Source organism: Calonectris borealis, chromosome 3, assembly GCF_964195595.1.
Source record: "Calonectris borealis chromosome 3, bCalBor7.hap1.2, whole genome shotgun sequence".
Lineage (NCBI taxonomy): Eukaryota > Metazoa > Chordata > Aves > Procellariiformes > Procellariidae > Calonectris > Calonectris borealis.
In genome coordinates this window covers 115,631,600-115,875,392 of record NC_134314.1, presented here as the reverse complement: position 1 = coordinate 115,875,392, position 243,793 = coordinate 115,631,600, and the positions used below count along the sequence as shown (strand labels likewise).

The window sequence follows — 243,793 nt, the reverse complement described above, 5'->3', positions numbered from 1 at the left end:
CCCTTCGCTTCTTACTTGTCTTTCAGGCTGGAGAGCAGCATGTGGAAAGCAAAGCTGTCCTGGCTATATGGACAGATTTGAAACAAGCCTGCCCTAGCACAACGCTCCCCTCCTTCCCACATGCCATTACCCTGTCCTCTTTATTTTTAGCTCTTCCAGCTGCATCCCAGCATGCATTCTTGTACCAAAAATGCTCAACCAGAATAAAACCCAATATCCCTTAGCTCCTGTTGCCTGTAATTCAGCAATGGCCCAACAGCCCCAAACAGCAAGACACTTGGCCACAGCTGCTGCAGAAACCCCACAGGAGGAAGCATGTTTATAGCACATCAGCTATAGTGTACTTAGAATCATAGAATCATTAAGGTTGGAAAAGACCTCTAAGATCATCGTGTCCAACCGTCAACCCAACACACGATGCCCACTACACTATGTCCCTAAGCACCTCATCTACACGTCATTTAAATACTTCCAGGGTCGGTGACTCAACCACTTCCCTGGGCAGCCTGTTCCAAGGCCTGACCACTCTTTCAGTAAAGAAATTTTTCCTAGTGTCCAACCTAAACCTCCCTTGATGCAACTTGAGGCCATTTCGTCATTGGTACTTGGTTAAAATTTAGCTACTTTTTGCACATCAAAGTGAGGAATAGTCCATGGGAGGCAGGATGGAAATCCCCCCTTAGGCAGCAGCACAAGCATGCTGTGAAACACACACAAGTTCTCGCCTTTTCTGAGAATTCAGCTTCTCAGCAGAGAGAGCTTGCATTACCACCTCTCCCACATGGTGCATCTGAGGTTCAGTGCAAGGGAACAGAAGACATGGGGCCAGCGTAGACAACAAACTTGAGTCCTATAGGCAGAAAAAAAAGCCCTGCTGGAAAAAAAAAACACAACAGTTTTGCAATCAACAGAGGTGGAAAAGCAGGTGATGGAGGGAAGAAATCAAACAAGCTGGAATTTGGAAAGACTTATCTCAAATACATGCATCCATTGCCTAAAAGGCCAAAAGGGTAATAAATGCCTACCCTCAAGCACTAGCCTAAATTGAGTTGAGCTCCAGTGGTCTGACCATTCATACATTGAGAAATGCCCAGCTTCTGTGTTTGGCACAAACATTTAATAGCAGAATTCAAAACTCAGTATGTTCCATTTTAGTCTTATGTGGAAAATTAGCGCAGGTGGTAATCTAATTGTACAACAACATGTTAAAAAAAGTTTATTTTACATTATATACATTAGGGAACATTACAAAGCATTACCAATCACAACAATAATGCAGGCCATATATCACTTTAAATTTAGTTTGGTTTTAGTGTATATTATCACAATAAAATATAAAGAACATATACAAAAAAAGGAGTCAAATGTGTGCATTTTGCTAAAACTTGGCATTTACATACTCCATTGGAAAATAGCAATCAAAAATACTTCTGATCAAAACTAAGTTCCTGTGATACTTAGTAACCATTGTATTGTTTGAATGAGGTAGTAATTAAATTATTTTGGCCATGTGTTAACATCCTAAATCAAGAAAAGTGTGAAAATGGTTATAAGGCCAAAAAAAGTCAAAATGGCAATATCTTTGAGCCATTTCCACAATGTGGAATGTTGTTCCTTTTCATTGTGATGTGAAACTATTTAGTAAGATGAACAGTAATACTAATTTTTATCATTGTATACAGCTAATAATTCAAACATCTATTGCAGTGTTACAGCCAGGTACTACTAGTCTGGGACTGACACCCATCCAGAAAGTATTTTCAAGCATAGAGAAGTAATTGTAAGGAGAGTTTGAAGCCCAGGTCATATCCACAAAGTCACAGCTTACCTTTGTGACTAAATACATCACATCTCAATACGTTGTGCAAACATGAACACCAGTGTGTTGCATCAAAATTAAAACAAGATTGTAATCTGATTACAGCCTTGGTTATAATTTCTAAAAGTTAAGATTTATTTGTATTAGTAAATTACATAAAATACAATAGTGTTGTTAAATGTACTGTATTTGTTGCTAGCATCCCACTTTATAATAAACACATGAGAAGTCCTTAAAATAGTACCCCGATTTCATTTTTGCATCCTCAGTGACTTTTACATCTGTACAGGTAAGACAATTGTACTTAACAGGAGGACCACTATCTACAGAAAGTCAGTGTAGGTCTTCAGCAAGAAGTTTCACTGAAAAATACTGCATATGTACAAAGATTACATAACAGTAAATTAAGCACTTCTGTGGTATCATAATGCTTATGTGTCCATACCACGAGCAATTCTTGTCTTCCTCTCATGCCACAATAAATTATAAAGTAACTGAAGTCTGGTTACTGCAGCATTTGTGCAATTTCAGCCAGCCATGAATGCTGCTGCAGCAGGAGTGTTCTCTTGTCACGGTGAGCTGCCTACCATCTGCTGTTCTCAGTAACTGTTCTCATGCCCTGCCAGGATATATAAATTGCTGTTGGCTGTTGGGTTATCTGTTGGCCTACTCTCCAGCACCACGACCCTAAAATGAAAATAAAAAAGCCACAACGTCAAATAAGCCTTCATTTAAAAACATCCCTGGATATAACAGTAAATATTCTTTCCCAGGATCCATCTGACCAGTGGTCATTTCTCTCTCCCTGGACACCTCTAGTCCAAAAGCTGCTCAAAGCAAGGCCAACCTCAAAGCTAGCTCAGGGTCTTGTCCAGGCAAGGTCTCCAAGGATCTCCCACAGCCTCTCTGGGCTCCTACTGCAGTGTTCAACCACCCTCACCATGATGTTTTCCCCTCTTTTATCCAGCTGGAACTTCCCTTGCTGCAATATATGCCTGTTGCCTCTTGTCTTTTCAGTGGGGGCTTCTGAAGAGGGTCCATCACTCCCCTACTGCCTGGGCTTGTGCCTCCCTGGAGCTTTGCAAAGCTAAGCCATTAATCAAGCACCAGTTCTGGAAGTCGTTAGTCTGCTCTTTGCCATTGGACATGACAGATGACCAAAGCTGATTCTTCTGTGAGCATTTCTAGTCTTTCCCTGAGCCCATGTAACCTAAATCCACAGAAACTTCCTCCAGCTCTGAAAGTCCCAGAGACAAAGACTTACAGGCTAAGAGAGTCCGCAAGGAAAGGATTGCTATGTGCAGAATCTTCTTTCTTACTCTTTTCTTGCCACCCAGTTTTGGCCACACTGGAGACAGGAGACTGGGTTAGCTGGACCTACACTACAACTGCAAAGACCATAAGGGATGTTCTAGATTAGACCTTTCTCTTCAAAGGAGAGAAATTAGCAGTCACAATTCTGTTTCACAATTGTTTCACAATCTATTTGAGATTTTTTAATCAGGCAAGAACTGCTAAAACTGCTAAATGGACCAGGATGTTCATGTTTGAGTTCTCCTCCACAAACACCCTGAAATGAAGGTAGATTGTGGGAAATTCAAATCTATCTATTGTGCATTCACCCAAGGAGAGGTTGCTTGCTTCAAAACTATCACTCAGAAAACCTACCCTCTGCTCCACAAAGGGAATTACGCCTCATGACATGAGGCATTCCCTGCTCACCAAGAGAAAGCAACACGCAAGCTCTTATCAGACTGATGTCAGTTTTTTGGCTTCTCAGAACCCCAGTTCCTATGAACTGCCTAGGAAATGACATGTGTTACTGGAAAAAGGTTTCACAGCTCAAGCACTGTGACAGAGCTGCAAGCAAAATGTTATCTGAAGAAATTGGAATTAAAGTTTATTGTAGTGCAAAGTCTTTAAACATTGTCTCAGGCTTTGGAGACTACTAGTGCAAGCCAGAAATAGATGGAACTGTATTTAGGGTAGAGGATATTATTTTTCCAAGGCAATGATTTGCAATGTCATGCTCTATTGTGAAGTCAGGCTCATTTTTAAATTGAGCTGTGCTGTCTCTCAACAACTAAGAGAAATGACACAATAAAGCTGAGGTCCACGCACACCGCACTGGAACAGAGAGAATAAACCCTTCAGGTCAGAGATGAGTATTTTTTACAACTACCCATTACCAAAAAGCTATCAGGTATTGCATGTAAGGCAGAGTCCTGAACCCCCAGCCAGCAAAAATTGCTGGTAGCTAGCCAATAAAGCCACAGCACCGTTCACTGCTGTTGATGTTATGGGCAATTACAGGGCTGTGCATCAAGCTTGGAGAAGCAGAATATGGGGAAAGCTTTTGGTTGATGTGAAGCTTTTTTGGTAGTTCTAAGACAGAGGCAATTCTCAAAAGAAAAATTAAAGCCTATCTTTGCACTTCATATGAATACATCACTGGTGAAACCGTCACGTCAGCATGCACTCCCCAGAAGACAAAACATCTGCTGTTTTCGTGGCTGTTACAGAAGTACAAAGCTCGACAGCAGGGCAGAGAAAGTTGAGGAAGTCAGTGACACTCCTGAAATAGCAGTTACTGACTCAGCAAGCTGGTATCTGATGGATCAGACAGACACAGTGTTAGTGTCCTGCAAAGCAGACTCCAAAGAACAGCTACGCTGGGAATTATCAAGAGCTCTTACAAGACCTGAGCTGTCACGTTGCAAGAACAACTGGTAGAGTTCCTTTCTGGGGGTGAAAGTGAGATATTTAAATTTTAAAGTATTTTTTGCATTTGTCTCAAGAAGTAGATCTTGATGAGCAGAGCATGTGAAAGTAAAGATTTCATCAAGTTAAACAAAAGAATTACAGCACAAAAAGGAAGACGCTCCTGGAGACTGTGACTGCAGCCATATAGGAGCTTGCTAGCATGGCTGAGTACTTCTGGAAGCCCACAAACACTTTTAGAATAATTTTTTTTTTTTTTTTTTGAAGAAAGAGAATTAAACTTGAAGGGCTGAAAAGTAGACATGTACACCAAGAAATGAGTAAGATGGCTAAAAAAGGAATGACAAGAAACAAGCAAAAAACTTTTACAAGGTAGGAGGAACACACATTATTCTTCTATTTTAGCATGCCATGTTCACTTCTCTTCATACCTGTCAGATCCCAGAAGCCTGAATATCCTCGTATTATCAGAAATTTCTTGTGTGATCTAGACAATAAAAATAAGAATAGCACAAGTGGTTTTATTTTGTTTTTAAAATCAACCTAAAGAATTTACTATGACTGATGTTACCAATTTACTGCTGATTTAAATCAGCTAAAGAATTTAATGCAACTCTCACTTTTAAATGAGATCTAAAAGTTTTCTGTAATTCCTGCCACGTTATGTGAATTCCTCTGGTAGCAGCTGCAAGCACAACAGCAGGGCTCAGCACTGCACAGCATCTGAGCTACTGGTGCAATTCTCTTTACAGCCATGACTGAAATAGGTAGCTGTAGGGTGCAATTTGTCTCACTCTAGAGTAGATACCCAAAATGGGTCAGGTAAATCACACATAAAATGCATTTTGTTGAAATCCTGAATCATAGTAATGATGCAGTAAGTTCATATTTTGAAAACCTTAACAGAGAAACATAATCTAATTTGCGGTACTTATGCCCTCTGTGAAAACAAAACATAGTATTTTGACATTTCAGACTACTGCAATAAAGCTTTGTTTACTGTGGGTGAATTGTACTTGTGTGATACATCTTTATGATCACATGAATACCAAAGCACCAAAGAAAACATCATGTTAATCAATAAAGTCAACCGAAGCCCACTGCATACTCCAAAGGATATCAAGTCACACTGTGAACAGGCAGCACTGTTTACAAAGCTCCTTTTCTACGCAGCCATATTTCACATTCTTTAGGAAAGAAGAGATTCTTCCCTCCTTCCCAGATCCTAGTAGTGTTAGCTGACTTAGTGAATTCACTTCTGGCACAGAGAACTTGCAAGAGAATTTTAATTCACAACAATGAAGTTCCCCACTTTGTTAAGAAAATTACTTCCTGCTTGTTGTGGGTCTGAGTCTGCACAACCTTGGCCCAAATTTTGAGCATCTTGTCTCAGAATCCACACAGTTCCCTGTTTCATTCTTCCCACTCAATCAAACCACTGTGGAAGGCCACAGTTGTGGAAGGAAATAACTTTGCAAGCAGCTCAAATCATCCCCAATTAGACCAACTGATATTAGATTAGGGAATCTGAACTAATACTGTCTTCAAAGACAAATGTGCTGCACAGTTAGGTTGATCAGGTTTTTGTCCTGAGTAACCACTTCTTACATACTACATAGTATAAAATTCCCCAAAAGTAACTAATATGGTCAAGATCTAAGCCTGGTAATGCAGGCTTTTCATATTACAGATGAAAATGAGTTTATTTTTTTTTTCATAATAGCTGTGGCTAGTAGGACAGCCACGAGAGATAAGGAATTTAAAAAGGCCTGAGAGCTTACCCTAGATATGTTCTACAGAGAAAAAGTTTTAGGTGGCTTGCTTTCTGACAACAGCTCAGTTCTGCCTTCTGTTCTTCATTTAGGTGCTGGCTTTGGCTTGACAGTAACAAAGCAAGACGACAGTGTTCCTCATGCTTTACATAAACAATATAAAGCATCCACTTGCGCTGCAGCACTCTGGGGCATGTCCTCTAACAACTGCATCAGAGTGCCATTGGGTGGAGTAATCCACTGAGCCTTGCAGAATGCTGCTAGCAGGAGCCTGAAGTTGGAGAAGTGCCTAGCGGCATCATCTCCTCCTTGTGATCCATGCTAACAGCTGGGTTGCTGCAGTTCACCATTATGAGTTCTTGGGAGAAGGACAATCATGCCTGGGGATCAAACATGCACAAATGCCAACAGAACCATTTGCAGACTTGGAAATAAGAAGTAGTCTGACTGTAGTCTTTGGTCCAACTTCCCACAGAGAGCAGGCTTACTGTCAACACAGATGAGGTCAGCTGTGGCTTTGTGCAAATAAATGTAGTTGTATATCAATGTGGAATATCTAAGCTTGGCATGGTGTGACTGTACATGTATCTTAAAATACAATTAGTCATAATAAGCTCAATTTCTCAGCCAATGCGACACTGATGAAACAACTGGTGAAGTTTGTAAACATTCTTTAATAACCAAATTAAAAGACTCATTAAAATCCTATAAAGCACAGCATTTCCACTAACACATAGATGCACAAGGTTTGCAGCAAGAAAAAAAAGGAGTTGGAAAGGTACTTATAATGGTTTAACAATATCTAAAAATCACATCAAACTGGCTGAAAAAAGGGATTACGCAGAAATTTTAGAAAAAATCTTTAGGTCAATCTGACATTTTTCTCCTGAGAATAGAAAATACTTCTTGTGAAAGTTGGTCACTAAAATCTTCAAAGTACTTGTAAGCCAAGGGAACATGGAAGAGACTGAAAAAAACCAGGCAACTCATTTGACGTTGTGACAAAAAGCTAAAGCTCAGCAGTGGAGTGTGCAACGACTGGCAAAGCCCAACCTTTGGTATCTATGTGTGAGAGGCTAAGGGACTGACGCTGGTCTTCAAAGCAATTTAAGGTGAAGATTAATGTTACCAAGAATTAGGCTTGGATATTTTCTATGGCATCATGGCCCAGTCTCTTGTTGCTTTCTGCTTTGTATGTTAGACTTCACAGTGACTCTTGTATAGCTTCACTAATTAGTTTGTAGCTTATGAAACATGCTTAGAAAGAGACTCCAGCTTCCAGGTCTAACCTAAAAAGTTACTGAAATGTTTTACTCTTTTTCAGACCACAGCATTATGCATTTATCCTCTACCTGGCTAGAATTTGAAGCAAAATGCAGTACTCACCTCATTTGATCTAAAACTCCTTCCTTGCATGCCGTGTTTCCAGAACGCTAACACGCTGTCTTGTAGACAGACTGGTAACAAAGAACACTAGAATCAGTTTTGAGGCATAATGTTAACTCATGCTTTTAAGGCCAAAAGCATATGACTGCAATTTTGAAATTTGTGCATGTATGTTTTACTGTATCATGTTCACCCACACAGACTGCAAAATGTCTCACAGGAATCGCTGAATCTGCCTCAAAAGTAGCTGCATTTACATATTTATTTGTTTGTTTAATGAGCAGGGTTTAAAAATATTCCCACCCAACCAGGAAAAGTTCTAAAACTGTCCTTCTGTCTAGTTCTAAACATGTCCTTTCCTGTGAATGGGAAAGCCCCTTCTCATTCTAATACTGTTGAATTTTAGCAGAAAAGTTACAGGGATACTACAGTGACATTCTTCTTTCCCAGCAACTATTGGCTAATACGGTCCTTTGGCAATAGCAATGCAAAGCTTTACAGAGCCCTCTACTTCCCAGCCCTTCCCCTTGTCACAAATATGGTGACAGACACCTGCATTTGAACCCTGTGAAAGGAAATGGGTCTAGGGCCTTCCTCAAAGAGAGGGCAAGTATGTAGGTTCCCAGGAAGAATCTGTTCCACCTGCATTCAGCATCCTGCCTCTGAGCAGGTATGCAGGAAAGAGAGCAGAGCTCTTTGAAGACACTATCAGGCCAGAGCAGGACACTGGTAGCTCATTTGTGACGAGCAGAGAGAGGGCTACAGCACATGCAAGAGGTCCCACAGTGAGCAGCTTCAAGTACATGTACTCCTTCCTTCCCCCTACTCCTAACCAACAGGAGCCATAAAAGTAATGTTTTCCATGACAATGTTTTTTTGTCCTCTTCTCTGTGGGACATTATGTTGGAAGTGCCCGAAACTTTAAAGCTTCTCCTCAGAAGTAAATTCCCTCCAACTCCTTATTTTTTTTGTTCCCACTGTTCCTCCTCTTCTGATGCTACCCTCCATTTGTGCACACATCCTTCCTCATCCCTCTTTCAAAAGCATGTGATGCAATCTGGGTATGTAAGTAACCATTGGAGAATTGTAAAAATAAATGTATTCTGACTTTCTGTTTCACAAATCTAGTTCATTCAGATTTTTCACAAGAAAAGAAAATTTACGTAAAGTGCACGTATCATATAATTTAGTCTTTGAGTTGCTTTATAAAAATGGACTGGGTGAACACACATGCAGAATGAGTTAGCCATGAGTGATTCAGAGTTTATGTAGATTGTGTTAAGGTATTCCTTTAGAGGCTAAAGTTCTCCATCATATTCCCAAGACATTTGGCCTAATCAGGGAAGACTCCAGGGTTATTACTCCATTCCAATTGCTCCTAGGGAAGCACGTTACACAGTGTGCTGAACCTTTCACTGAGTCTTCTCACACACAGTGAAATGCATGAGATAGTGTTTCAAATGCCAAAGACCTGACAGTTACCATCTCTAATTCTGTACTGTAACAGTAAGCTTAATCATCGAATATCTTAAGTTGGAAGGGACCCATAAGGATCATCAAGTCCAACTCTCTGCTCCTCACAGGACTACCTAAAACTAAACCATATGACTAAGAGCGTTGTCCAGATACTCCTTGAACTCTGACAGGCTTGGTGCCGTGACCACTTCCCTGAGGAGCCTGTTCCAGTGACTAAGCACCCTCTGAATGAAGAACCTTTTCGTAATGTCCAATCTGAACTTCCTCTGATGCAGCTTCATACCATTTCCTTGTGTCCTATCGCTGGTCACGAAAGAGACGAGATCATCACCTCCCCATCTGCTGCCCACCTTGTGATGAGGTCACCTTCAGCCTTCTCTTCTCTAAGATGAACAAACCAAGTGACCTCAGCTGCTCCTTGTAAGTCTTGCCCTCGAGACCTTTCACCATCTTGCTTGACCTCCTCTGGACATATAATAGTCTGATGTCCTTCTTACATTGAGGCAGCCAAAACTGCACACAGTACTCGAGGTGGGGCCGCACCAGTGCCGTGAAGAATGGGACAATCACCTCCCTCAACCGGGTAGCTATGCTGTGCTTGATGCATCCAGGACATGGTTGGCCCTTTTGGCTGCCAGGGCACACTGACTCATATTCAGCTTGCCATCAACCCAAACCCCCAGATCACTTTCCACAGGGCTGCTCTCCAGCCTCTCGTCCCCCAATTTATATGTATAACCAGGACTATCTCATCCCAGGTGCAGAATCCGGCACTTGCTCTTGTTAAATTTCATACGGTTGGTGATTGCCCAGCTCTCTAGTCTATCCAGATGGTCAATATTGATAATGAAATCCAACTTACCTATTGATTCAATCTGAAAGTCAAACGTGAGCTCCGATGACAGTTTGCGGCTGGATTTTAACCTGCCCTGCAGATTCACTATTTTTATGCAGCCTAGACAATAAATAGGATATGTCAACCAAGAATTAATCTTCAATGTATGACCTAATTTGAAGGCAGACAGTATGCATGCACATGCATACGTATATATTTAGTTGATACTAAAACTTACAATCCAAACACACCAAAATGGTATCTCTCTCCAGCTGTGTTACATGTACAACACTTGTCTCCGTAGTGTCTATAAAAAAATGACAGTGTTAGTTCATAACACAAATTACCATGAAATTTGAAATGGAAGTTCTAGAGATTGAGACAATTTAATGGGTTTATGTGTTTTTATCTACTTAAAATAATCATCTTACCAGTGACATTTCTCTAAGAGAAGAGAGACATGTCCACTTATCCAACATGTTGACTGTGATAGGAAAACTGAAGCTGTAATATTGAAGTATGGGCTTAATCCAGCCTTTTCTGAGCCATGTCACAAAAGCAGACTCACGTGTACATTGTTCTCCCTTTATTCTCTGTTGGTGTCATTTAATATTGCTGTTGCAAAAAAAAGGCAGATATATGAGACTGTCCACACTAAACCTGAATGCTGTTTCATTCCATTTTTCTTCTGCCTTTGTTTCTAAATCTTGCTAGGGACTTTTATATTAGTACTTAATTCTTGCTGCTGTTTTCAGACTTTCCATCCCCAGATCTTCCAAAAATAGGGGATTATTTCCTTCTCCAAACTATTAAAAGAAGAGTTACCTTCCTCTCTTCTGGATTACAGCTGCAGCAGTCTCTATCACAGCAAACGGGGGGTCTGACCCACAAGTGATTAGTGGACACATCAATTCAAAAGAGAAGTGTAGTTTTGGTCCATTTGTTTGTTAACATTAAAATTACACAAAAAGCAGCTCTTACTAATTCAGCATTACTGCCAGTGATTCTGTAGGCATTCTTTCATACAGAAAAGAGAAACTCATTAAATCTATTAGAGATGAGAAATTAGTGCATGTCACCTAAAATACAAAAGCAGCTTTCAGTTAAATAATAAAATCCATGGTCCCGTTGAGAAGCAAAAAACTCCTCAAGGATGATGACAGAAATGTGTTCCTTGAGATGGTCCCTCCATCTCTTTTTTGCTGTTTGTCTTGGAGGGTATACATTTATGATCTTAACCAATTTCTAATGCATGATCTTAACCAAAGGTGGATATAGCCATGATGAAAGCATGCAATGGAAGGACTGGAGGATATACATCTGTGCAATCACATTATGTGATGTGGAAACATGCACTACACTGGCTGAAGCTAACAGGAGAAGGATGGCAAGGGGAGAAACACCCTGCAGTAAGTCTCTGCCAGCTAATTTTTTAAAAAACATCTTTATCAGACATTTACAAAAAATGTCAAAAAATGAAAACTACTATTTGACGGAAGCTATTTGTGGCCATATGGTACATACTCTCCTCATTTTAAAAACACTGATAAATCTGTTTCATTGCATTATCTCTCTCCTGCCAGCAGGGGACAGGAATAAACCAACACAAGGGTTTAAATCAGAGTCAAACAAAGAGGAGAAAATAACAACATAGACACAACACTAGAACACACAATGATTCAAGGAAGCTAAAGTAGTATTTTTGGAAGGCACAATGCAATGTTAAACTTCCACCAAAAAATAAAAAAAAAAGGAACCGTGAAGGGATTACTATTCTTGTATTTACACACCGATGCAGACAATACTGAGAGAAGAATGACAACAGGATATTATGGGTCAAAGAATTTCTCTTCAGTTAGTGCTACTAGTGGACTCTACTGTGTCATAAAAGTGCTACTTTTATGGACTCTACTGAAGTCACACAGTTACATAAATAGATGTATGAGTTTGAAAATAAAATGCACTAACTCTGAAGTGCAGTGCACTAACTGGCCATCCACTGATCACTTTCTCTTTTGTAACTGTGCTTTAAACTGTGTCAAAATCTGACACACTTTTCAGCAGCAAGAAAGTCAGCAGGCATCTTCCTAGTGGAAACTGTACTACTAAATGAATTCCACAGTACACAATCAGCTGGACTCATACACATGTATATGCCAGCACAGGGCTATGTATAAATTCATCATGGATCAACAAGGGCTCTATGCCTCGTAATAACAAAGCTATTTACTGCTTCTAAACCTGCAAGCTATGACTGGGGTCAGCTCACTACTGTATCTAGGTTAGGGGGGGAACCTTGCAAGTCTAGAAAAGTAATTCTTAGCACACTTCCTTCTTAAGAGAATTTTTACTGTTGCTCAGATGGTGGCCTCCTCATTCATAGAGTTCAGACAGTGACGGACAGGTACTTGGTTTCCTGCTACCAGTAGTCCTAATCCCTTTCGCTTTCCATAAACATTGGAAGACTAGAAATACGCTCTCTCTCAGCAGGGGCTGATAACACCATTTCTAACCACACTGGCTTATCGCCGGAGAGCCAAACCACACCTACAGTGGTGTTGAAAGAAATTCCTCAGAGTGCAATTCTATTAAAGTCTATTTAATAAACAGAAGCCATGGTGCCAGGGTAGAGCACAGAACAGCACGGTGGTACAGCCTGATTTATGGAAATGCAAGAAGCCGTAACTCCATCCTCTGCTATACTCAAAATCTCAAGAAATCCAATCAGTTCAACAAGTAGAAACATCCAAAAAAAAGTGCATGTGCAAGCAGGTACAACCAGATACCCCTTTAAACGGAGAACTTAAAATGATCACTTAGCCTTAATGATTTAATCGTTAGTTTCCTTAGAGGAAACTACCTTTCTAGTGCTTCAGCTATAATAGAAGAGCAAGGAACATTTCTGAATGCAATTACAACAGCACACAAACCTGTTTCTGTAAACCACGAAGAGGTAGAATTTGGGTTGACAGTCTCAAACTTCACCACCTGGTTGAAGTCTCTTCCTCTACTGACACCGACACAAACTAAAGGGAATTCCTGCTCAGGGACTACCAGCATTTCAAACAATCTCAGAGGACAAGGTACAGGAAAATCTATGTGCTAGATTAAGAAATAAAAATCGATATTAGAAGGGAAACAAGTTTAGTCTGAGTTGCTATTAGCTCTTTAAACTGTATGGTAAATTTTATGTCATACATTTTGTAACGTTAAGTTTACTTCTTCAGATAACAGTAACTGATAGATACAAAAAGCCCGAGTTAAGTTTAGAGAGTCTTCATGCCAATTCAGTTAAAATAAGATAGGATGTCTTTCATCAGATGTGTCCTGTGCAGCTGCCCAGAGACGACAAGAGTGCTATACCCATCATTGCTCTCCCCGGCTATGGAGCCTCTAAGCCTTGTTTCCCAGGCTGATCAAGTTATAGCAGCTGCCTCTCTATAAACATGAGTCCACCCTGGCTCGATCTCTTCAGGCAGTGTCAGATGGGGAGATAACAAGCATTTCTGGGCACCTCCAGTGTCACAAAGCATAGAATAAATGGCCACCTTCTCTCTGGTATGGGAGCAAGTCCGCTGTTAACCCCTGTTATCACTCCACTCCGCCATGTCTCAGTCTGTGAGCCAGAATTTTTTTTACTCTGCAACTAAAAGCCCTTCATGGAGAGAAGGGCTTTGCTCTTTAACTGAAGGGCACAACAAAACCAAGAACATTCCTATAAATATTTTGAGTCAGTTAATACATATTACACATTTAAACAGCTATTTTCAATGTAATTTAACAGAAACCAAGAGAAAAGTCTAATAACTCAAGAAATGGCTAATACTTATTTCTTAACAAGTCATTACAAGATAAATAGAACTGAACATGACAGTATTTCACCTTATCATAATATTACCTTGATTAACATAAATTTTTGCATTGGTTCAACCCATTCTAACAAAACAATGCTAGACTGTAGTGCTCCACAAAGGTATTTGTGGCCTGTGTAGGGATTCCTCACTGCCAAAAAAGAAGAGATAGAGTACATTAGTGTACTAAGCATATACAAATTATAAACATTTTCCAACTAAATAACAGTCCATACGCTTTTGGAAAATACCCACCACCACCACTCTAATCTTTTATATATGGAAGCTGCTGAAAAGTCAACACCCACACTATGAAAATGGTGACAGTGAGCAAGCTGGAGCAGGGGCTGCCCTTCCACTGGGCATGAACAGCTAGTAGCTGGTGCCAAATAAACCATAATAAACACAACTCTCACAAGAGCACTGTGGTATGTTTCACCTCTTTAACTCAAAATAAAGTTTATTGTTGTTTTTTTAGACTGGTAGGTGGGATTTACTATTTTAGATAGTCTTAAAAAAAATAGTTGACTTCATACACATTTGAAGTATCTTGGTGCACCATGTTCATTTGCCTAAGGTATCTCCAAATCATCATGAGAAGCTGCTAAAGAATGGCTTTTTCTATGACAAACAGACAGTTAATCCAGCAGGCACTGAACAATCACTGTCACTTGAGAACTGCGCACCTGCCTTCCAAGTACTGTCACAGCGAGCCTGAAACCCAGGAGCTCTGTATCTCCAATGAACACTTCTACATCAGCAGGAAATTCTTTTTTTTTTTTAAAGTGACATCATGTATTTCCACTCAACTGCTCTTCTTCTATTCTTTGTCAGAACTCAATTAAAAATTGGAAGAGAACAATAAAGTTGCAAAATTGGGCACTGTGAAATCTGAAGTTTCACAACTTTAATTCTACAGTATTGACAAAATTTCACTTCTTAAGCACTGCCAGCATATCCATTGAGAGAGACAAGTGTTACTGTGCACTTCGTACAATTACGTCTAAAGACCAGATTTTAAAGTGCCGTAAAGTGACTGTAGGCCATCAGGCAATTAACAACACAGTTCAGATAACGACCTTCTACAATCCAGTACTATCTACGTAAGTGAAATACGCTCATGCTACCTTACTGCCAAGGAAATCCACTAGCAATCGCTTGGCACCTTAAACATCAAAGCTTAATTTCATTAACCCAAGTTGTCACTCAACATCAGTCAAACCGACTGCAAACTGCAGCAAATAATGCTTGGTGTGACCCTCACTAAGGCTGAACTCAGCAGCAGAAACCACAAAACGTGCAATTACCAATACCTGTAAGGTGGAGAAACAAGACCAGAAGTTCTCGTCTTTTTCTGCCTCCTGTGGCACTGCTGCTTCCCCAGGACAAAGGGATACTTATGCTGCCAGCAGGAATGGAGGCTCACGCTGCACGTAATAAGTAGGGCAGGAGAGGGGAATCTATCATTTCTCCCCTTGGACCTGCCTTTTGCAGCTGCCCTTGTTGCCATCACAAATTATCACTTATGCCTATCATGCAAGAAGGACTCCAGGCTTACTAGGCTAAGCTATCTCTGAATGCCAGGACAGCAAACTCCCCCCCATAATGCCAAGCACTCTTGTTAAATTAATTCTGTGCCTGTTAGTACAGAAACCGTAAGATTACAGAGGAGCACACCACTAGGTTTCTCACTTCATAAACAGAGACCTGAAAACATACAGACTTCCAAATTAATTTTCATGTCAGAAAGCCAGCATTCGTACCTAGTCTGATCCCTGTCACTCCACCCCTTTGGGTGTTTCCTTCAGCAGCCATTAACATTCACAGCTTGACTAGGTGCGTCAATTAGGGCAAGGCCTGGACATACACAATACATATCATTAACACCCTACCACACCCTAGAGGATTTGTATGCCAGAAAAAGTCAAGTTTTAGCAGGTGAGCTGGACAACGTGATAACAAACATCAGATGTTTTACCAGTATCAGGGAGATTTTTGTCAGGATAAATGACAGATGCTTGCTTACCACTAACCCTCTGAAAATCTCCTGTATAATACAACTGTATAATACAACTCCTCACATCAAACATTTGATTATGGAACACCAGGTGAAACATTTCCAGGGACAAGAGCTCGACCCCAAGAGATCACCTTTAGTTACCTTTCCTGTTTTGTGGTTTGCCTTTTTTTTTTTTTAAAAAAAAAAAAAACAACTGGCAACTTTGCACACACTATAAAGGCTTCAGAGACAACACTGTCCTTAAATAATTGAAAATACTCCTTGTTTTTTATCATCCAATATTGATAACTGGAACTTGTGCTAGGAAGTCAGGCTACTTAAGCCTGATGGTAACTTCTTTAAGTCACTCCATCCATGGAGATTAGGTTCTTCTTGAGGCCTAGTTTAAATTTGACATGCATTCTGTTTCTCTGCATTTCTTGAGAATTGTCTTTAAATACAAAGAGCAAAATGGGAAAATTTTCACTGCTTAAATGCAAGGACTAACCTAAATGAGCTCACTGTCTGCAAATGCACAGTTTCATAATAATGACAAAAGTCTCTTCTCCCTTTACCTTCTCTCTTAAACCTGACTCAGTAATCTTAATACTGCCACCATTTGTACTGCTTCTTGGCGTTTATTCTGTAGATCTGTACTTACCAACACAACATTTCTGACACCATTTAGTGTCAGGAATTTTTGTAGACACTGCAAACTTCCTACAAGATATAAATACAGAATTATTGATCAACTAAAGCAATTGAATGAATTTGCTTTTTAGAGAGTTGTTGGTGGGAAAATTATATTTGCACCCCAGAAAAACTAAAAATATATTTATTTATATATTTCTTCTCAAAATGACATGCCTAGAACATATACGGTGATCTCTGTTAGCACTGAGATGCTGCTCAGTTATGCAGCATTTATGAATGCAGTTAAAAGTCAGGAATGGAGAAGAATAGGTACCTCGGTACCTTCAAGTGTCATTTACCACTGTTTCTTGCTATTTAATTATATGTATTTATACACGTGCCTGGATAGTCTATTGGTACTTCCATGATCATTCTTCTTTGTAATGCTGTAACTTACTGCATCTTGTGCTGGATACTACACAGACAAGAAAGTCCACTCTTGTCTCAAGGACATTATAGTGAGACACAAAGGCCAACAAGAGAATCCATCTCTGACCACCCTTCCCGTCCTCCACAAAAACCCTCAGTGTCACTCTGAGAACCACCAAATCTGACTTTTACATTGGGTCTCAGAATTTACATTCCTGCCCTGCTGGGTTTCTTTATTTTTACTTTTTTTTTTTTTTTTTTTTTTAAAAAACACAGTTTAAAAGACACATGGACCCAGGGGGTGTGGGAAATGATGCCATACTGGATAGCTTGCTGGGCCACAGTATTTGCAAACTAACAGCTTAAATTTTTGCAAACATAAGCAGCACAGTCTGTGTTTCAAGAGGAGGTCTAAAGGAGGACTGGAAAGCAGCTTTGCAAGATCTTTTCTCATGTGCAGAGGACACTCCCTGGGAAATCATGAAAACAATTACTTGAAAATTTATCGGATAAACCAGAGAAGATGTTTTTATTTGCAGGTAGTGGGAATCGGTGTTTCTGTACAGACTAGAAGACGACAGACAGTATGGAGATTGGCCACAGTAGCCTTTATAGTAAAATAACTAATTTGATGCTGTAGAAAAGTTGGGGATAAGTGGAGTGGTAGATAGATGCTGCAGTCAAAGCTATGAATTGGGAAAATACTTGCACAGTATTTCAAATTAAGCTGGCCAGAAGTGGCCGATAATACAGCAGGACTAAGCAGCATGAAAACTGAGTACTGGCCACAAATTTTGGTTGGAAGAAGTCATGGAAGGTTTGAAAGGAACTGCTCAAGGACATTCAAGGGAAAGAAGCTGGAAAGAAGACTTATCACACTCTGCTGTAATCTTATCATATCTTCTGCTACTGAATGTTTGCTTACCAAGTATCATAAATTGCGCTTAGACCGTTTTGCAGATGAATATACGAATCTCACAAATTACTTTGAATTCTATTTTGCTTTGCATTTTCTTTACCAAAAACTTTGTTTTTAACATATCTACATTTTTCATGTAGCAGTCGTCATGGTATCCAGGAACTTGCTGAAGATCACACTTTGTGGTCTGGTAGGAAAAAAAATTATGCTCTTCTACATACTTCAGATGTACTACTTCTGCCTGGCTGAATGTTACTACCCTGATGCCTTACAGCAAGGGATAAAACAGCAAAATGTATTATCTAAATGAATCTCTCCTGCCTTTGAATGGCTGCCTTGGTACTCGCACATTCAGGTTGTGCTGCATTTTTCTTGGGAAGTGACATGACTGGACAAGAAATTTTCTGAGCCCTCTGCAACTTAGGTGAGGTGTCATTCCAGGCTGATCGTAGTCTGAAGGTTTTCTCACACGATCCTTATGATAATTATGGTTATTAGTCCACTGCTGATGCAGTCCTCAAGACAAAGTAACCCAGCCAAAATTAGTTTGGAAGAGAGAGGAGTAGAACAGTGGTGCAGGCACACAAAAGACAATTCAAAGCACAAATTATCTCTTAGGTAATTACAATTTAGCCTCTAGGAAGAACACAATTTTCAGACAAGTGTTGCACCATTATGTTTGCAGATGACTGAACAAGAAGCCTTTCCTGAATCCAAGAATTAAACGTTAATACGCTGTTAAAGGTAGCAGAGAATCAGGTCTTCTATAATAAACTTTCCTAACAGAAAGCCTATTATATGAGAAGAGCCAGTGATTCACTATGCACTGTAAGAATCAAACGTTTCTCTGCAAACTAGATTAGTGTTACTACCTCCTCCTCTTGGATTTGAATGGGCTCCTAAGGCTTGTTTGGCAGCCAGCACTGTACCCAGTCTCCAGGATTTTGTATGCACTTGTTAGTAAATAAAGTTGTAGGGACTGCATGCACAATATGCTGTAGGCATCTGGGGACAAAAGTACCTTCTATACTGGCCTGCGAAAAATGACTAGCCAATGATGAATCTGTACTCCAGTTCTACTCTTCCCAGCTTTCAAAATAACCCATGAGCCCATTCCCTCTGCAGTAAGAGACTACACAGCCCCACTTTTTTTTTTTTAAAATAGAATGGAAAGACAGTGCCCAGAGTAACTAATGTAAGATCACCATTTCTACTTGCCTGAAATATCACAGGTACGATACTGACCCTAGATTTTGTTTAGCACCAAGTACAACCAGGATTTACCATACTAAAGTATACCTGAAAAGAGCTATGCCCAGAAACAAGAGGCTTCATGACAAGACGGTAAGATGTACCAAAACCCACTTCTCTAGTAAGAGTATATTCACATCTTGATTCGTGTAAATTTAGGGGTCTACCTTCTGATTAATGCCCATATGAGTAATTCATGGCAATGAGTGAACAGAGCTCCACATTATTTGGTATTCCCAGAGTTTTACAAGCATATCCTGGACTTCCAGAATTAAGATATTCTGATGTATCTGATGATGTGTATTTACCTGGGAAGTATTCGGTCAGGGAGTTTATGTGCTGGAATAGCAACGGGTAACTTTTGCATTTGCCTTGCATAATCAAAGAGTCCTGGTAGATTATGGGAATAAAGCTGAGAAGCTTTACCTGGAAATTAGAAAACAAAACCACACTTCAAATATGAAACCAAATGTTTACCAGCCCTACTACTCAAAAATAGCACAGTAACTTACCAGATATTGATAACAAGCAATTGTTCATGACATATAACCACGTACATCTTCGAGGAAATAGCTGATAAAGGGAAGAAAAAACAAAGAAAGAAAAGCATTCAATTTGGTATACACAAAATGTGAGCACATTAAGTTGATCAATTAATATCTGCATAGACAACAGGACAAAACTAATATTGACTTGCTTTTTGTAGCAGAAATTAGCTTAAGCCAAGTAATGTTTACCTGGATTCCAGAGTTAATTCAGAGTAAATCTTAGGTACGCACACTATATTTAACATACACATTAACATTTAGACAATTAGCACATTTTATATTCACATCTTCAAGTATACTATAATTAGCCCACAAGACATCATTATAAAGATCAATCCATCCATTTTCAAAAATTTTAAAAACCACCAAACTTTCTCCTTCAAAAGAGAAAAGCTTAACAACATAAACTTCAGTAAACAAAGCACGGCCAACAAACCATAGCCATTCTAAAGCCTGTGACAGACCAAATCTCTTGAAACAATTAAAACTGGCACTTGAAGGGACTCTCCATCTGCATATGATTACACATTTCACTTAAGTGATCAAGGAATGCAACAAACAGTCAAGGCAGAATTGTTATTTGTCAAATCCTACAATTACTAGAAAGATGGGACTGAAGCAACAAGACATCCTTTAAAAAACAAAGATTAAAAAAAAAAAGATGGTACTTTTTTTCCCCTCTCGCATAACTTCTGGAGCTTGTTGCCACAAGAGGACATGGAATTGGAAAGTATCAACAGTGTAAACGAGGGATTAGAGGTAGTCATGTCCAACAGGTCCATAAATCCACACAAAAAGCAAATAGGCAGGGATCCTCCAACATCCCTGATTCAATGACTGTAGTGGAGTCTGAGGAGAATGAACAGCAGACAGTGGCCAAGCTCATGGGCATTTCCTATTGCCACTTCAGGAAACAGACTGTTGGGCTAGACAGGCCACTCAGGAGGACATTTCTTTGGCTTTTAAAAAAACCAACCAAACAAAACCAATCCCCAGACAACCCCCCCATCCCCCACTGCTGGTTTATTAGAAAGATCTGAAGAGATTTGTAAATTAATTGAAAGTTTTTTTCTGCCAAAGAGCAAGAGATTCATCTTGAAGCTGTGCTAACTCCTGGAAACGTATATTATTTCTGTGCTGTCCATAAGTGAAGTGGAATGTAGTGAAAAATAACCAAGGATGCTACTTTTGCTTTTACACTGAATTGTATTAGACCTAGAGAGTAAACCATGAAGTGAAACACAGAACTTAAAAACGCTATTAAAGCCCTATTGCCTGTTATCCTAAATAACAATGTAATAAATGGTTAGTACAGAGGGTGCAATTCTATTCCTGAAGTCTTCTCATAACCTAAATACACTGTAAGAAAAATCTATGGTAATAATCTACCAGCCTGGCTATATCCAAATTTAATGTGCAAGTTTGATTGAACTTCTGTAGCTGCATAAGCATATTGTGACTTAGTAGGTTTGGATCTGAGGATTAGAGAACAGCAATACTTCACATTTGCAGGTTGATTGAACTGTCACTCTTTCCTCCTGTTCCACACATGACTGGCTGTTTTTACAAGCACCTCTTCTCGTCTCTGTGTGCTTATTAAAACATTTCCCTAAAAGCTCACTAGGCAATGCACTACAGAACACAGTGCTTAGAGAATACAAGGATGGATGTGACAGCATGCGTTTCATTACACCTATTCTTGTTGGCAATTTAAAAAAACCCAAACAAAAAAAACCCCAAAACAACAAACCAAAAGAAAAAAAACCAACCAAACAAAACTTTCCTTGGTCTACCTGGCCTACAAGAATTATTAGTATTAGTGATATTTCTCAGGGTAAGTTTTACAACTGCAGTGTAGCAGCAGAGAGGTACCTGAGCGAAGTTTCAACTAGCTAACTCAAGCACCAATATGATTATGGGTTACATGGAGCTCAATGCAAGCTAGCTAGGCCTTCTTCTCAACACAACAGACATATCTACAACGTCTGGACCCTGGAAGATGAACAAACACCAATGCCTCCAGCTTACAGTGTGAAGGCTGTCCTTGCAAATTCCTCCATCTTGATGGCAGACACATAGCTCCCTAAGTTAGGGAGAAGGCAGGAAAGAAAACAAGTCTCTTGGAGATTAACAAAAGAGCTGGAGAAGACACCATACAGAAAAGCCTGCAACTGGCCTTTCCCACTCCCCACTATCCCCTCAAAAAAATTACTATTTATAAGATTCTGCAAAGACAGAGTTTTAATTGGGATTCAGTAAGCTGAGTCTCATCAGTAAAGCTGCTTTTAAGACCAAAAGAATGGAATCTAGTGTATAAAGGATCTCCTTGGTTCCCTGTAGCTAAAACACAACGTTTGTTGCAAATATTCTATCTTGTAACAAAGCTTTAAAGAAAATAGAAACTTTCATCCAAAATATATCAGGGAAATTCCATACTATTTAACAAATCGTTTAACTGCAGGACAATGCATTATGATGAAGTTCAACACATGGGTATATGCAGATCTCCTACTTAAACATGGTTCAGCCTACAAAAAACTTAAACATGACTGAAAGGTATCCTCAATAGTAAACATTTAAGGTAATTCTCAGTGTAGCTAGTGCCTACGTAACTGTAGTAAAGACAATATTTACAAGGATTATTTAACATTAATCTGAGTGGCTAAAACAAGTGACGAAGATATTTTTTTCCAAAATATCAAAACAGAAATATACCTGCTCCATTGATGTTTCATGAAGTTCATTGAGGTTCAGTGTGTAAATACCTTCTTCTGCACCAAATATCAAGTACTGATCTGCAAACACAAACAAAAAAATCTAGAAATCCTGATTTAAGGAAGGTGTGTTTTATAAGAGTAGGCAGCTCTTTACCAAAAGAAGTCTTAAAACAATTACACACATTGAAACAGACCAACCTATAATAGTTATGGTGTTTGAAAGCATGGAAAAATCAACCTTGCTAAGGAAGCTTAAATTTGTGGATGGGGCTGTTTTAAGACATTAGGAAAGATCAGTCTTTTATTTTGTGACTAACAATTGGAATTGTCAGTCAGCAGTATACAACCATAAGCAAGAATTCACGTGAATAATTTCCTCATATATAGGTTATCGTACTTAGACATTCCCATGTATTTTGTGACATATTCATAGCCTTCTTTTGGAGTACTTCAACAGCAGTGTCAACTGGAACGTTTTCTCATTACTTTGGGGGTGCCTCACTCCTTGAACATAATTAATACCCTGGATTGCATTTAGGCATGCAAATAAGACAGACATCTCGTATTGAGAAGATGTCAACTGCAAAAGATTGACTTCCACAATTTCAGTTTCTAAAAAACCTAAGTATTTTCTTGTTTACTGGCTCAGTAGCATGTCTATACAGCCTATAATCAAAAGGTGAAATTGCAGGCAATGTGAGTACAATGGTACCAATTATCCCTTTCATCAGGCTATTTAATAGAGCACTAACATGTACGCAAAAATAAAGAGTTGCAGAAACCTGTAGGACCAGAAAGATTTAGGGGGGAAAAAAAGAAGAAGAAAAAAAAAAATCAAGTGAATGATGAAATCAATCTCAACTAGAACCTCCAGAAGTTAGATTTTTTTAAAAATAAATTAGGATTGACATTTTTTGGACTAAAATGTTGAGAAGAGTCTTGAATCAGGAAAAAAAAAAGGTTTTTTATTTTTGATATATAATTTATTCTTTTTAATCAAAGCTGAAAACTGCGTCCCATATATCTTAACATAATTAAAAAAAAACAATATTGGACTTCAGATAGCAGTGGCATAATTAAAGAAGAACTTCTGCTTATATAAATAAACCTATTTTACAATATCTCTATTTTAAAAGAAATAGTCTTGCTCATCTAAGCACTCTTGAAATCCATGGAGAGGGAAAATGCGTAAAATATATGTAATATACTACCTCTTGTATCTGGATTTATCCATGATGTTGCACAATGAATTTTTAATGGACAGCCATTGAAAACCTTTGAAAAGCAAGCACCCATCTGTAGAAGTAAAAACAATTAAAAATATACATATGAAAAATAAAAATGTGACATTTCCAATAGGATTATTTTTACTTAAAGTAGTAACAAAAGGTTAAGAGTAGTTTCATTTGCCATGCAGAAAATAACCTCATCCAGACAACAAGTTGACAAAGGGATTTTTTTTTTTTTAAAGTGATTTTTCCTTTGTGCGTAAGATCTTTCTGAACAAACATACCAGAATTAGCATTTCGGAAGTAGCTCTTAAATTAACGGTCTAAGCACATACTTACTTGTCCTAGTTCCACCTGGGACAGAGTTAACTTTCCTCCCAGTACCTTGGAGGGGTGTGTGTGTGCTGTGTTTTGGTTTTGGTATGAGAGGAGCTTTGATGGCCCATTGATGTTTTGGTTGTTGCTGGTGGTGCTTGCACCAGGGAATTTTCAGCCTCCCATGCTCTGCCAAGTGCAGGGGAAGCTGGGTGGGGGGGAGCATAGCCGGGGCAATTGATCCAACTGGCCAATGGGATATTCCATACCATGGGACATGATGCTCAGTATAAAAATGGGGGGGAGGGGGGGCTCGCCCCACCGTTCACGACACGCGGTCAGCGGTCGGTAAGCAGTTGCATTGTGCATCGCCTGCTTTGTATATTCTGTTATTGTTGTTATCATTGTTATTATTACTGTTCTACTTTGTTTTATTTCCATTATTAAACTGTTCTTATCTCAACCCATGAGTTTTCCTAGTTGTGCCTCCCGATTCTCTTCCCCATCCTAATGGAGCGGGAGGGTGAGCGAGCAGCTGCATGGTGGTTAGTTGCTGGCTGGGGTTAAACTACGACATTACTACAAAGGTGACAAATTGAAAAAGGTTCCTGAGTTTTATGACTTTAGAAAGTCTCAACAGAGAAACTTCATTCTTGTCATATTTCACACATTTAAAATAAAACTCTAGGTCATGCAACAATCAGAATCTTAGTCTCAAATTCTCTATCAGTTGTTTTGAATTAACTTATTTTCAAAATTGATTGCTTCCCAAAGGGAAACCTCTGGTAGAAGATCCCACTCCTTGTTCAGCATAACCCTAATAAACTCAGTTTGCCTATTAAGTAAGTGTCTTGCATAGTGTATCAACCTCTCCATCTTCCCCCTAGTGAAGCGCAAGCATTTGTAGGCATTTATAATACTACTTAGTAAATTTGCTTCAAGATGACAGAAAAGCAAAAGCCAGGGCTTCTTCCTTTCCCCTCACACATCAACATAACAATTATCCATCCTATTTTGTTAGGAAACAGAGCTGATCAATAGTACTGTAGATGAAAAGGAATGATGCAGTAGTAAAACGACAATTAGTAAAGTGAAATGCTATCATTTATCAAATGACAGTCAAACATAAGAACTGAACATAAGCAGGTATCACCTTTATGCAAAGCTACATACTCTGTAATACAGCTACAGAATGGCAATATTTTCATATTATATTAATCTTTGTGAATTATTATCTATCTATAAACCGAATTAACTGAATAGCTCTTGTGTTAACATTTCGACAATTTTTTTTGTTAACCTGTTGCTGAATAAGAAAGTCTGCATACATTTCAGTCACTTCTGAACATAGTTTAGTTTAATAAGAAAAGAAAAAGAACTTCATAATTAACCCTTTAAAATGAAAAGCAGAAATTAGACCCTCCTTTGTGCTTCAGACACCTCTCACTCTTGCATCACTATAATGAAGTCCATGAATTTGTCCATATATATTTAATGTGAGGAAAGAATCAAATTCATTAAGGTCATCAGCAAAACATGAAAGACCTCATTGCACAAAGACAAGGGGAAAGACTTCAGCATTGCTAGTACCACTGCAGAAGGCAGGGAGCTGGCTGCTTGCTAGGCAATGAGATGATTCTTTTGCAGGCATAATAACCGAAGTAAGACAAAAGATATACGTGAGGCAGGAATATGAGAAGATACTAACACAGAGCGACCTCAAGGTACTGACAGCTTCTATGTTGTCAAATCCATTGGCAGCAAGGAGTTTGAATGAGGGATGATATCAAGAAAAACAATAAAGGGATTTTTGGGGCAGTTTTATGGAAGCCCCTTCCCAAGTGCGCAGGGCACTGAAAGGCACTCAACACAAAATACACCAGATGACACTCTAAGCACTGATCTCCTAGAATACTGGTAAGTGTTTCTGCTGCTCCTGTAACCAGCTACACAATTCTCCTTGATCCCTTCCAAGCACTGAAGAGAGATGCTGTGCAGTGGAGAGAAGCTATGCTTACTGCTAAGACCTAGTTGAGCTCTGCAGTGATAAATTGGATAAGAAAGAAAGAGGAGATGGAAATCAGAAGAGACTAATCGTTTTCCTCTGGCCTTTCTCAGCCCTGATCTCCAGAAAGCCTGCCGAGCCAAGATGCTGCTGCAAATGCCTCAGAAGGGTAAACAGAGCCTGAGGGTATAATCTCTAAATACCAAACAAATCTCAGAGAGATGAGATTTCAGACAAATCAGACAAATTATTAAAGTAAGTTGCTAGTGGGGAAAAAACCCCACAAATATGAAATAAAAGGTTGATGCAAAGCTGCTTGATCTGACTGCTGCCATGGAGGCATTTAAGTCTCGGGGGAATTTCAGCAGGCAGGGCTCATTGGTAGGATCTAACAGGTCTCCCTCTGCTGCAAGCCACCTAAAATAGCAGGGAAAAACACACTACCGGACTGGGTTATTAAGAAAGTTGAACAAAATCTCTAGAGTCACAGGCAACCATGCATAGATACCGTTTTAAACAGAGCGCAGAACATCTAACTATTTTAGAGAACAGTGAGAACGCAAAACACTTCTTACCACTCGGCAACATACTTAAGAACCACAAATCAAAAAACCCCAAACAAACAAGAATCAGAACAATGATGTACCACAGAAAAGAACAGAAGAGATTGAAATATTGTTGAAGTTTTACTTGCAGTAGCAGGGTATTTGTTAAATAAGACTCCCAGGTGATGTTAGGATGCAAAACATGCTCCACAATAGAGAAAAGTAAAAAGTCCAGTAATCCCAGTGACCTGGGAGAAAAACCCCTTCCTCATCCAAATGGTCATTATTTGGCAACTGATGGAGAGAGCAGGCAGAGAGGAACATGTAAGTGTCAAATCAGTCTTCAACACTTGTGGGATTTTCTGCAATTAAGTAAAATGACTGAACGATGTTACAACGTGGTAGGTAAGGATTTGGCAAAGTCTAGTAATTAAGCTGAATTATGACTTATGGAAAAGTTACGGTTTGGCAAAATCCAGTAATTAAGCTGAGTTATGACTTTCGGAAAAGTTGTGTACAAAGAATAAGGAGCTTGGCGATAAGTAGGAAACAATAAATAAGGAATAGAATATCATTAAAGAAGGTGGAACGTAATTTGGAGGAACATTTTGCTAATTATAGAGCTTGTAATATATTTAGAATATAATCTGGCTTTATCTTGTATCCTGTTTTAAGATCCTGTTTATCTGTAATTGTGCTTTGGACAAAGACCAAAAATGTACTCGAAGGTCGCGAGTTGATTATAAATACTTTGCTAACAAGCAAATAAAGACAGACATGATTCCTGCTTCATATTGAAGAAGTCTCTGTCTCGCGTCGTTATGCAACAATTGGTGACCCCGACGTGATTCGACGTTGGAGAATGAAAACTGTACTATGAATATTTTGAGTCAGCCTTAGTCATAAGACGGCTGGGATAACGACGGGCGCCGCTGGAAACTGACTGGTACCAGGTGAGCGGCTTGCTTCATAATGGGATCTACTGTATCAGTAGAAGTGAAAGCTGTTTTAGCTATATTGTTATCTCTGGCAGAGAAGCATGAAATAGCTCTGAAGGAAAAGGGAGCTTTGGACTTGTTGCAATGGGGACAGAGAAGGAACATTTTAACAACGATGGATGAGGTTTTTAAGGAAGACTGCTGGCAGGCTTTAGGAAAGGATCTATGGGAATCCGTGCAAGTTGGAAATAAGGAAGCAGTAACCCTTAGTCATGTATGGTATTTAATAAATCAGTTGATGAAAAAGACTCGCGTTGAGTCTGAAATTATGGAGGCTGCAGAACGAGCATTAGGATATTCATTCCGAGAAAAAGCCAAAAAGAGTGAGCAGGCTTCTATTTCTTCACCTGATCCTGTGGTTCTGCCAGCAAATGTAAGAGATGCTAAGTCTATTTTTGAAATCCCATTGCCGCCTGATTATTTTTCCCCTAAAGAAACTGGTGCAGAGGCGGGTATGGAGTCTGCAGCCCTTACTGCACCTCCAATCAGTGAAAATGAAATAATGGAGCAAGAAAATTCGCCGTTAGAGGAACTCCAGCAGATAAAGCGTGAGGAGGAGGAATTAAAAAGGCAAGCTTCTGCATTACAGTTAGAAGGTGATAGGCAAAAAATTGCTCTTGGGCAGTTGGGTACGAGGCTGCAGGAGGTGATGAGACAACAATCAGGACTGTTACAGAATCTATATCAACAACTGCAACGACAATCAGTAACAGGTTTTAAGAGTACAAGTATGCAAGACGAAAAAACACAGACTGTGGACGCTGGTCAGAAATGGCATGGAATAATACGGGATGCAGCTATTGAAGGCGAATTCTTAGGTCCATTAAAGGCTTTTCCTGTGCACCTTCATCATAACGCTGCAGGAGCGGAGGTGCGAGAATGGCAGCAGTTCGATTGGCAGTTATTAGATCGACTGCAAAAAGCAATAATGCAATATGGTTTGGATAATACATATGTAAGAAACTTGATTGATGTGGTATTTTCGCAAAATATTCTCACTCCTTTTGATATAGAAACGTTGGTATCGTTAATTTTGTCACCCATGCAAAAATTAGTTTTTAAAGATGATTGGAGAAAACGTTGTGAACTTGCAGTAATGAAAAATTTGGACTTGCAAGATGGGGACCCATTGAAATTTGCGACAATCGATATGTTGATGGGACAAGGAGCTTTTGTGCATCCTAGGGCACAAGCTCGGTTAGATCGACGAATATTACAGCAATCTCAATCTCTTGCTGCCGTCGCATTAAAAGCACTACAGGTTTCTGCGACCGCATCCCCACCTTATGTTAAAATACTGCAACTGCCATCGGAATCTTTTTCTACATTTTTGGATAGGTTGAGAACTGCAATAGAGAAATCACCAAACTTATCGACCGAAGCAAAGTCAGCTGTAATGCTTGATCTGGCTGTACAAAATGCTAATGATGTGTGTAAGCGAATACTTTCAACGTTACCAAAAACGGCTGGGCTAGTACAAATGATGGAAGCCTGTGCTAGGGCAGATCTAGTAGCAGAACAAGATAGGGCTGTAGTATATGCCCAGGCACAAGCTAAAGCTTTGGCTGCTGCCCTTCAACCTGTTTTACAACCTAGAAATACTCGGCAACGCTTGGGAATTTGTTTTTTATGTGGACAAAAAGGACATTTTAAAAAGACTTGTCCCAAGAAATCTCAAAATAATTCAGGAAGCAAATATTGTACGCGGTGTCAGCGACAAGGACATGTTGTAGAGGAATGCCGTGCGCGATTTACTAAACAGGGGCAGCTTTTGCAGTCGGGAAACATGATAATGAGCGCCAACCAGAGGGGCGCTATGACACTAGATACCTCGAAGAAAAACCAGCGGATTCCCTATGCTTGGGTACCCAGTTCAATGGATGCTTGGACCGTCTCCGGGGGAAAACTGCCGGAAGCGCCGGAGTAGATATTAGGGTTGCTAATACTGTTCAATTATTAAATGATATGGTACAGGTGGTAGATTCTACGGAAAAGGGACCGCTGGGATATGGGCTCAGTGCTTTGATAATCGGACGATCATCTGCTTCTCGTTTGGGAATTTTTGTTCTCCCAGGTCTTATTGATTCAGATTATACCGGGACAATTAAGATTATGATTAAAGCATTGTATCCACCCATAACGATAGAAAAAGGAACAGAAATAGCACAGTTAATTCCATTCCAGGCAATGGTGCCCAATAAGGAAGAAAGAATAAGAGGGGCAAGTGGATTTGGATCAACTAATGATCCTTCTGTATATTTTTCTATACCTATCCTGAAAAACAGACCTACAATTGAAGTAGAACTTAAGCAAAATGATGGTTTTACTTTTACATTGTTGATGTTATTAGATACAGGTGCTGATATTACAATTGTTCCAAAAAAGGTATGGCCAACTACTTGGCCTCTACAAGAAATTAGTGCCATGATTCAAGGAATAGGAGAAAAACAATCTACAATGCTTAGTACTCAGTATGTGACTATGTGTAAGACAAATGAACCCCACCTATCTGCAAAAGTCCGACCTTATGTTATGCAAACAGAAATCGCATTGCTAGGCAGGGACTGTTTAACGCAATGGGGAGTTGTGTTACAGACATCGCCTTTTACTTAGCGGTCACTGCACAGCGACAGTTGACGGACCCAATACCTTTAAAATGGAAGCAAACTGCTCCTGTTTGGGTAGAGCAGTGGCCGCTAACACTTGAGAAACTGTCGCATTTGCAGACCTTGGTAGAGGAACAGTTGAAATTAGGTCATTTAGAGGAATCATTTAGTCCATGGAATACTCCTGTTTTTGTTATAAAAAAGAAATCAGGAAAATGGCGACTTTTACAGGATTTAAGAGCTGTTAATGCTGTCATGGAAACAATGGGGCCTTTGCAGCCTGGTCTACCAACTCCAACTATGCTTCCTGCTCAATGGGAAATTTTAGTAATTGATTTAAAAGATTGTTTTTTCACGATACCATTGGCTGAACAAGATAAAGAAAAATTTGCCTTTTCGGTGCCAACTATAAATAAACAAGCACCTTATAAACGATATCAGTGGCGAGTATTGCCGCAAGGAATGAAAAACTCTCCTACCATTTGTCAGTATTACGTAGCTGCCGCTTTACAACCTATTCGTTTTACTTTTCCGAATTGTATTATTTATCATTATATGGATGATATTCTTTGTGCAGCGGAAAACCTTGATTCTAATTTTATCGATTTCCTTCATCAGGCATTAAATGCCGCTGGTTTAATAGTGGCGCCTGATAAAATTCAAAAACATTCACCTTATTCTTATTTAGGATTTAAAGTTACACAATTACAGGTTAAGCCTCAAAAACTTGTGATTAATCTCAATATTTCTACATTACAAGATGTTCAAAAGGTATTAGGAGATATTCAATGGCTTCGCTCCTATTGTGGAATTTCCAATGAGGATATTGCTCCATTGGTGCACCTGCTGAAAGGAGGAGGGGGGGCGAATGCCCCTCGAAAACTTGACAAATTGCAGCAGAACGCTCTTAAAACTATTGCTAATAAAATTACGCGAGGATATGCGAATCGCATTGTTCAAAATATACCCCTTTTTGTAGCAATACTCAACACTGAAAAATATTTAGCTGCCTTAATTTTTCAATGGCTTCCACACCAGTTGGACCCTATGAATGTTATCGAATGGAAATATCCGTCTATAACACAAAAACAAACAATTATTCCACGGATTGTAGCGATATCTAACTTAATTTATTCTACTCGTCAAAGGGTCATAGACATAAGTGGGATTGACCCTCAAGTCATTTATTTACCGTACACAGATATGCAGATACAACAAATGTTTCAAACCATAACTGAATTCGCACTAGCTACTTACGACTTTAAGGGAATTTTGTCTAATCATTATCCGAAACACCGGTTGTTTTCCACAACACTTTGCTTGGAGCCAGACGTAATGTTATCTGTTACCCCTGTAGCTGGTCTTACTGTTTATACAGACGCTAGTTCCAGAACAGGAAAATATGGTTTTACATGGTACTATAACCAGCAATGGCATGATCAGCTTTTTTATGGTAATGGTTCCGCACAATTGTTAGAACTGCAAGCAGTGGTACAAGTATTTCTTACCTTTTCTAACATAGCTATCAACCTAGTTAGTGACTCTCTTTATGTTGTAGGAATTGTACAACGTTTAGAAAGATCATTTGTTAAAGAGGTACAGAATATTCAATTAAAGGAATTATTGTATAAACTTCTTTATTTATTAAATGCACGTGTATATCCATATTATGTATCACATATTCGAAGTCATACCCCGTTTAGAGAAGGCCTGTTTGAAGGCAACCATAGGATTGATACCCTTGTTTCTCCTGCTACTGTAGTAGTGCCTCATGTTCATCAACAAGCACGATTATCACATTCATTTTATCATCAGTCCGCAAAAGCATTAGCCAAACAATTTAAAATAACCCTTAATCAGGCCCGCAATATTATTGCGGCATGTCCTCATTGTGCTCCTTTGCCAGCAAGTTTACCACATGGGGTTAATCCTCGTGGTCTTAAGGCATTAGAGCTCTGGCAAACTGATATTACATTTTTTAAGAGTTTTAAAAATTTGCAACACATACATGTAACTGTGGATACCTTTTCGCACATGATTTGGGCAACTGCTCAAAGAAAAGCTAATGCTGTTGCCGCTCGTCGCCATTGGTTGCAATGTTTTGCCGTAATGGGTGTTCCTCGATGTATAAAAACAGATAATGGCTCTGCTTATATTGCCGCTAGTACCCAACAATTTTTAAAAGAATGGGGAATTGAGCATGTTACAGGAGTACCAGGAAACTCTACTGGTCAAGCTATTGTGGAACGGGCGCATCATTATTTAAAACAGCAAATTCAAAAACATTATTCTGAATTTATGTCTCCGGAATTAGTACTTTTAAAGGCGTTGTACGTTATAAATTGGTTGAATTTTTCAGATAAATATCCCCCTGTTTACATCCACATCATGTCACAACAGGAAAAACAGGAACTTCGAATCAGGCCTCCAGTATTGTGGTATGACGCCCGAACTAATCAATGGCGGGGACCTGCTGAACTATTAACCTGGGGAAGAGGGTATGCTTGTGTTTTAACAGATATTGGACCTAAATGGTTGCCTGCAAAATGGATTCGACCTACAGTTGCTGCCTTATCCTCTTTGCAAGCTTCTTGACCCTTGGAAGAGCTCATGCAGTACCAGTGGAATTGGCTGAAATGCAGAATCAGGACAATGTTTGGATAAGATGGGCTCAAGCGACAGATACGAATGACTTCTGTCTTTCATTAAAGCAAGTAGGAAATCCATTCCGGACCTGCTTGATCGGGTTTGCTTATGTGAATATATCAGATTTTACTGACTGGATCCAGGGGTCTGTAAATATGTCAATTATACAGCAAATGTCTAATGTTATGAGCTGGGCAATTAATACTACAGTTAATGCATTCTTAATTAAGAATTTGAAGAAGGCAATGTTGCCTCCTCAAGAGTTAGATTTGCTTGGAACATTTCCCAACAATGGATGTGTCAAATTTAGTTCCCTGAGTAGTAATGATCTGCCCACCAATGTTTCACCTCAACAATTACAATATCTAAATGAGAGTTTTTGCAATCATACGATGCAAGATATACCTTATAACCGAACCAAAGCATACGCTTTGCCTCCTGGGTATTTTTTGATCTGTGGAGATAGAGCTTGGCCCGGGGTTCCCCCATTGTCATTTGGAGGGCCATGTATGATCGGAAAATTGACGTTATTGTTGCCAAAAAAACAACATTTGCAGCAATTGCAGATGTTATACCAAGCACAGGGACAGAGTGGTCATAGACAAAAGCGATCTACCACACCGTTATTGGAGAATTGTACAGATGATGTCCTAATTTGGGGACAGTCTACTCTGACGACAATGTCCTTATTCTTGCCTCCCTTGGCCTTAATGCATTTGGGAAAGGTAGCAAGGAACTTAATGTGTTGGTCAGGAAAACAATTCAATCGCACTTCTTTAATTCTTTATGATATGGCCACAGAATTCGACAGTATTCGAAAGGCAACCTTGCAAAATAGGGCGGCAATTGACTTTTTGCTTTTAGCCCATGGTCATGGTTGTGAAGAGTTTGCTGGGATGTGTTGTTTTAATTTGACAGACAAATCTCAATCTATACAGAGTAAATTAAGAGAACTCCAGGATGGATTGGGGAAGTTAATGGAAGAAAGAAATCCTTTTGATAATTGGCTAGTTTCCCTTAATGTCGGATCGTGGTGGAGAATGATTTTGAAGTGGGTATTGATAATAATTTTAATTGTCGTAATTGTACTCATTATTTTTCCATGTTTGATTCAGTGTGCTATAGGAATATTACAGAATATAGCAAATAGAGCCTTTATAAAACAAAAAAGGGGAGTTGTGGGATTTTCTGCAATTAAGTAAAATGACTGAACGATGTTACAACGTGGTAGGTAAGGATTTGGCAAAGTCTAGTAATTAAGCTGAATTATGACTTATGGAAAAGTTACGGTTTGGCAAAATCCAGTAATTAAGCTGAGTTATGACTTTCGGAAAAGTTGTGTACAAAGAATAAGGAGCTTGGCGATAAGTAGGAAACAATAAATAAGGAATAGAATATCATTAAAGAAGGTGGAACGTAATTTGGAGGAACATTTTGCTAATTATAGAGCTTGTAATATATTTAGAATATAATCTGGCTTTATCTTGTATCCTGTTTTAAGATCCTGTTTATCTGTAATTGTGCTTTGGACAAAGACCAAAAATGTACTCGAAGGTCGCGAGTTGATTATAAATACTTTGCTAACAAGCAAATAAAGACAGACATGATTCCTGCTTCATATTGAAGAAGTCTCTGTCTCGCGTCGTTATGCAACAATCACTTAACAGGGAGGTTAGAAAGTTTGTTAGACGTAAAAGGTTGGGTGGGCTGAGGGAAGAGAAGGGAAAGAGTTTTAACCTGAGGACCAGCAGAACCAGAGAATAAGTGCACTACAAAGATGCATGAACATGCAGAGAGCAGTCCAATACCCAAAGACTCATCTGACCAGCTTCAGAAGTTTTCCTATTTTAATCAGTCTCTTTTTACAGCTTCATTATATTAGCAAATCACAGTTGTTCTCTGATGGCCTGTCCCCGAAAGTTTGTGGCAAAAGTTCAACACGTATGACTTCATTTTGATCTATTCTATTTTCTACCCTTTTTCTCATTCCAGTCATGAATCTATCTTATTTCCCCTTCCCCATGATGATTCGTTTCTTTTCAATGCTAGGAGTACTTCCAAATATCTGTCATCCACTAGTTTAAAGTACACACTCCTAGGCCATGCATTTTGTTTAGTATTAAAACAGGATTGACCTCAATAAATGATGCTAAACATATTGAAAATTCAGAGCTCTGGAACAATCCTGTGCACTTATGCAAGAGATTGCAGTTCTAAGGAATGGAAGCATGACATCTACCTTAACCCGTCCTGCTTCTCTAAAACAGGTAGGAAGCAAAAAATATTATCATTTGCACTTATACATCCTTGTAGCAATTTTATTTTCTTATCTAAAGATGAGAAACTGATCTGGCTTAGGAGTAATGTAGCAAAAAGGTTAGTTTAAAATCAGATGAATCCCCCATTTGGTGCGCAGCACATCTACATGAATGCATGCTCCAGCACAGAAGGAGGAGAGTGGTGAGGGCAGAAACAAATGGTCAAAAAGAAGGGAAGACTGCCTTTTCTAATCACAGTGCTGGCTAAAAGCACAATGACAAGTGCGTGCAGATATTACAATGAAATTCTAGTTTGCTTTATGTTATGAAGGTGCACATAGATGTTATTTCTGTTAATCTATGGCACCTAGAATCCTACCTTAAGACGTTTTGAATCCTAGAGTTGCATAGTATAAACTTTGAGCTACTTACGATTCCTGAGAGGCATCAGCTCCTCAGATCAGTAAGTACCTTCAGTACACTGAAAGTACTTCTGTGACATTAGTCACAGAACTCTCATTCACTTTTAAATGAAGCAAGCAAAAAAAAAAACTTTCCAAAATTTACCTCAAGAGCACAAAACGAAAGGTGATTTCTGAAATACCATACCTGTGTATTTCTAAGAGATACTGGCTTTTATAATTTAAAAAAAAAAACCTACAAACATTCAAAAAATGTACTCTCTCAGCTTTAGTAAGAAAACATCTCCTGCTTCCAACATGCATTTGTATGACTCAGTAATACTCACGTGTACTTTAGGTGTGGGAGGAAGGCCATTACTAATTGGTTTCTAGAAAATAAAAGTTTAAAAGTATGTTTACATGTTTTTTCATGCACATATATGCATGAACATGCATATTCTCTCCCCACACTACAGCATAACCAAAATACAAGTCTAAGAAAATTTTTTTAGAATGCTGTTAAAAGCACTTGATAAATAATTGAGGATAATTATATTAGGAGAAAAATAGAGTTGTTTTGTATATTGCTACACTATGCTAAATGGAAGGCACTAGAAACCTACTGGGACACTCTGCTGTGTCCAATTGCATATGTACTAGATCTGAAAGCCACGGCTGAGCTTCGGCCTCAGTCCCATTTTTAAGCATGAGGTTAGGCTAGAGACCTCCCTTCCAACCAACACTGCCATAATTCTGTATGAGTTTGCTAACCACGTGTCTCTAGGGACCACACACCAGAAACAATCAGTATAATTTTCTTTCATTAAAACCTCTACTATGATTCCCTAATATCTCCTCATTGAATGTCTGCATAGTCTATTGTGCAACGTCTTCACATTATGATGATGCCTGAAAGAATGTCATATCTAGCAATACAAAGCTTAAGCAATATTGCAGCAATTGTTCAATTGTTCAATATTACAAGCAGCGTTAAACTCTATCAATCAGTACCAGACCCACTTTCCTGTATCAGTATCAATTTCTCCTAATAAAAACATGCTTCCGAAGAAATGTATTTCACAGGTAACACAGGAAACTTCAAACACTATTTCAAATGCCAAGTTCAAAGCTGTTCAGGAAATTGTACTTTCCAAAGTACTGCCAGTATCACTTCCTTAAAACAAAACTAAAGCGCACACAATGTTTCTGCTCTATTTGCTCTTCACTTCTCTCAAAAGAGTGACATTTCCAACCTCATCCTTAGAAGAAGCCCCTAAAGAGTGCAGTTTCATATTACATTTAATGTAACTACAGATGTCCCACTCTCTCCTATCTCACATCCCACTTTTGCTTTTGCATCATAATAATAGAGTGACCACTCTGGAAGCCATTTGCTGCTTTGATAGAAAAACTCACTTGGAAGAGGAGAAAGGGATGCAGCAATATTCCCTTTCCTCAGCTCACAGCTGGATCAGATTACACGTGGCATAAAATTGCATTCTCTCCACAAGTGCAACTTCACATGAGTATATGTAGCTCGTCTGACACTAAACCCAAGCTGCTAAACCCTGAAACCCAGAGCTCCAGAGGCCAGCAGGCAAACAGCTAGCATAGCTGGATCCTCAATCTATATTTCTCCATCTTTTTTCCCCTGAACACCAAAAAGCCTGTATGCCTATATCTGATATAGGAGAAGGACTCATTTGGCAACAGCCCTGATTCAGCTCCTTTCACAGGGCCAGCCAAATCCTCCAGCAAGCCATCAGGTGGCAGCATATTCCTTAATTTCCTCATTTGCTTAAATAGTCATTGCTCAGTACAACACACTGCATCTCTCTGACAGGATGTCGCTCTCACTACAAGTCTCTCAAGTATGTGAATACAAGCAAGTAAATCTTGTATATCCATTATTATGTTAGTTTCTAATGAAAATTAAATACCGACTCAAACTTCAGCTTAAGACTGTATCATAACTAGACGATCTAGCAAAACTGTGCTTTGATTCAAAGTAAGTAAGATGCCATCCAGCATAATTTCTATACTAAAGAGTATGCCTGCTTCTTTTCATTGCACATGTAAAACAGTTGAGACAACTTTAAAATAACACCGAGAAGCTTAAATACGTACCAATATTTCCTTCTTTTCCTTCCTTGAAAAATTAGTGTCTCTAGCTTCATTCTGTTGATGTGATCCCTCTCTTTCACCATTTAATTGTACAGTAGTGACTCCGTTACCTAGAAAGATTCATATTTAAAAACGTATTCTTCTACCTTCAACTCAGAGAGTAGTCTAGCCTAAAAACAATTTTGAAGGGCCAAAATTTCCACTTATGTCAGAACATGTTCAAACACCCTGATTTATTTCTAAAGCATACATGTTCCTACATGTGCACATATAACTATCTATAGAACCACATTCAATCTCAGTTCATGGCTTTTGGTAATCAATATAACAAATCTATTGTGGGCATAGAAAGGGATGCAGTCACAGTTATGAGGAAAAATGTATTTACCATATCCAAAGAAAAACTTGGCTATACCTAACACTTCAATTATTGATTCTTTATAAATAACCTTGAGGCATTTCTTAGCACTGGATGCTTAAGCGTTACAGTAAAATCTGTTACACATCAACTGCAGTACTAAATATGTAGCAAGGAAGAGCTAGCAAGATATCAATTAATAGTCAGACATTAAGCTTGCTTAAAACAAGCCAGTCCAGGACAACTCTCAGAGCATCAGACTTTAACAAAAGCATAAAAGGAACAGCCTAAGCAAACAGTAAACAAACACAATTACCTGCTATACTACCCAACCCAGTTCATTACATATAAAAGCAAACTTTGAAAACAAAACTCTATTCTTGACATGTCAAATGACAACAACAGTTGACACACAGGGCCAGAATCTGAAACTTACATACAGGAAAACTTCTTTATTCCCTGTGACAATCCCGATGCACTAGATTATAAGCCTGTTGCTTAGAAAAGCAATTGTGTCATGTCACCAATGGCATCAGCAGGAATCATGCCAGTGACTTTACTAGAAGGTACATTTGACCCTCTTAAGAGTTTAAGCATGCTTTCTTCATGCATTTTGGCTTTCATGCACTTTGTGTTACTTGCCCACCACAGAAAAATTACCTCAGTATGTTTTAATGTGTACATAGGTGAGGATGCAGAAATAAAAATCACATTAGGTTATTTAAGAAATATTTGTGTACTACTTATTACCTAAAGCATTAGATTTCTGTGGAGGTAACCGAGGAGGTGGTGGTCTGGGTGGAACCTGAGATGCAGATTTTGCTGGACTCTCTGATGTTGGGCATCTCTTGATTGTCCCTTGATTATCATTTTCAGAAGAATGAGTTTCTTGGGGCATAAAGATGGATTTAGGCTGAAAAACACATAGTAATAATAAAAACATAATGAAAAAAGATTCAAAGCATCCATGCTACTTCTCAATGAGAAAAAAAAACCTGTGCAATATTTGGATCCTTGAATTTTCACAAGTAATTTGATAATGCAACATGTACTGCCCTGCAAATTTCTTTCAAAACACAAACTAGAAGGAAAGGCATAGCAATAAGGAAAACCTTGTTATCAACAAAGGATGAATTCAAAATCATTATATTCAAGTCATACATTAAACAATTATTTGGCATGTGGAAATGTCACTCTTTATGACTACAGATAACCAAACCAGACATTTAAGTAGAAACTAGGGAACATTCAATGATATGGCCAGACCTTTGGGTAAAGAATCCCAAACAGGGGATGTAACCACAAAGGGCAACGTTGTTTAGACACTGACTGCACTACTGCTACTTGTAAAAATCCTTCTCAGTTATGCAAAGATAGTTAGTGTAGGAGGGTAAGTAATCAAATCTGCAGTTTTTGCCTGGGGAACTGATAGTCAGACAAAAAAAGTAAGTTTTTTTTCTTTTTATTTTTGCTTGTATTAAGATAACTTCAGTGTGAAAAGATTCACTTACTCTTCAAGTGGCAGCACGCAAAACCTAATCTGATCCAGGCATGCCTCTGAAGATCACCACTCAGACACCAAAAGTTAGCAAGCAGATGCTTTATTTGGCAGCTCTTTATTAAAAATTACGTGTGGCACTACATTTTTTTAACTACCCAATTTATTAATTCTGAAGTATCAGAAGTACAATTAGTCAAAAACAGCACTTTCACACTGACAAATACCTTACAGTGCAAGACTTCATGCAGATTTGCAATTAAAGGCCATGAACATATAGGTCAACCACCTGAATATACCCTTGACTTAAAACTTGAATCAAGTCTTCAAGTCATGGCTCAAGTGTCAGAGCCATCAGTATAGTAATTTAAATGCTTCTGCATTTGTTTGTTTATTTAAAGCGCCCTTTTGTTCTGTGCAACAAAACCCCCCTCACTTACCTTTGGTGGTAAAGGAGGTGGCACTTTAGGTTTCATAGTAGCACTATGAAAAGGAACAAAACAGATTGTTATCCAGTGTAGCTCTTTGAATCTCTCATTGCAGTGTTCAAGAAGATACAGGATTTCATAAATGCCATACAAATAAACGTCATTAACTTGCCAACAGCACTATTACATCCAAATAACTGCATCATGAATACTTTCAAACATTTTACTATTGCTGTACATACCACAGATACTATCCGAAAACTCAAGTATCACAGATCCTCCCTAGAGAGCACAAAATGACATGAACTGATTTGTTGAAGATGCACGTACTTGTGCAGAAAAAAAGTATGGAGATGCAGAGCAGGCCTGATATTTACTCTGTTGGGAGGAGAAAGATTTACGGTATCAGTGAGCTTTTCTAAAGTGCCATCTGTAGGTATATAGGGCAAAGAGGAGTTACACTAGTGAATACCATTAAACTGATGAATACTATTCCTTGAAAAATTTACCACTGACTTCTTCAGAACAGCCTTACACATGAAAGCAAAATTCATCTGCAATGGACAGCGAGCCTACTGTCTGGGTTGTTTTGGGTTTTTTTTTCTTCCATGAGTTTATTTTTTCACAGAAATCTTGGGAAAGACAACTTTTTAACACAAGAACAATTCAACAGCTTGGCTCAACAGTACAAGATATCAGCATGAAACAAGAAAGCTGAAGCATCAGGAGCATTCTTCCTCTGCTGGTTCTGTGTTTTAAAGAATATGCTGCATTTTTAAAAAAAATTCTAAATTCCTGATTTTTTTATGTTTTTAAAAACTTTTATGCTGTCCTGTTTCCTAATCTTTTGGAACAGAAAATTATTTCCATTAAATAAATGAGGAATACAGCTGTGAAAACTTGACATTCTTGCACAATATTTTCCTTATTTTTAAACTATGTTCCAAAGTTTTGGGAAAATATCCAAGTAGTAAGATATAGTAAGATATCTGTTTGCTTGTTTACAGATCAACAACTTGTTTGCCTTGCTTCATTCTTTTCAGGAGCTTCTGTCCTGGCATCTTATCAGTTGCTTTTATTTCAGAGAAGCTGGAAGGGGACTTCTGAGAATGGGTCACCCTGTGTCATGCACTTCAGCTGCTATGGTGGTGGAAATTATCTTATCTTCATAACATGGGACCAAGCTTAAGTTCTCAGTCATGTGTGTCCAAGCTCCATATGTATTTTCTTTCATATTCTTCCCTGCATCTCAGACAGCTATCAGAATGTTATTAGGCAGCTAAATGTAAAAAACAAAAAAGCCAACGATTTGGCATAAATGTGACAGATGTTTGTACAAAGAACTGTGTGCCCTGGTTTCAACAACAAGGTTTATGTGCAGTTTGTCACCACTGATCTCGCAGGGCAGTGGTCCAACAATTTCTGCTTTCCCAGCTTCCATAACCAGGAATTTCAAGCATCATCAGCTTTGCTGCACAAGAGAGAAAAAGAAATATCAAAAAACAATCAAAATTATTAAATAAAGAGAGATAATTTTATATCGTTCCCTGAAGTGTGTGGATTCTCTGCCGTGATGAATCACCTAGCTTCAGAGTCATGCAGTGGCACCAGTTTGGACTGGAAGGCGTATAGCTGCTTCATTGTTTTTGTTCTGGATCTGAAGGGAGAAGTGACTAATATCACATGTGCTCTTCAATTGCAGCTCCATCTCACAAACAAACAAAAAATCAAATAAAAGCCTTGAATCTTCAGTGGTCTCCAGAGAAAGATATCGGAGACCGAGCTGATGAACCAACATATTGCAGCAGAGCTTTGGGCTCAAACAGATACCAAGAGGAAAGGCTCAGATGCAGAATCTGTCTGATCCAAGGTTGAGGCATTCAAGGCTTATCCCTGCGCTTACAGAAAATTGTCAGGCCCTCTCTGTAGGGCAAGAGTACCTAGGATGAAAAATGGTAAGAAGCAAAAAACACCCGGAATTTTTTGGAAGAACATTGGTGACTGCCCTTAGAGTCAGACAAATGGGAACCTCTCCGGAAGCTATCAGGTTCTTTTTTGCTTAACCTGAAAAAGAAAATCCACAGAAACACGACAGCGACAGAAGCAGCTAAAGTCAATACTGTTTGAAACTTCTGATGGAGTTTGTGCAAGGAACAAGGATCTCAAAGCATTGGACAAAGAAATCAGTGCAAGCACTTCAAGACAGCAGTGATCAAGAGGTTCCAATCCCTGGAACATTACTGAAGTTGATGATACTGGCTACAAACAGAGCAAGAAATGGAGGGAAGAAAAAAAAACAAAAGAAACATTAAGCAAAAATGAACAGACACAGAACTGTACACAAAAAACATCCAGAGATTAGTATGGATGGAGGAACCAAGCTGAGCTGGCTTGCAGCAGTGCAGATATCCAGAGCATCTTCATTGAAGGCCATCAGAGTGGAGCTGGCAGTATGGAGCGATAGGGGACTGTTACATCCTACAGTGCAGGAAACCTGAGTTATCATTACCAAAGTGAGTTCTCAGCTTGGTCCAAATGCAGAGGAGCAAACCAATGAGTAGCATTATCAACCTCTTTCTCTCAAAGACAAGACACAGGAGCTTCATGTTATTGATGAATGGCATAATCAATCATACCTTTAAACAACCACTTAATAATGAAATATGAAGAATTTCTTAAGGAATTAGCAAGGGAATAAAGCCTGCTGAAAACCGACTAAAAATAATTTTTCTTCTATAAATATCACTTGTGTCAAACAGCAAACAAACTTATGTTTTGAGAAGTTGATCATTAAACAATGCAAGTTTGATGTACTTGTCACCTAGCTGACATCAGACACTATCAGTAACTTTACCCTTCTTGAAGGGCGCTGTCCCTCATGCTCAGTACTGTGATAAAAAACACTGCCTTTGTTATAAAAGAACAGCAGTAAAATAACTCAAGAGGAGAGAGAGAGGTTTGGTTCTCTGCAAGAGATAGATGCCAGCAGTAGATAACGCACGTTTTACAGATTTCTGTTATGAAGTAACAGCTTTCAAAATTATCTGTTAACAGAAAGCAAGCAAGAATTCTGTCTCAATGGCATCTTTGTTTTTGGTCTTTACATCAGATTTATTTAGGAATGTAAATTTCCACATACTAGCTGTGCATTTTAAATTGTTTCAGCTCTCATCTGTCAATCAAAAAGAGGCCAGGAATACTTTTACCAGTGGAATTTATGAGCATAATTAATTTAACACATGCCTATTGATACTACCTTTGCAGTCACATAACCTTGCTCTCTCTGTGGTAAGGAAGCCAGCTCTATTCCAAAATCAAGCACCCATACAAGCACTCTCCTAGCTGAGAATGTAGACAGAACAAACTCAATCATCTAGAGAAGACAGTTATGTATATATTTTACGTATTTTTAATGAGCTTTATTTTAATATACAGTCATCAGTTCTAAAGAAGACATCAGGAGCAGGGTCAGACGAATTACAGGCTCAGTAACTACAACAAGATTTTGTTCAATAATAGAAAATAAAAGGACAACTGTATCAAGCAAGGAACAAGAGTTTTTCCCCCTAATTTATCACAAGTTTATCAGCAGAATAAGAAAACTTATGGTGATGTAATCTAGGAACAACATTAAATGCCTATATTTAAAAATGCTATAGAAGAAAAATAATCCTGAGCTATTAGGGATAGAACATGATTCAACTTTTTAAAAAAAATTTCATCTATTCAAGAATCAGGTTTTATATATATTTATTTATTTTTACAAAAAGAAAGGACTTACTGTTTAGCATCGTCGTCTGCATCATCATCATCTTCTAAATGTGCCACATGTCCCCTAGGAAAATGAACAAGGTACTATGGCTGAGTGAGTTGTATTAAAATTACCTTGGCTACTGTCTCTTTTACAGAATTTTAGTGTCTTTTAGCTTTTTATCATTATTATTATTATTCTTTAAAGCACAGCTGCAATCCAGACAACTAAGCCTCTCCCATATCCTCTCAGCAAGTACAGAGACAACAAGAACAAGTTGTGACAGACATAAGAAATCAACACACAAATGACTTTGAAACACACAAATGGGAAAAAAAAAAAAGGAATAGAATTACCGCTGATGCAGTTCTTCTTCAACTGATTTTAAGAGACTCCTTCAGCATTAAATAAGAATAAGAACACAGTTTAATTGTGGCACAAAAAATTAATTATCAAAAGCCAGGGCAAATGTTCCTATTATTCTACCAGTAAATAGTCCAAAGCATGTTATTTCAGAACATACATCGAACATCCACATACAAATGAGCACAGCTGCATTTTTTTTTATTTTTATTTTTTACACAACACATTTTTATATTAATGTATTGCTATCAAGTGCAGTGGTCCTTGTTCCTTATATTGTAAAACAAGGACTGTCTTAGCTTGATCCATTTTAAAACAAATCCACACTATCCAAGAAAATTGTACTCAAAAAAAAAAAAACCAGACTGACAAGAGGATTAAACTACTATTGGAATAAAGTCCTTCTTCCCTAGTTATTTTTTGTAACATTCTGAATGTTTTCATTTTTGTGTCTTTTTCTGAAAACACAGACAGGAAGGAATAGCAGGCAAAAAACAGGGATGATAAACAACAGGATTTCAGAAGAGATCAGTATTCCTATTTCCCCCAACTAAAAGATTGCATAAAAATATCATGTTCTATGCTTAGATTTTCTGCATTTCTTTTAATATAATTTAATTTAGCAAAGCAAAGCTAGGCATCCTAATTCTGATATGCATAAATGTAAATGAAGAAATTGGGTGAAAAGGAAGAATTACACGGAAAACTATTTCATATGATGAATACAACAAAGTTATTAAATGTATGAACATGAAGTTAAAAGGACTTTGCTCAGACAGGTAAGTTTTATTTTTTAAAGCATCTGTAATTGAATGTTCCTAGTGCCCTACAACATGAAGAAGGGCATAAAGCAATGTCAAAGAGCAGCACTGGTAGTTCCTAGATGGGGTAAAATTGTGCTCTGTGGAACCTATCATGCAGAACATTTTGTTAACAAGCAGAACAAGATAACGGCTCTTAAAAAGAAGTTTAAAGCACCATAGAGACAATATGGTCAACACTGCCTCAAATACTGAAAAGTGCTGTAATTTTGTGTCATTGGAATTATTGTTATTTTAGAAATAAATATTGATTTTGAAATTGTAACTGATATAAACAAGCTTGACATATTTTACTACATCCGTTTCAGCTAATGTGTTTAACACACATTTGTGATTTTTATATTAAAACAGTCTTGAGTGAATTAAAGACAAAAAATGTCATTGCTTACTCACTTATTTGCACCCAGGAAGTAGCCACACTGAGTACCATGACCATATTCTAGCTGTAGATCCTACAAATATAAGAGAACAAATCTTTAAGATGAACAGGTGAGCATCAAACACATGCCCTGTGTCATGCTGCTGTTATCCCCCCTGCCACACCTGAGCTAGCAAACGAGCTCATTCGTCTGCCCTTGCTGGGCCCTAACACCACTCTCAGGCCCATTGCACCCAAAATCTCCTCTCTGCCAGTTTGCTGCATCTGTAATTCCTTTTAAAACTCTGACCTTAGCCCCTTCCTTGGACACATAGATCCTTTGCTCAAATAAAGTCGGCTGCAGAAAAGGAAACAAAACAACAATAAAAATAATACAATAATTTTTTGTTTTTTTAAAAAAAAAAGGACTTTGTGATCTACCAGACCCCTTAGGGAATCCAGCCATCCCTCACTGGCACATAATAGTATTCGTTTCAGATGGAGAGTAGTTCTGGCAGGGAGCCCGAAATGCCTTTAGCACATGGGGACGTCAAAGAAAAGCAGAGAAGACAGCAAAAGTGTTAGCTCTGGTCATAGCAATACATATTTTAAGGATAACTATATATGTTCTCACGTATACTTTAAGATCACCTTTTGTATCAAAAAGAAAAATACAGTATTAACAGCAAAGTCAAGCACTCAAGCAATCACGGAGCATGGGCTACTTAGAAAAAGAAGTGGCAATAGGCCTCCAACACTATTATTCAATAGATGCCGTGTGGCATACAAATTTAATGCCTGAATGGGAATACAGGGACCATATTGAAGCACCATCAAATCTGCACCTGCCAGGAGGATACTGCTATAATTACAGGGTATTTTTTTCTTCAGGTGGATCACAACAGGAAAAAAATCTGAGCATAAATTTGCTCCCAAAATACTGAGTGTATTCAACAGGAGAAAGAAGTTATTGATCACCTACATTAGTGATAAATGGAGCTACACTGCTCCTTTCCAGGAAACATTTTAAAGGTCTCCCAACACCTTCTGTCAAACAGGCCTCTTTCTGCTGCAGCCCTTATCAAAAGCATACCATCTTTCAGAAAGATGCCCGGATATCCAAGCTATAAAAGCAATAAGCTTGAATTAGATGACGACAACTCATGGGGCTGATCTCTCAAAAGGGCACTTTTAAAAATCAGAGGAAAAGTCTCGCACTAGATTTGCCAGTGCTCCAAGATGATGAAGCAGAAGCCACTGCAGCTTTCAGTTCCAGACTGAAGGGTAATCACTTTAATACAAAGCTATGTATATTGTTTTCTGCTCGGGGAGGAGTTCCAGGTTGTTTACTGCACCCTCAATTCTGCTCTGTAAAGCTAAGTAGTAGTTTCCACATAGGTATTTCTACCACAGCTGTCAGTAGCATTTGATTGCTTCAGTGACTTTCCATATTTTCCCAAGACAAGTGAGATATAGTGAAAAAAGATGTCACTGATAATTACTTGATGTAAAAGAATGCATAGATCAGAGGGTTGAATAAAAATTGCAAAGGCAAGCCTGATGCTGGCATTTCCTGAACCATAGAGAGACTGACTTTTCAATCTTTGTACTAACTTTACTATGCATCTTTTTTCTAGAATTAAACGAAGAAACCCCAAAACCACCAAACCCCATCCACTTCTATGGACTCACACCAGACTTTCCTCCTAGGCATCTGTCCGTGGAGCTAGAAAGTTAGGTGACAGGAAAGAAGGGCTCTCAAGTGGCCATGCCAGCAGGGAGGAAGGCTCACTCCTCTCCAGGAACGTTTCCTGGGCTCTGCGAGGCAGCAGGTGGAAGGGGTCAGGCCTCAGTTGTGGGTATCTTTGATCCCTTCTGCTATCCTTATCTTCCTTCTTCAGTTTCATCCTCCTCCTATGCCCCAATCTCGACTCCTCCTGCTCCTTGCTCCGAAAAACCTCAGCAAGTCTCCTTCCCTCAAGAAAGGCCATTCTAGGCCCTCCGCAATTTCAGTCTCTTCATCACTCTCAATATCTGTCACCTTATCCAATTCCTTTCTGCTGGTCCTCACCACCAGTGGATGTTCTCCAATCCACCACAAAGAAACACTAATTTAACTTTCTTTACTGCAAGTACTTACATTACTTCTATGCAATCTCAAAAACTTGCACATGTAAGCATGGGTATTTTAAGGATTCAGGCTCCAGAGCAGAAAAATAAAAAGACTGGAAACATAAGATGTCACCAGACTCACAAACAAGGAGGTTAAACAGGTTGTGTGAGTCTATGTAAGAGGATACCAGAACAAAGACTGGAAGGCTGTTGAGAAAAATAACCCCAGATCAGTATGAAATCTGAGATTTTCACCTTGAAGTGACAAGTGTTTTGTCTACATGTTGCAAAATCACATTAATCAAAAGTAGGAAACAAAGATCTTATGCTGGGCAGAGCCAAAATGTCTATCCATCTTAATTTACACACTGTGCAATGTATGGCTATATATATTGTACAGCAATGACAGGAAAATTAATAACAGAAAATAAGCAAATCCCCATAAAACATAAGGAACCTTAATCTGTCACCAGACTTTCTAAGCCTTACTGGAACTTTCTTTATGAAAAATGACATCTGCCAGAATTACTTACATTTAAATGCTTTAAAAGAGCAAAAGCTTTGTTTTGATTCAGTTTACGATTGTGCTGCCTATTAGCATTTATTTGACTACGATTCTAATTGGGTATGTATATTTTTTGCCTTAACTAGCTTGTTAGTGTTCTTTTAAGCCCTTTAAATATTGCTGGTTTTCACTCTAAGTGTGGGGTGAAGTAATCCATTGCTAGGGAAATTCCTTCTTTTGCACTCTTGACAGATAAATACTGAAGAGCTAGAGCTTTTAAGAAGTGCAACACATTTTTTCTTGTACCCTGTGTTCCAAATATATCCAGAAGTTATAATTTTATAAAACTTCTAGCTACATATTTGATACAAAAACATCAGTAAATACTGCATGTATCCTGCAAAGCCTCCAGTGAGCTGTTACACTTTATCAGAACAACCAGTATAACTAGATTTTTTTTTAAAGCCGAACATAAAGGTATTTTTCAAAAAAACAAAAATCTTATCAGTTATGGATTCCCTCTGGGAAGAACATTACTAAATGATGCAACAATTGGCTTAATAAAAGCTGTTACCTCTCCTGCTTCCCTAAAGTAACCCAACAACTTTATGAATCTACATTAATATTTTAATTTAATATACATACAATGCCTATTAGTTAATTAAAATCTTTTTAGATCAGACAACATTCACATGTAATAAATCTAAGTGACTAGACAGATATTTTCCAAGAGAATCTTGAGATCTACAGCCAGTAGGAACGAGAAGAGGTCAATAACCTTGGTGTTAAATCAAAGACGCAACCCCAGATTATTCTGCATTCAGCCTCAAGTTACCAATGACCCGTTCCTGAACCAACACAACTGTGTACCAGACAGAGTGCTTTTTGCGGGCAATGATCATTTCGGAAAAAAGATAATACAGGGAATAATTACCAGTTCTTCTCAACAGCCTGGGTAATATTAAATGAAGAAGTCATGTACCTTCACACATTCAGATAAATCACATGTGCAAAGTAATCAATGACTAAAAACAGTATAAAGATTTCCTCAAAGCAAAGTCTGATTAGTATGTCCTGGTCCACAACAGAAGAATGAACCAACTACTAAATATTTCTTCTAATTTCCAGAAGAATTAGGTCTTACTGAAAAAAATCTCACAAATGGGTGAAGCATTACCACCAAATCGGAATTCTCCTCTTTAATTCACGATGAACACAGGAAGTTGTGAAGAAAGCAGTGAAACACAGAAAGTGCTGTCGATTAACTTTAAAAACCCTCTCAAGATTGTGACAACTTTAAAAGCTTTATCATAGTAATAATTTTTGAAGAGTGTACTGAACAGGACGGGGCAAAAGAAGGATGGGAAAGGACAGTCCAGTTAGGAGACATGTTCTCATTCGTCTCTTAGACCTACAGATACTAGGCTAGCAAGATATGCGATAACACTGAAAGTAACCTGAAAAAGACAGATTTTAAAAGTGTTAAACTGAAAAGACAAAACCAAAAGCAAACGAAACTAAAAAACCAAAACCACACTCCCAAACCAGAGCAACTGCACAGAACAGAGGTGTTCCCAAAACAATTTGTGAAACATTTTTATAATCAAGCAATATAAGAAGTTCCTTCCAAGAATGGGGAAGACAGTCTAAGCTCTCAGTAACTATGGTATTGGCAGATTCACATCACACCAAGCCATCTGATGCCAAAACAAACAAAAAAATCCAAACCAAAAAACATCACATAAAAAACAAAACAAGACATTCCCAAACACCCCAGTTTTCCATTTTCCCCTCAGTGCACTTACATTAAACATCTCACAAATCAAAGAAAGTTAGCAGAATAACGCTCTTCATCTAGTACAGAATGTTTCTTCATTTTTTTTCAACAGTATATGAAGATGTCTAAGATTTAAAAGCATTACTTTTCTAACTATATAGTGCCTAAAAAGCAGAGAAATAAGAAAACTCACTTTCTAGAGTAATTTCTACACTGCAATGCTAATAATCAAATTTTTTAGCAGCGCAGCAAGAGAAAATTTGGAAAATGTATCAGACTATAAATGATACCACTTTCTGTTATTTGTATTAAGTGTATATTCATTCTGTAACATAATTATCATCTGGAGAATTCAAAGACTTGCATTTATATAATTTTATAGTCTTTCATGGGACTATTTAAAGGAATTACCAGACAAAAATATGAAAAGAATGTCTCTTCTATTTTTAATCACCCTCTAAAAAATTAACAAGTTATGCATTGTAAGGCAATTAAATAAAGAAATTAGAATGAGTGCATAATACTGAGCCCCTTCTAGAAAAGTGACTCAACACGAATATAGGTTAAATACTTTCAATACTGCACATACTAAGAATTCCTTCCTACATTACAGAAATACACATATAGACTAATCCTTACATTGAATGGCTTTTACACAGATGAAAACACCAACAACAGGACAAAACATGAGCTTTGAAAAAGGGAAAACAAAGACAAAACTAACACTGACAAAGAAAGGCATAAGATGAAAAATACCAGGTTAGATCTTGCAGTGTAGTATATTTCTTCTGAATTGTCCAAAAAATCACTACTGTCAGGCTGTTCATTAGATAGAGATCAAGAAACTCAAGTTATTTACATTGTGACTGAAAGCCAGGTATACATAAAGGGAAATTTTCTTGCTAAAAAGTTTAGTTGAAACTCAAACCATGTTAAAACAGTTCTGGGAATGGGGGTAAAACACAGCTAAGGGTATGGTCACATTACCAAAAGCTACCGAATCACACCAAAATAATGAATTATTGTTCATCACCTGAGCTGTGGTAATGAGCAACAAACTGCCTCAGTAAAAGGCAAGTATGTCCTAGTTCAACATCTCAGTGCACCACCACCACCACCTCATCATGCTGCAGTGGTCCAGTCCTTTGGCTTGTGCACTCATACCCGTAAGTAAATAAGTATAAAGTTTAAGCATGCTTTAGTGAGACAGAAGCAAAAGGGTCAGAAGAACTGCTTTAATGAAAAAGGATCCACACTGTTATTGCTGGAGGAAGAGACAGGCATCTTGCTCCCACTTCCATTTAAAAGACTTTCTCTCCCAGAGCGTGTAGATTGTTACAAACTTGTCCCTCGGCCTGCTTTGTGCTAAGGCTCTTTGCTAGAGCATCCATTCTTTGAATAGATCTCTTGTTTGCATTTGACATGCCAATTTAAATTGTCCATTGGTTCTGCATTTAATGACAAAATATGGTTTTTCTTTCGTCTCTAGACTCAACGTCATCATTTTCAAAATCATAGTTCAGTTAATTTCCCTCTTCAGAAAGATCCAAACAAACAGTTATAGACCTTCCTTATAGACAGAGAGATGAGGCAAGTTCTTTGGACAGGTTTCAAATATGCAAACTCTAACGGGAGTAGACAATACTAAGAGATTTCTTTATCAGCAAAATTAATCTGGATCGTTCAAGTCACTTCTTGGAGCAGCAAGAGCTTCTGAGATTCCAAAGTGCAAAGATCCTGACTGCTAACATACAACACAGGAAAAGGCTCGATTCCTCCCTTCCGACAACACCTGCCAAAGAAGTCCTCTCAAAAGTTGTGCTTTAATTCCTGCAGAAAATCTCTCTCCCCAGTTTAGCAACTCTGATTCCTAAGGTGCAATGAAAACACCTCTCTGCCCCATGAAGTTGTCCACTAACTGGTTTGTATAGTCAGTGACTGATAAAACAAGACAGAAATGGAAAAAGTATTTTTAAAACTTCAGCTTCTCCATTAACATATTTTTGCAATTATGATTTTGTGTGTGTATAAATAAATAAAATTCTTAAGGAGCAAAAGCATTATAAATTTAAATATACGATGCTACCAATTGTATTTTCTTTATAATCCAGACAATGCAACATGGAAGCAAAGCCAGGATAACTTGGAATCAGTTAAAAAATAATTTTGAGTTAACTGATGAGTTTATGGTAGAAACACTGACTTCATTACCATATATAATAAACACTCGTATAACCAGGGTTCTTAAATGATGCTGTTATGCAGTTCTGTCAAGGTCTAAATAACATACCTGAAATAATTGCCTAAGTCCTACGTGTGATTTGGTAAGCTATTCTCCTCTGTCTTGAACAGGCACCAGAAACTGCAGATTACCTGTCCAGCCAGTTGCTGACAAAGAGCAAAATTATATACCACCTCATACACCCAGAGCCAGCTGACCTACTACCAAAGGACAAGGCACCAGGAAGGAGATTTTAGTACAACTACAGAGCAATACAAGGAAAACTGCGTCAGAAATCCCATTCACATGTGGTTTGTAGACTATAGAAAGGAAGTACATTCCTAGGTACACACCCTTCTCAAAACCAACTCAGAGCAAAGCCAATGTCCCTCCCACCTATGTACTAAGCCAACTTTTTCACCTTAATACCTGCCTTAGAAAAACAAAGGGAACACAGAAGTCTGCAGTAAGGAAGCAAAGTGTCTTTTTTATCCAGGAACGTGAAGAAACTGCCCAAGTGCACAAATGTGAAAAGCAACAATTTCCATAGAAGACAGGAAGCTACTGCAACAGCGTGAGACAGCACAGATGCCTTTTCCCTCACTGCTAGAGTTCTCATATCCCTTGTACTGATCGGTCCACAGGAAGAAAACATTGGCAATACACCTTTACAGAATACATCAACTGCCAGACTCGGCGTGGCTCAGGTGTGATGCAGGGCCACAGAAAGATTGTTTGCGTGGGAAAATAACAACCCCACAAAAATCCAATCTTTTAAAATGCATCATACCTCTTTCCCAGGCTCTCAATTTTATTATTTCCATTATCAATCATTGTCAATACAAGCACAAGGGAGAGAAACATTTGAGTACGCACGGTAATTCTACAATTAAAAAAAAAACTCTGTAAATAAAGGGAATTATATACTTGGCAATGAGGTATAAAGGATAGAAGAAACCCAAAAGACAAAGGACTGTTGCTTAGCACATACATCACAACTGGCAGAGCCCACAAATAAGGGGTCTTGCTGCATATAGTGTAATGGCACCAAAAAATTTAGGACCAGTATGTTATGACTTGTCAGAAAAATCGCTACCAAGTTTAGTATGCTAAGGAAGTATGCTACACATCTTGGATTTCTCTTCCTCCACAGATATTTGCAGGGAATAATGTGCAGAGCATAGCCCATGCTGCTTTTTACTCACAAATTCATGATGTGGCTCTGTCTCTTTCCTCAAGGGTGGATCAAATTTTACTTGACCAACTAAAGAGGAGAAAATGAAAACAATTTAAGTTAGACTGTAATTAGACAAAATTTAGCTCCAAAGGCTAACAAAAAAGAAAAATCCAGTTTAATGTGTGTATCATATCCCCACTGATGGAAACTTCTGACACATGCACATACCGAACTTGTGCCTGCTAGAAACTAATGGGCACAGAAAGTATTCTCCTATCACAAAGGCAGCACAATCACCATTTGCCCCATCTACCCATTAGAAGGATCAGGTAAACCATTCAGCAAATAGGGCAGTGAAGTGCCCTCTTTAGAGGAGCAATACAGCTGTAATTTATAGAAAAAACACATCCATTGTGTGAATTCACTCTTGGATCTGTTCTTCTGGGAGATTCCCTAGCACTAAAGAGCCTTGAATGAAGTTTGGAGAGAGCTAATCACATCTTCTAGGACAGCTCTTTGGCAGATGCCCTTTAACACTCCTCCCCTCAATTTTAGCTTAAGACAAGACAACTAAAGCTCTAAGTATTGCTCTGATTTAATTCAAGCAAAAGAATGACTACTATTTGGAGGATGGAGTCTCCTTTTAATGGCTAGTGATCAACCTCCTCCTTTCCTGATTTCTACATGACTTTCAATTCAAAAGCAAGAACTACAACAAGACACTAAATTAAGGAAGAAAAATCCTCCTCTGTGATTCTGTTACCCAGCAGAATCTGGCATCACTCCGAATATCCTTGCCAGAGTGGCATATGAAGCTATACCAATCAGCTCTCAGAAGAGCTCAGGTTGCATCCTATTCAATTAAGATGAAGCAATAGTGAGATTTACTGAAGTGCTGACAAAGGGTGTATTCAAATATTTTACACCAATATTTCTTTTGCATAGTCATCTAGAACCTACATCCATAACTGAAACAGCATAAGTTTTTATTTTCCTACATATCACTAAAAATGTTTCCATATGTCAGATACCCAGAATACCAGTTGAAACAAGTGAATATCAATGATTATTTTAAGAGTATTTCATGTTGTCATATTACACATGCTTACAGTTTATTTCAGAGCGTGTCTTTTCTTCTCTCACATTTCTACTTGTCGAATGAATTCTATGAGGCACTACAAGCGGCTAGAAGAGAAAAATAAAATACTTCAATACCAAAACACTTGAAACCCAGTATTGTGTACCTAGTTTTTAGCAGGTTTCTTTAGCATAATATCAAAAAAGAAAGAAAGAAATCAAGTGGAAGCTAAAAATAAAGATTGAATGTATGTTTTTGTGCATTAAAGTTAGTATTATTTGGAGACATTTTATCTGTAGAGTGTCTTCAACTTCAAGATAAGGGTTTTTAAAACACTGGATTTGAGCAAATAAAGACAATGATGGCCAGCATTTGTCATTGCTCAGATAACATTTTCTTTTTTTGCCTTTCAGATTAAAGGTATTGGTCATTTCCAAAATAAGCAGTAAGACTAAATCAGACTTACAGGCAGTATTTCCTTCGTTTAGGTAACCCAGTCATTTTTCCAGCTTCTAACCTAAACCGATTCCTAAAAAGTTATCAGTTAGTTTCTTTAAGTAGATGAAAAGTTCCCCTAAGGTTTTCAGAGCTGAATAGAAGGAAGTGTTCCTGGTCCTCTAGTGCTGTGTGGCAAGAGTGATGCCATCATTTCTACAAATTCATCTTCATAATTATGTTCCACTTCTATCTTTTCCCTGGATTTCCATTTACTTCTCTACAGGATGAGGTGACATGAACTTTAAGACTTGGCTTTCTTTTCATTGCCTCGGTTGGATTTTCTCTCTTTCTATATCCACTACTGCAGGTTCTCTTAGAAACTATAATTTAAGGTTTTTTAACAAGAGTACAAGACCAGCTGACTGCTGATACAATCAGGCCCCAAAATTAGCAACATAAATCCTAACCGTGTGCTCTCAGTATGTCCTCTGTAATGAAATCTTACTCTTTAGAAAAAACAAGTTAATTCTCCATGATGTTAGCCAAGTAATCTCTGAAAAGCGCATGTTCGCTATGTTTCTGTGTTGAATATGTGGCAGCAAAACAATTTTTGATTAAAGCAATCTGACAAAATAGCGTCAGAAATTTGATGTGTTGGTATGTTAGCTTTGCTTTTATATATAGTAATTATATATAAATTAATTATAATCTTCACTTGGTAACTTTTGACTACGATGCGATGACAGAGTTAGAGAACTTCAACTGCTGTACTATCACAAAGAGCCACAAATAGCTCAGCAACTCTGTTTATCCCTGAAATATTATCTGAAAGCGTTTTTTCCCTTCTCCCCTTTTCATCGCACACCACTTCCCTGCTTTATGTTAGGATCCACCACATATGTACATAGTGTTTCACCTCCCATTTATGTTCACTTTAGTCTTTTTTGAAACTGGAGAGACTTACAGATTGTGGATCTGTATTTTCTCCCATATATGTCACAGGCACTTTTTAGTTTCTTGTAACTTACGCCAATCCTCCCCTTCCTCAGTTCTGGTTTGTCTATTGTGCATTCTTTTGACCTTTAAAAACAGTTTGCTACAGCTCAGGATGTGTTAACAAGGTGTGATCTTCTACTTGATTTTCTACTTCAGTATTTCAAACACTCTAAGTGCTAAAAGGTTGCTTATTTATAGTCTTTTGTTAAGAGGCATTGCCCACTTGCACGTGATGCATGCGCATCTGTAACACCAGCACCAGGAGCCTAACTGTAGTGGGGGTGGGAGGTATGTTTGCCTTTGCAGGGATATTGTGTGAGTTCCTTGCATCCTGCCACAGATGTTTGTACTGCGCAACAGGCAGAGCCTGCCCTCACACCTCCTTCTCCATGAATTACTGGAAGGAGTCAAATCCTCATCTCTTGGTCACGAGGACAAAGTCCTCAAGTCAGTCCTTGAAAGACCTACGCTGACAACAAAACACTACAAACAGCCGACATCTGAGCTGTGCAACAGGACAAAGGAATGTAGGTTAACTTCCCAACACAAATGCCATTTGGGCACAATTTTAATCACGGTATAGATATCAAGAGCAATCTTATCCCCAAAACTTACAATGTGCTAAGGATAAAACACGAGCACTTTCCTCTTTGCAACCTTTTCAGCTAATACAACAACTATCATGAGAGTCACTGTCACAGAAATGTGGTGAACAGGCAGTTGCCAACACCTCCAAAGGTTTACTCTTAAGGGAGCAAAAGCAGAGTCCCAAATGGAAATCCTGTCTTTGACTGAATGGGAAACCAATTAGGTCCTCCACGAGTTGTGGTAGAGAAAAATATTCAAAATGTCAGTTACAGATATTGCTGCCAAACGATTAACAACTGTATCAAGGGGAGACCTTTCTGATTATACCCAAATAACCTGATTGCGTGCTTTTAGTTTTGTTTTTTCACATTAAACATTTCACCTTTGTCTGAGTTTAGAATGATTTAAAGATGTAGCACGGCACTCCTCAAAGAGGTGGCAAATTCACATCTGAATCTCTACCTCACCCACAGAACTCTACAGACTATCCAAGCAGTAACAGAGAGCATCCCCATAAAAGTAGCATAGGCCAGGTGAAGAGCTGTCATCACACTGGGCAATAGACTGGTCTTCAAAGACCACCAATAGTCAGAAAAGCTCTCTAGCCCCCAAAAAACCCAAAACCCACCACCAAAACCCCCCAAAACACAAACACCCCCCCAAACAACCAAAACTCCAAACAAACTGGGGAGCAGGTCTGAAGCTCAAGATTCTCACCAGTGTTGTTTGTACCATGTTATGTTGCTTCTTTCAATTTTTGATGGATGCATTCAGGTGATTGCCACAAGTATAGGAGTGGTCATGTAGTATGGTTACATGGGAAAGCCACTGAATCTTGTAAATAATTAATAAAAATAATATGGGAATTGTTATAACATAACATATTGATAAATTGATTTTTAGAACAAGAAAGGAACAGATGGTCATGAACCAGTAGGCATGAACTTGAGATAAATGAAGTGTCTTTCAAACTGTAAAAATTGTGCCAAGTTCCTCAAAGATCATGTCCTAAGTTAACCTATCCTAATTATAATATGAAAACCACACCTCCACTGCTGAAATCTCCCCCTACCACATTAATTCCCTTACCCACTGAACATGCATAGTTAATATTGAGAATGACAAAGCAAAATGGTAACGAGAAAATTATAATAACCAATCTGTTTGCAGAATGGGCGGTAGTTAGCTGATTTTAAGATATAAATAAGGACTTGTTTTATATTTTGTTGTGTTAGCTTTGTGGAGTTACCACCTAGCACCCATCTCTGCACAGACACGAAATAAACAAATATCTCAGCTCTGTGTGTGAGACTGGCTTATTGCACACCGGGTAATGAATCCTGTTTGAGGGACAACAGTCAACCCCCAAGTTCAGATTAACACCTCCAGCTGCCTCTGTGAGCAGGCAGGTATTGGAGCAAGTTCAACCGCATATAAAAGGAGCATGTACACTTATTCCCTTTGGTTTATTATAGGAAAGACCACAATGCCAACAACTGCTTTGCCTGTGGCAGGATTCTTCATCTGAAATACAGACCTTGCTCAAGATACATCGGATAATTCATTATCACCTGCTTTATTCACAGAGGTGGTTCTAGGCTTGCTTATTACAAAATAAAATGTTTTCCCAACTGTCACTATCAATCTTATTTTGCAGGTGGATTAAATGCCTCAGTGGAAAATTATCTGGCAACATGGTTAGGGGAGAAATGAGAAGAGACATCTAAATTGTCTATCCAATGAAAATGATCCAGCACCACAGGTAATGGTATTTGAAGCTCACTGGAGAGCTCAAGACCATGTGATGAACAATGATGGAGAAGTATCATTATGCCTAGCACAGAAGCCCACAAATGCAGCAGGAAACCCTCAGCAACATAAGATAAACCACAAATGAATTAATATCTGAAAAAATGCGTATCAAAAGACATGCAAGCAGCTTGCTTGTCCTCCATACTGTCAGCCAGTCTAGCTCCTTTATAAATGATGAGAATATGCATTTTCTCTGATGACTGCTGAGAGGTTCTTTTCTCTTCATCTTCTCCCCAGACAAGGCATAGCTTTCTCCCCCGATACTACACTTCATGATGGGATAACTGATAAGTAATATACTAGACAACAGAAGAGCCTTCTTAAAGCTAAGTCAGAAGGGACATAAAAGCGAACACTATTTTGAAAGCTACAATTAACTATCAATAAAGTGTGTACTGAAGTGACTCCACACAGGAAGAGAAAAGATATTCTCCACCTGAGTGGCCCAAAATGAAGGTCTAGATTCTTACTGAAAAGATATACCAGTGACATGGGGGAATGGCACATCAGGGTTTCAGTACAATTTCCAGGAAAGCAGGGAAGACTTGCAGGGCAAGCTACTCTGATCTGAGCAGCTCACTCACAGGAAACACACTGAAAACAGCTACCTTTCTTCTTATGACAGCTCACGAAAGCTTCGATTTTCTGGTTTCTACAGAAGTATCGCTTTAATGGGCCTCAGAGCTCTCTATCATCACTGAACAGGCAGAGAACTAAAGGACACCTGATCCTTAGAGCTTATGGTGAGTAGAAGATCCGAGTTCCTCAGTGCTGTTCTCACAGTGCTCTCAGGAATCAGACACACTTCTCCTAATACTGACGTGAAAGACAACCGCACTAAGGGTTTTCTTGTGTGTTTAACTTCCCTAAATATTTTTTTTAACAGAAAAATTTATTAAGTGTGCTCCACTATTTGCAATTGTTTTTAAAAGTACTGACTATTCAATCCTTATGACTTCCTCTCCTTCCCTCCCATTTAGGAAATGGGTAAACATTGCACTCTACAATACAAAAGAGATCTATTTCACTTTGGCTTCTTTCCACATTTATTTATTTCAACTTCTCAGGAAGATAGACTTGGTGCATGTCAACTTGTCTTTGCTGTTCCAGAAGGTAAAAGCTGATTTGAACTTGTAAAATCTGAAAATTAGTACCTTAAAGTAGTTGCTTCTTTTAAGCTTATTTTCCTTTGAAGGCATTTTTAGAATAGTTTATCCATAAAAAAAGTAAAACACAAGTATGCAATTAATGAATCAATGGCATTTGTGTCGAAAGGATTAATTTTTTTTCCCCCAGAAGAGGTCATCAGTTAGGGAACTGTAAACATTTGCAAAGTCTTCACCAACATACAGTTAAGTACGAAGACAGGATGCAGTAACAGAGTATCTGTTTTCTCTTATTTATGAAACACTTCAGTCCTGCGCTGTTTATCATCTTACATAAGCATCCTATTTTTTCCCAGCTGTTAAAGCAGAAAATCAGAAACTTTGCCTTTGACAAAACCGTAAGTGAAATCAAGTTTCAGAGCATTCCAAGATAGAAAATATAATCTGCAAGAAACACATCGCAAACCGTTTGACAAAAACAATCACAGGATCATTCTCTTCTTCTCAGAAGTAAGTAAATTAGGAACAAAAGAACAAGTTCTACAGAGGTATAAAATGATTTTCATGAATGCTTTCTTTGCAGATGAATGGAAACATAATTTCACAAAGAAACAGAAAGCAGAACACATGACAGAACTCAGGACTGGAGAAGTAGTCCACACTTACTGTTGCAAAATTGTTGAAGGACAACAATAAACAAAATTTTAAAGTGTTTACATCTCTTCCTCTTTGAGCTTCTCTCCTCCAAATATAATGAATTTTGGTAAGTGCCTGTACATGTGTCAGAGCAGCACAATCAAAAGTAAAAGCAATCCTTGAGACTATTCCCAGATCACAAAACATTCTGTGGCTCAATAAATCACAATCATTTAGTTTTGTCGGCAAACGAAAACTTGATCTGATTCTATGATTAAAACACATTCCTACCTCAGGATCATCATCATCAAAATCATGGTAAGTGGAATGATCAGGATTATTCATTTTATCCAAAAGTTCAATAGCAAGACTTCGATTTAATGGCTGGGTAACAAAAGGATGCTGAAAGACAAAAGGAAAAACACCTATTAAAATTCCAACCACTCATATTAAGCATATTTTAATTTTATAACTTAAAAAAAATCCCATACATAAATTTATACCTGTAGTAACTTTTCAGCTGTAGGTCTTTTCTTAGGGTTTTTTGTAAGTGCCATTTTCACAAAATGATGGAAACTATTGGACCTGTAAAATGAAGCAGTAAACATTAGAATCAGTTGCCCAGTGAAATACATGATCATTGTCTACTGAAACAGAAAAGTACTTACCATTTCATTTTGTCCTTTAATTTAGGAGGCTGGAAGTTGCTTTTTGTCATTAGAAAAAGTGCTCTGGAAAAAAACAACATAAATACAACAACGTATTTCTGTGGCTTACATTGCAATACATATATGAGATGAATTATTAAATACATTATTTAGTAGGCAGGAAGAAGTCCATCAGTTTAAGAGACACTACCAGGACAACATTACACATTCATGCACCAAAGAAAGTTGTTACAATTTCTATCATGTACATTCAGAACACTTACAACCCCACTTACAACTTACACTTGCAGTACCCCCAAACACCACAAGCAGACATAACCACTACTCCAAATGGATTATTTAGGAAGCTGTATTTACACACCAAGCTTTAACCACTTACTAACCTCATTGGATGTAGGTCAAACATTGGAGGCTGAAGTTCAGCAAGCTCTATAGCAGTTATTCCAACTGCCCACAGATCACAGAGTTGATTATAGCCACCTTTTCTTTCTACTGCAGCAACTTCTGGTGCCATCCTAAGGGTTAAAAGACATTTTTAGATAAACTTCTTGCCACAAATCAAACATTCTTCTGCACACAGCAGTTTACTACTCTTTTCCCTAAAGTTCTCAATCTATAAACTCACAGCATATATATTTATACGTGTGGATATATACACACGTGTGCGTGTGTAAAAAGTTATATAATGTATACATGAAGTTTTCCTCAATCATCTTCTAGTAACTAATACGCAGTTTCCAGAACCGCTATTTAGCACTAAGTGAATGAAACCGATCTGTCCCACTTTTTTGCAGGCACACAGCGAACTACCACTCAACAACAGTGATACAGGCCAGGACTAAAGTCACCCAGACATCTTAGGAAAGAGAGGCACAAACCAATTATACAAGCACAACTGATGGGTGTTTGTGTTATTCTGAAAGGGAAGTGAATCTATGCCTTGGCGTAACTTACACTGCAGAAGAATGCTAAAAATGCTGTGCTTGACTATTTCAGGACTGAATACTTGAATATAGGTTTTTTTCATTATATATATTTTTATCTTGTATGTACTATGCTGTCAGAAAACAGAATTTTGAATATCCTTCTGGGAAATGTATAACAAAAGTGCTATTTTATAGTGAAGAATGTGTCATTTACTTCAAGGCGAAAGGGAACAACCATTTCCAGTACGAAGAGGAGAAAATAAAATGCTGAACTTTAGAAAAGATAAATTATGCAAACTAGTTTACTGAGGGAAGAATAAAGATGCACTATAGAGAGAATAGAAATGTACGTTTGAATTCAATCAATTTAGGCAAATAAGGGGGAAAAAAGAGAAAAGAAAATGTCTTAGAGGAAACATTTCACAAGTGGCGAAAGAACCTATGGAGACAAACAAATGAAACTCATTATCAACTGAAGAGTTGCAGAAAAGACATATCTAGGGTGGAGGGGAAGAAACATAAAACACCAAAATGAAAAATTAGGGAAGAAAAAAAATAATTTAACATCAGAGTTAAAAACAAGCAAAATTGTTGATAGTTTTAAAGTTTTACTAAATTGAGATACATTAGTTAATACGGATAGTAGCACACAGTCTTTCAATTTTTTTGAGCATTAGAGCATTTCCTCTGATACTCGGTTAATTCAGGATTTAGCGTAAGTAATACAGGTATGATCACTAGAAAGTCTGACATAGCCTTTAGTGACTAGTCTACCCAGAAAGTGACATAGCATGTTTTTAGCACAATTTTTCAACAGTATTGTATATGTTACTATTATATTAATGGCCAAGTAAAACGCAGTTACCAATACGGGGTGCCAATGAATGATTTCCTTTTGGCAATTGTAGCTGTTATCTGTGCAGATACTCCAAAATCAGCTGTTAAAAAAAGCAAAAACAAAACAACAGTTAATAACTGATTTGATGTAATTAATTATTAATGAACACAAGTTCGGTATCCCCACTGTAAGAGTTTCTTAAACATACTGGAAATATTTAACAAAAAATAAATAACAAAAGCAAATAATGGAAACTTGGTGTATCTCAGATACTGTCGGTCAGCTCCTCTCAGTCGCCTGCCAAATATGCAGGCTGCATGCAAACATGCCCCTCATCAACACAAGAAAGAACAGGTTAGCGCAGAAGTCCTAACAGCTACATGCAGTGTTTTAATATAGTAAAATACATACTTTAGTGTTATCCAAGAGATTCTTTCAGATAACTTTTCAAGGTACATTTCACACTTAAGCACTCTGGATGGTACATTTTATTAAAAGTTTATAAAAACCTGTGATTTGATTTTTATCTCCCCCTTACACCATCAGAAAGTCTTTTACCTCAGTGTTCCAAAATTACTCCAATTACTCCTCAAACACTAATTGGATGTTAGACGTTACCAGCAAGAGAAAAAAATTTCTGATATTCACTAATTCCTTACATGAACCATTACATCATTAAACAAAATACAGAAGACTGCTTCTTAGAGCACATAAAAATCTGTTAATAATACTAAATTGTATTAACTCACCTAATTTTACATGCCCATTATCCGTTAAAAGAATGTTTGCGCCCTTAAAAAAAAGTAAGTATAGTTGAATTAAAACATGCAGATTCCTCCGATATTATATTAAAAAAAATTATGTGAGATCTTATGGCAAACTAGGGGCCAAAGACAAACAAAGGATTGAGTGGTCAAGAAATCTGCAGCCTTACCAAGGAAATGTCTATGAAACTAGCAAGTTGTTATTCTGTTATAGAAAGAAACTTGGATATACAGGGTTTCTCATTAATTTTTAATTTAGTACTCTTTAGCCTATGGTACTACAGAGTTTCCATTGTACACAAAACCCTCTCAAAAAGCAGAATATGATGATTTGCCTATGCTGATGAATTCTTACTTTACACTGACTGAAAGGAAATAGGAACTCTAAAGGTCAAAGCGGAAGTAATTTGATTTTCTTTTCATATGTAGGAGCTGGTTTTGTCTTGTTTGAAAGCCATGATAATTATAATTATAGCCTTAAGGACCTGCCTTGATATTCAAGTGTTTAGCAAAACTATTTCTCTCCTTATGCAACAGAGATTCTGCTAGTGCTAGATTTGAAGAGTTCGCTGTTCCGTAGCTATATGTAACACTCACTTCAGTTCAATAATCAAAACTAACCTGAAGCGGTAGTTGGTACCATAACAACATAAAAGGACTGAGAACAAACCTGATCTGAAGACTGAAACCAGGTACAGGTTGAGTTGAGCAAAGACTGGAGCTGGCTAAACACAGCTCCAAATGTCAGCGCTGCCCATAAACTAGATGGAAAAGCAGCACAGATGGGCCTCCAAAAAATTATGTTTTTACAGACCATGGCTTTTCACAGAGAAGGAAAAGTCACGCCTGCAGTAAAATGCAGCTTACTTTGGCAAATATTGCACAAGTATAGTTAATGAGCCTTATAAATGGAGCTTGGTAAATAGTGTGACAGTCCAGTTAACATGCTCTTGACCTTGTTCACCTTTCAAAACTAACAGGACAGATACTCTAAATACATAACTTAGCTACTGAGGGAAGCAAACATAATTCAACAGTCAGGAGATCTGCAGATGAAGATAGTATTTTTCCACGCTCATGAAAACAGCTTTTTTAAAAAAAAAAAATTCTCAACATAAGCACTGTAAGCATTTTTATCAGCACAGTTCTGTTTCGAAACAACTATCTATGCACTGTATCCTTAAAAGCATCATTTTGCATTCTATAAAGTACAATGAAAAATGCTTAATTTTGTGTCCAAAGTAATCTTTCGTTCAGAAATTATTTTCATGATCGCTCAAAACCCAAATATCCTTCTGCAGTCAATGAGAACAAATTGGAATCAGGTTGCACTAAGGCATCTACAGTTGAAGATACTATGTACACTGCAAGCCTAGTCTGAAAAAAACCAAACCAAACAAACAAAACCAACCCCCCACACAACACAAAGGAATATGATAATTTACTGTCAGATTTCCAGAAGGAAGCCTGCCAAGTTTAAGCTGCAGTCTGAGCAAGGAAGAATTTGGAAAGGCAAAGAGTAGGTAGTAAAAATCCAGGGACAAAAAGTCAACAGGAAGCACCAGAACGAAACTATAACAGAGTGTAAAAGTCTGAACAAGCCACGTTTGATATAGCTTTGTTGAGATGAAGGTTTAAATAAGTCAGTGTTAATAGCCTGAAATGCGGTACCCTCTCTAATTTTAGCATGTGAGGGAGGGGACAGAAGTAGTCTCCAAGAACCACGCAGAACAGCAGCCACTGCCCTGCAATCTGCTCACCAAGAAAAGAAGCAAGAAGCCAAAGCAACAGCTCTGCTAACTAGCTGGTTCAAAGAGAAGGGTACATCGAGCTTCTTAGATGTGGGAAAGACCAAACCTTTCCTTTTGCACAGAGCACATCCTTACAGCCACCTGAACACACATTGCGCTGGACACTAGCAGATGCCTACATTTTACAGCACTGGTCTAAATAAATAGTATGTTTGGCTCCAATTAAAAGAACAAACTACTTCCATGCATGCATTTTAAAGAAAGATTGTTTTTCTTCCCTTGGGCAGAAAATTTTATTTTATTCTAAAAGATAGAAAAACCCTGCATATTTAAAAATATCCCCCAAATTGATACATAACAGTAAAGACCCATCAGAGGTGATGTAGCCTAATTTAGAAACATGAAAACTCCCTTCAGTTTTTACTTACCTTTATATCTCTGTGCATTTTTCCTTTGCTGTGAAGATAATATAGTCCCTGCATAAAATATTTAGATAATTTAGTCCAATATTTTTCATTTTATATACATTTCTTATTTAATTACCAGACATATTTAGGATCCAATTCAATCATCTAAATGACTCACTGACTGAAGAACATTCTTCTATTTCAGCGTATCCAAACTGCATTTGCAAATTCAATATATGTAGTAGCATTAATATCTAAAACACAGGATAGATGCAAAGAATACCAGTCACCACATCTAAGCATTCCCCGGCCAAGTATTCCTCTGGACATGGTAACTGTCACCTTTTTAGACCAAGTTAATTACTTTCAAATTAACTGCCTAACAGTCTTCTACTCAGCAGTCAGATCACTGGACACCTAGTGCAGTTATCTCCTGTATCATTACACACTTCAATTAAGTTTAGAAGCATGTTAGCAGGCAGCGCTTTGGGTCTAACATAGGAGTTCAACTCTAATTCATGGATTTCTGTGGAAACATTAGGCTGTCTTTCTGGGTCTCGATGACAGTACCAAAACATTTTAGGACTCAACATGGGTCAGAAAATTTATGTTTAAATTCTGAAAGAATTCTATGAAACCAAATCCCTGCATGACAAATCACAGAGCAGATCACTTTTGACACTCCAGGCTTATCTCTCAAATTCTCTTCCAGGGGTAAAATGACATGTAAACATCTTCCTCACTCTGCGTTCATGAACCTCCATAAAGACTACATTTTCATGGGAGATACCCATGTCAACACAGAAATTTTTTTTTTTTTGCCACCTCATGCAAGACATCACAGAGTTGATTGCAAAAATAAATTAGGATTGTTTTCAAACATCAGCATTTTCATGGATGGGCCTAAATATACCAACAGGAAAAATGAGGAAACAGCTACTTACATGACTTGGTACTCGAGATTTTCAAGTGAACAACATTGTACATATAGACCACAGTACCACCGAAGATACAGTTTTGGGGTATTTTTTTGTCAGTTCATGAAAACCTGAATGCGATGTAGCTGAAGTGCTAATCAGTTATGACATTCAACTCCTTAAATAAACTGAAAAAAAACCCTCATCCCACTTTCAGATGTTTTAACCTGTTTCTCTGGGGGAAATGACTAACAATACCCAGTTGGTCCAATGGTTTTTTAGAGTCCTCACTGCAGGCATGCATGCAGACCCAAAAACTTGGACTTGATTTGCTTTTGGTAGAGTGTAATTAATCAAAGCATCTACCTGACCGTTGCAACAACTGGCATAGGTAGAAGAGTCCCATGTACACTCCTCGCATTTAAATCTCTGGATGCTACAGGCACAGAAAGCCCAACAACTCACTCATTTTTGTCACTGCCCTGGAAGAATTTGAGGTCACCACTTTCAAAACTGAATGCCTGGAGGCAGGTACTTCAAAGGCCATATTTAAAGGACCTATATTTTCAGAATCAGTCTCACTGATTCCAGCTAGAACTGATAGCGAGGTTTTTTTGAAAACAGACCATTTAATGAGCTTCTAAATATGGAGACTGAATACTAAACTTCAGGCATTCAAGTGAAACTCTGGATTCATGGAAACTGATGGCAAAATTAACATCGGACAAATTACTTTCATGGATGGACAGATGGCCTATATTCTCAGACTGTTTACTAGGAAAAGTGACTGCTGCATTATAAGCTACAACAAGATATCAGAAACTATATACATTATATTTGGTCAGAGTGTTATAAACATGTATTTACAGACAACTTAAAATATACAAAAATGGGTCCATGGATGACACTTAGAAAATACATACAAAGTAGTAAGTTTCCTTCTCACAAGCAATTTACATATATTAACCAAGAAATCTTCCCACACAATAAATAATGATTTCATAAATTTCATTCTAGACTATTGCAACACTCCTCCATACTCTGAGAAGATTATGGATTTGATGGATGGACTATTCGGTGGATAAAGAATTGGCTGCATGGTCGTATCCAGAGCGTAGTGGCCAACGGCTCAATGTCCAGATGAAGATCAGTGACAAGTGGTGTCCCTCAGGGGTCCATATTGGGATGTTTATTTAACACCTTTGTTGGGGATCAAGTGCACCCTCAGCAAATTTGCAGATGACACCAAGCTGAGTGGTGCGGTCAACATGCCTGAGGGATGGGATGCCATTCAGAGGGACCTGGACAAGCTCGAGAAGTGGCCCATGTAAACCTCATGAGGTTCAACAAGGCCAAGTGCAAGGTCCTGCACCTGGATTGGGGCAACCCCTGGTATCAATACAGGTTGGGTGATGAAGTGATTGAGAGCAGCCCTGCGGAGGAGGACTTGGGGGTATTGGTGGATGAAAAGCTGGACGTGATGTGCGCTCGCAGCCAGCAATGTCCGTTCGCAGCCCAGAAAGCCAACCGTATCCTGGGCTGCATCAAAATAAGCATGGCCAGAAAGTTGAGGAAGGTGATTCACGAAAGCGATCAGAGGGATGGAACACCTCTCCTATGAAGAAAGGCTGAGAGAATTGGAGTTGTTTAGCCTGAAGAGAAGGCTCCGGTGAGACCTTATTGTGGCCTTTCAGCACTTAAAGGGGGCTTATAAGAAAGATGGGAACAGACTTTTTAGTAGGGCCTGTTGCGATAGGACAAGGGGTAATGGTTTTAAACTGAAAGAGGGTAGATTCAGACTAGATATAAGAAAGAAATTTTTTACAATGAGGGTGGTGAAACACTAGAACAGGTTGCCCAGAGAGGTTGTAGATGCCCTGTCCCTGGAAAAAAGGTCAGGCTGGATGAGGCTCTGAGCAACCTGATCTAGTTGAAGATGCACATTGCAGGCAGGCTTGGACTAGATGACCTTTAAAGGTCCCTTCCAACCCAAACCATTCTATGATTCTATAAGAACAAAATGGTTTAAAGGTTCAAAAACCAAAACACTCCCAGATGTCACATAAGACTTAATTGTAAGGAAAAAAAAAAAAGCCATGTCCTGTAAGTCAGAAGTCAGCAGCCTTTGGCATAGCACAGGGAGATGGTAAGCTGAATGCAAGGGAGCTGGCTCAGGGACAGAGCTATCTTGAGAGAGTGTTTGAGAGAGGCAGCAGGTCTCAACTGATGGCATTCAACAGATTTGCATCCACTAGAAGCCAAGAACTGCCCTCTCACATGGAAGCAAGACATCCACCAAAAAAGCCATTTCTGATTAAGTTTTACTGGTGAACTGAACCTTTAATTTAGGAAAGAAAAATGAAAGCTAGCATACTCATGAAGAGAGGCTGGTGACCTTAACTTGAACATCTCAAGTACAAAGACAATATTTTTTTCTTATTGGCACAGATCAACTATCAGATATGCAAAACTGAGTCTTTAAATTTTCCTTCAAACTTGAAATAACTAATTTGTACCACAAATATGGATCAATAAATATGCTACTGCCCCCCTTTAAAAAAAAAAAAAAAGAAAAATTAACAGCACAAAGATGGCAACAGTTTTCTTCAAATGATCCAGGATAATTTGAGGTTATGCAAATATACAAATCAGTTCTAGGCTATAATACAGGACCTCCTCAAAAGTCTGAGAAAAAAGCTAAGCCATCCAAACACTGTACTTCCATAGCATCACACATATTTGTAGCTTTTATTTTTAGCTTTTAATACTTTTACATTAAAAGTCAACCACAAGAACCTGAGAACACACTACCTGTAGTGTTTCTCTGCTAACATAGGCAATCTGCTGTTCTGAAAGTGGTCCAGTCACTGAAATGGAAGGGAAAAAAAAGTAATTCTCAAAATCAGATAAGATACTGCCCATTCCAAACCCACACCTCAACGACATACATTCACACTGATAGGATCTTACACTAGAAGTCTCAAAGTAAATGTGATTAGACTTTCCTCCAGATTGAGCATCCCAAAGACCACCAAACATTTTTTAAAGTCAAAAATGTCTAGTCCCATTGGAATAGAAACTAACTCCCTCCATATATAAATCTCAAAGTAAATAAGAGAAAAAAGAAACAGAAGCAGCGATTTAAGCACAACTCTTTCCCCTGCACAAACCCATTGTGTCCTCCTATGCAGGGCTGGACTTCCAACCCAGTGACTCAGAGCTGCAGCAAACTCCACTCAGTCTCCTTTGAGCCCTAGGAAGTTCCTTCTACCCTTTGCGACCTGCTCTCTCCTTCCGTCCTTTGCACTGCCATGCGATCTGCTCTCTCTTCCCTGCAGCCATGCGACTTGCTCTCTGCAGCTTCTCAACCCTCTTCTGCATGAGCTACTAGCACTGTTGCTCCTGAGCCTGCCACACCATGCACCTTCTCAAACTCTCCCTCTGAGCAGGGTCAGCAGCTTCCCAAGAGAAAGAGTCATTTTCCTCTCCCTCCAGGGTCCCACTTCGCTCAAGTCTCTTAAAGGAGAACAATTAAATTCTGAACAAATATGTAAACCAAACACTGAACAGCAAGCAAGGCATGGCCTGTGACTTGTGCCCAGTCACTGGACTTCGATCCTGAAATTAAAGGGTTTTAAGACCAGGAAATGCAGTCCTCACTGCAAGATTCTCAAGTTTTGCAGAGAAAACAAACAGAAAAGTTGGATGGGGTTTCTCAAAGGAAACGGAAGGAGGAGTAGGGAGTTAAAAATGAAACAAATTTAAGCATCTAACTGCTTAGTTTCTACAAAACCCACAACCATAGTATAAATAAATATCATGCAATATATATCTTCAAAACAGGCTCTTTTTCTGAAAGAAAAGCTCCAAACCCACATAAAACTAAATATATTAGCACCCAAAGTACCTATTTCTAGGCATATATGTTTGTTTTGAGAAATTTAGTTCTGATTAACTTAAATGACTTAAGATTACAGAGGCCTATGGTTCAATTGGAATAAGACCCTTTGGAACGTAATTAAGAACAGAAAAGAAACTTCCACTCTAACTACCAGCAGAGAAGCCAAAAATCAGCTGCAAACTGCTCCTGTACAACATCTGTTCAGGCATTTATGTGGCATGAGCTCATTTCCTACTCTACAGGTGTTCCACATAACAAAGCCTATTAGACACAATGCTTTTATCAACACAAGCAAAGTGTGAAGGATCAACAAGACCATGCTCAAATGACTATGCCATGAGCATGGTGCGAACTTGTGAATTAGTGCCTTGTTTTAATTGCACCCAAGTTAAACATAAAAAGGTATACAAGCTGTTTATACGCAAGAGAAGGATGTGAAGATTCTAACATGTAAAATCTTCACAATTTAGAATATGGACGGACTTCCCGTCTGAAAAACATCAACCGAGAACCACAGAGCCATTACTCACTTACATCATACTCTTTTCCTAAGCAAGTTTAATTCCAGGGCAATAAAATCCCTCAAATTTTTGTCTCTTAAAAACTAGCAATCAATTGACTGATCCTCTCTTTATGCAATAGATTCACACACGCCCCTTGTTTCTTTGACCGCTCATTGCACCTAAGCCTAAAGTAAATATATAGGCCACCTTTGCTTTTCACACGTCATACATCCAGCAAAAAAAAAAAAAAAAAACCAAAACCAAAGAAAAAAAAAAAGACCCTCATGGCACTACTGCTATACAAACATACAAAAGATCACTGTTTACAAAGGACAAGAGCATCCATACTAATCAATCCACTTACCTAGGTATCTGTAGGCAGTGGTATAGATTATACTAAAGCAAAGTTCAAAAGCTCAGAAACAAAATGGCTATGAAGTAAGACAGCATATCAGGATATAAATTTTTTATTTTTACAATACAACATTGTCTAATTTTACAGCCTTTGAAAAATAGTGATGGGTATATGAGCTATTGAAGGAAGGAAATAACTTCTGCTGCTCAAAAAACCCCACTATAGCGAATATTGTTTAAAAAAACCAAATCCAAACAATTATGTAAATACATAAGCTAAAATTAACCTTCAATGGATTATTATGGATACTAAATTTAGGATTCCTCCTCTCAGTGTTTAGGATTCCAAAACACTGTAATCATCTCCATTTTTGAAAATAAGCTTTACTTAGATTTTAAGGAATTACAGTCTTGACATACCATGATAAATATCCTGTAGAGAGCCACCTCCACAAAACTCCATGCAAATCCATAGCTTGTCTCGTCTAAAAAGTGAACAAAACCATTCATTAGCTGTTAGATTTGAAAACAGCACCTATAAAAGATAAGTCAGAGGACTCAAACATTATAAAGCACAACATAACAAGCTCTCTATTATGAAAAGTACAAGTCAAATAATGGATATGATTTAATCTCTATGTGATACTTCACTGTCAAAATAGTAACTAATGAAATACCCAAAATATTCCAGAGTTTATTGGAGTAATAGAAACAGTATTAGTGAAATGTGCATGCTGATTTTTGTTCAAGATCTACTATGAAAATGAAATATATTTTTACTGAGAGTAGAGAGAAAGCAGATGTGATTTCTTATTTCTTCCTCATTTTCACTTCTCCTCCACTTTTTTCAGAGCAGATGAATTAACACAAACAAACAAACAAAAGAAGAAACAAACCCAAACCAAAAAGCCCTAGGGATATCTCTTAACTCAATTTCTTTCACAACAAATGGAGTGAACCTCTAGTGCTTTAGTCAAAGCTAGGCAGAGTAGAACCCATGCTGTGGGTAAGTGCCTTCTCAAATGAAGCCTTCTCCCTCAAAAATACCTATAGATATTTTTGGTGGCAGGGGTCAGAGGGCATTTCTTCAGATTCTTTTTACTAAGGGAATCAATTCAGTTTGACTCACTTTACCTCCATAAAAGGGGCTTTCCAAGAACAGACAACAAGCTGAAGGATTCAAAGCTATCTTTTATTATGGACACTAAATTCTATTTTCACTTAGTAGTTTTCATTGGTAAAACAGATGTACCATATGCGGCTGCAGAAAGGCATTTTGGAGAGCAGAAAATCTGGGTCTTGCCTAGTCATTCAAAACACGCAGGAAAGAAAAATCGCATACAACCACCTTAGGCAGATTGAGACACAGAACAACCAAAGGAAAGACTGATGATTGTTCAGCTTTCCCATGATCCCTGGTCTTGGGTTTCTTGCATTCATAAGGCTCTGTTAAAATAGCCGAGACACTCCTGTGGGCAACATTCGTGGAAGTGTTTTGCAAGGCAACGGTGTAAGTGCTGAGCTTATCCCCTGAGCTACAAATCACAAATATTTCTCACCAGCAGGTAACAGCTAGAAGAGCTGCTGTTCCAAGGAAGAACTGACTGTCTTGGATCTCCTCCCCTTTTATGTCCATAGTCAAAATGGTCATCAAAGCTATGCCCCAGCTGCTTCCTCTAGTGGTGGGAAAGGTATTGTTCAGGCATTATAGAGGTTTTAAGCAACGGAAGTCCCTGGCTGTTAACTCCATACATTTCTAGGGATTAATTAAAGCATTGCTTGAAATAATATGAAGGCTTTCCACTGAAATAACTGATCAAAGCCAGACACAGAAGCAATGTGACTACCTGTGAAAGAAAACAGAATTAGCAATGGCAGCAGGGGAACATAGAATCATAGAATAGTTTGGGTTGGAAGGGATCTTTGAAGGTCATTTAGTCCAATCCCCCTGCCATGGGCAGGGACATCTTTAACTAGATCAGGTCGCTCAGAGCCTCATCCAATCTGACCTTGAATGCTTCCAGGGATAGGGCATTTACCACCTCTCTGGACAACTTGTTCCAGCGTTCCACCATCCCCACTGTAAAAAATTTCTTCCTTATATCTAGTCTAAACCTACCCTTTTTTAGTTTAAGACCATTAACCTTTGTCCTGTCGCAAGAGGCCCTGCTAAAAAGTTTGTCCCCATCTTTCTTATGAGCCACCTTTAAGTACTGAAAGGCCACAAGTCTTCTCTTCTCCAGGCTGAATAATCCCAACTCTCTCAGTCTTTTTTCATAGGAGAGGTGTTCCATCCCCCTTATCATTTTTGTGGCGCTCCTCTGAACCCACTCCAACAGGTCCATGTCTTTCTTGTGCTGAGGGCTCCAGAGATGGACGCAGTACTCCAGGTGGGGTCTCACCAGAATGGAGTAGAGGGCCAGAATCACCTCCCTCGACCTGCTGGACATGCTTTTTTTGATGCAGCCCAGGATAGTGTTGGCTTTCTGGGCTGCGAACGGACATTGCTGGCTCATGTCCAGCTTTTCATCCACCAATACCCCCAAGTCCTTCTCCGCAGGGCTGCTCTCAATCCCTTCATCCCTCAGCCTGTATTGATACCGGGGTTGCCCCAATCCAGGTGCAGGACCTTGCACTTGGCCTTGTTGAACCTCATGAGGTTTACATGGGCCACTTCTCGAGCTTGTCCAGGTCCCTCTGAATGGCATCCCATCCCTCAGGCATGTTGACCGCACCACTCAGCTTGGTGTCATCTGCAAATTTGCTAAGAGTGCACTCGATCCCACTGTCTATGTCACTGATGAAGATATTAAACAGTACCGGTCCCAATACGGACCCCTGAGGGACACCACTCATCACTGATCTCCATCTGGACATGGAGCCATTGACCACTACCCTCTGGGTGCATCCATCCAACCAATTCCTCACCCACCGGACAGTCCACCCATCAAATCCATACCTCTCCAGTTTAGAAAGAAGGATGTTGTGAGGGACTGTGTCAAAGGCCTTACAGAAGTCCAAACAGACAACATCTGTAGCCCTTCCCATCAGTCCACTGATGTAGTCACTCCATCATAGAAGGCCACTAGGTTGGTCAAGCAGGACTTGCCTTTGGTGAAGCCATACTGGCTGTCTCGAATCACCTCCCTGTCCTCCATATGCCTTAGCATAGCTTCCAGGAGGATCTGTTCCATGATCTTCCCAGGCACAGAGGTGAGATTTACTGGCCCGTAGTTCCCCGGGTCTTCCTTTTTTCTCTTTTTAAAAATGAGGATTATGTTTCCCGTTTTCCAGTCAGCGGGAACTTCACCGGACTGCCACGACTTCTCAAATACAATGGATAGTGGCTTAGTAACTTCATCTGCCAGTTCCTTCAGGACCCGCAGATGGATCTCATCGGGTCCCATGGACTTGTGTACCTTCAGGTTCCTTAGATGGTCTCGAACTTGATCTTCTCCTACAGTGGGTGACTCTTGATTCTCCCAGTCCCTGCCTTTGCCTTCTGCAGCTTGGGCGGTGAGGCTCAAGCACCTGCCGGTGAAGACCGAGGCAAAAAAGTCATTGAGTACCTCCGCCTTCTCTGTATCCCGGGTAACGAGGTCTCCCATTTTGTTCCAGACAGGGCCCACATTTTCCCTAGTCTTCCTTTTATCCCCGACGTACCTATAGAAGTTTTTCTTGTTGCCCTTGACGTCCCTAACCTGATCCCTGGCGGCTCGGACAATTTCTCTGTATTCCTCTCAGGCTACCTGTCCTTGCTTCCACCCTCTGTAGGCTTCCTTTTTGTGTTTGAGTGTGTCCAGGAGCTCCTTGTTCATCCATGCAGGCCTCTTGGTGTTTTTGCCCGATTTCCTCTTTGTTGGGATGCATTGCTCCTGAGCTTGGAGGAGGTGATCCTTGAATATTAACCAGCTTTCTTGGGCCCCTCTTCCCTCCAGGGCTGTGTCCCATGACACTCTACCAAGCAGATCCCTGAAGAGGCCAAAGTCCGCTCTCCTGAAGTCCAGGGTAGTGAGCTTGCTACACACCCTCCTCGGTGCCCTAAGGATCTTGAACGCCACTATTTCATGGTCACTGTAGCCAAGGCTGCCCTCAAGCTTCACATTCCCCATCAGCCCCTCCTTGTTGGTGAGAACAAGGTCCAGCATAGCACCTCTCCTCATCGGCTCCTCTACCACTTGGAGAAGGAAGTTATCATCAACGCATTCCAGGAACCTCTCGGATTGCTTACGCCCTGCCGTGTTGTCCCTCCAACAGATATCATGGTGGTTGAAGTCCCCCATATGGGCCAGGGTTTGTCAACGTGAGGCTGCTCCTATCTGTCTATAGAGGGCCTCATCTGCTCGGTCTTCCTGGTCAGGTGGCCTGTAGCAGACCCCCACCGTAATGTCACCTGTCCCTGACCTCCCTTTAATCCTGACCCATAAGCTCTCAGTCAGCTCCTCATCCATCTCCAGGCAGAGCTCCATGCACTCCAGCTGGTCACTGACATAGAGGGCAACACCCCCGTCTCACGTCCCCTGCCTGTCCTTCCTAAAGAGTCTGTATCCCTCCATCCCAACACTCCAGTCATAGGAGCCATCCCACCACATCTCCGTGATGCCAGTAAGATCGTAGCCCTGCAGGCGCATGCACGTCTCTAACTCCTCTTGTTTATTCCCCATGCTACATGCGTTTGCAGAGAGGCATTTAAGTTGGGCCCCCGATGAAGCTGTCTTACTGGCTGGTGTTCCTTTGTGCCACTCTTCAGGCGCTCTCCTGCTGACCTGTAATCCTTCTCCAGGCTCTGGGCATCTATTGCTGGCCCTGGCATCAAACTGGTAGGAGTGGGATAGATTGAGGTTCCCCTCTCCTGGCAACTTCAGTTTAAAGCCCTCTTCACCAGCTTGGCAAGCCTATGCCCAAAGATGCTCTTCCCCTTCTCTGAGAGATGGGCCCCATCAGCCCCCAGTAGACCAGGTTTCTCAAAGCGAGTCCCATGGTCTCAGTAGCTGAACTCCCGGCTATGGCACCAGTCCCATAACCATTCGTTGACTTGCCAGATTCGACTGGCCCTTTCAAACCCTTTCCCTTTGACTGGCAGGACTGATGAAAAAACTACCTGCACTCCAGTCCCTCACTGCTGCTCCCAGGGCTCTGTAATCCTTCTTGATAGTCCTCAGACTGCTCCTGGCTATATCACTGGTGCCCACATGAAACAGCAGCAGCGGATAATAGTCCATGGACTGTACGAGGCTTGGTAGTCGCTTGGTAACATCCGTGATACGAGCCCCCTAGAGAGTCGCCTCAGAAGAGAGTTGCCTACTACTACCACCCGTCACCTTTTCTTAATTGTGCTGGTTGTTATACAGGGGGCAGATCAGGCTGCCTTACTCGGCTCCAGCACCTCTCCTGGTGTTACGGGACTATCCTCTTCAGCCTGCAGAGCGGTGAAGCAGTTCTGCAAGGGCACCTCAGGCTTTGGGGGAACTCTCTCCCTCCTGCTGGTCCTTGCCATTGCAACCATCCATTCTTCTGCATTATTGGCCCCCCTCCCTTCTGCGTGTGCCGGTGGGGGAGTTTTTGGTTGTTTGGCTGTGGGCTGCGGGTCCACTGCAGACTGTGCTTGGAACCGGCTACCTAATTCATCCTCCGCCTCCCCAATGTTGCGCAGCCTTCTCACTGTTCCCTGCAGCTCAGCCACCTGCTGCAGGAGGTCTGCCACCTGTCCCTGCCCCAGCGAGAGAGGTCTAGGCACTTCCTGCAGTCTAAGGTCTGCACTGCAGCCTCTCCCTTCAGCAGCTCCATCTGCATGGAGGCATCGGCCACCGCTGGGGTAGATGGTGCAGACCCCAAAGCCGGAGCTGCAGCCTTTGCTCTCAGACAAGTGCCCACCATTCTGCCTTGAGGTAGGATGAGTACCCTTGCCCTGTGCAGATGGTCACAGAACAGCGCCCAGTTGCTGAGTTATGTGTACGCCGAGTCCCCCACTCGGCCCACAGAATGCCCCTCCTTTGAAGAGGCGCCCTCCCGCGCAAACTGCCACGCCATGCCCTGTTTGTCTGTCCTATTCCCAGCGCTCCTGGTCACTAGCACTCCCTGGGGCTGCCTTTAGTGGGAGTGGGGGGTGGCTGCCATTACTCCTGGCCCTGCTCACGCCTCGTCAGCCACCCTCGTGACAGCTGCCGGCTCCCGGCAGGTCACTGCGCTCCCCTGTGGGTTCCCCGGCTCAGGAAACCCCCCCTGCACGCCATGACCCACCGCTCCACTGTGGGACGTGCCTGCACCGGAGCTAATCGCCTCTGCGAGTGACGAGAAAGTGAGTGAGAAAGAAGCACTGAAGAGACAGGTATCTGCAAGTCCCTTGTTTATTCCCTACAGCGATGCAGGACTCAGACAGAGACACTTTTGGGGGCACTGGGCTCATGAAAGCCACTTTTTCCCCATGTGGCTGCATCCTGTTTGATCCCAACAGCAGCAGCAGTGTGGAAGTGGGAAAAACCTAGGAGAACCCCAGCAGCCTTGGGACAGCAGCAGAGCACCCGCAAAGTAAGAGACATGAAGTAGGTAAGTGCTGTAAATTCACACCTTCACTTACTGGACATTAACTTCCCAGTGTGGGAAAGCCCTACAGAAAAGGAAAGAAAGGAGGATCAAAAGAGGAGATCGCATTTGTAATTCACTACCTAGCCTTTTATCACTGTGCCTAAGTGCTTTCAGACAGGTGAAGATCCATGTAATCAACAGTAAGAGAGTACACAGTTGTCTCTGTCTGCAGAGCATATGGCAAGCATAGCAAACAAAACAGACAGGATCAACAGTACCATTTAGTGTCTGCAACTTAACACCTAAGCTACAGCAAGGCAGAAATTTGACTGTCTGAAAAATCCATACATAAACGGAAGAAAAGCATGGGGAACAATATGCTGATAAGTGGCAAGTATAGGATGATGGTATTTGTCTTACTGTTCTTAGCATTGAAAGATACTCGGAAAACAAAAGGTCAGACAATGAGAGGCCTCAAAGACAGCCATTTGATTGCCCAGACAAGAGAAGCACTGCACCAAAGAAAGGGGAGGGAACCAACCAAGAGCACAAGAGAGTGCCAAAATATATACTATATTTGCCAAATTTTAATTCTGGGCCTCTAAAGGTATATTTTAATACCCTCAGACAAGAGGAAAACTGTTTTTTAAAGAAAAAGCATCCCCAGCCTTAATACAGCATCATGAGAAGAGGCACCATTTCAATCTAAAAATTTTAAAGAAAGTTGAATGCAACAATAATATTTGTTCACAGTCTATTTTAACATGAAATCTTGAAAAGTCATCAGAAAGCTTTTTATTAGTTATACTAAGCAATATATTCCCACTATGACTGGTTAAAAGAAGCAGCTGGTTAGACAACTGGATATATTTGACAGTGCTTCTACAACACAAATAATCTCACCTCCAGAAACAAACACAAATAGAACCGTCACATTCTGGTCAGAAGTTCGTATGTTAGAAAAACAGCTCAGGGTAACTTCAACAGCACTGCAGAGGCCCAGCCCGCCCCTCTACCATTCCTCACTTACTTCTTTCTTCTAAATTTGTCTTCTGAAAAGATTTATAACAATGACTTTCAGGTTAGTGGAGCACACCCGGCTTAATGTCACACATCAAGAACAATGTCGACACAACTTCTTTCCCAGTACTCCAGACTGGTACAAATAATCACATGCAGTGGAGGACATCCTAACATACAAAAAGGTGCTCTCTTCCCAAACAAAGGCAGGCTTTGAGATTGGGGGGAAGTTAAGGAGGTGTGACAGGAGGGTGGGACACTCTGTGGTCCCAGCCACACAACTTTCAGAATATGCAACATCCATTTAAGAAGCTTAGTCACCATAACATGGAGCTTCCAAATACTGCCTTTAGGAGATCACAAGGTCCCTTGCCAACTTTACCACCTGACAATCTGTAAGCTGCTGTCAAACAGACTAGTAACTCCACAATTTCTCAAAAAAATTTTAAAATTACTTTGAGGTATGTAGCAGTATTAAGAATTGACTGTTCATGCACAATAAAAAGCCTGCCAGTACTGCACAGAATGGAAGTAACGCACAATTTAGGTTAACATTGAAATTAACCTTAAACATTCAAAACTGAACTGCAGACACTCCTAGTTTGGAATACCAAGTCCCTACATGTACACACACTCTATCTGTATGCACACCCACACAAACTTGTGCATAATGCAGCTCACAGACCAGCTTGTGTCGTGATTTAACCCCAGCCAGCAAGTAACCACCATGCAGCCACTTGCTTACCCCCCCGCTCCGGTAGGATGGGGGAGAGAATTGGGAGGGCACAACCAGGAAAACTCGCGGGTTGAGATAAGAACAGTTTAATAATTGAAATAAAACAAAGTAGAACAGTAATAACAACGATAACAACAACAATAACAGAATATACAAAGCAGGCAATGCACAATGCAACTGCTCACCACCCGCAGGCCGATGCCCGTGTCTCCCGAAGTGTGAGAGCCCTCCCTCCCCCTCCAGTTTTTATACTGAGCATGATGTCACATGGTATGGAATACCCTATTGGCCAGCTGAGTCAACCACCCTGGCTATGCTCCTCCCCCCCCCAGCTTCCCCTGCACTTGGCACAGCATGAAAGGGCGAAAATTTCCCGGTGCAAACACCACCAGCAACAACCAAAACATCAATGGGCTCCTCTCATACCAAACCCAAAACACAGCACCCGCACCTCAGCCACCAGAAATAAAGTTAACTCTATCCCAGCCGAAACGAGGACAGCTTGGCATTAGAAAAAGCATTCAGGCTGCCAAGACAAGCAGCCTTCAAGATATGGGATGCCAGAACAGCATGGCTTTTGATTTTATGTTCAGACTTTGATCCCTTCCTGCAGGTGTATACACGATAATGCAAGCAGTACACAATCACACACCCCCGGCCTCGCTCAGTGTAGCGTGCCGATAGTGTTCATCTAACGGGCTAGTCAACGGCTTGCCTTCCTCTTCGTTCTCATACTTTCAATGCATTTCCCCTTAATCTTATTCTGAAAATACATTTGGTCTTGGAAACTTCCTTCATGCTGCACACTAAACTATGCCTGTAAAGTACTAATATGACCAGCTTTTCCACTACAGACCTTTGAAAAACGAACTATAAAGCAAACATAATTCAAAACACAGATTCTATTGACCTGAATTGCATCTGTCAGCATGCAATACTTTCACTCACCAGACAAAAGCTAACAAGATAATCATACTGAGAAAGATGCAATGAACCCCACCAGTGATAAAATATGGTTTCAGTGAGCATCCAAGGCTATTCAGGACACTGAATGCAAGAGGCAAGGAGAAGAAACTCCTCAGGACAGCAGCATTAATCAGCTGAGCTCCTGCATGAGATCTCTCCTTCTCCTCTGGCATTTATTGCCAGGACTTTTCTCTCTTCCCCAAAACTGCCTACAAGTTCTGGCACACTCAACTTGCCCAATTTCAGTTTGCTCCAACTACGCAGATGTTCAGCATTACTAAGAGCACCACAAAGCACTCCACACTTGCCATTTCAACATCCTGTTCCAGCTCACCCCAGAGCAAAATAAGGAACACTCAACAATAGCCAAGTAAGGCAGGCAACACGTTAGCTCTTCTGTAGCACTGCAAACATGCACCAAACCAGACTCTGCTGACTAGAATAGAAACAGTAACTGGGATTTCCCAAGCTCTAGCTGATCCAGAATAAAAGTAAAAGAAATGCAGTATTTCAGAAGATAACTTGGCCAAATTTGAAAGGATTTTTAAAAGGAAAAGATGCACCTCAAATACAAGAGCCAAATTCTGTCATCGATTCCTGCTTCAAAGATGGTAATTTTTTGTTGAAAGGCTTTCATGTACCAAGATTTTTCATGTGAAAATACCACCTATATCTTCCCACCCCCATCCAAAGGCCTATATTGTTGAAAAGCTTTTGGCTGCAGCAGATAGCCATCATGGATAATTTCAGCTGGAGTTGCTGAAGTCTAGTACATGTATGAGTAACTCAACTTGGCATCTTCCCATCATGAATAGGGTCTAGAAACCTCCACAACACGCAGAACTACAATGTCCCACCTCTATTGTCCCCAAGCAGACAGAAGATATGTGAATACCTGAAAGGAAGAAGAAGCTTCTGCTGTAAAGAGCATCATGACTTTTCAGAGCCTTTTAAAAGCTTTTTATTACATGGCATGTTATGCCTAAAACTATGACAACATTAGGCTCACAAAATCCAGCATTAATAGGTCTAGTCCTTGAATATCAAGCAATTGCTATATCTAGCGTAAAACATTTGTCAGGATGTATTAAAAAGAATTATAATAGTAAATGTTCTTAGGAACTAGCCATCAATTTTCTCTTACTGAGACTTTGTATGGAGTACGAGTTTACTTGTAACAAGTAAGCATAATACCTTACAAAAGGAATTACACAAAAGAATAATCAGACAGAACAATTTACATATACTACATTAAGTGTCTTAAACAACTCTGCAGCTCAAGAGAGAAAAGCAAAGATAAAAGACAAAACACAAATCACCAGTGGACTTTTTAAAGGCTGCACGGTTTACACTCTTAGGTACTTCAGTATAAAATTGTCCTTAAAGTTTAACATAGCACTACTACCCTTAAGCAAGAAAAAAACCAATTTTTTTCCTCCTTATTTCCCCATAACATTCAATTTTGAGTTCTCAGATAACTGGTGTTGGCATGTAAAATTAAATCAGAACATTTCTGAGAACTCTATCTGTATTATGCAATGTTTATACTTCCCAGAGTTTTGTAAATTTAAGAAACATTTTACTGAAACAGATTTAAAAGATACTATACACACAGACTCTTTCTTCATACTTGTCATACTTCTCCATAATTTTCCATTTACGTATTAAATTCAAAGCTTTCAAATGACAACTCATTTCCAAGGAAACATGCTACATGGTACTGAAAGATTTTGCTAAGAGAAATATTATTTATAGAGAGACACTGCAGTAAACAGAACAGATTTTAAGATAAATGAAAAAAAAAAATACAAGTGGATAATAATTATTTGCTAAATTATGTTTTGCCTAAGTCACCTTATAGACCTGTCCTTTACAAGGAGACAGAGAGGCATTTTTAAGTGAGCAAAAGAAACAAACTGTACCTGAGATAGCTGCCAAAATAGGCAACAATGTTTGGATGTTTACAGTCTTTCATCATAATGATTTCCTGCTGCACAACAGCAAAATCTTCTCCTGAAAAGCAGAAGAATGAATATTTTCATCGGCCTGGTTCATACTCACATCTCAACTAGACTTTCAGTACATGTTTATAAAATAAACATTTTGAGTAATTAAAACTAATTATCTGCCAGTTTCACAGACATATAAAGCAGCTGTAAATCAATATTTATTAGCAAGGGCTTAGCAATAAGTAACTATATTCTTAAGAAGTTTCATTCTGGTACAGATGGACCTCACATCTGCTATCTGATATCTTTTATGATATTGGCCATAGCTCTTTCTGAAGTCTTTATTTTCCCCAAGACCTTGCTGTGTCCATCTGCATATGCCCTGCCAAGAGCCCAGGTTCTTAAAAACATGACAAAACTGTGCTATTTTTGGCCACATGTCCGACACCCATTAGATCATCTTCCTGAGCAAAAAACATTCAATAGTACGCTGCTGCTACAACTTTTCAGCAAACTTGGTAAGCACATGAATTTATGGACTGTGCGTAACGTATGTCCAGATAAAACACTGACATAGACATGGCACTTATCTGAGCCTTAATATTCAGTACCTCCGTTGTCCGTGTCTTTCTCTAAAAGGTTCTTACCAGATGTGTACACTGAGAAAACCATGTATGAAATTGAAAATCCAACACAGACATTCTTGTTTTGGGGGTGTTGTGCAGAGGTTTTGTAGGTAAGTTAAAGAGGGAAGGCAAGAAAAACATCAAGATGTAAGAGAATGTTGCTAACAGGTATTTGACAGCCTTTTTAATTAATTTCTTTTTGAAGACATACATGTCAAATGCTCTTTTGCAATTCAGTATCTTACACTGGGGCTCCTCTGAAATTTCTTAAGTCATAAGGGCAAATTATAGCTAGTCTGATATGTTATTTCTAAAGAAGTTCTTCTGAAGTTTGTTTAGTTACTACACATACACAGTTCACAAAAAACAACTCATTCTTACTAACCTGAAGGACTTCATAGGTGAAACAAGCCTGAAGGCCTAAAAGAACCATATAACTTCATGAATATCTTGAGAGACTCTTTAAGCAAGTTGAAAAAACAGGAAAATTCAAAGAATGTCAAAATTCTCCTTTTAGTGTACTGCTGTAGCACACTTCAGCATAACTCAAAAGAGCTTTTAAACCAGAAGCCAAAGCTATTGTCTAAAAAGCTGAATATAGACACTAAACTCAAATTTATCGATTGTTGCAACCCAAAATCACTTCTCAAATATGGCTGTTAATAAATTTCAAATGTAACAACAAATTCCAAGAGAACTGGCCAAGCTATTACCCAAGAAAATATGTTTTAAGTTTCTCCCAATGCATCAACATACTGGTGACCTATCCATTTGGTACTTTTTAACAAGGAATCTGATATTCACGTGTATTTTATTTAACTGAAAGCAAATTTCAAACCACAAGCTGCAAGTTAACACCATAACTGACTGTCTACTGTCCATGGTGTATTGTTGATGGCTTGCTGTATGCTGGCTAGACCTTTAAACATGCAAATGCGGAAGAGCAAACAAGAAATTATTTTCACATACAGACAGGTGTGTCTGTGAAAGGACATGATTTCTCCAGTATTTGACCAGTGTTTTCATTGCATAAAAAATATTACAGTAGCATAAGCTTTAGAGTAAGTGCCTAAACATTATTAACCCTTAGTCTTCACACTCTCCCCCAGTCTGCAAAACTTGCAAAGAAAGCCAATGCCATGCTTCTGGAATGTGGACGCTGCCGTCTGAGGCTCTGAGCCAAGCCTCTACCACAACTGAAAGCGATAACTACAGAGGGAAATGGAGCTCGCTGAGCAAACAGAGGGTAGCTAAAGCGCATTCACTGAGCACCACTCAGGTATCCAAAGGCTGCCAAAAATATCTGATTTAACTGCAAGATGCCAGTTGTTATCCCCATCAGCACAGCATGAGGGCAAGTTATCCCAGCTGCAGTGCATCCCCAGGTTCTGTCCACAACTCAGATAACGCGTACAGCACAATTCTCTGAGTCCTGCTCAGCTGAGTCCTATGGTTCTTTCCCCACTACACAAGTCTCCTTCCCTGTTTCATCTTTACAGTTCCATAGGGAGACACAGCACGGCTGCTCATCTTAGCTGGACTGGTAACCCACGTCATGCACAGCCAGCAATGGGAACTGACATCAAAAGCCAAAGCAGCAGAACTAGAGAAGATAATCCGAGACCACAACTTTCAGTGTGAATGAAAGAAGTGTGATGAACATACACTTTTGGAACTACATAGTAACACACTGTCCTGTCTTCAATTTTTAAATGTCCATGCATTATATAAACACAACATTTCTAATCACTTGCAGAATTGTAAGAGAAAAAAATGGAAGAAACTAGTAACTTCTTTCCCTTCTTACCTGCACAGACCTTAAGGACCAAATCAGGTAGTAGTTAAAATATTACCTCCCTCCCCTCCCCCAACATTAAATCTTGAAACAGAATACCAACAGTTACAAGTTAAACAAAAAGTCTGGACATTTTACTTCCCAGATTACTGTACTCTTGTTCAACAAGTCTAGCCATATTAATAGAACAGCACTTGCAGGCTGGTAACTGATCTATAGGGCATATGTACTTCATGAAATCACAACATAAGCACAGTTCAAGCATAAATCTCACATACAATGATGTCTTAATCAGGGTCTCTAAGAGAATTTCAGGAAATGTACTCAATCCCCAAATATTAATGCTCACCTATTATTACACCCTTCCTTCTTTTTATTTCTCCCTCTACGCTCTCTCCAGGTGAGTTCTTTTCTGCCTTGCTGGCTTCCTCATTTCTTTTGTTCTGTACAGGTTTTTGTATCACATGGGTTGAAAACATAGTACTTAAGACAAAAAACCCCACAATTCTCACGCCAATTTTAGTCAGCTTTCCTTTACCTGTTCTCCAGTTACATTTTTTCCTCTCACATCTTGCTTGTCATGCTTGTTATTTTTTAGAACAGTGTGTTTTGTCCTACACTAAAAGGCAACAATTATCGTTTCTTTCAGTAAGTGGACTCAATTGATTTTGTACAATTGTATCTTAAGCAGGAAAATATTTAGTTTCCGTGGCCTATTTCAGATAAGAAACACTTACCTGGTTCTAATTTTATTACTTTAATTGCTGCTAGCTCACCCGTGTTGACATTTCGAGCCTACAAAAAAAGAAAAAAAAATATTTAGAGAGCAGAACACAGCAATCAGCTCTACATTCTCAACTCGACATTCTCTGACAATATGGAGTCAAAGAGCAACTGAGACACACAAGGGTCTAAAACAGTGAAACCACTTGTTGTTTGGTTGGTTGGGTTTTTTTAAGCAAAAACAACCTCAGGAGGAGCCAATAAATTAAAACATCTTGTATATTTATGTTTCATGCAAGGTTAGAATTTTTTTTGCCTAAATACACCATGCATTTGTGTTTTATTGGGCTTACAGCATGTATTTTCATTTGATAAGCATCATTATTGAGTTCTGTTATATCCAAAACAGTTGTTTAAAATAATCCACGTCTGTGCTTAATGACAGTGAATCAAACAGTAAGAATCCTGTAGCTAGCATGCTCTTCTCCAGTACACATTTGTAGAAAGCATTCTTCCAACAGAACTTCTCATCCTAGATTTACTTTCTAACAACAAAGCAAGCTATCTCAAAAAAAAACCCACTAGGCAGCTAATTTGTACCGAGATCTGAAGCTTTAAGTATGCTCAAGAAACCTTGCGCTGCCGCACAACAGTCCTAAATTATGCAAGTCCTCCACCATGCTGTACTTCCGTATTAAAATCCATAACAAGCCGACCACTGAGACACTGACTGCAAAGCAGTTAGAGTACATACAGATCTCACCGCAGATGAGCAGGGCCCACGGAGCATCAAGTGCTGTACCCTGCAGCATATGTAAGACTCCCACGAGAGCAATGCAACGCTTCCTGCTCATTTCACTACATGCCCCTTGGTCCTTACTCTCCACCAGCAACAGCATCCTCCTCTTGCTGTAAGGGTGCAAAGCAACAAGCCAGCAAACAAAGGCGTTTGAAACCATTCCCCTTGTATACACAGCAGCTGCGTGGCCCACTTCAGCAACAATTACTCAGCAGCTTAACTGCATTTTGTACAGGAGTCTGTCATACTAAAGCCTACGTTCTACTGAGCAACCAAGGAAGCTAAATTTTTTAAAAGCCATTAAGAAGCAACATAAGTTATGATAATGATTTCTCTTCTAGAATTGTTGCATTTGACTACTAACTGAAAACCAGGGAGCCATTTGCCCAGTGCTTTCAGGATACTTCCGTGCCCCCACACCCAGCTATGGGGAGAGGGCGGCAAAGCTGCACGCCAGCACCAAAGCAGCAGCTCCTGAAGGATGCTCAGCTACAGCCTCTCCTCTCCCCAGGAGAGTCTTGGTACCTGGAGCTGCATTGTGCTGGACCACCCCTGCACTGAATGCTGTGCCCGCTCTACTCCCTACACAGGGCATAGAAGGTGAGACCACTCCTGCTTTTGCTTTTTCCCCTCATCCACTTTCAAATCAGAAAAGGCCAGAATTTAATAATGCAGATAGGTGCCCACCTTTTAAGCTGCTGGTCTCATTTAAGTCACTTTAGGAGCTCAAGACCTCACACCTTTTATTGATTGGCCATCAATTGGCAATCAATACTGTAAGGTATTGATTCTTAACATAGCAGCTTGAGAGCTGGTTATGGAACCACAAGTGGAAGGAAAAAAAACCCTAAGACTATGAAAAACAGCCAGCAATAAAGTCTGGAAATAAATGCAGTGTGTATTCCTGTGTCTAGAGATCTACCCAGGTCTTTCCTAGCACAGCCAATCTCAAACCTCTCACTGTTCCTTGGTGTGGCAATGCTCTTCTGCAATGATGGGATTTGCAAATAATTTGCAGGCAGACGGTTATGGTTAAATCCCGAGGATCCAGTGGGAATCCTATAAAAATCAAAGAATAAACCAAAATTGAGAGAGATTGTGGAAAGAACAGTTAAAAAAGGAATTTTCTCTGGCAGCCTTCCCTGTAAGTTATTATTTGCCCACCCCTCCGATGGCAGCAGCATCTCCACTCCTCACTGCATGGTGGAACAAAGACGCAAAGACATTAAGAACAGCAAAAATAGGAGTTCCTTTTATCTATACCATAGAATGAAGGCAACACTTCAGTGGCACCACTGAAGCATGCGCTAAGATCTTTATTCCCTATTTCTTTTCCCAACACATTCTTTTCATAGGGAGAAACAAACACAGAGGCAAGATGGTCATGAATCAAAGGTCAGCACATTTTAACCTCCAAGATTAACAAGAAAAATTACTGAAGCTTTAACGAAGAGCTGAGCTCATCAGGGAGTCCTGTTAATACTTAAAGATCTGTTTTGGGGAAACTTGTACTAGTAAGGTAATCAATGAGACACAACTGTAGTGAATACAAGTGAGGTGATCCTGAAGTTATGCATCCTGCACACAGCTGGGATGTGCAAGCCAAGCTGGAAAAATTTCACAGGCTTCAGGGACATTGCTAGTCTAGCAAAAAATGTTTGATAATTTTTTTATTTTATTTATTTTTAACAATACTGTGTTCAGCTGTCAGGAATTTGTTTCTCTATGGCTCCATAGGTCACTATACTCTGCAGAGTGCTATGGCAACTAAAGCAAGATAAAAGGTGGGTAGGAGCTTGTAACAATTTCAGAACAAATCTGATTAAAACGTATGAGGATACTTGTCACGAAGTATTATGTGTTTCTGATGCCAAAAAGCTATCAATAGTAGACAGACAAATCCAGATACATCTGGAGCAGGATATGCAAAATCCCAGCCAAAGCAATAGAGTCCGAGCAGCAGGCAGCCTTGCCAAATCTACGCTCTCCACACCTCGTGTCTGATTTGGCCCCCTCCCATCACAAAGGGATTTCTTCTTCAATGTCATGTTCTCAACAGAACTGTTCAAAATCATGGGCAGCAAAGAACAAACGTTGTGTCTTTTCACCTTCAGCATAGGCATTGCTTCCTTTCTTCAACACCAGCAGTAGTGGGACTCTTTGGCCAGCTGGCCGTTCTCTGGACCAGCATCAGCCAGGGCTCATGAAAGCCAGAAAGGAGGAACAAAACCTGATTTAATGCAGGTCACCAATACCTTCAGGAACAGCAGGTTACCAACTGCTTAAGGGCATAAATTGTTACTTAAGAAAACATGGCTTGAAGTCAACAATCTGAGTAACTTATCACTTTGCATCCTATTCCATTTGGGTTATTGGCATTGAAGGTGGTGTCACAAGCAAGACTATGAATTGCGTTTGTTAATCTGAGTATATAAAAAAAAGAGATTATCCTGATTGTAGTGACACAAGGGTTCCTTGCAAAGGATAAGGATGAGGATTAGGTACCCCTGACAGGTTTTACTAGATCTCATCAAATACCTTTGAAATTATCAGTTGTGAAACAATTCCTTAACTAAGCTCACATGAATGAGAGACTGAGAAAGACTGAAGTACCATATGCTTTTCAACACATGTTGGAGCTGGCTCTGATTCTTACTTTGAGGGTACTTTCGTATGTACCATACAATAGCCCAGTATGTTGAGGACACCGCCTTATGCTTTCATTTAGCATAATCACACTAAAATTGCCAATTACTTACTGGAGCATCAACAAGGAATACCTGGGTGAACAACAATTTCAAAAAAGTATTTTTGAGTTGGCAAATGCAACCAAAAAATTTCCAAAAGGCTCATGTAAGTAAACACACGTTCATTTTTTGTTTCCACTTGAACCCTAAATGCTCTAACTTCCAGCCTTTGTGATGATGAGGTTAGTAGCCAAGCAATAGCCAAGAGTTTCTCCTCCCAACCCTGTTTCCATGAGCAGGAACCTGCATTACACAGGTTTTCCAGCAGCAAAGACTGGCCTACAATGCCTGCATCTACACGCAATCACTTTATTAAATGAGTACAGCATTTATACAATGTCTGCTCTGGAAAACCATGTAAAGATCCTCATTCTACCAGCAGCTAAAAGAACGATGCTCTTCCAGAGATCTAGATTGCCATATCTGGTGAGGAGTTTAAAAAAATCCACCAACTGCTAAGTCAAGCTGCACAAGCACTACCTAATTAAAGGAAATAATTACTAGTGTCTCTGTGACAACAATAGGTTATCAGATCAAAATGCTATATAAAAAACTGCCACCCACTAGAAATAAAAGCTAGAAAAATCCAGGTTTTGTTGTTACTGCATTATACAAAAATTCATTAACCAAAATGCATCACAACTGGAAAGACCTTATTACTCTGAGAAGCAATGGAGTGGGGCAGTACCCAGATGGGCTCTATTTGGGAAACATCAGACAAGCAAAAGATGTGCATGGTGTGTGTCTGAAAAGAAAAGGAGGGGAAAGAAGAAAAGGAGTAGGAAGGCTAGTATTTAGTGCTAATATATGCCACAACAGTAGATTCATAAGAAGGAGAGGTCTGTGCAGCTGAACCACTATAGACATAAAATCCAAGGTCCAAGGAGGTAAATCTCTTGCCAAGTTTATATTTGTCCTTCAAATGGAAGCTGGTAATATAAAGCATATAATGCTGCAACAAAAACTAGGCCAAAAAGCAAACTCTAAGACAGTAACAACAGGGCACTTCTGGTTTTGACTACTTCCTATGTGAATTGTTGAACAAAATGCAGACGAGCAATTTCTAAACACAAGGATACTTCACAGGATAACTGGTCCCAGGGCACAGGCAGGCTTCCTGACCCGGATTAGCTGTGTTCTTCAGGAAAACACACCTGAATGGCTTCCCAACCCCCTTGCTTCCAGCCCTACAGTCCTCCCCTTCAGCGTCTCTCAAACCCACACGACTCCCCCAGGAGCTGATTCCTCTCTCCAAGCCAGCAGAAAGGCAGCCACCTGCCTCCCTTTTTTTGGTTAGTTTTCTGCCAGGTTAGCTAACTGCATCGGCCCAGGCATCATGCTGAGCACCAGAGCTAACGCAAGGTAAGCAGCAAGACAGCCAGAAGCAGGGTAGGGAATCACCCCTCTCGGGCAACAATGAGCTGTTACATCAGTTCAGCTCATCCTACGAAGTCACAGCTGTAATTAACAGGAATTGAACTACTAAGAATTACGCTAAAAATAATTAGGTTCCACATTCTGGTAGGAGGTGTGATACCAAAATGTGACAGCTACAATTTTTAGAAAGCAACACTTTGATAAAGGTGATGTTAAACAAAAAGATCTGAAACTAATGCAAGCAAAAATCCCTACGCAAGGCATGGATTCTTGGTTAAGGAGACCACAGTCACAGAAACTAAACCAGGTAGTACTTACTCAGTGCAGTAAAAACTGGATGACAAAACATCCACCCCTCTCTGCCTGCCTGACAAGCTTCAAAAGACAATTAAAGCTGAAATAGAGAGCCTTCAAAACATAGAAATTTATTCCCAGCAAAGTCAAAAGGAGCTTCAACAGCTGTAAGGTCAATCAAGAAGAAAGGAAGACTAAAATGCCTATCAAAAAGCACACAACTAAATGGCACAGTTTCAATATTTCAGAAGCAGCAAAGCTGTAGAAGAATTGACACCTTACTAGGTCACCCCAGGAAAGCGAAGCAAGGGCATACACGCAGAGAGAAGAGATTTCTGCGTTGGACTCGGCGAAATGGGAGACTCCTCGGGTTCATCTGTTCTGAACACATTCTCTTACAGCAACGCACAGGAGCGCTACCAGAAACCAGAGACTCCGAAACACAGGTGACGACAGAAAGCAGTAAGGCACCAGGTGCTTCCCAGAGATACCCACAGAATCTGAGAGTTTCAGCGTGAAGCAGTTGAGCTGGTAGATACATGACTTCCCTCACCAGAACCAACACCCACACCAAAGGGCTGGGGAGCAGAAAGTCAGGCTTTTTCTTTTTTAAAATGAGACCTCAAGCAAAGCACACACTACCAAGCTCTGTGTTTTCATTTGTTAACTGGATGAAGCCATAACTGACAAAAAGAACTGAAATAAGGCAGACGTGGTGTAACAGATACCTTTGCAGGAACGATAATCTCACTAATTAACACAACTATTTGAATTTCAGTAAAAGAAGGGCCTTTCTTTTAGTAAGATGCTGAAAACCTTTGGAAGGGTCCACCCACAATAGATGAATGACCTATGAGATGGCAAATGAAGTTCAACCTTTATTAAACCAAAGCAATTTTTTTTTTTCTTCAAGATATGCTAGGGTATAAATTAATCATATGAACAAAAGAAATGGACCTACAATCGCCTCAGAATATACTTCAAATCTATGCGCAGTTACTACCAAAACCAAAGATATTAGGATGGGGGCAAACAGGAAAATGATAGCATTATTATTAATACAGTCTCTGTCAGAATACCGTGTGCAGCACTTGTAACCCAAACCCCAAAAGAATAGCATAAATTACAAAGGGTCTGGGACTAGGGATGATTAAAATGGCAATTTCATACCAAAAGACAGAAAAGTCTTTCTAAATGATAGATGGAATAAACACAGAGCAAATTCAATTAAGCAACCACCTCATTTAACTCTAGGAATATTTCCTGAAATGGAGCAAAATAGAACAGTGCCTCTCTTTCACAACCAAAAAAAACATAACTCCTCTTTTACACTTTGCTGACCACCCTACACAAATTATTTGCAACAGTGAAATACAGAAACGACTTGTACATCAGCAGAACTAGTTTTCACCCTTTCTAGCGGGTGTCATTTTGGAGAATATTTGACAGAAACAGAAGGCGAAATCCAAGAATTTTTGTGACATGTAACTGCAATCAGAAATGCAATTTTGCTACCAGTCTCTAAACTAGAGTTTAGATGAAGCTAAATTACTTGACAAAGTAAGTTTACTGAGACATGGGAAACAAAACCATACAAACGAAAATGTAATATGCAGCACTCAAAAATATTCAAGTCCAAAAAAAACACTATTAGCAGATCGTCTATCTGTCATCTATCTGATGACAGATACATCAACTGTCTGACAAAGTAGTAACTCAATTTCATCACTAACATTAGCAGTCTTGAGAGGAGACATCTCTGGACAAGGGAACAGATTTTAAGTCCTGTGTTTTACTTAACCTTCTAATGAGAATTTTGTAATATTAAACTTTTATCTACCTATCCTGGCAACATAGCTTCACTGAAAAAGATTTTTAAAACCCAAACATCATCTCTCTTTCAGACACTCACTGAAAACAGTGTTATGTCCAGTGTTTATATCCCTGGGATACATCAAAAACTAAGCAATCCAGATGAAGCTTCATCTCCTACAACAAACTTGTACTGCTGCTAGTTAGAAGAGACACATTATTGTTGACCGTGCATATTTGATAGCGAGCTAATGGCAGGAACAAGTTACCCATGACCATTCTTGTGACGAATTCATTGTCTCCTTGAAAGCTGAACTTCAGTGGGACGGCAGATAATTATAAAATATTGATTCAAGTCAAAAATCCGTACTTGCGGTGCACTAGCACGTTTCCAGGTACCAGCTAAACAGCAGGACTCATAGCAGTAGGATCATATCAATCTGACCCACATCTTCGTTCCTTTTGAGTCTCCGTAGTTCAGTCCACACCATGGGCTCTTACTTCAAATTCAAAAATCTTCAGAGTAGAGACTCTGCCGCTTTTTTTTTTTTTAAATATAATTTTTTTAAAAAAAAAAACAAATCAAACATTTAACCCACACCCTGTTGCAGATCAATTCAACTAAAACAGAGCGAGTAGATGCCAGTCTGCTCTGCTTTCAGCTTCTCAACACTTTGCCAGGAAAGCAGGTTACCGAAAGGTCAGCAAGAATGTCAACATAACAAGACTGTCATCTTATTAAGGCAATAATCCCTACCTGCTAACAGCAGAAACACCTCCCTACCTGGTTCTCCCTGCTAAGGGGGGAAAACCACAATTTACAAAGAATAGTTTGAAGCTGCCTGAGTATATCCAGTGCTTGGATCCACTCCGCTGAAATCCCACCACTGATGAGCACCATTGTCACACAGCTAATCTCAACTTCACACTATTATTTTATGAACCACAAAGTTCACCTACAGATGACGGATGAAGCAAATGAAAGAAGCTTTCTGAAATCCCCCACAAATTTCAGATAAAGGCCTAGTAAGCTCACGTGTGGATGACACATAGGACTATATTACTTCCTCTTTGTGACATTAAAAGTAACCAGCTTTCATTATTATTTCTGGGCTACTTTCATGCTCCACTTTGAAGGCGCCTTGGGCAAGATCTTGTCTCAAAATGAAACAGGCAATAATCCATCCAGGAGAAAAGCACGTCTCATTTTCCCTACGCTGTCCACAACCTAATCAGAAAGCACTTACCTCTCTCTCATCTGGAAGAAATAAATAATTATAATACCAGCCTAGTGTATCCTGGTCCTGATATATCACCTTCTATCTCAGCTGTCACAGGCAGACTGTAAACATAAACAAATCCACTCTGAGGGAGGAGGGAACTTCTGTGCCTCAAACTAAAAAAGTCACAAGCAGTGCCAAACACTGGCTACTCACAGAGCACCAAACTGAAGGCTACTGCAATGTAAGTATGATGACAAATCCAATGAAACTTAACAGGTTTCAGATGCATAGCGGTATTGCAAATGTAAATATTCACTCTATGGTTGGAGGTAACATCCTTAAAATTAAACCGTAAACACAGATGACTTGGCTAATTCACATCCATCAAAATCATGAACAGAGCACTGAAAAAAACTGATTGATAGGATATCACAGAGTCAATATATCAGTCAAAAACAGAAACAGAGCTGAGCACATTAAGATAACAGTTTGCAGAAAAACAAAAAAACAGAGCATAAGGCAAGTAGACTTGAATAATGTACACAAATACTCAAAGAAAGCTGGCAAGGTAGGGAAAACAACACAAAAACCCCTTTCAATTAAACAATTAATAAAGCAGGGAGTTAGCACACTAAGAGTGCAGTAACAAGAGGATTTAGTTCCTGAAACTTTCATAACATTTAAGCGAGTGAGATTAAACCAAAATCGCCCTAACCCAAACCCTTCATTCTAGACGCATTCACTTAAGAGACAAAGGCAGCATCAACGCCAGTTTTGTGCACCTCAAATTGTGGAATGGCTCTAAATGTTTCCCTACAGTCCTGTCTACCAATGCAAGTTTTCTTAAACACATAAGCCCACTCTGTGATGACAAAAACAGACCAGAAGACACGTGGAAAGCACACGGTTAAAGTGATGCTTCTAACAGGCTGCACACGACAAACTTCAATTCTCCTGTCTGCTCTGCCACCAAACAGGAGCGAGTAACAACCAGTGTCACCCTACTTGAGCGACAGGCTACTGCATCCCACCAGGCAAGAGTTCAACTGCATACACACATAACAACATACACTGCAGAGCAGAGAAAAAAGTCAAAGTACACCATAAAGCCCAAAAAGCCAAACTTATGTTCGCTTGCTGTTGCTTTAGCTTTGCTTTTCCTACGTTTCTGAAGTTAGGACAAGATCATGAAAGATCCTAACGACTCCTTCCTTTCCTGACTCCTCAGTTTGCCCTCCGACTGGTCAGCCTCACGTTTTACAGAGACATAAGCAGAAAACACTGGTATTTCAACCCAAGACAGCGATGGGAGCAGTAGTCGGATGAACAGCCCTGCTCGCTTTCAGGCACACAATTTAAAGCGACATTTGGACTGGAAACGAGCGAGTAAGAATATGCTTCCCGCACCCCCAGACCCCCGACTCGGCCTGGAGAGGAGCCGACTCTCAGGCTCCAACCGTGAAACAGACGCCCGAGCCAGCACCCAGCAGCGGCAAGAACCGACTCCCGGGGCGGCTCCGCGGCCGCAGGAAGCCGGGAGAGCGCCGCGGTCCTGCACCGCCAACCCCGCGCCACCAGCAGGGCCCAGCCGCCCCCAAGCGCCGAGGCGGCCCCCGGGGGTCGCCCCCTCACATCGGCCGCCCAAGCCGGAAACGCGGCCGGGCCGGCGGCAGGGAGAGGCGCGGGGGATAGGGCCCCTCCGGAGAGGAGCCAGGGGCGCCCAGGCCGGGCGCCCACCCGCCCTCACCAGGACTGGGGCCGGTGCGACGGGGCAGGCCCCGCTAGAGGTAGGCGACAAAGGACGACCTCGCTGCCCGCAACGGGAGCCCCCTCAGGGTCGGGGGGCGGGGGCGAGGGGGGCGTCGCTTGGCAACAGAAACCCCCCTCAGATTTCGGTTGCTCGGCAACGGAACCCACCACCGTAGGAGGAGGGGAAAGACGATACCCCCCCCCCTCCCCGGACCGCGGTGCTGCGTCTACCTTATAGACGTCGCCGTAGGTGCCGCTGCCGATGCGCTGGATGAGCTCGAAGTCCTCCTGGGGGTTGCGCCGGGACAGGTCGCACACCCTCCCGCCGCCTCCGCCGCTCATGGTGCCGCAGCCCCCCGAGCCAGGGGAGGAGAGGGGGAGGGAACCCGACACCGGAGCACTCACCGCCGCCCCCCAGCCCGCTCCGGCAACATGGCGCCGCGCCTCCGCACCGCGCAGGCGCAAGGGATGCCGCCCCGCCCCGCTCCCCCGCGGCGACCCTTGCGCCTGCGCGGGCCGGCACCAGGCGGGGCGGCCTTTCCTGCGCATGCGTCCGCCGCGCTGCACCGCCCCGCTCCGTTCCACGCGCGGTCCAGCGGGCGGGGGCAGTGGGTACCGCCTGGTTCCCCCGTCCTCCGGTACCTCCCTCCGCCTCCGCCGTGTGAGGCGATGCCGGGCAGCGGGCAGTGCCCCGGGGCTGTGCCTGAGTCTGTGCGCGCTGGGGCTGCTGGCGGCGGGGCTCGGCACCGACCACTGGTACGAGACCCACCCGCGGCGGCACCGGCAGCGCTTGCGAGGGCGCCCGGCAGCCGCCCGTGCCATTCCGTCCTTTCCCCCCCGTCACCGCTTCCGTGCTGCGCCCGGCCGGTCTTCGCCACGCACGCCGGGCTGTGGCGGACCAGCTGCTACCTGGGCATCGACTCCCGCCTCGACAGCCTCGTCCGCAGGGGTGAGGAGCGCTACCGGCTCGGGGACCCCCCGGGTTCAGCCCCTGTGCGTGCAGCCGGGGACTTAAACAGCCAGCCCCGTGCACGTTCACTGGGATCCCCCGCCAAAAGACAGCACCGGCACCCCTCAAAGCCAGCCCCTTGGAACGGGAACCGCGATCCAGCCTCGGAGCCCGTTTGCAGCTGAGGACCCGCAAATTTACCAGCCCCTGTGCGTGCAGCTAGGGACCCCTCCTCAGAGCCAGCCCCTCTGTGCATGCAGCTGGGGGCCCCTGCAGCACACGGAGCCGAAGGACCGCCCCCCCCCTGCTGTGCCCGTGCACCGGGGACCACCTCCCTTCTGCCCTAGTGACCAGCCCCTGGTCTCAAGCTTGGGACAGGGCACTTCCCGGCACGTCGGTGCGTGGGAACTCGGTGCTCCCTGCTCCAGTACACAAAACTGGGAACCTACCGGGATCCCAGCATTGCCCGGTTGCCCGCAGCCTCCGGTGCCAGCTCCCGCGGGAGCTCCGGGCGCTCTTGCCCGGCTCCTGTCGGGTACCCCCTGCAGGGCATGGGAACCACACGTTATGGATGTCCCCACATCTGCACCATGCTGTGCACCTGCCGGTCCCCTGCACCACTGGCGCAGCATCTGTGTGCACGCATCCAACTCACCCTGGCTGGTCAACATTTTCCCCTCACCCTTAGGACCGCTTCCTCTTATTTTGTGACTTTTTGGAGTGTTGTGCATGCCCCCACGGAATAAAGTGTGCACCCTCTTCTCCTTTTACACCAGCGCTGCCAGTCCTGCTTCCACTCCCATCTTGCACATGGGTTTCCAGCATGGAGGAGGCATATGGGTGCTTGCCTCTATCCCCAGCTGTGCCCCCCACCCTCTCTGTGCAGGGAACAAGTGCCAGGTGGCTGTGGGAACCCCAGATGTGCAATCCCTGGAGCGTGGCTCTGCGGCATGTGGGTCCTAGGGCACCTCTTGGGCTCTGTGCCAGTGAACCAGGCACGGCTTTTCCCACCACGCTCACGCTGCTAGTGACTGATGGATGAAATAAAAAGAGTGGAATGAGGGGGGACTTTGGGCACAAAGATGCACTGTCTGCTCGCCGCCCCTGCCTGCCTTGCGAAGGATGTTGACATGGGGGACCCTGCTCTCTGCTGAGAAGGTGAGTGGGGATGTGGAGCTGGGTATGGCCTCATTTCAATGTAATTATCAGAGCAGAGAAGGAGCTGAGGGGGGTTGAACTCTGGCAGGTGTAGCAGTGATGGCTGTGAAACTGCATAGTGTCTGTCAGTGCATTTGTCCCTCGAGCCGCCCTGGGCTGTGCAACCCTGTCCTTGGCTTCATTTTTATTACTTTTGCTCTCACAAGTAAAATGGTCTCAAACCTGCCAGAATCACATTCAGGCCACTGTGATTTTTCCTGGCGCATGACTGAGGTTTTTGGGGTGCTATGCTGCTTTCTGCTGCGGAAGAGCCGGGACAGGCGGCAGGCGTAGTTTAGCTGGACAGGGCTGCCACAGGTGCTCTGAGGGACGATCCAAGGGGACTGGGCTCTGTGACAAGTTCAGGAGTAGCAGCAGCTCTAAATGAATTACAGAACGAAATACCAGGGAGTTTGAACTCTGTCCAGAAAGGCTAATGGACATCCTGCTGAGGAGCACCAATAACCTTGTCACCCACCTGCTCTTACCTCTCAGTCTTCATTTTTATCTCATTGAAAGGGGAAATGGGTTACAGTTGTTCCCATGTTATGTCCTTGCCAAGTTCTGCTTGGGTAGAAATGGTCATGAATGAAGCAAGCAGGGTTATTTTTCCCCTGAAATCCTGCTTTCTATCCATCGCAGCTGCCTGCACTTCCTCTGTTCTTGTAAAAACACCCACAGGTTTCTCTGGGAGCGTGTGTGTCCCTTTCTCCTTGGTAGGAGACAGATGGAGCTGAGAGACTGTGCCCTCCACTGCCTTCAGAAACAGGTCAGACCAAATGGGTATTGGGCATCATTTGCTTCCCTAAGCTTTAGGGTGACTTCTCCTGCTTTCTTTTTTTCCTCCTATTCTTTAGACGTGGCTACGGTAGGAGAGTTGAGCCGTATGCTGCAGGAAGGCAGGCTGGGCTCCTCTTCGGCACCGCTCAGAAATGTCAAATTAATTCAATAAAACTGCATTTGGGTGTTAAACATTTTTGTGACAGTTCAGCCAACGCTCTTGCTTTAAGAGTTCTTCTGGCAATGGTGGGGGATTCGTTGTGACATTTGACTGCTGTGCCTCCAAGGATCATGAGCCCCAGCTGTAGTCAGTGGCACTCCACAGCCACAGGAAATACCTTGCTTGTTATTTCCAGCTGTGCTCACAACCCATCCATTCTGTTGCTGCTGCTTAGATCCGAAATGCCACTTTGTGCTCTACAGCCCTAAATCCTGGCCACTGCTTGAAGCAGGAGCGCTGGTCCTTGGCCAGCGTGTGTTGGCACGCTCCAGCTGAGTGACGCCAATGCAATTTGCCGTGGTTGGAAACCTCTTCCCACACTTCCAGCATCTTTCCATGCCAGATGAACGGACAAGGCGCTGCATCTGTCAGTGCTGTGGAGGGAAGGTGTGGCCTGGAGCCAGCCTGTCCCTTTCGCTTACGGGACTGGAGCCACTGTGAGAGCGAAGGTGTCCTTACAGGGGACACAGAGTACCTGCCTGAGCCCAGTGGGATCAGACACGGTGGCAGGCAAGTGTTTCCTGGAATGCTGAAGACTGCCTTGGTCAGGGGAAGAGCTGTGATTTGTGTCATTCTCAGGGCAGGCTGGTTGTAGTCGTAAGCTGTGCCCCAAAGAAAGCGTATGAAGGAAAGTTTAAATTTAGAGAGCCAGTTGGCTTCAGATGTGGGAGGCCCATGGACACAAGTTCCATACTGTGTTGCACTCACTCCTGCTGTCCAGGGAGAAGAGCTAAGCCTCAAACTTTTAGGGATGACTCTCAAAGTGTAAAAAAGCAGCAGTGCAACCTGGACATTTTTCCCCTCTCCTCAAACATGAAGCTTTTACATTGTGCTTCACAGAAAAAAGAAAATAAATCTTTCCAGCGTGATGTCAACAGTCTGAAGACTTGGCTTCCTCCATGCTCTCTTCCTCTTTAATACCTCCCCAGAGTCTGTTCCCTGCCCCCTCCTGACCGCAGCCAGCATCTTCTGGGTACCACTTCCTTGCGGCATCCCACATTGACTCCTGTCTGTTCTGGGATACCTTTTGCTGGTTGCTCCCCATTCAGCTGAGCAAGCCCAGCTCCACCCTCCCAAGCACCCAGCACCCTGGCTCAAGGAGGGGCACCCATGCAGGATGAGACCCTTTGCACTGCATGCCTAGTTTATCTGTAAGTGGCTGCACAGCCTGAGACTGCCTTTTAAAGCAGCCACCTCCGTGATGTCACACCGCGGAGCAAGGTGCCAGTGACAGCTCATGCTGGCATTTGCTTTGCAAAGAACGTGGGAGGCCTTTTTTTGTTTTTAGGGAAATGGTGCCCCAGGGCAGCAATGGCTGCAGGGGCGAGGTAGGGCACGTCTCCATGGCATTTGCCAGATGATGGCCGTTTGGGGATACCGATCGGTGGTGCAGCGTGTGGCAACTGGAATCCAGCCAGACCCCTGCACTGCTTTTTTCTCTCCCCTCCGCCCCCACCTTGCAAAAAATAAAGCCTATGTAAGATCCAGCCTGTCTCCCCCTTCCTTCCCTCTCCCCTGCAAGTTCCATGGCTCAGCCAGCACTGCCACCAGCCAGCACGGGCTGCTTGGGAGAAGTTAGCAATAGCCAGTTCCAAGCAAGCAGGGTTCTTGCCCGTGATTTTGCATTAGTCAGAGCATTGTTTCTCCTGCTGCAGCACAGGCCTTTTCTGGGAAGGTTTTGTCTTTGCCAGGAGAGGCACAAGTATAGGGTGAGAGGAAAAACACTGATAGCCTTTGCTCAGCAGCCCAGTAGTAAGCATTTCCCCATGTTTCTACGTATCTGTGTGGAAATACTCATCTGTCTTTCAGAGAGAAGCAGTACTCTTTTGGAAGGGACAAGGGGGAGGGAAGAAGTCAGGCTCCCATGTAATAGATAATGTTTTACGAGTGCTGCTGGCCATCAGTGGTCTCTGGAGGATCCAGGACATGGGTGCTGGTACTGGGAGAAGCTGGGCAGAGCTGATTACTTAGAGGAGAAAGGGTGTGCAGGAGTTGAGCAGATGGTAAAAGGATGGGGAGGAGGGCAGGTGACAAGGACTAGCTGTGGGAAAGGGAGTTAATTCCCAGCGCGAGGGAGGGGAGACCGGTGGTGTTTTTGGTTACCTGGTGTGGGAACGCCTCATCTTCCTCTCCAGCAGGCATCACTCAGAGATGCACTGCTATCAAGTACCAGTTTTCCCCAGCCAGTACACTTGTGCAACGTCCCCTTCAACCCAACGAAGATGATCCTCCAGGATGAATAGCATCTGCTCCATAAGTGTTCAGCACAGCCCACTCCTCCCTGATGAGGCCCACGGCTCATGCTCTCCCTTTCACGTGAAAAACACAACAATGAGACACTGGTTTGCAGAGGAGGGGCCTGAGGAGGCAGGATCCACTGGGGCCCAGACATCAGCAATTTTCACCCTCATTTTTACTTGCAGGCCACTATGGCTGGTCCAGGACAGTGTGAACACCACACACAAGGGTTTTTAAGCTTGTTAAATGTAACCTGCTCTTAGCTGTCTTTCACAGGCAGATCACCTCTCCCCTCGCCTCGCCAGGGGTCTGCAGACACCAGCTTGAAAACCTGCGTTCTGGTGTCACCGGAAAAGGTCCAGCAGGAGACTTGTCAGAAGCTGACAACAGAAGCCATGTGCTAAACAATTATCTGCATGGAAACATCTGTCTGCATGGAAACTCTCCGGCATTTAGAAACCGGAGCATTTCTGTCCGTCCAAGTTACTTTAAATTTAAACTCTAGAAGGAAATAGAGAACAAAGAGTGTATCACAGTGTGTCTGCATAAAACCACACTGCACCCACATCCTGAAGGTCATATGGCTGAAGCTGTATGATTATATGGTTCAACAATACCTTATAGCACAACTACAAAACTGCTAGTTTGTAGCAGCCTTGCTACTTTCTACTTACAAGTACTCACTTGCAGGTCTGGGATTACTACTACTGTGGGCCTGCCTGGCACAGGCTAGCTGCACTTGTGGCTATTTCTAGGTGTCCCTCCACTTCCTCCTATAGTGGAAGGCTTGTCTGTGGTAACACCCACTCTTAATTTCTTGGGTCTGGAGGAAACAGACTTGAGAAGGATCACGGCCGCATTCCTAGGCGTGGCTGCAGCTGTTCTTCTCTGCAGGTGCATCGTGGCAGCAGTCAGCTTCTTTTGGGATGAAAGCCTCACCCAGCACGTTGCAGGTCTGCTGTTCTTGACGATAGGTAATGCGTTGTTCTAGCATGCTAATTATGGATGAGGGCTTCACGAGGTTTCCCTTGGGTAGGCAGTGTGCACTGCCAGTAAGGGGAGCATGCCTTTCCTTCTGATCTCCAGTTACTGTGCCTTGCATGAAGCAAGTCGCTTACTCATACAAGCGGAATAACCAATAATTAGAAACAAAAAACCTGTGATAAATGCTCTAGGCCTCATGCAGGAAAGGACCACGGGGCTAAAACAACCGCTCCCTCCTTTTTACATGAGAAGCGCTCTCTCTCTTCTCCAGAACAGAGTGGTCCCTTGCTGCAGTTTGCAGTCCTTGATGGTGGACTAAATATTTCTTTTAACACTGAAGTAGGAAAGGGGAATACTTTAAAAAAAAAAGTCTTAGTCATAAAATTAGAGGTTGTTTAAAGGGGGAGGAAAGGTAAAATCTGTGAACATGAAGCCAGCATGAGTTTGGATGGTTCAAACCATGGCACAACACCTTCTCTTGTACCAGAGGAAATATTTTTATTTGAGCAGCTGTAATGCAAGCACACTATATTTTTTAAATACATTTGGAATGCACAGGCCTAAGGAAAGGCTCATTGTGCATGGCTAATTTAGCTGCTTAATGAAAAACATAGCTTAATGAAAACACTTAAGGAAAAGTGACCCAACAGAAATCCTAAGCTGGGAGAAAGGTGTCGACAGAGCGCTGGGGAGGGATTTAGCCTGAACCGTTGCTCTGCAGAGGTATGTGGAGGGCCACCCGTGGAGGCAGATTACCTGCTCAATAACCTCCAGATCAGATTACACACAGCACACGCAAAACAATTTCCCCTGGCGTGCAGCAGGCTCTGCTCCCGCAGAGGGCATTTGGCATTACAACATCAGCTTGCATGATGTGATTGCGTCCCGTCGGTCAGATCTGATCACAGATGGAGGCTTTGGCTACCTTGCTCTGTTTGAAGGGCAGGCATGATTGAAGTCAGAGGAGACTCTCTTATTCTTAAAAGCAGCAACCAAGAAGTTTGCTGGATGCAATTCACAACCACAGAGCTAGGGCTTAGCCTTGCATAACTGGGTAATACACGAAAACTTTATGAATGCCGGTAATTATCATCTGTGTGCTACCCAACACAACTTATACTAACAAAGCTGGGTGCAAGGTATTTGCTTACTAGCTACATCTCAAAATAACAATGCGATTACTTCATTTACAGGAATATTTTGCACTATATCTCTGTGCACTTATGCAGCCAGCATATCATATGACCTAAACCACCTCCCCACATTCGTCTACAGTCTTCCCGATGATGTAGAACATGGATACAGCTAGTCTGTATTTTGTGCTTGGTGCAGTCTGGGATTTAGAGTAGCAACCAGATGTCTTTGCACAGCTTACCCTTTTGTTAGCAGGGGTAACATTATGCAGCTGAAGTCCACCAGAGACTTCTCTGTATGACTGCCCACCTGCCACCAACACCCTTCAGTGATGGCTGAACAGTATTTTTCAGAACTTACTCAAAGAAGCAGAAGTGAAGAGAAAACTAATCTCAGGATTCCAAGCACTGATTGGAAATCTCATTCTTCAAAATCTGACCATCATGTTTTACCGGTTCAGCAAGCTGTTCTCCCATGCTGCCCAGCAGAGATTTGAAAAGGAGACAGCTCTCAGGACAGAGATGGCTCAGGATCAGATGCTTCAGTTCAGCATACCAAGTCCATGGAGAGGAAGATACTTGCACTGGAAGGTAAAAGGGGGAGGAAAGTGCTGTAAGAGTTTAGGGCTATTTCTATTTTTCAAGGATCTGACATTTAATTTCTTTAAATTAAGGAAAAGTCACTGTTGCCAAATGAATCCTAGTCAGAATTATACCCCCTTCCTCAGGACATCATCTGTAATGTTTTAATTCAGCACCTTCTGCACTTGACCCTAAAGGAAGGCTTTGGGGCCCCTCTCCTCCCAAAATGTCCAAACAGACCTTTTTCTTTTAAATCAGTGTGTACCTGTGTCTCTTTGTGTATCCTTTGTACATGAAGTTCCTGTGTAATTTGTAAATAACCAAGATTTCCAGTTTGAGCACCCGAGCTGCACTGTGAGAAAGATTAAATTACTCCTGTCCATTCCTGGATGGTCTCTTGGTTATGAGGCATTTGTCAAGCTACAGTATCTGTAGTAAAATACCTGCCTCTGTCAAAAGCATTCGTGTCAACTGCAATTTCAAGGCTTGGAAATAGTGTCTCCTGCAAGCTAGAGAAAGTTCATAAACCAGGAGGGTCGTAGCCTGGACAGTGCTTGCACCAAGCACCCCTATGGAGCAGCGCAGCATGCTGGAGTTAGAGCCCCAGAGAAACTCTCCTGCTTGGGCCAAGAAGCCACCCATGGCAACAGAGGGATGGAGAGATGCTAGAAGGAGAGCAGCTTTGCATTTTCCAGTGCTTAATGGCAGGGACATGCAAGTTAACAGAAGAAAGCACCACACTGCTCTGTCAGACAGCACTCAAACTGACAGAGCCAGTCTCCACAATTAAGAGACTTCAGTGCTATGTTGATGCATCTGTCACAACTCATCCAATGCTAACAATCCTCTGCCATCACCTAAAAGGCAGTGTTGCCCTTGATGCATGGCATCCATACATTCATTGCCAGAGCAGTGTTTCACACCTGCTGGGCACAGGGAAAGAGTTGGCCAGGCCCCTGGAAGGTCCCCCAGGCTGCCTTGCAGAGGGCATGGGCTCTGTCAAGAACAGAGCAGACACTGCTGACGGAGCAGACCAATCAGAGAAGCCAATTCTGCAGTAAGGGTGGACGGTATAAGATTAACACAAAAGGGAATGGTGGGGGAGAAAAGGGTCAGATACAGAGTATTGTGAGCACAGGGCTGGGAAGAGAAGAAGGGACATGTGAGAGAAAGGTTGGTTGAAGGGCAAAGGGATGGGAGAGGAAGGAAGGGGAGGTGAGAGGCAAGGGTGGTGGAACAGAGAAGTATTGCCTTAGTGCAGTAACCATTAATTAAATGACAGCACAAAAAGTCAGTGACAAATTAGGCTAAGAAACACAATCATACAAAGTATTCTAAAACCCAACAGATCAATTAATTGATCTGGGAGCAATCAAGATGCCAGGAAGCAATGGCAGGAGAAACCAGCATCAGCACTAAGCACAGCTTTGGGGTCAGCCTTCCCTGCATTTCTGTGCTTGGCTTCACCACTGACGACAGAGCAGTGTTTCTCAGCAAACAGTTAGGTCCTGTTGGAGTCAGCTCATACCTGTTAATGTGGTTTTCTTGTCATACACAGATCAAGGCAGAAATACTCTCTCCAGATGGTTTATACATCTAATGTAACACCAAGAAGGTTTAACTTGGTTCCACCTCGGGTGAAGAGCACAAATAGCCATGGGTGACACTAAACTGGGGGGGTGGCTACCATAATGAATGGCAGAATTTCTGCCCAGAGGGGCCTCAGTCAACTTGAGAAGTAGCACTTTGTGGTGTTCAAGAAGATGAGTAGAGCTCTGCGCGTGGGGTGACACAGCCCCGTGCATTCAGCCAGGCTGGGAGATTCAAGCTGGGCAGCAGCCCTGCTGACAAGGGCTTGGGGATTCAGCAGACAATAGGCTGACCATTAGCCAGAACCATGTTCCCATTGCAGGTAAGACAAACGGGCTACACTAGGAGCCACACGGCTAGCAGAGCTAGAAGAGCAATTTTTAACCCCTCTGTTCAGGGCTGGTGAAGCCTTAACAGGATTTGTGTCCAGTGTTAGGTCCTCCAGTTCAGGAGGGATGTGGGGAAACAGGAGAGGGGCCAGCAGAGGCTGCAAAAATGGTTAGGGGCCTGGAGCACAGTGCCTGTGAGGGGAGGGAGCCAAGCTTGGGTAGTTTGGTGAAAAGGAGGCGGAGGGGGCATCTATCAGGAGCCTGTGACTGCTTGAAAGGCAGTTATAGACTTGAGAGAGCCAAACTCCTGCAGTGTCAGACAATGCAGCAAGGGACAACGGCCACAGATTGCAACTTGGGATGCTCACACATAACGAAAGTTTTTCCCCCAGGACGGTGGTGTCCCCTGGGACACGTACCCAGAGAGGCAGGGATCTCTATCCTTGGAGGATGACGTGATCTAGCATTGGCAATAGGCCTGCTCCAATGGGGAGACTGGAGGCCACCAGAGGCCCCTTCCCACAGGTATGACAACTGTATAGAAAAGATACCTCAACATTGTATAAAGCTGGGGGGGCTCCACAAGCAGTTCTTAACAACAATAAGTTTTAGTCTCTTGAATTAGATTAAAGTCTCTTCCCTTACCCAGCCAAAGCACCTTGTCAGAATCAAGAAAAAAAAACAAAGGAAAAAAAAACAACCCCAAACACTACTAATTGTATCTCCGTACTAATCACAGCAGAAGAACAGAATGCACGAGTCCATCACAGCTTGCCAAGTTGCAAATGCTTGCCCAAAATAGCATCTGAAAGCAATCTGCAGTAATTCTCTATAAAAATACTTCCCTATCAGCTCAGCAGCCATAGGAAAGCATTGAATTATATTATTCCCCCTGCACAAATACCTTTTGCATAGAATAAAAGAACTGCTAAGACCTCTCTCTTTTCAGGAGAATTTTTCCATGTGCTTCTTTGCAGGTAGAAGTCACTTCTAATCGTTCATCCATTTGGCAAGTTTTTCCACCTTCCACATTGTGCCCTTGGAGTAACATTACCAAGTGAGGAAAAGCATTATTTTTGATAGAAATAAGTCTCTTCATCCTAAAAAGCTAAAGCATACCCATTAGACTCATGCAAACGCTGCAAAGAATTAACACAGAAAATAGTTTATTTTCCACTCCAAGAGATCTCAATAGTGACATTTCAAACTCATCAGAAACTAGCTTTAAAATAAAATACAAGACTGTAAGGCACATGGTAAAACATACATTCAGCCCTCAAAGAGCTGGGGACTTCTTCAGACAAGATGTGCTTCTTAAAAATATTGCTCAAGGTGAAAATCCATTTACATTTAATATTACCACATTTTTTTTTGCAGTTCTACAAATGAAGTCTTTCTCTCCCGAAGAAACTCCTCCCAATACTGAGAGGCTTTGCCTAAACAAGGATTTAGAATCATAGAATCATAGTATCATTAAGGTTGGAAAAGACTTCTAAGATCATCGAGTCCAACGGTCAACCCACCACCACCATACCCACTACACCATGTCCCTAAGTGCCTCATCTACACGTCTTTTAAATACCTCCAGGGATGGTGACTCCACCACTTCCCTGGGCAGCCTGTTCCAAGGCCTGACCACTCTTTCAGTAAAGAAATTTCTCCTAATGTCCAGTCTAAACCTCCCTTGGCACAACTTGAGGCCATTTCCTCTCGTCCTATCGCTTGTTACTTGGGAGAAGAGACCAACACCCACCTCACTACAACCTCCTTTCAGGTAGTTGTAGAGCGCAATGAGGTCTCCTCTCAGCCTCCTCTTCTCCAGACTAAACAGTCCCAGTTCCCTCAGCCGCTTCTCATAAGACTTGTGCTCCAGGCCCTTCACCAGCTTTGTTGCTCTTCTCTGGACACGCTCCAACACCTCCATGTCCTTCTTGTAGTGAGGGGCCCAAAACTGAACACAGTATTCGAGGTGCGGCCTCACCAGTGCTGAGTACAGAGGCACGATCACCTCCCTACTCCTGCTGGCCACACTATTTCTGATACAGGCCAGGATGCCGTTGGCCTTCTTGGCCACCTGGGCACACTGCCGGCTCATGTTCAGCCGGCTGTCAGCCGGCACCCCCAGGTCCTTTTCCTCTGGGCAGCTTCCCAGCCACTCTTCCCCAAGCCTGTAGCGTTGCATGGGGTTGTTGTGGCCGAAGTGCAGGACCTGGCACTTGGCCTTGTTAAACCTCATACAGCTGGCCTCAGCCCATCAATCCAGCCTGTCCAGGTCCCTCTGCAGAGGACTCTGGTCTCATTACAATATTTTATAGTAAAAACATCTGAAACTCTAGTAGGCATCTTCCACCTCTCCTAAAAACTGAAGGCAGAAAAGCAATGCCTTAGGACATCCAAAGAAAGTGAGGTGAGCTAACAAATGGCACAGGGTTCATTCAGATCAGCAGGGTTCCACCAGATCACCGCCATGCTGCTTTTCAAGTGTATCAGGATTCAAGTTCACTTCAGCACTGTGCAAGAAACCTGCTGATTCCCAGCAGTAGAGATCTTCCTGTATTTGTATATGAAAGCATCTGTCTTTCCCAGACTAACTCCATAGATGCCATCTGGCATCAGAGACCCAAAATGTATGTGTCTGCTGCTGAGAAAGGATTCTTCAACACCATTCACCAAGGAGGAAGAATTCCCATCAATATTCAGGGCTTTTTCAGTAGTGGTTTCGCTTGCACCATCAGAAATGGCATTAGGAAACTCATTTTCAGTGCATTTGGTAATGCCACCCATGCGCTTATGGAGATCTTGGCTCAGCAGCAATACAATAGTGCCTCCAACATGAAGTACTCTGGCAATTGCAGGAAAAGTAAAGGTTAGGTGCTCAGTCTGCCTGGCATTCTTTTGTCTGTGCAGAACTCAACACTGCTGACACTTCAGATGCCAGTTGCATTTGATAAAACATCTAAGCATGTTAAGGGTCATGGCTCAACTCAGTAACTTACATCTCCAAATGGAATTTAATTTCCCTATCTTCATAACTCTTCCTAAATGGGAGAACTGGGCCATATCCTGACTACCAAACATTTCCAACCTCAAGAGTTCTTTCCATTGGGTTAGCAAGGAATATAGACCCATTTTTTTCGCTCTTGGTATTCTCCCAAGGATCGAGGGCAGTTTCACCTTCAAATCCTGTTTTCGGATTGCATGAGCCTCCCACCAGTCTGCAAAGGAACAGCTTCCCAGGGCAGCAAGACCTTCTCAGGTTGGTAAGGCAATTCTGAAGCTGGTCTTTCCCTCTGGAAACGTTAAAAGATCTGTCCTTTCTGTGTTCCACTGATCCTTAATGGCTTTCAAACTCAGGAAACAGAAAAATTAACCATTGTTTGTAATCCATTTTTTTAGTACATGAGCAAATATTACACTTGGCCTTGAAAGAGGGGTAAAAAAGACTATCCTGGCTCTGTTCACAGCAAGTGGATTGAACAGTCTTACTGATGGAGCTCTTGTGGTAATGGTCCCTTCCTCACTTCCGCCTTCCCAAGGAAATATTTCGCTTAGGATGGCCCAACAGAGCAAATGAGACCAGAAGACAAGCACAGCCAAAGGGAGGGATGGTCAGTGTAAGCTGACATTAAGATTGCCCTGCCATTCTGTGGAGCCACCTCACCTTCTTCACCATCTTCCTACCACATTCCTGCATTGGGTGAGCGAGATCAACACCAGCTGAAGACCAACCCTGCAGAAAGGGCTTGTTTTCAGCCAAGAAATGAAATAAAGGGGTAGATGGTTTGAACTGCCCGTTAGAAGCAGCCAGCTATTAGCTTGGCTCAACTCTGCCACAAAATGACAGGGTGAGAGATGAAAGGAGGCATCTAAAAGCAGACCAGGTGGATAGATGGATATTCCAGTACATGCTAACAGAAAGGAAAATGCATACCACCATTTTCTGGTCTGAGATTCTTCTTGCCAAGGCAGACTGGTAAAAGCTTGGTTGTGAACCCAGAAGGGTTCTGCTTATTTTATGTAAGCAGACCTCAACAGAGAAAGGATTATTGCTTTATTTGCCTGACCATGCTTTAAGTTTGCCTAGGTCATCCTCTCCTCTTTCTTCTTTCTGTCACCATCATGCCTTGTAAAGAATATTTGTGAGTGTGGCTCACACAACAAGCTCACTCCTTGTCAGCTTGCGCTGCCATCAGCACTTCCACAGCTTGCAAGACAAGCTACAACAGCCTCTAAGGAACAAGTAAAGGACTCAGACTTTCACAGCCTGCACAGGATCAGATTACAGAGCTGGAGAGTGCTTGGAATAAAGCCAACCTGAAGCTGACTGAACGCTTAGGATCGCAAACCATCATGACATTTACAACCAAACCCCAAGCATGTCAAAGGCCACACCTACCTCTCCATTTCCTGGAGAATATCTGGTAGAAGCTGTATGTCTTTTGTGATCTTGAACTTCTTCCCAAATGGAATATCCGAAATCACAGTATCAAAGCTTTCTGAAGGCAATGGCAATGCTGCAGAATAAAGGCAGGTCTTTACATCCGACTATGTGAAAAATGAACAGCAGCTATGCCCTCATTCACCTTACAAAACTGTCTGCCAGCTCTTTCGCGGGTTATGCACCCAGATTCATCGCTCCTTCTGTACTTATCCTCACAAATGGCACTACGAAGCCATCAATCCAATGCAGACTGGGAAGAGACAAATGCACGAGAGCATGGTTTAAATTGCAGATTCCCTGTTACTGGCGGTATGTTTGTAACTGGAGTTACGAGAGTACGACTCTCCTAACAGGGGATGCATGGTTCCAAACTAACTGCTGCTTCTCAACACACAGTACAACTTTACAAGCAAAATGCAAAAGAAGAGCTAAGCTTGCAAGCACTTCACTTAGCACAGATGTTCAGATACACACGTATGAATGGCAAGGAACCACATGTTAAATTCCTCTCCATCCGCTGTTTTTCTCTCCCAAGAATCTGGTTACAGCCAGAATCACTTGGATTCTGTCAGAGCTAGTGTCTTTGAAATATCTCCCCAGAGTTTCTGCATCGTGGGAATAGTCAGTTCTCTTGACCATGATGCAGCACTGCATCCTTGTGGTGATGACGGCCGGCCACATACCAGGCTGTGCTGGCCAGAGGGTAGCCAGCATGTGAAACAACAAGACTATGGCTTCTCCATCCCTCAGGATGCTCAAAACTCAACTGGAAAAGGCCCTCAGCAACCTGACCCAGCTTTGGGGTTAGCCCCACTCCGAGCAGATGACAGGACTAAAGACCTCCAGTGGTCCCTTCCCACCTAAACCCTGCTGTGATTCTATGCCAGCCTTTCCAGAACTGACTGGAGGTGATTCTTGGACCATCCTTGGATCAACACTTGCAGCACAACAATTTTATCTACAAATGGAAGGACAAGTTACCTACAGTCCTTCTCAAAACATGCAGAAATAATAGCTTCTGACCAGTAACAAAGACACCAATTACTTGTTCAGTATTAGAAAAGCTTAATATCAAAGTACCTTCCATTATCCTAGAAGCCAAGGCCAATCACAGCGTTTAAGTAAGAAATAAATAAAGTTATACATATTCTTATAAAAAAGAAATAATAATAAATATTGCAAGGTAAAAAAATATGCATAGTTCATCACCCATGCACAGGGAAAAACACCCAGCTTTTGTCTGTCATGAATTTCGTATAGGATTAATTTAGACTCAGGCTCTGAGCTCCAGAATAAGGTCATAAAATTATTACCTCCTCCCCAGAGTAGCTCACAAACTGAGAGCAAACAAATTCTCTCTTCCAGGGATCGTAATTTAAAATACTCCTACTGCAAAACATCAACAATTCAACACTGAGCTTAATGAGTCCCCACTATTACTCATTTGGTACATTTAAGTTACAAGCAACATTTTATCTGAATATGTCCTTGCTGTGTTCCCATTAGACATAAAAACCTCTCACATGGTGTGTACTTTTTGTGGTATTCACAAGTTTACCATTAAGACAGACAACTACTGCCCATATCTGACAATTATTATTTTCATTGCCTTCTGTTGAGTTTATTCTTGCCAAAGTTCAGAGAGGGAGAGAACATATAATTATCTGTTCACTAGCACTACAGAGTCACTACTTAGCTATTTGTTGAGAGTTAGCTCTACTACACATCCCACCAAGAGAACCTACATTACCTGTATAATCCCAGAACCACAAAAAATTTCAAACATGTCTCACTGGGAAAGCCTACAGACATACCTTTCAGAGAAGCTTTAAGTAACTCAATTTTATCCATCAAGCCTGCAGTCCTAATACTCACATCTGCATTCTCTAACTGTGAATCACTTTTATATCAGCACCCCAGTAACAGGCTTCCTGTTCAGACAAAAAGAGAAAAGTCAGTTGATAACCAGGTGTACTTACTTTATAAACCCTTCACAGAACTGCCTTGTTCTTCCAAGACAAACCCCTTGCTGGGAGATCTTGTACCATTACACAGAGCAATACACAGACCCAGAGGACAGAGGAATGGGGGAAGTATATACTATCTTCACTCCTTTCATGTTCTAGTCTGCTCAAGACACTTGTAACTTGTAGAAATATTGAGGCTATGTCCTAACAGGAAGACCCCAGGTAGCTACAAACAGCCACACTGCCTCTAATACTGAAACTGACTGTACTGTCCCATGGACACCTCCGTTTCCAGGATAAACCCAGGCAGTTTTAAAACTCCGTAGTTGCCTGCCCTGCAGTAAAAATCAAGGGCTCCCAGCACCCACCTGCATAAGTATGTAGAACTTTGTTTTACATTACTGTGAAGGAACATTTGTACTAAAACACTTAACAACTGTCTAGAAAGATCAGTTTGGTTCCAGCTTTCCAGTAATGGACTTTGGTATAATTGTGGTACAGCTTTTTCTTGATGCAACTACAAGCCGTCTTGCAAAAGTCCTGCCTATTGCGACTGTGATACTTACGGGCCACTCTTTGGCAGCTTCCAGCAGTATCATTCCTAGCCCACACATGGGATCCAGCACAAAGGCACCTGCCTACAAAACTAAAGGGATTATTGCATCCCAAACAAGACAGACTCCTCTCCCAGGACAAAGCTTACTCAGGGATGTACAGATCACCCTACATACTCCCACTGAATCCAGTGTAGGTAACAATAATCACTGCTTTACCAGGCCAAACTTGCCTGCAAGAGCGTATAGTAAAAAGCACTAATAGTTTCACTAAAGACAATGCATCAATGCATCCACCCTTGAGGCGACATTTAGGGAAACAAATTACAACTGGACTGCAGGTGGATATTGGTACCAAATTAATGTGGAAAACATCACACTTGCTTCTGTCTTCCCTTGGGAGAACAACCCCAAAAAACATTTGAAGCCTAGACAGTGAAAAATCTTGCCCTCACATCATTTGGGACTCTACATCTTTGCCATGAACATTCACTTACACTGATTTCAGCCAGAGATGCCATGGCCCACACAATTGCTGACCACAGTCCTGCTATACTCCTGAGAGTTTTGATATACTCTCTTGATATACTTCTGTTTGCCAACAGAAGCCTGCAGACAGCAAAAAATCATCGTAATATAATGGTACAACCACCCAGAAAAGCCAATGTAATATGAAAGAACAAATGAACTGGACAGATCTGCAGACAGACAGGTAGAAACCACAGTCTGCTTTTATCCATAACTCACTGGAAAGTCTGGCCTATGTGCTCAGATAAGCTCCAGACAGACCACAAGACTAATGTGACGGTCCAGTGAATATTAAACCAGAAGAAAAATACTCACAGTGGACAGCAAGACTATTTAGAAGTTATGCCTGTTCTGATATTGCCAAGACAAATCCAGTGAGGAGAAGGCCTACCTGAAAACAGGAATCCCCACCACAGAGTGAATGATGTCAAGATGTACAAAGATCTGAAAGAGGAAAAAATAACATTAGAAACTCTCAACATGACATGACAATAGCTTTAACTCATTTAAACCATACAAAGAAGTTGTTTCTACAAACTTCTGATCCTAGTTTTTAAGAACAAAAATACATGTTTTAGACAATTATGATTAATTGGAAGAAATCACACTAGGTAATCTGAATGCCACTTTAAAGAGGATTTAATATTTAAGCAAGCTGGAAGGGATTTTATCAGCCAGGGATCCATCAGGAAGCACTTGAATCTTCAAGGGAACCAATTATTGTAACGTTGAATGGGTATTTTTTAATTGTAAGACCAAATACTCTGACCAGGAGAAGATAATTCACTGTATATTAGCTACTAATGCTCAGCTATTCACACACACAGCCTTTTTTTTAAAAAAAAAAAACAACACACCAACAAAAAGCAAGCAGTATTTCAGATGGAAGGCAGACGTGGGTAATCCTTCCAGAAATATAGGCAGATCAAAGAAGTTGTCCTCCTGTCCCACAGAGAACATCCCAAAAGAACACTCAGCTCCCCGACCGGTCTTGCATGACTGCAATCCTTCCCCAGTAAGCCCAAAGAGAAACATGATGCTTTTGAAATACCCCAGTCCTCAGCACGTGAATGGTTTCAGAGCAAAAATCTGGACAAGACCCCCACTTGAGGCTCAAAAAAGCCATATTTGATGTACAGCCTGGGAAAACCAGAGCCAGTAGATGAACTCTGAGCATTTACAGAAGGCCCCAGACCTCCCAGCATCAGTGCTGAGAGCAGCTTCCATATGCCAAGCACATGGATGGACAAACAGCTTGTCAAGAGCAATGAGTCCTTTCCAAGGTCTCCAGACAGCTTGCGCCGTGGAGGGTGCCTTAAGCAAGCTGCTTGTCAGGGACAGGGTCTAGGAGGAGGCTCTTCCATAAACGGCATTCTCAAGTCAAGTTCCTCGAGAACACGACCTTGCTGCTCGCTCTCTTCCCTTACAGAGGACAAACTAGCTGCCCAATGGCTCAGGTGATCTCCATTTTCAACAGAGACAGAGTCCAGCTGTTTGTACGCATGCCAGATCCTGAGACATTGCCTGTATGGATCCTTCCCCTCACATACAGACCTGTGCTGGCCGTTCTGGTATTTATGACTGGAGCTTAAGTGCTCTGGAAGGCATGCACACAGAGGCTACCGAAAAGCTTTGCTCAGCACTAACAGATGATTTCTAGTCAAATTCAGCAGCAGAAAGACAAACAGGGAGAGGCCACCGTCCTGTGTGCAAAGGGAGTAGAGAACAAAACAAAAGATATCGGGGGCAATTCTGGAAGCAGCAACAGGCCATCTGGCAGACAAGAACCACTACCTCTAGATCAGGGTCCCACAGACCAGCCCACCACCCACAATGCTTCCTGATCTCCTGCAAGGGGGAAGAACAGTAACAGCCAGTAAAAATAACACAATTAAGAAAACTACAGATCACAGCCTTGACTGCACAATCCTTAGAAATACCTGGGAAAAGAAAGAGTGTCTCTAGGCAAACAATTCATACAAAGATCAGAAGAGGTACAACAGGGCAGAGTGAGCGAGCGATGGGCAGAGCAACACACCACAGGACAAAATGACTACCAATCAGCTGGAGTGTGGGAGGCTGAAGTTCAAGTCCTGCCCGAGGTACAACAAAAGTTATAATCATTTCAGGATTATATATCACACAGAAAATATTTCCGATGGCTGTAAACTAGATTACCTAAGAGAAAACCTGTGAATGCACAACTGCAACTCACAACTTTAATGCTTTTATGGCATCTAGAAAGCTCTACCTACCTTCAGAGTATGAGAGTTCAAATGTACAGCACAAATTTAAGCAAACGTTTGTGTTGGCAGGCTCCTTCCCAAGGGACTAGCTTTAGCAGGAAAAAACACATCCAGTTAAACTACTGTTATCTTCAAGTAAAAGAAATCTACATAAATTGCAGCTACACCGGGTTTATTTTTTATTTTTTATTTTCCTCACAGTAGAAAGATATTATAGATGAGAAGAGTGCTGGATGGAAGGGGCCCCTGGAGGTCTCTACACCACTACTCTCTCCCAAGGACCAAGATCCATCCCCCCAGGGCTGCACCACCCTCCTGGGGAACAAGTTCTCCCCAACACCCAACCAGAGCACACCAAAGCTCCAAGTTCTGGCTTTCGCCCTTCTTTTACACTGTCTGCCACAATTGAGAGGAGCCTAGCTTCACTGTCCTTGCAATGGCCCTTTAAGTAGCTGTAAACTACAATCAGCTCACTCCACAAGCCCAGCTACCTCAACATCTTACCTTTACTTATCCTCAATAAAAGGCATTGATTTGAAAAATATTCAGGGTAATAGCCCCCAGAAATTAACAACAGCCCTTGTATTTCCATGTGGAGAAGAATTGTGGAGTTGGGAGTTTCGGCCAAGATAAGACAGGAATTCGGCCTGTGTGCTGAGAACTAGCAGACACGCACATACACGTGATAAGATAAGATGTGAACACCTGGCTTAGTTGTCTCCTCTGTAAGGAAACTGAAAACATCAAGAGAATTATGTAACTGGTTAACCGTGAGAATAAGCGGATCTGAGAGCAGTCGTGTGGATCTTTGCCAAAAGGAAGAGAGACTGTTTTTCTTAGTTAATAAGGGATACGAATCAGGTCACGATTGGGGGAGACAGCGGGACCTCCCCGTTATGGTAAAGGATATATTCTCCTGTATTGTAACAATAAATGATTCTGCGCATGCTTATGTGAGAGTCCGTGCAATCATACACCACAAATGGCGTCCAACGTGGGGCACGATTGAAAAAAAAAAAAAGACAACAACCTGAAGAAAGAAGGTCTTGAAGAAAGGAAATAGAAATATCCAGTGGTGTACCCCTGTTGAGCTGGACGGAGGATAAACGGAGGATCAATATATCGAGCTCGATTCATCACCGGTCGCAGGACGATTCAGGTGAGCAGCCACGAAGTTATATGAACTTTATACATTAGTCATGGGGCAGTCAGCATCTCAGTCACAGAAGCTTCAACTTGAAATATTTCAACGTATTTTAAAGGAACAAGGTTTTAACGTCGCTCCAATACAATTGGTGAGACTCCTTGCGTGGGTCCGGGATCACTGCCCTTGGTTCCCTTCTGTAGGAACGGCTGGGTGTTATGATTTAAAGCAATGGCAAAAAGTGGGTGAGGAATTACAGACTAAACAGATTTTGCAACTAGAAGTTCCAGAGGGAATATTGATTACCTGGTGAGTTGTGTATACGGCTCTGCAAAAGTTACGCCCTGCCGAACAGGTGTTGCAAAATGTGACTGATCCAGCAATACCGGTGGGAGAATCAAAAGATGGGGAAGATTCGTTTGAACTGTTGGCTCCTGATGAAACTGTAATGCCTCACGCGGAGCCCCCGCCTCTGAAGGATGATTCGGAGCCAGATGATCCCTTTGACATGGGCTCGATAGACCCGAGAGCCTGATTTAAACCCTCCACTCTCACCAGTTAAAGCAATGGCTGCATCCGCGCCACCGGCGGATGAAATTTTACAGCGACAGAGACAAAGGACACTTTCTCGGTTGTCCGTCATGAAACCACCACCATTTGCGCCTTCCCCCCCCCCCCCCCGAGGAGATCCACTGTGGGGATCTGCGCACCCCCCCCACATATTAGCCTTTAGGTACGGTAGCGCCAAGGCTGTCCTTTGATGAGTGTCATACGGAGGCATTAAAAAAGGGGGATGTAACGCTTCTCCAGGCAATGCCTGTAATTTATCGACCTGGCGGAGCGCCAGAGTATGCTCATTTACCATATGAGGTGATTAAGGAGGTGCGCAAATCGATAAAGGAGTACAGGTTACAGGCTTCATTTACTATAAACTTACTGCAAGCAATAGGGGAATCTTATATGATGACTCCTTTAGATTGGAAGTCTATATTACGCCTTGTTTTGTCAGCGGTGCAGTATTCTGTGTGGTTTTTTAAGTATCGTGAACTTGTTATTGCAAAGGTAATGGATAATTTGGACAATTTGCAACTACCCTATGGGCGAGATGAAATGTTAGGTGAAGGGAATTGGGCGTCACCTGCTGCACAAACCATCTTACCCCATGAACTGCTTACACAGGCAGCTGATTTGGCTATGAAAGCATTAACGCGAGTGCCGGATTCTGGCAAGCCGGAATCATCATTTGCTACGATCCGGCAAGGGGCGCAAGAACGCTATGTGCAATTTTTAGATCGATTACAAACTGCTATACAACATCAGATAGAGTTTCCTGAAGCCGCTGAGTTGTTGCTTTTTCAGCTTGCAATTGAGAATGCTAATTCTGATTGTAGAAAAGCTATAGATCCCGTTCGGAATCGGGCAAAGACTTTAACTGATTTGATCAGAGCTTGTCAAAATGTGGGGTCAGAACAGTTTAAAGCAGAGATATAAGCAGTGGCGTTGGCTCAACAACTAACAGTGGCTCGAGCGGCGACTAAGTGTTTTGTATGTGGCCAGGAAGGTCATATTAAAAAAGATTGCCCCAGAGCAAGACGAGGAACAAAGGGCCAAATTAAAGGTCCCGCTCAGCTGTGTCCTCATTGTCAGAAGGGATATCACTGGGGTAACCAATGTCGATCCAAATTTGATAAGGATGGTAACCTGCTCCCAGGACTGATGTAGGGAAACGGGAGGAGGGGCGCGAGGTCCGGTGCCCCGAGAACCTTCAACAGGACCCCGATTTCAGGGCCGGTGGCTCAAGTCTCAACCTGGGCGGTGAATTCGCACAAAGTAAATGCCAACAATTGCCAACCATCCATGCCCTTAAGCCAGCTACATTCGGAAGCGCCGGGTTGGATCTGGCCACCAGCCAATCAACAGTAATATGAGATCAACCTGTTAACATACTCCCCACCGGAGTGTATGGTCCTTTACCACCACGGTTTTGTGCCTTATTGATAGGATGTTCCTCAACCTCCAAGGCAGGACTTTTTGTTCTTCCTGGGATGATTGATACTGATTATACTGGGGAAATTATGGCTTGGACTCCTACTCCTCCGTGTACTATTCCCGCGGGGGAGTGCATTGCTCAGCTAATTTTGTTACCTAATGTTCAAAGGGAGAAGGGAGATCCTGTATTAGGCCAGCAGAGGGGGTCAGCAGGATTTGGAAGCACAGGTTTGCCTCAAATATTCTGGACTCAAAAGATAACTACGGGTCAGCCTATGTTGATGTGTAAAGTAAATGGCCGTGCTTTTACTGGACTGGTGGATACAGGGGCGGATGTCTCGATAATTCAGAGATCTGAATGGCCCTCTGATTGGCCATTAGTAAAAGTTTTTGCTGCCGTTACCGAGTTGGTGGTACCCAAATACCATGGCAGAGCTTGCATTCTTTACTGGTGGAAGGTCCGGAAAATAAACATGCCATGCTGAAACCCTATGTTTTAAATGTCCCATGTACCCTATGGGGACGTGATCTGTTGCAACAATGGGATGTAGCACTTACGACACATTTTTAATGAAGGCCACTGAAGTACAGCCGCGCCTAAAACTGGCTTGGCTTACAGACAAGCCAGTGTGGGTTGATCAGTGGCCTTTGAAGGGTGAGCAGCTAGAAAAAGCTTGCGAATTAGTACAGGAGCAATTACAATTAGGACACATAGTGCCATCCACCAGTCCTTGGAACACGCTTATTTTTGTCGTATCTAAAAATCAGGAAAATGGAGATTGTTACAGGATTTGCGAGCTATTAATGCCATTATGGTATCCATGGGGGCCTTGCAGCCCGGTACCCCAAATCCTACCATGATCCCTGATGATTGGCATTTAAAAGTTATTGATCTCAAAGACTGCTTTTTTACAATTTATTTAAACCCAGAGGATTGTATTCGGTTTGCTTTTTCTGTTCCTACAATTAACAATGATCGACCTATGCAATGGTTCCATTGGGTTGTTTTACCTCAAGGCATGAAGAATAGTCCTACCATTTGTCAAGTAGTGCTGGGAGAGGCACTTTTGTCAACTCGTCAACAGTATAAAAATATGGTATCGTATCATTATATGGATGATATCTTGTTGGCAGCTGAGACAGAATCATATCTCTCTCAAATTTTTGAGTGTTTGTCCACAGAATTATATCGATATGGATTTCAGATAGCAGCAGAGAAGGTACAGTCAGTTTCTCCTTGGAAATACCTAGGCTGGAAACTCTTGTGTGTCCACAAGCCTTGCGGCTTGCTACTACTGTAAGTACTCTGAACGATCTGCAGAAGTTGTTGGGCACAATCAGTTGAGTGCGACCTCTATTGGGAATTACCACTCATGAACTGTCACCCTTGTTCTCGTTGCTGAAAGTGGATCCTGATTTGGTGTCCCCCAGATCTCTTTCGGAACCAGGCCAAGAAGCATTGCAACAGGTAATGGATAAAATTAATGATACCTTCGCACATTGAATCCGGCTATCGGTTACCAGTTCGATTGTTCCTTATTTACCACTCTTTTCAACCGTTTCCCTTACTGGGACAATGGGATGCTAGGGTACAAACCGAAAGGGATGCCTTACGCATTCTGGAATGGCTGTTTTTACCTCACTCATTTAGTAAGACCACTGCAACTGAAATGATCTCTCGTTTGATATCACAAGGTCGACTATGATGTCAACAATTGACAGGTCGAGATCCAGATGTTATGCATTTGCCTTTCACAGGAGATGAATTTTGGACATTATTACAAAACAGCCTGAGTTTTCAGATTGCAATGGCGGATTATGTTAATTCCATAGAACACAACTTACCACGCCATCGACTTTGAATTCCTTACAGTCTCTACCACTACAGCCACGCATACTATTAAGTTCTGTGCCTATTCCACAGGCGCAAACTGTTTTCATTGGTGGATCTGGAAAAACAGGCAAAGCTGTAGTGGTGTGGAAGACGCTGGGAGGACGGAAAACGTCTGAACACCAAGTGGAGGAAGCAGATCAGGCCTCCTGGTCTTCGGATGTTACTTCTCTACCTGGATCTACGCAGGTAGTTGAATTAGCAGCTGCTGTTCGCGCTTTTGAATTGTTTTCTCGAATACCACTTAATATAGTGGCAGACTCAGCTTATGTCACAGGCATAGTACAGCGCATAGAGACTGCATTTATTTGAGAAGTAGATAATAAGCAACTATTTTCTTTACTAATACAGTTAGCACAGCTGCTGCGTGTTAGATGATTTCCGTATTTTATTATGCATATCCGATCTCATACTAATTTACCAGGACCGCTCATTTCCGGTAATGCTGCTGCGGATGCACTCACTCTGATGGCAGTCCTACCTCGCCGTTTGGAACAAGCAAAATTATCCCATGAATTTTTTCATCAGAATGCTCGCTCCTTACGGAAGCAGTTTTCTCTTACAGCTGAACAGGCCCAGGACATCGTTCGTGCTTGCCCGGATTGTCAGCGGCTCACGCCAATGCCAGTAGTATCTGCTGTGAATCCCAGGGGACTGACTTCCAATGAACTACGGCAGATGGATGTTACTCATGTTTCCTCCTTTGGTCGTTTGCGCTTTGTTGATACCTTTTCTGGGTTTTTGGTTGCAACGGCTCATACGGGTGAACGTGCTCGTGATGTTATCAAACATCTTCTTCGATGCTTTGCAGTATTGGGGGTCCCCCGTAAACTCAAAACAGATAATGGACCTGCCTATGTCTCTAAATGGTTGTTACTATTCCTACAGGCATGGGGCGTGTATCATGTTACAGGTATTCCGCATTCCCCCACAGGTCAAGCAATTGTGGAACGTGCTCACTCTTCCTTAAAGCTGATTCTTGAAAAACAAAAAAGGGGGAATCCACTGGGAACTACCCCTCAGGAGATGTTAGATAAAGCCACATATGTATTAAATTTTTTAAATTTGTCAGGGACAAGGCAGCAATATCATTCAGCTGCTGACCGGCATTTTCGAACAGGAGAGGTTACTGAAGTGTATCCAAAGGTATTTTATAAACACTTAGAATCTGGTCTATGGAAAGGTCCGGTTCCCTTGTTTACCTGGGGACGGGGATACGCTTGTGTTTCTCTTCCTACAGGCCCATATTGGGTCCCTGCGAAGAATGTCAAGCCAGCGCAAGTGTTGGCAGATGGCCCAGAAAAAGGATCCGAGGAAAAACAACGAGAGGATGCTGCTCCTACGACGGTTTGGTAATGCAATCAGGTCAACATTAGTAATATCGTCTACAGTGCTGTTTTCTGATCAATCTTGTCCCACGATAATACTATGGGGAATTGGCACTACCATGATGTTTCAACCTGTGGAAGCTCACGTTTATTGCGCACATGTGGTGGACCCTCCTTTTTTCCGACCTTTGACATGGTGGGACGCGTCGTTACCGATTAGCAATAGTGATACTTTATGGTCAGGTGGCATTTGGATTCCCCCATCTCTAGATGGGAAAGATTATACATATTATGCTAACGACACAATGTTTGTTTCTGATTTTCCTCCATTATGTCTTACCGTAGATAATAAGTCAGAGTATTGTGTGATCGTTGAAACACAGCAACACTTAGTAGCAGTGTCACATGGAAAACGGGTGAACCTTACTATGGTCACCATTCCTAGGTTGGCATCAAAAAATACTATTGATAATGATATGTTAATTGGTGACTTTGTTCCTGATTTTCCGCAATGCATTTTGCACAAACTCTCATCGATCACACGATTTGGTTGGAAGCCATGCTTCGGAGAACAGCCTCGAGAACAAAATTTAACCATTGGTCGTATTATAGATTGGGGCCCTTATGGGTCATTTTGGGATCCATCTTTGAATCAATCTGTTTTGCCTTTTCAGAAAGCCAATCATTCAATAGTCTGGCACAATGGTGGGTCCACAGGACCCATCCTACAGATGGAGTATAATGGTTCATTTTCTCCTCCACAACCGAATGTGTGGCATTTAGCTTTGCCTATTTTTACGAGGCAACTGTCTCAAGTATGGATTGTCAACAAAACACAAGCTAATCTGAGTATAAACTGCACATGAGGTAAGTGAGGCATTAACCAATGTTACTAAAGAATTCCAAATTCAAAAGAAAGTTGGTGAGGAGGTATTATCTTGGCTACAAGCCCTAGAGGCTACTGTGATGTGGTTGGGGGATCGGCAGGAAGCGTTAAAAACGAGAATTAGTCTGCTGTGTGATTGGGAACACGTACACAAATCTTTATGTGTAACCATGGAATTCGTCACAACATGATTGGACTTTTATTAAGTGACATTTGATGGGAGCATTCGATTTGTCATTGCAGTGAAATATTCAATCTTTACACGATCAGCTGCAGGATCAGATTCACAGATTACAGGAATTGACTAGCCAAAGTGTGTTTGACAGGTTACAGCAAGACTTGTCTTGGATAAATCAAAAAAATTGGTTTAATGGCCTCAATCTACACATGTAGGTGTCTATTGGTATAGGGGTAGGAATGTTTATTTTGTTCCTAGTGTTCCTGCAGGTCCTTCGGTCTGCAATCTGCAACGTGCGTAAAATAGAAGCTCGCGTCATGGTGACCCTACTTACCAATGGGGTGGTGATAAACAAAAAAGGGGGAGATGTGGAGAAGAATTGTGGAGTTGGGAGTTTCGGCCAAGATAAGACAGGAATTTGGCCTGTGTGCTGAGAACTAGCAGACACGCACATACGCGTGATAACATAAGATGTGAACACTTGTCTCCACTGTAAGGAAACTGAAAACATCAAGAGAATTATGTAACTGGTTAACCGTGAGAATAAGCAGATCTGAGAGCAGTCGTGTGGATCTTTGCCAAAAGGAAGAGAGACTGTTTTTCTTAGTTAATAAGGGATACGAATCGGGTCACGATTGGGGGAGACAGCGGGACCTCCCCGTTATGGTAAAGGATATATTCTCCTGTATTGTAACAATAAATGATTCTGCGCATGCTTATGTGAGAGTCTGTGCAATCATACACCACATTTCCACTTGTTTAAGGTAAATGCAGCTTAAGGGCTTTTTTGAGAAAATACAGAAAAAGCTTAGATCAGTCTGTTATTCTAAGACATACAACACACAATTGAAATGACAAACTACGCATCTCCCTTCGCCTTTGCTAAATTCTTTTAAAACACAGATACTTTAGCACATCTGTGAAGGAAGTATTTTGGCAATCACTCCACTACAACAAGAAACTCTGAAACTGAAGCTAAGCTGCTCATTCGCAATAGGTTTCTCTCCACTGCTTTTGGAAGGGTCTTCTAAGGAAGTCTTACTTTCAGTCCGGCAGCCCTGATTGCTCTTTCTCTCTGGTACCACACACCTCTCTCCAGCTTTCACTTGACATTCCTCAGATACAGTCTCTATCACTTGTTCTGTTTTCTGTCTTTTAGTTGCAATGTTTGTCTCTTCTTCTGATTTTCTTTTCAGAGGTGATGGGTTTTCTTGAGAGACATCGTCTTTTTTCCCCTCACTCCCATGAAGGTTTCTCCAAATAGAGATAACATCCAGCCAATACTTTGGTTCCTCAATGACAAGCTTTTAATCTCATGCCGCATTTTCCCTGGAAGAAAAAGCAGTTTCAGGTTAAGTAGTTCAGTCTCAGCATTTGATTTTCCTATGGATTGAGAACAGCTGTTAACAGAGACTGTGTTCAGATTTTATTGATGTGTGAATCCAGGAACCACAGCAGCAGCAGGCACAGCTGAGCTCTCAACACCAAACATACCTCACCAGCAAAGACCCAGGCATCCCTCTGATTACAAGCTCTGCAGAACCAAGATCAAATCGTGCAGGGGTTGAATTCTGGAGAATAATTCAGCAGTTCTAGAAAACCAAACCACCTCTCAGTCTCATTCCCAGGCACAGAGGACCAGTCTACCATGCCATCCTCCCCAGAAAGCACTTGGTCCAGGATTAGAGATGTGGGACACTTGTTTCCAGGATTGAAAGACAGACATGAATATGAATCACTTTGATTCAGCTCTGAATAAAAGCCACAAGTTTATTCTTTTATAAAAGGAAATCTCTCCTTCCTATTCACCAACCTGCCTTCAATCCTGCAAAGTCTCTGACACATGCCTAAACTTACACCTATGACTCTTAACCTAGCCACAAGAGAGGCACAAGGAATATAGAGGCCAATTCACTTAAAAACCTTGAAGCTGGTCAAGGGCGGGGGCGGGGGGGAAGGGGGAAAAAAGGTATTTCTAGTTCTCATTTAGAATCATGGTTAAATTTGATCCTTAAAGCTGAAGGCCATCTGTGATCTCCCAAAAAATACTCCACCAGCACGCAGATATCCATCCATCTTACTTGGAATTCTTATCCCATCACTGACAGAGAATGTGACCCGAGTAGCTGAGATTTACAATAAATCTGTGTACTGAACAGTTAAGTGACACAGGATATATGTCTGGATCCACTTCGCATAAAAGAAAATGACTCACTGTTAAAATGCATAAAAGGGGTCCAGAACTGGACTTCAGTTTCAGGGTGGGGTGGTTTTTTTTTGGTTTTGTGTGTTGTTTTTTTGGGGGGGCAAGTGGTTGAGTTACACATACACCTATATGTACAGGGCCAGCAGAACACAAGCTGGTAAGATATCTATTTCAAACAATTTAAAAGCCATTTTTCAGCACAAAAAAGCATTGAAAACATACCTGGGTGAAAGATACTTCAGAACTGATTACTGTCAGCTAGAAGTACAGATGTTAGTAAATAAATAAAATAAATCAAATATTAACTTTATAAATAGGACTTGAACTGAGGCTTCACGTCTCTGTGCACCCACCGTGAGCAAACCGGAGGGGATGACCCGAGGGAAGGAGTCAGTGCCATACCTTTATTTCTAGAAACTGCAAGTGGCGTGTGTTTCTTAAGCAGCAAAAACAGTCGCTCTCCAGACTTGAGTTTCCTCAGCTCGCCCGGCTCCGCCTCTGTGCTGAAGAAGACCTTTCCCGAGACGCAGTCCACCTCCGGGCAAAAACAGAAACCAAACCAACCCGGCAGGTGTTTTGGGTGAGCACCGTCAGCAGCCCCTCACACCCGCTCGTTCCTTCGCAGGGAGAAGGGCAGCGCAGACCTCAGCTCACCGGGGTGGCGAGGGGACACGGCCTGACCGAGTGGGAGATGTCCCTGCCCACGGCAGGGGCCGGGCCAGACGGGCCTTAGGGGTCTCTTCCCACCCAGACCAAAACCAGACCCGTGGGGCCCCACGCAGGCAGCGCGGCTCCGGGGCGCGAAGCGAACGATGCCGCGTGTCCCGCCGATCCGGACGGGACCGCCCCGGCTGGGCACCGCCACCGGCTCCCCCCTCACCTCCGTGGCGCCGAGCCGCGCCCGCACCTCCCGCGCGAGGAAGGGCTCCAGCCCTCAGCCCGCCGTGCAGAAGTACCGACCGCCCCCCGCCGCCCTCAGCGCGGGCCGAGGGGCCTGGCGGGACCGGCCCACCTCGGCGGGGCCCCGCCTCGGGGGCGGCTCTGCCGCGGTGAGCCCGCCCTGGGAGCGGGCCCGCGGTAGGGTGCGAGTCCTCGCTGCCGCCTGCGTCGGTACCAGAGAAGCGTCCTTCAAAGGACCTTCAAAGCTTTGTCCTACAAAGCCTTTTGTACCCTCGGGGCGCAAATCTTCACCTGCCCCCACGGGACCACTTCTCCAGTTTGTCGTTTACCACCGTGGCGGGAGGTGACGCCCTGAGGGACCGTGAGTGCAGGCGGTGAGATGAATTACTGCAGCGCAGCTCTCGCTCCTCCTGTTTCAGCACCAGACCGCGCCACCGCTCCTGACAGGGCTGATGGGGAGAGGAGGATTGCTGTGGCGCAGAAGTGGTGTCTGCATCCACACCATTTGGGAGGAAAATTTGTAGACCCCGCCGTGAGTGATTCAGCACCCACGGCCCAGGGGGAAGCGCCAGGAGGGCAGCTGGGAGCCAGCAGCTCTCCCCCACAGGCGACCTTCTCTGCTGTAGGATGTTTATTCTCCAAACTGCTCTGTTGTATGGGGCAATGTTCTCATCCCCCGTTCCCACTTGTTTACGGGGGACAGAGTCAGAGTGTGAAGTAGCACAGGTCTCATGAGTCATGTATAGTCCAGTTTCTGAGTGGGCCCAAAGGAAATGCTCGAACAGTAGGAAAAGTGAAATTCTGTGTCGCCTACCACAGCTGACGCATCTCTGGATTAATCAAAAAACAAGGGGTGACCGTCCCTTGGCAGTCCCTTCTCAGCCATACCAATACTTGTCCTCTGCGTTGACTCACCTAACATCAACCCATCCCTGTCAGTCATGAGAGCCAAGCTCCAAAATGGCCAAAAACCACATGCGGCTGCAAAAGAGAAGTAACCAGGACTGCAATCTATTGCTGGGCCTCACCTTCCCTTGGCAGCCTCTTCTCAGCCCCACCAACACTGGGGCCCTGTGCTTGTTTTCTGACCTAACATCACCCTATCCCTCATGTCATCAGAATCCAGCTCCAAAACGAACACCGACCACATGGGGCTCCAACACAGGAGTAGCCAGGACTGAAGGCTGATGCTGGCCCTCGCCTTCCCTTGGCACACCCTTCTGAGCTCCACCTACACTGGAGCTCTGCGATTGTTTTCCGACCTAACATCAACCTATCTCTGACGTCTTCAGAGCCTAGCTACAAAAAAGGACTGCCACCACATGGGGCTCCAACACAGAAGTAGCCACGACTAAAAGCTGATGCTAGACCTCACCTTCCCTTGGCAGCCCCTTCTCAGCACCACCAATGCTGGCCCCCTGTCTTCATTCTCCCGTCCAACATAAAATTACCCCTTAAGTCATCAGAGCCCAGCTCCAAAACGAACATCGACCACACAGGGCTCTGACACAGAAGTAGCTGGGACAGAAGTCTACTGCTGGGCCTCACATTCCCTTGGCAGCCCCTTGTCAACCCAACATACTCGGCCCCCTCCCATTGTTCTCCCACCTAAACATCAACCTATGCCTTACTGTCGTGATACCCCAACTATGAAATGGCCAACCACCACATGGGGCTGCAATGCAGAAATAGCCAGGACCGAAGGCTGATGCTGGGCCTCACCTTCCCTTGGCAGCCCTTTCTCAGCCCTACCAACACTGGCTTTGTTCTCCCTTTGTTTCCCACCTAAACATCAACCTATGCCTTACGGACATCAGAGCCCAGATCTGAAAGAGCCTCACACCATACGGGGCTCCAACGCAGAAGCAGCCAGGACCAAAGGCTGATGCTGGCCCTCACCTTCCCTTGGTAGCCCCTTCTCAACCTGACCAACACGGCCCCCTCCCATTGTTCTCCCACCTAAACATCAACCTATACCTTACAGTCATCAGAGCCCTGCTCCGAAACGGCCACCCACCACATGGGGCTCTAACACAGAAGTAACCAGCAGTGAAGCGTGATCCTGTCCCTCACCTATCCTTGGCAGCCCCTTCTCAGCAACACCAACACAGGGGCTCTACGATTGTTTTCTGAGCTAACATCAAGCTATGCCTCATGTCAGCACAGCCCAGCTCCAAAACGTCCACCCACCACATGGGGCTCTAAGACAGAAGTAGCCAGGACAGAAGGCTAATGCTGGACCTCACCTTCTCTTGGCAGGCCCTTCTCATCTCCACCAACACAGGCCCCCCTCCCATAGTTCTCCCACCTAAATGTCAATCTATGCCTTACTGTCATCAGAGCTCAGCTCCAAAATGGCCACCCGCCGCATTGGGCTCCAATGCAGAACTAGCCAGGACGGAAGGCTGATGCTGGACCTCACTTTCCCTTAGCAGCCTCTTCTTAGCCCCACCAACCCTGGAGCTCCCCGATTCTTTTCCGACCTAACATCAACCTATACCTTACTTCATTGGAGCCCAGCTCCCATGGGGCTCCCAACAACCCAACACATGGGGCTCCAAACCAGAAGAAGCCAGGACTGACAGCTATTGCTGGGCCTAACAATCCCTTGGCAGCCCCTTCATAAGCCCAGCCAACAGCGGTGCCCTGCATTTGTTCTCCTGTCAAACATCGAGTATCCCTTACATCATTGTCCAGCTCCAAAACGGCAAGCCACCAGAGGGCGCTCTAACAAAGAAATAGGACAGAAGCCTGATGCTGGCCCTCACCTTCCCTTGCCATCCCCTTCTCAGTCCCACCAACAACGGGGCTTTGTGTTTGTTATCTCTCCCAACCTCAACCTAGCCCTTACCCCCATCAGAGCCAAGCTCCGAAACGGCCACCCATCTCATGGGGCTCAGGCACAGAAGTAGCCAGGACTCAAGGTTGATACTGGCCCTCACATTCTCTTGGCAGCCCCTCCTCAGCCCCATCAACACAGGGGCTCTGTGTCCGTTCTCGCACCTAACCGCAACCTAGCCCTTACCCTCATCAGAGCCAAGCTCCGAAGCGGCCACTCACCACCTGGGGCTCAGGCACAGAAGTAGCCATGACTCAAGGTTGATGCTGGCACTGACCCTCTCTTCACAGCCCTCCTCAGCCCCCACCAACACTGGGGATCTCTGTCTGTTCTCGCACCTAACCTCAACCTATCACTTACCTCATTAGAGCCAAGCTCCAAAGAGGCCACCTACCACATGGGGTTGCAACAGAGTATAGCCAGGATAGAAGGTTGATGCTGGCCCTCACGTTCCCTTAGCAGCCCCTCCTCAGCCTCACGAACACTTGAGCTCTTTGTTTGTTCACATTCCTAACATTATCCTATCCCTTATCCTTATCAGCCACAAGCTCTGAAGCGGCCACCCACCACATGGGGCTCAGGCACAGAAGTAGCCAGGACTCAAGGTTGATGCAGGCCCTCACCTTCCCTTGGCAGCCCCTTCTCAGCGCCACCAACACCGGCCCCCTCCCTTTGGTCTTCCACCTAAACATCAACCTATATCTTACCTTCATCAGATCCAGGCTTGAAACGTCTACCCACTAGATGGCGCTCCAACACAGAAGCAACCAAGATTGTCCATTGTTCGTTGCGCTTGCCTTCTCCGGCAGCCTTTTGAGGTCCCCATCAACACCGGGGCTATGCGCTTGCTGTAGCACTCAACCATCAACCTTGCCGAATCCAACTGGAAAGCAGTCAAGCGCCCCATCGAGCTCCCACACACATTTAGCCAGGACTGAAAGGTGTTCGCGGCTCTCACCTTCCCTTTACAGCCCCTTCTCAGCTGCCCAGCACCCAGCCACCTCCAGCACCGCAAATGCGCAACATCCAGCACACCTAGCATCCCTTGATACCATTGGCAGTGCTTGGTGCTGGGCATGTGTCAGTGCTGGGCTGTGGGTGTACTGTGTGCTAGGCCCTGAGGGTTCCGCACATGTCTGGGTGCTGGGAATGACCAGGTGATGATCATGTGTGGGTGGTGGATGCTGGCTACAGGCAGTGCTGGGCACTGGCTGCTCTGGGTGCTGGTCATTGGGGGTACTGGGTTCTAGGCACTGGGGGTGCGGGGTGCTGGGCATCTCTGGGTGCTGTCCATGTCCAAGTGATGGGTCCTGGGCACTGGGTCTGCTGGCCATTGGGGGTGCTGGGGACTATGCATATCAGGGTGCTGGCCATGCCTGTGTACTGAGTGCTTGGCACTGTGTTCTGGGTGATGGGGATGCTGGCTGGTGGGCATTGTCTGTGTGCTGGTTTTTGGGCACCGTCAGTGGTAAGCATGGAGTGCTTGTTTTGGGCATTTCCTGATCCTGGCTGTTGGGTGGTGGGGGTTCTGAGTGCTGTGCAAGTGTGGGTTGCTGGGTGACGGATGGAGGGAGCTTTGGGTGTGCTAGTGTCTGTATGTCCACTAGGAGTGCTGGGTAGTGGGTATTTCCCTGTGCTGTGCATGTCCTAATGCCAGATGCTGTGCGCTGGGGATGCTGGGCAATGGGGTAGGTGCGTGCTGTGAACTGAGATTGCTGGGTGCTGGCCAGTGTGAGTGTTGGGGGCTAGGTACTGGGAGTGCTGATTTCTGGGCCCTGGGAGTGCTGGGTACCATGCATAAGCGGGTGCAGGGTATGTCTTGGTGCTGGGATTACTGTGTGTTGGGGGTATTGGGTGCTGGGCACGGGGCTGTTGGGTGCTGGGCATGTCCAGAAGCTTGGCGTGACCAGGTGCTGGGCACTGGGGGTGCTGGCTGGTGAAAGCTAGGGGTGCAGGCTGTGGGCATTTCTGTTCCTGGACATGACCGGGTACAGGGTTTTGTGGGTGCTAGGCGTGTCCAGTTGCTGGGCACGTCCAGATGCTGTGTGCTCGGCACTTGGGGTTCTGGGTGGTGGGCAGTGAGGGTGCTGGGCGCTGGGGATGCTGGGTGCTGGGCGCTGGGGCTGCTGGGTGCTGGGCATGTCCAGGTGCTGTGTGTTGGCATTGGGTGTGCTGGGTTGTGCGCGTGTCCGGGAATTAGTGCTGGGCCATGTGGGTGCTGGGCCCTGGGAGTGCTGTGTACTGGGCAGTGGGATTTCTTGGTGCTGGGTGGAGGGTATGATGGGTGCATGTCGTGGTTTAACCCCAGCCAGCAAATAAACCCCACGCAGCCACTCGCTCACTCTCCCCGTGGGACGGGGGAGAGAATCGGGAGGGCACAAGTAGGAAAACTCCCGGGTTGAGATAAAACCAGTTTAATAATTGAAATAAAACGAAGTAGAACAGTAATAATAACAAGAACAACAACAATAACAGACTATACAAAGCAGGCAATGCACAATGCAACTGCTCACCGACCGCTGACCGCGTGTCATGAACGCGGGAGGAGCCTCCACACCCCCCCTCGTTTTTATACTGAGCATGATGTCCCAATCTGAAACGAAGAAGTCTCCGAAAAACTCTCTAAGACTCAATTTAGAGTTTTAGAAAGCACGTATTCTTTATTGCAGCGCTGGACGCACAGGGCATCGCTCCACCTAGTGTGCGTGCCAGATCACGTAACCATAGGGGTTAAATGCAATTAGAGTATACATATTCATTACATTTCCAACAAATAATCTAAATATTCATGTTATTTCCCGGGATTCATTAACATATGCAAATGTCCCTGACGCATGCGCCCTTGTGCTCTTTGGTGGTCTTTCGGGGTCCTCTGGTGGTCGTTGATAGTCTTCATCACGGTGCCCTCTGGTTGAACTCAGTCTTCATGCATGCTCCGTTAGTCCCTTGGCTTAGTTTACATGTTTTTCACTTGTAACAAGCTAGCTTATTCCAGTATACCCTTCCCTATCAACCCTACAAGGTTAGCTTCTCCATCTAATTAACGTAAAGCACAAAGTTTCAAGGTTCTTTTATCTATTGAATGCCCGGCCTATCTATTCATGAAGCATTCCTAACCCATCTACATCATCCGAACCAAGGAATCTCATGTCTCTTCACTGTTCCTTTCCTTCCTTATAAGGTTGTTCTGTTTCCGTGATTACTGCTTACTGGAGCCCAACAATGCTTTCAAGATACACAATTTATCTACATACCTACAAACACAACACCTGTTAGTTACCTCACTTTAAACAACAAATCTTAACAAACTGTATCCACTACATCAATTTGAGACTTATGATATCGCTCTCTATCAATCCCCCCTTTTCTTTTGAGGGTATATAGTTAAAACTATATCCCTCAATAAATTAAAATCCTTTGAGACCATAGAAGGGGAACTTAACTGTAGTTCTTATATTAGTCTCACGCTCTCAGAACTTTGGCTTCCAATTACAGAACAACATTTCCAAAAACACTGTGCTATTACAGATATGCAAACAAAGCCTAATATAACAATCATAAGAATACCTAACAACTTTTTCACCCATTGACTAAGGTCGGGAATCCATGAAGTTAACCATTTGAATGTTTCCCCTAATCCATATGAAGTGTCATCTAAAATTAATTTCCACAATATTCTGGAGGGTATTATAATACGTTCGTCTGGTGTATATACCCATCCGTCATCTTTTTCTTTCCCTCCTAAGTCATCAATCAAATTCCTATCTTCCTTTGAATATTTTTCAGAGCCTAAATTTAATTTTAACACTTGAAATTTACCGTCTGGAATCAAAGCCAATGTTTCAACTTCCGTCTTTTCTGCGGCTTGCCTGGCCTCATGATGTGCCAATTTAGTTCCGATTTCCTGTTCAGTGTTACCTTTTTGGTGTCCTCTGCAATGCATAATGGCCACTTTCTCTGGCAATTTTACAGCTTCTAGGAGTTGTAAGATTTCTTTTGCATCTTTTATCTGTTTTCCTTGGGCTGTAAGCAATCCTCATTCTTTCCAAATGGCTCTGTGGGCATGTACCGCTCCAAAGGCATATTTAGAATCAGGCCATATATTAATTTTCTTCCCTTTTGACAATTCTAGGGCTTGAGTCAAAGCAATTATTTCGGCCTTCTGTGCAGATGTCCCAACAGGTAAAGGTTTAGCCTCTATAACCTTATGGGCGGTAGTCACAGCATACCCAGCCTTACGTTCTCCTTGCTTCACAAAGCTGCTCCCGTCTGTGAACCATGAGTCCTCAGCATCCTCTAGTGGGTCTTCTTTTAGGTCTGGTTGACTTGAATAGACGGCTTCCGTTGTCTCCAAACAGTCATGCAGGTTCTGAGGTACCTCCACTGAGGAAAGACGCTGGGCTTACAATATTAGTAGTCTGTATATTAACGTCATCCTGCTCTACCAAAATAGCTTGGTATTTCAAAAATAGAGCAGGATAGAGCCAGTGACTCCCCTTTTGTTCTAATACTGCTGAAACTGTATGAGAGACCAACACCATCATTTTCTGACCATAGTAAACTTGTGAGCTTCCTGAACGTTAGGGACGACCGCTGCCAAGCCTCGCAGGCATCCGGGCCATCCTTTACTCACTTCATCTAATTGTTTGGAGAAGTATGCAACCGCTCTCTTGTGGGGTCCTAGTCGTTGAACAAGCACTCCCAGCACTATGCCCTGTCTCTCACGAGAAAACAGCCAAAAGGGTTTTGAAATATCTGGGAGGCCTAAAGCTGGGACTCTCATAAGTTCCATTTTTAACTTTTGAAATGCCCTCTTTGCTTCCCCAGTCTAAACTAGTTTCAACGGGTTTTCTTTCAGCAGCCTCACTGCCCACCACCCAGAACCCCAAGTGCCGAGCACACAGCATCCGGACATGCCCAGCACCCGGTCATAACCAGCAACTGGAAATGCCCACAGCCAGCACCTCTAGCTCCTAGCAGCCAACACTCCCAGTGCCCAGAACTCAGCACCCGGACATGCCCAGCGCCTACCACACAGCACCCACACTGCCCAACACCCAGCACCCACACATACCCAGCACAACCAGGGCCCAGGGCACAGCACATGCCAGGAATCCAGCACCCCCGGAGCACAGCACCCAGCAACCCCAGCGCAGCCACCCAGCACCGAATATGCCCAGCACCCAGTACCTCCAGCACCACCACCAAGAGATACCCTGCACTCTGTTATGCAGAGTACCCAGCAATGCCAGGGTGCACCACCCCCAGCACTCGCACCGCCCAACGCCCACCACCTGGACATGCCCAGCACACAGCACCCCCACTACCCCACACCCCCAGTGCCCGCTACCCAGCACCCAGATATGCCCAGCAACCAAACATGCCCATCACACCAGAACTCAGCAAACCAGCCCCCAACATCCCCAGTGATCAGTACATAGCACCCAGACATGCGCAGCACCCAAAACCCGCATCACTCAGCACCCCCAGTGCCCTGCACCCACTACCCTGTACCCAGACATACCCAGCACCCAGGCATACACAGCACACAGCACCCAGCACTCAGAACCCTACCACACTGCACCCATCATACCCTCTGCCCGGCACCAAGAAACCGCACTGCCCAGCACGCCCATGGCACAGCAGCCCCATGGCCCAACATTAACTCCCGGACACGCGCACAACCCAGCACACCCGCAGCCAAAACACAGCGCCCGGACATACGCAGCATCCCCAGTGCCCAGCACCCTCACTGCCTGCCACCCAGAACCCCAAGTGCCGAGCACACAGCATCCGGACATGCCCAGCACCTGGACACACCCAGCACCCACGAGACCCAGCGGTTATAACCAGCAACTGGAAATGCCCACAGCTTGCACGCAGCACCACCAGTGCCCAGCACACAATACCCCCAGCACCCTGCATCAAGTCTTACCCTGCACCCTCTTATGTATATTACCGAGCAGCCCAGGGCACGGCCTCCAGCACCTACACCAGCTAGCACCCAGTAGTCCCAGTGCCTGGGACCCATTACTTGGAAATTCCCAGCAGCCAACGATGCCTGGCACCCGCACAAGTCCAGAACCCACTATGCTCAGGGCCTCGCACCCAGCACCCCCACCGCCCAGCACCAGGACATGACAACCAAGGCAGCCCCCGCAATGCCCACCCCCCAGCACCCCCCACCACTCAGCAACAGAATATGCCCAACACCAGGCACCACCAATGTGGAGCAAGGGGTGCTATGTGTGGTGGATACGGCGCATTTGCGGTGCTGGAGGTGGCTGGGTGCTGGGCAGCTGAGAAGGGGCTAGCAAGGGAACGTGAGAGCCGCCAAAAGCTTTCAGTCCTGCCTGTTTGTGTATGGGAGCCTGAGGGGGTGATTGACCGCTTTGCAGTTGGGCTGTGGCAATGTTGATGGTTGGGTGGTAGAGTGAGACAGCAGAGCCCCCTGAAAGGGCTGCCACGACAGGCAAGAGCAAGAAACAGCTTTCAGATCCTTCTGTCTTGGAGCGCCATCTGGTGGGAAACGGTTTCGCGAATGGGCTCTGGTGACTTTAAGGCATAGGCTGATGTTTAGCTGGGAGAATCAAGGGAGGGGGCCGGTGTTGTCGGGGCCGGGAAGGAGCTACTTCTCTGTTGGAGCCCCATGTGGTGGGAGGCGTTATCTAACGCAGAACCTCAACCTAGCCCTTACCCTCATCAGCCACAAGCTCCGAAGTGGCCACACACCACATGCGCCCTCGAGCCCATAATTTCCAACACCGAAGGCTTATACTAGCCCTTACCTTCCCTTAGCAGCCCCACCAATACTGGGGCTTTGTGTCTGTTCTCGCACCTAACCTCAACCTAGCCCTTACCCTCATCAGCCACAAGCTCCGAAGCGGCCACACACCACATGCGCCCTCCAGCCCATAATTTCCAACACCGAAGGCTTATACTAGCCCTTACCTTCCCTTAGCAGCCCCACCAATACCGGGGCTTTGTGTCTGTTCTCGCACCTAACCTCATCCTAGTCCTTACCATCATCGCCCACAAGGTCCGAAACGGCCACCCATCGCATGGGGCTCAGCCTTTGAAGTAGCCAGGACTCAAGGTTGATGCTGGCACTGACCGCTGCTTGGCAGCCATCCTCAGCCCCACCAATACTGGGGCTCTGTGTCTGTTCTGGCACCTAACCTCAACCTAGCCCTTAGCCTCCCTCATCAGAGCCAAGCTCCGCAACAGCCGCACACCTCATGGGCCTCAGGCATAGAAGTAGCCAGCAGACAATGTTGATGCTAGCACTCATATTTGCTTCCCAGTCCCACCAACACCCGGACTCTGTGTCTGTTTTGGCACCTAACCTCAACCTAGCCCTTACCCTCATCAGCCACAAGCTCCGCAACTGCCACTCACCACATGGGCCTCAGGCACAGAAGTAGTCAGCACAAAAGGTGGACGCTGGCCCTCGCATTCGGTACGCAGCCCCACCAACACTGGGGCTCTGTGTCTCTTCTGGCACATAACCTCAACCTAGGTCTTACCCACCTCAGCCACAAGCTCCGATGCGGCCACCCACCACATGAGCCTCAAGCACAGAAGTAGCCATGGCTCAAGGTTGATGCTAGCACTAACCCTCGCTTGGCAGCCCTCCTCAACCCCACCAACACTGGGGCTCTCTGTCTGTTCTCGCACCTAACCTCAACCTAGCCTTACCCTCATCAGAGCCAAGCTCCGAAACGGCCACGCACCACATGGGCCTCAGGCATACAAGAAGCCAGCAGACAATGTTGATGCTGGCACTCATATTTGCTTCACAGCCCCAGCAACACCGCAGCTCTGTGTCTGTTCTCCCACCTAACCTCAACCTAGCCCTTACCCTCATCAGCCACAAGCTCCGAAGCGGCCACCCACCACATGGGGCTCAGGCACAGAAGTATCCAGGGTCAAGGTTGATGCTGGCCCTCACCTTCCTTTAGCAGCCCCTCCTCAGCCCCACCAACCCTGGCCCCCCCGCCTCTCTTTGGTCTCCCACCTAAACATCAACCTACATCTTACCTTCATCGCAGCCAGGCTCCAAAACCTCTACCCACTGGCGCTCCAACACAGTAGGAACCAAGATTGTCCATTGTTCGTTGCGCTTGCCTTCTCCGGCAGCCTTTTGAGGTCCCCACCAACACCGGGGCTATGCGCTTGCTGTAGCACTCAACCGTCAACCTTGCCGAATCCAACTGGAAAGCAGTCAAGCGCCCCATCGAGCTCCCACACACATTTAGCCAGGACTGAAAGGTGTTCGCGGCTCTCACCTTCCCTTTACAGCCCCTTCTCAGCTGCCCAGCACCCAGCCATCTCCAGCACCGCAAATGCGCAACATCCAGCACACCTAGCATCCCTTGGTACCCTTGGCAGTGCTTGGTGCTGGGCATGTGGCCGTGGGTGTACTGTGTGCTAGGCCCTGAGTGTAGTGGGTTTCACACATGCCTGGGTGCTGCGGTTGCTGGGTGTTGGGCATATCTGGGTGCTCGACATGTCCCTGTGCTGGGCACTGGGAGGTCTTGGTGCTGGGAATGGGCGGGTGGTGGATGCTGGCTACAAGCAGTGCTGGGCACTGGCTGCGCTGCGTGCTGGTCATTGGGGGTACTGGGTTCTAGGCACTGGGGGTGCGGGGCATGTCCAAGTGATGGGTCCTGGGCTCTGGGACTGCTGGGCAGTGGGGATGCTGGGCACTATGCATATCAGGGTGCTGGCCATGCCTGTGTACTGAGTGCTTGGTACTGGGTTCCTGGGATGCTGGCTGGTGGGCATAGGCTGTGTGCTGGTTGTTGAGCACTGGCGGTGGTAAGCATGGGAGTGCTTGCTGCTGGGCATTTCCTGATCCTGGCTGTTGGGTGGTGGGGGTTCTGAGTGCTGTGCAAGTGTAGGTTGCTGGGTGATGGATGGAGGGAGCTTTGGGAACTGGGCACTAGGGGTGTTGGCTAATGGGTATGTCCGTGAGCTGGCCATGTCCATATGCCGGATCCTGTGCGCCTGGGATGCTGGGCAATGGGTTTAGTGGGTGCTGAGCACTGGGGTTGCTGGGCATGTCAGGGTGCTGGTCATGACTAAGTGTGGCATGCTGGGCACTGGGGGTCCTGGGCCGTGGGGGTGCTGGATGCTGGGTGTTGCGTATGCCGGTTTCTGGGCACTGGGCGTGGTGGATGTGAGACCCAGCAACAATAGGGCACAGCCCAAAGCATCCGAACATGCCCAGCACCCAGCAAACCCAACACCCATGGTGTTGGTGCGGCTGAGAAGGGGCTGCCAAGAGATCGTGAGGGCCAGCATCAGCCTTGATTCCTGGGTACTTCAGTGCCTAAGCCCCACGTGGAGAGTGATCACTTCGGAGCTTGGCTCCGAGGAGGGTACGGGATAGGTTGATGTAAGGTGCGAGCAGACACACAGAGCCCCGGTGTTGTTGGGGACGATAATGGGATGTCAAGAGATTGTGAGGGCCAGCATCAACCTTGGTTCCTGGCTGATTCATTGCCTGAGCCCCATGTGGAGGGTGGCCACTTCGGCGCTTGGCCCTGATGAGGGTTGAGGTTAGGTGGGAGAAGAGGCACAGAGCCACGGTGTTGGAGGGGACGATAACGGGGTGTCAAGAGATCGTGAGGGCCAGCATCGTCCTTGATTCCTGGCCATTTCTCTGCCTGAGCTGGATGAGGTGGGTGGCCGTTTCGGAGCTTGCCTTTGGGAAGTTTGAGGGATAGTTTGAGGTTCTGCGTAGATAACGAGACCCTTCTGCATTAGATAACGCCACCCACCGCATGGACTCCAAACGAGGAGTAGCCCCTTCCCGGTCCCACCACCCCTCTCCCTTATTCTCAAACCTAAATATCAACCTTTGCCTTACCATCACGAGAGCCCATTCCCTAAACGGCTTCCCACCAGAGGGCGCTCCAACATAGAAAGAACCAGGATTGAAAGCTGTTTCTTGCTCTTGCCTTTCGTGGCAGCCCTTTCAGAGGGAGCTGCTCTCGCTCTACCACCCAACCAGCAACCTTACCACAGCCCAACTGCAAAGCAGTCGATCCCCTCTTCGGGCTCCCATAAACTAACAGGCAGGACTGAAAGATGTTGGTGGCTCTCACCTTCCCTTGATAGATCCTTCTCAGCTGCCCAACACCCAGGCAGCTCCAGCACCCCAAATGTGCCATATCCACCACACCTAGCACTCCTTGCTACACATTGGTGGTGCCTGGTGCTAGGCATGTTCCGTTGCTGAGTCGTGGGGGTGTTGGGTGGTGGGCACTGGGGGAATGGCTTCTTGTCATATCCTGGTGCTGGGGATGCTGGGTGCTGCGTGCTGGGCTCCGGGGCTGCTGGGCATGTCCAGGTGCTGTGCATTGGCGGTGGGTGTGCTGGGTTGTGTGCATGTGTGGGAATCGTGCTGGGCCATGGGAGTGCTGGGCCCTGGCAGTGCTGGGTGGAGGGTGTGATGGGTGCATGTCATGGTTTAACCCCAGCCAGCAAATAAACCCCACGCAGCCACTGGCTCACCTCCCCATCCCCACCCCGTGGGATTGGGGAGAGAATCAAGAAGGCACAAGTAGGAAAGCTCCCGGGTTGAGATAAAAAGAGTTTAATGATTGAAATAAAACAAAGTAGAACAGTAATAATAGCAATGAGAACAACAACAACAGATGATACAAAGCAGGCAATGCACAATTCAACCGCTCACCACTGTCGACCGCGTGTCATGAACTGGGGGGCGGGGGGGGGGGGAGTCATTCCCTCCCCCCCGCCCCCTCCCATTTTTTATGCTGAGCATGATGTCACATGCTATAGAATACCCCATTGGCCAGCTGGGTCAACTACCCCGGCTGTGCTCCCCACCCCCCCAACCCCCCGCCCGCGAGCTTCCCGTGGGAGGCCGAAAAGAGAAAACAAAAGTCTCCCCGGTGCAAGCACCGCCCAGCAACAGCCAAAGCATTAAGGGGCCGTCAACAGCCATCAAGGCTCCTCTCACACCAAACCCAAAAGCCAGCGCACCTCCCAAGCTACTGGGAAGAAAGTTAACTCTGTCCCAGCCGGAAGCAGGACAGTGCTGAGTGCTGTGTATGTCCGGGTGCTGGGCATGTCTGGGTGCGGGGTACTGGGCACTGGGAGTGCTGGGTGGTGGGGATGCTGGATGGTGGGTGTTGGGTGTGCTGGTTGCTTGGCACTGGGGGTGCTGGGTGTGAGACGTGTGGGGGTGCTGGATGGTGGGTGTTGGGGATGCTGGTTGCTGGGGGTGCTGGGTGTGAGACGTGTGGGGCTGCTGGATGGTGGGTGTTTGGTGTGCTGGGTACAGAGCACTGGGGGCGGTGGGTGCTGAGCGCTGCGGGTGCTGGGCACGTCCGGGTGCTATGTGCTGATCACTGGAGATTTTGGGGGCTGGTTTGCTGGGATCTGGGCAGTGGTGTGTTGAGTGCTGGGCATGTTTGGGTGCTGGGCATGTCTGGGTGCTGGGTACTGGGCGCTGGCTGTGTGGGGCAGTGGGGGTGCTGTGTGCTGGGCACGTCCAGGTGGTGGGTGTTGGGCAGTGGAAGTGTTGGGTTCTAGGTACTGGGGTGCTGGGCCCTGGTATTGCTGGGTACTATACATAACTGAGTGCAGGGTATGTCTTGATGCTGGGTACTGGAGGTAATGGGTGCTGGGTGTTGGGCATATGCGATGCTAGGTGCTGGGCATATCCGGTGCTGGGTGGCTGTGCTGGGGTTGCTGGGTGCTGTGCTGTGAGGGTACTGGATTCCTGGCATGTGCGTGTGCTGTGTGCTGGGCCCTGGTTGTGCCGGGTATGTGTGGGTGCTGGGTGTTGGGCAGTGTGGGTGCTGTGTGGCGGGGCCTGGGCAAGTCCTGGTGCTGGGCGGTCGGGATGCTAGGCGGTGGGCAGCAGAGAAGCTGCCTGCTGGGCATGTCTGAGTGCTGGGCATGTGTGGGTGCTGTGTACTGGGCAGTGGGGGTGGTGGGCGTGGTGGTGCTGTGTGCTGGGCATGTGTGGGTGCTGGGCATGTGTGGGTGCTGGGTACTGGGCAGTGGGGGTGGTGGGTGGTGGTGGTGCTGTGTGCTGGGCATGTTGGGCTGCTGGGTTTTGGGCAGTGGGCGTGCTGGGTGCGTGTAGTTGGTTTCGGGGTGCTGGGTGCTGTGCACTGGGGTTGCTGGGTGCTGGGCATGTCCGGGTGGCGGGCATGGTTGGGTGCTGGGCCCTGAGGTTGCTGCATGCTGGGCACTGGGCTTGCTGGTGCTGTTGGTGCGGGTGCTGGGGGCTAGGTGTTGTCCGAAAAGTGGATTTGTGCCCGGCGTGGAAGGAACCAATTCCACACGCTCAGGAGAGAGATTGTTTTATTCAGGCCTGGGTGCTCGGTGGACTTGCCACAAATGAAGCACACCGGGTCTAATCACCTTTCTGTTTGTATCCATGCTTCTCATACACATTTTAAGTTTCTCTTTTACATATTCCTTAAATTTCCGAGAACCGATTATAATATTACATCACCCTAGACACATGCGCACTAAACCCTTTAGGGTCTCCTTGAGGGTCTCGGGTGGTCTCTGGTGGTCGGCAGGGTGGTGAACTCTTCATGAACCTGTTCCTTTCTTTCCTTATAAGGTCGAGGTTTGTCTCCGAGCCACGTCTGGACTACGTTTGTTTACGGTTCTCGTTTCCAACGTTACTCTTCACTAGAGTCTAACAATGCTTCCAGGTGACACGATTTAGACTACAATTCCACACACCTGCAAACACCACACCTGCTAGTTCCCTAACTTCTAAGCCACAAGTCTTCATTGTGTAGAATTACAGAAGCGAGCAGTATGGAACAGTAGATACTGTACGTACTGCATCAATCCCCCCCTTTGAGACTTACAATGTTGAGCATCATGAGTCTCACATCATTTAGTTATAAGCATTTGGTCTACAAAAAGACATACATTGAATCATACAACAAGTAATTAGAACTAAGATGACGATCAGTATTGCAAATAAGAACAACTGTCTGAGCCAATTTAAATTTGGAAGCCACGAAAATAACCAAGAAAGATCTTACTCTTCTCGTTCCTTAAATCCACAGGCTAAGTCCTTTAATTGTTGAATTTTCTTCACAATTAACTGTGAATTATCACCTAGGCTCTGCAATACAAAAAGAAGACATGTTGGTTACTTCTCGGGCTAAAAGTTCTCAGATAGTTTGATTTCTCTCCCATTTTGGCAACAGAAATTGGGATTCAGCTTTACTGATCGTCATAATTAATATCAACAGGCTCCACATTTTCTACTCCTAAACCCGCAATTTCCTCATTAATTTCGTTTCCCTTCTAACAATAAATATTTTAAATATCACAGATAATTCCGCAACAGCTCTGGTAAGTCATCAAGTACGCCTTCAAATTAATTGCAATGGTTCCTTAGGTGTAGATGTCCACGGTCTAGGAGGTATTTTGTTTATTCTGGTGTAATGAATCCAAGAGTCTATTTCTTCTAATTTTACAGCAGTGGTTGTTGTTAATAACACTTGGAAGGGTCCTTTCCACTTTTCTCCAAAGGGGTCGTCCTTCCACCTTCGCAGGTAGACTTGGTCTCCTGGGCTGAATGAATGTACCAGAAATTCCAGGGGTAAAAGTGTCCTCAAAAGAACATATTTGTGTAAAGAACTCGCCATTTTACTCAAAGACAAGAGAGATTCAGTTAACGCTTTTTCTCCTATTACGTGCATTTGTTTAAACCTTCCTGTTAGATTGACATTAGAAGGTTTACCACCCAGAATTTCAAACGGACTTACTGCTTCTTTAGCTCTTGGGGTTACCCTAATTCTTAACAAGGCAAGTGGTAAAGCTTCAATCCATTTCAACTGAGCTTCCTGACATATTTTAGAAATTTGTCTCTTTAATACTTGGTTCATTCTCTCTACTTGTCTACTAAATTGTGGTCGTCTTAGTGTCTTACTCACATTCTTAATAACCTCCGCTACAAAATGTGGGCCTCTATCAGAGGACATCTCTAAAGGGACTCCAAATCTTGAAATAATTTCTTTCTGTAAGTGTTTTGTTACCTCTTTTGCCTTGTTGGTTTGCCACGGGAAAGCTTTTGGCCATCCGGAGAAGGTATTTACCAATACCAATAAATATCGGTATTGGTTGCACCTTGGTAACTCTGAAAAATCTATTCGCCAATACTCACCGGGAGTTACGCCTTTCCTTACCTCTCCAGGAGGGGGTCGGATTTGTATTTTCGAATTGTTCCTAAGACAAATCTCACATTTAGCACACTCACTCACACTTTTAGCAATCAATAACATTTTAGTCCCTATTTTGCATACCGTTTTACCGACTCGACCATTGCTTCTGCTCCCATATGTGTCTCAGCATGGGTTGTGACCATCAATTTCTTCATGATTTCGGGAGTTACTATACATTGTCCATGTGAAGTAATCCATCATCCTTGATCATTCTTTTTGCACTGTAATAGCTTGCCAACTTATTTTCTTTTTCGTTATAATTTGGGGATTCTATTTGAATTTCTTTGGATGCACAGCAACTTCTTTGGGGTTTTTTCTGTGGTGTGTGGTTTTTTTTTTTTGGTACTGCTTCCAATAAATTTAAAATCTCTCTTCCATACTTTATAGGTGAGCCACTGGCAGACAAAAGTTCTCACTCTTTCCATTTCGCTCCATGGGCATGAACAACTCCAAAAGCATATTTAGAGTCTGTCTAAATATTAACTCTTTTACCTTTAGCCAGATCTAAAGCTCTTGTCCAAGTTGTTATCTTTGCCTTCTGGGCGGATGTATTTGGAGGTAATGCTTTTACTTCTTGGTCTTTGGTTAAAGTTACCGCAGCATAGCCAGCCCTCCTTTCTCCTTTCACAACAAAGCTGCTTCCATCGGTAAATAATTCTTCATCCGGAGTCTGGAGAGGGACATCTCTCAGGTCTGGCCTGCTGGCATATGCCTGTTTGATAACTTGTAAACAATCGTGGTTAGGATCGCTCTCTTTTTCACTTGGCATTGAAGAAGCAGGATTTAAAATGGCACTTACTTCAAAATGATGTCATCTTGTTCCACTAACGGAGCTTGATATTGTAGATTGAGGGGGTGCCATCTTGCAAATGGCCTTTTTTTTCTATCATTTCCCAGTCTTCGTTGTCCTTGGGAAATCCCAAAGAAATCACAGTTTGTTTTGCAATTTGTGCTTTCTTTTCTGACAGCCTGTACCCAGCCATTCCCAAAAAGTTTAGGAGGCTAACAGTCTTTTCTTTGCAGATCTCAATAGCATCTGCTCCCAATAGGATGTCATCAACACACTGAAGGAGGGTGATTTGATCTTCCTTACCGGACCAGTGTTCCAGTTCCTTGGTCAAGGCTGCTCCAAAGATGGTTGGGCTATTTTTAAACCCTCGTGGCAGCACAGTCCAGCAGAGCTGAGTTCTCCTCCCAGTCGACAGATCTTCCCATTCAAAGGCAAAAATCTTTTGACTGTTTTCTTCCAGAGCGGTCGAACTCCTGTTTTCAATTCAACTTTTACCGGTTCCACATTGTTTGCTCTTCCTGGTTTGTCTGTCGCCCAAACAGAAGGGTAAACTGATTTCTTCAGATTCTTCTGTGTTTGTCTGTAATATATAAACTTGGGCTTGCCAGGCATTAGCTTCAGGAAAATGAACTTTTCCTTTTGTTTGGATCCAAGAAAAATGGATTTTTCCTTTTTCAAAGTTAATTTGTGCTCCCAATTTATTCAATAAATCCCGTCCTAAGAGAGGCATGGTGCATTCCGGTATACATGAAAATTCATGCATCAATGTTCTTCCTCCGATTTGACAGTTTAAAGTTTTCAAAAAAAAGACCTTACCTCTTTCTTTCCCGTGACCCCAACAACAGATACCTTAAATTTACTCATTGGTCCTTTACGTGTATTTATAACAGAATATTTTGCACCAGTGTCCACTAAAAAATCGACTCTCTTGTTTCCCAGCTTTACTGGAACCAGGGGCTCGGCTGGGAGAATATCATTTTCTGCCCCAGTCCCCATCCTTCAGAATCCTCTCCCATCATAAGGAGATCAGCTTCAGGTGGAATTTGCTGTGGCCGAATCCCAGCAACTTTCTTTTTCTCTGGACACTCATTCTTCCAGTGTCCTTGCTTCTTACATACAGCGCATTGATTGATCCCTAACGGAGTAGACTGTTCAAATATATTTCCACATCCTCGACCTCTGCCCCTTAAGTACCCTTTGCTTTTACCTCTCCAAAATCCTCTGCCGCTACCTCCAGCAGATCCTTGGGCATTCACAAAAGCAGCCGCAAGAATTGCAGCTTTCCGTTTCCCCTTTTTTTCTTTCATTTTCCGTATTAGTTTTTTTCCAATACGACCCTCTTTTCTTCAGGAGTTAACAAATTATTTAAAAGAATTTGAATATCTTGCCAATCGAGATTATGACTTTTAATAATTGTTTTTAAAGATCTATACACCTTTTCAGGATTTTCCCTATAGGATCCTGCCAATTCTTTCCAATTCATCAAATCAGAAGTAGTAAAAGGTATTTTCGCAAACACTGGTCCCCCCCTTAGGCCCACAGCCTGACAAAGGGGTGCTAATAAAACAGACCCCTCTTGGGTCCCAGTTCTGCCAGCTATTGGACTAAATGGATTACTTCCCCTTGCTTCAGTTTCAAAACTTTCATTTTCACTCGGTGCCACCAACATCTGTGTATCGTCTTCCTCTTCTAGTTTTAAACACTGCTTTCCTAGACTACAAGCAGAAGAACAATGCGGTTTTGGTTCCTTGTCCTCCATCATCATCATCATCACATTAGAATCTGAGTCTAAAAATTTACATTCCTTCCGAATTTCATGATCATTTCTCAAGGGAAAGAACAAGTCCACAGAAGGGGCCTCATCCCATTTGCCCTGTCGTCTACAAAATAACATCAGTTGCAAGGTAGTATTATATTGCAGAGTTGCCAATTCTGGCCGTTTTTCCTCATCTTCTAATTTATACATTGGCCACCATTTAGTACAAGACTCAATTAATTTCTCCTTTCTCAAAGGATCTCCCCCAAATGTTCCCCAATATTTTATGATGCATCCAAGGGGAGAGCAAGGTGTTACTTTAGACTATTGAGTTCCCATATTTTTGCCCAAAAAGAACGTTCTTAACCATGATTTCATATACTCCAGTCGTCATACGCATATGAATAAACCTTTTTACCTTTGGCCACAATTCCTTACCAAATGCATGCACAATTTTATACCCCAGCACAATATCTCTTTTACCTTAGCGTTGCACTGTTGAGTCGCTCACCTGCTCTGGTCGGGGAGAATACTCACAGAGTCCCCGATCAAAAGGGCGGTGCGCGCTGGAGTCCGGAGAGCAGGGTCTCCCCACCGAGAGCCGGCAAGTCGATGTGGGCAAGGCTTCACAGCAGTCCCACCTGGGTCGCCAAAAACTGTCGTCCAAAAAGCGGATTCGTGCCCGGCGTGCAGTTAAGCAATTCCACACGCTCAGGAGAGAGATTGTTTTATTCAGGCCTGGGTGCTCGGTGGACTTGCCACAAATGAAGCACACCGGGTCTAATCACCTTTCTGTTTGTATCCATGCTTCTCATACACATTTTAAGTTTCTCTTTTACATATTCCTTAAATTTCCGAGAACCGATTATAATATTACATCACCCTAGACACATGCGCACTAAACCCTTTAGGGTCTCCTTGAGGGTCTCGGGTGGTCTCTGGTGGTCGGCAGGGTGGTGAACTCTTCATGAACCTGTTCCTTTCTTTCCTTATAAGGTCGAGGTTTGTCTCCGAGCCACGTCTGGACTACGTTTGTTTACGGTTCTCGTTTCCAACGTTACTCTTCACTAGAGTCTAACAATGCTTCCAGGAGACACGATTTAGACTACAATTCCACACACCTGCAAACACCACACCTGCTAGTTACCTAACTTCTAAGCCACAAGTCTTCATTGTGTAGAATTACAGAAGCGAGCCGAGGTACTGGGGCTACTGGTTGCTGGGCCCTGGGAGTGCTGGGTACCATGCATAATGGGGTGCAGGGTATGTCTTGCTGGTGGATGCTGGGCACTGGGGCTGCTGGGTGCTGGGCATGTCTCGATGCTGTGTGTTGGCGGTGGGTGTGCTGGGTTGTGCGCATGTCCGGGAATTAGTGCTGGGCCCTGGGAGTGCTGGGTGCGGGGAGCTAGGGGTGCTGGCTGTGGGCATTTCCAGGTACTGGTCATGACCAGGTGCTGTTTGTTGGGTCTTGTGGGTGCTGGGTGTGTGCAGGTGCCGGGCACATCCGGATGCTGTGTGCTCGGCACTTGGGGTTCTGGGTAGTGGGCAGTGAGGGTGCACACCAAACACCCACCATCCAGCACGCCCACAAGTCTCACACCCAGCACCCGCAGTGGCAGGAACCAGCATACCCAACACCCAGCTTCCAGCACACCCACTGCCCAGGACCTGCATACGCTGCATTGAACCCAGCACCCCCAGCGCCCAGCAACCAACACACGCACACACCCAGCACCCAGCACCCCCACCGCCCAAAACCCAGCACCCCGACGTGCCCAGCACACAGCAGCCCCAGGGACCACCACCCCCAGCACCAAGCACCCAGCACCACCATTGCTCAGCACCCAGACATGCCCAGCACCTAGCACCACCACCCCCAGTGCCCAACACCCAGCACCCACACATACCCAGCACAACCAGGGCCCAGCACACAGCACACGCACATGCCAGGAATCCAGCACCCTCACAGCACAGCACCCAGCAACCCCAGCACAGCCACCCAGCACCGGATATGCCCAACACCCAGCACTGCATATGCCCAGCACCCGGTACCTCCAGCACCAAGCATCCAGCACCAAGACATACCCTGCACTCAGTTTTGCATATTACCCAGCAATGCCAGGGCCCAGCACCTAGCACCCAGCACTCCCACTGCCCAGTACCCAGCACCCCGACATGCCCAGCACACAGCACCCGCACTGCCCCGCACTGCCAGTCCCCATTACCCAGCACCCAGACATGCCCAGCACCCAGACAAACATGCCCAGCGCCCAACACACCAGAACACAGCAAACCAGCCCCCAAGAACCCCAGTGATCAGCACATAGCACCTGGACATGCCCAGCACCTGCAGCACCCAGCACCCCAAACACCCACCATACAACACCCCCACAGGTCTCACACACTTCCGCCCAGTGCCCGGAAACCAGCATACCCAACACTCAGCATCCAGCACCCCCACCCTCCAGCACCCAGTGCCCAGCACGCTGCACTTAGACATGGCCAGCACCTGGACGTGCTCAGCACCCAGCAACACAGGGGCACAGAACCCAGCACCCCCAGCGCCCAGAAACCAACCACCCCAGCGTCCAGCACCCAGTACACCCAGGGCCCAGCAACCAACACCCGCACATGCCCAGCACCCCCCCCACCCATCACAGGGACATGCCCAGCACCCAGCATAGCCAAAGACCATCACCCCCAGCGCCAAGCACCCAGCACCGCCATTGCCTAGCACCGGGACATGCCCAGCACCCAGCACCACCACCGCCCACCACTGCCAGCGCACAGTACCCAGCACCCGGACATGCCCAGCACTCAGACGTGCCTAACAGGCAGCTTCCCTGCTCCCTGTCGCCCAGAACCTCCAGTGCCCATCACCCAGCACCCAGACATGCCCAGCACCCACCACACAGCACCCACACTGCCCAACACCCACACATACCCAGCACAACCAGGGCAGAGCACACAGCACAGAGCACGTGCCAAGAAACAAGCACCCTCAGAGCACAGACCCAGCACCGGATATGCCCATCACCCAGTACCTCCAGCAACCAAGAGATCCCCTGCACTCAGTTATGCATAGTACCCAGCAATACCAGGGCCCAGCACCCCCAGTACCTAGCCCCCAGCAACCCCACTGCCCAACACCCACCACCCAGACATGCCCAGCACACAGCACCCCCAACCGCCGTGCCCAGTACTCAGCATCCACACATGCCCAGCACCCAGCAACCCCACTGCCCAACACCCAGCCCCCCGACATGCCCAGCACACAGCACCCCCAGGGACCACCACCCCCAGCGACCAGTACCCAGCACCTCGACATGCCCAGCACCCAAACATGCGCAGGACCCAACACACCAGAACGCAGGAAACCAGCAACCAACAACCCCAGTGATCAGGACGTAGAACCCAGACATATCCAGCACCCAGCACCTGCAGCACTCAGCACCCAGCACCCCCAGTGCCCAGCACACCAAACACCTGACATCCAGCACCTCCACAGGTCTCATACCCACCACCCCCATTGCCCAGAAACAAGCATACCCAACAACCAGCATCCAGCCCTCCCACCACCCAGCAGCCCCAGCGCCCACCACCCAGCACCCTCACTGCCCACCTCCCAGAACCCCAAGTGCCAAGCACACAGCCTCCAAACATGCCCAGCATCTGGGCATGCCCAGCATCCACAAAACTCAGCACGCGGTCATAACCAGCAACTGAAATGCCCACAGCCAGCAACCCTAGCTCTCAGCAGCCAGCACCCCCAGTGCCGAGCACCTGGACATGCCCAGCACCCAACACCCTGGTGCCCAGCACACAATATGCCCAGCTCCCAGTAACCCCAGCACCCAGCAGCAAGACATACCCTGCACCCACTTATGCATAGTACCCAGCACTCCCAGGGCCCCGCAACCGCACCAGCCAGCACCCAGCAACCCCACTGCCCAACACCCAGCCCCCGGACATGCCCAGCACAGAGCACCCCCAGGGACCACCACCCCCAGCGACCAGTACCCAGCACCTGGACATGCCCAGCACCCAAACATGCCCAGCACGCTAAACACCAGAACACAGCAAGCCAGCCCCCAACATCCCCAGAGATCAGCACATAGCACCTGGACATGCCCAGCACGCCCAATGCCCTGCAGTCAGTACACCAAACACCCACCACTATACAGGTCTCGCAGCCAGCACCCCCCAGTGCCCAGAAACCAGCATACCCAACACCCCCACAGCCCAAGAACCCGTTTACCCAGCATCCAGACATGCCCAGCACTCGGACATACACAGCACCCCCAGGGCCCAGCACTAACTCCCGGACAGGCGCACAACCCAGCACCCCAACCGCCAACAAACAGCACCTGGACATGCCCACCACTCAGCAGCCCCAGTGCCCAGCACCCAGCACCGCAACAGCCAGCATCCCCAGCGTCCAGCACCCTCACTGCCGACCACCCAGAACCCCAAGTGCCGAGCACACAGCATCCGCACATGCCCAGCACCTGGACATGCCCAGCACCTGGTCATGTCCAGCAACTGAAATGCCCACAGCCAGCACCCCTAGCTCCCAGCAGCCAGCACCCCCAGTGCCCAGCATCAGTCATGCCAAGGACGAGGACATGCCCAGCACCCAACACCCCAGGGGCCAACACCCAATACCCCCAGAACCCAGCAGCAAGACATACCCTGCACCCGCTTATGCATAGTACCCAGCACTCCCAGCCCCCAGCAGTCGCGCCGCCCAGCACCCAGCAACCCCAGTGCACAGCACCCACTAACCCCAGTGCCCAGCATCACCAGCGCACAGCGTCCAGCATATGGACATGCCCAGCACACGGACATACCCACTAGCCAGCACCCCTAGTGCCCAGCACCCAAAACTCCCTCCATCCATCACCCAGACATGCCCAGTGCTCAGCACGCCCACCACTCAACAGCCAGGATCAGGAAATGCCAGCAACAAGCACTCCCCTGCCTACCACCGCCAGTGCCCAATAACCAGCACACAGCCTATGCCCACCAGCCAGCATCCAGCACCAAGCACTCAGTACACAGGCATGGCCAGCACCCTGATATGCATAGTCCCCAGCACCCCCACTGCCCAGCAGTCCCAGTGCCCCGGACCCATCACTTGGACATGCTCAGCACCCAGAGATGTCCAGCACCCCGCACCCCCAGTGCCTAGAACCCAGTACCCCCAATGACCAGCACCCAGAGCAGCCAGTGCCCAGCACTGCCTGTAGCCAGCATCCACCATCCAGACACGATTATCACCTGCCCATTCCCAGCACCAAATCCTCCCAGTGCCCAGCACAGGGACATGTCGAGCACCCAGATATGCCCAACACCCAGCAACCGCAGCACCCAGACATGTCCAGAACACACTACACTCAGGGCCTAGCACACAGTACCCCCATGACCCAGCACCGACGCATGCCCAGCACCACGCACTGCCAATGATCCCAAGGGGGTGCTAGGTGTGCTGGATGTTGCGCATTTGCGGTGCTGGAGATGGCTGGGTGCTGGGCAGCTGAGAAGGGGCTGTAAAGGGAAGGTGAGCGCCGCGAACATCTTTCAGTCCTGGCTAAATGTGTGTGGGAGCTCGACGGGGCACTTGACTGCTTTGCAGTTGGGCTGCGGCAAGGTTGACGGTTGAGTGCTACGGCAAGTGCCTAGCCCCGGTGTTGGTGGGGACCTCAAAGGGCTGCCAGGGCAGGGGAGTGCAACAAACAACAGCACCTTGGTTCCCTCTGTGTTGGAGTGCCATCTGGTGGGTAGACATTTCAGAGCCTGGCTCTGATTAAGGTAAAATGTAGGTTGATGTTCAGGTGGGAGACCAAAGAGAAGGGAGTAGGGGTTGGTGGGGCTGAGGAGGGGCTGCCAAGAGATCGTGAGGGCCATCATCAGCCTTCATTCCTGGCCACGTCTGTCCCTGAGCCCCACGTGGTGGGTGGCCGCTTCGGAGCTTGGCCCTGATGAGGGTCAGGGCTAGGTTGAGGTTAGGAGGCAGAAGAGACAGAGAGCCCCGGTGTAGGTGCGGCTGAGAAGGGGCTGTGAAGTGATCGTGAGAGCAAGCATCAACCTTGATTCTTGGCTACCTCAGTGCCTAAGCCCCATATGAAGAGTGGTCGCTTCGGAGCTTGGCTCCGATGAGGGTAAGGGATAGGTTGATGTTAGGTGCGAGCAGAGACACAGAGCCCCCGTGTTTGTTGGTGGGGACGATAACGGGGTGTCAAGAGATCGTGAGGGCCAGCATCAGCCTTGTTTCTTGGCTACTTCACTGCCTAAGCCCCACATGGATGTTGGTCGCTTCGGAGCTTGGCTCCGATAAGGGTAAAGGATATGTCGAGGATAAGTGGGAGAACAGATGCAGAGCCCCGGTATTGGTGCTGCTGAGAAGGGGCTGCCAAGAGATCGTGAGGGCCAGCATCAGCCTTGATTCCTGGCTGCTTCAGTGCCTAAGCCCCATGTGGAGGGTGGCCACTTCGGAGCTTGGTTATGATGAGGGTTGAGGTTAGGTTGAGGATAGGAGGGAGAAGAGACACACAGCTCCCATGTTGGTGCGGCTGAGAAGGGGCTGCCAAATGATCGTGAGGGCCAGCATCAGCCTTGATTCCTGGCTGCTTCAGTGCCTAAGCCCCATGTGGAGGGTGGCCACTTCGGAGCTTGGCCCTCATGAGGGTTGAGGTTAGGTGGGAGAAGAGGCACAGAGCCACGGTGTTGGTGGGATTGAGACGGGTCTGCCAAGAGATCGTGAGGGCCAGCATCAGCCTTGATTCCTGGCTACTTCAGTGCCCAAGCCCCACATGGAGAGTGATCGCTTCGGAGCTTGGCTCCCAGGAGGGTAAGGGATAGGTTGATGTTAGGTGCGAGCAGAGACACAGAGCCACGGTGTTGGTGGGGATGATAACGGGGTGTCAAGAGATTGTGAGGGCCAGCATCAACCTTGGTTCCTGGCTATTTCATTGCCTGAGCCCCCTGTGGAGGTTGGCCACTTCAGAGCTTGGCCCTGATGAGGGTTGAGGTTAGGTGGGAGAAGAGGCACAGAGCCACGGTGTTGGAGGGGCTGAGAAGGGGCTGCCTAGAGCTCGTGAAGGCCAGCATCAGCCTTGATTCCTGGCTACTTCAGTGCCTAAGCCCTATGTGGAGGGTGGCCACTTCGGAGCTTGGCCCTGATGAGGGTTGAGGTTAGGTGGGAGAAGAGGCACAGAGCCACGGGGTTGGACGGGCTGAGAAGGGGCTGCCTAGAGCTCGTGAAGGCCAGCATCAGCCTTGATTCCTGGCTACCTCAGTGCCTAAGCCCCACGTGGAGAGTGATCGCTTCGGAGCTTGGCTCCCAGGACTGTAAGGGATAGGTTGATGTTAGGTGCGAGCAGAGACACAGAGCCCCCGTGTTGGTGGGGCTGAGACCGTTCTGCCAAGAGATCGTGAGGGGCAGCATCAGCCTTGGTTTCTGGCTACTTCAGTGCCAAGCCCCATGTGGAGGGTGGCCACTTCGGAGCTTGGCCCTGATGAGGGTTGAGGTTAGGTGGGAGAAGAGGCACAGAGGCACAGTGTTGGAGGTTCTGCGAAGAGATCGTGAAGGCCAGCATCAGCCATGTTTCCTGGCTTCTTCAGTGCCTAAGCCCCAGATGTAAGGTGGTCGCTTGGGAGCTTGGCTCCGAGGAGGGTAAGGGGTATGTCGAGGATAAGTGGGAGAACAGACGCAGAGCCCCGGTATTGTTGGGGATGATAACGGGGTGTCAAGAGATCGTGAGGGCCAGCATCAGCCTTGGTTCCAGGCTACTTCAGTGCCTAAGCCCCACATGCAGCGTGGTCGCTTGGGAGTTTAGCTCCGATAAGGGTAACGGATAGGTGCGAGCAGAGACACAGAGCCCCGGTGTTGGTGGGGACGATAACGGGGTGTCAAGAGATAGTGAGGGCCAGCATCAACATTGATTCCTGACTACCTCATTGCCAAGCTCCACGTGGAGGTTGTCGGCTTCGGAGCTTGGTCCTGCAGAGGATGAGGGCTAAGTTGATGTTAGGAGGGACAACAGACACAGAGCCCCGGTATTGGTGAGGCTGCCAAGAGATCGTGAGGGCCAGCATCAGCCTTGATTCCTGGCTACCTCAGTGCCTAAGCCCCACGTGGATGTTGGTCGCTTCGGAGCTTGACTCCGATGAGGGTAAGGGAGAGGCTGATGTAAGCTGCGAGCAGAGACACAGAGCCCCCGTGTTGGTGGGGACGATAACGGGGTGTCAAGAGATCGTGAGGGCCAGCATCAGCCATGGTTCCTGGCTACCTCAGTGCCCAAGCCCCACATGGAAGGTGGGAGCTTGGCTCCTAGGAGGGTAAGGGATATGTCGAGGATTAGTGGGAGAAAAGAGGCAGAGCCTGGGTTATTGGTGGGGCTGCGAAGAGATCGTGAGGGCCAGCATCAGCCTTGATTCCTGGCTACTTCAGTGCCCAAGCCCCACGTGGAGAGTGATCGCTTCGGAGCTTGGCTCCCAGGAGGGTAAGGGATAGGTTGATGTTAGGTGCGAGTAGAGACAGAGAGTCACGGTGTTGGTGGGGATGATAACAGGGTATCAAGAGATTGTGAGGGCCAGCATCAACCTTGGTTCCTGGGTTCTTCAGTGCCTAAGCCCCAGATGTAAGGTGGTCGCTTGGGAGCTTGGCTCTTAGGAGGATAAGGGATATGTCGAGGATATGTGGGAGAACAGACGCAGAGCCCCGGTATTGGTTCGGCTGAGAACGGGCTGCCAAGAGATCGTGAGGGCCTGCATCAGCCATGGTTCCTGGCTACTTCAGTGCCTAAGCCCCACATGAAGCGTGGTCGCTTGGGAGCTTTAGCTCCGATAAGGGTAAGGGATAGGTGCGAGCAGAGACACAGAGCCCCGGTGTTGGTGGGGACGATAACGGGGTGTCAAGCGATCGTGAGGGCCAGCATCAACCTTGATTCCTGGCTACCTCAGTGCCTAAGCCCCACGTGGAGAGTGGTCGCTTCGGAGCTTGACTCCGATGAGGGTAAGGGATAGGTTGATGTAAGCTGCGAGCAGAGACACAGAGCCCCCGTGATGGTGGGGACAATAACGGGGTGTCAAGAGATCATGAGGGCCAGCATCAGCCTTGTTTCTTGGCTACTTCACTGCCTAAGCCCCACATGGATGTTGGTCGCTTCGGAGCTTGGCTCCGATAAGGGTAAAGGATATGTCGAGGATCAGTGGGAGAACAGATGCAGAGCCCCGGTACTGGTGCTGCTGAGAAGGGGCTGCCAAGAGATCGTGAGGGCCAGCATCAGCCTTGTTTCCTGGCTACTTCATTTCCTGAGACCCACGTAGAGGTTGGCCACGTCGGAGCTTGGCCCTGATGAGGGTTGAGGTTAGGTGGGAGAAGAGGCACAGAGCCACGGTGTTGGAGGGGCTGAGAGGGGGCTGCCTAGAGCTCGTGAAGGCCAGCATCAGCCTTGATTCCTGGCTACCTCAGTGCCTAAGCCCTATGTGGAGGGTGGCCACTTCGGAGCTTGGCCCTGATGAGGGTTGAGGTTAGGTGGGAGAAGAGGCACAGAGCCACGGGGTTGGAGGGGCTGCGAAGAGATCGTGAAGGCCAGCATCAGCCATGTTTCCTTGCTTCTTCAGTGCCTAAGCCCCAGATGTAAGGTGGTCGCTTGGGAGCTTGGCTCCGAGGAGGGTAAGGGGTGTGTCGAGGATAAATGGGAGAACAGACGCAGAGCCCTGGTATTGGTGGGGATGATAACGGGGTGTCAAGAGATCGTGAGGGCCAGCATCAGCCTTGGTTCCTGGCTACTTCAGTGCCTAAGCCCCGCGTGAAGCATGGTCGCTTGGGAGCTTTAGCTCCGATAAGGGTAGGGATAGGTGCGAGCAGAGACACAGAGCCCCGGTGTTGGTGGGGACGATAACGGGGTGTCAAGAGATAGTGAGGGCCAGCATCAACATTGATTCCTGACTACCTCATTGCCAAGCTCCACGTGGAGGTTGTCGGCTTCGGAGCTTGGTCCTGCAGAGGATGAGGGCTAAGTTGATGTTAGGAGGGACAACAGACACAGAGCCCCGGTATTGGTGAGGCTGCCAAGAGATCGTGAGGGCCAGCATCAGCCTTGATTCCTGGCTACATCAGTGCCTAAGCCCCACGTGGATGTTGGTCGCTTCGGAGCTTGACTCCGATGAGGGTAAGGGATAGGTTGATGTAAGCTGCGAGCAGAGACACAGAGCCCCCGTGTTGGTGGGGACGATAACGGGGTGTCAAGAGATCGTGAGGGCCAGCATCAGCCTTGTTTCTTGGCTACTTCACTGCCTAAGCCCCACATGGATGTTGGTCGCTTCGGAACTTGGCTCCGATAAGGGTAAAGGATATGTCGAGGATAAGTGGGAGAACAGATGCAGAGCCCCGGTATTGGTGCTGCTGAGAAGGGGCTGCCAAGAGATCGTGAGTGCCAGCATCAGCCATGGTTCCTGGCTGCTTCAGTGCCTAAGCCCCATGTGGAGGGTGGCCACTTCGGAGCTTGGTTATGATGAGGGTTGAGGTTAGGTTGAGGATAGGAGGGAGAAGAGACACACAGTTCCCATGTTGGTGCGGCTGAGAAGGGGCTGCCAAATGATCGTGAGGGCCAGCATCAGCCTTGATTCCTGGCTGCTTCAGTGCCTAAGCCCCACGTGAAGCGTGGTCGCTTGGGAGCTTTAGCTCCGATAAGGGTAAGGGATAGGTGCGAGCAGAGACACAGAGCCCCGGTGTTGGTGGGGATGATAACGGGGTGTCAAGAGATAGTGAGGGCCAGCATCCACCTTGGTTCCTGGCTTCTTCAGTGCCTAAGCCTCACATGGATGTTGGTCGCTTGGGACCTTGGCTCCTAGGAGGATAAGGGATATGTCGAGGATATGTGGGAGAACAGACGCAGAGCCCCGGTATTGGTTCGGCTGAGAACGGGCTGCCAAGAGATCGTGAGGGCCTGCATCAGCCATGTTTCCTGGCTTCTTCAGTGCCTAAGCCCCAGATGTAAGTGGTCACTTGGGAGCTTGGCTCCGAGGAGGGTAAGGGGTGTGTCGAGGATAAGTGGGAGAACAGACGCAGAGCCACGGTATTGGTGGGGATGATAACGGGGTGTCAAGAGATCGTGAGGGCCAGCATCAGCCTTGGTTCCTGGCTACTTCAGTGCCTAAGCCCCACGTGAAGCATGGTCGCTTGGGAGCTTTAGCTCCGATAAGGGTAAGGGATAGGTGCGAGCAGAGACACAGAGCCCCGGTGTTGTTGGGGATGATAACGGGGTGTCAAGAGATAGTGAGGGCCAGCATCAACATTGATTCCTGACTACCTCATTGCCAAGCTCCACGTGGAGGTTGTCGGCTTCGGAGCTTGGTCCTGCAGAGGATGAGGGCTAAGTTGATGTTAGGAGGGACAACAGACACAGAGCCCCGGTATTGGTGAGGCTGCCAAGAGATCGTGAGGGCCAGCATCAACCTTGATTCCTGGCTACCTCAGTGCCTAAGCCCCACGTGGAGAGTGGTCGCTTCGGAGCTTGACTCCGATGAGGGTAAGGGATAGGTTGATGTAAGCTGCGAGCAGAGACACAGAGCCCCCGTGATGGTGGGGACGATAACGGGGTGTCAAGAGATCGTGAGGGCCAGCATCAGCCATGGTTCCTGGCTACCTCAGTGCCCAAGCCCCACATGGAAGGTGGGAGCTTGGCTCCGATGAGGGTAAGGGATATGTCGAGGATAAGTGGGAGACAAGAGGCAGAGCCTGGGTTATTGGTGGGGCTGCGAAGAGATCGTGAGGGCCAGCATCAGCCTTGATTCCTGGCTACTTCAGTGCCCAAGCCCCACGTGGAGAGTGATCGCTTCGGAGCTTGGATCCCAGGAGGGTAAGGGATAGGTTGATGTTAGGTGCCAGCAGAGACACAGACACACGGTGTTGGTAGGGATGATAAAGGGGTGTCAAGAGATTGTGAGGGCCAGCATCCACCTTGGTTCCTGGCTTCTTCAGTGCCTAAGCCTCACATGGATGTTGGTCGCTTGGGACCTTGGCTCCTAGGAGGATAAGGGATATGTCGAGGATATGTGGGAGAACAGACGCAGAGCCCCGGTATTGGTTCGGCTGAGAACGGGCTGCCAAGAGATCGTGAGGGCCTGCATCAGCCATGTTTCCTGGCTTCTTCAGTGCCTAAGCCCCAGATGTAAGTGGTCGCTTGGGAGCTTGGCTCCGAGGAGGGTAAGGGGTGTGTCGAGGATAAGTGGGAGAACAGACGCAGAGCCGCGGTATTGGTGGGGATGATAACGGGGTGTCAAGAGATCGTGAGGGCCAGCATCAGCCTTGGTTCCTGGCTACTTCAGTGCCTAAGCCCCACGTGAAGCATGGTCGCTTGGGAGCTTTAGCTCCGATAAGGGTAAGGGATAGGTGCGAGCAGAGACACAGAGCCCCGGTGTTTTTGGGGATGATAACGGGGTGTCAAGAGATAGTGAGGGCCAGCATCAACATTGATTCCTGACTACCTCATTGCCAAGCTCCACGTGGAGGTTGTCGGCTTCGGAGCTTGGTCCTGCAGAGGATCAGGGCTAAGTTGATGTTAGGAGGGACAACAGACACAGAGCCCCGGTATTGGTGAGGCTGCCAAGAGATCGTGAGGGCCAGCATCAACCTTGATTCCTGGCTACCTCAGTGCCTAAGCCCCACGTGGAGAGTGGTCGCTTCGGAGCTTGACTCCGATAAGGGCAAAGGATATGTCGAGGATAAGTGGGAGAACAGATGCAGAGCCCCGGTATTGGTGCTGCTGAGAAGGGGCTGCCAAGAGATCGTGAGGGCCAGCATCAGCCTTGATTCCTGGCTACCTCAGTGCCTAAGCCCTATGTGGAGGGTGGCCACTTCGGAGCTTGGCCCTGATGAGGGTTGAGGTTAGGTGGGAGAAGAGGCACAGAGCCACGGGGTTGGAGGGGCTGCGAAGAGATCGTGAAGGCCAGCATCAGCCATGTTTCCTTGCTTCTTCAGTGCCTAAGCCCCAGATGTAAGGTGGTCGCTTGGGAGCTTGGCTCCGAGGAGGGTAAGGGGTGTGTCGAGGATAAATGGGAGAACAGACGCAGAGCCCTGGTATTGGTGGGGATGATAACGGGGTGTCAAGAGATCGTGAGGGCCAGCATCAGCCTTGGTTCCTGGCTACTTCAGTGCCTAAGCCCCGCGTGAAGCATGGTCGCTTGGGAGCTTTAGCTCCGATAAGGGTAGGGATAGGTGCGAGCAGAGACACAGAGCCCCGGTGTTGGTGGGGACGATAACGGGGTGTCAAGAGATAGTGAGGGCCAGCATCAACATTGATTCCTGACTACCTCATTGCCAAGCTCCACGTGGAGGTTGTCGGCTTCGGAGCTTGGTCCTGCAGAGGATGAGGGCTAAGTTGATGTTAGGAGGGACAACAGACACAGAGCCCCGGTATTGGTGAGGCTGCCAAGAGATCGTGAGGGCCAGCATCAGCCTTGATTCCTGGCTACATCAGTGCCTAAGCCCCACGTGGATGTTGGTCGCTTCGGAGCTTGACTCCGATGAGGGTAAGGGATAGGTTGATGTAAGCTGCGAGCAGAGACACAGAGCCCCCGTGTTGGTGGGGACGATAACGGGGTGTCAAGAGATCGTGAGGGCCAGCATCAGCCTTGTTTCTTGGCTACTTCACTGCCTAAGCCCCACATGGATGTTGGTCGCTTCGGAACTTGGCTCCGATAAGGGTAAAGGATATGTCGAGGATAAGTGGGAGAACAGATGCAGAGCCCCGGTATTGGTGCTGCTGAGAAGGGGCTGCCAAGAGATCGTGAGTGCCAGCATCAGCCATGGTTCCTGGCTGCTTCAGTGCCTAAGCCCCATGTGGAGGGTGGCCACTTCGGAGCTTGGTTATGATGAGGGTTGAGGTTAGGTTGAGGATAGGAGGGAGAAGAGACACACAGTTCCCATGTTGGTGCGGCTGAGAAGGGGCTGCCAAATGATCGTGAGGGCCAGCATCAGCCTTGATTCCTGGCTGCTTCAGTGCCTAAGCCCCACGTGAAGCGTGGTCGCTTGGGAGCTTTAGCTCCGATAAGGGTAAGGGATAGGTGCGAGCAGAGACACAGAGCCCCGGTGTTGGTGGGGATGATAACGGGGTGTCAAGAGATAGTGAGGGCCAGCATCCACCTTGGTTCCTGGCTTCTTCAGTGCCTAAGCCTCACATGGATGTTGGTCGCTTGGGACCTTGGCTCCTAGGAGGATAAGGGATATGTCGAGGATATGTGGGAGAACAGACGCAGAGCCCCGGTATTGGTTCGGCTGAGAACGGGCTGCCAAGAGATCGTGAGGGCCTGCATCAGCCATGTTTCCTGGCTTCTTCAGTGCCTAAGCCCCAGATGTAAGTGGTCACTTGGGAGCTTGGCTCCGAGGAGGGTAAGGGGTGTGTCGAGGATAAGTGGGAGAACAGACGCAGAGCCGCGGTATTGGTGGGGATGATAACGGGGTGTCAAGAGATCGTGAGGGCCAGCATCAGCCTTGGTTCCTGGCTACTTCAGTGCCTAAGCCCCACGTGAAGCATGGTCGCTTGGGAGCTTTAGCTCCGATAAGGGTAAGGGATAGGTGCGAGCAGAGACACAGAGCCCCGGTGTTGTTGGGGATGATAACGGGGTGTCAAGAGATAGTGAGGGCCAGCATCAACATTGATTCCTGACTACCTCATTGCCAAGCTCCACGTGGAGGTTGTCGGCTTCGGAGCTTGGTCCTGCAGAGGATGAGGGCTAAGTTGATGTTAGGAGGGACAACAGACACAGAGCCCTGGTATTGGTGAGGCTGCCAAGAGATCGTGAGGGCCAGCATCAACCTTGATTCCTGGCTACCTCAGTGCCTAAGCCCCACGTGGAGAGTGGTCGCTTCGGAGCTTGACTCCGATGAGGGTAAGGGATAGGTTGATGTAAGCTGCGAGCAGAGACACAGAGCCCCCGTGATGGTGGGGACGATAACGGGGTGTCAAGAGATCGTGAGGGCCAGCATCAGCCATGGTTCCTGGCTACCTCAGTGCCCAAGCCCCACATGGAAGGTGGGAGCTTGGCTCCGATGAGGGTAAGGGATATGTCGAGGATAAGTGGGAGACAAGAGGCAGAGCCTGGGTTATTGGTGGGGCTGCGAAGAGATCGTGAGGGCCAGCATCAGCCTTGATTCCTGGCTACTTCAGTGCCCAAGCCCCACGTGGAGAGTGATCGCTTCGGAGCTTGGATCCCAGGAGGGTAAGGGATAGGTTGATGTTAGGTGCCAGCAGAGACACAGACACACGGTGTTGGTAGGGATGATAAAGGGGTGTCAAGAGATTGTGAGGGCCAGCATCCACCTTGGTTCCTGGCTTCTTCAGTGCCTAAGCCTCACATGGATGTTGGTCGCTTGGGACCTTGGCTCCTAGGAGGATAAGGGATATGTCGAGGATATGTGGGAGAACAGACGCAGAGCCCCGGTATTGGTTCGGCTGAGAACGGGCTGCCAAGAGATCGTGAGGGCCTGCATCAGCCATGTTTCCTGGCTTCTTCAGTGCCTAAGCCCCAGATGTAAGTGGTCGCTTGGGAGCTTGGCTCCGAGGAGGGTAAGGGGTGTGTCGAGGATAAGTGGGAGAACAGACGCAGAGCCGCGGTATTGGTGGGGATGATAACGGGGTGTCAAGAGATCGTGAGGGCCAGCATCAGCCTTGGTTCCTGGCTACTTCAGTGCCTAAGCCCCACGTGAAGCATGGTCGCTTGGGAGCTTTAGCTCCGATAAGGGTAAGGGATAGGTGCGAGCAGAGACACAGAGCCCCGGTGTTTTTGGGGATGATAACGGGGTGTCAAGAGATAGTGAGGGCCAGCATCAACATTGATTCCTGACTACCTCATTGCCAAGCTCCACGTGGAGGTTGTCGGCTTCGGAGCTTGGTCCTGCAGAGGATCAGGGCTAAGTTGATGTTAGGAGGGACAACAGACACAGAGCCCCGGTATTGGTGAGGCTGCCAAGAGATCGTGAGGGCCAGCATCAACCTTGATTCCTGGCTACCTCAGTGCCTAAGCCCCACGTGGAGAGTGGTCGCTTCGGAGCTTGACTCCGATAAGGGCAAAGGATATGTCGAGGATAAGTGGGAGAACAGATGCAGAGCCCCGGTATTGGTGCTGCTGAGAAGGGGCTGCCAAGAGATCGTGAGGGCCAGCATCAGCCTTGATTCCTGGCTGCTTCAGTGCCTAAGCCCCATGTGGAGGGTGGCCACTTCGGAGCTTGGTTCTGATGAGGGTTGAGGTTAGGAGGGAGAAGAGACACACAGCTCCCATGTTGGTGCGGCTGAGAAGGGGCTGCCAAATGATCGTGAGGGCCTGCATCAACCTTGATTCCTGGCTACCTCAGTGCCTAAGCCCCACGTGGAGAGTGGTCGCTTCGGAGCTTGACTCCGATGAGGGTAAGGGATAGGTTGATGTAAGCTGCGAGCAGAGACACAGAGCCCCCGTGATGGTGGGGACGATAACGGGGTGTCAAGAGATCATGAGGGCCAGCATCAGCCTTGTTTCTTGGCTACTTCACTGCCTAAGCCCCACATGGATGTTGGTCGCTTCGGAGCTTGGCTCCGATAAGGGTAAAGGATATGTCGAGGATCAGTGGGAGAACAGATGCAGAGCCCCGGTACTGGTGCTGCTGAGAAGGGGCTGCCAAAAGATCGTGAGGGCCAGCATCAGCCTTGTTTCCTGGCTACTTCATTTCCTGAGACCCACGTGGAGGTTGCCCACTTCGGAGCTTGGCCCTGATGAGGGTTGAGGTTAGGTGGGAGAAGAGGCACAGAGCCACGGGGTTGGAGGGGCTGCGAAGAGATCGTGAAGGCCAGCATCAGCCATGTTTCCTTGCTTCTTCAGTGCCTAAGCCCCAGATGTAAGGTGGTCGCTTGGGAGCTTGGCTCCGAGGAGGGTAAGGGGTGTGTCGAGGATAAGTGGGAGAACAGACGCAGAGCCCCGGTATTGGTGGGGATGATAACGGGGTGTCAAGAGATCGTGAGGGCCAGCATCAGCCTTGATTCCTGGCTACTTCAGTGCCCAAGCCCCACGTGAAGCGTGGTCGCTTGGGAGCTTTAGCTCCGATAAGGGTAAGGGATAGGTGCGAGCAGAGACCCAGAGCCCGCGTGTTGGTGGGGACGATAACGGGGTGTCAAGAGATCGTGAGGGCCAGCATCAGCCATGGTTCCTGGCTACCTCAGTGCCCAAGCCCCACGTGGAAGGTGGGAGCTTGGCTCCGATGAGGGTAAGGGATATGTCGAGGATTAGTGGGAGAAAAGAGGCAGAGCCTGGGTTATTGGTGGGGCTGCGAAGAGATCGTGAGGGCCAGCATCAGCCTTGATTCCTGGCTACTTCAGTGCCCAAGCCCCACGTGGAGAGTGATCGCTTCGGAGCTTGGCTCCCAGGAGGGTAAGGGATAGGTTGATATTAGGTGCGAGCAGAGACAGAGAGCCACGGTGTTGGTGGGGATGATAACGGGGCGTCAAGAGATTGTGAGGGCCAGCATCAACCTTGGTTCCTGGCTTCTTCAGTGCCTAAGCCTCACATGGATGTTGGTCGCTTGGGACCTTGGCTCCTAGGAGGATAAGGGATATGTCGAGGATATGTGGGAGAACAGACGCAGAGCCCCGGTATTGGTTCGGCTGAGAACGGGCTGCCAAGTGATCGTGAGGGCCTGCATCAGCCATGTTTCCTGGCTTCTTCAGTGCCTAAGCCCCAGATGTAAGTGGTCGCTTGGGAGCTTGGCTCCGAGGAGGGTAAGGGGTGTGTCGAGGATAAGTGGGAGAACAGACGCAGAGCCCCGGTATTGGTGGGGATGATAACGGGGTGTCAAGAGATCGTGAGGGCCAGCATCAGCCTTGGTTCCTGGCTACCTCAGTGCCTAAGCCCCACGTGGAGAGTGGTCGCTTCGGAGCTTGACTCCGATGAGGGTAAAGGATAGGTTGATGTAAGCTGCGAGCAGAGACCCAGAGCCCGCGTGTTGGTGGGGACGATAACGGGGTGTCAAGAGATCGTGAGGGCCAGCATCAGCCATGGTTCCTGGCTACCTCAGTGCCCAAGCCCCACATGGAAGGTGGGAGCTTGGCTCCTAGGAGGGTAAGGGATATGTCGAGGATTAGTGGGAGAAAAGAGGCAGAGCCTGGGTTATTGGTGGGGCTGCGAAGAGATCGTGAGGGCCAGCATCAGCCTTGGTTCCTGGCTAATTCAGTGCCTAAGCCCCACGTGAAGCATGGTCGCTTGGGAGCTTTAGCTCCGATAAGGGTAAGGGATAGGTGCGAGCAGAGACACAGAGCCCCGGTGTTGGTGGGGACGATAACGGGGTGTCAAGAGATAGTGAGGGCCAGCATCAACATTGATTCCTGACTACCTCATTGCCAAGCTCCACGTGGAGGTTGTCGGCTTCGGAGCTTGGTCCTGCAGAGGATGAGGGCTAAGTTGATGTTAGGAGGAGCAACAGACACAGAGCCCCGGTATTGGTGAGGCTGCCAAGAGATCGTGAGGGCCAGCATCAACCTTGATTCCTGGCTACCTCAGTGCCTAAGCCCCACGTGGAGAGTGGTCGCTTCGGAGCTTGACTCCGATAAGGGCAAAGGATATGTCGAGGATAAGTGGGAGAACAGATGCAGAGCCCCGGTATTGGTGCTGCTGAGAAGGGGCTGCCAAGAGATCGTGAGGGCCAGCATCAGCCTTGATTCCTGGCTGCTTCAGTGCCTAAGCCCCATGTGGAGGGTGGCCACTTCGGAGCTTGGTTCTGATGAGGGTTGAGGTTAGGAGGGAGAAGAGACACACAGCTCCCATGTTGGTGCGGCTGAGAAGGGGCTGCCAAATGATCGTGAGGGCCTGCATCAACCTTGATTCCTGGCTACCTCAGTGCCTAAGCCCCACGTGGAGAGTGGTCGCTTCGGAGCTTGACTCCGATGAGGGTAAGGGATAGGTTGATGTAAGCTGCGAGCAGAGACACAGAGCCCCCGTGATGGTGGGGACGATAACGGGGTGTCAAGAGATCATGAGGGCCAGCATCAGCCTTGTTTCTTGGCTACTTCACTGCCTAAGCCCCACATGGATGTTGGTCGCTTCGGAGCTTGGCTCCGATAAGGGTAAAGGATATGTCGAGGATCAGTGGGAGAACAGATGCAGAGCCCCGGTACTGGTGCTGCTGAGAAGGGGCTGCCAAAAGATCGTGAGGGCCAGCATCAGCCTTGTTTCCTGGCTACTTCATTTCCTGAGACCCACGTGGAGGTTGCCCACTTCGGAGCTTGGCCCTGATGAGGGTTGAGGTTAGGTGGGAGAAGAGGCACAGAGCCACGGTGTTGGAGGGGCTGCGAAGAGCTCGTGAAGGCCAGCATCAGCCATGTTTCCTTGCTTCTTCAGTGCCTAAGCCCCAGATGTAAGGTGGTCGCTTGGGAGCTTGGCTCCGAGGAGGGTAAGGGGTGTGTCGAGGATAAGTGGGAGAACAGACGCAGAGCCCCGGTATTGGTGGGGATGATAACGGGGTGTCAAGAGATCGTGAGGGCCAGCATCAGCCTTGATTCCTGGCTACTTCAGTGCCCAAGCCCCACGTGAAGCGTGGTCGCTTGGGAGCTTTAGCTCCGATAAGGGTAAGGGATAGGTGCGAGCAGAGACCCAGAGCCCGCGTGTTGGTGGGGACGATAACGGGGTGTCAAGAGATCGTGAGGGCCAGCATCAGCCATGGTTCCTGGCTACCTCAGTGCCCAAGCCCCACATGGAAGGTGGGAGCTTGGCTCCTAGGAGGGTAAGGGATATGTCGAGGATTAGTGGGAGAAAAGAGGCAGAGCCTGGGTTATTGGTGGGGCTGCGAAGAGATCGTGAGGGCCAGCATCAGCCTTGATTCCTGGCTACTTCAGTGCCCAAGCCCCACGTGGAAGGTGGGAGCTTGGCTCCGATGAGGGTAAGGGATATGTCGAGGATAAGTGGGAGAAAAGAGGCAGAGCCTGGGTTATTGGTGGGGCTGCGAAGAGATCGTGAGGGCCAGCATCAGCCTTGATTCCTGGCTACTTCAGTGCCCAAGCCCCACGTGGAGAGTGATCGCTTCGGAGCTTGGCTCCCAGGAGGGTAAGGGATAGGTTGATATTAGGTGCGAGCAGAGACAGAGAGCCACGGTGTTGGTGGGGATGATAACGGGGTGTCAAGAGATCGTGAGGGCCAGCATCAGCCTTGGTTCCAGGCTACTTCAGTGCCTAAGCCCCACATGCAGCGTGGTCGCTTGGGAGTTTAGCTCCGATAAGGGTAACGGATAGGTGCGAGCAGAGACACAGAGCCCCGGTGTTGGTGGGGACGATAACGGGGTGTCAAGAGATAGTGAGGGCCAGCATCAACATTGATTCCTGACTACCTCATTGCCAAGCTCCACGTGGAGGTTGTCGGCTTCGGAGCTTGGTCCTGCAGAGGATGAGGGCTAAGTTGATGTTAGGAGGGACAACAGACACAGAGCCCCGGTATTGGTGAGGCTGCCAAGAGATCGTGAGGGCCAGCATCAGCCTTGATTCCTGGCTACCTCAGTGCCTAAGCCCCACGTGGATGTTGGTCGCTTCGGAGCTTGACTCCGATGAGGGTAAGGGAGAGGCTGATGTAAGCTGCGAGCAGAGACACAGAGCCCCCGTGTTGGTGGGGACGATAACGGGGTGTCAAGAGATCGTGAGGGCCAGCATCAGCCATGGTTCCTGGCTACCTCAGTGCCCAAGCCCCACATGGAAGGTGGGAGCTTGGCTCCTAGGAGGGTAAGGGATATGTCGAGGATTAGTGGGAGAAAAGAGGCAGAGCCTGGGTTATTGGTGGGGCTGCGAAGAGATCGTGAGGGCCAGCATCAGCCTTGATTCCTGGCTACTTCAGTGCCCAAGCCCCACGTGGAGAGTGATCGCTTCGGAGCTTGGCTCCCAGGAGGGTAAGGGATAGGTTGATGTTAGGTGCGAGTAGAGACAGAGAGTCACGGTGTTGGTGGGGATGATAACAGGGTATCAAGAGATTGTGAGGGCCAGCATCAACCTTGGTTCCTGGGTTCTTCAGTGCCTAAGCCCCAGATGTAAGGTGGTCGCTTGGGAGCTTGGCTCTTAGGAGGATAAGGGATATGTCGAGGATATGTGGGAGAACAGACGCAGAGCCCCGGTATTGGTTCGGCTGAGAACGGGCTGCCAAGAGATCGTGAGGGGCTGCATCAGCCATGGTTCCTGGCTACTTCAGTGCCTAAGCCCCACATGAAGCGTGGTCGCTTGGGAGCTTTAGCTCCGATAAGGGTAAGGGATAGGTGCGAGCAGAGACACAGAGCCCCGGTGTTGGTGGGGACGATAACGGGGTGTCAAGCGATCGTGAGGGCCAGCATCAACCTTGATTCCTGGCTACCTCAGTGCCTAAGCCCCACGTGGAGAGTGGTCGCTTCGGAGCTTGACTCCGATGAGGGTAAGGGATAGGTTGATGTAAGCTGCGAGCAGAGACACAGAGCCCCCGTGATGGTGGGGACGATAACGGGGTGTCAAGAGATCATGAGGGCCAGCATCAGCCTTGTTTCTTGGCTACTTCACTGCCTAAGCCCCACATGGATGTTGGTCGCTTCGGAGCTTGGCTCCGATAAGGGTAAAGGATATGTCGAGGATCAGTGGGAGAACAGATGCAGAGCCCCGGTACTGGTGCTGCTGAGAAGGGGCTGCCAAGAGATCGTGAGGGCCAGCATCAGCCTTGTTTCCTGGCTACTTCATTTCCTGAGACCCACGTAGAGGTTGGCCATGTCGGAGCTTGGCCCTGATGAGGGTTGAGGTTAGGTGGGAGAAGAGGCACAGAGCCACGGTGTTGGAGGGGCTGAGAGGGGGCTGCCTAGAGCTCGTGAAGGCCAGCATCAGCCTTGATTCCTGGCTACCTCAGTGCCTAAGCCCTATGTGGAGGGTGGCCACTTCGGAGCTTGGCCCTGATGAGGGTTGAGGTTAGGTGGGAGAAGAGGCACAGAGCCACGGGGTTGGAGGGGCTGCGAAGAGATCGTGAAGGCCAGCATCAGCCATGTTTCCTTGCTTCTTCAGTGCCTAAGCCCCAGATGTAAGGTGGTCGCTTGGGAGCTTGGCTCCGAGGAGGGTAAGGGGTGTGTCGAGGATAAATGGGAGAACAGACGCAGAGCCCTGGTATTGGTGGGGATGATAACGGGGTGTCAAGAGATCGTGAGGGCCAGCATCAGCCTTGGTTCCTGGCTACTTCAGTGCCTAAGCCCCGCGTGAAGCATGGTCGCTTGGGAGCTTTAGCTCCGATAAGGGTAGGGATAGGTGCGAGCAGAGACACAGAGCCCCGGTGTTGGTGGGGACGATAACGGGGTGTCAAGAGATAGTGAGGGCCAGCATCAACATTGATTCCTGACTACCTCATTGCCAAGCTCCACGTGGAGGTTGTCGGCTTCGGAGCTTGGTCCTGCAGAGGATGAGGGCTAAGTTGATGTTAGGAGGGACAACAGACACAGAGCCCCGGTATTGGTGAGGCTGCCAAGAGATCGTGAGGGCCAGCATCAGCCTTGATTCCTGGCTACCTCAGTGCCTAAGCCCCACGTGGATGTTGGTCGCTTCGGAGCTTGACTCCGATGAGGGTAAGGGATAGGTTGATGTAAGCTGCGAGCAGAGACACAGAGGCCCCGTGTTTGTGGGGACGATAACGGGGTGTCAAGAGATCGTGAGGGCCAGCATCAGCCATGGTTCCTGGCTACCTCAGTGCCCAAGCCCCACATGGAAGGTGGGAGCTTGGCTCCGATGAGGGTAAGGGATATGTCGAGGATAAGTGGGAGAAAAGAGGCAGAGCCTGGGTTATTGGTGGGGCTGCGAAGAGATCGTGAGGGCCAGCATCAGCCTTGATTCCTGGCTACTTCAGTGCCCAAGCCCCACGTGGAGAGTGATCGCTTCGGAGCTTGGCTCCCAGGAGGGTAAGGGATAGGTTGATGTTAGGTGCGAGCAGAGACAGAGAGCCACGGTGTTAGTGGGGATGATAACGGGGTGTCAAGAGATTGTGAGGGCCAGCATCAACCTTGGTTCCTGGCTTCTTCAGTGCCTAAGCCTCACATGGATGTTGGTCGCTTGGTACCTTGGCTCCTAGGAGGATAAGGGATATGTCGAGGATATGTGGGAGAACAGACGCAGAGCCCCGGTATTGGTTCGGCTGAGAACGGGCTGCCAAGAGATCGTGAGGGCCTGCATCAGCCATGTTTCCTGGCTTCTTCAGTGCCTAAGCCCCACATGAAGCGTGGATGCTTGGGTCCGAGGAGGGTAAGGGGTGTGTCGAGGATAAGTGGGAGAACAGACGCAGAGCCCCGGTATTGGTGGGGATGATAACGGGGTGTCAAGAGATCGCGAGGGCCAGCATGAGCCATGGTTCCTGGCTACCTCAGTGCCTAAGCCCCACGTGGAGAGTGGTCGCTTCGGAGCTTGACTCCGATGAGGGTAAAGTATAGGTTGATGTAAGCTGCGAGCAGAGACCCAGAGCCCGCGTGTTGGTGGGGACGATAACGGGGTGTCAAGAGATCGTGAGGGCCAGCATCAGCCATGGTTCCTGGCTACCTCAGTGCCCAAGCCCCACATGGAAGGTGGGAGCTTGGCTCCGATGAGGGTAAGGGATATGTCGAGGATTAGTGGGAGAAAAGAGGCAGAGCCTGGGTTATTGGTGGGGCTGCGAAGAGATCGTGAGGGCCAGCATCAGCCTTGATTCCTGGCTACTTCAGTGCCCAAGCCCCACGTGGAGAGTGATCGCTTCGGAGCTTGGCTCCCAGGAGGGTAAGGGATAGGTTGATGTTAGGTGCCAGCAGAGACACAGAGCCACGGTGTTGGTGGGGATGATAACGGGGTGTCAAGAGATTGTGAGGGCCAGCATCAACATTGATTCCTGACTACCTCATTGCCAAGCTCCACGTGGAGGTTGTCGGCTTCGGAGCTTGGTCCTGCAGAGGATCAGGGCTAAGTTGATGTTAGGAGGGACAACAGACACAGAGCCCCGGTATTGGTGAGACTGAGAACGGGCTGCCAAGAGATCGTGAGGGCCAGCATCAGCCTTGGTTCCTGGCTAATTCAGTGCCTAAGCCCCACGTGAAGCGTGGTCGCTTGGGAGCTTTAGCTCCAATAAGGGTAAGGGTTAGGTGCGAGCAGAGACAGAGAGCCACGGTGTTGGTGGGGACGATAACGGGGTGTCAAGAGATCGTGAGGGCCAGCATCAACATTGATTCCTGGCTACTTGAGTGCCTAAGCCCCATGTGGAGGGTGGCCACTTCGGAGCTTGGTTCTGATGAGGGTTGAGGTTAGGCTGAGGTTAGGAGGGAGAAGAGACACACAGCTCCCATGTTGGTGCGGCTGAGAAGGGGCTGCCAAATGATCGTGAGGGCCAGCATCAGCCTTGATTCCTGGCTGCTTCAGTGCCTAAGCCCCATGTGGAGGGTGGCCACTTCGGAGCTTGGTTATGATGAGGGTTGAGGTTAGGTTGAGGATAGGAGGGAGAAGAGACACACAGCTCCCATGTTGGTGCGGCTGAGAAGGGGCTGCCAAATGATCGTGAGGGCCAACATCAGCCTTGATTCCTGGCTGCTTCAGTGCCTAAGCCCCATGTGGAGGGTGGCCAATTCGGAGCTTGGCTCCGAGGACGGCAAGGGATAGGTTGATGTTAGGTGCGAGCAGAGACACAGAGCCCCGGTGTTGTTGGGGACGATAACGGGGTGTCAAGAGATCGTGAGAGCCAGCATCAACCTTTGTTCCTGGCTACTTCAGTGCCAAGCTCCACGTGGAGGTTCTTGGCTTCGGGGCTTGGTCCTGGTGAGGATCAGGGCTAGGTTGAGGTTAGGAGGGAGAACAGAGACAGAGCCCCGGTATTGGTGCGGCTTCCAAGAGATCGTGAGCGCCAGCATCAGCCTTGTTTCCTGGCTACTTCATTTCCTGAGACCCACGTGGAGGTTGGCCACTTCGGAGCTTGGCCCTGATGAGGGTTGAGGTTAGGTGGGAGAAGAGGCACAGAGCCACGGTGTTGGACGGGCTGAGAAGGGGCTGCCTAGAGCTCGTGAAGGCCAGCATCAGCCTTGATTCCTGGCTACCTCAGTGCCTAAGCCCCACATGGAGAGTGATCGCTTCGGAGCTTGGCTCCCAGGACTGTAAGGGATAGGTTGATGTTAGGTGCGAGCAGAGACACAGAGCCCCCGTGTTGGTGGGGCTGAGACCGTTCTGCCAAGAGATCGTGAGGGGCAGCATCAGCCTTGGTTTCTGGCTACTTCAGTGCCAAGCCCCATGTGGAGGGTGGCCACTTCGGAGCTTGGCCCTGATGAGGGTTGAGGTTAGGTGGGAGAAGAGGCACAGAGGCACAGTGTTGGAGGTTCTGCGAAGAGATCGTGAAGGCCAGCATCAGCCATGTTTCCTGGCTTCTTCAGTGCCTAAGCCCCAGATGTAAGGTGGTCGCTTGGGAGCTTGGCTCCGAGGAGGGTAAGGGGTATGTCGAGGATAAGTGGGAGAACAGACGCAGAGCCCCGGTATTGTTGGGGATGATAACGGGGTGTCAAGAGATCGTGAGGGCCAGCATCAGCCTTGGTTCCAGGCTACTTCAGTGCCTAAGCCCCACATGCAGCATGGTCGCTTGGGAGCTTTAGCTCCGATAATGTAAGGGATAGGTGCGAGCAGAGACACAGAGCCCCGGTGTTGGTGGGGACGATAACGGGGTGTCAAGAGATAGTGAGGGCCAGCATCAACATTGATTCCTGACTACCTCATTGCCAAGCTCCACGTGGAGGTTGTCGGCTTCGGAGCTTGGTCCTGCAGAGGATGAGGGCTAAGTTGATGTTAGGAGGGACAACAGACACAGAGCCCCGGTATTGGTGAGGCTGCCAAGAGATCGTGAGGGCCAGCATCAGCCTTGATTCCTGGCTACCTCAGTGCCTAAGCCCCACGTGGATGTTGGTCGCTTCGGAGCTTGACTCCGATGAGGGTAAGGGAGAGGCTGATGTAAGCTGCGAGCAGAGACACAGAGCCCCCGTGTTGGTGGGGACGATAACGGGGTGTCAAGAGATCATGAGGGCCAGCATCAGCCTTGTTTCTTGGCTACTTCACTGCCTAAGCCCCACATGGATGTTGGTCGCTTCGGAGCTTGGCTCCGATAAGGGTAAAGGATATGTCGAGGATCAGTGGGAGAACAGATGCAGAGCCCCGGTACTGGTGCTGCTGAGAAGGGGCTGCCAAGAGATCGTGAGGGCCAGCATCAGCCTTGTTTCCTGGCTACTTCATTTCCTGAGACCCACGTAGAGGTTGGCCACGTCGGAGCTTGGCCCTGATGAGGGTTGAGGTTAGGTGGGAGAAGAGGCACAGAGCCACGGTGTTGGAGGGGCTGAGAGGGGGCTGCCTAGAGCTCGTGAAGGCCAGCATCAGCCTTGATTCCTGGCTACCTCAGTGCCTAAGCCCTATGTGGAGGGTGGCCACTTCGGAGCTTGGCCCTGATGAGGGTTGAGGTTAGGTGGGAGAAGAGGCACAGAGGCACAGTGTTGGAGGTTCTGCGAAGAGATCGTGAAGGCCAGCATCAGCCATGTTTCCTTGCTTCTTCAGTGCCTAAGCCCCAGATGTATGGTGGTCGCTTGGGAGCTTGGCTCCGAGGAGGGTAAGGGGTGTGTCGAGGATAAATGGGAGAACAGACGCAGAGCCCTGGTATTGGTGGGGATGATAACGGGGTGTCAAGAGATCGTGAGGGCCAGCATCAGCCTTGGTTCCTGGCTACTTCAGTGCCTAAGCCCCACGTGAAGCATGGTCGCTTGGGAGCTTTAGCTCCGATAAGGGTAGGGATAGGTGCGAGCAGACACACAGAGCCCCGGTGTTGGTGGGGACGATAAGGGGGTGTCAAGAGATAGTGAGGGCCAGCATCAACATTGATTCCTGACTACCTCATTGCCAAGCTCCACGTGGAGGTTGTCGGCTTCGGAGCTTGGTCCTGCAGAGGATGAGGGCTAAGTTGATGTTAGGAGGGACAACAGACACAGAGCCCCGGTATTGGTGAGGCTGCCAAGAGATCGTGAGGGCCAGCATCAGCCTTGATTCCTGGCTACCTCAGTGCCTAAGCCCCACGTGGATGTTGGTCGCTTCGGAGCTTGACTCCGATGAGGGTAAGGGATAGGTTGATGTAAGCTGCGAGCAGAGACACAGAGGCCCCGTGTTTGTGGGGACGATAACGGGGTGTCAAGAGATCGTGAGGGCCAGCATCAGCCATGGTTCCTGGCTACCTCAGTGCCCAAGCCCCACATGGAAGGTGGGAGCTTGGCTCCGATGAGGGTAAGGGATATGTCGAGGATAAGTGGGAGAAAAGAGGCAGAGCCTGGGTTATTGGTGGGGCTGCCAAGAGATCGTGAGGGCCAGCATCAGCCTTGATTCCTGGCTACTTCAGTGCCCAAGCCCCACGTGGAGAGTGATCGCTTCGGAGCTTGGCTCCCAGGAGGGTAAGGGATAGGTTGATGTTAGGTGCGAGCAGAGACAGAGAGCCACGGTGTTGGTGCGGATGATAACGGGGTGTTAAGAGATTGTGAGGGCCAGCATCAACCTTGGTTCCTGGCTACTTCAGTGCCTAAGCCCCACGTGAAGCGTCGTCGCTTGGGAGCTTTAGCTCCGATAAGGGTAAGGGATAGGTGCGAGCAGAGACACAGAGCCCCGGTGTTGGTGGGGACGATAACGGGGTGTCAAGAGATAGTGAGGGCCAGCATCAACATTGATTCCTGACTACCTCATTGCCAAGCTCCACGTGGAGGTTGTCGGCTTCGGAGCTTGGTCCTGCAGAGGATCAGGGCTAAGCTGATGTTAGGAGGAACAAAAGACACAGAGCCCCGGTATTGGTGAGACTGAGAACGGGCTGCCAAGAGATCGTGAGGGCCAGCGTCAGCCTTGGTTCCTGGCTAATTCAGTGCCTAAGCCCCACGTGAAGCGTGGTCGCTTCGGAGCTTTAGCTCCAATAAGGGTAAGGGTTAGGTGCGAGCAGAGACACAGAGCCCCGGTGTTGGTGGGGACGATAACGGGGTGTCAAGAGATAGTGAGGGCCAGCATCAACATTGATTCCTGACTACCTCATTGCCAAGCTCCACGTGGAGGTTGTCGGCTTCGGAGCTTGGTCCTGCAGAGGATCAGGGCTAAGTTGATGTTAGGAGGGACAACAGACACAGAGCCCTGGTATTGGTGAGGCTGCCAAGAGATAGTGAGGGCCAGCATGAGCCATGGTTCCTGGCTACCTCAGTGCCTGAGCCCCACGTGGATGTTGGTCGCTTCGGAGCTTGACTCCGATGAGGGTAAGGGATAGGTTGATGTAAGCTGCGAGCAGAGACACAGAGCCCCCGTGTTGGTGGGGACGATAACGGGGTGTCAAGAGATCGTGAGGGCCAGCATCAGCCTTGTTTCTTGGCTACTTCACTGCCTAAGCCCCACATGGATGTTGGTCGCTTCGGAACTTGGCTCCGATAAGGGTAAAGGATATGTCGAGGATAAGTGGGAGAACAGATGCAGAGCCCCGGTATTGGTGCTGCTGAGAAGGGGCTGCCAAGAGATCGTGAGTGCCAGCATCAGCCATGGTTCCTGGCTGCTTCAGTGCCTAAGCCCCATGTGGAGGGTGGCCACTTCGGAGCTTGGTTATGATGAGGGTTGAGGTTAGGTTGAGGATAGGAGGGAGAAGAGACACACAGTTCCCATGTTGGTGCGGCTGAGAAGGGGCTGCCAAATGATCGTGAGGGCCAGCATCAGCCTTGATTCCTGGCTGCTTCAGTGCCTAAGCCCCACGTGAAGCGTGGTCGCTTGGGAGCTTTAGCTCCGATAAGGGTAAGGGATAGGTGCGAGCAGAGACACAGAGCCCCGGTGTTGGTGGGGATGATAACGGGGTGTCAAGAGATAGTGAGGGCCAGCATCCACCTTGGTTCCTGGCTTCTTCAGTGCCTAAGCCTCACATGGATGTTGGTCGCTTGGGACCTTGGCTCCTAGGAGGATAAGGGATATGTCGAGGATATGTGGGAGAACAGACGCAGAGCCCCGGTATTGGTTCGGCTGAGAACGGGCTGCCAAGAGATCGTGAGGGCCTGCATCAGCCATGTTTCCTGGCTTCTTCAGTGCCTAAGCCCCAGATGTAAGTGGTCACTTGGGAGCTTGGCTCCGAGGAGGGTAAGGGGTGTGTCGAGGATAAGTGGGAGAACAGACGCAGAGCCGCGGTATTGGTGGGGATGATAACGGGGTGTCAAGAGATCGTGAGGGCCAGCATCAGCCTTGGTTCCTGGCTACTTCAGTGCCTAAGCCCCACGTGAAGCATGGTCGCTTGGGAGCTTTAGCTCCGATAAGGGTAAGGGATAGGTGCGAGCAGAGACACAGAGCCCCGGTGTTGTTGGGGATGATAACGGGGTGTCAAGAGATAGTGAGGGCCAGCATCAACATTGATTCCTGACTACCTCATTGCCAAGCTCCACGTGGAGGTTGTCGGCTTCGGAGCTTGGTCCTGCAGAGGATCAGGGCTAAGTTGATGTTAGGAGGGACAACAGACACAGAGCCCCGGTATTGGTGAGGCTGCCAAGAGATCGTGAGGGCCAGCATCAACCTTGATTCCTGGCTACCTCAGTGCCTAAGCCCCACGTGGAGAGTGGTCGCTTCGGAGCTTGACTCCGATGAGGGTAAGGGATAGGTTGATGTAAGCTGCGAGCAGAGACCCAGAGCCCCCGTGATGGTGGGGACGATAACGGGGTGTCAAGAGATCGTGAGGGCCAGCATCAGCCATGGTTCCTGGCTACCTCAGTGCCCAAGCCCCACATGGAAGGTGGGAGCTTGGCTCCGATGAGGGTAAGGGATATGTCGAGGATAAGTGGGAGACAAGAGGCAGAGCCTGGGTTATTGGTGGGGCTGCGAAGAGATCGTGAGGGCCAGCATCAGCCTTGATTCCTGGCTACTTCAGTGCCCAAGCCCCACGTGGAGAGTGATCGCTTCGGAGCTTGGATCCCAGGAGGGTAAGGGATAGGTTGATGTTAGGTGCCAGCAGAGACACAGACACACGGTGTTGGTAGGGATGATAAAGGGGTGTCAAGAGATTGTGAGGGCCAGCATCCACCTTGGTTCCTGGCTTCTTCAGTGCCTAAGCCTCACATGGATGTTGGTCGCTTGGGACCTTGGCTCCTAGGAGGATAAGGGATATGTCGAGGATATGTGGGAGAACAGACGCAGAGCCCCGGTATTGGTTCGGCTGAGAACGGGCTGCCAAGAGATCGTGAGGGCCTGCATCAGCCATGTTTCCTGGCTTCTTCAGTGCCTAAGCCCCAGATGTAAGTGGTCGCTTGGGAGCTTGGCTCCGAGGAGGGTAAGGGGTGTGTCGAGGATAAGTGGGAGAACAGACGCAGAGCCGCGGTATTGGTGGGGATGATAACGGGGTGTCAAGAGATCGTGAGGGCCAGCATCAGCCTTGGTTCCTGGCTACTTCAGTGCCTAAGCCCCACGTGAAGCATGGTCGCTTGGGAGCTTTAGCTCCGATAAGGGTAAGGGATAGGTGCGAGCAGAGACACAGAGCCCCGGTGTTGGTGGGGATGATAACGGGGTGTCAAGAGATAGTGAGGGCCAGCATCAACATTGATTCCTGACTACCTCATTGCCAAGCTCCACGTGGAGGTTGTCGGCTTCCGAGCTTGGTCCTGCAGAGGATGAGGGCTAAGTTGATGTTAGGAGGGACAACAGACACAGAGCCCCGGTATTGGTGAGGCTGCCAAGAGATCGTGAGGGCCAGCATCAACCTTGATTCCTGGCTACCTCAGTGCCTAAGCCCCACGTGGAGAGTGGTCGCTTCGGAGCTTGACTCCGATAAGGGCAAAGGATATGTCGAGGATAAGTGGGAGAACAGATGCAGAGCCCCGGTATTGGTGCTGCTGAGAAGTGGCTGCCAAGAGATCGTGAGGGCCAGCATCAGCCTTGATTCCTGGCTGCTTCAGTGCCTAAGCCCCATGTGGAGGGTGGCCACTTCGGAGCTTGGTTCTGATGAGGGTTGAGGTTAGGAGGGAGAAGAGACACACAGCTCCCATGTTGGTGCGGCTGAGAAGGGGCTGCCAAATGATCGTGAGGGCCTGCATCAACCTTGATTCCTGGCTACCTCAGTGCCTAAGCCCCACGTGGAGAGTGGTCGCTTCGGAGCTTGACTCCGATGAGGGTAAGGGATAAGTTGATGTAAGCTGCGAGCAGAGACACAGAGCCCCCGTGATGGTGGGGACGATAACGGGGTGTCAAGAGATCATGAGGGCCAGCATCAGCCTTGTTTCTTGGCTACTTCACTGCCTAAGCCCCACATGGATGTTGGTCGCTTCGGAGCTTGGCTCCGATAAGGGTAAAGGATATGTCGAGGATCAGTGGGAGAACAGATGCAGAGCCCCGGTACTGGTGCTGCTGAGAAGGGGCTGCCAAAAGATCGTGAGGGCCAGCATCAGCCTTGTTTCCTGGCTACTTCATTTCCTGAGACCCACGTGGAGGTTGCCCACTTCGGAGCTTGGCCCTGATGAGGGTTGAGGTTAGGTGGGAGAAGAGGCACAGAGCCACGGGGTTGGAGGGGCTGCGAAGAGATCGTGAAGGCCAGCATCAGCCATGTTTCCTTGCTTCTTCAGTGCCTAAGCCCCAGATGTAAGGTGGTCGCTTGGGAGCTTGGCTCCGAGGAGGGTAAGGGGTGTGTCGAGGATAAGTGGGAGAACAGACGCAGAGCCCCGGTATTGGTGGGGATGATAACGGGGTGTCAAGAGATCGTGAGGGCCAGCATCAGCCTTGATTCCTGGCTACTTCAGTGCCCAAGCCCCACGTGAAGCGTGGTCGCTTGGGAGCTTTAGCTCCGATAAGGGTAAGGGATAGGTGCGAGCAGAGACCCAGAGCCCGCGTGTTGGTGGGGACGATAACGGGGTGTCAAGAGATCGTGAGGGCCAGCATCAGCCATGGTTCCTGGCTACCTCAGTGCCCAAGCCCCACAAGGAAGGTGGGAGCTTGGCTCCTAGGAGGGTAAGGGATATGTCGAGGATTAGTGGGAGAAAAGAGGCAGAGCCTGGGTTATTGGTGGGGCTGCGAAGAGATCGTGAGGGCCAGCATCAGCCTTGATTCCTGGCTACTTCAGTGCCCAAGCCCCACGTGGAAGGTGGGAGCTTGGCTCCGATGAGGGTAAGGGATATGTCGAGGATAAGTGGGAGAAAAGAGGCAGAGCCTGGGTTATTGGTGGGGCTGCGAAGAGATCGTGAGGGCCAGCATCAGCCTTGATTCCTGGCTACTTCAGTGCCCAAGCCCCACGTGGAGAGTGATCGCTTCGGAGCTTGGCTCCCAGGAGGGTAAGGGATAGGTTGATATTAGGTGCCAGCAGAGACAGAGAGCCACGGTGTTGGTGGGGATGATAACGGGGCGTCAAGAGATTGTGAGGGCCAGCATCAACCTTGGTTCCTGGCTTCTTCAGTGCCTAAGCCTCACATGGATGTTGGTCGCTTGGGACCTTGGCTCCTAGGAGGATAAGGGATATGTCGAGGATATGTGGGAGAACAGACGCAGAGCCCCGGTATTGGTTCGGCTGAGAACGGGCTGCCAAGAGATCGTGAGGGCCTGCATCAGCCATGTTTCCTGGCTTCTTCAGTGCCTAAGCCCCAGATGTAAGTGGTCGCTTGGGAGCTTGGCTCCGAGGAGGGTAAGGGGTGTGTCGAGGATAAGTGGGAGAACAGACGCAGAGCCCCGGTATTGGTGGGGATGATAACGGGGTGTCAAGAGATCGTGAGGGCCAGCATCAGCCTTGGTTCCTGGCTACCTCAGTGCCTAAGCCCCACGTGGAGAGTGGTCGCTTCGGAGCTTGACTCCGATGAATGTAAGGGATAGGTTGATGTAAGCTGCGAGCAGAGACCCAGAGCCCGCGTGTTGGTGGGGACGATAACGGGGTGTCAAGAGATCGTGAGGGCCAGCATCAGCCATGGTTCCTGGCTACCTCAGTGCCCAAGCCCCACATGGAAGGTGGGAGCTTGGCTCCTAGGAGGGTAAGGGATATGTCAAGGATTAGTGGGAGAAAAGAGGCAGAGCCTGGGTTATTGGTGGGGCTGCCAAGAGATCTTGAGGGCCAGCATCAGCCTTGGTTCCTGGCTAATTCAGTGCCTAAGCCCCACGTGAAGCATGGTCGCTTGGGAGCTTTAGCTCCGATAAGGGTAAGGGATAGGTGCGAGCAGAGACACAGAGCCCCGGTGTTGGTGGGGACGATAACGGGGTGTCAAGAGATAGTGAGGGCCAGCATCAACATTGATTCCTGACTACCTCATTGCCAAGCTCCACGTGGAGGTTGTCGGCTTCGGAGCTTGGTCCTGCAGAGGATGAGGGCTAAGTTGATGTTAGGACGGACAACAGACACAGAGCCCCGGTATTGGTGAGGCTGCCAAGAGATCGTGAGGGCCAGCATCAACCTTGATTCCTGGCTACCTCAGTGCCTAAGCCCCACGTGGAGAGTGGTCGCTTCGGAGCTTGACTCCGATAAGGGCAAAGGATATGTCGAGGATAAGTGGGAGAACAGATGCAGAGCCCCGGTATTGGTGCTGCTGAGAAGGGGCTGCCAAGAGATCGTGAGGGCCAGCATCAGCCTTGATTCCTGGCTGCTTCAGTGCCTAAGCCCCATGTGGAGGGTGGCCACTTCGGAGCTTGGTTCTGATGAGGGTTGAGGTTAGGAGGGAGAAGAGACACACAGCTCCCATGTTGGTGCGGCTGAGAAGGGGCTGCCAAATGATCGTGAGGGCCTGCATCAACCTTGATTCCTGGCTACCTCAGTGCCTAAGCCCCACGTGGAGAGTGGTCGCTTCGGAGCTTGACTCCGATGAGGGTAAGGGATAGGTTGATGTAAGCTGCGAGCAGAGACACAGAGCCCCCGTGATGGTGGGGACGATAACGGGGTGTCAAGAGATCATGAGGGCCAGCATCAGCCTTGTTTCTTGGCTACTTCACTGCCTAAGCCCCACATGGATGTTGGTCGCTTCGGAGCTTGGCTCCGATAAGGGTAAAGGATATGTCGAGGATCAGTGGGAGAACAGATGCAGAGCCCCGGTACTGGTGCTGCTGAGAAGGGGCTGCCAAAAGATCGTGAGGGCCAGCATCAGCCTTGTTTCCTGGCTACTTCATTTCCTGAGACCCACGTGGAGGTTGCCCACTTCGGAGCTTGGCCCTGATGAGGGTTGAGGTTAGGTGGGAGAAGAGGCACAGAGCCACGGGGTTGGAGGGGCTGCGAAGAGCTCGTGAAGGCCAGCATCAGCCATGTTTCCTTGCTTCTTCAGTGCCTAAGCCCCAGATGTAAGGTGGTCGCTTGGGAGCTTGGCTCCGAGGAGGGTAAGGGGTGTGTCGAGGATAAGTGGGAGAACAGACGCAGAGCCCCGGTATTGGTGGGGATGATAACGGGGTGTCAAGAGATCGTGAGGGCCAGCATCAGCCTTGATTCCTGGCTACTTCAGTGCCCAAGCCCCACGTGAAGCGTGGTCGCTTGGGAGCTTTAGCTCCGATAAGGGTAAGGGATAGGTGCGAGCAGAGACCCAGAGCCCGCGTGTTGGTGGGGACGATAACGGGGTGTCAAGAGATCGTGAGGGCCAGCATCAGCCATGGTTCCTGGCTACTTCAGTGCCCAAGCCCCACGTGGAAGGTGGGAGCTTGGCTCCGATGAGGGTAAGGGATATGTCGAGGATAAGTGGGAGAAAAGAGGCAGAGCCTGGGTTATTGGTGGGGCTGCGAAGAGATCGTGAGGGCCAGCATCAGCCTTGATTCCTGGCTACTTCAGTGCCCAAGCCCCACGTGGAAGGTGGGAGCTTGGCTCCGATGAGGGTAAGGGATATGTCGAGGATAAGTGGGAGAAAAGAGGCAGAGCCTGGGTTATTGGTGGGGCTGCGAAGAGATCGTGAGGGCCAGCATCAGCCTTGATTCCTGGCTACTTCAGTGCCCAAGCCCCACGTGGAGAGTGATCGCTTCGGAGCTTGGCTCCCAGGAGGGTAAGGGATAGGTTGATATTAGGTGCGAGCAGAGACAGAGAGCCACGGTGTTGGTGGGGATGATAACGGGGCGTCAAGAGATTGTGAGGGCCAGCATCCACCTTGGTTCCTGGCTTCTTCAGTGCCTAAGCCTCACATGGATGTTGGTCGCTTGGGACCTTGGCTCCTAGGAGGATAAGGGATATGTCGAGGATATGTGGGAGAACAGACGCAGAGCCCCGGTATTGGTTCGGCTGAGAACGGGCTGCCAAGTGATCGTGAGGGCCTGCATCAGCCATGTTTCCTGGCTTCTTCAGTGCCTAAGCCCCAGATGTAAGTGGTCGCTTGGGAGCTTGGCTCCGAGGAGGGTAAGGGGTGTGTCGAGGATAAGTGGGAGAACAGACGCAGAGCCCCGGTATTGGTGGGGATGATAACGGGGTGTCAAGAGATCGTGAGGGCCAGCATCAGCCTTGGTTCCTGGCTACCTCAGTGCCTAAGCCCCACGTGGAGAGTGGTCGCTTCGGAGCTTGACTCCGATGAGGGTAAAGGATAGGTTGATGTAAGCTGCGAGCAGAGACCCAGAGCCCGCGTGTTGGTGGGGACGATAACGGGGTGTCAAGAGATCGTGAGGGCCAGCATCAGCCATGGTTCCTGGCTACCTCAGTGCCCAAGCCCCACATGGAAGGTGGGAGCTTGGCTCCTAGGAGGGTAAGGGATATGTCGAGGATTAGTGGGAGAAAAGAGGCAGAGCCTGGGTTATTGGTGGGGCTGCGAAGAGATCGTGAGGGCCAGCATCAGCCTTGGTTCCTGGCTAATTCAGTGCCTAAGCTCCACATGAAGCGTGGTCGCTTGGGAGCTTTAGCTCCGATAAGGGTAAAGGATAGGTGCGAGCAGAGACACAGAGCCCCGGTGTTGGTGGGGACGATAACGGGGTGTCAAGAGATAGTGAGGGCCAGCATCAACATTGATTCCTGACTACCTCATTGCCAAGCTCCACGTGCAGGTTGTCGGCTTCGGAGCTTGGTCCTGCAGAGGATCAGGGCTAAGTTGATGTTAGGAGGAGCAACAGACACAGAGCCCCGGTATTGGTGATGCTGCCAAGAGATCGTGAGGGCCAGCATCAACCTTGATTCCTGGCTACCTCAGTGCCTAAGCCCCACGTGGAGAGTGGTCGCTTCGGAGCTTGACTCCGATGAGGGTAAAGGATAGGTTGATGTAAGCTGCGAGCAGAGACCCAGAGCCCGCGTGTTGGTGGGGACGATAACGGGGTGTCAAGAGATCGTGAGGGCCAGCATCAGCCATGGTTCCTGGCTACCTCAGTGCCCAAGCCCCACATGGAAGGTGGGAGCTTGGCTCCTAGGAGGGTAAGGGATATGTCGAGGATTAGTGGGAGAAAAGAGGCAGAGCCTGGGTTATTGGTGGGGCTGCGAAGAGATCGTGAGGGCCAGCATCAGCCTTGGTTCCTGGCTAATTCAGTGCCTAAGCCCCACGTGAAGCATGGTCGCTTGGGAGCTTTAGCTCCGATAAGGGTAAGGGATAGGTGCGAGCAGAGACACAGAGCCCCGGTGTTGGTGGGGACGATAACGGGGTGTCAAGAGATAGTGAGGGCCAGCATCAACATTGATTCCTGACTACCTCATTGCCAAGCTCCACGTGGAGGTTGTCGGCTTCGGAGCTTGGTCCTGCAGAGGATGAGGGCTAAGTTGATGTTAGGAGGGACAACAGACACAGAGCCCCGGTATTGGTGAGGCTGCCAAGAGATCGTGAGGGCCAGCATCAACCTTGATTCCTGGCTACCTCAGTGCCTAAGCCCCACGTGGAGAGTGGTCGCTTCGGAGCTTGACTCCGATAAGGGCAAAGGATATGTCGAGGATAAGTGGGAGAACAGATGCAGAGCCCCGGTATTGGTGCTGCTGAGAAGGGGCTGCCAAGAGATCGTGAGGGCCAGCATCAGCCTTGATTCCTGGCTGCTTCAGTGCCTAAGCCCCATGTGGAGGGTGGCCACTTCGGAGCTTGGTTCTGATGAGGGTTGAGGTTAGGAGGGAGAAGAGACACACAGCTCCCATGTTGGTGCGGCTGAGAAGGGGCTGCCAAATGATCGTGAGGGCCTGCATCAACCTTGATTCCTGGCTACCTCAGTGCCTAAGCCCCACGTGGAGAGTGGTCGCTTCGGAGCTTGACTCCGATGAGGGTAAGGGATAGGTTGATGTAAGCTGCGAGCAGAGACACAGAGCCCCCGTGATGGTGGGGACGATAACGGGGTGTCAAGAGATCATGAGGGCCAGCATCAGCCTTGATTCCTGGCTACTTCAGTGCCCAAGCCCCACGTGGAAGGTGGGAGCTTGGCTCCGATGAGGGTAAGGGATATGTCGAGGATAAGTGGGAGAAAAGAGGCAGAGCCTGGGTTATTGGTGGGGCTGCGAAGAGATCGTGAGGGCCAGCATCAGCCTTGATTCCTGGCTACTTCAGTGCCCAAGCCCCACGTGGAGAGTGATCGCTTCGGAGCTTGGCTCCCAGGAGGGTAAGGGATAGGTTGATGTTAGGTGCGAGCAGAGACAGAGAGCCACGGTGTTGGTGGGGATGATAACGGGGCGTCAAGAGATTGTGAGGGCCAGCATCCACCTTGGTTCCTGGCTTCTTCAGTGCCTAAGCCTCACATGGATGTTGGTCGCTTGGGACCTTGGCTCCTAGGAGGATAAGGGATATGTTGAGGATATGTGGGAGAACAGACGCAGAGCCCCGGTATTGGTTCGGCTGAGAACGGGCTGCCAAGTGATCGTGAGGGCCTGCATCAGCCATGTTTCCTGGCTTCTTCAGTGCCTAAGCCCCAGATGTAAGTGGTCGCTTGGGAGCTTGGCTCCGAGGAGGGTAAGGGGTGTGTAGAGGATAAGTGGGAGAACAGACGCAGAGCCCCGGTATTGGTGGGGATGATAACGGGGTGTCAAGAGATCGTGAGGGCCAGCATCAGCCTTGGTTCCTGGCTACCTCAGTGCCTAAGCCCCACGTGGAGAGTGGTCGCTTCGGAGCTTGACTCCGATGAATGTAAGGGATAGGTTGATGTAAGCTGCGAGCAGAGACACAGAGCCCCCGTGTTGGTGGGGACGATAACGGGGTGTCAAGAGATCGCGAGGGCCAGCATCAGCCATGGTTCCTGGCTACCTCAGTGCCCAAGCCCTACATGGAAGGTGGGAGCTTGGCTCCTAGGAGGGTAAGTGATATGTCGAGGATTAGTGAGAGATAAGAGGCAGAGCCTGGGTTATTGGTGGGGCTGCCAAGAGATCTTGAGGGCCAGCATCAGCCTTGGTTCCTGGCTAATTCAGTGCCTAAGCCCCACATGAAGCGTGGTCGCTTGGGAGCTTTAGCTCCGATAAGGGTAAGGGATAGGTGCGAGCAGAGACACAGAGCCCCGGTGTTGGTGGGGACGATAACGGGGTGTCAAGAGATAGTGAGGGCCAGCATCAACATTGATTCCTGACTACCTCATTGCCAAGCTCCACGTGGAGGTTGTCGGCTTCGGAGCTTGATCCTGCAGAGGATCAGGGCTAAGTTGATGTTAGGAGGAGCAACAGACACAGAGCCCCGGTATTGGTGAGGCTGCCAAGAGATCGTGAGGGCCAGCATCAACCTTGATTCCTGGCTACCTCAGTGCCTAAGCCCCACGTGGAGAGTGGTCGCTTCGGAGCTTGACTCCGATAAGGGCAAAGGATATGTCGAGGATAAGTGGGAGAACAGATGCAGAGCCCCGGTATTGGTGCTGCTGAGAAGGGGCTGCCAAGAGATCGTGAGGGCCAGCATCAGCCTTGATTCCTGGCTGCTTCAGTGCCTAAGCCCCATGTGGAGGGTGGCCACTTCGGAGCTTGGTTCTGATGAGGGTTGAGGTTAGGAGGGAGAAGAGACACACAGCTCCCATGTTGGTGCGGCTGAGAAGGGGCTGCCAAATGATCGTGAGGGCCTGCATCAACCTTGATTCCTGGCTACCTCAGTGCCTAAGCCCCACGTGGAGAGTGGTCGCTTCGGAGCTTGACTCCGATGAGGGTAAGGGATAGGTTGATGTAAGCTGCGAGCAGAGACACAGAGCCCCCGTGATGGTGGGGACGATAACGGGGTGTCAAGAGATCATGAGGGCCAGCATCAGCCTTGTTTCTTGGCTACTTCACTGCCTAAGTCCCACATGGATGTTGGTCGCTTCGGAGCTTGGCTCCGATAAGGGTAAAGTATATGTCGAGGATCAGTGGGAGAACAGATGCAGAGCCCCGGTACTGGTGCTGCTGAGAAGGGGCTGCCAAAAGATCGTGAGGGCCAGCATCAGCCTTGTTTCCTGGCTACTTCATTTCCTGAGACCCACGTGGAGGTTGCCCACTTCGGAGCTTGGCCCTGATGAGGGTTGAGGTTAGGTGGGAGAAGAGGCACAGAGCCACGGGGTTGGAGGGGCTGCGAAGAGATCGTGAAGGCCAGCATCAGCCATGTTTCCTTGCTTCTTCAGTGCCTAAGCCCCAGATGTAAGGTGGTCGCTTGGGAGCTTGGCTCCGAGGAGGGTAAGGGGTGTGTCGAGGATAAGTGGGAGAACAGACGCAGAGCCCCGGTATTGGTGGGGATGATAACGGGGTGTCAAGAGATCGTGAGGGCCAGCATCAGCCTTGATTCCTGGCTACTTCAGTGCCCAAGCCCCACGTGAAGCGTGGTCGCTTGGGAGCTTTAGCTCCGATAAGGGTAAGGGATAGGTGCGAGCAGAGACCCAGAGCCCGCGTGTTGGTGGGGACGATAACGGGGTGTCAAGAGATCGTGAGGGCCAGCATCAGCCATGGTTCCTGGCTACTTCAGTGCCCAAGCCCCACGTGGAAGGTGGGAGCTTGGCTCCGATGAGGGTAAGGGATATGTCGAGGATAAGTGGGAGAAAAGAGGCAGAGCCTGGGTTATTGGTGGGGCTGCGAAGAGATCGTGAGGGCCAGCATCAGCCTTGATTCCTGGCTACTTCAGTGCCCAAGCCCCACGTGGAAGGTGGGAGCTTGGCTCCGATGAGGGTAAGGGATATGTCGAGGATAAGTGGGAGAAAAGAGGCAGAGCCTGGGTTATTGGTGGGGCTGCGAAGAGATCGTGAGGGCCAGCATCAGCCTTGATTCCTGGCTACTTCAGTGCCCAAGCCCCACGTGGAGAGTGATCGCTTCGGAGCTTGGCTCCCAGGAGGGTAAGGGATAGGTTGATGTTAGGTGCGAGCAGAGACAGAGAGCCACGGTGTTGGTGGGGATGATAACGGGGTGTCAAGAGATTGTGAGGGCCAGCATCCACCTTGGTTCCTGGCTTCTTCAGTGCCTAAGCCTCACATGGATGTTGGTCGCTTGGGACCTTGGCTCCTAGGAGGATAAGGGATATGTCGAGGATATGTGGGAGAACAGACGCAGAGCCCCGGTATTGGTTCGGCTGAGAACGGGCTGCCAAGTGATCGTGAGGGCCTGCATCAGCCATGTTTCCTGGCTTCTTCAGTGCCTAAGCCCCAGATGTAAGTGGTCGCTTGGGAGCTTGGCTCCGAGGAGGGTAAGGGGTGTGTCGAGGATAAGTGGGAGAACAGACGCAGAGCCCCGGTATTGGTGGGGATGATAACGGGGTGTCAAGAGATCGTGAGGGCCAGCATCAGCCTTGGTTCCTGGCTACCTCAGTGCCTAAGCCCCACGTGGAGAGTGGTCGCTTCGGAGCTTGACTCCGATGAATGTAAGGGATAGGTTGATGTAAGCTGCGAGCAGAGACACAGAGCCCCCGTGTTGGTGGGGACGATAACGGGGTGTCAAGAGATCGCGAGGGCCAGCATCAGCCATGGTTCCTGGCTACCTCAGTGCCCAAGCCCTACATGGAAGGTGGGAGCTTGGCTCCTAGGAGGGTAAGGGATATGTCGAGGATTAGTGGGAGATAAGAGGCAGAGCCTGGGTTATTGGTGGGGCTGCCAAGAGATCTTGAGGGCCAGCATCAGCCTTGGTTCCTGGCTAATTCAGTGCCTAAGCCCCACATGAAGCGTGGTCGCTTGGGAGCTTTAGCTCCGATAAGGGTAAGGGATAGGTGCGAGCAGAGACACAGAGCCCCGGTGTTGGTGGGGACGATAACGGGGTGTCAAGAGATAGTGAGGGCCAGCATCAACATTGATTCCTGACTAACTCATTGCCAAGCTCCACGTGGAGGTTGTCGGCTTCGGAGCTTGGTCCTGCAGAGGATCAGGGCTAAGTTGATGTTAGGAGGAGCAACAGACACAGAGCTCCGGTATTGGTGATGCTGCCAAGAGATCGTGAGGGCCAGCATCAACCTTGATTCCTGGCTACCTCAGTGCCTAAGCCCCACGTGGAGAGTGGTCGCTTCGGAGCTTGACTCCGATGAGGGTAAAGGATAGGTTGATGTAAGCTGCGAGCAGAGACCCAGAGCCCCCGTGATGGTGGGGACGATAACGGGGTGTCAAGAGATCGTGAGGGCCAGCATCAGCCATGGTTCCTGGCTACCTCAGTGCCCAAGCCCCACATGGAAGGTGGGAGCTTGGCTCCGATGAGGGTAAGGGATATGTCGAGGATTAGTGGGAGAAAAGAGGCAGAGCCTGGGTTATTGGTGGGGCTGCGAAGAGATCGTGAGGGCCAGCATCAGCCTTGGTTCCTGGCTAATTCAGTGCCTAAGCCCCACATGAAGCGTGGTCGCTTGGGAGCTTTAGCTCCGATAAGGGTAAGGGATAGGTGCGAGCAGAGACACAGAGCCCCGGTGTTGGTGGGGACGATAACGGGGTGTCAAGAGATAGTGAGGGCCAGCATCAACATTGATTCCTGACTACCTCATTGCCAAGCTCCACGTGGAGGTTGTCGGCTTCGGAGCTTGGTCCTGCAGAGGATGAGGGCTAAGTTGATGTTAGGAGGGACAACAGACACAGAGCCCCGGTATTGGTGAGGCTGCCAAGAGATCGTGAGGGCCAGCATCAACCTTGATTCCTGGCTACCTCAGTGCCTAAGCCCCACGTGGAGAGTGGTCGCTTCGGAGCTTGACTCCGATAAGGGCAAAGGATATGTCGAGGATAAGTGGGAGAACAGATGCAGAGCCCCGGTATTGGTGCTGCTGAGAAGGGGCTGCCAAGAGATCGTGAGGGCCAGCATCAGCCTTGATTCCTGGCTGCTTCAGTGCCTAAGCCCCATGTGGAGGGTGGCCACTTCGGAGCTTGGTTCTGATGAGGGTTGAGGTTAGGAGGGAGAAGAGACACACAGCTCCCATGTTGGTGCGGCTGAGAAGGGGCTGCCAAATGATCGTGAGGGCCTGCATCAACCTTGATTCCTGGCTACCCCAGTGCCTAAGCCCCACGTGGAGAGTGGTCGCTTCGGAGCTTGACTCCGATGAGGGTAAGGGATAGGTTGATGTAAGCTGCGAGCAGAGACACAGAGCCCCCGTGATGGTGGGGACGATAACGGGGTGTCAAGAGATCATGAGGGCCAGCATCAGCCTTGTTTCTTGGCTACTTCACTGCCTAAGTCCCACATGGATGTTGGTCGCTTCGGAGCTTGGCTCCGATAAGGGTAAAGGATATGTCGAGGATCAGTGGGAGAACAGATGCAGAGCCCCGGTACTGGTGCTGCTGAGAAGGGGCTGCCAAAAGATCGTGAGGGCCAGCATCAGCCTTGTTTCCTGGCTACTTCATTTCCTGAGACCCACGTGGAGGTTGCCCACTTCGGAGCTTGGCCCTGATGAGGGTTGAGGTTAGGTGGGAGAAGAGGCACAGAGCCACGGGGTTGGAGGGGCTGCGAAGAGCTCGTGAAGGCCAGCATCAGCCATGTTTCCTTGCTTCTTCAGTGCCTAAGCCCCAGATGTAAGGTGGTCGCTTGGGAGCTTGGCTCCGAGGAGGGTAAGGGGTGTGTCGAGGATAAGTGGGAGAACAGACGCAGAGCCCCGGTATTGGTGGGGATGATAACGGGGTGTCAAGAGATCGTGAGGGCCAGCATCAGCCTTGATTCCTGGCTACTTCAGTGCCCAAGCCCCACGTGAAGCGTGGTCGCTTGGGAGCTTTAGCTCCGATAAGGGTAAGGGATAGGTGCGAGCAGAGACCCAGAGCCCGCGTGTTGGTGGGGACGATAACGGGGTGTCAAGAGATCGTGAGGGCCAGCATCAGCCATGGTTCCTGGCTACTTCAGTGCCCAAGCCCCACGTGGAAGGTGGGAGCTTGGCTCCGATGAGGGTAAGGGATATGTCGAGGATAAGTGGGAGAAAAGAGGCAGAGCCTGGGTTATTGGTGGGGCTGCGAAGAGATCGTGAGGGCCAGCATCAGCCTTGATTCCTGGCTACTTCAGTGCCCAAGCCCCACGTGGAAGGTGGGAGCTTGGCTCCGATGAGGGTAAGGGATATGTCGAGGATAAGTGGGAGAAAAGAGGCAGAGCCTGGGTTATTGGTGGGGCTGCGAAGAGATCGTGAGGGCCAGCATCAGCCTTGATTCCTGGCTACTTCAGTGCCCAAGCCCCACGTGGAGAGTGATCGCTTCGGAGCTTGGCTCCCAGGAGGGTAAGGGATAGGTTGATGTTAGGTGCCAGCAGAGACACAGACACACGGTGTTGGTAGGGATGATAAAGGGGTGTCAAGAGATTGTGAGGGCCAGCATCCACCTTGGTTCCTGGCTTCTTCAGTGCCTAAGCCTCACATGGATGTTGGTCGCTTGGGACCTTGGCTCCTAGGAGGATAAGGGATATGTCGAGGATATGTGGGAGAACAGACGCAGAGCCCCGGTATTGGTTCGGCTGAGAACGGGCTGCCAAGAGATCGTGAGGGCCTGCATCAGCCATGTTTCCTGGCTTCTTCAGTGCCTAAGCCCCAGATGTAAGTGGTCGCTTGGGAGCTTGGCTCCGAGGAGGGTAAGGGGTGTGTCGAGGATAAGTGGGAGAACAGACGCAGAGCCGCGGTATTGGTGGGGATGATAACGGGGTGTCAAGAGATCGTGAGGGCCAGCATCAGCCTTGGTTCCTGGCTACTTCAGTGCCTAAGCCCCACGTGAAGCATGGTCGCTTGGGAGCTTTAGCTCCGATAAGGGTAAGGGATAGGTGCGAGCAGAGACACAGAGCCCTGGTGTTGGTGGGGATGATAACGGGGTGTCAAGAGATAGTGAGGGCCAGCATCAACATTGATTCCTGACTACCTCATTGCCAAGCTCCACGTGGAGGTTGTCGGCTTCGGAGCTTGGTCCTGCAGAGGATTAGGGCTAAGTTGATGTTAGGAGGGACAACAGACACAGAGCCCCGGTATTGGTGAGGCTGCCAAGAGATCGTGAGGGCCAGCATCAACCTTGATTCCTGGCTACCTCAGTGCCTAAGCCCCACGTGGAGAGTGGTCGCTTCGGAGCTTGACTCCGATGAGGGTAAGGGACAGGTTGATGTAAGCTGCGAGCAGAGACACAGAGCCCCCGTGTTTGTGGGGACGATAACGGGGTGTCAAGAGATCGTGAGGGCCAGCATCAGCCATGGTTCCTGGCTACCTCAGTGCCCAAGCCCCACATGGAAGGTGGTCGCTTGGCTCCGATGAGGGTAAGGGATATGTCGAGGATAAGTGGGAGACAAGAGGCAGAGCCTGGGTTATTGGTGGGGCTGCCAAGAGATCGTGAGGGCCAGCATCAGCCTTGATTCCTGGCTACTTCAGTGCCCAATCCCCACGTGGAGAGTGATCGCTTCGGAGCTTGGCTCCCAGGAGGGTAAGGGATAGGTTGATGTTAGGTGCCAGCAGAGACACAGAGCCACGGTGTTGGTAGGGATGATAAAGGGGTGTCAAGAGATTGTGAGGGCCAGCATCCACCTTGGTTCCTGGCTTCTTCAGTGCCTAAGCCTCACATGGATGTTGGTCGCTTGGGACCTTGGCTCCTAGGAGGATAAGGGATATGTCGAGGATATGTGGGAGAACAGACGCAGAGCCCCGGTATTGGTTCGGCTGAGAACGGGCTGCCAAGAGATCGTGAGGGCCTGCATCAGCCATGTTTCCTGGCTTCTTCAGTGCCTAAGCCCCAGATGTAAGTGGTCGCTTGGGAGCTTGGCTCCGAGGAGGGTAAGGGGTGTGTAGAGGATAAGTGGGAGAACAGACGCAGAGCCGCGGTATTGGTGGGGATGATAACGGGGTGTCAAGAGATCGTGAGGGCCAGCATCAGCCTTGGTTCCTGGCTACTTCAGTGCCTAAGCCCCACGTGAAGCATGGTCGCTTGGGAGCTTTAGCTCCGATAAGGGTAAGGGATAGGTGCGAGCAGAGACACAGAGCCCTGGTGTTGGTGGGGATGATAACGGGGTGTCAAGAGATAGTGAGGGCCAGCATCAACATTGATTCCTGACTACCTCATTGCCAAGCTCCACGTGGAGGTTGTCGGCTTCGGAGCTTGGTCCTGCAGAGGATGAGGGCTAAGTTGATGTTAGGAGGGACAACAGACACAGAGCCCCGGTATTGGTGAGGCTGCCAAGAGATCGTGAGGGCCAGCATCAACCTTGATTCCTGGCTACCTCAGTGCCTAAGCCCCACGTGGAGAGTGGTCGCTTCGGAGCTTGACTCCGATGAGGGTAAGGGATAGGTTGATGTAAGCTGCGAGCAGAGACACAGAGCCCCCGTGTTTGTGGGGACGATAACGGGGTGTCAAGAGATCGTGAGGGCCAGCATCAGCCATGGTTCCTGGCTACCTCAGTGCCCAAGCCCCACATGGAAGGTGGGAGCTTGGCTCCGATGAGGGTAAGGGATATGTCGAGGATAAGTGGGAGACAAGAGGCAGAGCCTGGGTTATTGGTGGGGCTGCCAAGAGATCGTGAGGGCCAGCATCAGCCTTGGTTCCTGGCTACTTCAGTGCCTAAGCCCCACGTGAAGCATGGTCGCTTGGGAGCTTTAGCTCCGATAAGGGTAAGGGATAGGTGCGAGCAGAGACACAGAGCCCCGGTGTTGGTGGGGACGATAACGGGGTGTCAAGAGATAGTGAGGGCCAGCATCAACATTGATTCCTGACTACCTCATTGCCAAGCTCCACGTGGAGGTTGTCGGCTTCGGAGCTTGGTCCTGCAGAGGATTAGGGCTAAGTTGATGTTAGGAGGGACAACAGACACAGAGCCCCGGTATTGGTGAGGCTGCCAAGAGATCGTGAGGGCCAGCATCAACCTTGATTCCTGGCTACCTCAGTGCCTAAGCCCCACGTGGAGAGTGGTCGCTTCGGAGCTTGACTCCGATGAGGGTAAGGGATAGGTTGATGTAAGCTGCGAGCAGAGACACAGAGCCCCCGTGTTTGTGGGGACGATAACGGGGTGTCAAGAGATCGTGAGGGCCAGCATCAGCCATGGTTCCTGGCTACCTCAGTGCCCAAGCCCCACATGGAAGGTGGGAGCTTGGCTCCGATGAGGGTAAGGGATATGTCGAGGATAAGTGGGAGACAAGAGGCAGAGCCTGGGTTATTGGTGGGGCTGCCAAGAGATCGTGAGGGCCAGCATCAGCCTTGATTCCTGGCTACTTCAGTGCCCAATCCCCACGTGGAGAGTGATCGCTTCGGAGCTTGGCTCCCAGGAGGGTAAGGGATAGGTTGATGTTAGGTGCCAGCAGAGACACAGACACACGGTGTTGGTAGGGATGATAAAGGGGTGTCAAGAGATTGTGAGGGCCAGCATCCACCTTGGTTCCTGGCTTCTTCAGTGCCTAAGCCTCACATGGATGTTGGTCGCTTGGGACCTTGGCTCCTAGGAGGATAAGGGATATGTCGAGGATATGTGGGAGAACAGACGCAGAGCCCCGGTATTGGTTCGGCTGAGAACGGGCTGCCAAGAGATCGTGAGGGCCTGCATCAGCCATGTTTCCTGGCTTCTTCAGTGCCTAAGCCCCAGATGTAAGTGGTCGCTTGGGAGCTTGGCTCCGAGGAGGGTAAGGGGTGTGTCGAGGATAAGTGGGAGAACAGACGCAGAGCCGCGGTATTGGTGGGGATGATAACGGGGTGTCAAGAGATCGTGAGGGCCAGCATCAGCCTTGGTTCCTGGCTACTTCAGTGCCTAAGCCCCACGTGAAGCATGGTCGCTTGGGAGCTTTAGCTCCGATAAGGGTAAGGGATAGGTGCGAGCAGAGACACAGAGCCCTGGTGTTGGTGGGGATGATAACGGGGTGTCAAGAGATAGTGAGGGCCAGCATCAACATTGATTCCTGACTACCTCATTGCCAAGCTCCACGTGGAGGTTGTCGGCTTCGGAGCTTGGTCCTGCAGAGGATTAGGGCTAAGTTGATGTTAGGAGGGACAACAGACACAGAGCCCCGGTATTGGTGAGGCTGCCAAGAGATCGTGAGGGCCAGCATCAACCTTGATTCCTGGCTACCTCAGTGCCTAAGCCCCACGTGGAGAGTGGTCGCTTCGGAGCTTGACTCCGATGAGGGTAAGGGACAGGTTGATGTAAGCTGCGAGCAGAGACACAGAGCCCCCGTGTTTGTGGGGACGATAACGGGGTGTCAAGAGATCGTGAGGGCCAGCATCAGCCATGGTTCCTGGCTACCTCAGTGCCCAAGCCCCACATGGAAGGTGGTCGCTTGGCTCCGATGAGGGTAAGGGATATGTCGAGGATAAGTGGGAGACAAGAGGCAGAGCCTGGGTTATTGGTGGGGCTGCCAAGAGATCGTGAGGGCCAGCATCAGCCTTGATTCCTGGCTACTTCAGTGCCCAATCCCCACGTGGAGAGTGATCGCTTCGGAGCTTGGCTCCCAGGAGGGTAAGGGATAGGTTGATGTTAGGTGCCAGCAGAGACACAGAGCCACGGTGTTGGTAGGGATGATAAAGGGGTGTCAAGAGATTGTGAGGGCCAGCATCCACCTTGGTTCCTGGCTTCTTCAGTGCCTAAGCCTCACATGGATGTTGGTCGCTTGGGACCTTGGCTCCTAGGAGGATAAGGGATATGTCGAGGATATGTGGGAGAACAGACGCAGAGCCCCGGTATTGGTTCGGCTGAGAACGGGCTGCCAAGAGATCGTGAGGGCCTGCATCAGCCATGTTTCCTGGCTTCTTCAGTGCCTAAGCCCCAGATGTAAGTGGTCGCTTGGGAGCTTGGCTCCGAGGAGGGTAAGGGGTGTGTAGAGGATAAGTGGGAGAACAGACGCAGAGCCGCGGTATTGGTGGGGATGATAACGGGGTGTCAAGAGATCGTGAGGGCCAGCATCAGCCTTGGTTCCTGGCTACTTCAGTGCCTAAGCCCCACGTGAAGCATGGTCGCTTGGGAGCTTTAGCTCCGATAAGGGTAAGGGATAGGTGCGAGCAGAGACACAGAGCCCTGGTGTTGGTGGGGATGATAACGGGGTGTCAAGAGATAGTGAGGGCCAGCATCAACATTGATTCCTGACTACCTCATTGCCAAGCTCCACGTGGAGGTTGTCGGCTTCGGAGCTTGGTCCTGCAGAGGATGAGGGCTAAGTTGATGTTAGGAGGGACAACAGACACAGAGCCCCGGTATTGGTGAGGCTGCCAAGAGATCGTGAGGGCCAGCATCAACCTTGATTCCTGGCTACCTCAGTGCCTAAGCCCCACGTGGAGAGTGGTCGCTTCGGAGCTTGACTCCGATGAGGGTAAGGGATAGGTTGATGTAAGCTGCGAGCAGAGACACAGAGCCCCCGTGTTTGTGGGGACGATAACGGGGTGTCAAGAGATCGTGAGGGCCAGCATCAGCCATGGTTCCTGGCTACCTCAGTGCCCAAGCCCCACATGGAAGGTGGGAGCTTGGCTCCGATGAGGGTAAGGGATATGTCGAGGATAAGTGGGAGACAAGAGGCAGAGCCTGGGTTATTGGTGGGGCTGCCAAGAGATCGTGAGGGCCAGCATCAGCCTTGATTCCTGGCTACTTCAGTGCCCAATCCCCACGTGGAGAGTGATCGCTTCGGAGCTTGGCTCCCAGGAGGGTAAGGGATAGGTTGATGTTAGGTGCCAGCAGAGACACAGACACACGGTGTTGGTAGGGATGATAAAGGGGTGTCAAGAGATTGTGAGGGCCAGCATCCACCTTGGTTCCTGGCTTCTTCAGTGCCTAAGCCTCACATGGATGTTGGTCGCTTGGGACCTTGGCTCCTAGGAGGATAAGGGATATGTCGAGGATATGTGGGAGAACAGACGCAGAGCCCCGGTATTGGTTCGGCTGAGAACGGGCTGCCAAGAGATCGTGAGGGCCTGCATCAGCCATGTTTCCTGGCTTCTTCAGTGCCTAAGCCCCAGATGTAAGTGGTCGCTTGGGAGCTTGGCTCCGAGGAGGGTAAGGGGTGTGTCGAGGATAAGTGGGAGAACAGACGCAGAGCCGCGGTATTGGTGGGGATGATAACGGGGTGTCAAGAGATCGTGAGGGCCAGCATCAGCCTTGGTTCCTGGCTACTTCAGTGCCTAAGCCCCACGTGAAGCATGGTCGCTTGGGAGCTTTAGCTCCGATAAGGGTAAGGGATAGGTGCGAGCAGAGACACAGAGCCCCGGTGTTGGTGGGGATGATAACGGGGTGTCAAGAGATAGTGAGGGCCAGCATCAACATTGATTCCTGACTACCTCATTGCCAAGCTCCACGTGGAGGTTGTCGGCTTCGGAGCTTGGTCCTGCAGAGGATCAGGGCTAAGTTGATGTTAGGAGGGACAACAGACACAGAGCCCCGGTATTGGTGAGGCTGCCAAGAGATCGTGAGGGCCAGCATCAACCTTGATTCCTGGCTACCTCAGTGCCTAAGCCCCACGTGGAGAGTGGTCGCTTCGGAGCTTGACTCCGATAAGGGCAAAGGATATGTCGAGGATAAGTGGGAGAACAGATGCAGAGCCCCGGTATTGGTGCTGCTGAGAAGGGGCTGCCAAGAGATCGTGAGGGCCAGCATCAGCCTTGATTCCTGGCTGCTTCAGTGCCTAAGCCCCATGTGGAGGGTGGCCACTTCGGAGCTTGGTTCTGATGAGGGTTGAGGTTAGGAGGGAGAAGAGACACACAGCTCCCATGTTGGTGCGGCTGAGAAGGGGCTGCCAAATGATCGTGAGGGCCTGCATCAACCTTGATTCCTGGCTACCTCAGTGCCTAAGCCCCACGTGGAGAGTGGTCGCTTCGGAGCTTGACTCCGATGAGGGTAAGGGATAGGTTGATGTAAGCTGCGAGCAGAGACACAGAGCCCCCGTGATGGTGGGGACGATAACGGGGTGTCAAGAGATCATGAGGGCCAGCATCAGCCTTGTTTCTTGGCTACTTCACTGCCTAAGCCCCACATGGATGTTGGTCGCTTCGGAGCTTGGCTCCGATAAGGGTAAAGGATATGTCGAGGATCAGTGGGAGAACAGATGCAGAGCCCCGGTACTGGTGCTGCTGAGAAGGGGCTGCCAAAAGATCGTGAGGGCCAGCATCAGCCTTGTTTCCTGGCTACTTCATTTCCTGAGACCCACGTGGAGGTTGCCCACTTCGGGGCTTGGCCCTGATGAGGGTTGAGGTTAGGTGGGAGAAGAGGCACAGAGCCACGGGGTTGGAGGGGCTGCGAAGAGATCGTGAAGGCCAGCATCACCCATGTTTCCTTGCTTCTTCAGTGCCTAAGCCCCAGATGTAAGGTGGTCGCTTGGGAGCTTGGCTCCGAGGAGGGTAAGGGATATGTCGAGGATAAGTGGGAGACAAGAGGCAGAGCCTGGGTTATTGGTGGGGCTGCCAAGAGATCGTGAGGGCCAGCATCAGCCTTGATTCCTGGCTACTTCAGTGCCCAAGCCCCACGTGGAGAGTGATCGCTTCGGAGCTTGGCTCCCAGGAGGTTAAGGGATAGGTTGATGTTAGGTGCCAGCAGAGACACAGACACACGGTGTTGGTAGGGATGATAAAGGGGTGTCAAGAGATTGTGAGGGCCAGCATCCACCTTGGTTCCTGGCTTCTTCAGTGCCTAAGCCTCACATGGATGTTGGTCGCTTGGGACCTTGGCTCCTAGGAGGATAAGGGATATGTCGAGGATATGTGGGAGAACAGACGCAGAGCCCCGGTATTGGTTCGGCTGAGAACGGGCTGCCAAGAGATCGTGAGGGCCTGCATCAGCCATGTTTCCTGGCTTCTTCAGTGCCTAAGCCCCAGATGTAAGTGGTCACTTGGGAGCTTGGCTCCGAGGAGGGTAAGGGGTGTGTCGAGGATAAGTGGGAGAACAGACGCAGAGCCGCGGTATTGGTGGGGATGATAACGGGGTGTCAAGAGATCGTGAGGGCCAGCATCAGCCTTGGTTCCTGGCTACTTCAGTGCCTAAGCCCCACGTGAAGCATGGTCGCTTGGGAGCTTTAGCTCCGATAAGGGTAAGGGATAGGTGCGAGCAGAGACACAGAGCCCCGGTGTTGTTGGGGATGATAACGGGGTGTCAAGAGATAGTGAGGGCCAGCATCAACATTGATTCCTGACTACCTCATTGCCAAGCTCCACGTGGAGGTTGTCGGCTTCGGAGCTTGGTCCTGCAGAGGATCAGGGCTAAGTTGATGTTAGGAGGGACAACAGACACAGAGCCCCGGTATTGGTGAGGCTGCCAAGAGATCGTGAGGGCCAGCATCAACCTTGATTCCTGGCTACCTCAGTGCCTAAGCCCCACGTGGAGAGTGGTCGCTTCGGAGCTTGACTCCGATGAGGGTAAGGGATAGGTTGATGTAAGCTGCGAGCAGAGACACAGAGCCCCCGTGTTTGTGGGGACGATAACGGGGTGTCAAGAGATCGTGAGGGCCAGCATCAGCCATGGTTCCTGGCTACCTCAGTGCCCAATCCCCACGTGGAGAGTGATCGCTTCGGAGCTTGGCTCCCAGGAGGGTAAGGGATAGGTTGATGTTAGGTGCCAGCAGAGACACAGACACACGGTGTTGGTAGGGATGATAAAGGGGTGTCAAGAGATTGTGAGGGCCAGCATCCACCTTGGTTCCTGGCTTCTTCAGTGCCTAAGCCTCACATGGATGTTGGTCGCTTGGGACCTTGGCTCCTAGGAGGATAAGGGATATGTCGAGGATATGTGGGAGAACAGACGCAGAGCCCCGGTATTGGTTCGGCTGAGAACGGGCTGCCAAGAGATCGTGAGGGCCTGCATCAGCCATGTTTCCTGGCTTCTTCAGTGCCTAAGCCCCAGATGTAAGTGGTCGCTTGGGAGCTTGGCTCCGAGGAGGGTAAGGGGTGTGTCGAGGATAAGTGGGAGAACAGACGCAGAGCCGCGGTATTGGTGGGGATGATAACGGGGTGTCAAGAGATCGTGAGGGCCAGCATCAGCCTTGGTTCCTGGCTACTTCAGTGCCTAAGCCCCACGTGAAGCATGGTCGCTTGGGAGCTTTAGCTCCGATAAGGGTAAGGGATAGGTGCGAGCAGAGACACAGAGCCCCGGTGTTGGTGGGGATGATAACGGGGTGTCAAGAGATAGTGAGGGCCAGCATCAACATTGATTCCTGACTACCTCATTGCCAAGCTCCACGTGGAGGTTGTCGGCTTCGGAGCTTGGTCCTGCAGAGGATCAGGGCTAAGTTGATGTTAGGAGGGACAACAGACACAGAGCCCCGGTATTGGTGAGGCTGCCAAGAGATCGTGAGGGCCAGCATCAACCTTGATTCCTGGCTACCTCAGTGCCTAAGCCCCACGTGGAGAGTGGTCGCTTCGGAGCTTGACTCCGATAAGGGCAAAGGATATGTCGAGGATAAGTGGGAGAACAGATGCAGAGCCCCGGTATTGGTGCTGCTGAGAAGGGGCTGCCAAGAGATCGTGAGGGCCAGCATCAGCCTTGATTCCTGGCTGCTTCAGTGCCTAAGCCCCATGTGGAGGGTGGCCACTTCGGAGCTTGGTTCTGATGAGGGTTGAGGTTAGGAGGGAGAAGAGACACACAGCTCCCATGTTGGTGCGGCTGAGAAGGGGCTGCCAAATGATCGTGAGGGCCTGCATCAACCTTGATTCCTGGCTACCTCAGTGCCTAAGCCCCACGTGGAGAGTGGTCGCTTCGGAGCTTGACTCCGATGAGGGTAAGGGATAGGTTGATGTAAGCTGCGAGCAGAGACACAGAGCCCCCGTGATGGTGGGGACGATAACGGGGTGTCAAGAGATCATGAGGGCCAGCATCAGCCTTGTTTCTTGGCTACTTCACTGCCTAAGCCCCACATGGATGTTGGTCGCTTCGGAGCTTGGCTCCGATAAGGGTAAAGGATATGTCGAGGATCAGTGGGAGAACAGATGCAGAGCCCCGGTACTGGTGCTGCTGAGAAGGGGCTGCCAAAAGATCGTGAGGGCCAGCATCAGCCTTGTTTCCTGGCTACTTCATTTCCTGAGACCCACGTGGAGGTTGCCCACTTCGGAGCTTGGCCCTGATGAGGGTTGAGGTTAGGTGGGAGAAGAGGCACAGAGCCACGGGGTTGGAGGGGCTGCGAAGAGATCGTGAAGGCCAGCATCACCCATGTTTCCTTGCTTCTTCAGTGCCTAAGCCCCAGATGTAAGGTGGTCGCTTGGGAGCTTGGCTCCGAGGAGGGTAAGGGATATGTCGAGGATAAGTGGGAGACAAGAGGCAGAGCCTGGGTTATTGGTGGGGCTGCCAAGAGATCGTGAGGGCCAGCATCAGCCTTGATTCCTGGCTACTTCAGTGCCCAAGCCCCACGTGGAGAGTGATCGCTTCGGAGCTTGGCTCCCAGGAGGTTAAGGGATAGGTTGATGTTAGGTGCCAGCAGAGACACAGACACACGGTGTTGGTAGGGATGATAAAGGGGTGTCAAGAGATTGTGAGGGCCAGCATCCACCTTGGTTCCTGGCTTCTTCAGTGCCTAAGCCTCACATGGATGTTGGTCGCTTGGGACCTTGGCTCCTAGGAGGATAAGGGATATGTCGAGGATATGTGGGAGAACAGACGCAGAGCCCCGGTATTGGTTCGGCTGAGAACGGGCTGCCAAGAGATCGTGAGGGCCTGCATCAGCCATGTTTCCTGGCTTCTTCAGTGCCTAAGCCCCAGATGTAAGTGGTCACTTGGGAGCTTGGCTCCGAGGAGGGTAAGGGGTGTGTCGAGGATAAGTGGGAGAACAGACGCAGAGCCCCGGTATTGGTGGGGATGATAACGGGGTGTCAAGAGATCGTGAGGGCCAGCATCAGCCTTGGTTCCTGGCTACTTCAGTGCCTAAGCCCCACGTGAAGCATGGTCGCTTGGGAGCTTTAGCTCCGATAAGGGTAAGGGATAGGTGCGAGCAGAGACACAGAGCCCCGGTGTTGTTGGGGATGATAACGGGGTGTCAAGAGATAGTGAGGGCCAGCATCAACATTGATTCCTGACTACCTCATTGCCAAGCTCCACGTGGAGGTTGTCGGCTTCGGAGCTTGGTCCTGCAGAGGATCAGGGCTAAGTTGATGTTAGGAGGGACAACAGACACAGAGCCCCGGTATTGGTGAGGCTGCCAAGAGATCGTGAGGGCCAGCATCAACCTTGATTCCTGGCTACCTCAGTGCCTAAGCCCCACGTGGAGAGTGGTCGCTTCGGAGCTTGACTCCGATAAGGGCAAAGGATATGTCGAGGATAAGTGGGAGAACAGATGCAGAGCCCCGGTATTGGTGCTGCTGAGAAGGGGCTGCCAAGAGATCGTGAGGGCCAGCATCAGCCTTGATTCCTGGCTGCTTCAGTGCCTAAGCCCCATGTGGAGGGTGGCCACTTCGGAGCTTGGTTCTGATGAGGGTTGAGGTTAGGAGGGAGAAGAGACACACAGCTCCCATGTTGGTGCGGCTGAGAAGGGGCTGCCAAATGATCGTGAGGGCCTGCATCAACCTTGATTCCTGGCTACCTCAGTGCCTAAGCCCCACGTGGAGAGTGGTCGCTTCGGAGCTTGACTCCGATGAGGGTAAGGGATAGGTTGATGTAAGCTGCGAGCAGAGACACAGAGCCCCCGTGATGGTGGGGACGATAACGGGGTGTCAAGAGATCATGAGGGCCAGCATCAGCCTTGTTTCTTGGCTACTTCACTGCCTAAGCCCCACATGGATGTTGGTCGCTTCGGAGCTTGGCTCCGATAAGGGTAAAGGATATGTCGAGGATCAGTGGGAGAACAGATGCAGAGCCCCGGTACTGGTGCTGCTGAGAAGGGGCTGCCAAAAGATCGTGAGGGCCAGCATCAGCCTTGTTTCCTGGCTACTTCATTTCCTGAGACCCACGTGGAGGTTGCCCACTTCGGAGCTTGGCCCTGATGAGGGTTGAGGTTAGGTGGGAGAAGAGGCACAGAGCCACGGGGTTGGAGGGGCTGCGAAGAGCTCGTGAAGGCCAGCATCAGCCATGTTTCCTTGCTTCTTCAGTGCCTAAGCCCCAGATGTAAGGTGGTCGCTTGGGAGCTTGGCTCCGAGGAGGGTAAGGGGTGTGTCGAGGATAAGTGGGAGAACAGACGCAGAGCCCCGGTATTGGTGGGGATGATAACGGGGTGTCAAGAGATCGTGAGGGCCAGCATCAGCCTTGATTCCTGGCTACTTCAGTGCCCAAGCCCCACGTGAAGCGTGGTCGCTTGGGAGCTTTAGCTCCGATAAGGGTAAGGGATAGGTGCGAGCAGAGACCCAGAGCCCGCGTGTTGGTGGGGACGATAACGGGGTGTCAAGAGATCGTGAGGGCCAGCATCAGCCATGGTTCCTGGCTACCTCAGTGCCCAAGCCCCACATGGAAGGTGGGAGCTTGGCTCCTAGGAGGGTAAGGGATATGTCGAGGATTAGTGGGAGAAAAGAGGCAGAGCCTGGGTTATTGGTGGGGCTGCGAAGAGATCGTGAGGGCCAGCATCAGCCTTGATTCCTGGCTACTTCAGTGCCCAAGCCCCACGTGGAAGGTGGGAGCTTGGCTCCGATGAGGGTAAGGGATATGTCGAGGATAAAGTGGGAGAAAAGAGGCAGAGCCTGGGTTATTGGTGGGGCTGCGAAGAGATCGTGAGGGCCAGCATCAGCCTTGATTCCTGGCTACTTCAGTGCCCAAGCCCCACGTGGAGAGTGATCGCTTCGGAGCTTGGCTCCCAGGAGGGTAAGGGATAGGTTGATATTAGGTGCGAGCAGAGACAGAGAGCCACGGTGTTGGTGGGGATGATAACGGGGCGTCAAGAGATTGTGAGGGCCAGCATCCACCTTGGTTCCTGGCTTCTTCAGTGCCTAAGCCTCACATGGATGTTGGTTGCTTGGGACCTTGGCTCCTAGGAGGATAAGGGATATGTCGAGGATATGTGGGAGAACAGACGCAGAGCCCCGGTATTGGTTCGGCTGAGAACGGGCTGCCAAGTGATCGTGAGGGCCTGCATCAGCCATGTTTCCTGGCTTCTTCAGTGCCTAAGCCCCAGATGTAAGTGGTCGCTTGGGAACTTGGCTCCGAGGAGGGTAAGGGGTGTGTAGAGGATAAGTGGGAGAACAGACGCAGAGCCGCGGTATTGGTGGGGATGATAACGGGGTGTCAAGAGATCGTGAGGGCCAGCATCAGCCTTGGTTCCTGGCTACCTCAGTGCCTAAGCCCCACGTGGAGAGTGGTCGCTTCGGAGCTTGACTCCGATGAATGTAAGGGATAGGTTGATGTAAGCTGCGAGCAGAGACACAGAGCCCCCGTGTTTTTGGGGACGATAACGGGGTGTCAAGAGATCGCGAGGGCCAGCATCAGCCATGGTTCCTGGCTACCTCAGTGCCCAAGCCCTACATGGAAGGTGGGAGCTTGGCTCCTAGGAGGGTAAGGGATATGTCGAGGATTAGTGGGAGATAAGAGGCAGAGCCTGGGTTATTGGTGGGGCTGCCAAGAGATCTTGAGGGCCAGCATCAGCCTTGGTTCCTGGCTAATTCAGTGCCTAAGCCCCACATGAAGCGTGGTCGCTTGGGAGCTTTAGCTCCGATAAGGGTAAGGGATAGGTGCGAGCAGAGACACAGAGCCCCGGTGTTGGTGGGGACGATAACGGGGTGTCAAGAGATAGTGAGGGCCAGCATCAACATTGATTCCTGACTACCTCATTGCCAAGCTCCACGTGGAGGTTGTCGGCTTCGGAGCTTGGTCCTGCAGAGGATCAGGGCTAAGTTGATGTTAGGAGGAGCAACAGACACAGAGCCCCGGTATTGGTGATGCTGCCAAGAGATCGTGAGGGCCAGCATCAACCTTGATTCCTGGCTACCTCAGTGCCTAAGCCCCACGTGGAGAGTGGTCGCTTCGGAGCTTGACTCCGATGAGGGTAAGGGATAGGTTGATGTAAGCTGCGAGCAGAGACACAGAGCCCCCGTGATGGTGGGGACGATAACGGGGTGTCAAGAGTTCATGAGGGCCAGCATCAGCCTTGTTTCTTGGCTACTTCACTGCCTAAGCCCCACATGGATGTTGGTCGCTTCGGAGCTTGGCTCCGATAAGGGTAAAGGATATGTCGAGGATCAGTGGGAGAACAGATGCAGAGCCCCGGTACTGGTGCTGCTGAGAAGGGGCTGCCAAAAGATCGTGAGGGCCAGCATCAGCCTTGTTTCCTGGCTACTTCATTTCCTGAGACCCACGTGGAGGTTGCCCACTTCGGGGCTTGGCCCTGATGAGGGTTGAGGTTAGGTGGGAGAAGAGGCACAGAGCCACGGGGTTGGAGGGGCTGCGAAGAGATCGTGAAGGCCAGCATCAGCCATGTTTCCTTGCTTCTTCAGTGCCTAAGCCCCAGATGTAAGGTGGTCGCTTGGGAGCTTGGCTCCGAGGAGGGTAAGGGGTGTGTCGAGGATAAGTGGGAGAACAGACGCAGAGCCCTGGTATTGGTGGGGATGATAACGGGGTGTCAAGAGGTCGTGAGGGCCAGCATCAGCCTTGATTCCTGGCTACTTCAGTGCCCAAGCCCCACGTGAAGCGTGGTCGCTTGGGAGCTTTAGCTCCGATAAGGGTAAGGGATAGGTGCGAGCAGAGACCCAGAGGCCGCGTGTTGGTGGGGACGATAACGGGGTGTCAAGAGATCGTGAGGGCCAGCATCAGCCATGGTTCCTGGCTACCTCAGTGCCCAAGCCCCACATGGAAGGTGGGAGCTTGGCTCCTAGGAGGGTAAGGGATATGTCGAGGATTAGTGGGAGAAAAGAGGCAGAGCCTGGGTTATTGGTGGGGCTGCGAAGAGATCGTGAGGGCCAGCATCAGCCTTGATTCCTGGCTACTTCAGTGCCCAAGCCCCACGTGGAAGGTGGGAGCTTGGCTCCGATGAGGGTAAGGGATATGTCGAGGATAAGTGGGAGAAAAGAGGCAGAGCCTGGGTTATTGGTGGGGCTGCGAAGAGATCGTGAGGGCCAGCATCAGCCTTGATTCCTGGCTACTTCAGTGCCCAAGCCCCACGTGGAGAGTGATTGCTTCGGAGCTTGGCTCCCAGGAGGGTAAGGGATAGGTTGATGTTAGGTGCGAGCAGAGACAGAGAGCCACGGTGTTGGTGGGGATGATAACGGGGCGTCAAGAGATTGTGAGGGCCAGCATCCACCTTGGTTCCTGGCTTCTTCAGTGCCTAAGCCTCACATGGATGTTGGTCGCTTGGGACCTTGGCTCCTAGGAGGATAAGGGATATGTCGAGGATATGTGGGAGAACAGACGCAGAGCCCCGGTATTGGTTCGGCTGAGAACGGGCTGCCAAGAGATCGTGAGGGCCTGCATCAGCCATGTTTCCTGGCTTCTTCAGTGCCTAAGCCCCAGATGTAAGTGGTCGCTTGGGAGCTTGGCTCCGAGGAGGGTAAGGGGTGTGTCGAGGATAAGTGGGAGAACAGACGCAGAGCCCCGGTATTGGTGGGGATGATAACGGGGTGTCAAGAGATCGTGAGGGCCAGCATCAGCCTTGGTTCCTGGCTACTTCAGTGCCTAAGCCCCACGTGAAGCATGGTCGCTTGGGAGCTTTAGCTCCGATAAGGGTAAGGGATAGGTGCGAGCAGAGACACAGAGCCCCGGTGTTGGTGGGGACGATAACGGGGTGTCAAGAGATAGTGAGGGCCAGCATCAACATTGATTCCTGACTACCTCATTGCCAAGCTCCACGTGGAGGTTGTCGGCTTCGGAGCTTGGTCCTGCAGAGGATTAGGGCTAAGTTGATGTTAGGAGGGACAACAGACACAGAGCCCCGGTATTGGTGAGGCTGCCAAGAGATCGTGAGGGCCAGCATCAACCTTGATTCCTGGCTACCTCAGTGCCTAAGCCCCACGTGGAGAGTGGTCGCTTCGGAGCTTGACTCCGATGAGGGTAAGGGATAGGTTGATGTAAGCTGCGAGCAGAGACACAGAGCCCCCGTGTTTGTGGGGACGATAACGGGGTGTCAAGAGATCGTGAGGGCCAGCATCAGCCATGGTTCCTGGCTACCTCAGTGCCCAAGCCCCACATGGAAGGTGGGAGCTTGGCTCCGATGAGGGTAAGGGATATGTCGAGGATAAGTGGGAGACAAGAGGCAGAGCCTGGGTTATTGGTGGGGCTGCCAAGAGATCGTGAGGGCCAGCATCAGCCTTGATTCCTGGCTACTTCAGTGCCCAATCCCCACGTGGAGAGTGATCGCTTCGGAGCTTGGCTCCCAGGAGGGTAAGGGATAGGTTGATGTTAGGTGCCAGCAGAGACACAGACACACGGTGTTGGTAGGGATGATAAAGGGGTGTCAAGAGATTGTGAGGGCCAGCATCCACCTTGGTTCCTGGCTTCTTCAGTGCCTAAGCCTCACATGGATGTTGGTCGCTTGGGACCTTGGCTCCTAGGAGGATAAGGGATATGTCGAGGATATGTGGGAGAACAGACGCAGAGCCCCGGTATTGGTTCGGCTGAGAACGGGCTGCCAAGAGATCGTGAGGGCCTGCATCAGCCATGTTTCCTGGCTTCTTCAGTGCCTAAGCCCCAGATGTAAGTGGTCGCTTGGGAGCTTGGCTCCGAGGAGGGTAAGGGGTGTGTCGAGGATAAGTGGGAGAACAGACGCAGAGCCCCGGTATTGGTGGGGATGATAACGGGGTGTCAAGAGATCGTGAGGGCCAGCATCAGCCTTGGTTCCTGGCTACTTCAGTGCCTAAGCCCCACGTGAAGCATGGTCACTTGGGAGCTTTAGCTCCGATAAGTGTAAGGTATAGGTGCGAGCAGAGACACAGAGCCCCGGTGTTGGTGGGGATGATAACGGGGTGTCAAGAGATAGTGAGGGCCAGCATCAACATTGATTCCTGACTACCTCATTGCCAAGCTCCACGTGGAGGTTGTCGGCTTCCGAGCTTGGTCCTGCAGAGGATGAGGGCTAAGTTGATGTTAGGAGGGACAACAGACACAGAGCCCCGGTATTGGTGAGGCTGCCAAGAGATCGTGAGGGCCAGCATCAACCTTGATTCCTGGCTACCTCAGTGCCTAAGCCCCACGTGGAGAGTGGTCGCTTCGGAGCTTGACTCCGATAAGGGCAAAGGATATGTCGAGGATAAGTGGGAGAACAGATGCAGAGCCCCGGTATTGGTGCTGCTGAGAAGGGGCTGCCAAGAGATCGTGAGGGCCAGCATCAGCCTTGATTCCTGGCTGCTTCAGTGCCTAAGCCCCATGTGGAGGGTGGCCACTTCGGAGCTTGGTTCTGATGAGGGTTGAGGTTAGGAGGGAGAAGAGACACACAGCTCCCATGTTGGTGCGGCTGAGAAGGGGCTGCCAAATGATCGTGAGGGCCTGCATCAACCTTGAGTCCTGGCTACCTCAGTGCCTAAGCCCCACGTGGAGAGTGGTCGCTTCGGAGCTTGACTCCGATGAGGGTAAGGGATAGGTTGATGTAAGCTGCGAGCAGAGACACAGAGCCCCCGTGATGGTGGGGACGATAACGGGGTGTCAAGAGATCATGAGGGCCAGCATCAGCCTTGTTTCTTGGCTACTTCACTGCCTAAGCCCCACATGGATGTTGGTCGCTTCGGAGCTTGGCTCCGATAAGGGCAAAGGATATGTCGAGGATCAGTGGGAGAACAGATGCAGAGCCCCGGTACTGGTGCTGCTGAGAAGGGGCTGCCAAAAGATCGTGAGGGCCAGCATCAGCCTTGTTTCCTGGCTACTTCATTTCCTGAGACCCACGTGGAGGTTGCCCACTTCGGAGCTTGGCCCTGATGAGGGTTGAGGTTAGGTGGGAGAAGAGGCACAGAGCCACGGGGTTGGAGGGGCTGCGAAGAGATCGTGAAGGCCAGCATCAGCCATGTTTCCTTGCTTCTTCAGTGCCTAAGCCCCAGATGTAAGGTGGGAGCTTGGCTCCGAGGAGGGTAAGGGATATGTCGAGGATAAGTGGGAGACAAGAGGCAGAGCCTGGGTTATTGGTGGGGCTGCCAAGAGATCGTGAGGGCCAGCATCAGCCTTGATTCCTGGCTGCTTCAGTGCCTAAGCCCCATGTGGAGGGTGGCCACTTCGGAGCTTGGTTCTGATGAGGGTTGAGGTTAGGAGGGAGAAGAGACACACAGCTCCCATGTTGGTGAGGCTGAGAAGGGGCTGCCAAATGATCGTGAGGGCCTGCATCAACCTTGATTCCTGGCTACCTCAGTGCCTAAGCCCCACGTGGAGAGTGGTCGCTTCGGAGCTTGACTCCGATGAGGGTAAGGGATAGGTTGATGTAAGCTGCGAGCAGAGACACAGAGCCCCCGTGATGGTGGGGACGATAACGGGGTGTCAAGAGATCATGAGGGCCAGCATCAGCCTTGTTTCTTGGCTACTTCACTGCCTAAGCCCCACATGGATGTTGGTCGCTTCGGAGCTTGGCTCCGATAAGGGTAAAGGATATGTCGAGGATCAGTGGGAGAACAGATGCAGAGCCCCGGTACTGGTGCTGCTGAGAAGGGGCTGCCAAAAGATCGTGAGGGCCAGCATCAGCCTTGTTTCCTGGCTACTTCATTTCCTGAGACCCACGTGGAGGTTGCCCACTTCGGGGCTTGGCCCTGATGAGGGTTGAGGTTAGGTGGGAGAAGAGGCACAGAGCCACGGGGTTGGAGGGGCTGCGAAGAGATCGTGAAGGCCAGCATCAGCCATGTTTCCTTGCTTCTTCAGTGCCTAAGCCCCAGATGTAAGGTGGTCGCTTGGGAGCTTGGCTCCGAGGAGGGTAAGGGGTGTGTCGAGGATAAGTGGGAGAACAGACGCAGAGCCCCGGTATTGGTGGGGATGATAACGGGGTGTCAAGAGATCGTGAGGGCCAGCATCAGCCTTGATTCCTGGCTACTTCAGTGCCCAAGCCCCACGTGAAGCGTGGTCGCTTGGGAGCTTTAGCTCCGATAAGGGTAAGGGATAGGTGCGAGCAGAGACCCAGAGCCCGCGTGTTGGTGGGGACGATAACGGGGTGTCAAGAGATCGTGAGGGCCAGCATCAGCCATGGTTCCTGGCTACCTCAGTGCCCAAGCCCCACATGGAAGGTGGGAGCTTGGCTCCTAGGAGGGTAAGGGATATGTCGAGGATTAGTGGGAGAAAAGAGGCAGAGCCTGGGTTATTGGTGGGGCTGCGAAGAGATCGTGAGGGCCAGCATCAGCCTTGATTCCTGGCTACTTCAGTGCCCAAGCCCCACGTGGAAGGTGGGAGCTTGGCTCCGATGAGGGTAAGGGATATGTCGAGGATAAGTGGGAGAAAAGAGGCAGAGCCTGGGTTATTGGTGGGGCTGCGAAGAGATCGTGAGGGCCAGCATCAGCCTTGATTCCTGGCTACTTCAGTGCCCAAGCCCCACGTGGAGAGTGATCGCTTCGGAGCTTGGCTCCCAGGAGGGTAAGGGATAGGTTGATGTTAGGTGCGAGCAGAGACAGAGAGCCACGGTGTTGGTGGGGATGATAACGGGGCGTCAAGAGATTGTGAGGGCCAGCATCCACCTTGGTTCCTGGCTTCTTCAGTGCCTAAGCCTCACATGGATGTTGGTCGCTTGGGACCTTGGCTCCTAGGAGGATAAGGGATATGTCGAGGATATGTGGGAGAACAGACGCAGAGCCCCGGTATTGGTTCGGCTGAGAACGGGCTGCCAAGAGATCGTGAGGGCCTGCATCAGCCATGTTTCCTGGCTTCTTCAGTGCCTAAGCCCCAGATGTAAGTGGTCGCTTGGGAGCTTGGCTCCGAGGAGGGTAAGGGGTGTGTCGAGGATAAGTGGGAGAACAGACGCAGAGCCCCGGTATTGGTGGGGATGATAACGGGGTGTCAAGAGATCGTGAGGGCCAGCATCAGCCTTGGTTCCTGGCTACTTCAGTGCCTAAGCCCCACGTGAAGCATGGTCGCTTGGGAGCTTTAGCTCCGATAAGGGTAAGGGATAGGTGCGAGCAGAGACACAGAGCCCCGGTGTTGGTGGGGACGATAACGGGGTGTCAAGAGATAGTGAGGGCCAGCATCAACATTGATTCCTGACTACCTCATTGCCAAGCTCCACGTGGAGGTTGTCGGCTTCGGAGCTTGGTCCTGCAGAGGATTAGGGCTAAGTTGATGTTAGGAGGGACAACAGACACAGAGCCCCGGTATTGGTGAGGCTGCCAAGAGATCGTGAGGGCCAGCATCAACCTTGATTCCTGGCTACCTCAGTGCCTAAGCCCCACGTGGAGAGTGGTCGCTTCGGAGCTTGACTCCGATGAGGGTAAGGGATAGGTTGATGTAAGCTGCGAGCAGAGACACAGAGCCCCCGTGTTTGTGGGGACGATAACGGGGTGTCAAGAGATCGCGAGGGCCAGCATGAGCCATGGTTCCTGGCTACCTCAGTGCCTAAGCCCCACGTGGAGAGTGGTCGCTTCGGAGCTTGACTCCGATGAGGGTAAGGGATAGGTTGATGTAAGCTGCGAGCAGAGACCCAGAGCCCGCGTGTTGGTGGGGACGATAACGGGGTGTCAAGAGATCGTGAGGGCCAGCATCAGCCATGGTTCCTGGCTACCTCAGTGCCCAAGCCCCACATGGAAGGTGGGAGCTTGGCTCCTAGGAGGGTAAGGGATATGTCGAGGATTAGTGGGAGAAAAGAGGCAGAGCCTGGGTTATTGGTGGGGCTGCGAAGAGATCATGAGGGCCAGCATCAGCCTTGATTCCTGGCTACTTCAGTGCCCAAGCCCCACGTGGAGAGTGATCGCTTCGGAGCTTGGCTCCCAGGAGGGTAAGGGATAGGTTGATGTTAGGTGCGAGCAGAGACACAGAGCCACGGTGTTGGTGGGGATGATAACGGGGTGTCAAGAGATAGTGAGGGCCAGCATCAACATTGATTCCTGACTACCCCATTGCCAAGCTCCACGTGGAGGTTGTCGGCTTCGGAGCTTGGTCCTGCAGAGGATGAGGGCTAAGTTGATGTTAGGAGGGACAACAGACACAGAGCCCCGGTATTGGTGAGGCTGCCAAGAGATCGTGAGGGCCAGCATCAACCTTGATTCCTGCCTATCTCAGTTGCTAAGCCCCACGTGGAGAGTGGTCGCTTCGGAGCTTGACTCCGATAAGGGCAAAGGATATGTCGAGGATAAGTGGGAGAACAGATGCAGAGCCCCGGTATTGGTGCTGCTGAGAAGGGGCTGCCAAGAGATCGTGAGGGCCAGCATCAGCCTTGATTCCTGGCTGCTTCAGTGCCTAAGCCCCATGTGGAGGGTGGCCACTTCGGAGCTTGGTTCTGATGAGGGTTGAGGTTAGGAGGGAGAAGAGACACACAGCTCCCATGTTGGTGCGGCTGAGAAGGGGCTGCCAAGAGATCGTGAGGGCCAGCATCAGCCTTGTTTCCTGGCTACTTCAGTGCCCAAGCCCCACGTGGAGAGTGATCGCTTCGGAGCTTGGCTCCCAGGAGGGTAAGGGATAGGTTGATGTTAGGTGCGAGCAGAGACAGAGAGCCACGGTGTTGGTGGGGATGATAACGGGGTGTCAAGAGATTGTGAGGGCCAGCATCAACCTTGGTTCCTGGCTTCTTCAGTGCCTAAGCCTCACATGGATGTTGGTCGCTTGGGACCTTGGCTCCTAGGAGGATAAGGGATATGTCGAGGATATGTGGGAGAACAGACGCAGAGCCCCGGTATTGGTTCGGCTGAGAACGGGCTGCCAAGTGATCGTGAGGGCCTGCATCAGCCATGTTTCCTGGCTTCTTCAGTGCCTAAGCCCCAGATGTAAGTGGTCGCTTGGGAGCTTGGCTCCGAGGAGGGTAAGGGGTGTGTCGAGGATAAGTGGGAGAACAGACGCAGAGCCCCGGTATTGGTGGGGATGATAACGGGGTGTCAAGAGATCGTGAGGGCCAGCATCAGCCTTGATTCCTGGCTACTTCAGTGCCTAAGCCCCACGTGAAGCGTGGTCGCTTGGGAGCTTTAGCTCCGATAAGGGTAAGGGATAGGTGCGAGCAGAGACGCAGAGCCCCGGTGTTGGTGGGGACGATAACGGGGTGTCAAGAGATAGTGAGGGCCAGCATCAACATTGATTCCTGACTACCTCATTGCCAAGCTCCACGTGGAGGTTGTCGGCTTCGGAGCTTGGTCCTGCAGAGGATCAGGGCTAAGTTGATGTTAGGAGGAGCAACAGACACAGAGCCCCGGTATTGGTGATGCTGCCAAGAGATCGTGAGGGCCAGCATCAGCCTTGATTCCTGGCTACCTCAGTGCCTAAGCCCCACGTGGAGAGTGATCGCTTCGGAGCTTGACTCCGATGAGGGTAAGGGATAGGTTGATGTAAGCTGCGAGCAGAGACACAGAGCCCCCGTGTTGGTGGGGAAGATAACGGGGTGTCAAGAGATCGCGAGGGCCAGCATGAGCCATGGTTCCTGGCTACCTCAGTGCCTAAGCCCCACGTGGATGTTGGTCGCTTCGGAGCTTGACTCCGATGAGGGTAAGGGATAGGTTGATGTAAGCTGCGAGCAGAGACCCAGAGCCCGCGTGTTGGTGGGGACGATAACGGGGTGTCAAGAGATCGTGAGGGCCAGCATCAGCCATGGTTCCTGGCTACCTCAGTGCCCAAGCCCCACATGGAAGGTGGGAGCTTGGCTCCTAGTAGGGTAAGGGATATGTCGAGGATAAGTGGGAGAAAAGAGGCAGAGCCTGGGTTATTGGTGGGGCTGCGAAGAGATCGTGAGGGCCAGCATCAGCCTTGATTCCTGGCTACTTCAGTGCCCAAGCCCCACGTGGAGAGTGATCGCTTCGGAGCTTGGCTCCCAGGAGGGTAAGGGATAGGTTGATGTTAGGTGCGAGCAGAGACTCAGAGCCACGGTGTTGGTGGGGATGATAACGGGGCGTCAAGAGATTGTGAGGGCCAGCATCCACCTTGGTTCCTGGCTTCTTCAGTGCCTAAGCCTCACATGGATGTTGGTCGCTTGGGACCTTGGCTCCTAGGAGGATAAGGGATATGTCGAGGATATGTGGGAGAACAGACGCAGAGCCCCGGTATTGGTTCGGCTGAGAACGGGCTGCCAAATGATCGTGAGGGCCTGCATCAGCCATGTTTCCTGGCTTCTTCAGTGCCTAAGCCCCAGATGTAAGTGGTCGCTTGGGAGCTTGGCTCCGAGGAGGGTAAGGGGTGTGTAGAGGATAAGTGGGAGAACAGACGCAGAGCCCCGGTATTGGTGGGGATGATAACGGGGTGTCAAGAGATCGTGAGGGCCAGCATCAGCCTTGGTTCCTGGCTACCTCAGTGCCTAAGCCCCACGTGGAGAGTGGTCGCTTCGGAGCTTGACTCCGATGAGGGTAAGGGATAGGTTGATGTAAGCTGCGAGCAGAGACACAGAGCCCCCGTGATGGTGGGGACGATAACGGGGTGTCAAGAGATCATGAGGGCCAGCATCAGCCCTGTTTCTTGGCTACTTCACTGCCTAAGCCCCACATGGATGTTGGTCGCTTCGGAGCTTGGCTCCGATAAGGGTAAAGGATATGTCGAGGATCAGTGGGAGAACAGATGCAGAGCCCCGGTACTGGTGCTGCTGAGAAGGGACTGCCAAGATCGTGAGGGCCAGCATCAGCCTTGTTTCCTGGCTACTTCATTTCCTGAGTCCTACGTGGAGGTTGGCCACGTCGGAGCTTGGCCCTGATGAGGGTTGAGGTTAGGTGGGAGAAGAGGCACAGAGCCACGGTGTTGGAGGGGCTGAGAAGGGGCTGCCTAGAGCTCGTGAAGGCCAGCATCAGCCTTGATTCCTGGCTACCTCAGTGCCTAAGCCCTATGTGGAGGGTGGCCACTTCGGAGCTTGGCCCTGATGAGGGTTGAGGTTAGGTGGGAGAAGAGGCACAGAGCCACGGGGTTGGAGGGGCTGCGAAGAGATCGTGAAGGCCAGCATCAGCCACGTTTCCTTGCTTCTTCAGTGCCTAAGCCCCAGATGTAAGGTGGTCGCTTGGGAGCTTGGCTCCGAGGAGGGTAAGGGGTGTGTCGAGGATAAGTGGGAGAACAGACGCAGAGCCCCGGTATTGGTGGGGATGATAACGGGGTGTCAAGAGATCGTGAGGGCCAGCATCAACCTTGGTTCCTGGCTTCTTCAGTGCCTAAGCCTCACATGGATGTTGGTCGCTTGGGACCTTGGCTCCGATGAGGGTAAGGGATATGTCGAGGATATGTGGGAGAACAGACGCAGAGCGGCGGTATTGGTTCGGCAGAGAACGGGCTGCCAAGTGATCGTGAGGGCCTGCATCAGCCATGTTTCCTGGCTTCTTCAGTGCCTAAGCCCCAGATGTAAGTGGTCGCTTGGGAGCTTGGCTCCGAGGAGGGTAAGGGGTGTGTCGAGGATAAGTGGGAGAACAGACGCAGAGCCCCGGTATTGTTGGGGATGATAACGGGGTGTCAAGAGATCGTGAGGGCCAGCATCAGCCTTGATTCCTGGCTACTTCAGTGCCCAAGCCCCACGTGAAGCGTGGTCGCTTGGGAGCTTTAGCTCCGATAAGGGTAAGGGATAGGTGCGAGCAGAGACACAGAGCCCCGGTGTTGGTGGGGACGATAACGGGGTGTCAAGAGATAGTGAGGGCCAGCATCAACATTGATTCCTGACTACCTCATTGCCAAGCTCCACGTGGAGGTTGTCGGCTTCGGAGCTTGGTCCTGCAGAGGATCAGGGCTAAGTTGATGTTAGGAGGAGCAACAGACACAGAGCCCCGGTATTGGTGATGCTGCCAAGAGATCGTGAGGGCCAGCATCAGCCTTGATTCCTGGCTACCTCAGTGCCTAAGCCCCACGTGGAGAGTGGTCGCTTCGGAGCTTGACTCCGATGAGGGTAAAGGATAGGTTGATGTAAGCTGCGAGCAGAGACCCAGAGCCCGCGTGTTGGTGGGGACGATAACGGGGTGTCAAGAGATCGTGAGGGCCAGCATCAGCCATGGTTCCTGGCTACCTCAGTGCCCAAGCCCCACATGGAAGGTGGGAGCTTGGCTCCGATGAGCGTAAGGGATATGTCGAGGATTAGTGGGAGAAAAGAGGCAGAGCCTGTGTTATTGGTGGGGCTGCGAAGAGATCGTGAGGGCCAGCATCAGCCTTGGTTCCTGGCTACTTCAGTGCGTAAGCCCCACGTGAAGCATGGTCGCTTGGGAGCTTTAGCTCCGATAAGGGTAAGGGATAGGTGCGAGCAGAGACACAGAGCCCCGGTGTTGGTGGGGACGATAACGGGGTGTCAAGAGATAGTGAGGGCCAGCATCAACATTGATTCCTGACTACCTCATTGCCAAGCTCCACGTGGAGGTTGTCGGCTTCGGAGCTTGGTCCTGCAGAGGATTAGGGCTAAGTTGATGTTAGGAGGGACAACAGACACAGAGCCCCGGTATTGGTGAGGCTGCCAAGAGATCGTGAGGGCCAGCATCAACCTTGATTCCTGGCTACCTCAGTGCCTAAGCCCCACGTGGAGAGTGGTCGCTTCGGAGCTTGACTCCGATGAGGGTAAGGGATAGGTTGATGTAAGCTGCGAGCAGAGACACAGAGCCCCCGTGATGGTGGGGACGATAACGGGGTGTCAAGAGATCATGAGGGCCAGCATCAGCCTTGTTTCCTGGCTACTTCAGTGCCCAAGCCCCACGTGGAGAGTGATCGCTTCGGAGCTTGGCTCCCAGGAGGGTAAGGGATAGGTTGATGTTAGGTGCGAGCAGAGACAGAGAGCCACGGTGTTGGTGGGGATGATAACGGGGTGTCAAGAGATTGTGAGGGCCAGCATCAACCTTGGTTCCTGGCTTCTTCAGTGCCTAAGCCTCACATGGATGTTGGTCGCTTGGGACCTTGGCTCCTAGGAGGATAAGGGATATGTCGAGGATATGTGGGAGAACAGACGCAGAGCCCCGGTATTGGTTCGGCTGAGAACGGGCTGCCAAGTGATCGTGAGGGCCTGCATCAGCCATGTTTCCTGGCTTCTTCAGTGCCTAAGCCCCAGATGTAAGTGGTCGCTTGGGAGCTTGGCTCCGAGGAGGGTAAGGGGTGTGTCGAGGATAAGTGGGAGAACAGACGCAGAGCCCCGGTATTGGTGGGGATGATAACGGGGTGTCAAGAGATCGTGAGGGCCAGCATCAGCCTTGATTCCTGGCTACTTCAGTGCCTAAGCCCCACGTGAAGCGTGGTCGCTTGGGAGCTTTAGCTCCGATAAGGGTAAGGGATAGGTGCGAGCAGAGACGCAGAGCCCCGGTGTTGGTGGGGACGATAACGGGGTGTCAAGAGATAGTGAGGGCCAGCATCAACATTGATTCCTGACTACCTCATTGCCAAGCTCCACGTGGAGGTTGTCGGCTTCGGAGCTTGGTCCTGCAGAGGATCAGGGCTAAGTTGATGTTAGGAGGAGCAACAGACACAGAGCCCCGGTATTGGTGATGCTGCCAAGAGATCGTGAGGGCCAGCATCAGCCTTGATTCCTGGCTACCTCAGTGCCTAAGCCCCACGTGGAGAGTGATCGCTTCGGAGCTTGACTCCGATGAGGGTAAGGGATAGGTTGATGTAAGCTGCGAGCAGAGACACAGAGCCCCCGTGTTGGTGGGGAAGATAACGGGGTGTCAAGAGATCGCGAGGGCCAGCATGAGCCATGGTTCCTGGCTACCTCAGTGCCTAAGCCCCACGTGGATGTTGGTCGCTTCGGAGCTTGACTCCGATGAGGGTAAGGGATAGGTTGATGTAAGCTGCGAGCAGAGACCCAGAGCCCGCGTGTTGGTGGGGACGATAACGGGGTGTCAAGAGATCGTGAGGGCCAGCAGCAGCCATGGTTCCTGGCTACCTCAGTGCCCAAGCCCCACATGGAAGGTGGGAGCTTGGCTCCTAGTAGGGTAAGGGATATGTCGAGGATAAGTGGGAGAAAAGAGGCAGAGCCTGGGTTATTGGTGGGGCTGCGAAGAGATCGTGAGGGCCAGCATCAGCCTTGATTCCTGGCTACTTCAGTGCCCAAGCCCCACGTGGAGAGTGATCGCTTCGGAGCTTGGCTCCCAGGAGGGTAAGGGATAGGTTGATGTTAGGTGCGAGCAGAGACTCAGAGCCACGGTGTTGGTGGGGATGATAACGGGGCGTCAAGAGATTGTGAGGGCCAGCATCCACCTTGGTTCCTGGCTTCTTCAGTGCCTAAGCCTCACATGGATGTTGGTCGCTTGGGACCTTGGCTCCTAGGAGGATAAGGGATATGTCGAGGATATGTGGGAGAACAGACGCAGAGCCCCGGTATTGGTTCGGCTGAGAACGGGCTGCCAAATGATCGTGAGGGCCTGCATCAGCCATGTTTCCTGGCTTCTTCAGTGCCTAAGCCCCAGATGTAAGTGGTCGCTTGGGAGCTTGGCTCCGAGGAGGGTAAGGGGTGTGTAGAGGATAAGTGGGAGAACAGACGCAGAGCCCCGGTATTGGTGGGGATGATAACGGGGTGTCAAGAGATCGTGAGGGCCAGCATCAGCCTTGGTTCCTGGCTACCTCAGTGCCTAAGCCCCACGTGGAGAGTGGTCGCTTCGGAGCTTGACTCCGATGAGGGTAAGGGATAGGTTGATGTAAGCTGCGAGCAGAGACACAGAGCCCCCGTGATGGTGGGGACGATAACGGGGTGTCAAGAGATCATGAGGGCCAGCATCAGCCCTGTTTCTTGGCTACTTCACTGCCTAAGCCCCACATGGATGTTGGTCGCTTCGGAGCTTGGCTCCGATAAGGGTAAAGGATATGTCGAGGATCAGTGGGAGAACAGATGCAGAGCCCCGGTACTGGTGCTGCTGAGAAGGGACTGCCAAGATCGTGAGGGCCAGCATCAGCCTTGTTTCCTGGCTACTTCATTTCCTGAGTCCTACGTGGAGGTTGGCCACGTCGGAGCTTGGCCCTGATGAGGGTTGAGGTTAGGTGGGAGAAGAGGCACAGAGCCACGGTGTTGGAGGGGCTGAGAAGGGGCTGCCTAGAGCTCGTGAAGGCCAGCATCAGCCTTGATTCCTGGCTACCTCAGTGCCTAAGCCCTATGTGGAGGGTGGCCACTTCGGAGCTTGGCCCTGATGAGGGTTGAGGTTAGGTGGGAGAAGAGGCACAGAGCCACGGGGTTGGAGGGGCTGCGAAGAGATCGTGAAGGCCAGCATCAGCCACGTTTCCTTGCTTCTTCAGTGCCTAAGCCCCAGATGTAAGGTGGTCGCTTGGGAGCTTGGCTCCGAGGAGGGTAAGGGGTGTGTCGAGGATAAGTGGGAGAACAGACGCAGAGCCCCGGTATTGGTGGGGATGATAACGGGGTGTCAAGAGATCGTGAGGGCCAGCATCAACCTTGGTTCCTGGCTTCTTCAGTGCCTAAGCCTCACATGGATGTTGGTCGCTTGGGACCTTGGCTCCGATGAGGGTAAGGGATATGTCGAGGATATGTGGGAGAACAGACGCAGAGCGGCGGTATTGGTTCGGCAGAGAACGGGCTGCCAAGTGATCGTGAGGGCCTGCATCAGCCATGTTTCCTGGCTTCTTCAGTGCCTAAGCCCCAGATGTAAGTGGTCGCTTGGGAGCTTGGCTCCGAGGAGGGTAAGGGGTGTGTCGAGGATAAGTGGGAGAACAGACGCAGAGCCCCGGTATTGTTGGGGATGATAACGGGGTGTCAAGAGATCGTGAGGGCCAGCATCAGCCTTGATTCCTGGCTACTTCAGTGCCCAAGCCCCACGTGAAGCGTGGTCGCTTGGGAGCTTTAGCTCCGATAAGGGTAAGGGATAGGTGCGAGCAGAGACACAGAGCCCCGGTGTTGGTGGGGACGATAACGGGGTGTCAAGAGATAGTGAGGGCCAGCATCAACATTGATTCCTGACTACCTCATTGCCAAGCTCCACGTGGAGGTTGTCGGCTTCGGAGCTTGGTCCTGCAGAGGATCAGGGCTAAGTTGATGTTAGGAGGAGCAACAGACACAGAGCCCCGGTATTGGTGATGCTGCCAAGAGATCGTGAGGGCCAGCATCAGCCTTGATTCCTGGCTACCTCAGTGCCTAAGCCCCACGTGGAGAGTGGTCGCTTCGGAGCTTGACTCCGATGAGGGTAAAGGATAGGTTGATGTAAGCTGCGAGCAGAGACCCAGAGCCCGCGTGTTGGTGGGGACGATAACGGGGTGTCAAGAGATCGTGAGGGCCAGCATCAGCCATGGTTCCTGGCTACCTCAGTGCCCAAGCCCCACATGGAAGGTGGGAGCTTGGCTCCGATGAGCGTAAGGGATATGTCGAGGATTAGTGGGAGAAAAGAGGCAGAGCCTGGGTTATTGGTGGGGCTGCGAAGAGATCGTGAGGGCCAGCATCAGCCTTGGTTCCTGGCTACTTCAGTGCGTAAGCCCCACGTGAAGCATGGTCGCTTGGGAGCTTTAGCTCCGATAAGGGTAAGGGATAGGTGCGAGCAGAGACACAGAGCCCCGGTGTTGGTGGGGACGATAACGGGGTGTCAAGAGATAGTGAGGGCCAGCATCAACATTGATTCCTGACTACCTCATTGCCAAGCTCCACGTGGAGGTTGTCGGCTTCGGAGCTTGGTCCTGCAGAGGATTAGGGCTAAGTTGATGTTAGGAGGGACAACAGACACAGAGCCCCGGTATTGGTGAGGCTGCCAAGAGATCGTGAGGGCCAGCATCAACCTTGATTCCTGGCTACCTCAGTGCCTAAGCCCCACGTGGAGAGTGGTCGCTTCGGAGCTTGACTCCGATGAGGGTAAGGGATAGGTTGATGTAAGCTGCGAGCAGAGACACAGAGCCCCCGTGATGGTGGGGACGATAACGGGGTGTCAAGAGATCATGAGGGCCAGCATCAGCCTTGTTTCTTGGCTACTTCACTGCCTAAGCCCCACATGGATGTTGGTCGCTTCGGAGCTTGGCTCCGATAAGGGTAAAGGATATGTCGAGGATCAGTGGGAGAACAGATGCAGAGCCCCGGTACTGGTGCTGCTGAGAAGGGGCTGCCAAAAGATCGTGAGGGCCAGCATCAGCCTTGTTTCCTGGCTACTTCATTTCCTGAGACCCACGTGGAGGTTGCCCACTTCGGAGCTTGGCCCTGATGAGGGTTGAGGTTAGGTGGGAGAAGAGGCACAGAGCCACGGGGTTGGAGGGGCTGCGAAGAGATCGTGAAGGCCAGCATCAGCCATGTTTCCTTGCTTCTTCAGTGCCTAAGCCCCAGATGTAAGGTGGTCGCTTGGGAGCTTGGCTCCGAGGAGGGTAAGGGGTGTGTCGAGGATAAGTGGGAGAACAGACGCAGAGCCCCGGTATTGGTGGGGATGATAACGGGGTGTCAAGAGATCGTGAGGGCCAGCATCAGCCTTGATTCCTGGCTACTTCAGTGCCCAAGCCCCACGTGAAGCGTGGTCGCTTGGGAGCTTTAGCTCCGATAAGGGTAAGGGATAGGTGCGAGCAGAGACCCAGAGCCCGCGTGTTGGTGGGGACGATAACGGGGTGTCAAGAGATCGTGAGGGCCAGCATCAGCCATGGTTCCTGGCTACCTCAGTGTCCAAGCCCCACATGGAAGGTGGGAGCTTGGCTCCTAGGAGGGTAAGGGATATGTCGAGGATTAGTGGGAGATAAGAGGCAGAGCCTGGGTTATTGGTGGGGCTGCGAAGAGATCGTGAGGGCCAGCATCAGCCTTGATTCCTGGCTACTTCAGTGCCCAAGCCCCACGTGGAAGGTGGGAGATTGGCTCCGATGAGGGTAAGGGATATGTCGAGGATAAGTGGGAGAAAAGAGGCAGAGCCTGGGTTATTGGTGGGGCTGCGAAGAGATCGTGAGGGCCAGCATCAGCCTTGATTCCTGGCTACTTCAGTGCCCAAGCCCCACGTGGAGAGTGATCGCTTCGGAGCTTGGCTCCCAGGAGGGTAAGGGATAGGTTGATGTTAGGTGCGAGCAGAGACAGAGAGCCACGGTGTTGGTGGGGATGATAACGGGGCGTCAAGAGATTGTGAGGGCCAGCATCCACCTTGGTTCCTGGCTTCTTCAGTGCCTAAGCCTCACATGGATGTTGGTCGCTTGGGACCTTGGCTCCTAGGAGGATAAGGGATATGTCGAGGATATGTGGGAGAACAGACGCAGAGCCCCGGTATTGGTTCGGCTGAGAACGGGCTGCCAAGTGATCGTGAGGGCCTGCATCAGCCATGTTTCCTGGCTTCTTCAGTGCCTAAGCCCCAGATGTAAGTGGTCGCTTGGGAGCTTGGCTCCGAGGAGGGTAAGGGGTGTGTAGAGGATAAGTGGGAGAACAGACGCAGAGCCCCGGTATTGGTGGGGATGATAACGGGGTGTCAAGAGATCGTGAGGGCCAGCATCAGCCTTGGTTCCTGGCTACCTCAGTGCCTAAGCCCCACGTGGAGAGTGGTCGCTTCGGAGCTTGACTCCGATGAGGGTAAGGGATAGGTTGATGTAAGCTGCGAGCAGAGACAGAGAGCCACGGTGTTGGTGGGGATGATAACGGGGCGCCAAGAGATTGTGAGGGCCAGCATCCACCTTGGTTCCTGGCTTCTTCAGTGCCTAAGCCTCACATGGATGTTGGTCGCTTGGGACCTTGGCTCCTAGGAGGATAAGGGATATGTCGAGGATTAGTGGGAGAAAAGAGGCAGAGCCTGGGTTATTGGTGGGGCTGCGAAGAGATCGTGAGGGCCAGCATCAGCCTTGATTCCTGGCTACTTCAGTGCCCAAGCCCCACGTGGAAGGTGGGAGCTTGGCTCCGATGAGGGTAAGGGATATGTCGAGGATAAGTGGGAGAAAAGAGGCAGAGCCTGGGTTATTGGTGGGGCTGCGAAGAGATCGTGAGGGCCAGCATCAGCCTTGATTCCTGGCTACTTCAGTGCCCAAGCCCCACGTGGAGAGTTATCGCTTCGGAGCTTGGCTCCCAGGAGGGTAAGGGATAGGTTGATGTTAGGTGCGAGCAGAGACAGAGAGCCACGGTGTTGGTGGGGATGATAACGGGGCGCCAAGAGATTGTGAGGGCCAGCATCCACCTTGGTTCCTGGCTTCTTCAGTGCCTAAGCCTCACATGGATGTTGGTCGCTTGGGACCTTGGCTCCTAGGAGGATAAGGGATATGTCGAGGATATGTGGGAGAACAGACGCAGAGCCCCGGTATTGGTTCGGCTGAGAACGGGCTGCCAAGAGATCGTGAGGGCCTGCATCAGCCATGTTTCCTGGCTTCTTCAGTGCCTAAGCCCCAGATGTAAGTGGTCGCTTGGGAGCTTGGCTCCGAGGAGGGTAAGGGGTGTGTCGAGGATAAGTGGGAGAACAGACGCAGAGCCGCGGTATTGGTGGGGATGATAACGGGGTGTCAAGAGATCGTGAGGGCCAGCATCAGCCTTGGTTCCTGGCTACTTCAGTGCCTAAGCCCCACGTGAAGAATGGTCGCTTGGGAGCTTTAGCTCCGATAAGGGTAAGGGATAGGTGCGAGCAGAGACACAGAGCCCCGGTGTTGGTGGGGACGATAACGGGGTGTCAAGAGATAGTGAGGGCCAGCATCAACATTGATTCCTGACTACCTCATTGCCAAGCTCCACGTGGAGGTTGTCGGCTTCGGAGCTTGGTCCTGCAGAGGATTAGGGCTAAGTTGATGTTAGGAGGGACAACAGACACAGAGCCCCGGTATTGGTGAGGCTGCCAAGAGATCGTGAGGGCCAGCATCAACCTTGATTCCTGGCTACCTCAGTGCCTAAGCCCCACGTGGATGTTGGTCGCTTCGGAGCTTGACTCCGATGAGGGTAAGGGATAGGTTGATGTAAGCTGCGAGCAGAGACACAGAGCCCCCGTGATGGTGGGGACGATAACGGGGTGTCAAGAGATCGTGAGGGCCAGCATCAGCCATGGTTCCTGGCTACCTCAGTGCCCAAGCCCCACATGGAAGGTGGGAGCTTGGCTCCGATGAGGGTAAGGGATATGTCGAGGATAAGTGGGAGACAAGAGGCAGAGCCTGGGTTATTGGTGGGGCTGCCAAGAGATCGTGAGGGCCAGCATCAGCCTTGTTTCCTGGCTACTTCATTTCCTGAGACCCACGTGGAGGTTGGCCACTTCGGAGCTTGGCCCTGATGAGGGTTGAGGTTAGGTGGGAGAAGAGGCACAGAGCCACGGTGTTGGAGGGGCTGAGAAGGGGCTGCCTAGAGCTCGTGAAGGCCAGCATCAGCCTTGATTCCTGGCTACTTCAGTGCCTAAGCCCTATGTGGAGGGTGGCCACTTCGGAGCTTGGCCCTGATGAGGGTTGAGGTTAGGTGGGAGAAGAGGCACAGAGCCACGGGGTTGGAGGGGCTGCGAAGAGATCGTGAAGGCCAGCATCAGCCATGTTTCCTTGCTTCTTCAGTGCCTAAGCCCCAGATGTAAGGTGGTCGCATGGGAGCTTGGCTCCGAGGAGGGTAAGGGGTGTGTCGAGGATAAGTGGGAGAACAGACGCAGAGCCCCGGTATTGGTGGGGATGATAACGGGGTGTCAAGAGATCGTGAGGGCCAGCATCAGCCTTGATTCCTGGCTACTTCAGTGCCCAAGCCCCACGTGGAGAGTGATCGCTTCGGAGCTTGGCTCCCAGGAGGGTAAGGGATAGGTTGATATTAGGTGCGAGCAGAGACAGAGAGCCACGGTGTTGGTGGGGATGATAACGGGGCGTCAAGAGATTGTGAGGGCCAGCATCCACCTTGGTTCCTGGCTTCTTCAGTGCCTAAGCCTCACATGGATGTTGGTCGCTTGGGACCTTGGCTCCTAGGAGGATAAGGGATATGTCGAGGATATGTGGGAGAACAGACGCAGAGCCCCGGTATTGGTTCGGCTGAGAACGGGCTGCCAAGTGATCGTGAGGGCCTGCATCAGCCATGTTTCCTGGCTTCTTCAGTGCCTAAGCCCCAGATGTAAGTGGTCGCTTGGGAGCTTGGCTCCGAGGAGGGTAAGGGATATGTCGAGGATATGTGGGAGAACAGACGCAGAGCCCCGGTATTGGTGGGGATGATAACGAGGCTGAGAAGGGGCTGCCTAGAGCTCGTGAAGGCCAGCATCAGCCTTGATTCCTGGCTACTTCAGTGCCTAAGCCCTATGTGGAGGGTGGCCACTTCAGAGCTTGGCCCTGATGAGGGTTGAGGTTAGGTGGGAGAAGAGGCACAGAGCCACGGGGTTGGAGGGGCTGCGAAGAGATCGTGAAGGCCAGCATCAGCCATGTTTCCTTGCTTCTTCAGTGCCTAAGCCCCAGATGTAAGGTGGTCGCTTGGGAGCTTGGCTCCGAGGAGGGTAAGGGGTGTGTCGAGGATAAGTGGGAGAACAGACGCAGAGCCCCGGTATTGGTGGGGATGATAACGGGGTGTCAAGAGATCGTGAGGGCCAGCATCAGCCTTGATTCCTGGCTACTTCAGTGCCCAAGCCCCACGTGAAGCGTGGTCGCTTGGGAGCTTTAGCTCCGATAAGGGTAAGGGATAGGTGCGAGCAGAGACCCAGAGCCCGCGTGTTGGTGGGGACGATAACGGGGTGTCAAGAGATTGTGAGGGCCAGCATCAGCCATGGTTCCTGGCTACCTCAGTGCCCAAGCCCCACATGGAAGGTGGGAGCTTGGCTCCTAGGAGGGTAAGGGATATGTCGAGGATTAGTGGGAGAAAAGAGGCAGAGCCTGGGTTATTGGTGGGGCTGCGAAGAGATCGTGAGGGCCAGCATCAGCCTTGATTCCTGGCTACTTCAGTGCCCAAGCCCCACGTGGAAGGTGGGAGCTTGGCTCCCAGGAGGGTAAGGGATATGTCGAGGATAAAGTGGGAGAAAAGAGGCAGAGCCTGGGTTATTGGTGGGGCTGCGAAGAGATCGTGAGGGCCAGCATCAGCCTTGATTCCTGGCTACTTCAGTGCCCAAGCCCCACGTGGAGAGTGATCGCTTCGGAGCTTGGCTCCCAGGAGGGTAAGGGATAGGTTGATATTAGGTGCGAGCAGAGACAGAGAGCCACGGTGTTGGTGGGGATGATAACGGGGCGCCAAGAGATTGTGAGGGCCAGCATCCACCTTGGTTCCTGGCTTCTTCAGTGCCTAAGCCTCACATGGATGTTGGTCGCTTGGGACCTTGGCTCCTAGGAGGATAAGGGATATGTCGAGGATTAGTGGGAGAAAAGAGGCAGAGCCTGGGTTATTGGTGGGGCTGCGAAGAGATCGTGAGGGCCAGCATCAGCCTTGATTCCTGGCTACTTCAGTGCCCAAGCCCCACGTGGAAGGTGGGAGCTTGGCTCCGATGAGGGTAAGGGATATGTCGAGGATAAAGTGGGAGAAAAGAGGCAGAGCCTGGGTTATTGGTGGGGCTGCGAAGAGATCGTGAGGGCCAGCATCAGCCTTGATTCCTGGCTACTTCAGTGCCCAAGCCCCACGTGGAGAGTGATCGCTTCGGAGCTTGGCTCCCAGGAGGGTAAGGGATAGGTTGATATTAGGTGCGAGCAGAGACAGAGAGCCACGGTGTTGGTGGGGATGATAACGGGGCGCCAAGAGATTGTGAGGGCCAGCATCCACCTTGGTTCCTGGCTTCTTCAGTGCCTAAGCCTCACATGGATGTTGGTCGCTTGGGACCTTGGCTCCTAGGAGGATAAGGGATATGTCGAGGATATGTGGGAGAACAGACGCAGAGCCCCGGTATTGGTTCGGCTGAGAACGGGCTGCCAAGTGATCGTGAGGGCCTGCATCAGCCATGTTTCCTGGCTTCTTCAGTGCCTAAGCCCCAGATGTAAGTGGTCGCTTGGGAGCTTGGCTCCGAGGAGGGTAAGGGGTGTGTAGAGGATAAGTGGGAGAACAGACGCAGAGCCCCGGTATTGGTGGGGATGATAACGAGGCTGAGAAGGGGCTGCCTAGAGCTCGTGAAGGCCAGCATCAGCCTTGATTCCTGGCTACTTCAGTGCCTAAGCCCTATGTGGAGGGTGGCCACTTCAGAGCTTGGCCCTGATGAGGGTTGAGGTTAGGTGGGAGAAGAGGCACAGAGCCACGGTGTTGGAGGGGCTGCGAAGAGATCGTGAAGGCCAGCATCAGCCATGTTTCCTTGCTTCTTCAGTGCCTAAGCCCCAGATGTAAGGTGGTCGCTTGGGAGCTTGGCTCCGAGGAGGGTAAGGGGTGTGTCGAGGATAAGTGGGAGAACAGACGCAGAGCCCCGGTATTGGTGGGGATGATAACGGGGTGTCAAGAGATCGTGAGGGCCAGCATCAGCCTTGATTCCTGGCTACTTCAGTGCCCAAGCCCCACGTGAAGCGTGGTCGCTTGGGAGCTTTAGCTCCGATAAGGGTAAGGGATAGGTGCGAGCAGAGACCCAGAGCCCGCGTGTTGGTGGGGACGATAACGGGGTGTCAAGAGATCGTGAGGGCCAGCATCAGCCATGGTTCCTGGCTACCTCAGTGCCCAAGCCCCACATGGAAGGTGGGAGCTTGGCTCCTAGGAGGGTAAGGGATATGTCGAGGATTAGTGGGAGAAAAGAGGCAGAGCCTGGGTTATTGGTGGGGCTGCGAAGAGATCGTGAGGGCCAGCATCAGCCTTGATTCCTGGCTACTTCAGTGCCCAAGCCCCACGTGGAAGGTGGGAGCTTGGCTCCGATGAGGGTAAGGGATATGTCGAGGATAAAGTGGGAGAAAAGAGGCAGAGCCTGGGTTATTGGTGGGGCTGCGAAGAGATCGTGAGGGCCAGCATCAGCCTTGATTCCTGGCTACTTCAGTGCCCAAGCCCCACGTGGAGAGTGATCGCTTCGGAGCTTGGCTCCCAGGAGGGTAAGGGATAGGTTGATATTAGGTGCGAGCAGAGACAGAGAGCCACGGTGTTGGTGGGGATGATAACGGGGCGCCAAGAGATTGTGAGGGCCAGCATCCACCTTGGTTCCTGGCTTCTTCAGTGCCTAAGCCTCACATGGATGTTGGTCGCTTGGGACCTTGGCTCCTAGGAGGATAAGGGATATGTCGAGGATAAGTGGGAGAAAAGAGGCAGAGCCTGGGTTATTGGTGGGGCTGCGAAGAGATCGTGAGGGCCAGCATCAGCCTTGATTCCTGGCTACTTCAGTGCCCAAGCCCCACGTGGAAGGTGGGAGCTTGGCTCCGATGAGGGTAAGGGATATGTCGAGGATAAAGTGGGAGAAAAGAGGCAGAGCCTGGGTTATTGGTGGGGCTGCGAAGAGATCGTGAGGGCCAGCATCAGCCTTGATTCCTGGCTACTTCAGTGCCCAAGCCCCACGTGGAGAGTGATCGCTTCGGAGCTTGGCTCCCAGGAGGGTAAGGGATAGGTTGATATTAGGTGCGAGCAGAGACAGAGAGCCACGGTGTTGGTGGGGATGATAACGGGGCGCCAAGAGATTGTGAGGGCCAGCATCCACCTTGGTTCCTGGCTTCTTCAGTGCCTAAGCCTCACATGGATGTTGGTCGCTTGGGACCTTGGCTCCTAGGAGGATAAGGGATATGTCGAGGATATGTGGGAGAACAGACGCAGAGCCCCGGTATTGGTTCGGCTGAGAACGGGCTGCCAAGTGATCGTGAGGGCCTGCATCAGCCATGTTTCCTGGCTTCTTCAGTGCCTAAGCCCCAGATGTAAGTGGTCGCTTGGGAGCTTGGCTCCGAGGAGGGTAAGGGATATGTCGAGGATATGTGGGAGAACAGACGCAGAGCCCCGGTATTGGTGGGGATGATAACGAGGCTGAGAAGGGGCTGCCTAGAGCTCGTGAAGGCCAGCATCAGCCTTGATTCCTGGCTACTTCAGTGCCTAAGCCCTATGTGGAGGGTGGCCACTTCAGAGCTTGGCCCTGATGAGGGTTGAGGTTAGGTGGGAGAAGAGGCACAGAGCCACGGGGTTGGAGGGGCTGCGAAGAGATCGTGAAGGCCAGCATCAGCCATGTTTCCTTGCTTCTTCAGTGCCTAAGCCCCAGATGTAAGTGGTCGCTTGGGAGCTTGGCTCCGAGGAGGGTAAGGGGTGTGTCGAGGATAAGTGGGAGAACAGACGCAGAGCCGCGGTATTGGTGGGGATGATAACGGGGTGTCAAGAGATCGTGAGGGCCAGCATCAGCCTTGGTTCCTGGCTACTTCAGTGCCTAAGCCCCACGTGAAGCATGGTCGCTTGGGAGCTTTAGCTCCGATAAGGGTAAGGGATAGGTGCGAGCAGAGACACAGAGCCCCGGTGTTGGTGGGGACGATAACGGGGTGTCAAGAGATAGTGAGGGCCAGCATCAACATTGATTCCTGACTACCTCATTGCCAAGCTCCACGTGGAGGTTGTCGGCTTCGGAGCTTGGTCCTGCAGAGGATTAGGGCTAAGTTGATGTTAGGAGGGACAACAGACACAGAGCCCCGGTATTGGTGAGGCTGCCAAGAGATCGTGAGGGCCAGCATCAACCTTGATTCCTGGCTACCTCAGTGCCTAAGCCCCACGTGGATGTTGGTCGCTTCGGAGCTTGACTCCGATGAGGGTAAGGGATAGGTTGATGTAAGCTGCGAGCAGAGACACAGAGCCCCCGTGATGGTGGGGACGATAACGGGGTGTCAAGAGATCGTGAGGGCCAGCATCAGCCATGGTTCCTGGCTACCTCAGTGCCCAAGCCCCACATGGAAGGTGGTCGCTTGGCTCCGATGAGGGTAAGGGATATGTCGAGGATAAGTGGGAGACAAGAGGCAGAGCCTGGGTTATTGGTGGGGCTGCCAAGAGATCGTGAGGGCCAGCATCAGCCTTGTTTCCTGGCTACTTCATTTCCTGAGACCCACGTGGAGGTTGGCCACTTCGGAGCTTGGCCCTGATGAGGGTTGAGGTTAGGTGGGAGAAGAGGCACAGAGCCACGGTGTTGGAGGGGCTGAGAAGGGGCTGCCTAGAGCTCGTGAAGGCCAGCATCAGCCTTGATTCCTGGCTACTTCAGTGCCTAAGCCCTATGTGGAGGGTGGCCACTTCGGAGCTTGGCCCTGATGAGGGTTGAGGTTAGGTGGGAGAAGAGGCACAGAGCCACGGGGTTGGAGGGGCTGCGAAGAGATCGTGAAGGCCAGCATCAGCCATGTTTCCTTGCTTCTTCAGTGCCTAAGCCCCAGATGTAAGGTGATCGCATGGGAGCTTGGCTCCGAGGAGGGTAAGGGGTGTGTCGAGGATAAGTGGGAGAACAGACGCAGAGCCCCGGTATTGGTGGGGATGATAACGGGGTGTCAAGAGATCGTGAGGGCCAGCATCAGCCTTGATTCCTGGCTACTTCAGTGCCCAAGCCCCACGTGGAGAGTGATCGCTTCGGAGCTTGGCTCCCAGGAGGGTAAGGGATAGGTTGATATTAGGTGCGAGCAGAGACAGAGAGCCACGGTGTTGGTGGGGATGATAACGGGGCGTCAAGAGATTGTGAGGGCCAGCATCCACCTTGGTTCCTGGCTTCTTCAGTGCCTAAGCCTCACATGGATGTTGGTCGCTTGGGACCTTGGCTCCTAGGAGGATAAGGGATATGTCGAGGATATGTGGGAGAACAGACGCAGAGCCCCGGTATTGGTTCGGCTGAGAACGGGCTGCCAAGTGATCGTGAGGGCCTGCATCAGCCATGTTTCCTGGCTTCTTCAGTGCCTAAGCCCCAGATGTAAGTGGTCGCTTGGGAGCTTGGCTCCGAGGAGGGTAAGGGATATGTCGAGGATATGTGGGAGAACAGACGCAGAGCCCCGGTATTGGTGGGGATGATAACGAGGCTGAGAAGGGGCTGCCTAGAGCTCGTGAAGGCCAGCATCAGCCTTGATTCCTGGCTACTTCAGTGCCTAAGCCCTATGTGGAGGGTGGCCACTTCAGAGCTTGGCCCTGATGAGGGTTGAGGTTAGGTGGGAGAAGAGGCACAGAGCCACGGGGTTGGAGGGGCTGCGAAGAGATCGTGAAGGCCAGCATCAGCCATGTTTCCTTGCTTCTTCAGTGCCTAAGCCCCAGATGTAAGGTGGTCGCTTGGGAGCTTGGCTCCGAGGAGGGTAAGGGGTGTGTCGAGGATAAGTGGGAGAACAGACGCAGAGCCCCGGTATTGGTGGGGATGATAACGGGGTGTCAAGAGATCGTGAGGGCCAGCATCAGCCTTGATTCCTGGCTACTTCAGTGCCCAAGCCCCACGTGAAGCGTGGTCGCTTGGGAGCTTTAGCTCCGATAAGGGTAAGGGATAGGTGCGAGCAGAGACCCAGAGCCCGCGTGTTGGTGGGGACGATAACGGGGTGTCAAGAGATCGTGAGGGCCAGCATCAGCCATGGTTCCTGGCTACCTCAGTGCCCAAGCCCCACATGGAAGGTGGGAGCTTGGCTCCTAGGAGGGTAAGGGATATGTCGAGGATTAGTGGGAGAAAAGAGGCAGAGCCTGGGTTATTGGTGGGGCTGCGAAGAGATCGTGAGGGCCAGCATCAGCCTTGATTCCTGGCTACTTCAGTGCCCAAGCCCCACGTGGAAGGTGGGAGCTTGGCTCCCAGGAGGGTAAGGGATATGTCGAGGATAAAGTGGGAGAAAAGAGGCAGAGCCTGGGTTATTGGTGGGGCTGCGAAGAGATCGTGAGGGCCAGCATCAGCCTTGATTCCTGGCTACTTCAGTGCCCAAGCCCCACGTGGAGAGTGATCGCTTCGGAGCTTGGCTCCCAGGAGGGTAAGGGATAGGTTGATATTAGGTGCGAGCAGAGACAGAGAGCCACGGTGTTGGTGGGGATGATAACGGGGCGCCAAGAGATTGTGAGGGCCAGCATCCACCTTGGTTCCTGGCTTCTTCAGTGCCTAAGCCTCACATGGATGTTGGTCGCTTGGGACCTTGGCTCCTAGGAGGATAAGGGATATGTCGAGGATTAGTGGGAGAAAAGAGGCAGAGCCTGGGTTATTGGTGGGGCTGCGAAGAGATCGTGAGGGCCAGCATCAGCCTTGATTCCTGGCTACTTCAGTGCCCAAGCCCCACGTGGAAGGTGGGAGCTTGGCTCCGATGAGGGTAAGGGATATGTCGAGGATAAAGTGGGAGAAAAGAGGCAGAGCCTGGGTTATTGGTGGGGCTGCGAAGAGATCGTGAGGGCCAGCATCAGCCTTGATTCCTGGCTACTTCAGTGCCCAAGCCCCACGTGGAGAGTGATCGCTTCGGAGCTTGGCTCCCAGGAGGGTAAGGGATAGGTTGATATTAGGTGCGAGCAGAGACAGAGAGCCACGGTGTTGGTGGGGATGATAACGGGGCGCCAAGAGATTGTGAGGGCCAGCATCCACCTTGGTTCCTGGCTTCTTCAGTGCCTAAGCCTCACATGGATGTTGGTCGCTTGGGACCTTGGCTCCTAGGAGGATAAGGGATATGTCGAGGATATGTGGGAGAACAGACGCAGAGCCCCGGTATTGGTTCGGCTGAGAACGGGCTGCCAAGTGATCGTGAGGGCCTGCATCAGCCATGTTTCCTGGCTTCTTCAGTGCCTAAGCCCCAGATGTAAGTGGTCGCTTGGGAGCTTGGCTCCGAGGAGGGTAAGGGGTGTGTAGAGGATAAGTGGGAGAACAGACGCAGAGCCCCGGTATTGGTGGGGATGATAACGAGGCTGAGAAGGGGCTGCCTAGAGCTCGTGAAGGCCAGCATCAGCCTTGATTCCTGGCTACTTCAGTGCCTAAGCCCTATGTGGAGGGTGGCCACTTCAGAGCTTGGCCCTGATGAGGGTTGAGGTTAGGTGGGAGAAGAGGCACAGAGCCACGGTGTTGGAGGGGCTGCGAAGAGATCGTGAAGGCCAGCATCAGCCATGTTTCCTTGCTTCTTCAGTGCCTAAGCCCCAGATGTAAGGTGGTCGCTTGGGAGCTTGGCTCCGAGGAGGGTAAGGGGTGTGTCGAGGATAAGTGGGAGAACAGACGCAGAGCCCCGGTATTGGTGGGGATGATAACGGGGTGTCAAGAGATCGTGAGGGCCAGCATCAGCCTTGATTCCTGGCTACTTCAGTGCCCAAGCCCCACGTGAAGCGTGGTCGCTTGGGAGCTTTAGCTCCGATAAGGGTAAGGGATAGGTGCGAGCAGAGACCCAGAGCCCGCGTGTTGGTGGGGACGATAACGGGGTGTCAAGAGATCGTGAGGGCCAGCATCAGCCATGGTTCCTGGCTACCTCAGTGCCCAAGCCCCACATGGAAGGTGGGAGCTTGGCTCCTAGGAGGGTAAGGGATATGTCGAGGATTAGTGGGAGAAAAGAGGCAGAGCCTGGGTTATTGGTGGGGCTGCGAAGAGATCGTGAGGGCCAGCATCAGCCTTGATTCCTGGCTACTTCAGTGCCCAAGCCCCACGTGGAAGGTGGGAGCTTGGCTCCGATGAGGGTAAGGGATATGTCGAGGATAAAGTGGGAGAAAAGAGGCAGAGCCTGGGTTATTGGTGGGGCTGCGAAGAGATCGTGAGGGCCAGCATCAGCCTTGATTCCTGGCTACTTCAGTGCCCAAGCCCCACGTGGAGAGTGATCGCTTCGGAGCTTGGCTCCCAGGAGGGTAAGGGATAGGTTGATATTAGGTGCGAGCAGAGACAGAGAGCCACGGTGTTGGTGGGGATGATAACGGGGCGCCAAGAGATTGTGAGGGCCAGCATCCACCTTGGTTCCTGGCTTCTTCAGTGCCTAAGCCTCACATGGATGTTGGTCGCTTGGGACCTTGGCTCCTAGGAGGATAAGGGATATGTCGAGGATAAGTGGGAGAAAAGAGGCAGAGCCTGGGTTATTGGTGGGGCTGCGAAGAGATCGTGAGGGCCAGCATCAGCCTTGATTCCTGGCTACTTCAGTGCCCAAGCCCCACGTGGAAGGTGGGAGCTTGGCTCCGATGAGGGTAAGGGATATGTCGAGGATAAAGTGGGAGAAAAGAGGCAGAGCCTGGGTTATTGGTGGGGCTGCGAAGAGATCGTGAGGGCCAGCATCAGCCTTGATTCCTGGCTACTTCAGTGCCCAAGCCCCACGTGGAGAGTGATCGCTTCGGAGCTTGGCTCCCAGGAGGGTAAGGGATAGGTTGATATTAGGTGCGAGCAGAGACAGAGAGCCACGGTGTTGGTGGGGATGATAACGGGGCGCCAAGAGATTGTGAGGGCCAGCATCCACCTTGGTTCCTGGCTTCTTCAGTGCCTAAGCCTCACATGGATGTTGGTCGCTTGGGACCTTGGCTCCTAGGAGGATAAGGGATATGTCGAGGATATGTGGGAGAACAGACGCAGAGCCCCGGTATTGGTTCGGCTGAGAACGGGCTGCCAAGTGATCGTGAGGGCCTGCATCAGCCATGTTTCCTGGCTTCTTCAGTGCCTAAGCCCCAGATGTAAGTGGTCGCTTGGGAGCTTGGCTCCGAGGAGGGTAAGGGATATGTCGAGGATATGTGGGAGAACAGACGCAGAGCCCCGGTATTGGTGGGGATGATAACGAGGCTGAGAAGGGGCTGCCTAGAGCTCGTGAAGGCCAGCATCAGCCTTGATTCCTGGCTACTTCAGTGCCTAAGCCCTATGTGGAGGGTGGCCACTTCAGAGCTTGGCCCTGATGAGGGTTGAGGTTAGGTGGGAGAAGAGGCACAGAGCCACGGGGTTGGAGGGGCTGCGAAGAGATCGTGAAGGCCAGCATCAGCCATGTTTCCTTGCTTCTTCAGTGCCTAAGCCCCAGATGTAAGGTGGTCGCATGGGAGCTTGGCTCCGAGGAGGGTAAGGGGTGTGTCGAGGATAAGTGGGAGAACAGACGCAGAGCCCCGGTATTGGTGGGGATGATAACGGGGTGTCAAGAGATCGTGAGGGCCAGCATCAGCCTTGATTCCTGGCTACTTCAGTGCCCAAGCCCCACGTGGAGAGTGATCGCTTCGGAGCTTGGCTCCCAGGAGGGTAAGGGATAGGTTGATATTAGGTGCGAGCAGAGACAGAGAGCCACGGTGTTGGTGGGGATGATAACGGGGCGTCAAGAGATTGTGAGGGCCAGCATCCACCTTCGTTCCTGGCTTCTTCAGTGCCTAAGCCTCACATGGATGTTGGTCGCTTGGGACCTTGGCTCCTAGGAGGATAAGGGATATGTCGAGGATATGTGGGAGAACAGACGCAGAGCCCCGGTATTGGTTCGGCTGAGAACGGGCTGCCAAGTGATCGTGAGGGCCTGCATCAGCCATGTTTCCTGGCTTCTTCAGTGCCTAAGCCCCAGATGTAAGTGGTCGCTTGGGAGCTTGGCTCCGAGGAGGGTAAGGGATATGTCGAGGATATGTGGGAGAACAGACGCAGAGCCCCGGTATTGGTGGGGATGATAACGAGGCTGAGAAGGGGCTGCCTAGAGCTCGTGAAGGCCAGCATCAGCCTTGATTCCTGGCTACTTCAGTGCCTAAGCCCTATGTGGAGGGTGGCCACTTCAGAGCTTGGCCCTGATGAGGGTTGAGGTTAGGTGGGAGAAGAGGCACAGAGCCACGGGGTTGGAGGGGCTGCGAAGAGATCGTGAAGGCCAGCATCAGCCATGTTTCCTTGCTTCTTCAGTGCCTAAGCCCCAGATGTAAGGTGGTCGCTTGGGAGCTTGGCTCCGAGGAGGGTAAGGGGTGTGTCGAGGATAAGTGGGAGAACAGACGCAGAGCCCCGGTATTGGTGGGGATGATAACGGGGTGTCAAGAGATCGTGAGGGCCAGCATCAGCCTTGATTCCTGGCTACTTCAGTGCCCAAGCCCCACGTGAAGCGTGGTCGCTTGGGAGCTTTAGCTCCGATAAGGGTAAGGGATAGGTGCGAGCAGAGACCCAGAGCCCGCGTGTTGGTGGGGACGATAACGGGGTGTCAAGAGATCGTGAGGGCCAGCATCAGCCATGGTTCCTGGCTACCTCAGTGCCCAAGCCCCACATGGAAGGTGGGAGCTTGGCTCCTAGGAGGGTAAGGGATATGTCGAGGATTAGTGGGAGAAAAGAGGCAGAGCCTGGGTTATTGGTGGGGCTGCGAAGAGATCGTGAGGGCCAGCATCAGCCTTGATTCCTGGCTACTTCAGTGCCCAAGTCCCACGTGGAAGGTGGGAGCTTGGCTCCGATGAGGGTAAGGGATATGTCGAGGATAAAGTGGGAGAAAAGAGGCAGAGCCTGGGTTATTGGTGGGGCTGCGAAGAGATCGTGAGGGCCAGCATCAGCCTTGATTCCTGGCTACTTCAGTGCCCAAGCCCCACGTGGAGAGTGATCGCTTCGGAGCTTGGCTCCCAGGAGGGTAAGGGATAGGTTGATATTAGGTGCGAGCAGAGACAGAGAGCCACGGTGTTGGTGGGGATGATAACGGGGCGCCAAGAGATTGTGAGGGCCAGCATCCACCTTGGTTCCTGGCTTCTTCAGTGCCTAAGCCTCACATGGATGTTGGTCGCTTGGGACCTTGGCTCCTAGGAGGATAAGGGATATGTCGAGGATTAGTGGGAGAAAAGAGGCAGAGCCTGGGTTATTGGTGGGGCTGCGAAGAGATCGTGAGGGCCAGCATCAGCCTTGATTCCTGGCTACTTCAGTGCCCAAGCCCCACGTGGAAGGTGGGAGCTTGGCTCCGATGAGGGTAAGGGATATGTCGAGGATAAAGTGGGAGAAAAGAGGCAGAGCCTGGGTTATTAGTGGGGCTGCGAAGAGATCGTGAGGGCCAGCATCAGCCTTGATTCCTGGCTACTTCAGTGCCCAAGCCCCACGTGGAGAGTGATCGCTTCGGAGCTTGGCTCCCAGGAGGGTAAGGGATAGGTTGATATTAGGTGCGAGCAGAGACAGAGAGCCACGGTGTTGGTGGGGATGATAACGGGGCGCCAAGAGATTGTGAGAGCCAGCATCCACCTTGGTTCCTGGCTTCTTCAGTGCCTAAGCCTCACATGGATGTTGGTCGCTTGGGACCTTGGCTCCTAGGAGGATAAGGGATATGTCGAGGATATGTGGGAGAACAGACGCAGAGCCCCGGTATTGGTTCGGCTGAGAACGGGCTGCCAAGTGATCGTGAGGGCCTGCATCAGCCATGTTTCCTGGCTTCTTCAGTGCCTAAGCCCCAGATGTAAGTGGTCGCTTGGGAGCTTGGCTCCGAGGAGGGTAAGGGATATGTCGAGGATATGTGGGAGAACAGACGCAGAGCCCCGGTATTGGTGGGGATGATAACGAGGCTGAGAAGGGGCTGCCTAGAGCTCGTGAAGGCCAGCATCAGCCTTGATTCCTGGCTACTTCAGTGCCTAAGCCCTATGTGGAGGGTGGCCACTTCAGAGCTTGGCCCTGATGAGGGTTGAGGTTAGGTGGGAGAAGAGGCACAGAGCCACGGGGTTGGAGGGGCTGCGAAGAGATCGTGAAGGCCAGCATCAGCCATGTTTCCTTGCTTCTTCAGTGCCTAAGCCCCAGATGTAAGGTGGTCGCTTGGGAGCTTGGCTCCGAGGAGGGTAAGGGGTGTGTCGAGGATAAGTGGGAGAACAGACGCAGAGCCCCGGTATTGGTGGGGATGATAACGGGGTGTCAAGAGATCGTGAGGGCCAGCATCAGCCTTGATTCCTGGCTACTTCAGTGCCCAAGCCCCACGTGGAGAGTGATCGCTTCGGAGCTTGGCTCCCAGGAGGGTAAGGGATAGGTTGATATTAGGTGCGAGCAGAGACAGAGAGCCACGGTGTTGGTGGGGATGATAACGGGGCGCCAAGAGATTGTGAGGGCCAGCATCCACCTTGGTTCCTGGCTTCTTCAGTGCCTAAGCCTCACATGGATGTTGGTCGCTTGGGACCTTGGCTCCTAGGAGGATAAGGGATATGTCGAGGATAAGTGGGAGAAAAGAGGCAGAGCCTGGGTTATTGGTGGGGCTGCGAAGAGATCGTGAGGGCCAGCATCAGCCTTGATTCCTGGCTACTTCAGTGCCCAAGCCCCACGTGGAAGGTGGGAGCTTGGCTCCGATGAGGGTAAGGGATATGTCGAGGATAAAGTGGGAGAAAAGAGGCAGAGCCTGGGTTATTGGTGGGGCTGCGAAGAGATCGTGAGGGCCAGCATCAGCCTTGATTCCTGGCTACTTCAGTGCCCAAGCCCCACGTGGAGAGTGATCGCTTCGGAGCTTGGCTCCCAGGAGGGTAAGGGATAGGTTGATATTAGGTGCGAGCAGAGACAGAGAGCCACGGTGTTGGTGGGGATGATAACGGGGCGCCAAGAGATTGTGAGGGCCAGCATCCACCTTGGTTCCTGGCTTCTTCAGTGCCTAAGCCTCACATGGATGTTGGTCGCTTGGGACCTTGGCTCCTAGGAGGATAAGGGATATGTCGAGGATATGTGGGAGAACAGACGCAGAGCCCCGGTATTGGTTCGGCTGAGAACGGGCTGCCAAGTGATCGTGAGGGCCTGCATCAGCCATGTTTCCTGGCTTCTTCAGTGCCTAAGCCCCAGATGTAAGTGGTCGCTTGGGAGCTTGGCTCCGAGGAGGGTAAGGGATATGTCGAGGATATGTGGGAGAACAGACGCAGAGCCCCGGTATTGGTGGGGATGATAACGAGGCTGAGAAGGGGCTGCCTAGAGCTCGTGAAGGCCAGCATCAGCCTTGATTCCTGGCTACTTCAGTGCCTAAGCCCTATGTGGAGGGTGGCCACTTCAGAGCTTGGCCCTGATGAGGGTTGAGGTTAGGTGGGAGAAGAGGCACAGAGCCACGGGGTTGGAGGGGCTGCGAAGAGATCGTGAAGGCCAGCATCAGCCATGTTTCCTTGCTTCTTCAGTGCCTAAGCCCCAGATGTAAGGTGGTCGCATGGGAGCTTGGCTCCGAGGAGGGTAAGGGGTGTGTCGAGGATAAGTGGGAGAACAGACGCAGAGCCCCGGTATTGGTGGGGATGATAACGGGGTGTCAAGAGATCGTGAGGGCCAGCATCAGCCTTGATTCCTGGCTACTTCAGTGCCCAAGCCCCACGTGGAGAGTGATCGCTTCGGAGCTTGGCTCCCAGGAGGGTAAGGGATAGGTTGATATTAGGTGCGAGCAGAGACAGAGAGCCACGGTGTTGGTGGGGATGATAACGGGGCGTCAAGAGATTGTGAGGGCCAGCATCCACCTTGGTTCCTGGCTTCTTCAGTGCCTAAGCCTCACATGGATGTTGGTCGCTTGGGACCTTGGCTCCTAGGAGGATAAGGGATATGTCGAGGATATGTGGGAGAACAGACGCAGAGCCCCGGTATTGGTTCGGCTGAGAACGGGCTGCCAAGTGATCGTGAGGGCCTGCATCAGCCATGTTTCCTGGCTTCTTCAGTGCCTAAGCCCCAGATGTAAGTGGTCGCTTGGGAGCTTGGCTCCGAGGAGGGTAAGGGATATGTCGAGGATATGTGGGAGAACAGACGCAGAGCCCCGGTATTGGTGGGGATGATAACGAGGCTGAGAAGGGGCTGCCTAGAGCTCGTGAAGGCCAGCATCAGCCTTGATTCCTGGCTACTTCAGTGCCTAAGCCCTATGTGGAGGGTGGCCACTTCAGAGCTTGGCCCTGATGAGGGTTGAGGTTAGGTGGGAGAAGAGGCACAGAGCCACGGGGTTGGAGGGGCTGCGAAGAGATCGTGAAGGCCAGCATCAGCCATGTTTCCTTGCTTCTTCAGTGCCTAAGCCCCAGATGTAAGGTGGTCGCTTGGGAGCTTGGCTCCGAGGAGGGTAAGGGGTGTGTCGAGGATAAGTGGGAGAACAGACGCAGAGCCCCGGTATTGGTGGGGATGATAACGGGGTGTCAAGAGATCGTGAGGGCCAGCATCAGCCTTGATTCCTGGCTACTTCAGTGCCCAAGCCCCACGTGAAGCGTGGTCGCTTGGGAGCTTTAGCTCCGATAAGGGTAAGGGATAGGTGCGAGCAGAGACCCAGAGCCCGCGTGTTGGTGGGGACGATAACGGGGTGTCAAGAGATCGTGAGGGCCAGCATCAGCCATGGTTCCTGGCTACCTCAGTGCCCAAGCCCCACATGGAAGGTGGGAGCTTGGCTCCTAGGAGGGTAAGGGATATGTCGAGGATTAGTGGGAGAAAAGAGGCAGAGCCTGGGTTATTGGTGGGGCTGCGAAGAGATCGTGAGGGCCAGCATCAGCCTTGATTCCTGGCTACTTCAGTGCCCAAGTCCCACGTGGAAGGTGGGAGCTTGGCTCCGATGAGGGTAAGGGATATGTCGAGGATAAAGTGGGAGAAAAGAGGCAGAGCCTGGGTTATTGGTGGGGCTGCGAAGAGATCGTGAGGGCCAGCATCAGCCTTGATTCCTGGCTACTTCAGTGCCCAAGCCCCACGTGGAGAGTGATCGCTTCGGAGCTTGGCTCCCAGGAGGGTAAGGGATAGGTTGATATTAGGTGCGAGCAGAGACAGAGAGCCACGGTGTTGGTGGGGATGATAACGGGGCGCCAAGAGATTGTGAGGGCCAGCATCCACCTTGGTTCCTGGCTTCTTCAGTGCCTAAGCCTCACATGGATGTTGGTCGCTTGGGACCTTGGCTCCTAGGAGGATAAGGGATATGTCGAGGATTAGTGGGAGAAAAGAGGCAGAGCCTGGGTTATTGGTGGGGCTGCGAAGAGATCGTGAGGGCCAGCATCAGCCTTGATTCCTGGCTACTTCAGTGCCCAAGCCCCACGTGGAAGGTGGGAGCTTGGCTCCGATGAGGGTAAGGGATATGTCGAGGATAAAGTGGGAGAAAAGAGGCAGAGCCTGGGTTATTAGTGGGGCTGCGAAGAGATCGTGAGGGCCAGCATCAGCTTTGATTCCTGGCTACTTCAGTGCCCAAGCCCCACGTGGAGAGTGATCGCTTCGGAGCTTGGCTCCCAGGAGGGTAAGGGATAGGTTGATATTAGGTGCGAGCAGAGACAGAGAGCCACGGTGTTGGTGGGGATGATAACGGGGCGCCAAGAGATTGTGAGAGCCAGCATCCACCTTGGTTCCTGGCTTCTTCAGTGCCTAAGCCTCACATGGATGTTGGTCGCTTGGGACCTTGGCTCCTAGGAGGATAAGGGATATGTCGAGGATATGTGGGAGAACAGACGCAGAGCCCCGGTATTGGTTCGGCTGAGAACGGGCTGCCAAGTGATCGTGAGGGCCTGCATCAGCCATGTTTCCTGGCTTCTTCAGTGCCTAAGCCCCAGATGTAAGTGGTCGCTTGGGAGCTTGGCTCCGAGGAGGGTAAGGGATATGTCGAGGATATGTGGGAGAACAGACGCAGAGCCCCGGTATTGGTGGGGATGATAACGAGGCTGAGAAGGGGCTGCCTAGAGCTCGTGAAGGCCAGCATCAGCCTTGATTCCTGGCTACTTCAGTGCCTAAGCCCTATGTGGAGGGTGGCCACTTCAGAGCTTGGCCCTGATGAGGGTTGAGGTTAGGTGGGAGAAGAGGCACAGAGCCACGGGGTTGGAGGGGCTGCGAAGAGATCGTGAAGGCCAGCATCAGCCATGTTTCCTTGCTTCTTCAGTGCCTAAGCCCCAGATGTAAGGTGGTCGCTTGGGAGCTTGGCTCCGAGGAGGGTAAGGGGTGTGTCGAGGATAAGTGGGAGAACAGACGCAGAGCCCCGGTATTGGTGGGGATGATAACGGGGTGTCAAGAGATCGTGAGGGCCAGCATCAGCCTTGATTCCTGGCTACTTCAGTGCCCAAGCCCCACGTGAAGCGTGGTCGCTTGGGAGCTTTAGCTCCGATAAGGGTAAGGGATAGGTGCGAGCAGAGACCCAGAGCCCGCGTGTTGGTGGGGACGATAACGGGGTGTCAAGAGATCGTGAGGGCCAGCATCAGCCATGGTTCCTGGCTACCTCAGTGCCCAAGCCCCACATGGAAGGTGGGAGCTTGGCTCCTAGGAGGGTAAGGGATATGTCGAGGATTAGTGGGAGAAAAGAGGCAGAGCCTGGGTTATAGGTGGGGCTGCGAAGAGATCGTGAGGGCCAGCATCAGCCTTGATTCCTGGCTACTTCAGTGCCCAAGCCCCACGTGGAAGGTGGGAGCTTGGCTCCGATGAGGGTAAGGGATATGTCGAGGATAAAGTGGGAGAAAAGAGGCAGAGCCTGGGTTATTGGTGGGGCTGCGAAGAGATCGTGAGGGCCAGCATCAGCCTTGATTCCTGGCTACTTCAGTGCCCAAGCCCCACGTGGAGAGTGATCGCTTCGGAGCTTGGCTCCCAGGAGGGTAAGGGATAGGTTGATATTAGGTGCGAGCAGAGACAGAGAGCCACGGTGTTGGTGGGGATGATAACGGGGCGCCAAGAGATTGTGAGGGCCAGCATCCACCTTGGTTCCTGGCTTCTTCAGTGCCTACGCCTCACATGGATGTTGGTCGCTTGGGACCTTGGCTCCTAGGAGGATAAGGGATATGTCGAGGATTAGTGGGAGAAAAGAGGCAGAGCCTGGGTTATTGGTGGGGCTGCGAAGAGATCGTGAGGGCCAGCATCAGCCTTGATTCCTGGCTACTTCAGTGCCCAAGCCCCACGTGGAAGGTGGGAGCTTGGCTCCGATGAGGGTAAGGGATATGTCGAGGATAAAGTGGGAGAAAAGAGGCAGAGCCTGGGTTATTGGTGGGGCTGCGAAGAGATCGTGAGGGCCAGCATCAGCCTTGATTCCTGGCTACTTCAGTGCCCAAGCCCCACGTGGAGAGTGATCGCTTCGGAGCTTGGCTCCCAGGAGGGTAAGGGATAGGTTGATATTAGGTGCGAGCAGAGACAGAGAGCCACGGTGTTGGTGGGGATGATAACGGGGCGCCAAGAGATTGTGAGGGCCAGCATCTACCTTGGTTCCTGGCTTCTTCAGTGCCTAAGCCTCACATGGATGTTGGTCGCTTGGGACCTTGGCTCCTAGGAGGACAAGGGATATGTCGAGGATATGTGGGAGAACAGACGCAGAGCCCCGGTATTGGTTCGGCTGAGAACGGGCTGCCAAGTGATCGTGAGGGCCTGCATCAGCCATGTTTCCTGGCTTCTTCAGTGCCTAAGCCCCAGATGTAAGTGGTCGCTTGGGAGCTTGGCTCCGAGGAGGGTAAGGGATATGTCGAGGATATGTGGGAGAACAGACGCAGAGCCCCGGTATTGGTGGGGATGATAACGAGGCTGAGAAGGGGCTGCCTAGAGCTCGTGAAGGCCAGCATCAGCCTTGATTCCTGGCTACTTCAGTGCCTAAGCCCTATGTGGAGGGTGGCCACTTCAGAGCTTGGCCCTGATGAGGGTTGAGGTTAGGTGGGAGAAGAGGCACAGAGCCACGGGGTTGGAGGGGCTGCGAAGAGATCGTGAAGGCCAGCATCAGCCATGTTTCCTTGCTTCTTCAGTGCCTAAGCCCCAGATGTAAGGTGGTCGCTTGGGAGCTTGGCTCCGAGGAGGGTAAGGGGTGTGTCGAGGATAAGTGGGAGAACAGACGCAGAGCCCCGGTATTGGTGGGGATGATAACGGGGTGTCAAGAGATCGTGAGGGCCAGCATCAGCCTTGATTCCTGGCTACTTCAGTGCCCAAGCCCCACGTGAAGCGTGGTCGCTTGGGAGCTTTAGCTCCGATAAGGGTAAGGGATAGGTGCGAGCAGAGACCCAGAGCCCGCGTGTTGGTGGGGACGATAACGGGGTGTCAAGAGATCGTGAGGGCCAGCATCAGCCATGGTTCCTGGCTACCTCAGTGCCCAAGCCCCACATGGAAGGTGGGAGCTTGGCTCCTAGGAGGGTAAGGGATATGTCGAGGATTAGTGGGAGAAAAGAGGCAGAGCCTGGGTTATTGGTGGGGCTGCGAAGAGATCGTGAGGGCCAGCATCAGCCTTGATTCCTGGCTACTTCAGTGCCCAAGCCCCACGTGGAAGGTGGGAGCTTGGCTCCGATGAGGGTAAGGGATATGTCGAGGATAAAGTGGGAGAAAAGAGGCAGAGCCTGGGTTATTGGTGGGGCTGCGAAGAGATCGTGAGGGCCAGCATCAGCCTTGATTCCTGGCTACTTCAGTGCCCAAGCCCCACGTGGAGAGTGATCGCTTCGGAGCTTGGCTCCCAGGAGGGTAAGGGATAGGTTGATATTAGGTGCGAGCAGAGACAGAGAGCCACGGTGTTGGTGGGGATGATAACGGGGCGCCAAGAGATTGTGAGGGCCAGCATCCACCTTGGTTCCTGGCTTCTTCAGTGCCTAAGCCTCACATGGATGTTGGTCGCTTGGGACCTTGGCTCCTAGGAGGATAAGGGATATGTCGAGGATTAGTGGGAGAAAAGAGGCAGAGCCTGGGTTATTGGTGGGGCTGCGAAGAGATCGTGAGGGCCAGCATCAGCCTTGATTCCTGGCTACTTCAGTGCCCAAGCCCCACGTGGAGAGTGATCGCTTCGGAGCTTGGCTCCCAGGAGGGTAAGGGATAGGTTGATATTAGGTGCGAGCAGAGACAGAGAGCCACGGTGTTGGTGGGGATGATAACGGGGCGCCAAGAGATTGTGAGGGCCAGCATCCACCTTGGTTCCTGGCTTCTTCAGTGCCTAAGCCTCACATGGATGTTGGTCGCTTGGGACCTTGGCTCCTAGGAGGATAAGGGATATGTCGAGGATATGTGGGAGAACAGACGCAGAGCCCCGGTATTGGTTCGGCTGAGAACGGGCTGCCAAGTGATCGTGAGGGCCTGCATCAGCCATGTTTCCTGGCTTCTTCAGTGCCTAAGCCCCAGATGTAAGTGGTCGCTTGGGAGCTTGGCTCCGAGGAGGGTAAGGGATATGTCGAGGATATGTGGGAGAACAGACGCAGAGCCCCGGTATTGGTGGGGATGATAACGAGGCTGAGAAGGGGCTGCCTAGAGCTCGTGAAGGCCAGCATCAGCCTTGATTCCTGGCTACTTCAGTGCCTAAGCCCTATGTGGAGGGTGGCCACTTCAGAGCTTGGCCCTGATGAGGGTTGAGGTTAGGTGGGAGAAGAGGCACAGAGCCACGGGGTTGGAGGGGCTGCGAAGAGATCGTGAAGGCCAGCATCAGCCATGTTTCCTTGCTTCTTCAGTGCCTAAGCCCCAGATGTAAGGTGGTCGCTTGGGAGCTTGGCTCCGAGGAGGGTAAGGGGTGTGTCGAGGATAAGTGGGAGAACAGACGCAGAGCCCCGGTATTGGTGGGGATGATAACGGGGTGTCAAGAGATCGTGAGGGCCAGCATCAGCCTTGATTCCTGGCTACTTCAGTGCCCAAGCCCCACGTGGAGAGTGATCGCTTCGGAGCTTGGCTCCCAGGAGGGTAAGGGATAGGTTGATATTAGGTGCGAGCAGAGACAGAGAGCCACGGTGTTGGTGGGGATGATAACGGGGCGTCAAGAGATTGTGAGGGCCAGCATCCACCTTGGTTCCTGGCTTCTTCAGTGCCTAAGCCTCACATGGATGTTGGTCGCTTGGGACCTTGGCTCCTAGGAGGATAAGGGATATGTCGAGGATATGTGGGAGAACAGACGCAGAGCCCCGGTATTGGTTCGGCTGAGAACGGGCTGCCAAGTGATCGTGAGGGCCTGCATCAGCCATGTTTCCTGGCTTCTTCAGTGCCTAAGCCCCAGATGTAAGTGGTCGCTTGGGAGCTTGGCTCCGAGGAGGGTAAGGGATATGTCGAGGATATGTGGGAGAACAGACGCAGAGCCCCGGTATTGGTGGGGATGATAACGAGGCTGAGAAGGGGCTGCCTAGAGCTCGTGAAGGCCAGCATCAGCCTTGATTCCTGGCTACTTCAGTGCCTAAGCCCTATGTGGAGGGTGGCCACTTCAGAGCTTGGCCCTGATGAGGGTTGAGGTTAGGTGGGAGAAGAGGCACAGAGCCACGGGGTTGGAGGGGCTGCGAAGAGCTCGTGAAGGCCAGCATCAGCCATGTTTCCTTGCTTCTTCAGTGCCTAAGCCCCAGATGTAAGGTGGTCGCTTGGGAGCTTGGCTCCGAGGAGGGTAAGGGGTGTGTCGAGGATAAGTGGGAGAACAGACGCAGAGCCCCGGTATTGGTGGGGATGATAACGGGGTGTCAAGAGATCGTGAGGGCCAGCATCAGCCTTGATTCCTGGCTACTTCAGTGCCCAAGCCCCACGTGAAGCGTGGTCGCTTGGGAGCTTTAGCTCCGATAAGGGTAAGGGATAGGTGCGAGCAGAGACCCAGAGCCCGCGTGTTGGTGGGGACGATAACGGGGTGTCAAGAGATCGTGAGGGCCAGCATCAGCCATGGTTCCTGGCTACCTCAGTGCCCAAGCCCCACATGGAAGGTGGGAGCTTGGCTCCTAGGAGGGTAAGGGATATGTCGAGGATTAGTGGGAGAAAAGAGGCAGAGCCTGGGTTATTGGTGGGGCTGCGAAGAGATCGTGAGGGCCAGCATCAGCCTTGATTCCTGGCTACTTCAGTGCCCAAGCCCCACGTGGAAGGTGGGAGCTTGGCTCCGATGAGGGTAAGGGATATGTCGAGTATAAAGTGGGAGAAAAGAGGCAGAGCCTGGGTTATTGGTGGGGCTGCGAAGAGATCGTGAGGGCCAGCATCAGCCTTGATTCCTGGCTACTTCAGTGCCCAAGCCCCACGTGGAGAGTGATCGCTTCGGAGCTTGGCTCCCAGGAGGGTAAGGGATAGGTTGATATTAGGTGCGAGCAGAGACAGAGAGCCACGGTGTTGGTGGGGATGATAACGGGGCGCCAAGAGATTGTGAGGGCCAGCATCCACCTTGGTTCCTGGCTTCTTCAGTGCCTAAGCCTCACATGGATGTTGGTCGCTTGGGACCTTGGCTCCTAGGAGGATAAGGGATATGTCGAGGATAAGTGGGAGAAAAGAGGCAGAGCCTGGGTTATTGGTGGGGCTGCGAAGAGATCGTGAGGGCCAGCATCAGCCTTGATTCCTGGCTACTTCAGTGCCCAAGCCCCACGTGGAAGGTGGGAGCTTGGCTCCGATGAGGGTAAGGGATATGTCGAGGATAAAGTGGGAGAAAAGAGGCAGAGCCTGGGTTATTGGTGGGGCTGCGAAGAGATCGTGAGGGCCAGCATCAGCCTTGATTCCTGGCTACTTCAGTGCCCAAGCCCCACGTGGAGAGTGATCGCTTCGGAGCTTGGCTCCCAGGAGGGTAAGGGATAGGTTGATATTAGGTGCGAGCAGAGACAGAGAGCCACGGTGTTGGTGGGGATGATAACGGGGCGCCAAGAGATTGTGAGGGCCAGCATCCACCTTCGTTCCTGGCTTCTTCAGTGCCTAAGCCTCACATGGATGTTGGTCGCTTGGGACCTTGGCTCCTAGGAGGAT

At 48.6% G+C, this 243,793-nt stretch overlaps 3 protein-coding genes, 1 long non-coding RNA gene and 1 pseudogene across 19 annotated transcripts; 2 read left to right on the top strand and 3 right to left on the bottom strand.

The window, feature by feature from the left end:
• Nucleotides 1-1,203: 1,203 nt before the first annotated feature.
• Nucleotides 1,204-95,348, bottom strand: MAP4K3 (mitogen-activated protein kinase kinase kinase kinase 3). Of its 16 annotated transcripts, XR_012673200.1 has the most exons (36): nucleotides 95,108-95,336; nucleotides 84,890-84,947; nucleotides 81,705-81,795; nucleotides 70,956-71,020; nucleotides 68,589-68,644; nucleotides 64,882-64,929; nucleotides 62,688-62,730; nucleotides 61,966-62,038; nucleotides 60,558-60,689; nucleotides 60,175-60,237; nucleotides 60,010-60,091; nucleotides 59,798-59,908; nucleotides 53,962-54,037; nucleotides 52,881-52,939; nucleotides 50,211-50,273; nucleotides 45,096-45,154; nucleotides 43,875-43,913; nucleotides 43,549-43,602; nucleotides 39,780-39,822; nucleotides 38,592-38,754; nucleotides 37,487-37,593; nucleotides 35,707-35,748; nucleotides 23,568-23,652; nucleotides 22,355-22,434; nucleotides 19,604-19,664; nucleotides 19,400-19,517; nucleotides 16,521-16,579; nucleotides 13,908-14,011; nucleotides 12,940-13,111; nucleotides 10,248-10,316; nucleotides 10,037-10,129; nucleotides 9,458-9,557; nucleotides 7,699-7,769; nucleotides 6,322-6,692; nucleotides 4,972-5,027; nucleotides 1,204-2,506 (listed from the first exon to the last, which is right to left on the bottom strand). XR_012673200.1 is itself a non-coding variant. In XM_075147485.1 (34 exons), the coding sequence occupies exons 4-34, from the start codon at nucleotides 81,758-81,760 to the stop codon at nucleotides 2,419-2,421; spliced, it is 2,427 nt and encodes an 808-aa protein (XP_075003586.1). In that variant the 5' UTR covers nucleotides 81,761-81,795; nucleotides 82,743-82,777; nucleotides 84,890-84,947; nucleotides 95,108-95,334; the 3' UTR covers nucleotides 1,204-2,418. The 16 variants fall into 16 exon arrangements, 13 of the variants coding, with proteins under 13 accessions (XP_075003586.1, XP_075003587.1, XP_075003575.1 ...); XR_012673199.1 differs by lacking the exon at nucleotides 9,458-9,557; XM_075147485.1 differs by lacking the exons at nucleotides 6,322-6,692; nucleotides 9,458-9,557; nucleotides 50,211-50,273 and adding an exon at nucleotides 82,743-82,777 and having other exon boundaries at nucleotides 95,108-95,334.
• Nucleotides 26,802-34,318, top strand: LOC142081033 (uncharacterized). Its single transcript, XR_012673202.1, has 2 exons — nucleotides 26,802-27,403; nucleotides 32,573-34,318. It is a non-coding gene; the product is annotated as an uncharacterized LOC142081033 (long non-coding RNA).
• A 75-nt stretch (nucleotides 95,349-95,423) lies between the features above and the next one.
• Nucleotides 95,424-102,960, top strand: TMEM178A (transmembrane protein 178A). The gene is given in 6 exon segments (XM_075147944.1): nucleotides 95,424-95,727; nucleotides 95,730-95,825; nucleotides 100,161-100,201; nucleotides 100,203-100,281; nucleotides 101,097-101,234; nucleotides 102,438-102,960. Coding segments are annotated over 6 exon segments (900 nt in total). The 3' UTR covers nucleotides 102,680-102,960.
• Nucleotides 102,961-107,174: 4,214 nt separating this feature from the next.
• LOC142081255 (U6 snRNA (guanine-N(2))-methyltransferase THUMPD2-like) lies at nucleotides 107,175-113,494 on the bottom strand. The gene is given in 8 exon segments (XM_075147943.1): nucleotides 107,175-107,720; nucleotides 109,275-109,392; nucleotides 111,134-111,221; nucleotides 111,224-111,250; nucleotides 111,853-111,924; nucleotides 112,338-112,449; nucleotides 112,760-112,812; nucleotides 113,420-113,494. Coding segments are annotated over 8 exon segments (888 nt in total). The 3' UTR covers nucleotides 107,175-107,377.
• Nucleotides 113,495-119,220: 5,726 nt separating this feature from the next.
• LOC142081253 (U6 snRNA (guanine-N(2))-methyltransferase THUMPD2-like) lies at nucleotides 119,221-125,876 on the bottom strand (annotated as a pseudogene).
• Between the last annotated feature and the right edge of the window lie 117,917 nt (nucleotides 125,877-243,793).

Bases quoted from the DNA above. Each gene is read 5' to 3' on its own strand.
- MAP4K3 (XM_075147474.1), bottom strand. From the start codon at position 95,218: ATGAGCGGCGGAGGCGGCGGGAGGGTGTGCGACCTGTCCCGGCGCAAC. The intron at 54,038-59,797 runs GTAGGAATGTGT...TTTCTCTTCTAG, and splicing joins TTGATGATGATGATCCTGAG to CCGCTTGTAGTGCCTCATAG. The intron at 50,274-52,880 runs GTGAGTAAAAAG...TCTAATGAACAG, and splicing joins CAGAGCCACATCATGAATTT to CCTGACAGTAGTGATTTTTT.